The 254,950-nt window shown below is 42.0% G+C and overlaps 14 protein-coding genes and 1 non-coding gene across 35 annotated transcripts; 4 read left to right on the forward strand and 11 right to left on the reverse strand.

The window, feature by feature from the left end:
- Nucleotides 1-9,101: 9,101 nt before the first annotated feature.
- On the reverse strand, nt 9,102-12,288 carry epas1a (endothelial PAS domain protein 1a). Its single transcript, XM_053864112.1, has 8 exons — nt 12,263-12,288; nt 11,927-12,093; nt 11,510-11,706; nt 11,349-11,433; nt 10,029-10,129; nt 9,824-9,966; nt 9,374-9,480; nt 9,102-9,304 (listed from the first exon to the last, which is right to left on the reverse strand). The coding sequence occupies exons 1-8, from the start codon at nt 12,286-12,288 to the stop codon at nt 9,102-9,104; spliced, it is 1,029 nt and encodes a 342-aa protein (XP_053720087.1).
- A 999-nt stretch (nt 12,289-13,287) lies between these two features.
- Nucleotides 13,288-44,426, reverse strand: prkcea (protein kinase C, epsilon a). The gene is made up of 15 exons (XM_053866612.1): nt 43,446-44,426; nt 28,041-28,104; nt 22,487-22,652; nt 22,376-22,410; nt 21,616-21,704; nt 20,972-21,101; nt 20,397-20,539; nt 19,804-19,906; nt 19,329-19,519; nt 18,959-19,132; nt 18,730-18,884; nt 18,003-18,141; nt 17,415-17,603; nt 16,523-16,669; nt 13,288-16,122 (listed from the first exon to the last, which is right to left on the reverse strand). The coding sequence occupies exons 1-15, from the start codon at nt 43,788-43,790 to the stop codon at nt 15,973-15,975; spliced, it is 2,220 nt and encodes a 739-aa protein (XP_053722587.1). The 5' UTR covers nt 43,791-44,426; the 3' UTR covers nt 13,288-15,972.
- A 2,428-nt stretch (nt 44,427-46,854) lies between these two features.
- On the reverse strand, nt 46,855-48,874 carry six3b (SIX homeobox 3b). Its single transcript, XM_053886787.1, has 2 exons — nt 48,172-48,874; nt 46,855-47,372 (listed from the first exon to the last, which is right to left on the reverse strand). Exons 1-2 carry the CDS (start codon nt 48,864-48,866, stop codon nt 47,234-47,236), a joined length of 834 nt encoding a protein of 277 aa, XP_053742762.1. The 5' UTR covers nt 48,867-48,874; the 3' UTR covers nt 46,855-47,233.
- Nucleotides 48,875-55,744: 6,870 nt separating this feature from the next.
- ppm1bb (protein phosphatase, Mg2+/Mn2+ dependent, 1Bb) lies at nt 55,745-71,884 on the reverse strand. 2 transcript variants are annotated; one of them, XM_053845842.1, is made up of 6 exons: nt 71,526-71,884; nt 64,565-65,407; nt 63,682-63,799; nt 62,667-62,778; nt 62,067-62,124; nt 55,745-57,279 (listed from the first exon to the last, which is right to left on the reverse strand). In XM_053845842.1, exons 2-6 carry the CDS (start codon nt 65,393-65,395, stop codon nt 57,250-57,252), a joined length of 1,149 nt encoding a protein of 382 aa, XP_053701817.1. In that variant the 5' UTR covers nt 65,396-65,407; nt 71,526-71,884; the 3' UTR covers nt 55,745-57,249. The 2 variants fall into 2 exon arrangements, with proteins under 2 accessions (XP_053701817.1, XP_053701808.1); XM_053845833.1 differs by lacking the exon at nt 55,745-57,279 and adding an exon at nt 57,290-60,323.
- A 4,642-nt stretch (nt 71,885-76,526) lies between these two features.
- Nucleotides 76,527-76,620, reverse strand: trnai-uau (transfer RNA isoleucine (anticodon UAU)). The gene is made up of 2 exons: nt 76,583-76,620; nt 76,527-76,562 (listed from the first exon to the last, which is right to left on the reverse strand). It is a non-coding gene; the product is annotated as a tRNA-Ile (tRNA).
- A 1,407-nt stretch (nt 76,621-78,027) lies between these two features.
- mta3 (metastasis associated 1 family, member 3) lies at nt 78,028-97,633 on the reverse strand. Of its 2 annotated transcripts, none has more exons than XM_053851155.1 (19): nt 97,380-97,633; nt 95,576-95,643; nt 93,342-93,435; nt 89,984-90,110; nt 89,758-89,821; nt 89,518-89,635; nt 89,124-89,226; nt 88,553-88,652; nt 88,296-88,484; nt 87,445-87,519; nt 87,306-87,364; nt 87,063-87,181; nt 86,201-86,358; nt 85,759-85,981; nt 84,495-84,587; nt 84,240-84,401; nt 83,698-83,729; nt 83,483-83,601; nt 78,028-80,047 (listed from the first exon to the last, which is right to left on the reverse strand). In XM_053851155.1, exons 1-19 carry the CDS (start codon nt 97,405-97,407, stop codon nt 79,876-79,878), a joined length of 2,103 nt encoding a protein of 700 aa, XP_053707130.1. In that variant the 5' UTR covers nt 97,408-97,633; the 3' UTR covers nt 78,028-79,875. The 2 variants fall into 2 exon arrangements, with proteins under 2 accessions (XP_053707130.1, XP_053707139.1); XM_053851164.1 differs by having other exon boundaries at nt 79,899-80,047; nt 83,473-83,601.
- A 1,025-nt stretch (nt 97,634-98,658) lies between these two features.
- On the forward strand, nt 98,659-104,708 carry kcng3 (potassium voltage-gated channel, subfamily G, member 3). The gene is made up of 2 exons (XM_053843834.1): nt 98,659-99,361; nt 102,432-104,708. The coding sequence occupies exons 1-2, from the start codon at nt 98,736-98,738 to the stop codon at nt 103,075-103,077; spliced, it is 1,272 nt and encodes a 423-aa protein (XP_053699809.1). The 5' UTR covers nt 98,659-98,735; the 3' UTR covers nt 103,078-104,708.
- Nucleotides 104,709-105,250: 542 nt separating this feature from the next.
- LOC128752793 (cytochrome c oxidase subunit 7A-related protein, mitochondrial) lies at nt 105,251-111,112 on the forward strand. Its single transcript, XM_053854413.1, has 3 exons — nt 105,251-105,404; nt 110,154-110,288; nt 110,800-111,112. The coding sequence occupies exons 1-3, from the start codon at nt 105,333-105,335 to the stop codon at nt 110,938-110,940; spliced, it is 348 nt and encodes a 115-aa protein (XP_053710388.1). The 5' UTR covers nt 105,251-105,332; the 3' UTR covers nt 110,941-111,112.
- Nucleotides 111,113-116,783: 5,671 nt separating this feature from the next.
- On the reverse strand, nt 116,784-124,651 carry pigf (phosphatidylinositol glycan anchor biosynthesis, class F). The gene is made up of 5 exons (XM_053853837.1): nt 124,115-124,651; nt 123,578-123,669; nt 122,423-122,539; nt 122,234-122,342; nt 116,784-119,563 (listed from the first exon to the last, which is right to left on the reverse strand). Exons 1-5 carry the CDS (start codon nt 124,340-124,342, stop codon nt 119,450-119,452), a joined length of 660 nt encoding a protein of 219 aa, XP_053709812.1. The 5' UTR covers nt 124,343-124,651; the 3' UTR covers nt 116,784-119,449.
- A 172-nt stretch (nt 124,652-124,823) lies between these two features.
- On the forward strand, nt 124,824-126,460 carry cript (cysteine-rich PDZ-binding protein). Its single transcript, XM_053853839.1, has 5 exons — nt 124,824-124,968; nt 125,100-125,165; nt 125,816-125,870; nt 125,949-126,052; nt 126,167-126,460. The coding sequence occupies exons 1-5, from the start codon at nt 124,953-124,955 to the stop codon at nt 126,229-126,231; spliced, it is 306 nt and encodes a 101-aa protein (XP_053709814.1). The 5' UTR covers nt 124,824-124,952; the 3' UTR covers nt 126,232-126,460.
- A 777-nt stretch (nt 126,461-127,237) lies between these two features.
- Nucleotides 127,238-130,395, reverse strand: gch2 (GTP cyclohydrolase 2). The gene is made up of 6 exons (XM_053882342.1): nt 130,042-130,395; nt 129,504-129,613; nt 128,861-128,916; nt 128,017-128,048; nt 127,856-127,940; nt 127,238-127,761 (listed from the first exon to the last, which is right to left on the reverse strand). The coding sequence occupies exons 1-6, from the start codon at nt 130,328-130,330 to the stop codon at nt 127,632-127,634; spliced, it is 702 nt and encodes a 233-aa protein (XP_053738317.1). The 5' UTR covers nt 130,331-130,395; the 3' UTR covers nt 127,238-127,631.
- Nucleotides 130,396-134,418: 4,023 nt separating this feature from the next.
- On the forward strand, nt 134,419-145,277 carry msh2 (mutS homolog 2 (E. coli)). Its single transcript, XM_053869615.1, has 16 exons — nt 134,419-134,670; nt 135,222-135,370; nt 136,537-136,821; nt 137,002-137,148; nt 137,259-137,408; nt 138,177-138,310; nt 138,382-138,581; nt 139,216-139,325; nt 140,269-140,392; nt 141,629-141,779; nt 142,292-142,389; nt 142,459-142,704; nt 143,935-144,139; nt 144,208-144,455; nt 144,585-144,760; nt 145,082-145,277. Exons 1-16 carry the CDS (start codon nt 134,463-134,465, stop codon nt 145,250-145,252), a joined length of 2,802 nt encoding a protein of 933 aa, XP_053725590.1. The 5' UTR covers nt 134,419-134,462; the 3' UTR covers nt 145,253-145,277.
- A 658-nt stretch (nt 145,278-145,935) lies between these two features.
- fbxo11b (F-box protein 11b) lies at nt 145,936-156,936 on the reverse strand. Of its 2 annotated transcripts, none has more exons than XM_053853634.1 (22): nt 156,605-156,936; nt 155,451-155,614; nt 153,616-153,676; nt 153,340-153,484; nt 153,128-153,257; nt 152,763-152,846; nt 152,554-152,686; nt 152,373-152,479; nt 151,144-151,255; nt 150,952-151,058; nt 150,752-150,889; nt 150,354-150,571; nt 150,100-150,280; nt 149,908-150,030; nt 149,673-149,758; nt 149,504-149,580; nt 149,277-149,420; nt 148,193-148,303; nt 147,916-148,023; nt 147,736-147,844; nt 147,563-147,661; nt 145,936-147,169 (listed from the first exon to the last, which is right to left on the reverse strand). In XM_053853634.1, the coding sequence occupies exons 1-22, from the start codon at nt 156,690-156,692 to the stop codon at nt 147,040-147,042; spliced, it is 2,655 nt and encodes an 884-aa protein (XP_053709609.1). In that variant the 5' UTR covers nt 156,693-156,936; the 3' UTR covers nt 145,936-147,039. The 2 variants fall into 2 exon arrangements, with proteins under 2 accessions (XP_053709609.1, XP_053709608.1); XM_053853633.1 differs by having other exon boundaries at nt 153,595-153,676.
- Nucleotides 156,937-158,265: 1,329 nt separating this feature from the next.
- fshr (follicle stimulating hormone receptor) lies at nt 158,266-168,655 on the reverse strand. 2 transcript variants are annotated; one of them, XM_053843658.1, is made up of 13 exons: nt 168,351-168,655; nt 165,399-165,470; nt 165,056-165,130; nt 164,914-164,988; nt 163,997-164,071; nt 163,008-163,088; nt 162,233-162,301; nt 162,073-162,147; nt 160,956-161,150; nt 159,903-160,123; nt 159,631-159,755; nt 159,265-159,456; nt 158,266-159,085 (listed from the first exon to the last, which is right to left on the reverse strand). In XM_053843658.1, the coding sequence occupies exons 1-13, from the start codon at nt 168,560-168,562 to the stop codon at nt 158,549-158,551; spliced, it is 2,004 nt and encodes a 667-aa protein (XP_053699633.1). In that variant the 5' UTR covers nt 168,563-168,655; the 3' UTR covers nt 158,266-158,548. The 2 variants fall into 2 exon arrangements, with proteins under 2 accessions (XP_053699633.1, XP_053699626.1); XM_053843651.1 differs by having other exon boundaries at nt 159,631-159,812.
- A 2,863-nt stretch (nt 168,656-171,518) lies between these two features.
- nrxn1a (neurexin 1a) lies at nt 171,519-232,378 on the reverse strand. Of its 17 annotated transcripts, none has more exons than XM_053853897.1 (25): nt 232,023-232,377; nt 229,954-231,334; nt 225,216-225,233; nt 224,626-224,655; nt 209,917-210,218; nt 209,001-209,024; nt 206,472-206,633; nt 205,213-205,284; nt 204,757-204,981; nt 203,908-204,055; nt 203,146-203,276; nt 202,219-202,471; nt 196,917-197,120; nt 195,539-195,565; nt 191,040-191,162; nt 190,406-190,787; nt 189,627-189,817; nt 188,935-189,110; nt 187,096-187,225; nt 185,763-185,944; nt 185,425-185,596; nt 184,499-184,588; nt 183,249-183,559; nt 176,667-176,745; nt 171,519-173,745 (listed from the first exon to the last, which is right to left on the reverse strand). In XM_053853897.1, exons 2-25 carry the CDS (start codon nt 230,684-230,686, stop codon nt 173,444-173,446), a joined length of 4,467 nt encoding a protein of 1,488 aa, XP_053709872.1. In that variant the 5' UTR covers nt 230,687-231,334; nt 232,023-232,377; the 3' UTR covers nt 171,519-173,443. The 17 variants fall into 17 exon arrangements, with proteins under 17 accessions (XP_053709872.1, XP_053709873.1, XP_053709874.1 ...); XM_053853898.1 differs by having other exon boundaries at nt 187,096-187,215; nt 188,937-189,110; nt 232,023-232,376; XM_053853899.1 differs by lacking the exon at nt 225,216-225,233 and having other exon boundaries at nt 232,023-232,378.
- Nucleotides 232,379-254,950: the final 22,572 nt, after the last annotated feature.

A 254,950-nucleotide genomic window follows, 5' to 3' on the forward strand; every position in this document is an offset into this window, starting at 1 on the left:
GATCTGTTATTGCAATTCATGTTTTTTATATTTTATGCACTCTGAGTTGTTGAGTTGCTGAGTTGAATTTATCAGAGTGGCTTGTGAGATAAGGTGATTCTCCTGCCATGCTCACTCACAAGCAAACATCAGCCTGACAGATTATACATGGTTGGAAATCCATAAATAATTTACAATGACACAAAACGAGTCTTACAGGTCAACTTTATCTTGATATTATCTTGATCATTAGACAGCACCATGGGTCAGTGTCATGGCCTCTTTTCAGTCATTGTTGCCAAGTCAGCAGAAGACAAAAAAACTACTTCAGAGGATAAACAAACAGCGAAACACAACCTCAGTGGTGTTTCTTGTGCAAACAGCCTGCCTATCTCTGCAGGACAATTGGTCCCTGTGACATCTGTACTGTTGCTACATGGCTAACAGTTTAATTCATGAAACAATGAAAAAGAACGCACTCCTTGAATATGTGACTAAACTATGATCACCCTCACATGAACACGTGACTGACCTCTGTGGTATGTAGGGGGTCAACTTTGTCCAGTCTGTATCTGTGCTGCACTGCCTCTCTCTCTAGCATCACTTGCTAGCTCAAGGTCTTCTGAACTGTTAAGAGTCAAGAATCATCCTAAATATTTAGCGTCTGCTTGCTGTTATTGGAAACTCCGAATGAAGAAGTAGAGAAAATGCGAAAGTCTCTAGTTTTAAAATGAGGAAAGAGGCAGCACAATGTAGAGGGAAGAAGCAAAATAAGCAGGAATAACAGTTGTCAAGTTGTGACCAGAGCTAGAGCAAGACAATACCAACAGTCGCCACCAGATGACGCCAAACCACATCACCGTCAATCATCTCAAAGCGAAACCCACAACCACCCATCTCCAGGTTCCCACCTGAGGAGGCCTCATTCAAATAAGATCACTGACGTGTCACTCCTGATGCCAGGGATTATCTATCCAGGTGTTGGCGACCGACCAGTCCTGATACTCCCCCAAATCAACGCAGGAATACATGACACAATCTTCCGACTTGTGGAGGTAATACACCTCCTCCTTCGGACTACGACCACCCCATTGCCAACGTCACCACAGTGGTTAATGGAAACCTTCAATGATTGCCCGCTAGACACCCGTGGAGAGGCAACGCCTGGGCACAATCTGGGAATATGAATAGCATCGAGCCAGAGAGTATGTCTAAGTAACATACTTAAATCGTCAGTGAACCACCGCTTCGTCCTGTACAGGGTGGCAGGGAGTGCTGGACCTTACCTCAGCAGTCACTGGGCCAGAAACAGGAATATTATGGATGAAACAATTTTGTAAATGACACTGAATGATCGTGTTCCACAGATCCTGCAAATTGCAGCGGCGATGCTGTCACGGTTCTCTCTGCTGCCAGATGGACTGTGCTTTGCCTAACCCTGGTGCCAGCCCCCATATCATCAACATCCTGCTCCTGTTGTTCCATGACAGCCTACAACCAACCTCTGTGCCAACAATCACTTCCACCTGATCCTTGAGTGTTTCCTCTGCTGACAATACAGTCCCAGAAATAAACACCAAGCTATCCATCCAGTGTAGAGGCCAGGTCTGTACCCACGGTCAGACACGTCGTGCATCTCCAGGGTGATGGTGATTCTCCATGATCAAACTACAGGGTCCACTCTCTTGACCCGACTCATTTCTCTGAAAACATATTGTGTAAATGTTTCTGTAGCCTCTCTTGTATGTTGTGTCTTTATCACCTTATCTATCATCATGATGAGTCTTGCTCAATAAATAAATAACATGTATTCCTCAGTGAGAGTTTCAGCTCTATTCCTCTGCAAAGATGATGATCAATAAATATTGAATTCTTTCCTGAACTTCCATGACACTGGTCAGATCAACAGCAACATGACTCTCTTTGGACAAACTGATTGCCAACCCACTTTCCTTTTCTTTTATCAGAAGTGACGAAGAAGAGGCTCACATGGTTGTCACCAGACTGATACTTGTGAAATCAAGCAACATTGCATGATTCCTTTTATAACAGTTAGCAGAACAGCAGTCCTTTATATCTTGTCAACCAGTAGGGATTCTGCCAAGTGATATTCCTGTCAAAGAACTTTCTGACACAACTGCAGCTCAACGATCAGTAATCGACTATGGCTGGAGGCTATGTTGTGTAACTGATGTTATATTACTTAGTCCATCATTAGTAGTCCATCAGAACAAGACATTAAGATAAGACCATTTGCTGTACTTCTGTAAACTGTTCTTCTAGATCATCATTATGGTTTTCAGGATTATGCGACGTAACATCGACATAATGTTTGTTACGGGTATATAATTATGTAACTACCACTGTGGCGAACCTGGTATTAGTTTTATTTACATCCTTTGTACGCTAGATGGCGGTAACGCTAGTCAGTGAAGCGCAGTCATGAAAGCCTAATTTTAGGTCTTGATTTTAACTATTTATTCATGGCAACACGAAGCTTTATGTCTGTAATATTAACTTAAGCCATGCATAAAAAGAAGCATGAAAACGTCTCGTAAAAATTAATTTACTTTAATTTATTTTCCCCCCAATGTTTTTATTCATTTATATCAGCCACAATAACAATCATATAAATGCACATACACAATCTCGACTGTGTGACAAAAAACCCAACTATTATTTATATAACCTATTTACAAAAAAAAAACAAAAAAAAAACGAGTGGATAAGAAGAAAAAAGGTAATAAAAGGAAAAGAAAATACAGAATAAAAAAAAAACAGTAAATAACAATCGTTCACAAAGTCCAATGTCCGTCTTGTATATATAGCTGCATATAACAAGCATCAAGCTGCAAAGGGCAAGAGGATCTCTTAACATCAGTCCACATTAGTCTAGATTTCTATGCTTCAGATATTCAAGAAATGAACTCCAGATCCCTTTGAAAACACTCCCCTTCCCTTTGATCAAAAAAGACATCTTTTCCATGGCAACAGAGGAGCTCAGTTCAGTTTACCAGTTCTGAATACTTGGAGAATTTACACATTTCCACTTCAGTGTGATCATGCGCTTTGCTTCCGAAAAACAAAGATCTATACATATCCGTTGACAGTTGGTATAGTTATTTCCTGCAGGATTAATACCCAATAAAAAACATTTTAGCATCAAATTTGATTTGTGTACATAGGATCTCTTCAATCTTACATTTGACATCAAACCAGAACTTATTAATGTTGGCATATTGCCAGACACAATGAAACAAAGTCCTCTTATGTTGACCACATTTAAAACATAGATCAGGAATATTCCCATTGAATCTATTGAGTTTTTCTGGAGTGGAGGCTGAATGCCATTCATCCAGTGACACATCCTCTTGCAAATCATTCCTCCAAGATAGAAGTTTAGCTTCACTGGACTCTGGGGAACCATCTACCAGTAGATCATAAAATCTAGAGATGAGTTTTTTCCCCCCAGCAATCATTGGTCATAGCTTCCTCTAATAATGTGCTTGAGGGAAGGGCTAAAGATTGTTTCTGGTTAAGTCGAATAAAGTTCCGAATTTGTCGAAATTTAAAGTGATTTTGGGGAATATTAAATTTAGTTTTGAGCTCTCCAAATGACATTAATTTCTTATCACTGCTTCTGTAGAGATCTTTTATTTTTTGTAATCTCTGGTTAGCCCACAACTGAAAAATGTGTCATGTCTGCACTTTATTGTCTGTTCCTTTTTGTATTTTTCTCTCGTGCTTTTATTTTGTTACCCCAGTTGCCTTTGTTTCCTGTTCCTGCTTTGTCTCCAGCTTCACTGGCAACACAGCTGGCGTTAATCTCATCAGTCTCATCCTGGATATAAACTAGTCAACGTCAGCCTTGTTTGCCAGATTGTTGCTTCTCGCTTCGTCAAAGTAAAACTCTTTCAAGACTCCTGTATGTTCACTTTACTCCCTGACCTTTTCCAGATTTTTCCTCCGCACTGAATTCCTATTCTGTTGCCACCTTTTGTTCTTCCTTGCTCCTCCTGTCTTTACTTCCCTACTCTCAATTCAGTCCGTGTGTGAGCTGTTTATCTAAGCCTCACCCTCGTGTGATTAGCCGCCGCCACCGAGCGCTTTCAGTTTAGTGCCACCACCACGTTGAAGCTTAACTCTGGGTGTGTGTTTTCTGTTTATATAGTAGGTCGTTGATTTCTAATCCGCCCCTTGTTTTCCAGATTCACCCCGTTCCCTGTGTGTTGTTCCCGGTCCACGTTTTGGTTCCCGGCGCACTTAGTTTCTAGTTATTTGTCTGTATTTATTTGTTCGTCCCAATGAATAAATCTTTGTAATTTAACCTTGTCTCCTGTGCCTTGTGCCAACCAACACTTCCTGCACTTGGGTCCATCATCCGCCACTATGACAAAATGTCTGACTTACCTGGGATAAATTCTTCATTTCCCCAAATAGGGCTAAAGCTAGATAGTGAGCTAGTTAATAAACCCGTTTTGATCATTATTAATAATATCCGGTAAAACCACTTCTAATCGCTCAGCAAGAGCTTTACACAATATTTTAACATCTACAATTAGTGATGTTTGGGAGCATGCCATTTTGAAATGACTCCAATATCATGTCAAACACTGGGGGTAACAGTTGAGTTTTAAACTTCTTGTAAATATCCAATGGCAGACCGTCAGGACCTGCTGCTTTACCAGATTTCATATAGTCTATTACATTGGCCAATTCTTCAATTGTCAGTTCAGTTTCCAGCCCTTCTCTAACCTTGTCAGGGATATAAGGTATGTCAATGCCGTCTAAAAATATTTTTTGATTATGCTGATTTAGATTTAATTCAGATTTATACAAACTCTTAATAATTTTTTGAAATGCTTACATTCATTTCACCTGGATCAATGATATTATTTCCATCTTTATCAATTATAGATGTTACTGCTCTCTCAGTCCGTAATTTGCCAAGCTAAAAGTTTACCAGGTTTTTCTCCTTGGTCATAGACAGTTTGTTTTGGCGAGAAGCGAGAGCTTTAGAGGAAGATATTTCCATGTATTGTGCTCTCAAAACCTGAATTTCCCGCTCAATTTCACAGTTTGGGTTTTCAAAGAGTTTCTTTTCGTATGCTTGTATCCTGGATTCCAATGACAATAATTTTTGCTGTGATTTCCTTAATTTGGATGAAGTAAAGCTAGTAATCTGGCCTCTGATAAAAGCTTTAAAAGCCTCCCATCTGACCCCGGCTGAGGTTTCTTTTGTGTTTGTCTCAAAGAAAAATCTATTTGCTCACCAATGTATGCTATAAATTCCGTGTCCAATAACGATTTCTGCTGGAATCTCCATCTAGTCCTTTCCATACGTGTTTGTGAGTCAGAATATGATCCCCACCCCTTATTCAAAAAAACTCCCCTCACCGCAAACATGACAATGCATGACAATATATGTGTCAACTTAACCTACAAATCGCCACTCTATTGTAAGTTTAAACATTACAGTACTCAAGTGTGATGAACCGCTTTGTTTTCTTTTGAACTTATCTTGGTTTATTCTCTCTGGAACTCCACAAGTTTGTCTCTGGCTCTTTTGGCTGCACTGCTGCCACTCTTACGTGCCCCCTGTGTCTGCTGCCTCCCTATCAACTGGCGGAGTCTCGAGCCCGGGCTGTCAGACAGCTCCTCTGTCTGCCGGCTCATCCACGCAGAAGCCTCTCCTCTTCATCTCTCGCCGGACGTCCTCCGGGCTGGTGTATGTGCGAACTCCCAGCGAATCCGCAAGTAGGTGTATGGAGATTGAACCCCGTTCTCCTTCAAAATTCTCTTGAACTCATTGTACTTTTGACGTCACTTCACAATCCCATGGTCAAAATACAGGGTTTTGTTCCCTCGCTGTATCTTTCCCCGTTTCCAAGCTTCATGCAAAATCATCTCCTTAGTTGTGAACTCCAGAAAGCACACGATGATACCTCTGGGTTGCTTCTCCGGTGTACGTTTGGGACACGGCGCCCGGTGAGCCAGTTGGATTTTCAGCTCCATTTCTTCCGGTAGTGGCAGTGTAGTTTTCAGGAGCGTCTCAATAAACTGGGCCATCGAACTCCCCCCTCTCCTTCTCCGAGGCCGAAAATGCGTATGTTATTCCTTCTAGAGCGGGACTCCAAGTCAACCGGCTTCTTTTCCATGTGGTTCTGATAATCTCGACATAACTTCAGTCGCCTCGATGCACCATTGCTCCAGCCACTCGACTCGAGTCTCTGCCTCATTAACTCGACTGGCAAGATTCTGAAGTTCCACCGTTAAACTGTCCAACTTACAGTTTATTTCTTGTCCCAAGAGAGAAAACTGACACCATAAACCTTCATTGTCAGACTTGAGGTCGTCTCTTAGTTCAACCGCCCGCTAGCTTCTCCAGAACATTTAGCTTGGTTAGCCGAAACGTTAGCTTGTTCAGTCGAAACGCTTTTATCTTGAGATTTGGGCATCTTTATTTTTCGTCTTTGGTCCGATTAGATTCCTTACCCCCTTACTCACGCTTTGATGCTGAAATACTAGTCTGTTACGAGTTGGTTGGAGGGAAAGACGTTAAATTGAGTCAGCGATCCGAACACACATCTAACTACACCATCAGCAAGGCTGGAAGTCCCACTTAAATTGAATTTAATTTAATTTAACAGTTTGCTCTCCAGACAACATGGAACCTTTGCAGGAGTTCCTGTTCCACTGTTCACACTGATGCAAGAGACACGTCGCAGCTAGGATGATAACAACAACAACAAACATGGAGGAATCCCTGGACAAAAGAAAACAAAAGCTTCTGTTTGCTTTTGTTCGGGGATGTTTTTCACTACACAATGGCCAGAGTTTCCACTACTCTGCATGTACTTGAAATTCTTATAAAATTGAAATTCTTGTACAAATATGTTCAAGCAATTAAAAGAGCTTTAGTTTGAATAAGGTGATATAAAAACTTGAATATAGCCACCATCGTGATTTATTGTCAAACTACGGAGCCCTGGAAGTGACATGCATGTGTTTATTTTTATTTTGGATGTGGCATGCATGATTTTATATTTTTTTGCCCGAGATAACAAGCTAACTCGAGAGAATTGTTATCTCAAGATAACATAATCGTTAATATCAGCGCATGCCTCTCAGGCAAAGCATTTTGTATACATCCTCCACTGGAACCATTATGTCTCCCATGGCTTCGTAACTGTTCGTCAACGTTGTCAGTCACTGTCTGCAAGTCTGTGCGCTTTTAATCAAGTGCCTTCTAGTCAAAATAATACCATATGCAGCTAAGCTATACGCATTACACGTCCCTGGAAGCGACACGCATGACTTCATTTTTTTTCTTTTCTTTTTATTTTCATTTTTAATTTTTTTTACAAATTATCTCGAGATAACTGTTATCTCGGGGAAAAAAAAAAGTCATGCGTGTCTCATCCAAAAAAATAAACACATGCATGTCACTTCCAGGGTTCCGTATCAAACTGATGCAAAATAAACAATATTGTTTGTTGTTTAAATGTATGTATGGGGGTATGATTTGATTCAGTAATATACCAAATTCATTCAAGTTGAAAAATGTGGCTTCTTGTGGAAAATATTCTTATGCCATTAAACTGCGATTAATTGAGATTAGTTTTGTTTTATTGAATCCCACCCCTAATATGTACTGTTTGTGTATATATATATATATATGTGTATATATATAAATATATATATACACACACACCATATGCAGCAAGTCAATTAGATATCAACTTGCTGCATATGGTTTTGCTTTAATCTATTGCGTGATTGTGAGCGCACACGTGCGTGTGGTTATCTCAAAGGTAAAAAGTTGAAGAAGTTCCCACGAGAACTTCAAATCAACTGTTTCTAATCAGGAAGTTGTGGTTGAGTCTGAAGTCTGTGTCGCTGATTCTCCTCTTGTTCCTCCTGGTTCCACGTCACCAATGACGCCGAATGCACACATTCGCGGAGCTTCTCGTCCATCTTCATCTCACGATTGGCTGTCACCCCACACATCAGGTGACCCGAGAGGAAACCCCACAGGAAGTGAGATCTGGCCCGGAAGGTCAGGAAGGAGTCAAACCACATGCTCCCTCCTTCTCAACTGACACTCGAGTAAGAGTCAAGTAAGAGTGTACATACTCAATATGTCTGGATCCATTTGTATTTCAAACACAAATTGTCAAAACAGATTTGTGCGTTACCGAACTGGCACTTGACCACAATCAACTACTGATCCTTTTTCTTTAATATATATACATATAACCTAAAAAAAAATCCTCCATATATGAGAGTCAATAATGAATTAACTTCACAAGTTGGTGTGACTCATGTTCAACTGTCATCCAGATCAAAACCCGTGGCAGTTATCTCCTCTCCGCTCTGCAGCTAACCACACACACGAGCTTGTGGTAAACACACCTAAATTGTGTCACACAGGCATGAATTGTACAACATAACAAGTGCAACTAAATCCCACGGTAATGCATGTTTGACTGCTTTTGACACACCGCGCTGTAGATACGCACGTACTGAATGAGCAAGCCTTTTTAGGACTGGTGTGGAGCTACTTCTCTGCTCCTGGAGGCCGTTTGGTCCAAAGAGAGCTTCAGGTTCAGATGCTGGACTCCACTGCAACACAGCATTTGATCATCACTGAAATGTTTTCACCATAGTACATTCATCCACCAATTTTCATGATCATATGAACAGTAATAATTTCAGTTTTTACATTTATGAAAAATGGGTTCAGAAATAAAAAGTATCAGACAATAAACTAATATCAGAATACGCTGATATGATTTAAGGAAGCTTTTTGTTTTGTTGTTAATCCCATACTAAAATTACTCCATGTTTGGCTGCAACTGTTTTATTCAAATTGTAAACTATTTTGTGCTAAATTAATTGACATTATTCCAACTTTTTAGTTAGCTAATAAAATGTAAATAAAATTAATCTGATCATGTAGTTCCATACATGTGATATTATTTAAATTATGATGCAATGTTTGTTAGTTGCCCGGTATGTTATGGTGAATTATTGGGGGAAAAAAAGTCATGTAGACATACACCTGTGTCGGACAAAGGAAGTGAATGCACCATCTTCAGGAAACAGAACAACATCACATACTATGTGGCATCATGTACCCACACACACACACACCTGAGAATATAGGTGACACAGACAATGCAGATTGGGGGTTCGCTCTCATCTCTACACCTGGGGCTTCTGACAGTAGGGAGCACTGCACAGTGGCTCTCCACCCACACGCAGCCGCCACTTTTGACCAGCATCCGGTACTGAGTACTGACAGACTGACACCTGAAGCACACTGGGGAGGAGGGGGGAGGACTTCAGACAGATGTTTACATCAGTGCTACACTGCCGCATCACTACTCACAGATCATGTGATTCCTGGCCAGAGTGTTCGTGTCCGGAGTGTAGCAGAAGTCGTAGATGGACCGACCCAGAAGTTCGTCGGGAGTGAAGCCCAAAAGCTCGTTCACTCTGTCAAATTATTTGAAATCACTTAAATCAGAATCAGAATCAAATTTATTGCCATGGTCAGCGAGGATCCCACCAACTAGGAGAGTGCTTTGGAATAACATGCTATCATAAAATAAAATAAAATAAATTTAAATAAACAAAGGATGATCACAAATTCAACAGCCTGACGGCAGAGGGGAAGAAGCTGTTCCTGTGACGGGAGGTTCTGGTCTGGAAGATCTGTGATACATCACAAATGGACCCCACCTCATAGACTCACTGAGAAATTTTAGACAGAAGCTTTTCCACACCTTTAATACTGGAGGAGTCAGGAATCGGTTTACAAAAGACAAGAGCAAGTCACCTGGGGTCACAGTGAGTGAACCTCATGTCCATGCTGTGCCAGCTGCTGAAGGTGTGTGTGCTGACCAGCATGTGGGACAGGGGGAGGGGCTGGCAGGCCAGCAGCAGACAGGAAACGGACCGAAGGCCTTGACAGTGCACCACCTAGCATGAGAGAAGCTTAGTGCGGCAGCTTTTGACACAAATGTGAGCAGATTTCCGCACACCTTCCACGTGGTGGACTTGAGGTTGCTGCTGCGTCCTCTCTGTCTGCAAGTGCTCTTAAATCTGACAAGAAAGTCTCGCTTGTCACCGTGCCAAACATCACCTGGAAGACACAACAGCAAGTTTACACCACTGGCCTCATCCCTGTCCAGTACTGTCCAGGTGACCTGTCCCTATAGGGTTTCTTCAATACCTAAACTCTCTTTAATCTCACAGAGGCTTTTGGCAATATGACAACTGAGTTGCTTTCGTGGCTTTACTGAGTCTATTTGTTTTCATCCTACTATCAAGCATGCAACATCTTTTGATGATGACATAGAGGACGATTGCGTCGGCTGTTTCTGGCATGTAACTAAAGTGTGCTAGCTGTGAGAGAAACATTGATTTAATTTCACAAGCTCAATCCAACTGATATGGGTGAACCAACACATGAGCCGTGCTGATTTGAAAGGCCTCACGCAAACTTGCATTTTAAGCTCATAGTTTCTTTTTGTCCTTAAGCAATGGTGTAGAAGAGGTCCGGATAGAGGTCTGGACCGTTGGCGGCCTGCTTACTGTACTCTGGTACCATCAGAGTGGACGGGCACCACTGGTCGACAACTATCCCCCCAAATGCCTCGACTCCCCCTGTCCCACATGCTGGTCAGCAAATGTTCTTGCCACAGTATCCGGATGTGCTGGGATAAGATGGTGAGGCTGATGACGCGCGATGCTTCCTCAGATAAAACAACCCCAGCTGCACAAGTCAGGACTTCAAAAGTCCTGGAGAGTGGCAAACCAGCAAGAGCCGATCACACTCAAGTTGTAGCCACAAACCTTCTCCGGCCAAATGCAGGTCACATCAAAATGCACCTTCCCGGTGAAGGACAGTTCGCTGAGCATTTGCTTGTGAGTCTGCCCAAGGGCTTTAACAACTGTTCCTTCAACTTCCTTTGGGTTGGGCTAATGTAACAATCACCAGTGCTTATGCTCCAACATTAACCAACCCAGATGAAGTGAAAGACAGAAAGTTTTATGAAGAACTGGATGAACTTGGAAAATCTAGATGTTACGAGATGTTGTGCACCAACCCTGCCCGGGCAAAGCCCACCAGAAACCTAGCATCACAGTACATGGCACCGTTCTCAGCACTCAAGTTCACATGCCAGGGCAGCACCCGATCACGCCAGGGCAACATCGACAAAGAAGTTGAACAGAATTGCTAAGGCTAGTGGAGCCACAGACAGGCTCCAAAAAACTGTTTTGAATCAGAGAGACACCATCCTTCTCTACCAGGCAGCAATCATCACCACACTCATCCAAACCTTGGATGCTTTACTCACCTGCCATGAGTCGCAGGTTACGTCTTATTTCTCCGTGGTCACATGGGTGAGTGAAATCGAAGAGACTGTGTCCAATTAATTCAATCTGTGGGAGCAAGCACAAGGGTGTCGAGACTTTCACCAACATCTTGCTGTCAGCCAGAGGTGCACCGGGAGCTCACCGGTGACAGGCCAATGTACTGGCTGACGTTACTGGACAGGAAGAGCATGTCTCCTCGGAGGGACACGACCATCATGAAGCCCTCCAGGAGGCTCAGCAGCACACTCGTCTCCTCATCCTCACTCCACTCTGTTGTCTTCTGTGGTCCTCTGGTGAGACGCCCCACTCCACAGAACGATGAAGGAGTTTGGAGAGTGTCTGAAACATCGAAACATTGAAGCTTTTGCTCTGCCTTGATGAGTGACTGTAACAAATAACGTCATTATTATCCAACTACAATTTTCTCAATATAGATGAATCTAATGGATTTTTTTTACTGAATTTTACTTGACACTTTTGAAGATGGAAATATTTTCAATCATCTCATTCACCATATAAGGCCATATAATCGCTTCAAAGTTATAGGTTGATGTCGGACCTGAGAGCAGCCGGCGCAGGTGTAGGTAGCTGAGGGTGAGTCGGATGACCGATGGCTTGTCCAGGTGTGAGCCCTGTGGGGGTCGCAGGGGCAGCAGGAGGGAGAGGTCCTGAAACACGTTAGACTCCACTCGCCTCCTCTTCCTCGCCGCCTCGCGGCTGATCGCCCTAAAAATTGATACAAAAGATGATAACAGATCAGTTGATATTATTGATGGAAAAGTTAAAATATTCACTCTGAACAACAGCAACAGTTCAGTAAGAGTAAAATAGGGATGATTTTTTCTCTCTCTCCAGGTGAATTCGACTTTAAAAAAAGGTGTCTCAGCACACATACCTTCTCTTCTCCCTGTCAGCCGTCATCCGATCACCCCTGCTGGTGCTGGAGCCGAAAAGGAGTCAGCAGGGTGTTGTGGCTCAGCAGAGAAGCACTTCGCACTCATTTACACCATCACACTTCCAAATCGCCTGAGCCACAATTACCAGTCAGACGAAGAGCTTCTTGATCAGGCAGCGTTCTCTGTAGGTCAAAGCCCCCTCCACTCACTTAACCCCTCCTTCTCTGCTGCAGTTGGCCCGATGCTCACTTTTGAGAAGTGACTCAAGTTCCAGTGTTTTACACTTATATCTCATATGAACTAAAAACAAAAATAAAAATAACAATAATATGTTTTGCAGTGAAAATAAGTGTACTTTTTTATTACATTGTATTACACTCCTGGTGCCAGAATTGATCAGGAATATCACATGAATGTCAACACATTTTGAGTTTCCTGTTATAAAAAATGCACAACATAGTGAAAAAAAAAAAAGACTCACGCAAGGATTTATAATGTTTTTAGTTTCATTAAGACCAGCCCAATGCAACTCATGTCACTTCTCTGGCTTCTCTTCACGCGGGAAATCCCAAGAGTGCACACAGTTATTTATTCATTTATGTATTTTACACTCAGTCTTTTACTTAACACTGGTTAGTACTGGTGGGGACTGGAAGCATCATGACTCCATTCAGAACACTGGCTCTGTATTAGAAAGAAGGAAAACAAACCAAGTCGGGTAGATTGAGAGACATGACATAAACTCACCCCCTTATTTCAAAAAGGCCTGGTGGTTTTGGATGTAGCAGACAGATCATGACGAGTTTATTGTTTGCAGTCTATTTTGGACACTAGATGTCGCCAGAGAAAGCGAATTGGCAGAGTCGTAAACTCAACTCTTGGATCAGGGTCGTAATGACTGAACGATGCATGTCACTTTACAGGCATGCTGATGTCTCTCCTCTAATAGTTGGTAAGGTCCTCGCTGATTTCTCCAAGTCTGGTGTGTTTGGATCTAAGAAAGAAAGCACAGGAGTCTGGCAGCAACGTTGACAGCTCAGTGTTTTATTGGAATCAGAGCAGACAGGACTAGCCTGGCTGTTGCACTACATGTTTGGCACAGAGTAAGATAGTGTGACCAGGAACAGCCCTATCCCTGGGTGCACGAAGCTTCACTACACACTGACGTATAGCACACAGAGCAACCAGCTCGTCTTTGAAACACTATACACAACACACACCTGTCTTTCTCTCTCTCTGTAGGCGTGTATGCATGTGTGTGTCAGGGTGTGTATGTACGTGTCCAATGAGAGCAGGCAATTTCCAGAGAGAATGTTTTGAACGTGTGTCTTTGAAATGAGAGGTAATTCAGCTGCTGGTTCTCCTCATATCTCCTCACCTGGCTGTAACAGATGTTTCATTGTATAGCTATAGTATTATACACAAAGATTTCCTCCAGATACTGCTTACAATAATAATAATAATAATATTTATCATAAAAAATAGCAATACGAAAGAAAGCCATTCTGGACCCCAAAATAAAAGAGAAAGAAAGCGAGCAGTGGGCTGAGCGACAGCTGGGAGGAGAACTGGCGTTTGAAGAGGTTCAACACTGGCGGTAACTATAGAAACAGAAATGGTCAAGACAATGAGTCACACAACAATGACAACGATGAATACATTCTCACGCTAAAAGGTACATTCTGGACATTAAACAAAAACACTCAGGCCGCACATTCGCCCGGACAGAAACTAGCAGATGGATGAAAACTGCTACACGGGTCGCCGTGTAACACTCCGCTCCACATAATTAGTTCACTAGCCTGTAAGCTTAACATTCACTGGACACACACACACACACACACACACACAGAAGACGGGGGCGCCATGTTCACGCACGTGTCATGTCCATTCGCTGGATCAAAATGTCATCGAACAATCTAGTACCTCAATGCAAAAAACAAGGAACAATGCATTGGCTCAACTGTTTTGAGTTTGTTACAGAAACGTCACTTAAATATTGGCAGTGATGGGGGTTTGTATATTCTCCTTCTGTCAGTATGGGTCTCCTGCCGCACTCCAATAACATGCAGTGTAAATGATGACTCTAAAATGTACCTAGGAGTGATTTGCGGTGTGGTCCAGGGCTCCTCACCCAGCAACATAGGGTCAGGGGTTGGTGACCCTCATCCCTCGTATGCCCACATGACGCAGGCACACGAGGACTAAGGGACAGAAAACTAATAAATTGCTACAGTGAAGACTGTTATAGTACCGACTGATAGTCAGTACTACAAAGTACTAGACAAGACATGGGGTAGTCTGATAAATCAGACTACACACACTACAAAAGCTAGTATGTGGGGAAAGGTTTTACTTGTGGCTGTTTTCTTTGTGTGATGAAAAATGTTTTTTTTCTGGCAAAAGACTGAGCACGGTCCTGGAAGAATGGTTAGAAGACAGTTCAGCAACAATGCACATGCGTTTTAATGGTGAGTTCAAGTAAAGATGTCTCCTCGTGGTTTCAATACGGCAAAGGACCATCACAACGCCGATGATCTTTGGTGTTGTGTGAACAGGGTTGACCAACAAGTGTTCCACTCTGCTACAAATGGTGTCAGAGGTGGGGCGATAAACAGATGGCGGGAAGGACAAGTACATCCTCTGATCTTGGGTGTCACGTTCTGTGTCACATACGCAGAGTACCATAGTTCTGGATCCTACGGAATTCTCAGACACTCCCACTCTTTTGACCTTGCTTAGATTCTTGCTAAGCAACCATATATTCCTGTCGTTGTATTTTTTTGCGTTACGGTACGTGATTCTTGAAGACATTTTTCTAGACTGATCCCCAAATACTGAATCAGCAGATGACACTCGGAACACGCTTCCAATCATACGAGGACAATACAAGCAAAAAAAGTAAAAAACAAAACATAGGTATTGTCAGGGTATTGCACAAAGGGTGTATGGCCCCAGGGGGTCCACAATCCAGACAGTAAAACACGAGTAGGTTGTTTGTCCATGCGTCACAACTCTCTGTAAGTAGCGGACAATACCAACACAGCACAGCCACTCGACGAAAGCTATATACAAGGCTCTGCGGCCCAAAGTCCTTGAGGGTGTTGGGAAGATGGATCGTGTAGTGTGTTTGTGTGTGTATGTGAGCGTGAGTAAGGGGGTTTCGGGGCTGTTCTGTTTGTGTGTGTGGTGATGGTAAAGTGTGCTAGCATGTGCAGAATTCAGAGTCATAAGAAATCCAGGCAACAACAATACAATGCAAGTAAATAATATTTCAAGGGTAACAACAACCAATAGCTTCAAAGTAAAGGAGTGGCTAGTGTGCGTATGTAACTGTGTAGGTAGCTGCGTGTATGTGTGTGTGTGTGACTAAAGGGATTTCAAGAGTGTCGTGAGCAATGTGCCTTGTTTTGTGTAAGGTGTGTCGTGTCGGGACAGTGTATGTGTACATGTATTAATATTCTTGTGTGGACCAATCTTTGACAAGACACTGATCTTATGAGGACATTTTGCTTTGTGCAGACATTTTGGCCAGTCCACGAGTTTTGAGGGTGAAAACGTCAAAATAACTGCGTCATTAAAGTCCTGGTTATGGTTAGCCATTTGCTTTGGATGGTTAAGTTAAGTTATAGAGAGCAGCCGGGGAAAGCATTATGTCAACGAGAGGTCCTCAAAAGGATAGAGATACAAGTATGTTAGCGTGTGTGTGTTAGGTCTGAGTCTCTTCAGGGGCGCAGTAGGAGAAGTCCTTGAACTCCTCCTGATTGATCTGTCTGATGATTGCTTCGTCCGTTGGGGTCAACACAGGGTCCTCCTTGGTGAAGTCCTGGTCAAAGTTATTCACATCTCGCTTGGTTTTCTGCGAACACAGACGTAGTACGTTACGTCACACCTGAAATGCTCTTCATAACTGCTGCAACAGTGACCCCTTGTGGCCAATGAATAAACGGGGGGGACGCTGGACAAAGCATGCTCAAAAACATAATACCACAACTACTAATAATAATATTCATCAACACATAGTGAATGACTTAAAAACCCCTTGGTTCAAAGATGTTTGTTATGATATAATGCCTTCCCATGTCCACATACGTCTTGTCATGCTACCATTTCTTTCAGTGTCTCATCTTGATGATGTTCATGGTTAGGCGTTTATCTGGACGGCAAGAGGAAGTGACCAAGATGATAAGCGACACAGAACGGATGTGCATCTGAAGGCGCCCATTTAACTCAAATGCATGTGTCGGGGTGTCTCTTACAATTCGAGGCTTGAACGGCGGCTTGACTTTCCTCTGCTCCAGTAACACCCAGTCGATCTCTCTGAAGAAGGGATGGCTCTTGATGGCTTCCTCACAGCCCTGACTCACCACGCAGCCCAGTCGCTTGGCTGGGTTCTTGGTCATGAACTGTGCATAGAGAAAAACGATTAGCGGAGCACAGACAACACAGAGATGTAAAAAGCTTTCAATAATAGAGCAGGGCCGGTAATGGCCGCGTGATCACAACGGACAGCGGGTATTTTGTGTCGTCTATTCAGATCCCTGAGAGGCATTTGTCACCACTGTAGTTTATTGGTCTAACCCCTCTGACTTAACTTTTATTTTCCGCCGGTCTCACTGTCAAAGCCAAGAGCGCTGCATCACTGAAGTGCACTCAAACGTGTGGAAGCATGAATGAACCAGCCACAACAAAAACAAAAAAAACCACACAAGAGGATGAATGTCGGGACGATAGAGTGGTTTTAGTAACACAGACGGAAGAGAGTGGAAAGAGAGATGAATGGCGCACAATAACTAACACATGTTGTTTATCTCTGATGGTGTTTATTTGGTTGTCTTCACTGGTGAAGTGGCCCTTGTGTGAGGGGCCGATCAAAGAATATGAGCTCTAGGAGAGAGTTTGCTTCACCCTACTGACAAATGAGCTGAGACAGAAGGAAAAGGTCAAATTTTTGACAAATTTGGATCAATCCAAATTTTATTTAACCAGTGAGAGAAAAAGTTCAAACCACAGAGTGAAAACGATTACATGGAAATAATATCGTATGTCAGTCACTGTTATATCATGGGATGTGTTCACACAACAGCCCTCCATACTGGTCCCTGGTGTTAAAACAGATTCCTCAGGTTGTTGACCCCTGATGTCACGTACCGCTCTCAAGATAGAAACGGCCTCCTTGCTGAGCCACACTGGGTAGAGGACGTCATCGTGAAGAATGGACTCAAAAAGGTCGTCCTCATTGTCGGCTTCAAACGGTGGCTGACCAGCCATCATCTCGTACATCAGGACCCCCAGAGCCCACCAGTCCACTGAAGCGCCGTACTCCAGCTCCTGTAGGATCTGCATGCGACAACACAGAGGAATGAGATGGTGTGACAGCAGTGGTATTTTCTTGCTACAAAAATAACGCCACATGGTTGAGACACAGACATGAGATACGCTGGCATCTCTCCAGACTGGAAACAGAATTACATGTACATTCAAGCTAACATTATCAAGTTGGAGTCAGTCACAAGCATTCAAAGCCTTTTTGTCATTGGCAGTCCATAACCTGTGAAAAGGCTGAATAAAGACTCCAAATTCTCAACAAAGAAGGGGCAAAAACATTCCTTAAAAATATCTGAATTCACCAATACATCATTAAACATGTCATTCCCCACGGGAGTTTTCCATTTAATATTTCATTGAAATCATGGCAGGTTTATGCAGGATGGGGACACCCTGATGACTTCAGGTCACCTCAGGAGCAATGTAGTCGGGTGTTCCGCAGAAGGTGGTGGTGGTTACTCCATTCATAATTCCTTCCTTGCACATGCCAAAGTCAGCTAGTTTGCAGTGGCCTTCAGCATCCAGTAAGATGTTGTCCAGCTTCAGATCCCTGAAGGAGACAGAGCGCGTAATACACTGAGATTTCTTTGAAGGTTTGGCATCATCATCTCACACATACAGTACTTACAGTACTAATCTCGAGGCAACTCTTTATGCATCTTTGACTGCTAGTCTGTGACAGGATAGTACGGGTAATCGTTTTTTAAAATGTGGCCTTTTTTATTGCCTCTTCAGACAAAGACGTCATAGATATGCGGGTTTTCTTGCAGAATTCATACAGTGACACCTGGCTGCTGGTCATGTAATTACAGAGCCAGTAGCGAATATAAAGGGGATTGAGATGTGCACTAAGAGATTAACAGGAGGGGAAAACCAAAATAAAAGACAAGGCAGATAACAACTGATTTCAGGTAAAAAAAAATATGGACCTGGTAAAATGACTTTTCTAAATCCAAAAGACAGGCCTGACCCACTGCAGTCACCGATTTGTGACCGTCCTATTGGACGGACTTGTTGGCTGTTGAAACCTAGACTGTAATATGGTAAACTCCCTCACACAGCTAATACAACAGGACCCATACTACACTTCAATTGTTGGAGGTCTTTACTATAGGTCAAACATGGTATTTGTGTTTACCTGTAAATGACTCCATTACGGTGCAAAAACATAAGGGCAGAGGTGACTTCGGCAGCGTAGAACCGTGAGCGAGGCTCATCAAACTTCCTGGATCGCTGAATCTGGAACATCAGGTCTCCTCCGTTCACATACTCCATGACAAAGAACAATCGGTCCTATTGAGGCGAGATGAGGTGAGTGAGACAAGGGGTGAGGGACAGAAGGTCAAATGTGCGCCCGGCATTCCTACACGTGTCTGGAAGCAGCAGTACAGCTGGGTGAGGTAGGGGTGTTTGCGGGCCAAGGCTAGGATCCGCTTCTCAGTCATGGTGCAGTCCACGTCATCATCTTGCAGGATCACATCTTTCTTTAACACTTTAATGGCATAAACCTCTTCTGTGCCCTTCAGCTCAGCCAGCATCACCTGCATCAGACACAGGAACAAGGTGGAGTTATATGTCTTCATATAATGTATAGAACAAAGTCAACTTGAATAACTGCTTTTGTATTCCTCACAGCTAATACCTTAAAAATGTAGTTCTTTTTTCATAATAGCAGCTTCCTAAATATTTAAAGGCCAACTAATGCAGAACCATGTAACAAATTCACAGTAATCGCACCTTGCCAAAGCTGCCTTTGCCAAGAACTTTTATCAAGTTGAAATCGTTGAGGCTCCTCTTCTGGCTCTGTCCGTTCTCCTTCCCTCCTGTCGAGGAGGAAGAGGAGGTAGTGGAGGATGATGAGGAGGGGAGTTGGGGTCCCTGCGTGTCCAGTGACAGTCTGTCCTGCAGTCGATCTAGCTCTGCCAAGTCTGCTCGACATCCAAAAAAAAAAAAAAAAAAATCAGATCAGGGAAGTGTGCACCAGCTTGTCAATCCATCCACAGAAGAGCTGGTTCTTGTCTACATTCGTGTTCAATAATACTTCGCTCTGACATTCCTGCTGAGTTTGTCAAAAGCTTACGTTTGAATGAAGTAGTCTTCAATAAGTGCAGTGTAAAATAATCCACTTTTCCACATTTCAATCTCAACACATTAAAGTAATGACTGTATTCTGTTTGACTGTTTGTCAAAAGAAGGTGTTCTGCTGCGTTACCCTGCTGTGAGGGGGAGGTGGGCATGGCTGGTGGGCTGAAGCTGTTCTCCTCAGAGAGGGAGAGCTCAGGAGGAGACTGGGGAGGGTCCTGCCCTGGAGTCAACTGGAAAAGAGAGGGAGCATGAAAGCTTCTTTGAGTTGCTGTCATGAGCTGTGCAGCTCTGAGATTCCCATTTGAGCCATGTGACTTTCTACAGAAAAGGATGAGTCAGCAAATATTCCATAGGAGATAGTTTAGACATTGTGCAACTTCTGGAATATGACTACGCTCTTATTGATTATTTTAAACATGCATTGTATATTATCATGAAGTATTCTGAAATATTACGAGCGGTTGCAATTGGTAACAGTTGTTTACCTTCTGCTTCATACCTCTCATCAAAGAAGTCTTGTTTAATATATAATAAAATATATAATATATATAAATGTCTTGACAAAGAAATGAGAATTTTCTCACTGACTTTTTAAATATGGTAGCTACAAAAACAATATGAGATTTGAAAGCACCATGTGTTCTATGCACCACCAAACTAAATTAAATGAACTTAAAATGTAACTAATTTGAAGCTGCCACCGAGGGACTGATAAATTACCTTCCTTCTGCGCTGAGCAGTGTTGGAGATCTTGTCAGGTGTTACTCCCAGGTCAGAGAGCACCTTCGCGATTCCTCTGGCATCGACGCCACAGTTAGGCGCTACATTGCTCTCACACCTCCTGTGCACATTCATCTTACACACTGCAACAGAAAGAAAAACAAGGTGAAAAACGAAGTACAGATTCATCTCAAAACAAGGTTTTAGAAACAAGTATTGTACAAGACATCAAAGCTGCTATAAAGCTGATCATGGTAGTTTAAGTATTACAGTAAATGGGGGTTATGTGCAGCACAAGCTCATTACAATTTTGACAGTTAGTGTCTTTAAATTGCACAATTTTGACAGGTGCACTACCAGTTTACCTGCTTGCATTTTGGGGGATTGTGCTTGATAACTGGAGTAACTGGAGAAAACCGAGGGAAGCAGAAGGAGAACATGCCAACGCCACACACACAGAAAGTGAACAAATGATTCTAGGACTTTCTTAGATTAAAAAGAGGCTTCTGTGAAGATGCTTGAAAAATGTGGTCTGTTTTCAAAGCCAGATTTTTTTTAAAAGACTTCAAAGTTACCTTTACACTGGAGGCCTTGTCGCATGAGACCCCACAGAAGGGAGCCACAGTGGTCACAGAACGTGGGCACCTTGTAGTTGTGGATGCTGAATTTGTGGGGCATGTTGACACTGAATCGCTGGGATCCCACCTACAGGGGGCGACAACAAACACAAGCTGTACAGGGAGCACCTGAGAAACAAGCAGGCTTCATACACAGAGGGTTAATGACAGATAAAGTAGTTTCTGTCTGCTGCGATATATATATATATATATATATATATATATATATATATATATATATATATATATATATATATATAGATAGATAGATAGATAGATAGATAGATAGGTAGAAAAATACAAATTCAGATGGAAAATGTGATTTTATTTATTTTTTTAATCTATGCCTGAAATCCAACAGCCTCAGCGTTGTCAAATTATGACTCAGTAATTAGCAGAAATGACACGCTTCACAGGCACACGCGTCCATATTTCAAAACATCTTATCACTGAATCACAGGATGAATAATGTTCTCTCAGAGCTACTGGGTATCATTAATTGTACTGTGGAAAAAGAGGATTAAAATGCCATTCTGTCTCCGCTAAGAGAGGTTAGACTGAGGTAGCAATAGAAGGATGAGGGAAACCATCCTGAGGTCTACCTCCTCTGGTGTGTCTTCCTGCTTCTTCATCCCGGCACACTTGGTGATGATGAGCTCATGACAGCGCTTGTGGACGACACAAGTGCAAACTGGAGGGTCGGACAGAAAACATTTCAGCAAAAAAAAGGCAGTTTTAGACCTTAAACACCATATAAGGACGCCGTTGAGTGAGCCAGGATTCTTTTAATGATCTGTTTTAATGTGAAATCAAAGCATTTTTAGACTTAGGAAATAATAATAATAAATGACAGTCACACCAACACAAAACACACAATCAACTTCATTGCTTCATTATAAGGGATTAATCATTATAGGAGATTTTTAAACAAATCATGTTTGTTCTCGTTCTGCTACTGGAACCGCTCTCTTTCATTGGAATCCTTGGCTAGAATAACTACTTTATTTCATGAGCGATTCACATCCCATTTTCTTAGCACAACTAAAGCATGACAGGACATTCGACAACATTATTTATTTGCAATATTTTGTTGTTTTCCTGCCTTTGTTTTATTAATCTTGGGCTTATGCTAACCTGTCGGCTGGAGTGACAGACATAAATGTTTCTAAAGCCTCACCTTTTGGTCAGCTGCATATGTTTGTAAATATCAACATTTACATTGAGTGGGGGGTAAGAGCAGTTCACCATAAAATCACTGTCATTACTCCGCAACGAATGACTGCCTAGTGTTGTCCTGTATAAATAATGCATGGCACTTAAAGTCACTTGAGGAATCGAAGTCCAGCAGAGAAACGTACTCACCCTGACACTGGTATCCCTGTTTACCCAGCACGCCCCTGCAGAGGCGCACAGACGAGTCAGCATTACACAAAACACAATAGGGGTAATTCAGTAATGTGTCTTTGTTGCTACCAGATAAAATCTCTGCAGTGTGAGCAGTAGGTCGGCTGTCTCAGGTAGGTAGCCATGAACTTGTGTCCGTTGACCTGATGGACACGTCTTCGGACAGCACCCTGTCGCCGCCGCGGGCCGATCCTCTCACGAAACACACGCTCCTCATTTTCGTTAGTTCCTGAGGCTGCGCAATTAGACACATGCAGAAAAGTGTGACGTTATAATTCATTTAAGTTCTGGTACTGAGGATGATTCGCATCATGTTCCCTAAGAGATGTTCAATCATTTAAGGGCCACTCATCTTCCTCCTTCATGCCCACACCAACCAGAGCCTGTTCCATGTATACATATGTGGAAATGCTATTTATACTTCCATGTGTGGGCACTAAAAGGAAGGACAGCATATTAAAACACTCCTCCTCAGTGAGTATCAACCAACCAGTCATTCCCCTTCTCTCTGCTGCTCCCCGGTAAGATAAATGCTTTCCGAGAGTAACCTTAAGACAAGTGAACCGCCTCCTCTTTCCCTCCCACACAAGCGCACGAATACGAGCCATTCTCTCTGCGCCCATGTCCTACTTCGCCTCTCCTCGCTCTCCGGGGTTCTTCATAGAGGTGGTTACCGCTGAGACTCGCAGAGTTAGATTACAGAGAGGATGTCGAGGGAATCCAGTCACATTGTGTTACATTAAAAGTGCACCACACACAGGATCAGGCCTGTGGAGGTTGATAGAGTGGGAAACGCTGATAAAAACCTGAAATAATGGAATCCAACCATACAACTTAGTCATTACTAAGCTTCTGTAACACTAACTAAACCCATCAGAGGCCACAGTTCCAATAAGTAACAGGGATTCCAAACAGATTTTTTATTGTTGATCTACTGCTTAACAGCTTTCATTTAATTTAAAATAAGTATTTAGGTCGCCATTTCTACTGCCCTATCACATGTCTCATAACAGGCATAATTAATTGTCAGTGAATGCAAAAGAATGTGCCACACAGAACTTAACTCTTTCTACTTCTCGTGATGTAGTCATGGTTTGCCTAGCTACCAGGCATCAAATACCCAAGTCCCCGGTATGGATCTGTCAAGGACGTATGATACGCTGTGCCATTGTCCTGTACACAATTTACATTTTTTCCACATCATCAAAAAAAAAATTGCCAGATAAATATTCTCTGAAGTAATGAAGTTAAACGAAAACAAGTTCTCAAATGAATGTGAACTTAAAAAATATTTTGAATCATGGTTTCAATATGAATATAAGAAGACTGATGAAAATGAGTTTTGCCTGTCCTGCAGTGGAGAGGTCATGAATACGAGACCATGATGGAAGGAACACTAGGCTCAGGGATCAGAGATAAGGGGATATCTCAGGGAGATATCTGACAAGTGCTGCTGCTGCTTCTCAGCACAGGAAGTGGCTTAGATGGCGGTTTGTTACAGTGGTGGGTCAAGGAGCTGCCAAGCATTCAATCCACTGATGAGAACTGTGTTTGTAAGTCATTCCTAAAAATGTATGTGAGTGAAACATTTTGACAATCAATTATTACAGAATAGAATCAGTTCTTTGATTTTATTCATCATGGAAACAGTGTTGTTATTAAATAAGACATCCTCAAAGTACAATTTAAGAAAGTGCATACTAGAAACTAAACTTAAAAATGCAACTATCACACTTGACAGAACTGATTATATCATTATTTAGCTCCATTAAACAAATGAAAACATCAACATAATGTCACTCTAAAGTGATCAGAGGGACGATCGCACGGTGAGGGAGGGGCGGCAGCTAAACAGGCCATTACGGGGATAACTTTGTTTTACATAATACATCATCCATCTGTCCTGCACACACACATGCGTGCTGACAAAGAGAGGTGATGGGGCATAACAACAGTCGCAGAGGTTGCCGTGGAGACAGACGCTCTGTGGACCAGTTGGAGTACGATCGGACAGATGTGCAAATCCAAACAAAAATCTATGGAAACATGGTGACTTTCAAACTGGACAATGAAACCACACAAGTGTAGACCAAAACTATAAATGGTAACAACGACAAAATTACATTTTCTAGTACGCTGGGTTGGTGAGGTCACACTAATTCCATCCTGTTCTGGACTGTTCCAGTATTTACGTCATTCTGCTAATCAACTGATGTCACGAGGAAATAAATACTAATAGTTGAAAATGAAAAAAGTGCTGCCGTTTATAAATGTGCTCTGCTGTTGCGATCTAATATCAGCGTGAGGACTAAAGTGGCACTTAGCGCAGTTAACCTTTGCCAACCATTCCCTTTTGTTTCAAAGGGTAATAACTCGGGCAGAAGTCAGCCTGGACACAAAATCTATTGTTCCAATCTAAGTACTTCACAGCATTTCCAAATCCGTTGCATGAGACTGACCCATGTCTCACCCATCCCGCTGTGAGTGCTAGGGACGATAAACCTTTTTGGCACACAGCAGGTCACCCTACAAACACTCATCATTCCACCATCCTCAAGGCACGGGGCAGAGTTTAGGTCACATAGATGCCAAATATAATTCATCACTTTGGTCTTATTGTTATGAATTAAATTTGTTGTGAATCAAAAGTTGAAGAGATTGCGACTAATCCAGAAATAAAATGAGGTAAATGAGTAATGGTTTCGACCATTCGGGATGGTTCTATCACCCAAACAATCTAGCAGTCTCACAGTAGGGCAACAGCTTAAGTTTCAGGCATTTGTGTCTCGGTTACGCTTTGTGTTTTTCACAGCACCAGAACATCATGAAACGCTTGTCCATCTCCACTCCTGAGTACCAACTCATGTCCTCTGCTGTAAATATATTTATCCCTATTAACGTTGTCCACATAATTCAAAAGGAAACAGATGCGTCTCCAGATTTGTCAGAGCTGGTTAACAGAGGACGTTCCTCTTCTGCTCTTGGGAGAAAGAAACGGTGATAGTCCAACAAGCGAACTAACTGTTGGTGTGGTACTAGCATCTCAAAGGGATCCTGTAGTGTGCCTCCCTTTTGTTTTTGTGGCAGACGCAGCCTGTTACATCATACACCGCTTGTCATGTTGTCAGCCTGTGGATTGTGATTACATTAAAAATACCAAGCAGCATGGAGGCTCCATCCACTTGGAGACAGTCAGGCGTATCTGCACAAGGATACTTTTTTCATTTCATCCATGCAGATCCAGTCTCTGAATCTGCTACTTTTTCAAACCAGGTCCCAGAGTGATCTATAAGCACTTGGTGAGTGCAGACCTTCACCAATTTTAATGTTCACATTGTGCCTAAACCCTGGGTTCTGTTTTTGTCAATGACCAAAAGCAGTCAGAGCTCACACAGACCTTTTGAGTGGTCTGACTTAAATTCCACACAGGACAAAATGCAAAAAAACACTAAACGTGCCTCAAGTCTGTTACGACAATTCGGATGGCATTTCACATGTCGGTGACAATTGTTGACACCAAACTCACTGGATCACTGAGTTTCAGGCAGGACTAACCGTGTTCATCTCCAGCCATTACACCAACACCACCAAACCAATGTAGCACAAAAAACAAAATGACCAACAAACGCCCTCAAACACATAGTGGTAACACAATGGCAAAAGCAAAATAAATGGGAAAGGACAAGCCTCTTTATGGATGTAGCCTGATTTTGTTAAAAATGTCCATAGAAAGAAAGTCTGAGGCTTTGAGAAGGCTGACATTTACGTAGTTGCCTTTAATATGCAGCTCTATGCTTTTCAGACATAAAACGTACAGGATCCTCATTGAAGATGTGCCCGAAAACATCACACACTCTTCAACAATGACAGTGTGTTCATGTTTATGCCTGGTGGAGTATTTCACTTTGATTTTACGAGTGCTGGTATTTAGGGAGAACTACCTCATACGCTGCACCTCAGTATCCCACAAACCTCTGTCCTTGACCCTAGACTTAACATTTCATCACGGACTGTTTCAACTAACTCCTGATGAAGAAGAGTAGAGAAGAAGAGGGGACTTCTACCAATCGTATGCTTGAACCACACTGAGACTAATGTACACTGCAATAGTGGGAGTGAAAATGCAGAGCTCACTGATGAAGGAAATGGAAAAACCTTAACAATACGCTGATTTTCAATAGAATTTCAAGGCTGCAGAGAAGAGACTTCAAAGATCAGAACAATCTGGCTGACAGGAACACACGACAAATATAAAGGCACAAGCACTGCACATAGTGACACATCACCACAGTGTGGGAAGAGCGGGGGAAAAGGGGCAGAAAGTATTACTGTTGTTCACTCTGCTCCCTTTCAATCTCTGCAAAATGTAGGAAGAGATGTTTTCTATCTGGTAATACATCAGAAGTAAGTAAGATAATGCAAAGAAATGTAAGCTGCATAAATGTCAAATGTAATGTGTATGACTTAGAGGAGGATGGAATAAACAATAACTAATTCATTTTTTTTTTATAAATGTATACAAATAGTATCTCTAACTGAAAGACTTGCATTGCCACCTCAGATAGATTCAATTTGGTTAATCCAGTTGATAAAATGATGACACTATTATAAAGATAATGCAATGCTGGAGAACGGGAAGGACCAGCAAATGTGGAAGGATACTTGAGAGACAGACAGAAAATGGATGGTGAGATTAGGTCAGATTATTCTTTGTCCCTTCCTGAGTCCGGCTGACGCAGGGAGACAAAGAAGAGAATATCAGACTAGTGAGGAGCAGAGAAAAGCCTCCTATCAGTCTCTCTGCGGACAACAGATTGCGCTGGAGGAAAAAATAAATAAACCTGCTAAAAATACCACCTTCCAAACACACACACACACACACAACCAACCGGGCACACACTCACACACAGATAAACACACACACACAATGCTGTTTGTAGCAGCATACATTAACATGACAAGCACTCCAGCAGGCTGAACTCGGGAAGGAAGTTCAGCAGTGGGTGGAGAGAGGGTCTGGAGGTCACATTATGGTGTCCAATCATCGGAGGAGTGGACGAAATGTGTCTTTCTGTGTGGCTGTGTGTGCGTGTGTTTGTGTAATCCTCCGCTCAATCTTGACTACTATTTTAAGCATCACCATCCCCCTCCGTTCAAATCTGAAACACCCTCCAACGTTGCCCAAAAAAGACCCCTCCCCTAACCGACCTCACCTAGCACCCCTGCACTGATAAACCAGCAGTCATAAATATACATGCGCACGCTAACTGGAAGGCAGCATTGCTATTTTTAGTATGGAGGGAACTCTGACGTGCCGACCTGTCGTTTCTAGGTGAAGAGAAGAATCACAGATCCATTCGGCAGCCAACCATGAAATGTATTTTAACGATACCCTTCCGTGCTATGCATCGTCACACTCCAACATTTGCTCCCGGGGCAGATTCTGCGCAACAGCAATGTTACCATGTCTTCTAACTGAGTCAGAAACATCATTGAAAAAGCATATTGTGTCATGGTACATAGACAATTCTACAACAGAAACATTCAAATACATCACAATGTTTCATTCCCAAAATGTTATGGCTAATTTTTCTCATGAAAGGTTGGCATCATCTTTACTTACCCTCAGTGGAAGAGCCAGACAAATCGATGACCACGTACACTTTTCCTTCTGGTTCCAGGTCAATCTGGTGGACACAGAGGGGAAATGAAGGGTGAGACTACATAAGAGGACGCAGCTGGAGCCCTGCGGCTCTTTTGGATCACGAGCACAAATACACTTAGGGTTATTTTACTGCAAAAAAGCAATGAGCGGATATTAACATTTATTTGTATCAGTGATTTGTTCTGTTTGTGCAAATGTGCAAGCCGTTTATCAATAACGCTTTTGTGTAGGAACTATGTATAGTCAGTCATCATAAAACTGTTTCCTTCAGTGACAGGAAAATGAATATAGCTGTCAACAGTATTCAAACACAGTTACTGTCACACCAGTATAACTCTGTTAAATGTTTTCTCCATCAGTGCAGAGACGGTTTGAAGCACTGCTCCTCAGAGTTGGTGGTGTTTTATTACTCTAACAAACAGACCCCAACAGAGCAGAACACTTCTGCATATTGACTGTGTCGCGAGAAAACATTGGGGGTGCTCCTCACAGCATTTTTGACTTCACTGAAAATCGCCCTTCAGTTTAACCTTTTCACAGTAGACACCATGTTTTCATAACATATCCCCACTGGATAACATAAAAACAGACATTAATCAGAACATGTTTTTATGAGAAATAACAACAGTCCAATCAAACATATTTTGCAGCATGTAAACAGACTTATTCAACCCCTGATGACCTCATCCCCTGACAATATACATGCAATTACAGAGATTAGAGCGAGAGACACAGAGAGTGGGAGAGCAGGCGTGAGTGAGAAAGTGAGGTTTAAATCCTCAGTTAAGCTCTGGGACAGCAGCAGATCCTCTTATGCAACAGTCAGACTCACACAGCCGGCAGAAAACACATACACATCCCAGGATTGCTACACATGAGACACAAGCAAACAAGAAGCCCATCCTTCCTAGCACACTCGGCCCACGAATCTCATCATATATAACCAGCCATATATGCCACTGTAACAACATGTCAGCAAAATTTAAAAAAATAAATAACAAAAATCCCACATTGTTTTTCAAGTTTAGTTTAAAATAAGCTCATTCTTGAGCTATCTGCATTTATCTTGGTGTGTCATTTGGGACCTATCCTAGCTTTTATTGTGTGGTTCATGTGTTACTGGGATTATTTTGTGGGGTTTTTTTTTTATTGCAGCTCCATCTTGAATTTTTGTGCAGCACTTTTTATTCACCTTCATTTTGCTTTTTGTTTACCTGTAGCTTTGTTTTGCATTTTTTGCGTCGCAGTGTAGTGTCACTCCAGTTATTCTGTCTTCCTTGTATTTTTCAGAGTATATGCTATATTATACAATTTCATGTCTTCAAGCATTCAGTTTCTCAACATTCATTTTCATTTCACTTTTTTTATTTTAAGATTATTTTAAATATATTTGATGTGAATACATCAGTACTACAGTACTAGAGAGGTCTCATAACTCCCATTTGTATGTGTAAATGCAATATAGGTTCCCATGTTAATCTTCTGCAAAACTGAAGCAAACATCATTTATTCATTTATTTATGACAATAACTGTGCTATGAACAATGACTTTTACATCTGGTGTTCAATGTTCAATGCGCATCCATTTCTGATGCCGCTTCAGAACCTTCTGTTTTGTGCACTCGGGGGCTGTGGTGTAGGTACGATCCATAACAACAGCATGTGGGGATTAGTGACCCATAAACACTGCAGGACTCTTCATGTCTACCCTTGAAACCATGTGGTAATCCACAAATGTAACCTCTTGCATAACGCTGCATCTCAGCGGAATTTCAGATGAAAGACAAACTGTTTTTTTGGAAGAGAGTGGAACAAACAGACGGTGCTCAGGCTGTTCTTTAAGTGGTGTGACTGTGTCGAAATGTAATGACTTGTGTGTCTTCACATATTCAAGGAGAAGCATTACTACACAGTCGATCACCTTTACTTGAACTCGTGGTGTGATCAAAGACAGGAAGATTTGAATGTCTTAAAATCTGTTTAATATACTGTATAATCTTATATAAAAGAGTTTGGTTCTTAAGAGTTATACTGCACATAATACCCGGAATGATCTGCAACATTTTTAACATGACTGGCAGCCCTTACATCCCCCTTGCTATCAATCCTGCACAAATAAGAAAGATAATGGTTAAAACATGCAATATCATATTGTTGTTATACAAAGATTACAATTCAGCCTAAACCCTGGCTTTACGGTTTCAGGTCAGTAGGCAATTGGTATGCTAAGCACCGCACCTTACTTTAAAAATACTACTTGACCCAATGACTGCAGTTATGAGAGAACTTTGCCTGGACATTTTACAGAGATGCACTGCTGCTCTGCACCACAGTGGTTCTGATCACACATGATCACACCTGCGAGGGAGTTGCGAGAAGATGTCTAAAATACAGGATGTAACTACCAACAATTTTAATTGTCGACTAACAATAGAATATAGAATTGCTTAGCATTACAGGGGTGCACCAAGTACATACAACAAATGAAGTCAATTGAAGAAAGAATAGCAATACAAAAAAGTTCACAAACTAGGCATTACAGGATCCTGACTGGAAATGACCTTTTTATACAGTGACAACTAGTCTAGTCTTCCCTGGTTGCTGGTCTGTTTAAAGTAAACTGTAACTGTACACAATCATCAACCACAGTGCTTCACATTCAATGTAAAGCTAGATAACTTATACAGCAGATTGTCTAGTAGTTGTCCAGTAGTCAAGTAAGTGTTAAGAAGTAGGGATGCGCAATGTACTCAGACTGGATCATACAATATTGTCTTGTTTGTGTACTTTGTGGAACTGTCAGCATGGCACCTCATTCTTATATTGATTTCAATGGATATTCATCCTTGTCTGTACCAACAACATTCGTTCTTCAGAGAGTTGTGAATTAATTCAGCTGTATACCATGTAAGTGTTAAAGCGCATGCGCAAAAAAATGTGTGTAGCTAGACACTACGTGATTTGCATCCATTTGTCTCTATACAACAGTAGGTAAAGAATGTAGCCAGCAAGAGAAATGTCTGGCAACGTTAGGCTATCCAGTGACATGCCACTATCTTGATCAAATGACCCTTGTATAAAAAAAAACACATTTTCCATTAGATTTGTTTTTGATTTTTTTCAATTCAAATGGACACCGCAATGTAATAGAATGTGATATTCTTTGATGAAAAACAAAGAGGTTTCTAGTAGGACAGAAGTTAATGAATTTCAACGCAAGCTACACAAAGACAATGTGAACTAAGTTCATCCAACCTCTACATATGGCCCCTGCCCAAACAGGACGTCCAGGAAAAAGGTGATTAGAAGACTCTTTAAAAGAAGACAATAAACCCCAACTTGCCAACCTGTCGAGCTGCAGCATTACAAGGTACACGGACCACTTTGGTAGATCAGACCAGTGGTGAGACTCAGAGGTGCCGATGGTGAGTCACTGGGCGTCAACATTGTTTTCATCTTCATAGCTCTTCTTCAGCTGAACACGGAGGAGGCTGTGTGGGGCTGCGCCAGTGCTACTACCGGAAAACGTAAATGTACCGCCCTGCATAAGATAAACTTGAAACTTCATGCTTGATCAAACTAAACAACACCGCTGCTGAATGTACCCAGCTCGGCCCAGCCACACGTACACAACACACACTTGGTTTTCCTGCTCAGGCAACAAAAAAGATGGAGACAGAGCTGCAGAATCTAGTTTGCTTCATTAATCTTGTTAGTCCAATTAGGACAGCGTTGCAGCGAGATACAGCAACTTCACACAGAGAGAGGGCCGAGTGAGCGAGTGAATGAGCGAGTGAGTGAGTGAGTACGAGTGACTTCTGGTTTGTCCACAGACACACCATATGTGGCAACACAGAGAAGCACACAACCAAGCAGACAGGGCACTCAAAGCTTGCATTATACCAACGCTGTGGAGTTCACCCCCCTCCCACTCTTGCATCCATCTAGCTGAGGACTCGCTCTGCAACGCCAGACAGCCTCGCTCTGTGTCTCTCTGGAGCGTTTAGTCTCAGTGACAACCTCCCACGTCCATCTGTCAAAATTCTGCATTGAGAGTTCCACTGAAGTCACACTACAGCAGGCGAAAGTCAGCCTGTCCGTTTTCCGTCCGCAATCCTACCACCTGGTAAACCAAAGGTGTCCGTACACGTGCAGAGAAAGGCTGTGCTGAGTGACACAGCATGAGAGTCATGCATTTTTAACGTAGCAATGCAAAGGGCTAATCAGGTAAGAAGAGCTCCGTGGTGGCGTAGCAGCAGTGTAGAAGGAGCAGAAATGGAGGGAGATGGGAGGTGTCTGATCAGAGACCTGCATGCAGTCCGATACCAGTGTAGTCCCAGGAGAGAGCAAAGAAGTGGTGAGGCTACTGCCACATTTAAGCTGTTAACTGTGGCCATTAATGCAATACGGGATTGTAGTTAAAGGAATAAAATCATCATATATGTGGAGAAGGCCACTTAGCGCAGCCGCTGTATCAGGCAAGGAAAAGGCTTTGATTTATTAACAGTCAATAACCTCACCACTCAATCCTTTACTGTCTATCACTCTATAATGCCAAGGTTGCATGTCACTTCACTCTTGGTTAAAAATCACAAGCAGACCAACGAAAGGCGACAAGCTAAAACGAAAGTATATTAAACGTGTCTAGTCTCATCGTGGTTTCATTCTGAGGTCAAAAAAACCTTTCACCGCAGTTCCACTCAGGCTTAAAGCGGCGGTATTTATATGTCCACAGACTTCACTTCACAACTCATCAGCTTGTCATGCTTGAGCACAATTTTGTTCCATCCCACAGCTTTTGAAATATCTCATATGTTAATATGCCACTTAGTTTTTGTCACAGAGCAAAAAATGAACATAAAAAATATGCAACTAGATTGGACTACTATTACTACATTAGGCCATTTCGAATATCACTGATGTCACTAGGTAAATTCAACTGAGCACAATAGCGCATTCTGGCACTGGTTTTCCACAATACTCTGCTTTATAGCAATGGTGACCGCCTTCACAACAAACGCCCTCCACCATGACTACATCCTCGGAAAGAAATTTGCATCACAACGATGGCAATAGATCCACTTAGAACTAGTAAGACGTAGCTAGGTACAGATGAGGGTCTTATTATCCAATGCTCGAGTCCACATCAGCCTCAACACCATATCTGGCACGGTGGTAGCTGTATAAGAAACATAAAATAAATAACTTTTACTCCATTTTCAAGATCGGAACAGATGGTAAAGCCCGAAATCAGAGAGGTGATTTAAGTCAAAGTGTCTTGTCAAATTCAAGTTTTGAAGTGACTTGCCACGGTGCGTGACTCAGTGGGTGCAAATGTCGCACTTTGGTTGTCATTTTCCTTGACAGAGAAGAATTGCCTGATGACCGTCATCGTGGCTGGCTGGCTCTGCTGCAGCAAGTCGGCAAAATGACAACAGGTAGTGCAATTTGTTTGGCCATTTTTGTATCGCTATGTAAAATGTATGAGTAATAACATTACTCTTCATGTATGAAAATGAATAGCATTTCATTTAAAAAAAATGAATGAGGAAGACTTTGTCTGTGATGGTTTGTAAAGGTTTAGAGATACTGATGGGAAATAAGCAGTTTGCACAACAGACACTGAGCAGAGGAAATATGTGAAAATGTTATTTGTTGTTTTGTTTTTTCTGTTTTTTTCTGTTTTAAACAGAATAATCAACTAATTCATATTGAATACATATTAAATATGTATAGAATATGTGGGTAATCTTCAAATCTAAATTCGGTGAACGATTATAATGCCAACTTGTACCAAAAAAAACGACAACATTCGGATTCAGTCAACGAAGCAGAATAGCAACGTTGTGACCAAACACCACGCAGAGCAGCATGAACGATGACTTTGACTTCAAATTGACAATGTGATGTAAAAGAATGTGTTTTCAAATATCACAATGCGCAACGGAAGTGAAAGAGCTCTATAAGGCCACTAACAAAATTCTGGCAACCCACTCTCCCATTCTCGAAGCAGCATGAAAATCTGGCAACACAATCCTCCACTGCAGTGGTGACGGCAACAACTCCCCGGCTCACAGAAACAGTTGGCGAGTGGTTCAACACAAGTCGAAATGATATTGACCTTCTCACCCATGTATCACACGTCTCCTCTTTATTTGATCATTTCTTTGTGGTCCATGAGATCAAGTATTCAGCCGGGCTTCACAAAATCTGCATAGTGTCGACGTTTTCAGTTCTTTTAAATTGTTGGAGAGCGAGAACTGAATTTCTGTATGCTATGAGTGTTCAACCAAACAATCGAGAGCCTTCTGTTTACATTATAAGCCTATTATACAATAGATTTTTTTTTCTTGTTATTAGTCTGAAATATAAAAAGGCGTCAAAAATATTCAATCATCTAAACAATAACTTTCTTTGACATTATTAACCAGGAGTGGAAATAAAAGTTTTAAGTGAAACACTGAGTTAACCGGTAGCTCTGTCGTGCAGTCTTTGGCATCGCCAGTCAAACAGCCAACGCTCTGGCATCATTCTGATGTGAAGGTGTGTGGGCAAGCTAGAGACGCATCAGGTTAAAGAGCAACCAGTCTTCAAAAGCAATTTCCCTGACTCAATCATACATTTCAAACGTTGAGGTACTCCTCTCCATGATGCATCAAGTCCCTCACCGCGATGATGCTGTGTTGAAGTCATTGTTTTATAAAGTTCTCGACCATCTGAAATCTCTGCGGACGAGAGCTTTGGAGAGTCAGGTATTTCATTACTTCACACAAAACTTGACTCTGCCCCCAGCACAGCTCTGAATCTGCACACCTCTTTATTAGACCGAGCTGAGGCTGAGACTGACTGCGTTGCATCAGATCCAAGTTAGTTAGCTCAGCATTTCACATTGTTATGATCTTAATTAACTTGTGTTGTGTGTGCGCATGAACAACACACACTCCCATGAGGTGAGGTGAAATTTAATATCTCATTTGCTAAGGAGCAATGTGTCCGTAGACTAAACAATCACGGGCAGACACGGCCATGAGAGAGCAAGAGAGAGACAGATCCAAACACAAAGAACAGTCTTTATGGATTTTGCAGACAGATTCAGTATAAATACAGTGGACTGCAATGCTGCTCGCACCGATACTCGCACCGATACTGACCGATATGGCTGCACTCTTACTCGTCAAATACTCACTGTGGAAAACCGCCACTCCATTTCAAATCGGCAATGGTTTTACCGTTTTATTGAGGATTGTTGAAACAGGAAATCAGGTGGTAAAAAAGCGATTATGTGAATCAAACTTTATTCGCATTTAACTGTATTGTATTTTTTTTTTTTTTCAAAATAGTAGTGTTAAACGTTTTAATTTGAAGAAAAGGCTCAGCAGTGGCTGACATTAGCAGTGAAAGAGACTATGCTTGATGACATGCTACCCCACGCTAACCCAGGGCAACATTAAAAAACTCGACTCCTTGGAGACGGTTATGGAGAGAAGGATGCTCCTGAAACTAAGGAGCACCCTAGACAACATCACCGACCCCTTCCATCCGCTCCTGGTCCAATACAGTCGCACATGGACCAACAGATTGAGACAACCCATCTCAACGACTGAGCGCCACAGGAGGTCCAGGAGGTACAATTCATCCCTGAAAAAACTACAGTGAAGGATTCTTTGGCATGTTTTTTCTGTTCACTCTGTCCTTGAATCTGATTTTTCTTGCACATTGTTTCTAAGCTCTTTTGTATTCCTTTTCGCACTTATGTTATGTACATGTTACATGTTATATGTTGGGTACAGAGCATGTAGCGAAAATAATTTCCTTTGGAATTAATAACGTTTTCTGATTCTGATGGCACAGAATGTAACCCCCGCAATAAATGAGGGAACACTGTATACATAAACCAGTAGGTACAAGGTGCCAGTACTAGGATCTTAGTTATTATGCAGTATTTCAGCATATGCATAGATATGCCAGACTGAACTAGAAAGTGAAATCAGTGGCAGTGATGTCATGTTTGTTCAGGGAACATGAAAAAAATGTAAATGGTTTAATGGTATTACTAAGCCCTCAGGCGTTGTGCCTCTTCTTCACTGTTTAGATCCAATGAAATCACCTGACTCTAACTCAACCAGTAGGACCACCACCAATGTCCACAACCAATGACTTAAGACTTCTGCAGACATCACTACAAACAACCCCCACCAGAGAAAACTACCTGAGGGAGGGAGATTGGCTGAGCTCAGCGGACCAAGGCGACGACTGAGGTCAGCATTGCAACCAGTGGATCAAGCTGAAGAAGTGCTACTCAGAGAAGCCAGGGACAGAATAGCTTTGGGGTGGCAATAAAACACAAAGGAGCTGCAGCAAAGAGTTGGGTGCATGCAACTCTCTCTGCTGTGTGTTAACAGCAAGCTAAACAATGTAAAAGAAACCTGCTGAATCTGCCATCTGGCTTTGTGTGCACCTTCAACATGCCATATGCACTTCAGTTCTGCCACCACTACCACATTTACTATGGCCGAATTGCTCTACGTGATATGATGTACTACTGTATTGCATTATTGATTGATGTAATTTATCATTTATCTTTGTAACTTTTCACATTTGGGTAGCTGTCTTAAACAGTTCTGTGTGAAAGACAATTATAATGAAATCAAAATCAGAATATATTGAGACACATGGCCGTTTTCAGGAAATCCATTCAGTTTACAGTAAGCTAGCAGAGCAGCTGACAGAGATGACGGTGTCACTGACAACGTGAGAGTACAGACTCAGCTCATGGATCGGAAATCTTTGCTGCAAGTTGGAGGGGGACTCTCCAACGTGCCAGCTACATTGGTGTCACAGCCTGATACCGACACTGGATCGCATCGGTCCCAAGTTCACAAGCACATGAATCATAATTCTAAACAAAAGTAAAGAACAAAACTACAAATAAATGATATAAATCTTCATTAAAATGTAAAAATCACTACACTATGTATTACTGTAGTACTCAAGAATTCACTGGAAAACAGACGCTGTAGTGGGCAGCTCAAAGGTGACGTTGTAGTCTTTATTTGAATGTTCCACAACTTGAACTACTACTATTCAGGGCCAGCAAGGGTTGTGGCCAAACTGTGGTTTCTAATGTCTGTTCACTACTTGACCACTGCATCCGTTCTTGTTTGTTTCAAACTGGCGGTGGGAGCATTATAGTGATTGATAGTGTGGATACCACAGTGGGGTAAATACACGATTGACAGCAGCGGTACAGGAACATGTATTTATACAACAAGTCATATAGTCACACAATAATAAATTACTCCTGGGGTCAGGGTTCCAGGTAGAAAATTGCAAACGCAGTCTTTTTTTGTCCACATGTCATCAGAAGACAGGGAGTGAATCGGGGAGTGAAAATTCAGAATTGACTAGTCATTTAAAGTCAGAACCCAACTGGGTTTTTAGAAAATGCTATGGCATCCTCCCAAGTGTTACATAACCATAAAGGTTGCTTGCTGCTCTTGCAGGAAAAAGTCAATCGATTCCAATTCCAGGATCCTTCTAGTAATTGTCTTGACTTGTCCTTGAGAATTGATGAGCAGTTTGACAAATTGCACAGTTGTCATTGATTTTCCAGTAGTGAGAGATGGCCCTATTCCTGCTTGCATGGCAAAGTCGGGACTAAATGTATACCATGACATTTGGATGTTTAGTTCTTTTTTTTTTTAATGCAGACATCCGGTCGCTCCAGTAAGCGGGAGGGGCGTTTTGGGGGGGGCGCACATCTCTCCCCACTACAGGCTTCTTCGGACACTCCAGGAAGAGTAAGTAAATAAAAGCTTCCTTCAGTTCTAGATCACACTGGGGAAGGATGTGCGGCTCTGAGCTCTGCAAAATTGTTAGCATTTGTTAACTTGAAATTCTGAAATGAGTCCATACTTGACTGGACAAAAAGCTCAGATGAGTTTCTAAACAAAAGTGTCATACAATTTCCAATGATAGAAATGTCAGCCCTCTGTATTTGTCACCACAAAAAAAAAAACTCTGCTGGACTGAAAGAAGACGGAATAGCAGGTCACATTTACTTATTATCTGCAATTGTTATAGAGCTGTCCTGGCTTTATGTTGACTATATAGTGTATCTAGAGTCAGCATGTGCTTCCCAACTGTGCTCACTTGTTCCAGACAAATAAGCTGCTTAGATAACACGTCGTAACTATTTAGACTTATTCAAAGCTTCATTATGTTCTTTCGACTTGCGTCGTTGCCAAGAGTCCACTCATCGTTCACAGCACACAGATCATTTTTCCCCATCTTCCCACTCCGTCCTTCCCAACTCCCAGTTCCCAATATCAGTCTCTGGCGTTTTGGTGGGTGAGAGGCTGTGATCAAGGCGATGAGCTGTCTTTGTCACCATAGGGATGAGCTTCTAACAGCGTCTCAGTTACTGAGTGGGACAATTACCGAGCATCAAAGCCTGGTTAATATTTTACATGGAGCAGGAGTCTGGGGATCCGGAGGAGGGAGACAGAGCAGTGAGCGGAGGGGCGGGATAAGAAAGAGAAATGAAGGAGTGAGATGGAAGCATAATGAGAAGAGTGAAGCAACAGCAGGGCGGAGGATGTGAGAAATAGAGATGCACTCTGGTAACAAGAGAAGAATGTTTTAGCAGATATTCATCCATGCTGGTGTTTCTACTTTCACGGGAGAAACAAAGTCAGTACTGAGTGGATTAAATGTATTTTTTTCCTACGTCCCTCACAGTATCTGTTATTCTTGCCTGTATATATCACAGCATATCTCTCTCAAGAGAGGCTAGTGTTTCAGAATTTTAATTTTCAAAACAACTATTGGCTAGTCCACATAGAAGCAAGAAAGTTATTTATTTTGCATGGGGCATCGGCAGATGCATTATTTCAGTATGCACCTTCACACTTCACAATCACATTCAACAAACGAACTTCTCCAAAAACTGATATTACTATCCCCAGTCTAAGACTTGAAACTCAACCTAGAAGATCCCAAGATGCCGTTGCTTCTAGGTTAGAACTTCTCAGCCTGTGGAAGCACCAGGAGGAAGCGATCGGCCCTTCCTGCAAGAATAAATGCTTCACAGGTTCATGCTGCACAGCATCATCTTCTAATCCAAAAGGAAAAATGTGTTATAACTCAGACTTTCTCTGTCTCACACTGGCTTCGACTCTTCCCGGAGTGATCTGCTTGCTTGTACCATTTGGCCTTCTGCAGTTTCACTGATCTTCAACCCACAGAAGCTACGTGACAGTCCTCCAGAACACACTAGAACATGACCACAGATGTAAACAGAAGATATGGAAGACATGACAACACCACTCCAACACACTATGCATCAGCCATTTGGTTCTCAACTCCCTTCGACGATCCCCACCACTTCATTTTTATAAGGAGGAGGTCGATGGGAATGTTACCTCCAGCAAAGATGGGTTTGGAGAGGGAGGAGGATGAGGAGTCAGCGAGTGTTGAAAGGAGGGAACAGCCCACAGTGATGCAGATGTATTGGTGGACTAGCCGACTGATCAATAAGATGTGCTCAGTCAACTGTAATCTGGACTCGCTGACCTTACTCTGAATGGCCAGAAGTGTGTGCGCAATCACATAGTAAATGGTTACATAAGTATGCACAAATTAAATAAGCCCTAATGGTCCAAGCTGTCATGTATATCATGACACTTTCCAAAGCCTTCCATGTGCCACACAAACTACTGTTCCATTACTAAGCTAGAGGTAAAAGTTTTATTTTTTTATACTCACTGTGATCCATTTATGAAACATCATAACTACGCTGAATGGTGACCAGTACTGAAGCAAAAAGAGGAGTTTCAGTCTATGGAGAGGGAATCTAGATCCCCTGGGGAGACGCACGCAACAACGCAGGACTGTGGAACATCAAGATGCAGTCGGCTTTTGTTGGTTGCTCATGTTGACTACAATGCACAATAGGATCTGTCTTTTGAAATGTTTTCTAGCAAGTCAGCTTCACGATCATTGCCTGGACCCCAAAAAATACTGTCAACCAGCTGAACAGTCAGTTTACACGTCTCCTCTTCAGAAAGAGCAATTGGCATTGACTTTATTCTGACACAGGAGAAGGATAGTGTTTCTTCAGACATATTTAAGGGCTCTCTCCCACAGCATCATTTTTGTGGTGGAATTGATCATTTAAAAAATATCCACGTGAAATTGTTGAAACTGTATAATCGAAATTCAGTACAAGAGAAGTTTTGTATCTGACCCAAATACTACTGCCATAGTAATTCCATGATCTGCTCTGTAACAAAGTTACATGAAAATTCCCCTTCTGGTTGTTTTAATGACCCACAAAGGATAAACAGCGTCTTTACTTCAGCAGAGGTAACCAAGTGTCACAGTGAGACAAGATCACATGCCTCTGCTGACCTGCAGGCTTCAAACAAGCAGCTCTTTATTCTCTTGCATACAGATGTGTGTTGCACAGAGGCATCACAGGCTCAATGCAAATCAGTTTACATGACAACAAACCATAACAAATACTGGGAAGTCTTGTTTTTCCAAGTACTCTGATAAGTGGGAGGAGGTCACATTTGAATTGACAGGATTATATTTTCAAATAAAAAAAAAGGGTGAGAAAGAACGTGAGAAATCTAATGGTGATGACAACCGGCTGGACCAGAGACACCCAGAACCAGACGTAATGCAAGTCCAAACAGCTCAGTAAGGTGTGGGGGAGCTGAAAGATGAACATTAATGGAATCAAACCTACTGTCCCTGTTGCGTAAAGCAGAAGGCAACTTTACAACTCAATCATTTCATGACAGATGTATGCATCACAATATACATATAAGTCCTCTTTTGCTTTCAAACTGCCAAAAATAATGCAGATTCTGATCCATCGTTGAAACTCCTCCCTTAGCACGATGACATACAGAGGAGGATTCCAATATATGATTCCAGTATATGTGAAGTTATTAGTAAGCAATATGCTGCTTCGTCCAAACAGCAAAGTGTAGATGAGTGAAATGGGGAAGATATTTGAAGTCCAACAACTTACAATTTGACTGATTTAGTGACACAATACAACTTTTGAGAAGCAAAAACTTCTGACATGCTCACATGCCAAATGGCTGCAGACTCTGGAGTGGACTTGCTGGTTGGAGGCGTGTCTCATTGAGACATACCACCATTGAAGAAATCCATTCCACAGTTTACAGTGAGCTAGTAGAGCATCTGACAGAAAAGAGAATTTCAGCTGACAGACTCAGACGCCGTCCACACAGAGACACAGTTGGACACAAGTTTGGTGTTGGATAGGCCTTCCTGATCTGGTTTTTCCAAAACTTTTAGAAACCAGGGTCCCAGAGTGAATAAAGGTGTGGACAGGACATCTGAATATTTTAATAACAAAGACGTCATCTGCCCGTCGCCACTTAACAACAACACCGGCGTAATACAGGTTTACGTACTGTGCATTTAGCAACAATTGTTGCAAGCATAATGTTAATATCAATGCAAAATCTTCAGCAACGTAGCAAATGATTGCAAACTCAGGCGTGTTTCAGACTTGTTATAGGAACACACTCGACTGAGAAGTGGAGTCCTAACTCCAGTTTAATATTTTCAGAGAACAATACTGGACCGGATCATCACAATGGGATGAGGTTGATCATCCTGCACAGTAACTGGTGTAGCATGAGAACCCGAGCCTGACGTGACCTTTTCCCTAGTTAACTAAGGTCAATTTATCCTGGCAGCATCTTGTGAGAAGAGAACAGATATCGTTTCAATTGAAATTGCCAAACAGAGTGAGAAATTTAAACACCGATAAACAATGACTTTATTACCTACCACCAACTTCAGTGCTCCCACCAAGTTACGATGCTCTGCATTTCTGAGCCATCCCCATGAATACACAGCTGTTCTCTTTTTGACCCACTGGAAACCTTGTCAATCAAGAGCAGGGCAGATCATTGTTGCTTTTCTCCCCATCATGTTAAAACCGGTGGCACATGCACCATACCCTCCAGTGAAAGACAATCTGACTTGATACCTGACTCAAGGACGATGAGGAAAAGTGATTAAATAAAGAACAAGCACGAGAGTCATGGGTCTGTCTGGCCAAATAACCTTTGGCTGGTGGATTTTATCTGAAATGCTCACACTGTCCCAGGGACACAGTGTTCCTCATGGGACAGGGTGCCAGGTGGGAGCCTTTGGTAACACAACGCTGACCTTTTCACTGGAACTGAGGGGTGTGTCTGAGCTCCTAACTCCATCCCTGGGGCTCACACCAATAATAAGATGTACTAAAGAGGAAAGAAGGATGGATGGCCATGCAGGATATATAACAGCACAATGTGTTATTTCTGATGTTTATTTCCTTGAGTTACAATGCGATTAATAAATAAATAAATAAATATATATCTAATCTTTTTTGCAATAATTGCAGTATGTACGAGGCCATTCGTGATCGAATGCAGGTACGGGTGAAGATCAATTTTACCAGCTATTGAATTTGTTATATACAAGGAAACAATGTCCAAGCAGCCTGTTTGCCATTGATGCAATTTACATTGAATGCGATCTTTGTTCGTGATGTCAATTCAATTAGTTGTTGCTTATGGGTCATCACGGCACGGCTCCTCTTGCTCCCTTCATCTGATTACAGCGGCTCAGTTAGAAAAATATTTGTTACGATGAGAAGAAGGTGGGGTACTCACTTCTTCGTCTCTGTTAAACTAATAACAAAAGGTTAAAAGAATGGGTTGCTTGTTGAGCTGTAGGTCTCCTGATGTGCAGCTGAATCAGTGTACAAACAGTCTTTTTGCATGTCACATTCAGCAGCAGCAGCAGCATTATACTTGGATGAAAGTCTTTTTAAAAAATCATGTCCAAAAGAGATTTAAGAGGTTCATTTGTATTGCATGTGACTTGCTTGTGTTTTGCTATTTCAGCCAACTTTTAATGGCGTAGTCCCAGCATGAATGGAATCCAGAGCTGCTAGAGAACAGCATTGTCACAGTGCTGTTTCATTCTGTAACTACAGTGTTCAGATGAGTTTGTAGATGCCATGAGGGGAATTTTACTGGTCATTTGATGAGGACTCCCGTGACTTGACTCTATGTGGGCAGAAAGAAAGTTTCATTGAAGAGTGGGTGATTAGGAAGACATTTGGCCAGAGGACCAACAGAAGAATGCCTTGGAGCTTTTCTACCTTATTTGTTTGCTTCATGCTGCTGGGTTTCCATTGAAATTCCTCTCACCTACATGCAAAGTCGTTTGAAAACACAGTTCTAGCTGCAAAGAACATCTGCTCCACTTCTTTGTGGGCAGTTGACACATACTCAGACCATCAGTCACACATGGAACACATACCCAGTCTTCATAGTGCCTGGTTCCATTCTGCAGCAGATCCTCCAGCTGGATGGTGCAGTTGGCCACAAAATCGTCGTATCCTATAGGGGCATCGTGAAAGACAGACAGTTCTAGACTCCGACCCTCTCGAACCTCGGTGCAAAACTCCTGGTGCCAAGCAGGGCTATTGGTCTTGGTTCGAGTGGCGGTCTGGCCTAGTCTGGTCTGGTCCAGATTCAGGGCTAGATAGGGGTCCAGCAGGAAGGAGCCACTCTTCCCAACGGCGTGACGTAAGGCCCAGGGGGTGGGCTTCAGGTCCACAGCCTCACACACTCGCACCTTCAGAAGGCCACTGAAGACAGGCATGACTGCAGGGATGTGTGTGCGTGCGTGTGCGTGCGTGTGTGTGTCGTTCAGCTCGTGTTTTCTGGCAATGAGAGGGGTCACTGCACAGTCCCGCTACATCCCATAATGCAGCCTGAGCTCAGTCCAGTCCAGCCATGTCACAGCACTGTTATGTCCACACTCCGTCCGTCTGCTGCGATATTGCAGATGTGAGCCGCTCAACACTCTCCCACCTCTGATTGTTTACTGCCGCAGACAAGATCTCCCGATGAGGCCAGGCCGAGGAAACAACGCAGATGTTCTCGTCTCGTTGAGTGAAGCCCCGGTGCCTCTTTGGGCTCCGTGTGTCTCTCGTCCGAATCAGGGTGGGAGAGAGCGGGAGCAGCCGCGCCTAGCCATCCGGGATCGGTGCTCCGTTTCCAGCCTCTCCGCGGCTCGCGCCTCACCAGGATAATCCCCCTCCGCTTCGACCTGCTGTAAACGCCGAGTCGACGCCTTCTCTCTGGAATCGCCGGTCCTCCGTTCTTCGTCAACAGTGGTCTTTTTGCGGGCGCACGACGACCGCAAACGCACCACGGTGTTCACCGTCCCTGCTCGTTTTTTTATGCGGTCCCTGCGCGCGCCCCCGGTTTCCCCTCTGAAGCCGAGAGTGAGCGCGAGCTGCAGGAAATGCGCAAAACGCGTCACCAGTGCGGTCGAGCGCGTGCGCCGGATGAGAGGTTGCGTGTCTCTCTCGCCCTGTGTGAGTGCGTGAGGTGTTTTATATATACATATATATAAATATATATATATATCGAGGGACGAACGGAGAGATGGAATTCACCCGCCGGCGTCCGTCAGTCGATCAGCCAATCGGTGGCTTTTTTATCACTTACCAGTGACACTGATAATAATAATAATAATGGAGTTGGGCGGCTGAGAGCTTTGTGTGGTTTGAGGATCTGGGGAACCTCCAAGTCTATGCCGTGATAGGATTGATCCGAACTCTGCAGAGTTGAGATAGATTTGAACTTTAAAGATGACGGTAGCGTTGACACGGCAAAGTGTGCTCGATATCCTCAAAAGAGTTTTCAAAGCGTTTACGTGATCAGCGTAACGAATCTGGAAGAAAACGTGCGGGAATAAACGTTCTATGAGCTAAACTTAGTGCCCAACAGTGATTCTGCAGTGCTGCCGCCTGGGGACCCGCCAGACTGATCCGCGCAGCTATGAGCATCTTAGTATTCATCAGATACTGCATGCACATCTTGTGGTTTACGGATTGCCGATGCCTTTTGCACCGCATATTTGGGCGATATATTGCGATTGCAGCGCGAGTACGTGCTGCCATACCTCGTCTGTTTGGCTCGGACAGAGGGAATAAAATATTATACCGCGGAAAGAACAGCGACGTCAGGTCAACACTGCCATCTGGCGACGACTTTACAGATCACACGTGATCGCCGCGCTTCCGGGGTCATGACGCAACAAATGTAGCATTCACGTGCAGCTCGTAAATTAGAACATTCACACACGCGTTCTGTTGCTCCGGACGAGTGGAAATCCTTTCTTTCACGACATAATAAAATGTTGAATGAATCTATTGATTTTGCCTAGCAAATGTAGAAAAAGTTACATTTGGAAAAAAATAACGGCGTATAGTAAAGAGGGTGGAAAAATACGCATGTATAATGATCAAGACCCATTTGTAATTATTCAACTGAATCGAGATAGATTGCGTAAAATAGGAAAGATCTTGCACAACGAAGGGTTAGTTCAGCCGCTAGAGGGCTGCATTCTTCGTTCAGTCGACACATCAACGCATTTTAATTCGTAATAAGCAAGTTTTGGGAAGTCACTATCAAAAGCTATTGAAAAAAAATCAATTCTGAAAGAAACCAAATGGATACGCAAATTTCGTTTTTCTATTTCTCTTTTTTGTGAGGAAAAATGCACAATGCGTGTTTGTCAACAAAAAACTTTGAGCATATATATATATATATATACATATAGTTAGGGGTGAGATTCGATTAAAAATTAATGTAGTTAATTAGAGAATTTGTGATAAATTAATCTCAATTAATGGCATTTTAATGGTATAAGAATATTTGCCACAAGAAGCCACATTTTTCAATTGGAATGAATTTGGTATATTACTGAATCAAATTATGGACCCATACATACATTTAAACAAAAACATATTGTTTACTTTGCATCAGTTTGACAATAGCACAATAAATCACAATGGTGGCAATATTCAAGTTTTTATATCACCTTATTTAAACTAAAGCTCTTTTACTGTCTTGACAATATTTGTCTAAGAAGAATTTCACATACATTCAGAGTAGTGGAAACCCTGGCCATTATGTAGTGACAAACATCCCTGTACAAAAGCAAACAGACTGCTTTTTGTTTGCTTTTTTAAATTAAATTAAATTAATTTTTGTTGTATTTAATTCATCGTAATTAACTTGTTAAAGTCCCACACACACACACATATATATATATATATATATATATATATATATATATATATATATATATATATATATATATATATATATATATATATATATATATAGCGGTCGCTTGTGCTTACGCACAACAATCCATCCATCCACTTCCCCAGCTCACTCGAGGTGATGTCGTGACGTCGTGACAGTATAGGGTGACAGTATATTTTCAGAATGTGTTGGCTTGCCTCCTCCCAGATGGACATCCCCTGAAAACCGCACTAGGGAGGCGTCCCACAGAAATGCATTATATAAAGTTCAATAATGCGTATATGAAATGCCACATTTGTAGAAATTGCAAGTATACAATAAATAAGTTGCTCACTGTATATATTAATTTGGAATACCACCAAAATCTCTGCAGAGAATTTGCCAATGTACAATGGACTGTGAGAGGAAAACGGAGTGCTGGACGTATTTGTACATGTGCAGGACGCATTTGCACATCACATGAAAAACCATACAGTAATTTTTTTAATTTTGTGCGAAAAAGACAAGAATAGAAGGCATTGTAGATTGAGGCACAAGGACACAGGAGGAGTATATATTACTTTTTTTTAATAAAATAAGAAAACAATGACCATCCTCAGAAAACATTTCACTGAACAGGAATATTAAATAAATGCAAACAACGCTGAGGAGGCAAACATTCAGGTACTGGGATGTGTGTCAACTGTTTTAAAGAGAGGATTTCTGATAATAAACACAACACAACGGAAATGGAACAAGCAAAGGTTTACTGAAGCCCTCTGTACAGTTGCCTCCAAGTGAAGGTCAGAGGTCAACACCAGTTCTCATCAGTCCAGCCGAGTGAAGAATAGATAGACAAAAATATGACATTTAATAAAATATATCCTCATTTCACCGTGATTCCGAGCATATGGCAACAGAGGGCTTGCATACTCCCTGGCATTAGGAATCCACCCGGGCCTCCCAGGGGCCGCTGAAGGTGCTCTGCCCTCATTAAAGTTCCTAGACCTCCAAATCGGAGTCACTGTCCGTAACCGAGAGAAGCATGTCTCCATCCATGCGATCAGCATTGATGTCAGGACTGCACTCTCCTCCACTCAGGGTCCGGGACCCTTCAGCACACATCCGGTGGTGGTGCAACCTGGAGTAGAAAGAACATAGTTTAAATCTCATGAGTATTATCATAAGAAATTGTTATCATTAAAAAAATAAACATCCAAAATGATGGCGATGGATTCATTCAAATCATAATCAATTTGTTTTATATTGAAATGCATAAATCCATAATTTCTTTCTTCGCTTTTCACTATATAGAGATCAAGTGCGCAATTTATGCAATGAAAGTTTATTTTTGCATTTTGCACACGTGAATGTTAATTATTCACGTAAAGAAGTGCCTAAAATGCAATGAGTCGTGTTCATTATTTGTGCATTCTTTTTGTGTTTTTCTTTCCTCATCTCTTTAATGCAGCACCAGTGTTGCTGTAAATAAACATTCATGCAAATTGAGTGAGAATGACTCATGTGGCTTTGGTAAATACACGTTTTTAGACGACTAATTGCTATTTGGGGAGGTAATCCAGACATGGCAATGACCGTGGCAAAAAATGTTTTAACAATGAACGTTTTTGGAGCATTAATTAAATTCAATTTTTGAAGTCTGATAGTTATTTTTTATCTAAAAAAAAGAAATAAATATGTATGTTACGCTATATAAGTTCCAAACTTTTTTTTTTTTTTTTTTTTGTTCAAGACTTGAATCTGAGTTGACGTCCGACCCGGCCATTAAAAAGTTTGCTCTTTACTCAGAGAAAGGAGATAGATTGAAGGAGTGTTAAACCTTTTACGCACGGCTGAAGGCTTTTTACGCACCAATAAGGGGACCTAAAACATCGACTTAGTTCATTGATTTTAGTTCCTCAAATGAAAAGTGGGCGCACCTGTTCTTGGCTGCAGCTGCTCGGTCTCTCTGCCGCCGGTTCTTGAACCAGTTCCCGACTTGAGTGGGTGTGAGCCCGGTGGCGTGCGCCAGCTCCCGCTTCTTCCCGGGGTTCGGGTAAGGGTCCTGCAGGTACCATTCTCTCAGCAGCCCCCGCGTGCGCTCCTTGAAGCAGTGCGTCTTCTGCTCTCCGTCCCAGATAGTCCTCGGCAGCGGGAACTTCTTGCGGACGCGGTACTTGTCCACCGGGCCGAGCGGGCGGCCACGGAGCTTCTCGGCCTCCCGGTAGTGCGCTTCCAGCCACATGGCCTGCAGTTTCCCGTGAGAGGCTCGGGTGAAACGGCGTGTCTCCAAGATGTGGTAAAGTTCCCGGAAACTTCCGCTGTGGAACGCCACCACGGCGCGTGCCCGCTGCACGGACTCGTGCTCGGAGATGGAGTCGCGACCGTCCGCCATCACCGGGAGCGACCAGAGAAACCGGGCGAGCCGCTCGATGTCCCCGGTCTCCTCCAGAGTCTCGCAGACGCTGGCGATCTGCGCCGCCGAAAAGCACAAACCCGGCAGGGCCAGGGCAGGACCGGGCAACGGGGGTTCGTCCGGCGAGCGGGGGCGACCCACAGCCGGTGTCCCATCCGGGAAGTGGGGCAGGAGGAGGCGGGAGGCCGAGAAGAAGTCGAGAGGCGACCTGAAGACCATCTGTAGTCTGGGAGGTGCCGGAGCGAAGTGTCAGTCCAGTCCCAGGCTCCAGGAGTTTTACCCACCTGGGTGTCAGGGAGGGACCCGGAGGCGAATCCTCATTGGACAGCCCGGCCAGGATGCGGTTGCCATGACAGCGCTGTCACTCAAACATCTCAGAGGGATTAAGTTTTCCTTGTGCACACAACTGGTTGTGCCGCGTGCACGGGCAATGTGTGTTTCGACAATTATGGTATTGTTATGAAAATGCATTTTTGGGGTGCATATCAATGCGTGGCGTTTACATGCACATTTTTCCTTGTCCAAGTGTTTGTGATCGTAAGTCAATGTATGTATGTAAATATTCGCAAAAAAAAAACATAAAATAGTTCCTGTCAGTGTTATTATTCGTTTCTACGACAACATCAGAGTGTAAAACTATCATGGCGTCATAATCTCAGCTCGTATCGGTACAATAAAAGTAAGTCTGCTCCCCTTTCGTCTCTGTTTCCGAGGTCCACTAATGGTGCACAGCTGGGATCGATCTGCCATCAACTGCAGCAGCTACTCGTGCCACCCTGTCCCAGGCTGGTGTGCCACATTGTCTGGGTTTGTCCACCGCAGAAGCCTCTAGACATTGTTCTGCTCCCATCTTTGTTTTTCCCCTGGTTTGGAGGACACTTTCATGTTTGGACGTTGGACCTCTGAGTGTTTTGGGCACCTGGTGTTTTATATAGTGATTCTGCATTTTGGACTTTTGTATTAAATTGTTTGGTATCCCTCACACTCCAGACATCAAAAAGTGATGCATATGCTTTTTTTTTCCCTCTGTGGTGTCCCGCCATTCTAATCACTTTTCTGCTCTCTAATATCCACAAATTCAGGGATAAGCCCTGATCTCTCATTGTGTTACCTCGGATTAACCACAACGCCTATATAGTCAGGCCCAACATATTCAATCAACATTAACAGCCATATGCTTTGACACACCAGCCATGGCCTAGATACGACATTTGTATTTATCAGGTTTAATAGACAAAAAACAACGAATGCTGCAGCGACAAAAGGTGACTCTAAATTATTCGTTTTGGGGGGAATCGAATACGGTAGCTTGACAGGGCTAAAGCCAATTATAACAGCAAGCAGATGTTGTGACGTTGTTGCAGTCGTGTGCCACTTTTTTTTTGCTCATCACAGTAATCCCCCCCCTTCTCACCCCTAAATCAGCTTTGCATAAATAATGGTAATGAATTTAAACAACTGAATTGTGTCAACTAATGACAGACACAAGTGTGCAAGCGTGAGCGGCTACACTTATCCTTTTGGGAGAGCACACTCCTCCGGTGGAGGATTCCTATGGAGAGCGCCATCATCTGTGATGGAGAAATCTGTATATAAACAAATATTGGCGGTAAGCTGAACCTCATACACATTCTAGTGCTGTTTCTCCTGAACAGGGTGGACAACCAATACAAGGCGTCAGGAAGACCAGGGCAGTTGTATGCTTTCTTTCTCCCAAGCAGGAAAAGAACCACTTTCAACTTGGGAACATTTCAGACAAAAACAACTGTGACAGACACTTAAACACTCAGCCAGGTGTGTGTGTGTGTGTTGGGTAGTGTGTCCTAATGGTGACAATTGAGTTAACGCGGCTATGTCTCTATTCAGCTGCAGGACAATTAGCGAGGGTGGACGACACTTCCTGGATGGCTGCAGGAGCACAGTGAGGAAGCAGAAAGAGTGGCCTCCACGGCTCCTCGGGCCTGGGCGACAAAAGACTGGCTCCTAATTAACCTCTCCACTGACCTCCACAACTTAACACTGACCTCTTAAGCCCTGAAACTTTAACCCCCTCGGCCCGGCTCATGCAGGAGGGCGGCCAGCGCCTCCGACTCCGCAGAAAGCCCCCTCTTCGTTAAGCAACTAATCACTTCCTGAGTCTTTGTTGTGCTTTTGTGCTCCGACACTCGCTGGGAGAGTTGGCAGCACAATAGCGCGGGGACGACTGGGGAGCGTTGTGTCTATACAAGTATGAATTTAGGAGACAACAGGGAACTCGGTTTATGTGCGCACGGAATGTGGACACGTTCACCCCCTTCGACACATCTTATCATTGTAGCTAAACAAGCACTTGAAGGTCCCGTGTTTCGAAATATGACGCATCACCAAAGTGGATCCAGGGTGGCGAGCGGACATCAAGACATGTCAGGAATGCAACTGCAAAATAAACATGACAAAATGGATCATTTACTTTCATCATTTAACACATGCCCACCAAATAATGTTCACTTAATGGATTCCAGCTAGTCGGGGTGAGAGGCAGAGTACACCCTGGATAGCTGCTATTCACTTGCACGATTTAAAACCACCTGTTTGTGTTTGGACCGTGGGAGGAAACCAGAGTGCCCAGAGGAAAGCCTGCATGTAAAGATCACACACAGAGACGGGACATAGGTCACTCTTGCCTCGAGCAGAAATCAAACTGCATCAAACATATCTTCATTTTTCTGCCTCCTATTGACAAATGTATTTGAGTCTATGGAAGGAATTGCGAGCGTGCATGGTGAGTTAAAAAGATCTTTGACTGATGGACCCCGAACTGTAGAGGCAGTAGTGAAGTGTGTATCTGTGTGTGGTCTGCTACCTGTCCCACTAATCCCCCAGCTGATCAGCATGCAACCCAAAACCCGCAAGACATTCCAACGGTTTTCATACCGCGAGTGCAAAAACAGCCGGAGCTCAAACAAAACACAGCTGAGACCAATAACGCTCCCAGAAATCACAAATCCACATGTGACAAACAGACGACGACAAGCAATGGGACACTCTTCTGAGGGAACAAGGGAGTTGACCAATACTTCTCAGAGGACAGGAGACAGCTGGACCCCATGAATTATTCTTCAGTTCCTTGACAGCCTTTACTAACAGCATGGATGCAAACAAGAAAAGGAGCAGCATCTTAACAAAAGTATCAAGTAAATTATACTTTAAAAATGCACAACAATGCAAATAATATTGAAAATAAATAGCGCCTGATCTTTATTGACGGTGCACTGCAGTACATTACAGGTCAATTACCCGACAGGACGAGTGCGTGCAAACCAAGAGCAGCAAGAACAAAACCAAGTGACTAACATCAAGCTGTCTGAGCATTAGAGAGATGCGAGAGATGTTTTTGTTTTCATTCAAGGTGAAAAGGTGACTTTTAAGACCAGGATTATAGAATAAAAAAGACAGTTTTCTGATTGATAATGAAAAGATATTGCACACTGTTACTTTCACAAAGAAGTTAATGTGGTGGTGAATGATTGAAAAAGGGGACAGATTAGAGGGACGAGTTGGATTAGACGGAAGTGGAGTGGTGGAAGAATCTCACACTGAGTGGACAAAACCGAAGGAGGGGTCTGAATAAGTGAAAAGGCCCAGAGGGGATGAGGTTGGGGGGAGGAGGGTGGCTGGTCTTCGTCTGGTGTGGTTGGGGGGGTAATCTGCTCTAATCTGCTGCATGTTAACCTATGTGAGCAGCAAGAGCCGGATTATCCCCCTAACAATGGCCACCCGCTCATCTGCTAAATTACTCCACTCAAAATCATATGCTCGGACACACAATTACGCAGCAACCGCGCGCACACGCAGACTTGGTCTGATCCTCGGCATGAGATGATTTTCCACATTTGTTATTGGAATGTTTCTTTGAGCTAAAACCAAGAGAATTCCAACGCATATGCTGACATAGATTTCAAATTGTCTACGTACCCTTTGACATCGCTCATGATTATCAGGCTGGTAACAAAATGAGTCAAAGTTCAGAAGAGATGTCACTGTGATTGTCAGTGGTGAACGACAGGAAGGACTTGATATTGTCCTTTGATGAGGATATCAAAGGAAACTACTGGAGGCATCACCGGAACACGGATGTTCTGACACTGGTTGAACGCAGCAGTGTCCCCAGCCTTCACTGGAGACCTATCCGCCTGTCAAGAATGAGCTTTAATTGAAGAACATTAGCGTCTGTGTATGGATCATATTTTAGGCAGACTTGCTTTTGGAGAGCTTTTCTTGTTACTTCCACCAATCATGGAGTGGCAGAGGTGACGTATTAGGGCTCAACAGATTTTTTTTAACTGACTAACGGCAATAGCATTTCTGAGGCTGGTTGGAAATGGGCGCTTTCAGAAAAAAGACATACATGTGACCTGTTCCAGTAAAAACAATGTGCTGCTGCTGTCAGTGTGTGAACGATACTGCCACATGCCATCCAGTTAATATTGAATAAACTTCCCAGTATAGGGTGGAAACAAGAGGACTGGCAGAGGTATGCGCTGTCCCAGTGCCTTTCTGCCTTACCTCCATGAAGAGCAGACCTACCAATCACAATGCACTGCGCTACAGCTATGAGAATTGAAATAACAGTTTATATTACTGTTATTTCCAGAACATGAAATGAAAAGTGAGCTGTGTTTTTGAACTCAGGTCACTACATTGAGGGGCTCTCAGATCTCTGCATGCCAGAGCATAAATCCCAAATGTTTCACCTCAAAGTTTGAGCTACTTGTGGTATCTCCCCCAAAGCGTCTTCGCTCAAAAATCTCTTTGAGCGATTTTGGTCTGGTTTTCACGAGAGTACCACCAGATATTAAAATCCCTCTTTTTTATAGTCGATTCAGTGTGTTCACTTCTCTTATGTGATACATGAAGGGATTTCTGTCAAATCGAAACTTCAAAGCCATTATTACATTTAGCCATTCAACGCTGATTGTACAGAAGAACACCTTTGTCACCTCTCAACCTGCTTTTGTTTTCATTTTTCCTCCGATTTTAAATGCTGCAAAAAAACATGTATTTGATTGACATAACAATATTGTAATGTATTGTAGTCGGTCACTGAGAGTGGGACTATAGTGGATGTAAAGAGGGGTGGCAGAAGTAGAGGGGATTTGTTTAAAGGTGGCGCCGATGAACACTCACCTGGTGACCGCCTCTCCCTCAGGGCCGCAGCCACAAGTGTGAAATCTTTCACTTGAAGGCTTATGTGGGTGGAAACGGAAATTAAAGCAGGAGAACTAGTAAAAGAAAGAAAAGTGAAATAAAAATCAGCGCCATCCTTCCAGTCCATGCCTACCTCGGGGTCAGAAGACTCTGAGACGTAGAGAACACCTTCGTCACTTGCTCTCGAGACCTTCACCGACCTTCAGGGGAAAAAAGGAAACAGCACAATGACGGTACAGTTGGAAAATAATAATGTGGGGAAAAATGTTAAATAATATTGAAACGCGGAGCAGAATCGGTGTCAGTGCAGGCGTGAACTGTCAACCGCTAGCGTTGGATCTGCTTTTATTCCTCCACCGAGCAGGTTAGAGGTTGTGAAGCTGGGAGATCTTCACAAAGGTTCTATTCAGTGAAAGCAGAGAGATTCAGTGTTTACATGCAGAAGTTAGAAGGCTTGACCTCCGTGGCAATAGAACCACCATTGAGCAGAATCATAACCTTGAGGTTCTTCACAGGCTTCCATGAGTGTACGAAGCCTGCAAACAAATCTTGGAAGAAACTGATTGTCTGAAGGGCCACTCTTCCATTTCATTGCCTCCCAAAATGAGAGAAAAATGTTATTTTTTAAAACCTATAGAAAGCAACGTGAGCCTCCAACAATGGAAAATTGAATGTGACACCGAAGCACCTGGTGTTGGTGCGCGCTGACTGGAGGTGAGGCCACCGTTGGACACTTCATGTGGTCCACCGGACATGTCCGCATCCCGATATTTAAACAGAAGATGACTGCCTCACACTTGCTTACATCACCAGACACAAATGGGTGTTTATATATATATTGACATTTCTGAAACTGCTTCAGTCTTTTGACTTGCCAACTATTTTAAGCAGTGCATTACGGGCCTTGTCAGACAATATGTACACATATTATTTTGGTTCCATGGGAGAAGCAGAAGCCTATTGAACTGGTTACTATCCTGTACTCCTGTACTGTGTTCAGTTCAAATCTCTGAGTCTCTCTCAAGGTCAAGGGAGGGCATTACAATTCAGCCACAAGGCCAAATATTAAGATGGGACTCCAGTGCGGGGGCGAGCCATGCAAATATTTCAATTGAAGATGCGGAGTTAAAATACACGCAAGGTCATCCAGAGAGAGTAAAAGGTATTTTTTAAGGAAATCTTTACAAAGTGACTGCTTGTGTCGCAATATACCAAGCAAAGTGCTAACTGATGAGAAAATCGGGGAGAAAACAAAAGTGTGACTCCCTTGCTACACAGAAAGAATCTGGTTTCTAATAACTGATGTTTGCTGGCTATAGTAAAGCACTTCTATCAGTGGTGACCCTGAGGGCAGAAGCTCCCGGGGTCACCATGAAGATTCAAGAATTCACTGATTTGCTGGATGATAGCATCACGCCTGCCTGTGTGTTTGTGTGTTAAACACAGGTCAACTGTCACGTTGGTCTCACCAAGCAAGGAAGACATCTTCATGCTCTCTGTATCCGAGGGAAAAAAAAAAGCGAAGCCTTTTGTGAGACCCAGATCGATTGAAAACAGGTAAGAATTGGGCCACGTTTGTCAATTTTCAAGAATTATTTTTCATAATCCAGATGCTCTCAGCAGTATCTGGTGAAGATCATCTGATGACTCTGACATCACGCAAGGAAAACAGTTATTATCCCATAATATGCTGCCGGCACATCACGCAGGCTTTTCCAAAATTGAGACGCTGGATACTACGTCTCACGTTTTTAGAGAAAAAGACAACAGATTAATGGCAGATAACCCCCAGTTTCCTGGGTCAGGGTCCATTGTTGAGGTGGATTTTCAGAGATCGAGGGGGTGTTACCCTCATACCATAAAATTAAATTCACCCCCCAAACAAACACGTGGAGGACACCGGGGCTGTAATATATTGAGATTGCTCACACACACACACTCCAGCCCATAATCCCACCACAGATTGAGAACACCTTCAAAATACAATGTGACCATGATTAGGGATTATGATGAAATTGTGACTGAGTGACTGATCAGATGTGTGTGTTGAAGGGAACAGCAGAGGAAGCACGACAACAACAATAGACAGTGAGACAGAATGATAGCAGGTACAGGCCCCGGTCATTTCAAAAGAGCAGAGGGATCCACTGAAGGCTGACACAGGTGTGAACTGTCCGGGGCCACAGTCTTATGTTGGGTGGGTGTGGCTTCAGACAGTCCGATCGAGTCATTCAAGAGGCGGCAGATGTCCTTGGCAGGTATTTTATTTCATATATAGACGCTTTCTGTAATCAAATGTGAGTGCAATCAAACAACAGCAATACAAACATTACCAATGCAGTCTGAGAACCAGGACAGGGTTAGAAGAGGGACGTCACTCACTCTACACAGCGAGCAGCTAGTAACCTCATGGACAACATTTAAAAAAAAAAAAAAAAAAAAATAGTTCCCTCCATCAGGACAGTCTGTTGCGTGTGCATTTCCCACCATCGACTTTGTGGAGGAGGTGGGAAGCCTTTTTGGCTCGTCCACACGGGAGTCCCCACCAGTGACATGACAAAACCCAACAATGACCACTGAGCGTCCAATCAGGTTCTGTCCAACCTCCCATTTTCCCACAGTGAATATCTTCATCATATAGCGTTGATCAGAAAATTAAAACTAAACACCGTCCCATGTCTCGAGCAGTGAACGCCAGTCCGCAGGTCTCTCAGAGTTCAGCACATCCTGGTGGACTAGGAAAAACCACGTAGAACCAAAGTCCTCATGCAGTACCCTGCAAAGGTGGCACATCACATACGTGCACAGGTGGTCGTGGAGGGAAGGTGTCCGATGGTTTAGTTGTGCCTTTCTGTGTGGTGGTTGTGTGTGTGTGTGTGTGTGCGTTAGAGGAGAGAAGCGATGGGCTTAGGCAGATAACAGACCCAGAAGCACAAAGAAAGTCCAGGAAGAGGAGAAAAAATTGACATACAAAGTCTTTATCAACCATCTGTCCTGTCTGGGGTTGCTTTATAACACACTCACAAAAACACACACACACACACACACACACACACAAACACACAGTGTCCTCATGTCATTGTGAAGTCAAGTGTTTGTCGACATTCAAGGAAGAGGGAGGAGAAAAAAAAACATCTCAATGGTAAAACTACCATCACATCTCTTCAGTTCTTCAAACCTCTGCATGTTTCTGAAATTCTTTAATGCCTCCAGGTTTGAAGCTTTGTGTGTGCAAGTGTGTAGTCTTTGTCCTGCTGCTGCAAATCCACACACGCACACACACACATACACACACACACAACAAACATACGCGCGCACACACACACGTTCTCTTTAGTGGAGAAAGACATGGCGCAATGGGGAGACACTCCTCCTCTGGGCGGGTGCACTTGGAGGAGACGGGTTGTTGCCACGGCTACCAGGGGTCCTCCAGCTCACCGGCACTCTGGGTGAGGGGAAAAAAGAGAGAAGTCGGGAGATGTGAGCATTAGTTTTGTTGTCTTTTTAGACAAGGCATCTAAATCCACAGGACAAATGGGAAAACTGGTACATGGAACTTTCAAAAGCCAAAACAACAAAGGAAACATTTCTTCCAAGTGAGACCAGAGGTTTGACTGAGAAATAATCTCTGCCACTATGGTCAGGACCTGGACTGGAGAAGTGACAGCTGGAAGTTTGTACCGATCCACCAATCCTCACAAATACATGAAGACGCTGGCCCCGAAGGACACTTGTCTTGTCGAAGACTTTGTTTTACTTAACTTTCCCATCTTAAAAACCAGTGCAAACATCCTGCAAACACCACAAGAGCTCCAGCTGTGTCACAATTACAGCTGACTGGTGTACACTTCACAAATTAGGTTTCATTCCCAAACTTCTCTTTGTCTTTCCTGTGCTCAAACTGTCCGAAACTACGCGAGATGACTGCGATTTTAAGGTCGCCCTCATGTGGACCCATTTGTATAACAAGTTATACGGGATTAATAGTGCATATTGCGCCATTGTGTGATAGTTGCAGCAAAATATCTCTATTAGCATCTAAACTACGTGTACCAACTACAGGTCACAACAAAAGAAATATCAAGGACAGAAGTGGTTCTAATTCATATCTTTGGGCAGCATCTTTTTCTCTCTGTGAGTGAGGAAGCACAAGAGAGCTGCTTCCCTGAATTTCTTGGGATCAGGTTTTTCATCTCGCAAAAAGGCAAGAGATCGATAATGATTCTGTTTTATATCTCCAAAACAAGGACTGCTCAGGGGGATTCTTTATATTTACAGGTTATGCCAGAAAACAAATTTCATTCATATTGTTGACCATTTTAAGAGCTACCACTGTTGCGGTGCATTATTTGACCTGTTGCGCTGACGGTGCCTTTTCCCATCAATAACTTGAAGAAAAAGACTTAATGAAATGAGGTCAGGGACCACAAATAAGATTAAAAGCTGGGTGATGCCCACAAGCCAAATGTAATTTAGCACAACATCAAGATATATAGAGATTTCACAAACATATTTTTATTTCTATTTGGTATAAGAATGAATCGTCACACTTTAAATAACGCACTTATTGCCAGGATTCTGATACCTAGTGGTCAAACACCCTCGCACACACATTGATAAACACACACAGACACACACAGGCAGTGTTAAGCAGGACCTTGCCCTCAGTTGAATGCCATTGATTGTAAAGTCCAAGAGCATGCATAGGCAAAACATAGTGTCAATTGTTGCCATACACGACCAAGGCTGAGACCAAAAACATGGTTTGTTATTATAATCACAACTAGGTTATGAATTTATTCTTCAAACGTACATCATTATTATTATTTAGCCCTCAAACATCACAGCATTTATATATCTGAAATGGTGTTCATTTTAGACATTAGAATACTGAAATAACAGGTCAAAGTCTATATCAACGTCTTACGCAGTGTAGCTTGTAGACACCAGAACATACGTTAGCAGCCCGCATCTGTGTAATATGAAGAGTATGCACAGGTGAGAGTGAGACAACAGGGATGCAGGCGCTGTCTTTAATGTAAACAGTTTTTACTGACACTCCTTATATGAAAGCATTTATGGCAACAGTAGCTGATGTGAGCTGCAACTGTGATTGGAATAACATTATCGTATCAAACATGTAAGTGCTCTCTCCTCCAGTCATTTGACCAGTGCTTGTGTTTATTTCTGAAAATCTTTTTTTGTCTCAGATGGACAGATGTAGAATGTTTTCCTAACTTCCCCAGACGGTGATGGATGAAGCAAAGAAAGTGTAAACTCACTAGGACTAGCTAATACACTTTACTGTTGCTTTAAAAAAGCAGTGCTTGATCAGACTCATTTCTTACAAGTTGCTTTGTCAGTTGACACGATGCAACGATCAACGAACAGTTGAAAAAGATTTGGATTTATAATATATGTGAATGCACCACGGTGCATGAACTGATTTTTTAATCCTAAACTTCATGATGTACAAAAAGATATGAATAATGGTGGAGCGTTTATGGCCTTGTTTTGCAGCCCGCCAAGACTCAACCTGAATGTGAGATATGCTCAGATGATAAGCCCCTTCTCAAACACACGTTACAGCATTGAAGGCTGAGCTCAGCACTCATGCAGACCAACATCAACATTCACACAGACACACAACAAAAAGAGAGTGATGTGAGTCTGTACAGTAGATGAGGCTGATATGAAGAAGCTCAGAGGGTCTCCACAGTCTGTCCTTTGTAAGCAGATGTGGACTTGAGGAAGGTCGGTAAGAAGCCAGTTCTGGTATTTTCAAGAACTTGATGTGCAGGTCTTTGTTTTACCAGCCACTTAAAATGGTTACAATTGAAGGTTTAGTGAATATTGGTTTGCGCGGTTAAGCCGTAAGACAGCCTGGCAGGTAGAGGGATCCAAGCCGAGCTGCTCAGCAGGCAGGGGTGGAGGATACAGTCTTCATGAGGTGTAAGGTGCTGACGTGGCTCTGAGTCAGAACTTGAACAGAGCAAAGTGGCATTTGTGAGTTAATCGCTCCACTTGTAGCTGACAGATGAAAAGATGCCAGAGTGTCTGTTCAAGTCCTGGGTAGAAGGAAAGTGGAGGAGGAGGAAGAGGGGAGCACATATGCGCCAAGGCAGGATCAAACGGTTGGCGGGGTGAGTGGGTATGCAGGAAGGTTACTCAGTTGGAGGAGGGATCGGAGTCGGGAGCGGGCGCATCTCGGCAGGCCTCCGAATCAGCAGCAACAGGTGAGGGAGGGGGAGAAGGGGGTGAGGGAGGAGAGGCGGGCCGGTCCTGGCCGTCGTCATCGGTGCTCGAGGTCCTCTTCCCGACTCCCTCCAGAACGCTTTCCCCCGGGAGCTGGTAGGCAGCCAGGGACTCCTCTAGAACCGCACGATACTGCCCACGGTGGTGCAGGCGGAACTGCCGAAGTGCCTCCAGCAGATGAGCTGCCGTGCTGCCACCTCCCTCCTCACTCTCCTCCTCTCCCCCTGCGCAGGCCTGAGGTGACAGGCTAGGGGTGAGACTCTACAGGCACGCTCCACCGTCAGACAATGATTAACATCCAAATTCAGAGCTCACATCGTCGTCACAGACATCCAACAAACACGCAAGTGCAACCAGAAGGACTCATGCAAACACTACCTCTGACGCTTTCACCGTGTGAGAGTTTTACTCTCTGGTATGGTAGAAAGAAAGGAGGTTAGTTTGCACCCTCGGAGACCCACCTGATGATTAGACAGGCACGCTCATGTGGAACCATTCACACCGTACACATTCAGGTAACAAGGATGCAGATTACACAATGGGCTGTTTCTTCTTTTCATCTGTTCACATGAGTGTCACTGCAAGTAATGGGCTCAAAAACAACCTCGGAATATACCATGTCCTTATCCGCTCGCAACCTTCTGAACATAGTGAATACATGAGAGTGCTTCATCTCTGGATTTGGATGATTCAATTTTGTACCAAGGATCTCGCCACGTAATTAAATATACTTCTACACTACTACATTACTTTCCAAGTTGATTCAGACCAGAAATATAAGATGAGTAAATATATACACATATGCATACATATTTCATGAGAGACCCACTTTGGTCTGAATAGAATAATACCACAGACAATTTTCTTGAAAACTACTGGCACTGTCAGAATAGTATGAAGTGTGGTGTATGGAGCGTATATATATAATGGAATGCGATGAACGCAAAGAACCTCAGTTCTGATTTACACCTTCTACTAATCCCTTTAAGAGCAGGTCTGTGAACAATTAAATCCATCCATGTCATGGAAAGAAAGCAGCCAACAAAAAAGAGGTGCTTTAGAAGTTATGTGGCTCCGTCTTTTGCTCTTCTACCTTAACATGACTTGCTTGTACCTCTTGAGATCTGTGCTGTTTATATTGTAATGGGGAATGTTAGGTTTAGACAATAATCAGTCTCAATGCTGGAACCTGTTTTCAAAACCTGTTCGCATGCGATGTTGCAGTCTGCACTGCAGCACCAGCAGCTTATAGACCAGTGCAACATATGTGTGTACAATCTATTTTCTTCTTAAATCTAGTGGCTATGGCTTATATTCAAGTGCACATAATCCAGATACTACAGTATTTGTTTATTTTGTAGAATTCATCTTCAACTGTCAACACCAGATAACTTCAATAAGGTTTGAAATACTGATTTTACTATATTGTAAATACATAGCTATAAAGTAATGTGGAGACTAAGAAAGGAAGCAATAGTAAAGTTAAGGTGTCACGAAGCTCAAGTTTCAAACGTTTATTTCCTTCACCCATCTCCACCCTCCAACCCTGCTGTCACCCATATTGAATTAACAGAATAGATCATTCATGAGTGTCTACGATCACATTCGTTCGGTAGACCCTAAAACTAGAGACACAAATGGAAAGCTAACTGTTAAAACGAAACAGTAGACTCGTCTCGATGGGACGCCAACTGCTGTTGTCGGATTGTAAAGTTTGTGAGGAATAGAAAATCAACACACAGATTGATGTACAAATGGAAAGCAGTCAATTTCGTTTCCTGAAAGGCACCAAGGTTACTCCATTCAGTCCGTCCCTAAAAACCTCTCTCACACTCCCCACATTCAGGCTCTCATGCACGCACACACACCCACCCACATATAAAAGGGTGTCCTTGTCGGTGCTGGTGTGGTCAACCCTCATGGATGAGGTCATGTGCGGGTGTGACAGACTGAAAAGGCTGAAAGAGATAAACTCACCCCTTCTTCTTCTCTGTGAGGATTTAGCTTGTTGTATACAGCCTCGATCACACTCCGTCTGCAAACCCATAAAACACCAGCATTTAGAGAACAAACATCACTTCAAATACTACTTCTTTTTTGTTAATGTGTATTGATTAATCTTGAAATGGAACATAGCAAGCATCCTAGTCGATACTCCCACTTCCGCCATCACGATGAGTAAGTGCGTCTCCGACTGATTAGCGAGTATATGGTGTTTTAAGTGCACCTGCGATGCAAACAATTGTAGATATATACAAGATATAATCAAACAGCCAGTAAAAACTTTTTTGTAATAAGGAAATACACCACAAACTGATACACTTTTGATATCAATGTGTGTTCTAAGAAATCAAGAAACACCCTGCAAAAAACAGCAGTGAGAAGAGAGTCTTATCCTAACACATAATGTCACTAGCACGGGGTTCCAAAACTTAATGGGTGGGTGGATGGATGGATGGATGGATGGATGGATGGATGGATGGATGGATGGATGGATGGATGGATGGATGGATGGATGGATGGATGGATGGATGGATGGATGGATGGATGGAGAGAGAGATAGAGAGAGATCTTTACTTGCTGGCCAGGCCTCCACCAGGTGGAAGGTTGGGGATGTTCTCTGTGGCGATGCTCCTAAGGACTGACACCAGATCTGGGACTCCAGCTTCCCCACAATTTCCCAAAAGCTCTGAACACATACAGATGTACTTGTTGACATGACATAACACATGTTTATCCATTCAATAGTGCAGTTTTTAGAATATTTCATAATTCATCTTAATATGAGAGACTCAACACAACCCAAACTCATGCTCATGTAGATTCAAGTTCATCTTTTATAAAAACAATATTTATACGTCAACTACTGATATAAACTGGTTTACACATCCAACAATACTAATTCCACCACATCATAATCACAAAAGGATGATAAATCCAATAATAATAAAATACCGATTCCTTGTTTCAATTGAGTTTCCCAACGAGTCTGAATTCTGATTCTTTTAAGAGGCAGGGTCAAAACGATGCTTTGAATGAGCCAGGTAACCCGATGCTTTTCTGGATGACTTCACCATTGGATTGCGTTTGCATGTTTGACTGAACACCAGCGAGTCCATAATATGCGATTTAAGTCACAGAAACTTGTTCTTTTCTGGAGCAGTTTAAACTTCACTCGTAGATCAGAGGATTTCCCTAATTTTACTCTGTAGTATTGTTAACGTCACACACACAGAAATGAGCGATCTCCACATCTATTTTACCAATATTTAAACACAAATTCAGGATGCAGAGAACATAAATACTGCCGCCTCTTGGGTCACAAGTGCCATCTGCAGGAAAAAAAATTTGCTTGGTGTAAAAGAGGCCTGAACTCATGCATGACAAAGGCATTTTAACTAGTGATCAAAATTTGAGAGAATTGGAAAATTTGTCCTGATTCAAACTAATGCTCAGGTCCCAGCCATAGTGTTCATCATTCACACTTGACTTCAGACATAAAAAATACATATTTTCTGCATGTTAACATGTCAAATACCTTTACATTGCTCAGTTTGAACTGATGACACATAATTCTTAAACGGGTACAGACCTTCAACACGATTTTCCAGGTATTTATCCAACTCTTCCTCTTTCTTCATAGCCTCCTCTGAGATTTTGGGAGCTCCGGGTAAACACACCAAGACCACACTCATGTTGTCTCTGCTCCCCTGTGGCATCAGCACCAAAATAGGAAAAAACACATGGAGAACCGTGATAAGAGAATGGTGTGATAGGACATTTTTTTTCATGCAGTGCAAACAAATCCATTACTAGACCCCAAAAAGACCACTAGCCTTCTAGCCACAGAAGGCAGTGACAAGGTGGACACATTTCCTAATGGTTGTTTGATTTTACGTGTTGTAATAATGCACAAAAGCCTAGTAACAAGTCTGTGAATAAGTTCATCTCAGGCCAGGAGATTTCTACTCTCCAAGATCAATAGTTAGAGTGCCAGCAGGCCGGGATAGATCTGAATGAAATAATGCACATGAGCATGATGTTGCAAATTCCCTGGGATTGCTGACAACACAGAGTGGTAAATAGATAAACTATGATGACTGAACTGCAGGCATGCTGAGGTTACATTACTGAATGTAGCGAAGTAAGGAGAAAAACGTGTTAAATCACTTAAACATTCAAGTGCTTTGGAAGCAAAAAACCAATCACGACCATTTAGCCGGGGGGGGAGGAATTGCCCACGACTAAGTAAGTAAGTTCTGTTTAGCCTTTACAAACCACCCAGCTAGAGTAAAGCGACCTTAATGAGTAGTAGAAAAAAAATCTGAAATCTGAGTTGGAGCCCTGTTTCCCATGACACAATCTGAATTTGACTATCCAAAATTAGTCGTTTCACAAAAGCATGACAACATATGGTGCTCCAACATCTGTCTTCTGTTGTGTATGTTTTCATCATTTATGGTTTTTCAGCTTACCTTGTGCAGACAAGTGTCCACCACTGCGTTACAGACCTTCTCCAGATCATCGCACACCAGGAGTCGTGAGCGCACAAACTCACAAAGGTCCTCGTTGGACATGACGTCCCAGATTCCATCACATGCCAGCACCACAAACTCGTCACCTTCCGGTGACCGCTCCAATACGCACACCTCCGGCTCGGGGCTCACCAACTGCTCCGTGGGACCCTTACCATCCACACATTTGTAGTCATAGTCCCCCAAGGCCCGAGACACGGCGAGGGATCCATTTACCCTCTGGATCATTACTGAACCTCCAGCATTCTGGATGCGCTCCTTTTCACGAGGGTTGCAGGGCTTGTGGTCCTGTGTTGAGAATCCCACCTGGCTGTCACGACTCAGTACCGCCCTGGAGTCGCCGCAGTTAATGAAGTAGAGGTGAGTTGGGCTAAGCAAAACACACACTGCTGTGGAGCCGCTGCGGTCCAGGCCCTGCCGCAGGTCGGAAAAGCTCCGCATGTACTCGTCAATGTTCAGGAAGCCGGAGCGGATGCCATCCTTCACTCCCTCTACAGAGCTGGGTCCTGACCCAAACTCTGCACCTCCTGATAAGATGTGTTCCAGCAGGTGGCCGGAACAGTAGTTGGCAACTCGGGAGCCAGCATGGCCATCGTAGACAGCAAAGAAGGACCAGTCGGTGAGTCCATGGGGCAGGCCCACCACCGCTGTGTGGGCATCCTCCATCTCCACCCTCCAACCCTGCATGGAGCTCAGGCCATAGCGCAGCCCATTGCCCTCCCCATGGGCACTGTGCTTCTCAGTCTTCGGCTTGTCCAGGAATGCACCCATTGCTGCCTATAGCTGGAGATCAAAGGAAAGAAACAGACCATCATTTGTCACATGAAAGCAACCACCAGAAAGAGTCATTTGTTTCAGGTTTTACATTTCGTTTCTTCAAAAATGATGGAGCAATTTGCAGTTTGACTAAATTTCCCTAATCTTAAAATTGGTAGCGACTCATCTGCAGTGGTCAAAGTGGAAAATAAGGTAATTTCATATGGGGATATCAGATTACATTTATGACTCAAGAAAATTGTGAGACAGCTCGGGGGCAACTTCAGAATCAGAGATCATGTCAGGCTTCCTCAGAACATTTCAAATGTATTTTTCAAATAAAAAATGCCACGGTTTACGCTACATGTTATGGAGCGTGGCACACCACTATAGCTTAAATGAGACCCAATGAACGCACCACGGAGGTGGATTTGAACGTGGCGCCATTCAACAAGCTTTTCACAGAAAATACAGATAGAAACATCATAATTATTGAAGTCCGTTCATATAGAGGACGGACCACTGCAGACCGGAAAGAGATTTACATCTCATGATTAAAAAGTAACGTTAAGTAACTTCGTTTGAAGATTCACTGTTTTGGTGGATCAGTCAATTATGTCGACAGATAACACAGAGATTGCCTTGACAAGACAAACAAAACACCATTCATTACTCTGGACATAGATAAATTTTAATATTCAAATAAAGCGTATTACGAGGCAGTTGGACTGGTTAGTTCTATTGTTTGATTAAATAGTTCATCCTTTCCCGCAACGCTTAATGATAACATGGTGAAAAAGTATTTGAAAATACTAAACAGAAGCCATTACTTCACTAATTTATAATACTCTCTTTACACTGTCATCTCAACTCTATTGTAAAGAAAGCTATCATCATGTGACAGCCCAATCATTTCATTACTCTTCACCATATTTAGCAACAGCATATGTTGGCTATTGGCTTCAACCCTTAGTCATAGCACACAGACCCCTAAGCTAACAATTATTGGTTACTATAAAACCACTTGCATCATTTCAATCACTTCTGGATCACAAGATTATGAAATCAATACAGCATTAGAAGCTAGCTTCAACATATTGATTTCTTTCCCAGTATTCCCTCCCACATGAGTGCACATGAGGCATGACAGACATGTGCCCAAAAAAGGTAGTTGCATTCAAGGAGTAACTACAGGAACGTGTGCGCACACTCAATGAATGTGTGCAGTGTCATAGTCAATGCTCAAGAAAAGACATCCTATAAATATGCCAAGCAGGTTTAGATTTCATGTCCATGGGTGGGGCAGTGGGCCATGCTATGTGCACTTGTACAGCCTTACTGTAACAGAACAACAGCACAACATTATTGTATTGAGGAAATGTACTCCATCCAGCTGCTCCCACAAGTGCTGCTAAGCAGACAAACCTATGGCAATGTGGTCAAATGTGTTCGCATGTGTGAGCGAAAGAGAAATGTGCTATGTTCACCAGCAGTGATTCACGCTAAAAATAAAACAAACAGTGTCACTGCTTAGCAACCACCCACCCTGCAGTACAAACATCCAGGCTTAGCTTCATTCACCAACATCCCCCCTTCATGTCTTTCACACACAGCCGCCTGGTCGAGCAAGAAAAAGGGGGATTGCATCATCCCTCCGTTAAAACAGTCAGACTAACAGAAGCGCTGCCTAAAAGCAAACCTTTGCTGAAATACTACAGCAAACCTTAAATGAGAACAAAAACAGCGGAAGAAAAAGACCTTAAATGAGACCGAAAAAAGGGAAGTCTTAACCATTTGACCTGATCAAAAGTGCTGTCATGCATGTTGTGACCGCAGAGTGAAACCAACACCACTGACGATAAGACACACATGCCTGCCAAAAAACACAGTCCAGGGAAGAGGAAGGTCGGGATTACATAATGCCGCAGAGAGTCTCAGTGCTACTCAGAGAGCAGGCAGAATGGCTGAAAACCTTTAAAATCCCCAAAACCTGGTAAACCCACAGCTCTTTTACAAAGATCCCACATCAACACAATGTTCACTAATTTAACAGCAGTGATGCTGTTGTGCTGTGGAGACTATCATAGCTTTTCCTCTCATTCTTCCTGGCAAAATGTCATCCAAGAACGCCAGCAAGTCTTGGAAACTCAACACAACATAAGAGCTCTTAGATCTTTGTCATGACAAATACATTTAATGACGCTTTTACATGGTTCCACTCTAGATATCGGCTGAGTCAGGACAATTGCTTTTAACAATTCATCTAAAAATGGCCATCAAAATATAAATTATAAATAAACAAACATTTTTAAACAATTTCACTTCACCTTAGTGTCTTGTGCAAAAATTACATTTATCAATTCATTCATTAAGTAAGAAGGAACATGGCAATCATTTTCTGACGGATCGTATTTCAGTCATTAAATTAGACACCTTTTCCAACTTATTCCCAAAGAATTTTAGTTTATTGGGAAGCCAACAGAAATGATGATTTAAAGAAGTAATGTATCGCGTGTGGTCACAGTAGTGTCATCATCCTGAGAATTAGAAGCATTTGATATATTAAATTACTATTGAAAAGGCAATAATGTCCATTATATTACCGTCAAATTAATGAAAAAAAATGTACAAATAATTATACCAATGTTATATCTTAGCTAGTAGACATACTGAAGCTCTCATCTGCTTCCCCTTACTGACAGTCAGACAGTAAGATAAGTTTCAGAGTTTGTAGGTAATGCAGGGTTTGACAAGTGAACATGGCAGTAATCAAGCTGCTAATAAAGCTAATTTTAAAGCAATACACAGGTAGAAATGGATTGAAAATATACATATTCCAACCCTAAAATGTATATAATTAAAAAAGGGCCTGGTGCAAGGGGATTTAAGTTAGCAGAACTTGAGACTTTTGTGAACATGTGAATATGGGCAATTTTAGATAAGTAGAATTTTAGATCATCAAGTTAATGTACTTTCTAAAATGAGTACCTCAAGATTTCTCTATACGACCCACATCAACATACTTTTTTCCCCAGGACATTTTTCTTCACTTCACTTTCACTTTTCTTCACTGACACTAATTCCATTGTTAATATGGCTTCATGGTTTCATGTACCCTGCAGATCATCAAAAACTACTTATGAAGACACATAAAATGAAAAATAAATTTGTTCCAATCGATTTACATCAGAGACCTCTGTCAGAGCGTTGCAATGCTTTTTTGGGATAATCAATAGGGGGTGTAAGACAATATTGATACACTCAAATATCGCGATACTTGATTGACTAATATTGTATCGATATTTTCACTGAAATATTGCAATTATCTTGACAGTTCAAGCACATTATATTGTTTTTAATACATATATAGGGACATGCTGCTGCAATTTTACGTGTTTGCGTGTACGTATTTTTTCTTTCTTGTGCACATAATATTGTACTGTATTATCTGAATTTACTCCTCAAAATGATGGCTCTAGTTAACAAATGTTAGAATATATTGCAATGTTTTGCATCATCACTCCTGTATCAGACTATGAATCGTGTCGCAAGACACCTGCCAACATAGCTGTAATAATCATCATGAATCACGAGCTCCAAGCAGCCGTTTTTACCATCGTTTTTGTAAACGTTTGTGTCAGATCTCTGTTTTTAGCGATATACCCGTCAGTCTCCATTGAGACGAAGCAACTTTGAACTTCAATTTCCAAACATTTTGCAAAGATCTGACAAAACACACGAGTTTGAAATGAAATTTGAAATTAAATTAAGGTACCACCACTGCTGGTCACGCTGTGCCGATTTTTGCAGTGAAATCTACGATCATATTTGTTCTTTTTTTTTTATGCAAGCTTTATTTTGGGAGTATATCACATTGCGGACCAAGTTTCGTCTTTTGTATCGTTTCGTGAGGTTACTATTTTGTTACACCCTTGCTACTTAATAGTGTTAAGTCTGTCTTAGGTTAAATCAAATATCAGATCAGATGTATTGTTACTTATGAATGATAACTACCTCAGATTTTAAATGTGCCGGCTTTTATTCACACTTAGCCGACCCTAATAGCACTTCGGTGATGGAAGGTGCAGAAGACTTCTCAGTTGGGATCTAAGATTGAACATAGAACGTTACCAGAGTAACTGGACATGAAAGGCTTATTACAAAGATTGAAACAACATCCTCGCCGGTGACACGCTCACACTTTGTCCTCAATTCACCAACATTTCAGACGTAACATATATGACACTAAAATGCAGATACGAGAGTAAACTAAATAATCAGGTAGCTGGTAGAGCGGAATGAAACACCAGGACAATGCAAAGCTGCAGGTAGTTAGTCAAAAGATTGAATAATTGAGTCTCTCACACACAAGCCAAGCCATGACGGATTTCTCTGTTCAATGCAAATCTTCAAACTCACATAGGCATATAAGACTGCCTTTCAAGTCAGCAGCGCTGTTTAGAGGGAGAATGTAAACATCTGACTAATAATGATGATTTAGTAATTATTCAACAATAATGTCTAATTGGTGGAAATGGTGGGGCCAGATGCAAATATAAATAAACTGTTTTAAATCAGCCTTCTCTGAGCTGAACTGTTGGATGCTAACATGCAAATGTTTAATTGCTTCCTCAAAATACTTCGTAGCAGTGCGCATTAAAACACGTACCATTGTGTGTGAGTGAATTAAATGTACATCTTCCAGCCACAGAACTAGGAGGAGGCGAGTGTTTCTTTAATTGTTAATGCAGTGGAGCTCCTGTACTTCAGGAAGAAATAAATGCTTCAGAGTCTGATAGGAAGAGAAGTAGCTGCTCTGAAGTCAAATTGATTGTTTGAGATTTGTTTACAAGTTAGCCTCAGAACTCAGTTTTGCTCAAACTGTTCAAACTTTCCCTCTATTCCAATGTATTGCCCATCTGATACCAAAAAGGTTTGGCAACAATCAATGAAGGAATACTTGAAACGACGGATCATCTTAATATGTATTGTCAAAACATGTTAAATCATGTACAATCACAAACTTGAATGATTTCAGTAGCATTGAGAAAACTGAGAAACTGAGAAACAGAGAGACATGATGACTCAAGTCCAACCAGGGTTTTAAAAAAATTGACAAGGACAAGAAGGAAATAATACAGCCACGTGTTTCCAGAATGTCACAAAACTATTTATGAACTCAATGTAAAGTAATTTAGCAATGTAGTGGGGAGGAAAAATTAATAGATCGCGCATGCGAATTTAGATCATATGACAAAAAGACAACTCCAATGTAACTGCTTTCAAGTTTTCGACCAAAAAAGTAAAACAAACAGCCTTACTTAATTGCTTCATTGGATTTTAGGTAAGTGAAAGCACTGTTCTCAGTCAATGGTTAACATGTTTATGAAAGCACTTGAATCCAACATTCACTGCGTTTCACTTGTAGAACGTTTTAAATACCAAATTTAGACCATGAAATAATTGTTTATCAGCGAAGACATTCATATGGCGAACCTACACTCCAAAAACTATTAACAACTTCAGAGAACTGAATACACTTCCAGAAACTCTTCAAGCAGAAGATTCATATGATCATCCCAGTGGCTTTCTGTAGTTATTGAGGTTTTTACAACCATCACTTCAGCCAATGTTCTTTAAAAGAGGTCAGCTTCTGTTGAATTAATAGCGATGAGGCAAATGGCCCTGGACGATTTCAGTCATACCAACACAGACCTGCAGATGTGGCTGGCTAATAAATGCGAGGTGGTTCATCAACATTAGGAAGAGGGCATCATGTTATGAAGAAAGCTGAATTAGTTGGAGGGGGAATGTTGCAAAGACTCTACATTTATATGCAAAGCGTTCTCTATGGCATTGTAAAGGCAACCTGGAACACAAGCCAAGTGGACCTTAAACTTCATTGTGGTCGCCGACATCCGTCTTCACGCGCATTCAGACTGGGTGTTGTTTCATGGCAGATGTTTTTGGTCTGACAGAAACCGATCCACGGAGCACATGCTCCACTCCGCTGTACACTGTTCCCACTGCGCAAAGGCCTAGTTTGCGGGTGTGTTGATACGAGCTAACGTTAGCTCGAAGGCTAATGAGCTCGTCAAACTCCAGCTAATAGCGTTAGCGGACATGCTAACTTGACGCTACTTACGTTTTCCTGCTGTTAGGCGTGTGTAGATGTCCAATCTTGGATACCTGTTGGACTTGGTCTCGACGTGAATAGATGTCCTGGCTACCTACGAAGCTAACGGTGGCTAGCTGGCTAAGTTGTCGTTTTTCGAGATTGGCCTCAGATGAGCGGCGATAAGTCCTTCCTCGGTGGTTCCCTGCTTGGACTGCGTTGATTTTGAAGCATGATTGACGCCAAATCTGTCTCTCACATTAAATACAGACAATTCCGATTGTTCCGAACACGGAGAGCTGGGTAAATTATTATACAACAGAGACAAATCTAGCACTTTCGTCCATTGAAAGGCCAGAGCTTTCCTTCCACTTTGGGTGCTGAACAAGAGGAGGTGTTATTTTTGGTGTCTGAATTCTGATTGGCTAAACTTTCAAGCGATAGCGCTTGTTAATTGGCCAGTTTGTCTGTCAATTAGCTCTGCCCCTGACGGAACGCTGTCTGTTGATTGGTCAACAAGAAGTGTTCGGTCATAGCCAGCACTTTACATTGAGGTTGAGTAACAACCAACGTTCTCTTAACACTAGATGGATTTAATGCAAAAGAAAAGGCCACAAAAATCCTAAACGTGAAAATATTTTCATCGCTTAACCAAAATAAATCGTAGGCCTCCTATAAATTATATCAACTTTTTTCTTTTAGCTTTTTTTCCCATGTCGTTTCATTTAAATTTTAGAATTTGTGGTTATACAACGAATGCAGCAGCACTATGTCTATGCATTTATGTCTGTTTAGTGTTTGCTTTATATTTTTGTTACACATAGGAATTGAAAAATATATATTTACAGAATGAACTGTATCACGACACCATTATTGTGTTGTTCTGTATAAAATAACAATTGTATTGTATAATATAATTGTATAATTTAACCTTCACATTGCTTTCTAACAACGCAATGTTTGATATGTATCATTATTAACAGGAATTCTCTTGTTTCATTCCTTTTTTTCCAGACCTCCAGCTCATTTGGAACAATTGTAACACTTGAACTTTGACACAGACTTATCATAGGAAAGATAGCGTCATGTAACAACCCTGAGGAATTATGCTGAAATCTCCAGCATTGGTATCGAAAGAAACACCACAGGGGATGATGAAGCAATTACTCACACATGTTTCTTAATCTTTAAGAGGTTTACACAAGGACTGCTCGATTAGTGAATGTTTCAAAAGAACCGGGTCAGACGATGCTGTTAAACCTGACATAGGACACACAGAGAGAGTGAAAGAAAGTTCACATTTATCCCATCTAAACAATACGACCTTTGAACTCAAAGGTCTGCGTAATAGCTGCATTATGTTCTCTTTATTTGCTGAACACAGCAGACACATCAATTTGTACAGCAGTGATGACACATGCTTCTCAGTAACAGAACCAGGTTGACAAGGTGTGGTTTCTTCAGTTATTTATGTTAACATCTGTATATAGAAATAAATAAATAGAAAGCAAGAAAGGGATTGGAGAATTCAGAATTCAAATACAGCAAAGACATTTTTTTTGCAAGAATAGGATACTGATGTTTAACATTTTAAATGAACAATGTAATATGGTGCAGAAAAAAAATCTTAAAAGAAAGAATAAGCACTTAAAGTAAACAATATAAAAACCACAAAATATGTATTATACTGATGATGGGACATACACAATGGGAAATCATTACCAAAACATCCACTATGTTTGAAAATATGAGAGGAAAGCTGCAGAAAACAACTCACGCTGCTTCAAGCTATTATTCATCACTGATGTTTGAGCTTATGCGTAGAGTTTCAACTGACATTTGATCATTCTGGTGTCAAATATATTTAATGATTTAATAATGATTAATTAATGCTCTAATTAATTCACTTATTCTATGGAGTCCCACATGTAGTTTTAACATGAACAATGTTGAACAAGCTAATAACAGGCTACTCGACATCTTAAAAAAACATTTCAAATTACATTTGCATACACCAATTCCCGCGCCTAGTTGACTTCAAGTAGTCCGAAGTGAAGATGCTCCAGTCTGCCAGAAACTAGGGCAGATCTCATCCACACCAGGGCCATGGGCACAAATGACCTTTGAACTACCTCAGCAACCTTAGCCCTGACTATAGTCATCTAACTCCACCTCTAGAATGAAGGCTGAGTTTATGGGTTGGAAATTCCACCTTCCAACATCTGCAAACCTTCGCACCGTAACTTGTTTTACTTTATTGAACCTTGGCTGCAGGTCAATCCGATACATCCTGCTACCTTTTCAATCCTACTTCAGAGAAGGGTGGTCAGATAATTCACCTGGAAGTACCATCTTCTCGCGGCTGCATCACAGAACAAAGTGATGCTGAATCTGAAGCACTTAAGTTGATAATCATAGTTTCCTTAAAATATCACCCCAGTTACATTGGCTTGGTGTCTGAACTGCAGTAAGGCACGCGAACGCAATTGTGCAGTGTACAGAACAACTAAAATCATAAATGTAAAAAGTAAAAATGAAATCAGGTTGTTGTATCATATTACAGATGCTGTTCAGAATTAAAAAATAAAGTAACAGCCCAGTAAAGATACCTGATGTTTCAGTCATATGATTTACATAGACACGAGATCAAATGTAGGCAAAGTAATACAACTGCAGCCAGGGGATTACAGCGTCCATATAAGAGTGTGTTTAAAGATGTTTAGTTAGATAGAGTATCAGTGAATTTGATCTCCGTAAGTGTGTGTGTGTGGAAAATGACGGCTTATCCATGTTCATTTTGTGTTCCTCCCTCAGGATTAGACTCCAGTCTTATTAATGAAAAACTCATCAGATATCAGAACAAGTCTCTGGGAGCCCAACTGGGGTTATGAGACACAGGTCAGATTAAAGCCCAGTGTGTGGATGTACGTGTGTGTGGGCATGTTGAGGACAAGACACAGCAGAGTAGTATTTAATTTTCCAAGATGAGGGATTATCACTGGCAGAATTTGATCATTGGACTCCGATCTGGGATGTTCAATCACAGATTATCCCAAATATTAAACTCCCTGTCTTTTGTCCCTCAATCCCCTACACATACACAGACGCTCCTCCCAACTGTTGGATTCTCATCCTGCAAAGTGGCCGACTGAGCCGACTCTCAGGCGGTTGTGTGATTGTTCAGCCACCTGCTCACCTCGGGGAGCCAGTGAGGGAGCGGGACCCGGGTCTGGGTCGGACAAAACAATCCCGTACTCTGATCCATCCTCGTGGCCCACATGAATTGATGCGTGCCTTAATGTTTTAATCCCAACCCTGACATTGCTTTAATTTAATTTGATGGTGACTGAAGGCTCACAACATATTACACATTTGGTGCATCACCGCAGAATCATGGTGTGCATTTTAAATACTTTAACAGCTGCTTCTTTACATGCTCATTTGAAGAATTGCTGTTTTTTTATGGAAGGTCATTGGCACTACTGGATAGTTGCTCAGGTCCTGGTTTCACGGGGTCCCAAACCTTTCATTGATAGAGATCAGAATTGTTCCCCTTCCAACACAGGTGCATTTTCAGGAACCGATCTTTTGGAATTGGTGAATGGCACTCACCTCATTCCAAGGCTGCCACCCTGCAAAAAACCAGTCCACCCCCCTCGTAGAGGTGAAGGGGGTTGGTGGTGTGTCGCTGATCCTCAGCATCTTAAGGGCGCAGCTGAAGAGAGTAAATTAAAAAACTGTTAGGGCTAATCCGGAGCAGAAAAAACAAGTGGCACACACTCAAAATCTCTCATGTCTACACTGATCCGATGAAGACACACAAGCACACCACAGACGTTTGGTGACACATTAACACACATACATACACGCGCACATTCCCTGCTGTTAAATACCCTCGCCGGAAGGCCGAAGAAGGGAGGGGGGTGACGACGGATGGTACAAGACGCTGATCTCAACTCTCATTTTCAGGCCAGAGATGTGAACCCGGGACATCTGGGTCACGTCATTACTGCAATCTTCTGCTTGTTCATTCCCAGCTTTGGGAGGCTTAGACAGACAAGCACGCACACATGCATGCACACGCACATTCATGCTTCAAGGAGATCACAATGAATATGAGATTTTGGACCAATGTCTGCATTTGTGTCACATGGACAAGTGACATACATGTGTTCAATTCAGGTGACCAAAAACCTGAAGCAGATTTTCTTTTAAAGCAATTCTACAAAGATTTCAGTGAAGACTTTTTCTATTATACACAAATAATAGAATACATAATAGATAGAGTTGGCAGCATACAAAAAAAACACATTTACAAAAACACATTACATTTACAGATACAACGTTGTGAGTTATATGGGTTGAAAAAAAGACCTAATATCGGAAGAATAAGGGTTTGAAAAACAAAACCGAGTTAATTTTGCAAGAACTTTAATAATTGGATATAGGAGAATTACTACCATGAAATATAGCAGGAAACAAAATTGTTAAAAAAGGATAAATTAATAAAATATTTATTGTATGGATAAAAAAAATAATATTTGAAAAATAAAAGCAACACAAATGTATTCGATGCATGACTACAAAATACATACTTTTGATAAACAATATATTAACAACGCACCAAATGTTAAAACTTTTTTCCCCTGAAACACGTAAAATAGCCGACAGCAGAGTAAGCGCCGTTGAAATCCTTGGACAGAAAAACCCACTGCTGCCTCCTAGTGGTTCAGATTGATAACTACAATTCCTATGTTAAGAAAATTTAACGGATAAATACAAATTACACTAAGTTAACAGGAGAGTTTGACGATGATGACGATGAAGGCGCAATAGACTTAGGTTTTACACACGGGTTTTAATTGAACATACCGTGAAAAGAAGGCTAACTATCCGTGTGATTGATGCTCTGTAGATATTGTTTACTTGTGTACTGGAATGTTAGCGCCGTGTTGGTTTAAACAACTGAATGGTTTGGATTGAAACGCTATAAGCTTTGGTTGCCGCTTGTGAGAGATGATATAAAAGTCATGCTCCAGGTGAGGCTCGAACTCACAACCTCGGCATTGCTCTGCTGAATACTGACATATAAGTACCGCGCGCTAACCGATTGCGCCACTGGAGCTCCGCCGCACCACGTGACAAATACGGTTTAAGAATGTCCCATTCATATAGAATCGCCTTACAGGCGACAGCACATCCGAATAAAGCAACAGATCGACCAACGACGTGTAAAGGCGAAACGCGAGCTCATCAAATCGTCCACATACTTGAGAACAGGCTGTCATGGTGCGTTCACGTGCGAAATGCCACTTCCGCCCAACAGTAGCTGCCGTCATTTCTTTGGTTTTCATTTGTGTATTAATATTTATGTCTTGGTTTTAAAATAGGAAACAGCTTCATTCTTCATGGTATACATCACTTTTTGGCAATAATAACACTGGTCAGTGTAGTTTGTTTCTTTCGCCAAGATTATAACAACGATTGCTGTTGTTCAAATGTGTTGTTTCCCTGCATTTTTTTTCAAATTGCCGAGTTACTGTCTTCGAGAAGACCAAATAAAGGGATGAAGCTGATACCATCCATGGAAGATAGGATGCCACTTGCCTTGCCCAGAATGGTTTACTCATCTTCTGTGTATTTTTCGATACTGAGATTTTCGTCTATGGGGACTGACACACCTCTGTCCACATTGTTGAAGTTCAGTGTTTTCAAGAAACTTTTTTTATATATCAGGTGTGTATTTAGATTTGTACAGATTTTTTAGGCCTAAAAATTACACAGTTCTTGATGATAATGATACTGAAAATGCCAGTTCTCGAGTCTGTTTTAAGTTCTTATTTATCAGTCAAAATTGCCTTTATATTCCCGCCGCATAATTGGCATTATTTCGGTTAAGTTCATACAGAAATGAATCTCATTGATTTTGAAACATTTGTAGCCCCTCCTCCCTGTGTGTGACATCAATTGAATTCTAAATACATTTCAACGTACACATATTGTATTCTGTGTAGTAAGTAAAACATTACTTTTCCTCATTTTTATTTTTGTGACACATTCCATTCGTCCATGTTTGGTTTAGGTGGGTTGTGTGGGCCACAGCTGCAGTAAACAGGACCAGTCTGACCCAGTCTCAGTCGGACAAACCAGGAGCAACTCACTAAGGAGGTATCTGTGTGCAGCATAACTAGTTGACCTCTTCTTCATGGCCAGCAGCAATTCTTCTTTGAGCCTCTGCTGAAAGACCAAGCTGCTCACCCATTTCGGCAGCTTGATCTTTCTGCCTGTCACTTTCAAAGGCTAGTCACTTTGAAATATTAAGAAATGAATGACTGCACTGCAAGTTTATTTGGATATTCAGGAGTAATGGAATTAATATTAATATTAAGAACATATTTTTACTTGATTGAAATTCAGCTTATGAGTATTTTATTTTATTTTTTATCTTGAGCTCTGAGCACAAAATAAAACTCCAGAGAATTGCTACAGACATCTCAAATAGATTTGACACCCTTCAATAATCCAGCATTGTTTTTTATTCTCAGCATATTCATAATTCAACACTTGACTTACAGGAAACACTAACAGAAACATTCTGAATGAAAGAGGGAAAACAAAATCATGTGACCAAGCGGCGGTCATGCCATGTCAAAACAACCCGAAGGCTGATCCGATCTCATGGCAGTATCGTCATGCAGCAGAGGAAATGGATGAAAAGTTGCAGGCCGGATTGAGAAGCCTTTTTTTCTTTGTTTTTACTTCCCCACGATTGATGTTTCTCAGATCCATGCCTTCCGGATCATAAAAATCAGATGAAAAGAATTTACATTGAGAAGATGAAATATACAATATATCGTACACAGCAGGGAGGTTCAACTCTTAGAGTACTAAAATAATCAAGAAAAACAGCGATTATAAAAGAATCCTTTTTAAAGGTAGTCATTTCAGTGCGGTTTCTTCTTTGTGTCGGGGATGGACTTAATCCTCAAAAAACATTTGAACTGCAGTAATTCAAACTCTTGTCAAAAACATGTGAGATCAATGCTCTATGGAGCAACACCAACAGTGACACTAAGATCTAGATATACAAACGTAAATCCAAGGATGACAATGATATTTTCGTGGTAGCAAGACAAAGCTCAGGGTTTAGCTGTGTCAAGCTAAGAAGCTACAAAAGACAGAATCTAAGACAGAGAAAAACTCAGCAGTGTCGTCTCCTGGCTCACTCAAGTGCATGGGAGGACAGCGAGGCTGAGATGTGAAACAACGAGAGAGGGGCCAAAATTCATGAAGATGAATTGAGTAACTGACTGTAACCAGGAATATACATTTGAGTTAGATCTTTGAGTCTCATAACATTTACTCTGACTTGGATTATGAGTGTGGAGATTGCTGTTTTTTGTTTCAATTGATTTGTGTCACAAACTATGAACAATTGTATTGTGGCCAGGTTCTCAGGTGCCCCCCCACCCACTCTGAAGGGGGTACATGGAAACTGAAGCCCAATAATGTTTCGGCAAGAGAGTTTGAAGAATCTGTCTGCAAGACCAATGCTCACACACAGGTCAGTGCTGTTGGACTAATGAAAATGAAAGAAACAATTTAAGGCAGAAAAATGTTTTCAAACCCTCATCAGAACTATTTACAGTTAACATGGCGACATGTCATGCGACAAATAAATGTTATTCATTTTGTATTTTCAGACTTCCCGATGATTATTTCCTTGAATGAATGAGCTGGAATGCAGCATAAGCAGGATTATGAAGAAAGGCTGCCTCCAAAATTCCATATAACGTCACAAATCACAATCAACACAAAGGTTTCACAAAGCTCTGTCAGAATATCCTCACTGATAATAAAATCACTTTCAGTCTCAAATCACTATCAGTCCTTCTCTCTCTCTCTCTCACAGACACACACACAGGTTTGTATCTCTCTCCTTGTGGGGTCCGCTCATTGACATAATGCTTTGCTCAGCCTCTCACCATAAACCGAACCATCCAAAACAAATGGCTCACCTTAATCTGGACTCTCAACCAAACTGAAACCCAATTATAATGATGCAGTTATTTTGAAGTCTTCAATCTCAAATTGAGGCTTGGATTTTTGGGGTTTGGCCAAATGGTCCCCACAAAGACATGAGGTTATTCCAAGGAGGTGTTTTGTCAAAAAAATCGGTCCCCACAAGTGATGATAAACCAGGCACACACACACACACACACACACACACACACACACACACAGACAGCACCTGCAGGCAGCTCAAGTCTACGTTTCTATTGCATCACGTTTCGTCACTTCCTCCGGTGTCTAAACGATTGGATGACAGATGAAAAAAGGTTGGTGGCTGTGAAGGTTCAACACTGAAAATCTACGACCATCAATCATGGATGACGATAGGACCTCGCATCCTTAAGCTGGCGTGGGGGTTTGGCGGTGCCAGGGCCAGGCCCTGGGTTGGAGGCTGTGAGATCCTGCGGAGCGTGATCTGCTCACAGGGCTGTCGACAGGCGTGCCTCAGCTGGGAGCGGGACAGCATCCGCCGGGCTCTTCTGCAAGCGGAGGACACCACAAGAGGGAGTTAGTGACAAGGATTTGCCCTGAAAACAGCAACAAAACCCGAATGGAGCAAAATGGGTTGAGAATAAAGAGGTATTTTTTGAGCACTCCCCTGTAACCTCACTCATAAAACAGAGATGAACCGGCTTTGAAAAGGCTTCAGTTGGCCTCTTCAGACTGTGTCTTGATAAAATAAAATTGTAGGAGCCGTTGCTGTGACTGGCTGCCCACGTTGCTAGGCAACTGCAACCTCCAGTCTGGCAATTATTTCTTTTGATCGCTATAAAACTGGAACACGGTGTACGTTTACTGCATTTATCAGTTAAGCTGTGAACATGGGAAGCAGGCGATTTGGCTTGAATGACTCAAAGGGTGGTTAACTGAACTGGTGTCATGAGGTTAATGGATCTTGGCACAGCAACTCCCTGAGATTAAAAATGATAATAAAACAAGTGCTTTCAACAAGTACAGCATAACCTAATAAAGATGTCCACCTTTGCACAGAACAACTAAACTAGAAGAAAAGAAACACATAAACTAGAGACAGACATAACTCCAAAGCCCCTCTCAGTTCCTCCCACTCAGTAAGTGTTTTTTAAACAAATATTAGTAAATGTATTTCAACATATTCCTGGTGTAATGAGTGCAATTGGACAGCAGGTGACAGTAGCGTTACAGACCAACTTTAAGACGCGAGGAAGAGGCCAGGTGCAATGATTAATGCGAAAACCCCCAAAACGAAAACCTTCAAAACTTTGATCATCTATATTTTACCACGATATGAAATTTTATGAACTAATAAAGTTAAGTTCTCCAGCTAGTTTTAGGGTGGTCACTTGACCGGCAGCACACTGCACGTCACAGAAATGAATGGGAAATTATTGAAATACATTTGACCGTTTCAGATGTATTCGGTTTGCAAATAAAAAAGCAGTGCCCGAAAGTGAAGGAAATATAAGGTAAAACTGTTATTTCGCTAATAGCCTGAAACCTTTGAACCACAGTGATGTAAGCAAAACCAGAGACATGAATCAAACAAAGTCAAAACCTCATTATACAAGGCAATTTATGTATATGTTGTCACGGAGAAACATTATTTTGATGTAAATTAATTCAATTCAAATGGCAGCATCTCCATTCAGTGTTTTGCATTTGCACAAACAGGCATGAAAAACATACGTGCATATGAGTCTAAAAAATTGGAAAATAATTGCATGACTCCATAATGTTAGCTGTACAGGAGAAGAGTTACAATACAGTGTCCATTTCAAGGGCTCTTCATCTCTTCTGCAGTTCACTCAGGCAAACCTCTGTGGTGGTTAGGGAGGAGAGTAGCATTAATATACAAGTGTTGTGGTTATATGGAGGGCCGCCAGGAGCCTCTGTGCTGCAACCACAACCCATATGGAAAACTACCAGCGATACTGAAGGTCTCACTCAGAGAAGACGGGTGTAGAATTATCGGAACATATGTTTAGACAAATGCGAGAAACATACCCGAACCTGTGAGTGATTATTCACTGTACCCTACAGGCTTTCAACCAAGGCAACCTAATGTGGTTCATGTGCGGTTATCGCCCCGTATTTTTCTTGACATCAGAATAGGAAAACCTATCAGTCGTGTGCTGCTACAGAAATAAGAGCTCTCATGAAGAGTGGCAGCAACATGAAGCTGACAGGGAGCCTGTTTTCATTCTCTGGGATTTGCATATGTAGTACAGCAAAAAAAAAAAAATTTTTTTCTGACTAATTTGACTACACATTATTGTTGTTGTTTTTTCTTTTTTTAACCAAACAGACATTAAACATTGTAAACCAATCTTGGATGTTTTTTGCAACATGGTCCAAGGTGAAACATGTGTTCACTCTCTCTCAGTTACCAACAATAGCATGCAGGCACTGCAACAGTTACGCTGATGCTGCTGAAGTGTACAATTTGGAATAACTTATTGTGGAGCCGAAGCAGCAGAAGTACCATACATCGCAAACAGCTCAGATTAGCCAACACTGGCCGTGACTCTTGGTTGCAGGTTATCTAAATGAGAATGAGACTGCCTGGTAGCATTTAAGGTCATAACACAAAGGTAATAGTGTGGCATAACAGGCCATGGTTATTATATTACAGCTAGAGATAGATAGATAGCTACGCACTTCTGGCCACATGATTTTCATTGTGTTGCTGCTGAGTAAACTGCCAGCCTGACATCATTGAAGATAGCCAGCCCTGCTCTACTGAACAATAGAAGTCCAGTATTTTACATCAGCGTCGCGGTGACCACAATGTTCAACCTGTTCCACGTAAAGAAACGCAGAAGAAACCTCATGGAAGCACCTGATCAGGTGAACAAGTCCAGTGTCCCCACAAAGATGTCCATTATTTAACGTGTCATTTCTTAAGAATAAAATCACGATACATAGCATTTGACCCAAACCATTTTAGAACAGTTATTATCAGTAAGGACCTTCTCCTTTGTTGGCTATAGCTAGTGAGCAATGTCACCAAGAGAATTAGGCCAACATTACAGTAATGTTTATAGATGGTCTTAACCATATCTATTATCCAGTCAGAGATCGTTTTTAACTATTTTTATAACTATTTTTCATATGGGTGAGAATGTTAGGGGTTAAAAGTAAATGCACAAGGCAACAATGGATGGATGCGATGAAAGAGGACATGGAACTGTTAGGCATAGGCTGGACTGAATGTGACCCCTCGTCGTCCTTTGACCATGACAATTTGACATGACAATTCAACAGTTTTGTCTTCTGTCTTGACTACTAGGCTCAGAGTTGGCCCGTCAGCAACAGCTCGAGATCAGCTGATTTTATCTGCAGCTCTGGGAATTGTGCTGTGACGCCTGTGCACACTGGCTCATTTAGGCACTAATGGAAGAACATTTCACTCCGACATAGTTGTTATGTGTTGTTCGCACGACACATGTTGTTTTGCTAACCAGTGCAACCATATTCCACGAATAACCGGGAGGCTTCGTTTTCTTTAGTAAACAACAACATTGAATGATTGTTGGCGGCAAAAAATATAATTCAGAGCTACAAAAGACCATCTGAACATGTGAAAATAATTTTTGTCATATTATATACTAGAAACCACAATGTGCTTTTGTCTGTCACAGCATCTGTGCCAGACAACGTGAGCGCTGATACCCATAAAAGGACCAGAAAACATGAAAAACAAATGCAAGACGTTCTATAAACCTTAACTTTGACTAAAACCGATTGACAAGCTTTGTTATTGTTTTGTCACAGATACCTGAGTGTAGGCGTTTAGATCCTCCTCCAAATCAAGCTGTCCTCTAACAGCCCAGAGTATAAACATTTTCATTTGCAACACATTCTGTCAGCAGTAACGTAACACTCACACACAGGCGCAGCCATGCGGATGTTGTAAAAGGGTCACCTTTGCTTACCTGGTCTCCCTGGTGACGAGGAAGAAGCTGTCGTCTGGCGCATCGATCCAATTGGGGCGTCTCTTGCGGATCATCACTCCTCCACGAGTGCTTCCACTGCCGCTGTTGCGGCCGTTGTGCTGTTGAACACAATGAGAAAATAGACAACGTTAGCACACACCAGACAGAATGGAAGAGAATCAAAGAATAAAGAATCGAAAAACAAGTACAGTCACCATGAGTGGCCCACTTGTGGGTCCTGGGTTGTCTGCAAAATAAAAATAGATTATGAGCGTGTTAGTTAGGTGTGGTGGAGTCCAGAAACAGGCTGTGTTTATTAGAGTGAAAAGATATTGGCTGGCATAGTCCATACGTGCTAGAGTCTCGCTGACAAAGCTCTGCTTTCATTTTGAAGTAGATAAGTGTGTTTGTCCTTGAAAAAGGGTTTCTAGCGCCACTAATATCTTCACAATTCAAATGAATTACTCAGGAAACATCAGCCTTAATAGTGACATCGATGTGGTTTTGTTTATCTACAATTTTGATGTACTCAGTGATGAAATCTTTCCGTAGCTATTATGTGAGGAGCCTGATAAATTCATTTGTCGCCTTGATGTGTTGATTCATTGCTGACACTGAATTTACATCAACCAATTCCCTTTAATTTGTGCCACTTTCCTCTTAAATGTCTGCTTGGAATTAGCTTGAAGTGAACTATTGTGAGCTGTGTTATTTAGCATTCCCAAGTCCCCACAGACAGATCATCTTGTGCGTTTACCTGCACGTCTATCCGCCTCTGTCCTGCTGTGGTGATGGTAGCTACGCTTTCCCAGCATGCCGTGGGGTCCGTGTGGTAGCGAAGAGAGCAGGCGTCTAGGTGGAGGTGTCTGCAGGCCCGGAGTGCGGTGAGGACGGGGCGTTTGTGCAGCAGGGCGAGACTCTGGAAGAGACACCACACAGGAGCTGCAGCCACACAATTTCCTACTCATATGACAGGAGGGTTTCGGTTTTTGCCGGCCGTGTGTTTATTTACCTAGAAACTGCACAACACTGGTTAGTGTGCTTCTTTTGGCCGCTCGGGTTTTGGGTAGACGGGTTCCTTGCCCTTCGGAAACCCTTAACATATCTGAATCAAACACACATAAGTACATTTTTACAAAGTTCCTGAGAAGGCTTCAGTGTTAGTTGAAGTGAACCCTTCCATACAAACAAAGCAGGTCAGCACAGGGGTCAATGCAGGTGAGCAAATCAACTTGAGGTGTTAAAAATGATCACTTACGTTCTGGGATGGTCACAATTGTCTCACACATGCACATAGAGATGTAAGTTCACGCTTACATGCACGCATGTCTATGGAGAAGAATAACAACACAGTCAAACATGAGAGCAGGCACTTAAGTCCATGCTGGGAGGGGAGGCTCGTCTTTCAGGCTCTTCTGGACAGTCAATGGACAGATAACACAGACACATGAAGCACAAGGACTCGGAAGAGATGCTTTCAGGTATGACTTTATTGGAGCTCACGTTCACACAGATGAAAGTAAAAGAGGAGGAAGAGGTAGAAGATGAGGAATATTGCAACGACTGATGGCAAGGATGATTCCTGTCATTTACAAGAGAGATGGAAGAGTCAATATTGCTGTTTGATCACATTCATAGATGTCAAGCCGGAAGAGGAGGAGGGAGTGAAGATGATTGTGCGGACAGCAGCATTCAAGACAAACTTTGACGAAGCTTTGAGTTGAATCTGTCCTAAACCTCTGGTTCACGACTATAGTTGTAAAACACACTCAAAGCTTTTGTGCAAAACAGCGGACACACCATGCCGAAACCCATTATTTGCAAATACAATCGTGACTTTCCCACCCGTCTTTGCCAGCAGAAGGGTGCAAAATAGAACTTCTCTTAGCAAAATACACTTTCTTTACATGTGACTGGAGCAAATGTTTGGCTCAGATTAGAATACAAGCTCAGATTTGTAAGTTACAAGAATGTGTGTGTGTGTGTTGAATCAATGATGCATCAATAACGTTGAAAAATGCAAAGCAGTAAAAAAAAGAAAATAATGAATGAAAAGATGATCAAAACTCAAAACTTATGAGGACAGGCAGTCTTTATTGGAAATGGGGAGGGAGAATACAAAACCAAATAATAATAACAATATTAAAAACAGAACAAAACAACAGGGGCATAGAGGAAAAAGGGGAAATGGGTGTTGATGAGGGAGGCGGGTGTGTTTGTGTTTTGTCAACGGGTGTGTCCATGTGGCAGAAGTTAGGAAGTGAAAGCGCTCTTACACTCTGCCTTTATGGCCCCACAGTTAATGGGGACAAAGGGACGCCGTGCTGCGCGGCGCAGCTTGATGATGTCACGGCACATGTGCCGGGCCAGTTTGGTGAGGCGGGTGGCCTGCAGCAGGAACGCCTGCTTGGTCTTCATGGAGGATTTTGGGCTGCCGCTGTTCCGCATGGGAACCATGTGGTTGGACTGGCGAGGAGCGTGACCCCGAGAACGAGGCTCCTGCGTAAAACAAGGAACACAGCACAAAGGTTTTTTTAATCGAGACACACAACTCTCAACATCCTTATCATTCATGGCAGGTGCATCAGTGAAGTTGACCGAATAAACAAATTGCACATTCGTTTGGATGAAAAGAGAGTAAATAAATATTAAAGTAAGCGCGTCAGTCTTTCAGACGTGAAAATGAGATCAAGCTTACAGCACTGAGTTCTCACTCACATTAGCTGTGGGTGTCGGGGAGGTCCTCTCCTCTGGTCCATCTGCTCTGCTGGGCATCTTCAGACCACCATACTTTTTCCAGTACATCCAGCATGAGACACACAGGCGGCACTGCATGTTGGGGGGGCCCCACGAGTACCACTGGGCCGACTGCATGGCTGTAGACGAAGACACACAAGACAGTCTGGTTGTGTCCAAACTCTACTGGAATTGTCAACCGAGCTGAGCTACTTGTTTCCTCTTCATTTATTTCTTATGTACACATGCTTTGGTGAATCATTTTTTTCTTAAAAATACTAAATAAAAGCTTATGGTAAATGGTACCTTTACGTCATATAAGCATTTACAGTTCATTTTTATCAAACAATCATGTCATATCACGCTATTCCATAAGTTACTTTAAAAGTAAAAGTTTTTTATTAGGCCCAGATTCAGATGGTTTGGTCACATGGAGACAGGAGACATGTTGGATGAAGAAAGTAGGCGATGGAGGTACCTGCTAAAGAAAGAACAGGGGTGTCTCCCTGTTCTTCCTTTAGCTAAGGTTGGTGGGTGTGATGAAGGAGGACTGTGACTAGAAAGGATGATCAAGTTGGGTTAAACAGGCATTGGCAACCTCCTTAGGGGTAATGATGATAGAAGGCAAAGATCTGGTGAAGATTTCAGAGTTTTAGATTACAGCTCAAATCAGGTTCTTCAAATCTGCTCTCATTCCACTAGAGCGGACTAAAAGTCAATATTGATGTCCACATTATTTATAGCTCAGCAGACGGATAGCCACGGATGCAGAAAAAAATCAAAGTGGTATCCAACAGGAGAGCATCTAAGAGTCATGCTATGTTATGAACAGAAGAACACTCACTGTAACAGCTCTCGCATGCCCGCCCGCCCGCCGACGCGTGGAAGGCCCCGGGTCCTGCTCCATTCACTGTCGCCATCTTGCCATTGGTCATGGATATCTGGTTGGGGTTGGGCTTGTTACTGTCAGAGAGAGTAAGGGGGAAATGGCAGCAGTGAATGAAAACATTAATTATGCATCGTTGTGGGTGTCTATGGTCATGCGCACATTAATAACAATGACGTTGAAAAAGAAGACGGAACTCACTATGTGGGAATATAAACCTGCTTTAGCTTGCTCTCTGCTTCAGCAGCCTTCAGTCGCTTCTGAACAAAGACACAAATGGTAGTCATTGAGCTGAGTCTGCTCTCAAAGAGGAAACGTTTCAACGTCACAAAGGCCTCACCTGTTGCACATATCGGTCTGTAGTTTTCCACATGTAGTAGTACTCTATGATGCTGGTCAGTGACTTCCAAGGCAGCTGTTGAAGGTGGAGAGGGAAGAATAGGTAGATGGAAATGAGCAACAACATTAACAACATTAAGGATGTTACTATCAGCTGTCAGGGTCTGTTCGGGACTGTGTTCACATGAGATTGTTAGGCTTCAACAAAACACATCCAGTCAAATAAAAAAGGCCGTTATAAATGAGTAGTCTGGAGGTCTAACTGCCAGCACACACATTTACATAAATATGACCTAAAATTGCAGTTCGACAGAATGACACCGATGGTTCTGAAAGCCTGACAGATTTCAGATCATTCTCACAGAGCTGTGATGTGCATACAATTTGATGGATTTCAGAGAATTAGTATTCTGATTAATATTCCAACTTTTCTGAGCCGTTGTGAGGCACTGAAATATGAAAAATATGTTCAGCACAAGCAGGCAATTCAGTGTGTTTGTAAGGATCCCATGAGTAAAAATACAGTCACACTTACTCACACTTACTGTTGTTGTGGAAGGTATTTATGTCAGTCTACAGTTTTTCATATATTAATCCCTTTTCTAATACTGACTCAATGCATATTTATTACAGTAATGGATTATCATATATATCAAAAGACTCACATATAGTACATACATAACAATTATTTCATAGTGTTCAGTGGTCGTGCATCTATTTGTAATGCTCCATTTCTGTTAAATTAGTGACCAAGTTCAGATTCCAAACATCACAACTGTTAAATATGACATCCCTGAGTTGGAATGAACCAATTTTCATGGTAGCATGCTGCCGAGTGTAAGGAAAACTTACAAAGTCTTGCCGTATGTCATTGAAGTCCTTCCCATATTTTTCTAGAGCCTCCTCAAACATAGCTGCCTCAGAGGCGCTCCATTCCTCCATCTCGTCCCGGCAAAGCACTGGCCCCCCAGCAGGAACCAGAATACTTAGTGCGCTGGACAGGTCGTAATTGTGTGAATGCAGTGTGTCCATCGCATGGAACTTAAGCAGAAAGAGAATGTCACGCACTGTGTTGCAAGACAGTGTTTTTTTAATAAACGTCAACTCACCAACGTAATGTCTCGTGAGGCTGCAGCAGCACTCATGTGTAAACTTGGTTGTCTGACAGAACTGCTGCAGTCCAACGCACGAGCAAAAGTACCCACTGCCCTGGAAAATATCACACAAACATTCTGTTGGTTTGTCAGTCAATACAATCCTGTTGGGTCTTGCTGCATACTGCTTGAGCTGCCATCCGTTTCTGACCTATTCTCAGCTGGTCTTCAAACCCAGGACAAGCATTTCAGTCGAGCAGCATGTGTCATGACCATACAAATCCCTCTAACCTACATTTTGTTTTTGAGTGGCATCGAAATCAGTCTCCACTCCAGGCTTAGCACAGAAAATGTCGTTCAGAAGTGACTCTATTCTGATACTCCAGAGGGTGTTGATTTAAAAGTTCCTGAGATGTTTGATAAACCTCATTTTAAAATAATAATTAAAAAAAATAATTTTCTCAACAAAAAACAATGCTGTACATGTAGATTTTTTTCCATACACAACTCCAGTTTACTATAAATATTAACCATTTAAGACCAACAACATTATATACAAAAAATGGATGAAGTGAAAACCTCTTACCTTGCCACCACTAAAAATTGGTCTATTTGTTTGTTGGTAAGAGGACATTCAGGATCCCAAAGTTTTTCTTCTAGCTTGGACTGGTCTCGGTCATCTGCTTCTCCTGTTGAACAGACACAGGTTTAAAAACAATTAAATAAAGTTGAGATATTTATAATTCAAATTCTCTCGATGGCCTAGAGCCTTAGCCTCTGAGTGAATTGTGTTCCTCAGATAAAATCATGAATATGCTCTTTCAAGTGACGAGATCGCCTTTTGGGTGGATAATCATCACTATGAAAAACAGCAGGGTATATGGCAGCAATTGCAACTTAACAGATGGAAAATAATTCCATTCGCTCTGATTATGCAGAAAAGGCGTGTGAAATTAGGCGTGTTAAATTCCGTGACTCACCTTCTTGCAACATCTCGGGCACGTCGGCCTGAAATCGTGGCCCTACTCTGATCTCTCCTTTGTCTGCAAGGAGGGTTTTCTGTGTGGGGTCGTACACCAGCGAGTAAAAGAAGGTATCCTGCAGAAAACAGTACAGCAGTTAATGGCTGTCGCCAATGTTCTTAAGGTCTAGTCCATGTAAAATTCAGAATATCTATAACAGCTCTCTATATATATCTCTCTATATACCTCAACGCTCACCTCTTTATCAAGATATGAAAGAACAGCCTCAGTCTCGTTCAGTAATGCGACGCTGCACTTCCCCCTGGAGCAATGAGATGCATGGAGTTGTATTAATTCGAATGCAGGAGGTCACCAGTGCAGATGAGATGTTCATGGTCAATAGAGTAAGCATTCAGAAGCACTTCCAGCGACTGATGTGCTTTAGGTTACTAGTGTGACAGAGTGTGCAGTATCTGCTCGATACCTGATGTGTGTTGCAGGCAGACTTTCGTACTGTCGCGAAAGAAAGAGTTCTCTATGGCGAAGCTGGTGTTTCTGTTTTTCTGTAAGTTCTGTCTCTGTCGGGTTCTCCTTCTCTTCTTCCAGCTCCACTGCAAAATATCATGCAAAAATGAAATGATATAATAAATCATTTCATAAACAAGGGGGGCGCACCAGACAATTAAATCACAGACATAAAAATATGTGCTATTGCTTATTAGTGTTAAAAGAGACCAAGCAGATGTCTGTGTAATATCGCAAATGACAGAATTCTGACAAATTTGTACAAAACTTGAAGTGGAATTGGAGTTGTAAATATAAAACAATTTGAATTACAAATAGATTTTAGTACATTCATACTGCGCAAACGTACAATACTTAGTTTAGAAATATTTCTTATTCTTTGTGATGCATTCTAAAGTAAAATCCTGAAGACACTTTTTTCCATTTTGGTGATAACCTTGACGTACGGTGAACATCTTTGTGTATTGCCAAATGTTTCCACTTTTAACATCATGTTTACGCCACAAAGCTGGGCTCCTAATCTCTGATGTTTGATTCCATTCTGTGTAAGGAGGAATAACAGCAACTGATGAATATGAGCCTCAACCCTAAACATACTTACAATAAAAATAAAGCTACTGAACTGAAAAAGTGAATATCTATGAGGTACAAACATTTTAAAAAAGGGCACCCAAAAATACTCAGTCCTTGGCCACTGAATTCATAACCAAAATATCAACAAAAATCATAACCAAAAAATGTAGTGATAGAAAATAAAACACAATTGAAAACAGGTTCAGTTTAAAAAAAAAAGCAAACAGCGCTCTGTTTAAAATTGCAGCAAATGGCGCTGAGACTGATACTAGCTTGTATGGTGAGGACATCTCTTCTTTTTATCTGCAAGAGGTAGATTTCCCAGTTTGAAAATAAGCATCTCCTCTTGCCGATGGGATACGAGACCGGTCTATCTATATAGCTACAGTGAGGCAAGGGATGGGAAGCAGCACTGAAGGATGAAGACTTAGTCCTACTTTCGCATCGCAAGTTCCTTACCATCAAAACAAATTGCAAAAAATTTCCAGACCACGGAGCTTTCGTGTATTAATGAGTATGTAAGCCGTGACTGCGCTGTGCTGCTGTTGTTTTGCTGACTGTGCTGAGGTCGTCACTTGCATCGGTAATTGTGTTAATGACTTCATAGGCATTTGGTGAAACCCAGGCACTATGTAATCACTTTTTCATTAGCGGTGGAAAACTGGTAAGGATGTGTAGGGTTATAGGATAATTACACAAACACTGAGCAGGTAATATCTGGTCGACATCCACTATGATGGGGAACAGGGTCCAATTGGGTTGCCATAACAAAAACTCTAACTAGTTCAGAACAAACAAAATTCTATTTGAAAGCAAGGACATTTCTGCTTGGAATGAAAACCCAAAAGCAGTCACACAAATTCCATTGTTTGAAGAACGCAGTTCCAAAGTGGGCAAACCGAAGACACTTTTGATCCGAAACAACTTCACATCTGTGTCATTTAAATCTTTTACTTTATTGGTATTCTTTATTTTAAATTATTAAAATCATTGAAGGAATGACCACCATACTTGTTTTAAGCACGTGACCGCCTAGTGATGGACAGTCTATCTGATCAAGTTTCACCCAAATAGCTGAAGCCTCACACAACACTGCAACAGCAATAAGCATTTGTTAACGACTGAATATAAACTGTTGCTTTTGAGTAACATGCATCTCAGAGGAAGAATGATAAACAAATATTGATATGATAATTCATAATAACAGCCTGAACAGTACACATTATGAATTTGGTAAAACACTAAAATCAGTTTCTTCATTGTTGTTGAATGTCTGCAAATTGTTACAATTGTCATATATTCAGCTGTGAATAACAAAATATGGCCGTAATAGAAACCTAACCAGAATTATATTGCTTTTCTTTCACCACAACAGTCAGTTGGACCACAGAGACAACAAGCATATTCAGTAACAACTGCAGCATCCTTCATTGTGCATGACTGACACATCATTCAGCTGATTCTAAATTGTGCCCTTGGAGCTCGAAGGGAGGTAATTTGTTTATAAAACGCACCGTCTTTTGTTTGATTGAGAGACTAAAGAGTAAAACGAAAACATAAGAGAACTGGGTGAACACTTCCCACGCAAAACTGAAGGTTATTATGATCACAGAAAAGTTCTTTATTCTCCAACAAAGTCTTTGTGACAGACATTCATCATTCTTGCAATAAAGGCCCGGAAAATTAAAATTGGCAGAGGCAAACTGAAAAAGTTTGAAAATACGGAATTAATATCCTTCCCGAACAAGCCAGAGCTGTGATTATTGTGGGCGGTCAGTGCAGTAGAAAAAGGCAAACATTGATTTCATAATAAAAGCAAAACATAAATAGACGGCCTTTAACAATCCAGGTATCTATATTAAGAAATTAAGTGGACAGAGTTCAGTACATCACACAGGCAAACTGAACCAGCGTTTTGAAAATTAACTGAGTAAAACACAGAGTTCTTGTTGATGGAAAGCAACATGCCATCAGCAAATTGTTGTTAGCATCTCAGAATCAAAACAATTGCTCACTACTAAGTCAAAACAACAGTCAGCTACTTTTGAACTGTGGCCAGTAGATCAGTTAGCTCCTTGGGCACCAACCATGTTTCAGACCACCAACGTACTGGAAATCAAAAGGTGCAAGAATAGAGAATTGTAACTAATCAACCGAGGGCATCATGGTGTTGCATCAAAACACCCAGGAATCTTGAATCCATTACAACTTGCAGGACTATTCTGATATTTTGAAGGAAAAAGGTGCTACCATGTGACAATCATGTGAAACCTCCAGATCAGCCTAAAGAAGCAGGTTATAATCGATTACTTTGGGCAACTAATGTAATGACTAAGTGGTAATCTGAAACATGTATGTACTTTGGTTTGGAAAAAAAACGAAAAAAATGCATTACGCCTTTCTAATACCTTAGAGAGGATGCATGAAATAATGTGATAACGGTAATAAACTGAAATGGACAGCCACATGGATGAGCAGAGATCCGAGGTCAAATGACTCCATTGTCTGTCTTGAATGAAAGTACACAGGTTCGATTACCAAATTATCTGCGGTTAAAACTGCAGTTGAAACCGAACTCACGAAGTACATCAGTACAAAAGTGCTTTCTCCACCAGAATCAAATGTAGAACTTTGGCAAGCCGTTCCCTTTCTAGACAAGCTGAATGTGCTTTATCCTAATCATTTTGTATTTGTGTTGGGCGTCTTGAGATTGTCATCGTGTGTTGACCTTGAAGAGTACTTACTTGCATGTTTGTCTGCGAGCTGAATGAGACTATGGGATATATCTCTCCTTCTGTAGAAACAAACCACCTTGGCCTCCACATTCCCACTTGCCGTCTGAGAACAGAAAAGAGAGAGACAGCATGAACAACTGACTTCACAAGCCTAATTTCCCTGGAGACCGCGTGTCTTTGTGTGCTCGTCAAACATTGCTGCTATGACAAACTGACCAGGGCAGCAATTGCCATTTTGATGGCATGATTGATGGATTGTCCTGCCATCTATAATTAGGCTGACAGGCTTCAGAACACCACTGTATGTGGCTGGACAAAACAGGCTGTGAGGGTTTGAGAGACAGCGTTTTCGTATTTTGTATGCTTAGTGCCAGAAGCCACAGCCACACTTTTCACTCTGCAGCCATTTACAGCCTCATTACCAGCATGTGAGTGTTGTGGTGGTTTGGTGCCGTCAGTAAAGGTGCTGGCTTTCTAGGTACAGTTTCCGTTCAATTCAATTGATATTGAGTTGGGGTGAGCTAGGTGGGTGAGTAAAGATGGCCACATCCACTAAGCCACTAAAAATACTAACCATTGTAAATTTTAAAGGGGGGTCTGTACCTGAAGTTGAAGGTTTGCCTGAGCATGTCAGTAACACAATAACAATGTGTCATGAAAAAACCTAGCTAGACATGTGAGACAGGGTTGATAGGGACTCGACAGATGCTGGCATCTGTAGGGGTGTGTATTGGCAGGTATCTTACGATACAATACCTATACCGATATAGGAGTGGTGACATTGTGATCATGCAAGTTCAGCAATATATTATAATAAGAACTGTCATTTTAAGGGAGAGTGTTATAGCGCAGTACAATATCATGTGCATGAAAACGGGTTTATTCTTATGACGTCAACCCACTGAGAGTTTCAGTTGAATTTGGCAGTCCAACAGAGGAATGAACAGCTACGTTAACCAACAAAATAACTCCAGATCTCCATAACGATCAAGACATTATGACACATAAGTAGTGCAATATTTCAGCAAAAATCAATATTTTCTTACACCCCTAATAACTTGTGTGATGGGATTCACTGTCCCACATTAGGTATTTTAATTCATAAAAGAGGTTGTTTCAAACTCTCATCCAAGCTGGTTCATCATAGGCTAGGCTAAAAGGTCATGCTAATGCTGCAATCAAACTGTACTACTTCTAAATCTGTATAAGCTAAGGTGAAGAGATTTATGATAGATTAATTACAGTTACAAGGGAAGGATGGTGAACGCCTCTCCGCTGAAAAAATGGCCGTCCTACTAACCTGTCAATTCTTCAAAACTGACTCAGTGTATAATTTTTTTCGCCATATCGCACAGCTCTAGTTTAAGTGTATAATGTTAGATGTCTTCCGTTGGGATTCAATTAATTATCAAATATTCAATGTACAAAGAGTTGCTTGGGCTGCAGCCATGATAAAGTTGGACAACTAGAGGTGAGTTGCAGAATTGCATCCCACCATGAAATATGGGCGTAAGCAGTAGAAAACTAGTGAATGACATCCATTTTCTACTGTAGGCAATGTGAATTTGTGGTTGCTTGGCAGGGTGTTTGATTGTTGTCATTTGGTTTGTGTAAGCTTTTACATGCAAGACAGAAACATAAACAACAAAAGAATAACATTTCTCGTCAAGCAAACGTAATGCAATTCAATGTGAACACATGGACAAAGACATAAATATGTCGAAAAAACATATTGGCAAAAACAAAAGTGATAAGGGAAATAGTAACGCATTCTATTAATGTAAGCATACAAAAAAATGATTTTACAAGTATTTACTGTTATCATAAGATTATTAAAGTGATATAGTTTAATCACCAAAGATCTGCAAAACTTATGGTCTTTTTGTTGTTTTTACAAATAGTGAACAACCAAAAACATATCAAACCAAAATCTATTCTACAACCTAAATCGCAATACTGGACAAAATAAATCGCAATTGGATTATTTTTCCCAAACAGCCCTACTCTTAAACTGTTTCAGTTTAAGACACTCGCCATTCTTGTTTCTATTTACAATCCAACAAGTTAACTGTTTGACTTGAAAAGTAATTAGAAACAAGAGGGAACACCCAAGCAAACAGTAGTACAACAAAGACCTTAACAGAAAAGGGTGTTGGTCAGACAAGAAACTGGGAGGAATCCAAACTATTGGCCCTCAGGGATAAATGGGCACAAACACATACGAAAAACAAAGAGCTCAATACCTTGTTCAGTTCTTCTATACGGCGGATCAGGTAAGGATTACTCGATGAGTTCTCAAAAAAGACATAATCTGTAACAGAAAACAATAAAGCAGTCAGTTGGAGGTAAACTTGCACAATTGGGCATATCAAACAACATTTTATATTTACAGAATTCTTAATGCAGATGTTTTGTAAATCAATGTTTACTGTTTTAAGCAAACCCTCCCTGATGTTTGATATACGTCTTCACACTCTTGTAATACAGTAACAAAGCAAAAGCGAGTACATCAGGATTTTGGTCATTCACCAACTTGATCGAACCCCTCAGCACATAGGAAAAGGAACAAAAAAAAACATGAACAGAAAGGAACATAAAAAAACCCTTGAGACACACTTGGACTATTTCTTGTCATGTCTCTGTAATCTATCAATGACAGAAATAAATTGATATAATGCTAAACATGTTGACATGAGATCCACCAATTTGCTTGGCTACCTATTTTGGTTTAAAAAATAACTTCTTCTGTGTGAATAGTATAACCTAAGACACCTTGCACATTTAATAAGTTTCATGACTATAATCAATTACATAAGGCAGACATACGACCTGCACCAGATGATATATGAAATAATTACAAACATTTCAATTGCTACTTATGAAAAAAAGAATCAAATAACAGACAGATGACATCATAACAAGTTAGCCAGTAGGTGAGAGAGGAGCCTTGGTGTGAAAGTATTTGCTATAAAAACGTGTTCAGTAATAATAACACAACAATAACATTATATTTTATCAGAGTGACAAATATTCAGGGATATGTGGCTGAATCCAATAATTAGTTTTTCGACAGCTAATCATCATCCCATCAAAATTCTTGAATATATATGTATATACAGTCATTTTTAAATGAAACCATATAAAAACTGACCGCAAAATAATCAGAAACGATGAAGCACATAGTCAACCACAGGCATTTAGTCGAGAGAATTGCAGCAGATGTGATCAAAAGGAGGTGACCATGAAGCATTCACACCAAAGTTTCTTCTAAAATTGAAACTAGTTCATGAATCGACCGAAACGTCCTGGCACAACAGTCCAGGGGAGTTTCTGTGTCGTCTGTTCCGTGGCCCACATCTGCGTCTTCTTCGCCGTCCAGAGGTGTGGGGACGCAGCGACGCCATGAATCGAGACAATAATTTGATGCCAAATTCCATCGGACTGCTAACGAGCTAGCTAACCATTCAACCCAACTTGTGCCCATTAACCCCGTTAGTTGTCAACTTTGAAGACACAACAATAAACCCCAGCCTCTAGTCTCTTCCACAATATCGGCTACGTTATTCACGAGCTGCAAGAAAAGCGTCCGAGGATCAATGCAGCCAATTAGTGCCGCCGTTGTTGGTGCTAACATTAGCTAAATAAGCGATCGAATACCGAAGCAGCTCGGCAACATTCGCAGCAGGAATTTTAACAACCTTCGCGCGCACATAGATGCGGATGCCGAGTTACGACATAGTTACTCCGGTGTTATTATACGCACACAACGGCGCGTGCATGTGGAAATGTTTACATTGTGAGTTAGCCATTTAGCATTCTGGCGGCTCGGCAGACGCGAGGCCTGACCCATTTTGAATCCCTAAAATTGGATAATTCTCACCTCAAACGCTGCACGTTTCCGCGTCTTTGCAAGAAAAGTGCTCGTACGCATCCATAAACTACAAACGGAAGCGAAACAACGGGCGCATAACGCCATCGTTTTCACGAGAGTAACAAAAAAAGCTTGTGATTGATTGAATAAAAAAAGGTCCTCATTGACATACATACCTCCGACCCGGTACATGTTGGCCGCCATTTCTGCCCTCCCGGAGTGTGAACATAAACTAAGACAAATTGAATAAATAAATAGGAACAACAAAGTTTCAGGATAATTTCAAAGGGGTACGATGTGGTTTGTGGTCGTCGAGTCACCGGATGTGTACCCTGTCGGGGGAATGTTAAGCAACCCCCCCCTCCTTTTACAATACAGTAAACTCAGCAGCCAAAAGAAGTCGGATCAACCCGAAAAACCACCGCTGACGTAGGGAGGCGGCGCGCATGCGCCGACACGGACCTGAAGACAATAAACAAAAATAAACAAATAATCATGAAAATATTCATGTGCAGGGATGGTGAACAGATGAACACGCGCAACACTAACAATAATAACCGAAACGTGGCCGTTGATTACGTTCTGACATTGTTATGACAAATTAAATGATAATAATGACATTATGATTACATCCCCCCCAGCTCCCTACGAAATGAAATTATAAAAAGATACATTAAAGGCGTATTTTGGGCTAAATAAGACTGCTCGGCCAAATGTTGAACATATTTCAAGATGATACATTTCAATAAATAAATGAATTAAGCGAAGCAAAGACGGGGAAGCTAAAGTTCTGATTCAAGTCAGTCAAAAATAAATAACATTCTGAACATAACGTGAATAACTGTCAGTGACTATTTTCAGGTATTGGTTTAATGTGTTAAACATTGTTGGCTCCAAGATTTCCATTATTCGAGGTTAGACTAATGTTTCTGTCTTCTTTGGGGGATTTTGAAAACGTTATTGACTTATTAGACATCAATACATTTTTAATAACTGTAATTTTTAGCATATGTCCTAGTTCTCGATGATCTCGGACGACTGTTTAGGAAACCCCTTCATCCCAAGCATGACCAACAGAAGACACAGGCTTAATAAACCTTATTCAGGTATATTTGCAAAAATAAAGCAAAATTCCATACACATATGGAAAAACACAGACGTGGGGCAACCCATTTCTATTTCCAAACTTTGTGGAAAGAGGTGATTTCATTTTCCAGATAACACAGGAACAGCTTTCCACACATAGGAGTGTGTGGTTGGTTGGCACATGTTGTAAAAGTAATTTTGCTCCTCGGTCGTGTTCGTGCGTGGGTCCGCGGCTTGTGACATCACAGCCGGGATTGGCTAACCCTGAGTGGGGTGGAGAGTTTCTCTCCAAGCTAAAGAGAAGAGAGCAGAAGAGAGAGTCGGGTTTCCATCAGAGCAGTGCAACATCCACGCAGACAACCACGCCCCGATGACACGGGGTACCTGACTCCCCAAGTCATGGAAGTATTGGTAGCGGACGACCGTTGAGCCACAGGTAGAAAAACATGAAGTTCGGAAAGAGCATCTGTGTGCTCAACGTTGGGGGGACTCGCTATGCCTTCACCCGCGAAGTGATCAGGGATTTCCCTCTGAGGCGCGTCAGTCGCCTGCATGCATGCGCAACTGAGAAGGAGGTTCTGGAACTCTGCGATGACTACGACCGGGACCGGAATGAATTCTTCTTCGACCGTCACGCACAAGCGTTTGTGTTTATCATGCTGTACGTGCGATCCGGGAAACTCCGCTTGGTCCCCGGAGTGTGTGAGCTTTCGTTCTACACGGAGATGCTCTACTGGGGACTGGAGAGTGCGCATTTGGACTCTTGCTGCCAGAAGCGCCTGGACGACAGGATGTCCGAGATCGGTTTGGATGACCTCTCCGAGGCAGATGTGGTGGTGTCGGGGGATGACTCCCAAAGCTCGTCTGAAAAGGGACCACGGGGTGCGCTCACCGGCCGCGCAAAATGGCTTGAGATGATGCGTAAAACCTTCGAAGAGCCGAACTCGTCCGTGGCGGCGCAGCTCCTGGCGTCAGTTTCTGTCATTTTTGTGCTCGTGTCGATGGTGATGTTGTGTGCTAGCACTCTGCCAGACTGGGACACAGCCAAGAGGAACACAGTGGAAGAGCACAGGTAGGAGGCAGTGAGTTCGGTGCGTAAAAACTTTGCAATAGGAGACTGCGTCAGGCCCGTCGGTATTTCTTTCTTAGTTTTTATCGGCCACGTGGTGACCCTCATTCAATCTCCAGGTATATTCAGGTCGGCACTAAATGCAAACGGTATTAACCAAATGTAATAGGATTAGTGATCTTTTTGATGATTTGACTAAGTAATTACATGTCTGACACAAGCACAAATCAATATCCAGTCTGTGTTGTTATGAAGTTGTTATAGATTTCTTTTATCCACTAAAGGCTCAACCTCCCTGTGTTCAAATATTTCATTGGTCAGAGATGCCTGGTGGTGAATCAGAGCAGAGGTGAGACAGCAGTGAATTAAATACTGTCTTGAGACCTTTTGCATAATCCGCCTTGTAGGCTGCAGATTTAGGCTTGATGTTGAGATGGACCAGCACAGTTGTGTTTCCGTCACATTTGTCACAGTGGTTGATCACTGTATCAACAAACATAAAGTCAAGTAATACAGGTCCATCAATTGAACTATGGTCTGCGTTCATTAGTGCATAGATTGGTGTTGTTAGCCTACAGGACTGACTACGAATGGACTGTGGTACTGTTGGCCAAAGAAGAGTACAAAACAACAGAGGGGGATGATGATGACTTATTAGGAAAACAAGGGAGACAAGGAAGAGAAAGAGTAAAAGTAGGGGGTTCATATGTGTGTAGGAAACCCAAGTGGATAGGAAACAAGGCTCGGAAAATTGGAGTGAAGATTTTTTTTTAACCATCGTGGAAGAGAAGTAGGGTGGGCATCCAAGAGTATATGAACAGTGAAGAGGGAGCATGAGTTTGAAGCCAGCCATTGAAGGAGTCATGACGCATGCAGCCAGTAGTGCTTCCTCCCCACAGCAAAGATGTCAGCAGGAGGAGAAAGGAGAATTCTAGTACAAACTAGATGAGGTGCTTTCCCCAGAGGGAGCGAGTAGTGTTAGGGGCAGACTTCAATGGCCATGTTGATGCAGGGAACAGATGAGACGAGGAAGTGCTGGGCAGGTATGGAGTCAAAGACAGAAGAGAGCAGCTGGGAGTGGAGTTGAATCATAAGGCAGGGACAGGGATGGTGAAGTTGAATTTTCAGAAATCATTATTGTAATCCATCAAATTCATCATGATTTTAGGTTTCTCAGAACTGAAACAACCTCCAAATGATGAATATACAAACCTACAGTATAAATCAAGTGTAAACAAGTTCAATTTAGATTTAATTTCAATATCATTCTAATGTAAAAAATCCCTCATTAATGGTGCACTATTCCTCTTTAAAATTAATCGCTTGACGACTAATTTAAGTGAAATGAAAGACAAACTAATATGAAATAGTTATTTTTAAGAAGAATATTGCTGATAATAATAATAATGTTTGAAGGAATAATTCATTTTTACAGCTACTGCTAATGCACTCTTGTCGATGATATAAAACATCAACTAAAGAGACGACATAAATTACAATGGAGGAGAAACAGCATTCTAAAAACTCTATTCTCTAATTCTTTATTTTCTCTATCTTTTGATTGCATTGTTTACATTTTGCCCAGACATACGATTTACTCTGTCTCTGTTTTTGGTCTGCAAACTGGAATTGGGTCGTTATTTAAAGCCTCTAAGGGTGACCCAGAAGAGCCAAGTTACAAATATTATTTATTAACATGAATATTCATTAACCACGCAGCATCTAAATTATCGCAATACTTACATATAATCTTCATCAGTTGATTGTCAGTAAAATCCATTTTCTGTCAGTAGTTTTCTGGCTGAATAAAGAGTGAAATGGTTAAAATAATATTTGCTGGTTTATTTGGCAGCAGTCTTCCATTTCAAGTACACTGTTCTCAGTTTTTTGCTATATACGGTAAGGTCGATCCCTCACAGGCAGCACTTAGTTTGGGATTTTGGATCTGTTACAGCTGTTGGGTAATCTTCTGAATATAGTTTATTCTTCCCTTCAATCATTTCTTCCAGTGCCAGTAAAAGTTCAATGTGTGTTTGGACTCTCTTAATGCGTAATGTCTGGCTGGAAGTAAATATTTATTTGGCGCCAAGATAATTGAGTTTCCTATCGTGTATGGTAATGCTGCAGATGAGTAACGCTGCAATCCTGATTGCACTGTATTTATTTTATTTGTTTTAAATAGATTAGCAATAAAAAAAGAAAAAGTGTTGCTTTTCTTGTTTCGTTAAGAACATTAAAAGTATTCATGTTTTTTGTCATGTATCCCCGGCTTTAAAAGCAAAGGGTACAATATAAAGGTGTATTTTATATAATTACTACAAATAAAAGTTACATGTTTTGACTGTAGACACGCCAACGTGAGTGTGCAAACGTACGATGCTGCAAACCATGTATAGTAACAATCATTCTAATTAAAATGGATTTATCCAGCACTTAGTAAATGATACAAGATGAATCCCGGCAAATCACCTGCAATCTAATATTCAGCCCTCCAAACTCCACACAGAGGCTTAAAGGCAGTACTCCCAAATTGTCAGGCAAAGTTACTGCATATTATGATCACTAATGATTTATTATTTATTTTGTCAATAAAAATGTGAAGATACAATTTTCAACTTTTTAAAAAATTCTCATTAATTAATTTATTTTGTTTGTTGTAATTTTTTTTAAGTTCGTTTTCTAATATTTTTTTCCCAAATTGATTTATTTTTTCAAAATGTCCATTTACCAAGCAGATGTTTACACAATCGACACAGCATGAAGATTGCATTTCAGCCAAAGCGGGCTTTTGTTGTGGGCACTGATTTAACAATGTGGCTTGACAAATAGAATTGAACAAACAAATGAAATATCCAACAATCAAACCTCCTAAGTGGCGTCCAGCCTTTTGACTCATGACAGGACCTACACAGACTTACAGTACATGGAGCACTGCGTCAATCCATATCTGCTATAATTAAACACCAGCTGCCTACCTCGCTTCCCTCTCACATGGACGGATTGTCAAACAATTATCTCATCTCGCTCTAGCTGCTGCCATTTCCTGTTTACACTATGTTCTTCTCCCCTGCAGGATTGTGGAGGCCGTCTGTATCGGCTGGTTCACCGCTGAGTGTATTGTCCGCTTCTTAGTGGCCAGGAGCAAGTGGGACTTTCTCCGCCGACCTCTCAACATCATAGACGTGATTGCCATCACACCCTATTACGTCACCATGGCCTTGGCCCGGGCAGGGATGCCCGGGGCAGGGCTGGGAGTAGCAGGGATCATCCTGAGAGTGCTGAGGATGATGAGAGTGTTCTGGCTGATGAAGCTGGCACGGCATTTCCTGGGTCTGCAGACTCTAGGCCTGACTCTGAGGCGCTGCTACCGGGAGATGGTTATGCTGATGGTGTTTGTGTTTGTTGCCATGGCGATATACAGTGCTCTGGCTCAGCTTTTGGAGCACGGCTTGGACTTGGGCGGTCGGAACAACGATTACGCCAGCATCCCAGCAGCTGCCTGGTGGGTCATCATCTCCATGACGACTGTAGGTTATGGGGACGTCTACCCAGTGACAATTGGTGGACGTGTGTTGGGGGGCATGTGCGTGGTGAGTGGAATTGTACTGCTGGCGCTGCCCATCACCTTCATTTATCACAGTTTTGTACAGTGCTACAATGAACTCAAACTGCGCTCAGCCAGATACGCCCGCAGTCTCTCCACATCCGTACTGCGATGAACTTCACGGGAAGACCAGAAGAGAAAAATCATAATTTGCCTGACCAAGATTATTTGTTTATAACCGAAGCGTACGGGCATCTCTTAACTGACGAAACATCCGTAAATAAATGCATTTTTTTTTTGACATGACAAAAACGCATTAACAACATCCAGTGATTATAGCATTTTTATTCCGGCTATGTGTCTAGCATCATTTTTATATCTCCTAATCAAAGCAATAAAGGATTATTTTTTTCCAGTTTAAGACAAAAACAGCATTGAAAAAAATAGTTTATGCCATTATTTGGTTTAATGTATACAACCACATCATTTTTAGGCATCAATAAATGCAAGGGAATGGGTAAGAAAATATCCATGTTCATGTTATTATATAAACACAATGAATTTCTGTACTATGAAAGGCTGACATTCTTTAAAAAAAGAACTGAATTGATGTTGATTTTCCCCCATGAAAAATGGTCCCATTTTCTGCCTTCTTGAACAGTCAGCATAATTATATTTATATTTATATTATATTTTCTACCCATTATAATTCACTACATTTTTTTTTACAATATACAGTATGTCTTGTTTTGGGTGTTATGCAGAAGGCATCATTTCAGAGAATTGGAACATTGAGCTGCATGTGATTTTCACAGTTTGCTGCTGTCTAGTACGACCATGCCTTTCATTTGGTCCCTTCATAACAGAATATGGAAGCAGGAGTAGTGTAGTTTATTATGTCAAATCCAGCATTGTAGAATATGTTCTTCTACACTGCACCCCAGCATCATAAAGATGATTGAGGCATCTCTATTTTTATGTATTTCTGTTCTGTGCGCGTGTGCTTGTGTGTCTAGCAGCCTTTCACTGTAAGTCTACGGCCTTTACCAGGAAGCTCAGATTTTTTGAAGAAAGCTGTATGACCTAGATGCATTTTGTTAAACTTGGGACATCGACGGTGTAAACAAGCTCAAGCACACAGGTGGGCTTAACATCCAGGGTAAGGCTAAGCTGTAGATGATTAAATATTAAGAAGGGTCAGCAAGGACTGCAGACAAACAAAGGACAGCATACAAGACAAAAGCGCTGTTATGTGATGTCTAAAAAGGAAAGGCAGGGAAATATTGCAGTGGAGAGAGTGAAATGACAAAACGTATGTTGTGCCTTCACAAGGCGCAAATGTGAGGCATTTTGTATTTAACTGTATCTCCATGGCAACCTTCATCTTGACAGGAATAATAGAAGTGGATGGTGTATATACAGTATATACACCATGTTGGCCATGGTGAAACGCTGTATAGTATTTCACAAAGATTACGTGATAGTTTTGGGGTAACCGTGTGTGCTGGATATGACTGACCACATGTGAACATCTACACAATACTGATTATCTTGTCTCACCAATTCTTTGTGTATGAGAATTTTTTTAACACACCAGCAAAACAAGGCCTATCATCGCTGCGTATGCGTGCTAGAATTTAAGTCTGCACTTGTTATTCCTTACTGAGTGTATCTGAAGGTCATCTTGCCGTGCTTTGTCCTTTGTATAGTTATGTGCAAAAAGGTAGCATATAGGTCTGAGTTTCTGGATTCATGACCTTTCAATTGATGCTGTTTGTATACGAGTAAAAAGTGGCAAAAACTGTAAGCAACATTCATGGAAGTGGAATCATTCATGGAAATGTGTTTAATATATTTCATGACAAAAAAAAAACAATAAAAAGACCAACTGATGAACGATGAACTGAAGTTTATTTCAACACCACGTTCAACATGTCTACAAGTGTTCTTAGAAAATTGATGGCAGATGAAGATAAAATTAAGTCATCTGGAAATGTTGGAGACAGTTGAGCGTAAATGCTGCTGGAGAAGCAAATCTAGGCACTGTATTCTAATCTTACTGTGTTGCAAAGCTTCTTCGAGGTCACTTATAAGGTGAAGTGAATGATGAAATGAAATGAAAATGAATGAGACTGCTCTCCAAAATATGCCCAATTCAGTTAAAAATTAACACAATTATTACAATACAAATACATCTATTTATTATTTGCCATTTATTATTTATGTTATGAAAGTACATATAATTTAACTGAGCGGTGTGCATCCGTATTTTTACTATATATAATCATATTAAGAAGAAGTCGAAGAAGTGGCGTTTTTGTCGCAATTCTATGACGACACATCCGACGTGGGTCGCAGCTGAAGGACGTCTTTCCTCTTCCCGGTGTGATCATCTTGTGCGTAACACCACCTTTCTGTCCTTCAGCTAAAATGTACTACAAGTTCAGCGGATTTACACAGAAACTGACGGGGTCATCTCCCTCCACCGCCTACAGCCCGCAGGTAAGATGCAGAGCGTGGGACTCGGTTCCGATCGGTCTTAGTGGTCGGTGACCTTCATGTGGTTGTAACGTTGTTGATACCGCTGCTACACTTGCTAAACAGCTAACCAGATAGCTTTCAGTCGTTCACCCAAAATCAGTTCAAACTGAGCTCATAATGTTATGGCCTCGTCGTTGTTATGATTAATGCTTGCATTAATGTCATTCTTTTTTAAAATCGTCCACTCGACGCAAAGGTCTTTCCTGACGTAACAATAATGTATAATGCAAACGCTGTTTGCATTATACAAAGAAAATGAAGAAAGTTCAGGGATGTCTCCGTATGCTATGTTGAAAGGGCAAGTCAATATTTAATTTTGGCTCACACCTTTCCTTCAGTTGGTTGCAATGTCATTACATTTGTATACATTTATTGTATTACTCAAATGTCCATTTGCAAGGTCATACAATAAAAGTGTAAAATAACACTAGCAAAAAAAATTCCACATTTTTTTTTTCATTTTTCTAAATAACCCAGAAAACTTCATCTTGCTTTGTAACCTGTGGGGTGGTAACGTTGTGCATTTGATGTATATTGTCTACCATAAATTATGAAGAAGAAGCCACATGAAAGCAGCAACAGTAGTTGCCTATTAAGTGCATCCAGAATGACATCAGAGAAATCAGCGTTGAAGATGGCTTTGCTGCCTTTAATAGTTTGTGTGGTGTGGTGGTTCCGACAGTGCTTTGTTTAGTCAGAGTCGGCTATCACATGCAACAGAGCTTAAGAGTGCGCTGCGCCATGACTCAATGTATTCGTGTACGTGAATTGGGGAACGAAACGCCGAGCTAGTGGTGAGCAAGAAGGTTGCAGGTTCGATGCCAGAGTCGATGCCTTTCTGCATGGAGTTTGCATGTTCTCTCCATGTGCATGTGGGTTTTCTCTGCGTTCTCCAGTTTCCTCCCACAGCCCAAAGACATGCCCACTAGGTGAAATGGACACACAGTGTGCATGTGTGTGTGTGTGCGTGAGATGGACTGGTGGCTTGTCCGGCATCTATACCTGCCTCTCGCCCAATGACTGCTGGGATAGACTCCAGCATTCCCACAACCCTGAACAGGACTAAACACTGGTTCATTGACATTGGATGGATGTAACTTGCCCATTCCTTGCTCACACCTGGCCCTCTCCCCCTCTGCAGATGAGGGTAGAATGGGGGGTAGTGTCTGCCAGGGATTCACTGAAAGTCCCCAGAAGAAAATGAACAGACTAGCAACTAGACAAGTGCATCAGACTACAAGTTTAGTCAGTAATAAATGTCAAAAATAACCTAAAGAATCTGCACTTGAGCACCAGCACTCAGGTAACTCCCTGGTAACAGAATCATAGAGCCATTTTATTTTTAATTTATTTGCCATGTTTTCATAATCTGTTTTACCCTGAGTTTACTTTCACTGTTGAGGTTGGTGAACTAAATACTTCTTTATTAGAAATAAAGCAGGTGTGTGCAATGAGACCATATTAGATCTGGTGGTGGGAATTTAAGGAGTCAATTATGATGAATTAATTACAACAAATTTAATTTAATGTAACAGTTTGCTCTCCAGACAACAGGGAACCTTTTTAAGTGCAGGACTTCCTGGTCCACTGATCACACTGAGGCACAAGACACGTCGCAGCTAGGATGATAACAACAACAAACATGGAGGATGTTTTTCGCTACACAATGGCCAGGGTTTCCACTACTCTGAATGTACTTGAAATTCTTATAAAATTGAAATTCTAATACAAATATTTTGAAGACATTAAAAGAGCTTTAGTTTAAATAAGGTGATATAAAAACTTGAATATAACCACCATTGTGATTTATGTATCATTTTATTGTATCATTTATTGTATATAGTGATTTATACAGCAATGGTGTGTTGCCTTCTGAGAAAGATACAAACGAATGATTTTTTTTTTTTTATTTAAAAAAAAAAAGGCAAGACAAATTTCTGCAGTTGTTATCTTGATCAACATGGGCTGGTTTCTGCTTGGTCTTTGTTTCCTCTTGGCAATCAGAAATGAAATATTTTCTCTATTGTCAGTCAGAAGAATGAATATTATGGAGGAAGTAACCACATGGCTTTGGAAAATTGCCTATATATATGAGTCATATCCGGACTGCAACTAAATATTAAAATAATCCATTCATCAGTCGAGTATGTTTTTGATTAATGGGTAAATCACATTTTTAATTGACGCATTGATGAAGCATTATTTTCAACATTGCTCATAAAATCAGAACTGAATACAGTGAGAGGAACATAATTATCCTTAACATTGGCTCTGTTCATTTCAATGACAATAAGATTTCAAGGCTAGGTGTAGGTTTGCCCCTCTAACCCTCTGGTTTGTTGCTGTTTTTAGCCAACTGACAGATTTAGCTGTCCCCCGTGCCCTGCTTGATCAGGTGTTGACACTGACCCACTTGTGAGTGTCACCTTGAAAATCAGTCATGTGGCCACATTTCTATCCATCCTCTCAGGGTCGCCCATGCACGCTCACACACTCGCTCTTCTGTTCAGCGTCACAACAAATTGTGCTGCCAAACAAGGTCCTCCTATGGAATAGCCCTCAATAGGTGTTTTTTTGAGAACCTGCCATTTTTTATGTATTAAATTTGAATTTCAGTTGATGAGCAGTTATGGAGATGTTTTAACACACAAATCAGATGTGGAGCCTGTTACATCAGATTGGTATTAATAATTGTAATTTAGAGGTTATGTTGCTCTGATCATTTGGAACAATATCGGCTTTGAACAACGCAGATAATGCTTGCTAAAAACATTTAAAAAACATTTAAAACATTTAAATGTATCTAAAGCCATAACACGCTGTCAACTAAAAAACAAATATATATATATATATATATATATATATATAAGGACTAGGACTCTCTGCTTCTATTTCAGACTCTGACAGGTTCTGGCTGCATTTTTAGCTGTGCTTCCTCCTAAATGAAGTGCAAAAATAAGAGTGCCTCTGTATTTCCATATGTCAGATATCATTTCTCTGCTCCCACTCAAGCTGCCTCCACACGCACTAACAAGGTGATGGTTATTCTAGTAATTTCCAAGTCCAAAGAATCATATGAGACACATTTGCACCTTCATTTGCTGTTAAATTACATCCCTGCTGCCTCTAATATTTTAATCATCATACAATGGCATGGGATTATTATGTCTGAGAATCTATCTCTACAACAATTACACCATTGAGGAGCCATGTTCCTCAGCTCATGGTACGTGATTCCTAAAGCTGTGGCATATTGACGCTTGAGCAGCCTTTTAGCTAGGGGGACGTCTGGACTGCAACGCCCAGTTTTTCCCAGGAGGACGCCCCAGATTTTCCAATCATTAGTGCGTGTTTAATGCCCCATTCGTAGTGTCATCTCACTGGTTTCCATGAAAAGGGTGTTTCCGTAATTTCGCTGAATATGATTGAAATTCGCAGATTCTTGACCTTTTTGCAGCCGTAGCTTGGCCATATCAGTCGCCATATTTGTTTACATGCAAAGCTCCTGTTTATTCACATCTTGACACTCGCTGTTATTGATAGGATGTCTGATGCTGATGAGAGGAGGAAACCGCAGATAAGTTTCACACTGACATGACATGACAAGGAGCTTTTTCTGGAGAAAACAATGGAACTGTTAGCTGGCAATGTTTTGGTATTGTCTGTTCATCTGTCAGCAGAGGATTTGTTGGGGTTTTTTTTGCACTAACTTGCACTTGCTATAACAATAACATAATGTTTTGTATATGAATTTTGTGCATTAAAATAAATGGATTGTTATACAGTTCCTGTTATGTACACTGCCTGGCCAAAAAAAAAGTCGCCACCAAAAAAAAAGGGTCATACACTAATATTTCATTGGACCGCCTTTAGCTTTGATTACAGCAGGCATTCGCTATGGCATTGTTTCGATAAGCTTCTGCAATGTCACAAGATTTATTTCCATCCAGTGTTGCATTCATTTTTCACCAAGATCTTGCACTGATGATGGTAGAGTCTGACCGCTGCGCAAAGCCTTCTGCAGCACATCCCAAGCATTCTCAATGGGGCTGAGGTCTGGACTCTGTGGTGATCAAGCCATGTGTGAACATGATGTCTCATGCTCCCTGAACCTGTCTTTCACAATTTGAGGCCAATGAATCCTGGCATTGTCATCTTGGAATATACCCGTGCCATCAGGGAAGAAACAATCCATTGATGGAATAACCTGGTCATTCAGTATATTCAGGTAGTCACCTGACCCCTTTCTTTGAGCACACAATGTTGCTGAATCTAGACCTGACCAACTGCAGCAAGCACAGATCCAGGATCCAGGTGGCGACTTTTTTCTTTTGCCCAGTCAAAATATTGCCATTCAGTCAAAATATCTCGATGTGAAATGAAGACAAACCACACAACTTAGGTGTTGTTCTCACCAAGTGTGTTTATGTATTATACCTATCTGTGTGCAAGCTGGTTTGCATTTGGTTACAAGGGTTGAAAAAAGGCAGTTCATTACAGCACTATCAGAATCTCAGGCGAGCCAATATAAAAATATTGTCTCTAGATAAACCTTACAACTGTTGTGGTAGTGTGTTGGTGTATCTACAACAAGTATTTCCCATTTGTAGGCTTGGTGTAGATGAGCATTACAGTTTGTCTTTCACATGAATGTGATAAAGACAGAAAAAGGTGTTTTCACTCTTAACCATATTTTTCCTGTTTTTTTAGGGGCTGAGGCCGGGTGTGTCAGGAGAGGCCCCACCTATGATCTTTGCCACCCCCACGAAGATTGTGTCTGAGGCTGGGCCTGGAGCTGAGTACATGGGAAAGAACAGGGTGCCTGATCTCCAGAGGCTATTTCAGGTATACAGGATCTAATCCACTGGACAGTTGAGGGTTTCCGCCGGGATTTTCTTCCCTCCCAGACCCCCCCCAAAATAAACAGCGGAATGGAACGCCGCCAATGAAGAAGTGATAGAAAAAGAGGGCCACTTCTTGTCATTTACTGAATTGGTGATGGTGAAAGCACTGTTTTTTTTAATCTTGAGAAGTAAATCTGTCTTCAGTCCAAGCCGTTGTTGAGTTTACCTTCCGTCGTTGACTTGTTGTTTTGATTGAGTTTTGATTGCATGTAGCTCTAGGTGGACTGAACACTCAATAAATAATGTTAATGATTAATTAGGCCGAGGTGCTGTTGTTGTCCTGTGCAGAGAAACTCTATTTTCTGTTCTTCTCTCCAATCCCTTTCCAATCCCTTAGATCAAATCGTGATGGAAAAATCAATTTTCCATGTTTGTTTTGCATGTCTCTGTCTAGAGAACTAACCATCGATGACTGCAGAGGTTTCTAACTCTCTGTTCTCCTTCTGTCTCAGACATCGGATGACATCCCTGTCCACTTGAAACGAGGCGTCCCTGATAGGCTTCTATACCGCACCACCATGGCGTTGACTGTAGGAGGCGCTTTATACTGTCTGGTGGCTCTTTACATCGCTGCCCAACCCAGTAACAAGTGACGGACCTGTCAGCCGGAATCAACAGATTACTGACCTTCATCTAGACCTTCTGCCCAAAGAACGGACCCTGCAGACTCTTGATACTGAGAATTTATAACAGCTACACAGGAGATAAATATGTTGTATAACTTTGTTCAAAATCCTTTTAAGTTAATAAAATGTACCAGAAAAATTGAAAATGATATTTGACTTGTTCCATCACCAGCATGTCGCATTCATACCTAATATTAATAAGTGGGTTATTAGTGTGTGGGCACCTAATAGGGGTGCGTATCGGCAAGCATCTTACGATAGGTATCCCAATACAGGAGTGGTGGTATGATACATTACAATACTGTAAATTCAGGAATATATTGTAAATCATCTTAGAGGCAAATCAGATAGTGGAGTACAATATTATGTGTATGAAAATTCTGCACATAATATTGTGCCTTTTTATTCACAATAAAAAAATGTTAATAACATTATAATAAATGTTTCTTTTTATTACGTCAGTAAATCGCTCCCTCAATCGACAAAATAACTCCACTGTACAAAAAGAAAATGTTGGTATTTAACGCAGTAACAAGTGCCTCTGTACTAAATATTGATAAAGACAATTTAATAAATCAAGACAATATCACACGATGAAGAATTGCAACCTTTCAGAAAATTATCAGTACAAGTATCGCGATGTTTGAGTGTTTCATTATTTTCTTACACCTCCAGCCTCTATTGTGTATTTTTTAACCAGATTTAGATAGCAAAAATATTTTGGGTTGACTTACCTTTTAAAACTCAATTCTTCCTGAATGCATGAACATTGTTTATGTTATTCCATTATAACATTAGACATCTCACGAAAAAGCACAATGAGGACCATAAACTGTTATGCACCCACAATCCAATAGAGAATGATCCATGATGGCTTACTGAGGGCAACCATATTCTTCTAGTTGAAAACCATCTTTAGTTAAATGAGGAACATGTCCTTTCATGACTGAAGTCGAATCTCAATTCTCGATTCCCTGGACAAGCTTCAGTTTATTTGCACCTCAGATAGCCTTGACCACAGACCTGCTTGACCATCTGATCATCTCGTCTGTTCAGTCGGAAAATGCTATGTGTGACGTGATGTTTAAATGCTGAGCTACTGAAAACTCAACCAGAAGGTAACCGCTTCTCACATTAAACTACTGGTTTCTTTCCAGATACCTGTGCTGGTTCAAACATGCTTAGTAAAGCCGCACTGCAGGAGTGGAAGCGGTTGCAGTTCATAATAATAATTGGTGGACTTCCTTAGAAAGAGCTGAAGAACTGCTTCTGCAATGGCCCTTGTTAAATACGTCACCATGTAGAAGAAGAGTCAAATTATTTAGCAACAGCTTTCAAGTGACGCAACGATGTATGCGCAAGAAAGAGCAAACATGGTGGTAAAATGTGCCATCTGGAGCATAAATGCTGCCCATTTGGCCTGAGCTCCTATTCATACAGTATTTATATGCTTCAGTTGTAAGGGCTGTCGGTTGCTCATGTGACTGACATGTTGGGAATCTCACATCAAGCTGGACACTGGTGGCACTGCAGTTTCTTCTCCCTCCGTCTATCGATTGCTTAGTGATTGGACTGATGTGTAGAGGTTCAAATCCAAACAGCAGGCTGTTGTTGACACATTCCCTCCTGATGGAGGACTCCAGCTGTCATCACGTGTCTCTGCAACTGATCTTCAGGCTGGTTCTATGTCTAACTCCAGTTGCTTGCCGTGGATGGATCCTTCAATTTGAAGTAAAACTAAGCTGCTTGCTGAGATTCTCTAATTTGTTCAGTAAGAAATGTGCACACCAGGACCAGCACAAGTGTTTCTTGGTGGAGATTAACATAAAGGTGCGCCATAGCTTCACGAGGAAGCGGCTGAACTATAGCAGTGTTGTTTACTTCAGGGTTTCTAATCCATATGTGCGCTCAAACTGCCACCAATGTTAAACCTTCAGATGTCCCTCGTAGCTGTGACTCGAAAAGTGCTTCGACAAAAGACAGGTGACCAACTAGGTGTTGACTTTATGCGTGAAAATTGGCTTTTACCAGTTTATTTTAATGACTGAAGTGGGGACCTCTAACAAAATCAAATGTCATGACAAAAGAAATTGATTCAATTGTCCTCAGTTGAGAATATCCAGTATTAGACACTAAAATATTGGAAATGGAACATTGTTTGATTTCTTTCAGTGTTAATATTGCTGTTTATTAAATGTATGACATAATGACTGTTGTTATACATATTGTATTTGAGCTTTCTATGAGCTTTATTTGTTTTATTGTGTATTTCATTATTTGGTTAAAAATGTCACATAGGAAGTATGTCTCTGTGGTCACCTCTGGTCTAGTCAGATAAAATCCATTTTTTAAATGATAACCATAACTGAATATATGACGGTACGTTTGGTTAATGTCAGCCCACCCAAGTCCAGTGATGTCCGCTGTTGTTAGTTAACATTTCCCTCTGGTTGGGGAATGTTTTCTCTGGGCCAGTAATTTCCCGAGGCATTGAAGAACTGATGCAATGGCTGCCTCATGTATAAATGGAGGAAAGTCAGGAGCCTCAAATTATTAGAATTCAGGAAGAAATTGTGGCCTTCAAAGACATTGTTGCTCCATTTTGTTTTCACTGGCACATTCCTGCCGAAACAGTGACCGTGTAGATATAGTAGGTTGTCTGTCCTGCCTGCTGGTCCTTATTTATTGCTTGAAAAACAGTGTGTCTGACTCATGTGTTCAGCACAGCTTCATGCTGTTGCTTGAAGGGAAACTGATTCACAGATGAATCACTTCATCTTGCATGTTCTGGAAATAATAAGAGACATTAATAAAGGCACAATGAATAATATATGAAGAGCCGTACCAGATGAAATCATTCAAATGATGGAATTGTAGAGTCACCACAGATATGGTGTGTTTCAGTTAAATCAGAATTGAGCCAAGCTGGTCGGCTGTCTGATCATTCCAGTTTAATATTTTCCTGATGAATGGCATCTATTTCATGAACGAAAAGCAAAGCAGTGAAACAGAAATCAATCGAAAGAAAAATGAGTAATAAGCCTACAAACTCATACTGATACAAAAAACAGCTGAATTCGGTGGTTAAATCGCCAGTTTGACAGTGTGTCTGTACAAATAATACTTAATGTATGAAATGTGTTTCTAATGTGTTATTTAAAAACAATGAACATAAAACATTTTCCACTAACAAACTATCTTTTAAAATACTCTTTTTTTGTTTATTTATTACACCTTTCAATCATAAAACGGTTTTGCTTTAGATTAGGTTTACATAATTAAATATATAAAATAACATCATTCTGTATTTATGAAGGCAAGTTTTGAAAGGATTTTTTTTTTTAAGGAAAGCACAACCATTAGTCATGAGCTTCACAATGAATGACACTTAAAAAAAAAAAAAAACAAAACTCTATTTCAATTAGAAAATTTGCACAAAATAATAAAGACGTTTCAACAAATCTTCATGTGGATTTTGACAACAGAATGTTTTCATTCAAACTGGTTATCCTCATTTTTCAGATTCGCCTATTCGTATTTCTTCCCCGGTGTTGACAGCATGCTACGGATCCTCCTATTTCCAGCGCTTCTGCCATTTACGTCATGACAAACACTTGTGCATCCCTCGGCAACAATGGATTTCCGGCGATGCTGGGCAGGACTTGATTATAGTCCCAATATGTTTGCGGCTGCTACTTCTAGCACTCAAGCTGCTAATGAAAGTGCAAATATCCAGGCCAGCAAGGAGGCAGGAAAGCAGGGTGACGCGACACACAAGGCACAGGATGTTGGCAGGAGGGGTGAGATATGAGGGAGTGAGAGTGTGACTTGGAGGTGGGGTGTGACTTTTTTCAAAGAACAAGAAAGATGTGATCATTGCTCTCTCACTCTCTCTCCACTGTACCTGACGATTTACACTGTTTTGCGCATGATATTTGTGATGGATGGAAACCAAAGGGAAAAGGCCAGCGGTGGCGTCAACACTCCAAATTGACCTGAACGCCACAAGTTGTGGCAACAAGTAATCCCAAAACACGCCACCTCAGCATTCGCTCTGTTTCTTGATGGAAGGTCTAAACATTCACTTCAAAGCCTGAGTGCAAACTGAATGCTTGTAGTGCCTAAGTGTTATGGTGAAAGTGTATCTTCCACAACACATTATATTAGGAGTGGCCCACTGACCGAGGCGTCATGTGACATCTCCTGCAGGAGATCTGTGCCAACTGGAAACATGTAATCCGTGAAATGCCTTAATCTGTGCCATGCACCGTTGGGCTCCTGTCTGGAAAATGTTTGGCACTTCTGAGCACAAAGAGGAAGGTTTTTCACACAGCCCTGCGCCTAGTGGAGGAGTTAATGCATCTCACAAGCGTGTGATGATCAAGGGAGTGTGATCGAAAGATGGAGGCTTACGGAATGTGACCAAATATAGGAAATTCATTTGATGTAAATGTAGTTTGAGAAATATTTTTTTCCTTTGACTTCTCGGAAGTTACATTTGACCCCTCAAATGGCATGATGAAGACACAATGGTGAGAAGGTACTGACAGTCTGGAAAGAGGAGGGAAGATGTGGGAATTATTTTGGGTGAGATGAATGTTATGAATGATTTTTTAAAATTTGTTTTGGAAATCCTGGCATGTTTTATCATTAAAATGGTGTATTAATTGGGTATATTATATGGATGTGTCATGTTGAACGTCAGATTAAATATGTGGGTCATGTCCCTGTTACCAGGACTGAGGACCAGTTATTTCTGAGCCAATAATAAGTGTTAAGAGCCTGATCCCCTGAGCAGCAGTTGAAAGTGAGCTCATGTCATCTGTTTTACAGTCTCTGTAGCGGTGCATAAGAGTCACACTGTCGTAATACGGTTGTCAGCAAACTATTCATAGAGGTTTGTGCTCCAATGATCTTAAGACAATGTGACCATATGTTGGGGTCCGTCCCACTATGCAGCCTCTTTGGTTGTTAGGGCAGCAAAATAGTTAATAGTCAAATTTAAGCACCTCCTAGAGCTGGGTGGAGATCATTGAGGCTATAATAAAATGAAAGTGGCATGTTTCAAGGTGGGGGAGACCCATTCAGAGTTCAGGGACTCCCACTGAAGATTGACCTTGTAAGACTGCTGTCGTGAGCGAGGTAGGCGTGCAGCCGGAATAAACACTCTGCACCCTTCAATTTGTGAAAGTAGCATGCTAAGGGGGCTAGAGGGGGCACCCCTGATGAAACGGAGGAATCGGTGGAAGTAGAATGAAACATTTTAGGCACCATCCTTTAAAATAATTTAAAGGTGTGCACACTAATTACAGCTTCAATTCTAAAATTGATTTTAGCCTTGAGGCAAAACACCACAAGACTCTGGCAGGTGGAGTTGGATCTCACTCGATATGCGATATGTTCCTGGCGTCAAACCCAATCCTCACAGCTGCTTCTCACACTAGTCAGTTTCAACCTTGGAAGCGAAAAATGGATTTCTGCCTCGCACTCCCCACCCATCCAATTTCACCAGCCGAGCCAGTGTGTTCTCTGCTGGTTCAATATCGCTCATGTGGTGGATTAATCAGAACTTGTTTGCGACAAATGTTTGCCTGCAGCAACTGGAAACAGAGTTAGGCAGTGCAGGGAGACTGGTGTTGAACTTGACGGCAGTAAAATATCTACTAGTGTCGCAAGTGGGCGGGTCAGATGAGGGCATTAATCATTGACTGAGGTTCACCATGAGGCGACATCTAGAGCAGGCCCTCACATGAGCTTGGACTCTTGAAATTCATCTTGATCGCTCTCGCCGTCAATAGAGCTTGTATGCTGCTTCGCATCCGGACGTGAGTGACACTACAGTTTATTAGTGGTTCTGGCTCAAGATAATCAGCACAGTGGTTTGTGAGTTACTCCAGACATACAGAAGTGCAACGTGTCATCCCTTAAACAGACACCTTTGTGTGGCTTCCTCCAGGTACTACATTTTCAAGGTCTGTAGGGAAGTTAACTGTTGAGTTGTTGGCGTGAAAGAGGTTGCAACCAGTGCAGGATGTCCTGTACTAAATCCCCAGTGTTGCTGGGACAGGCTCCAATTGTGGCTCATTTTCACATTCTTCTTTATCTTTCAGCATTTTTCATCAGGAGTTGCCACAATAAGTCAGCCACCTCCATCTTCACCAATCTCTATTGTTCATCATCCTCCCTGGCCACACCCATCCTTTCCATGACCTCCTTTATCACATCCATGAATCCAAATGGTTTCTCTTCTTCTTTTGCTTGGTACTACCATTTCGAACCATCTTTGTCCAACGTGTTGAATGTCTCTCCTCGCCATGTGTCCAAATCGTCCGAGTATGGCCTTGCAAACTTTGTCTCAAAACGTCTTCACATGTGCTATTCCTCTGATAAACGTGTTTCTAATCCTGTCCTTCCCAATGAAAACCTGAACATTTTCAACACTGCTATTTCTACATAAACCACACATCATTGCAGCCGTCAATACTGTCCCGTAGACACACACCTGACAGTTGTGTCCAACTGTGCCATCCTGCCTGCACTCTCATCTTCACTTGTATTAATATGTTCCTTTTATCTGTATGTTTGTTTTTCAATAAATAACACTTTTTTAATCTCAATTTTGTTTCAAGATTCTTATTTTTACTTCTCAAATTTGTTTATTTTGTCTTTTTTTTTATTTCCACCATGTCAAAACTGCTTTTTGACCACTTGATTCTAGCTTGCTCGATGTGGATTTATTCTGATCAGCAAAAATATAGCTGCATGGATGCAGCATCAGGCCTCAGCAACAGCTATTCAACACCAGGAAAAGAGAAGGCGGAGCTGGGACTGACAAATCACCTCTGCACACTGTAGCAGAGCCTGGGAACATATAATGAATAAATAAAGTTCTCCGGGATTGAACGTAGAGCGCAATTTGTAAAGGCGAGTGTGCTATCAGAACTGGAAAATCTAACAATATATCATTGCATACAGAGTGAGACAAAAACATTGAGATATTCATGAGATCCAACAGACACATTGGAAATAGATCAGGTCTGGGCCGTATGTGCGTCATCACATCTATAGATCCCCTGGGGCTCTCAGTGCCACTTCAGCAGGTAATGAGGAATCTGAAGTGAGGTGATAAATAGAACAAATCCCAAGAACTCAGTGTCACTGTGGAAACAGACTGTCAGGTTGACCTTGGCAGACAAAGGCTGGAACGTCGAACGTTGGGGATCATTCCACAGAAGTAAAATTTGGTTGAATAATATACATATCATTTGTCAGTTCTGGTCCCCAACCAGGGTGGCCACTACCTCCTATTCAAGGCTATATAACTCAAAACCTCGACCCACTTGGTCAATACGTACTGCACACTGGGGAGCCGCTAAACGCTCTTTGCACATTATATCGCCAAAAAGCGCCATCTACAGTAGAAATAATCCTGGATTGTGAGAAAAAGAAGTCCATAGTAAGAGTGACAGGGAATATCAGGAAGATTAAATAAAATATTTGATCTTTCGCAAGTACAATATGGTTGGAAAAAATATGCAGTTTGAGAAAAAAAATGATAAGAGACAACAACAAATATCAATTGATTGTAAGAATTTTTCCTTTCATTTTTTTACACTGGTCTTTTAAGTCACATCAATTGTGATATTTGTGTTGACATTATTGGACAGCTCATTATTTCATTTGTACCTTTAAATTTGTCGAGCACCCTTTTGTTCTTCTGACCTGCTGCAGGAGGGTCAGAGCGAGAGACCAGTCTATCACAGGTTCCCTAATAAGGAAGTCTATTCAGAATGAAAAAGGGATTCATTGTTCCAATTGGATACAGAGATCATCTTAAAACTCCATTGCAGGTTCAAGGAAGAGGGAAATTGTGGCTGTGAGGTGGACCCGCAGTGGAGGACAGCATATAAGGACGAAAATTAATGTTCTTAAAATGAAAGTGAATCAATATGACAGCTTGGGGAACTAAGAGGGAAGGGGATAGGAGTAGAGGGAATGGAGTTGGAGAAAGATTAATAGCTGGTAAAAAGGAACAGTGGCGCTCTGCTTCAGGTGGCGGAGGCGTGTGTGGGTATGAGTGTACATGTGCGCAAAATAAAATGGAAACACATTTGTTAACTTTTTCCACTTCATAAGTTGAGTTAGTTTCTTCTTCCACTCATGACTTTAACAAGAATATACACGGTTGCTCATGTTCAACACTCCCATTTTACATAAAACTACAAATTAGTTTCATCTTAGCTTTGTGTTGCATTCATACACAAACAAAAATATACCCAAGAAAAAAGAAACAATGTTGTCAATACTTTTGCCAACATATCACAAGAGAAAAATATATTCAATGTTTTATTAACGCTAAAAAAGATATCTTTCTTCTCCGTATAAAACAATGCTCCCCGGTAGTCCGATATTGCAATAAATAACACAGACAACAGACAGAGACACAGGAGGGACAGCGACTTTCCCACATGGTCCATCACTTGCACTTGTACGTTAGATGTTTGCGATGATAATGGATCCACGCAGGGGCGACCACCAGACCCGTCAGATAACCAATCATGGCGCCAAGGCTGCAGGACACTGGCCAAACCTAGAGGGAGAAAGAAATATCACCTAACTGTGTCTGTGATGCATGGGCAGTGTTGGCAGGTAGCCAAGAGCACAGCCCAGGAGCTGCACGCCTTCTGCTTCGAAACTACATGAAGAGCTTTGACTTGACTTCGCTGTAGCCGCTCGTGCCAAAATTTGAAAAACCAAGATGATCGGCACAACATCTATAAAATCCTATTTTTTCTGGATCATCAATTTCAGGGCGTAGAAACACTCGTTTCACACACACACAGATGCGCGACCACGTCCAATTTAATACTAGAGCCTCCTCCTCAGGCCAAACTGCAGCAAAAGTGTCTTGGAGACTGATAGTTCAATTACCACCACTCGCCTCTAATCCACACTCCTCTTGGCAATTAAAATTCAAGAAGCTCTTTTGCTGAAAAAAAGCTTCCAGCTCTCTCATTCTGTACTTGTCTGAATCAGGAACTCCAAGTAGCACAATTCAGTCAGGAAGGTACTGTTGTGGTGCTGGTCTTCACTCTTGTGCATGTGGAGCAGGAGATCACCCTCCCATCTGAGCAAACTTCCTTGTAGGGCCACTATAGAAAACTGAACTAAATTGGCAGCAGCGTTTTTATTTCCTTGAATCCTAAGACACTGCAGATGTCATTCCACCCGACCCCTTCCCTTTCCACGCCTTCATTCAGATCAGTGCTTACCAAATAGTGGGGCGATGACCGGGGGGGGCGCACATGACCTCGGGGGGAACGTTTTTTGTCGTACAAGAGTAGTGTAATACAAGTGAAAATCCACGTAGGATTTTTTTTTTTTTTTCAGGCAAATTGGTGCACTGTAACTCTTTTCTGTTACAGAAAAAACTATAATAATAGTTATTCTTTATTGTAAGTTGAGCTATATTACTTTCTTTTTTCTTTTCTTTAATGAATACTAGGATACAATGATATGCGGAGGCGTGCTTACAATAATCTTATAGACAAATGATACCATTTACATAGGCGGTGAAGAGTTGGGAGTTAGGGGGCGCAACAGAAAATAATTGAGAAGCGCTGATTTAGATACACAATCATATGTGAATGAGCCATGCGCCATTTAAGATGAGACTATGTCTTGCGTTAATTTGAATCACTCTTTATATTATCTCTCGCTATTGTTGCAAATGATGGCAGACGTGTGACGGAGGAAAGACGGCCAGAAGAAGACAACTCACACGCAGACAGGATGTAAAACTTAATGTGCATCGTGCAAATGGTCGAAAAAAAAGTTCTCCCCGAGAAGCCACCTGCATGTATGTATGTATGTATGCATATATGCTGTGGATAGAGGAGGGCGTCCATTTTTTTTTATGTTTTGCGCTCCTAGCTAAAGGCTAATATTTATATATATATCTGGGTCATTCTAGTAAAACAACCAAGTTCATCTCTGTTAACAATTATTTGATTCAGATGTTTGTTTTTATAAAAAGTTATTTTTGTACAAATAGATGTGAACAGTTTCTCCTCCTCAAGGACGTTTGTATTTTACAAGATTCTGATTCTGATTCTGCTCAGTGCGACCAAACCACATTAGTAGGTAAAATAGTCCTAAAAGGAGAGGGGAAAAATCAGACAATTTCAGACAGATTTTTGCCAACATAACAAAAGTATGCTTTCACTGACAGTCATTTTAATGGTATGTAAACACTCAATAGTTTTTTTTCCCAGCATCTTTAGACCATATTTCTATTTTCATATTGTACAAATTAGATATCATGACAGATTCCCATCACATACTATTATGCAGGAAACTTCATCTGACTTGCACTGTCTTAACGTTGCCACACAGTTCCTCTAGCATTCATTAATTCGCTCAGCCTGCTTCATTACAGTAATAACTCGAGTTTGAGTGTTTTTAATTTGGGGAGCATTTGAGTACTATGTCAGTAAAGGTTTCAAGAGAAATGTCACATGAGTCGCTAGCTCTGTCATGCAGACAGTCAAACTCTGAAGGTGTGTGGTCAAATTAGAGGTGCTTAAGGTTTAAAAAAGCAACATCTCAAAGTCAAGTTTTTGACCAGCATGTTCGTCCTGACTGTGAGTGTGTGGCAGGATGACAAGCGTGACAGAGTGCTGTGTCACCTCTGAGTGTCAGCATAGATCTATAGTGTGTAGAAGTGGCAGAGACTATCCATACAACATCCTCACTGAACATGTCCAAATCTAATACTGTCGTATCACCCACTGCTAACACAATATTGAGGATTTGATGGAGCATTTATAGTCAGTAACCCATTAATCATGGTTCATCTTTGTTAATTCTTCTCTGAAGTGCACAGCGCAGCACTGCCACACGTGTTGCGTGCATTCAAAGCTGCAGTAATGTGCATATTCCATCTTTGAATTTTGTGCCGCACATTTCCACACACTTTTTGTTCTTAATACATACGAACTGGGCCGTGGATAAGAGCAGACACACCCTTTGTTTATGAGGCATAGGGTGAGTAATGTAAAAAATGTAATGTACTTAGACTTGAACTGCTGAACTGTTAAACTGTGGCTGAAGGTCTGCTGGGGTAAACTGACGCTCAAACTGATCATTAGCACAAGGTCACAGTAAGGTTAAGCACAAGTATCTGGAAGGGGGATTGAAACCAATGAAGGACACGTGTGACTGTGTTACTGTCACATTATGAAAATAAGTGTGCCCTGACCTGCCACGGCCTGTCCCAGTCCAAGGGGATGGGGAAGGCTCCCACCCATGCCCCCACTACAGAGGAGGCCACCGTGATCTGCAGACAGGTGTCCCACACTGACATGGCTCTGGAATAAGAAAAGATAATTGACCCGTCAAAAATAAATCTAGACAATAATTTCAATGGGAATCAAGACATTAGGTTTACCCATTGCGGCTAAAAACTCTTATCCAGGCGTGGACGTTTGGACCAAGGACACAAAGGCACCTCAGTGTGGTTAAAGACGTCAGCAGCACAGCGAGTGAGAAAGTCTCCAAAGCAGACCTTGAAAAACAACAGCAAAAGAAAAGAAGAGTGTGCTGTTTAGAATTATTGCCAGGTTAGCGATACTGCACTACATCCTCACAACAAGTAAGTGTTCTTTACCTAATGTATAATGCGAACCTAAACAAATTTGTAATCAATACCACAATCTTGCATTGTAGTATTTTGTGTTATATTTCCAACCATATTTCCTGTGGTTTTCTAATAATATATTTCAATTGTTTCCTTGGTAAACAGATCCAATCCAGTTAATAATTTTCATAATCTTTTCATATTTTACTGCCATGTAAATAACTCATTTTATCCACAAAAGTCGGCTTCCGTTTTCATTTCCAATCCAAAACATTTGTGACACCTAATCATGTTCATTCTCATAACCCTGATCTATAGCTCATGCAACTGTTACAATACAATGTGCAGATGTCTTTATCATGAAACATATATACTGAAAGGCACTCACAAAAATACACTGCCTCGCCAAAAAAAAAGTCGCCACCTGGATTTTGCTGCAGTTGGTCAGGTCTAGGTTCAGCAACATTATGTGCTCAAAGAAAGAGGTCAGGTGACTACCTGAATATACTGAAGGACCAGGTTATTCCATCAATTGATTTTTTTCTTCCCTGACGGCACAGGCATATTCCAAGATGACAATGCCAGGATTCATCGGGCTCAAATTGTGAAAGACCGGTTCAGGGAGCATGAGACATCATGTTCACACATGGATTGGCCACCACAGAGTCCAGACCTCAACCCCATTGAGAATCCTTGGGATGTGCTTGAGAAGGCTTTGCGCAGCGGTCAGACTCTACCATCGTCAATGCAAGATCTTGGTGAAAATTGAATGCAACACTGGATGGAAATAAATCTTGTGTCACTGCAGAAGCTTATTGAAACAATGCCACAGCGAATGTGTGCAGTAATCAAAGCTAAAGTTGGTCCAACGAAATATTAGAGTGTATGACACATTTTTTGGTGGCGACTTTCTTTTTGGCCAGGCAGTGTATATACAGATTTGGGGGGGCAATAACAAAAACTTACTCGATGAGTGGAGCTCCGTAGAGTACAACAATAGCATGGTAAAACAGGCAAGAGAGGAAGAAGTAGAAACAGGACCTTAACAATCGAGATAACTGTAAAAGAAGAATGACATATTTTCATATGGCTTGAGTTGTTGGGGAGTTGAATCATGAATTAGTCATACTGTAATAAAATGTAAAAAAAATATATATATAATAATATAAATCTTTATTTAATAAGATTATGCTATTATCGAATAGTAAATATATAATTTATCCCGCATGTAGCTTTGGACCATTTTTTTATCGGCACATTTTTTGTTTTAGATCCTGTAATTTCAGATGTACACTTTATCTCATGTCTCATTCACTCGCGACAGATATAATCTCTGCTTGGGACAAAATAGCCTGTCGAAGGGGGGAAAACCTGAAACAGACCTTCATTTTGAGCTAAGTGTATTTAAATTATCTTGTTGTGCACATAAAAGGTCTGCAATGACCAGCAGAAGGGAAGAAACCAAGATGCTAACAAGCAGAGTGAACATTTGATCCCAACAACCTTGTATCCAAGCGTGTGCTTCTTCGTGGGCGGTGAGATGCCAAGCAACCAGAACACGGCCACACTGGCCGCGGTCACGGCACCTGACACCGAGTAGATCCACCAGAGGTGAGTGCCGTACACGGAGAAGCCCGGAACTATCTGGACCGGTAGCACTGTTGCCACGAACACCGAAGCAGCAAGAATGGCGTGAGTGGACACGATAACCCTGATTTCATGGTCCCACATAATGGACACAGACTATTTACCACGATAAAATGTCTAAAAATATCGATTATTTTAAGCGATTGGGGTAAATTCGAGAGAGGAGCGTACCCTGAAGGGCTAGATCGTATATTACGCATGCGCACTGCAGCCATATGATTACGTCACTACGGCTATTCTACAAGGACAATTTCGTCACAGTATACTGATGCTTGTTTTGCGTTTTTGGCCTCTTGGATGGATGATTTAAACGACTATCTTTTCAACTACTGTGTCAGTTGAAGGCCACATTGTAATCTGATTTAAACAGATTTTTTTATTGTAGCATTGCCATTTATTTATGGTGGATGTGTGTAAATGTATAATATGTAGTTATAAATTAATTTTTAAGAGGAAACTTCGTATTCATTTTATTGAATGTATCAAATTATCTTTGTTGTCAATTCTTGGAAATACAGTGTCTATGCAAGTTGGTAACGATAATTCCACTTCCACTTAATGGTCCCTAGAGGGCGCCATCTCAGAAGTAATCGGACTCACAGTTCGTCGACTGACGACAAAAAACCGGAAGTTTACTACACAACTGCTAACGTTTAGCATACGCGGTTTGTTTTCCTTCCAGCCCACCTTTAAGATGGTTTGTGAAAAGTGTAAGTATATTTTCTGGTTAAACAAAATTCTGAATCACATTGTTTAACTCGTTCGACGTTTTGAAACGGTTAGAAATGTTTAGCGTCTACATCGAAACTGCCTCTATTTATCTCTAAACCGTTGGTCTCAGGTGAGAAGAAACTCGGAAAAGTCATCACCCCGGATACATGGAAGGATGGAGCACGGAATACGACTGGTAAATTGTGGAGTCTTTAAAATCGCAAACTGACGTAACTGTGTCGAATGACTGCGACTGATTATCAAAGCTTTCCTATTTGAAAATCTAATGACCATTTCATTTCGTCGGTGACATATTTTAATAGTCATGTTTATATAACAGCTCTTTCTAGTTCTGGTGAAAAATCTGAGCTACCACGCATGCCATTTCCGACTGCAGTACGACTTTGTATTTGACCCTTTGCCAAGCTTGGCTGAAAGGACCATTTATATCAGGGCCTCATTTTGTTCATGATGTGCTTCTTCTAAATATCTACTCTTGTCTCATATGCCCGTTTTATGTTCCATTTTATAGTCGTTCTTAGTCTGATGATGTCGTATAGTGCCAGCTGGCACCATTATACCTTTTGTTTGCGGGTCATCTTGAATTTGTTTGGAAGTTTATTTAGGTTCTTTGTCCCCATATGAATCCTTATTTGTTGTTTGACATCAATTTTGCACTTCCATTTACACCCAGAGAGGTAAGCTACATGGCCAACGCCATGTACTGCAGTTGATGGCGGTCAATTTCTACAATTATCTGTGTTAATTTATCAACCATGTGTTTAATTCTTCAGTAATTTAAAACACAGGAATTTTCATCATATTTATTCTTATTTCATCTTTCAGAAAGCGGTGGCCGCAAGCTGAATGAAAACAAGATGCTGACTTCTAAGAAAGCCAGGTGGGTTTGCCACAATACAATTCTGGCTAAAATGTCTGTTCAGTCAGATGATTTAAACATGACATTCATCATTTTTAGGTTCGACCCTTATGGCAAGAGGGGTTTTGCCATTTGTCGGATCTGTAAGAGTTCAGTTCATCAGTCTGGCTCCCACTATTGCCAGGGTTGCGCCTACAAGAAAGGTATCAATTTTCTCTGACGTGGAGATTATCTTAAAGGACTACTGGTTAATGGTTGGATGGTTAATTCATTTTTCTGCTATTTGAAAGTTAACTTTTCTCTCTTTTCATTTTAAGGAATTTGCGCAATGTGCGGGAAGAAGGTCCTGGACACAAAGAATTACAAGCAAACATCAGTGTGATTGGTTGGACTACAGTCAGTTGAGAGAGGTGGAATGAAGGGCCATTTAGTGTTCAAGAGTGTGTTCCACAGTGCTCTCTAAGAGAAAGACGGGGACAGTGATCTTTACAGCTAATCCTTCGATAAACATTTGGCTTTTATTGGCTGGGAGTGACAGAGTGAGTTTCTCGATTGTTTTCATAGTTTGTGTACAGATCTTTATTTAAATAAATACCATCTGTTGCATGTAATATTTCCTTTTGAACAGTGTGTCACAATAAATCTATGGTTTTAACAGACGTGCGTCTTTTTACTCTAGTAAAGGGTAAATGTATCTGCTCAACCATCAAATCAATGTTAGATTCTGTCAGTCCTTGCCTGAGGGCGGAATTGTATTAAACAGAGTCCATTACGCACAGCATGCCCAAATTTGTCCTGTGATCATTTTTTTTACTGTGAAATAATCGCATTAGCACAACACATGCAGCACAGTCAGGTATGACCCTCATCCACCCGGGGGGTTACAGTCTCATTAAGGATTTGATATTTAAAGGTTGCACTCTCCCTTGGGCATGATTTTATATCTCGGTGGCGATGTTGGTCAGGATTTAAACATGGCAACAGGTACACTTGAAAATAATTCTCTTTGGACTTCAGGACCATATTGGATGGCAGACTGCCAGTCGATGACAGTGGTATGCAGACCTATCATATCAGTCTGCACTGGGTTGAGAAAGTCACAGATAGGTCAATGAATGTATCCTTCATGTTCTTTTTCTATTTTCCAATACACTGACACTCTTCACCACATAGCATATAATTCCATTCTACTTGTATAATCATTGCTGAAAAATGTTAATTTGATGCATCCTATTCTATTTTGCAGTGTATTTCCAGGTCATATTTACTGTCTTGTGATATGTTTTTGTGTCCAGTTTCTCCCAATGCAATAATGCTTTTCATCATTTGACCACATGAATTTACGATACGCATACATTTTCATTGCTATGCAGCTTAGCACATGTTTATTAACTTTGGCATATGCATACAAAGACAAAGCAGTCACTGTTTAGACAGAACTCATGATTCGTAAGTGATGTATATTACAATGCAACATGTTCATAGCTTCTTTCTTGAGCATTTCAAACAATTATTAATAACATTAAGAAGGCATATACAAAGCTTTGGGGGAGCACCATTGAAATTCCCATCAAAGAAAATACAGTCAAGTTTCATCCTGATTGTAACATAAACGTAATCTAAGGCACTTGGGGTCCTCCTTCTTGTCTCCGTCCACAGTGATGTACATTTTACAACAGCAGGAGCCCCGATGTGATCTCCCGCATCAAACATTTAATTTCCTGTCATACGATCTCGTGACAGTCAGACAGTATGTCTACAATGTGCTGAGGACCAGTTTCGTTAGATCTGCAGGGCAAGGGTGAGAAATTCCTCCCGAGTTTTGGGGTCCTCAAGGTAAACTCCCAACATGGTGCTGGTGACTGTACGGCTGTTCATCTTCTGGACGCCTCGCATGACCATGCACATGTGCCTGTAACAATCAGATTGAATTACGACTGTACTCAAGTGTACACTAAAGGTCACGATATGAATTGAGATAGGGACATTGTCTGACAGTGACTTACGCTGCTTCAATAACAACAGCAACCCCCTTAGGCTGCAGAGCCTCTGCTATCGCCGTGGCGATCTGCTTTGTGAGACGCTCTTGTACTGCAGGAAAAAACTAAATCAGACACGCTGGAAAACACGTAAACATACATAAACACAAAATAATCGTGTAATTCACCTTGAAGCCTCCGACTGTAGATCTCCACGATTCTGTACATAGCAGAGGAAGCAAAAGCAAAAGATTAAAGGAGGTTATCTCTACGTTCATCACAGAGGGCCAAAAATATAATCATGCATTATAACGTTTCATTTTCTCAGCATCACCATGTTTAACCAGAGTACTTATTCAAATTTTGTCGCCTCTATTATAACACCCTGAATTGAATTGGTATGAATGGTGGACTGGCATTTTTACTGTTAGACCATTATTGGACATCCTGAAATGATATGCCCTGAGCGCTCCAGTTTGATGCATGGCTGATATATCAGGCCTTCTCTCACAGCGCACACGATGACCTCATAGACATAGTCATATATAGTCATATGTAGCTGGCATCTTCTTCACCCTGTGACTTTGCTTATTACATTTCAAGGAGGTAGTGACCGTGTTTTTCTGCCATTCACAGCTCTGAGTTGCAGAGAACTTGTTGACTATTCTGATTATTAGTATTGTCATCACAAACCTGATGCAGACAGGTTCAATACAATTGTATTAACAAATCAGCTGTGTAGGATGAATAGTTTAATGATTCTATGTCATCGGGTGGAACAACAGCTAAGACAGAAACATTTTCTTTTGTTACTTCAATATTGTACGAGGCCTGTCACAGAGACTGTTGTGATAACGAGAGAACTTCCCACAGCTCAGAGTCGATGCTTGTATCATGGTGAGGGACCAGATGAAGGCTAGTGGGTTTAGACCCTAAGCCTCCAGGTCAACGTGCTGAGATAACAGAAGAATGCAGTCAGTCGGCACTAAATTATAACCCCAGTGACAGAGGAGGTGCGTTTTGTTTTGTTACCTTGCCAGCTTGCTCAGTCCCACCACTTTTTTGTTGGGAATGTATCCGATGTGAACCTGCAAAACAGAGAGAGATGTTGGTTCTCTATGGTCCGGGTCATAAGGGTTTAATATACTGCAAGTCTCCTGAAGAGGAAAGATGTACAGGTATTTTGGTTCCCATGGCTTTTACAAAAGAAAATATGAAGCATATTTCACTGTGTGCTGTAATCCCGCCTTGTGTTTCCAATACTTTCCTTCAATTACTGTACATTGGAGAAAATCAACAGAGATCATTTTTGCAGCTAACGTTACAAGTTGTTGTTTAATTGGCTCGTTCATCTTCCGATGGGTTACACACTTTTTAGGTCTCCATGAGGATTCCTTATTGGTGGGGGGTTGCACTCTCTGAGTGCCTTTCTAGTTTAGATATTGTACTTTCCTGTACTATATTGGATGTTGTCATTAAAACAGCTTTGTCACTGATTTAAATGAAGTACAACTGTTTAGTTTTTGTGAATCACTCTTTACTTACGATAGCAGAATTTGAGATCATTCGCACAAGTAGATTTAGGTTAATGTTATTACGCGTGTCTACAATTTAACTCTTTCACAAAATAAACACTGTTTACCATGAGCACATTAGTTGTTCGATTCTGACTCACCTTCCCAAAAAAGGGCACCAAGTGATGCTCACACAGTGAGAACATGTCAATGTCCTTCACAATCACCATCTCGTCGTGATCCTCATCGAATATGGCGTCGTTGAGGATGTCTGCGGACCGAACAGAAACACATTGCTTCAGAATATAAACACTCGTTGTTTATATTCTTTTATATTGTTTATCCTCACTTCATCAGCTGACATTTCAGAGCAGCCATAGAAACTCGGACAAGACAAGTTTGCGCTGGGATGTACGGAAGATAACAGAGACTTGCGAAAAGAAATTTGTAAATCTGACGTATCCATAAGTGTTGACATATACATAAGTATTGGACCGCCATCTCTCATTGACTTTGAAATTATGCATGTCTTGTTCCTAGAATTTAAAAAAGCAAACATTTTAATGTTGATCCACCTGTAGCTATAATAATATCGAGGCTGAGGGTTTGATTTTCTTTGAGTTTACAGTAGACTTAAACATCATTATGGGGGGAGTAAAGTTGAACGACATAAAAAGTGAGCCCTAGCTAAGATCTCACCGTCGATGGTCTCATGGTAGCCCTTGGTGAGGAACTGCATGGCCTTGGCGGCTCGCAGTGGCGTTCGCAGCAGCCCCTGCCGGTCAGTGTCCTCGCCGAGCTCCCGCAGGATGGTGGTGTAGGCGGCCTCCAGCGCGGGTAGGTGGGACTTGTCCTCCGACACCTTGCGGGACGTCTCGTGCTTCCTGAGCACCGCAGTCTTCTTGGTGTCAATGATGAGCTCGTTGAAGCCGTTCTTGTGGAAGTCCTCCACATCCTCGTGGACTTTGCCGTTGCAGTGGCCGTTCATGATCGTCGGTTTGGAGTGGGTGAGGAGAGCGGAGAGGGAGAGAGCCGGTGCTGATGACAGTTGCCACCATGTCCCCACCTTCTTAAACCGAGTGTGATGAGTCACGGCCCCGCCCACTCCTGAGCGGCCACCGAGCCGAACCGGTGGCTCAGACTGGCACTCCCTCAATTTTTGCGCATCACTTGACAAAGCCGAATCGATACACACTATCGATTAGTTCCCCTGATAAAGATCGCGTGAAAAGATCGTGACTTCACGCTTCTGTGTTTCAGTCTCTCAGAACTGGGATTTAATAATAGACAATGCAGCAGCACATGATGAGCAGATCTTCCATCGCGAATGTAATGGCCTGGAAGCGTGGTGTAGGTTGTTTCTCCACGCCCTTTCTCGTCACGTTAAAAATATAGACAAATAAACGTGAGTACCAGCATCTTCGATTCAAACGTTTATGAATAACAGATTTTGGAAATTGTGGAGATTTAACATCACTTTGCTGGTTTTACGTGCTGTACATAGTTGCTATAATCATTAAAATGATGATTTATGATGATTTATTTCAGTCAATGGAATAATGGATTCCAACGTACTTTAAATTAAAATTACTTTTACACATTATGCACACACTTAATACTAAGGCAATCGAGAACATTCTTCTTCTTATTGAATTCCATTCAAGCACACTTTAACAAAAAACAACATGAACACTGGAACTGTAACAGACCAAAAGAAGGCCATCGTAATGTGGCTGCTGCAATGTATCAGTTCATTGTTGCATCATTTCCAAAAGCAGGTCATACGACTAAGAATTTGACGTTCAAAATGATTATTTAAAAGGGCAAGTTGAACTCAGTGTAATAAGTTGCTGAGGGATTTTTCTCATTACATAAACTCCACACCACCTCAGCGGCTCAGGCTGGTCTGCCGCAGCAGAAAGTCTTTTCTGCAATCCTGGCAGCCCTTCTTGCCATCCAAAATTACCTGTTTAAATATACCTTTTTCTCAACTAAGGAGGTTTTTCAATGACATTGGTTTGTCGGCCTGCCTGTGTTCAAAATTACTTGAATTGTAATCGACAGAATTGACGAAAGTATGTGAAATGGGACAATGAACAATGAATGAATGATTCAGTGTTGGTAGTGATCTGAATCACTGTATGGATTCAGGAACTTTTTTTTTAATGATTCTTTAACATTGGGATCATTTGGCATTTGTTTTTGAAGGTCACTTTGTTACCGGACAGTTGAGAAAACCTACTTTGCGGAGGTTTGCGATCTCTGTGTGCTTTTTTAGTTTCCTATTTAATTCCTTCCATCTGGTCTTGGAAGAGTCATTATATCAACCTGACCCCAATAATTTAGGAAAAAATAACAACAGAAAAACAAGTGTTTGTGTCTATCTGCCAGGAATGTCGTTCAGATGAAATTACATGCCGTTGCATCAGACTTTTAGGGTACTTTGCCTGGTACTGGAAACACAGCATCCCTGCGTAAATAATGAATTGGTTTAGTCCCGGATGCTTGGATGGTACTGTAAACATAGTAAACATTGAAATGTGACCATGTAAAAATGCATTGAGCATGAGTTAATACTGCAACATTACACTGCTTCTTCTACAACTTGACTGAAACTATGAATCATGAAGTGTCAATTCTTAACCAAGTATTCACTCATTTACGAATTGACACTTCATGGATATTAGGATCTTCACGGCTCACCTCATATTCTCTATGTGAACCCCCTTCCTCACTCTGCTGTGGAATTGATTTCACAAGCATTTACTCTACTCTATCCAACCAAACCTGGACATTCGCTGTGACACTGATTCTTGTGCTACTGTTCTGATGTCAGGGGGGTTGAGCACGTATAACGGTGTTGCGAGACCAATGAACATTTCCACTGTGCAAATAGCTTGACATTTGACTTTCTCTGGTGCTTCCCCTTGTTATGAAAAGGTGCAAACTGTTGTTAAGAAAATGAATGTCTTAGATAGATGCATGTTTTATCTCATCCCTAACTATATACTCAATGATTTGAACTTCTTCAAACCATGTTCATGATATCTGTGACGATATTGAAACTTGCATAGACTTATTTGAACATTTGTGCCTCACAATATTTATTATTAGTTTTTGAACCAACCGAAATCCCTCATTTAGATTATAGCCATCATCACTTATTGTGTTTCCTGGATTTATAGGGAATGAATAAAGAGATGGATCCGATGAATGATTTGCGGGTATAGCTGGAAGGCGTCGTTGGATCGCTGGTCTCTCCTTTACTGAAAGTGAAATTAGCCTTAAGAAAAGCCTTGTCACCAGTGCCCTACCACCTATAAATTTTTTTTAGTTTGTACTTCATGTGACGTGCAGCATGTGTTTCATGCTTGTGAAGTTACACACATTTTGCTTATAATTTGTTCTTACAAATTCAGTACATTTTGGTCCCTCCACATAATGCCGCATGATAATAACACAACCAATAACTGAATCTGTGAAAAATAATCTAGTATGCCAGCCAGCACGTCACTCTGCTGTTGTGAGCTAATACAATACATAATTAAGAAATCAATTTCTCGGCAAGAAGAAAGACAGGACAGGAAAATTATCTGTTTGTGCACAAAGGACATTCTTCTCACTTGGGATTTTTATGGTTTTTGATGTCACGCAACAATGAAATCACACAACATCTAAATGCGTTTTGAATGAGAAGTTTTAGAAGTTGTCACAGTCGTATCTTATAATTCTATACACACATACAATACACACATTCTATAAGACAACAAAGCGGCACCATTGATTGAAATAAGATTTATTTTACGTCATTAGGTGCGCAATCTCTTCAAAAGAAAAACAATCAACTTTTTATGGAATCGTGTGGGTGCTTTCTCATCACACCATGTGATCAACATGGCAACATATGGCAAATGTCAGCTGTCAATTCACATCCATTGACTCTATTATTGAAAATCTATTGCTGTTACACCAGTTGGCTTCAGTTCATCTACAATCTTTGAGTATAAATATGCCCTCAAAGAATAAAAAAAATAAATAAATCAGATTACATAAGATTAAACACTTCCGCTTAAAATTACTCTGCTAAATGGAAGAATGATGAGATGGCTCTGTGTGCTGGATTCGCTTTCTCAAAAGTCAGAGCGTTTCTTGCGTTAAATTTCCAATTAGTGGTTTTTAAGTTTGGAGAATAGGTTTGGGAGGGCAGACTCACATGCTTTTAACACAAAAGGCTCATTTGTAGTTGTTGTACTAGCTTTCTCTCCCTTGCTGATAACTTCCAATGCTGCTTTAACATTTCCACACAATGTTTCCACACACAGGAACATTTGTTTGCACCTCCATCCTTGTGGGGATCGCTCCTTGATTCACACAGCCCTTCCCCAACCTCTCACCCTTAGCATCCAAAACAAATGGCTAAACCTAACCTGTGCTCTAAACCAAACATAAACAGAATTATAAGGACCCTGTTTTGCTGATGTCTTCATTCTCAAATTGTGGTTTGGATTTGTGGGGTCCAGCCATATGGTCCCCACAAAGGCGTAAGGTTCCCACAAGTCAGGATGAACCAGGTACACACACACACACACACACACACACACACACACATAATAAGTAAGGATCGGGATTCATGCATAAGGATTCATAGCAAAAATAGTGGTTAAAAAATGGCCTCTGAAATCTCACCTGAAATAATCATTATAAGGCGTTGACTGCACAATCGATTATCAAAAGTAAATGTGTAATATGGTGCCCATGTTTTCATTTGAGAATGCCAAAGTAAGAACTACTACATCTGTTTATTTGAACTCTTGAAATTATGGGCTTGTGCTGCATTTGCAAATTGTAACGTACATACAGGTCGTCATTTACACACGATATTCATATTTACATCCGTCCAGACTGTGTCTTTAATTCTAACATTTTCAAACTGTGAGGGATCATCTTCCCTGCTTAAAACTAAAAGTCCATGATATCATACAGCACTGTATGGTAAAGATTTTTTTTGAAAATGGACAGTTTTCGTGCCAAACCAGGAATGTGTTTGTGGCTCAGCCTCTTTCCGGTGCAGACTAAACGTCTCATCCGGTGGGGACGCGGTGGTGGCGGGAGTTTCCAACATGGCGGTGCAGCCGAAGCAGAACCTGTCTATGGACAGTGCCTCGGAACATGGCTTCATTCAGTTCTACTTTTCCATGCCAGAGAAACCTGACACAACTTTTCGAATATTCGACCGCAACGACTACTACACCGTTCACGGCAAAGACGCCATTTTCGCTGCGAAGGAGGTTTTCAAGACGAATGGGGTCATCAAATACTTGGGCTCAGGTACTCAACATGCGTGGGAAATCTCTGACACGACACTCATCGCTGTTAGGGAAACAAGCGATTAGTGAAGAGTAGTCCGAGCAGAATCGAAATGCCGTGCTAAATGCGATAGCATCCTCCTTTTAGCATCAGTTGCACGCGCTAGATTTTTAGATTTTTACCAACAGCGAAGTATGAAGGAAGTCACTGCAGTATAGAAATATAAGTGTGGTTAATAAATGAGGATAATACGACAGTATCACATGAGTACTTTATCTAACAGTTACTTTGAATCTTGCGGCACAAAGCTTGGTTCTTGAAATTTCATATGCCAGACATGACAGTATCAATGGTAGTGAAGTCAGGTGTGTTGTCATTGGCCTAACCAAACATACACTTGCTTTTGTTATAACCTTCACTGGTTATTTTGATGTGTTTCGCAATGGGAACGTGTTGTGGCGGCAGCGCTGCAAATTAGAATGATCCCATGTATGACATGATCATTTCTGTAACAGCGATAGATCTTCTGGTGCATACATGTCTGAGGATCCTGATTCTGTTTTGGACGTCAGGTAACCGTAAAGTGGAGAGTGTGGTGCTCAGCAAGGCAAACTTTGAAGCCTTCTCCAAAGACCTGCTCCTGCTGCGCCAGTACAGAGTGGAGGTCTACAAGAACCACAGCAAGAACAGCAAGGAGCACGACTGGAAGATCGAGTACAAGGTATGCGTGTTGTTCAGCTGTTTTTGTAGATTGTCCTAGACGGCTTTCATTATAGAATAGGATTGTACATCAGACTCTGGGGCTACTAAACCATTTTAATATCATTCATTCCAGAATTTCAGTTGGCATTAATATTCATATTAAATGTATTTTGAACTCTGTGAGTTGTATATATCTGAGTGAAATGCACGTTTTCCTGCCTTGTTGTATATAGGCACAGTTTATGAAAAATATGATGGTGAGCTGTACAAGAGATGCAGCACACCATCACGATTTAACCATAAACCTTGGTTGCAGTTAATGCATTGTCCCAATATCAAATTGGTTTATTATTTATCAAGAGTATTATGTGCTCTTTTTACATGCATAAAGCTGTTTTTATGCCATAGCTCGGTGCAAGAGCAACTGACAGTAAAGCCTTTGAGTCAAATTGCAATGTGCATGAACAACTTCTTGCAGTAACAGTTTTAGGTTCTTGATTAAACCGACATCCAACCAATTTCCTTGGAGTACTGCTCCCAGGACAACCCTCGATTATATTGATGGTATCAAATCAACGTTAGCATTGTGCGGCTAACCACCATTACGCCATCTGCTTGGGTCCTTGTACGAATTTGTGGTATAATCGCCTCAAGTTATTGTTTGATTTGGGCCTGAAAATACACATTTGCAGTATCTATTGAATGCCTTTTGATTCGTTACTCTGTTGAGAGTGTTCCTGGACGGGTTTGTGATGCCTTCAAGAGATGTAAACAAAAGCTGTTTGTCAGGCTGACCGCAGCTATCGATCGTGGCAAGCTTGAGACGAGGTTTGGGACTGCAACAGTGTTTTAGCTTCGCTGTGAAGGGAGAGCACAAAAGTTATATTAATCAGTGCCATTGCATGAAGACCGGGTAATGATATTTTTAATTTTGTTAGTTAAAAAAAAATGTTTCATTGTTAATAGATTGAATGCTCCCTTCCAACTCTGACTGGGTTAGGGTTAGTAATTATAACACCTTTCATGGGCACAATTCATGTCAAAAGTGGACAAACCTCTAGTTGTTATAGAAGATTTTTAGCTGTGAAATGAAGATAGTTTGAAGTTCTGCTCTATGTGATAATATGATTCTGTGTTGTTGACCTGAAATCACTTATCAATGTGCTTGTTTTTGTTACATTTCAGGCGTCGCCTGGAAACCTGACCCAGTTTGAGGATATTCTGTTCAGTGGTGGAAACGGGGCAGAAGGTTGTGCAGGAGTTGTTGCAGTGCGCTTCTCTACCGGTGCTGATGGACAACGCGTGGTCGGGGTCGGCTATGTGGATGCAGCACAGAGGACGATGGGCGTGTGCGAGTTCCCTGACAATGAGATCTTTTCCAATCTGGAGTCTCTGTTGGTGCAGATCGGCCCCAAAGAGTGTCTCATCGTTCAGGGGGAGAACAACACGGAGGGGCTCAAACTCCGGGAGGTCTGTACTATTTTGTAAAGTGAAGACTTGAACAGCAGCTTGTCGTGACATTTTTGCCTGCAAATAATGCCATGTATAAGGGACAGCACCCATGAATGTTTGAGAATTGTCTTTAGGTTTGTCCCATATTTTCATATATTGTGCCCCATCACCTTTCATTGTGTACCAATGTGTGTAAAGGTGGTCCAGCGAGGTGGGGTGCTGATCTCTGAGAGAAAGAGAGCAGAGTTCAGCAGCAAGGACATGGTGCAGGATCTGAACCGGCTGCTCAGAGCCAAGAGAGGAGAGAATGTGGCCAGCAGCACTCTCCCAGAGCTGGATAAACAGGTACACATGTCAGTGTGATCAGTTAGACTGAGCAGATTTCAATATATTTTCTGAGGTTTCCCAAAACAACCACATGGTTAGTTCTGAACGTTTTCATTTTATTATCTAAGGTGGCCATGTCTTGCTTGGCAGCAGTGGTGCGTTTCCTTGAACTACTCTCCAACGAGTCCAACTTCAACTCCTTCAGTCTGACGTCACTAGATTTGGGACTGTACATGAGGCTGGATAATGCTGCTGTCAAGGCACTGAACCTCTTCCAGGTGAGATCCACTTGGGCTTTACTTCAGGCCATGTATGTCATTTACACATTATCATTATCATGTGGTATTGGTGGGCGACTGAACTGTAGGTGCTTTCAAACTAACTCCCGCTGAGATGCTGTTCAGCTTGCCCCCTCTTCCTCAGCGATTGAAAACACTTCTTTTGTGACAAAATCTAAACACGTCAGATGTCACAACGCAGACATTATGGACATCATCTGGTGGAAGAGCTTCCACACTGTGGGATGGGGGTGAGCTGATGTCATTGCAGGTTGTTTTTCCAAATACTGTACCGACACGATCATACTGCATGAAAGTACTGGATTGTCTGACTTCAACTGCGGGTTTTAAAGTGAGCAACGCATTAGCATGTGAGCCAAGGGGAGTACCTCTAACCAATGGGACGTTTAATTTAGTCAAGTCGAACAGCGAAGTGTTGTCGAAAGGAAACTCTGGTGTAAAATTTGAACAACAGTACATTGATTTGATTCCTGGCTCTTTGTGAGACTTTGTCATCCCTAGCTTACTTTATTCTGCACAAACAGGCCCTCTGAATCAGGACTTGTTTAGATTCTGGAAGGCAAAACAGAGACACAGATGTATTAGTTTCTTCTTCTTCTTTGCGGTGAATCATGAGAAGACGCAAAGTTGTGGGCTGATTTACTCTTGTTTCAGTCGTCACGAAGAAGTGTGTGATGCTCTCCATCCTGATCCTTAGCGCATTGTGTTTGTGGAGAGAATGAACTTGTCAACCATCTGGTGTTTCAGGGTTCTCCAGAAGACCTGACTGGAGCACACTCGCTGGCTGGCCTGTTGAACAAGTGTCGCACTCCTCAGGGTCAGCGACTGGTCAGTCAGTGGATCAAACAACCACTGATGGACAAAACGAAAATAGAGGAGAGGTAACTTTCTATATTTGATTAAAATCTCAGTTGTGTAGTGTCGCAGATTCTGAGTGGTGTTTTTGCAACAGGCTGGATCTGGTGGAGAGTTTTGTGGGCGACTCGGAGCTGAGACAGACCTGTCAGGACGATCTCCTCCGGCGGTTCCCTGACCTCCACCGCCTTGCCAAGAAGTTCCACCGTCACTCTGCTACCTTGCAGGACTGTTACCGTGTCTACCAGGCGGTGAGCCAGATCCCACCGCTCACCACCGCCCTCGAGAGACACTCAGGTGCGTGCACAAATACGCACTCACATTTTTGCTGGACAGATACGCCAGAGATTCCATTCCAATTTTTGGGGCCAAATTTTCATTTAAGATTGATAGGTAGGCAGGTGGACTTCGATATCGCTCACGGTTCCATTTTGATGGAGCGCCGTACTGAGGATCGTTCTGACTGGAAATCAGCTACTGAAAAGTCACGCGAGATTATTATACTGTAAAAGAGCTTGGACCGATTGAACATGTTTCATTGAATAAAAGGGAGAAACTTTGATGTGCTACCCTGGGGTTACATCATGGTGCTGCTACTGTCGTGTTCTGTCATGTGACCCACGTGATAAATGCACACTGTATGCGTCATGTTCAGCTCGGTGTATTTGGGCATTCGCTAAAACCCGACACGGCAGCCAACTCTAGCAGAGACAGAGATGATTTTATCTCCTCCTCTGCCGTCTTAGATTTGATTGCTTCCTGTGTGTGCGTTGTAAAATGGGCTTTGAAAATCAATTTGGGGACATTTTAAATCGATTCTGAATCATAGCAAATGATTAATCGAGTTTCCTATGTGAATTGATTTATTTTTTTTTGTGCTATACGCTAATTTTTCACGATTTGTTTAACTGATTTAGAGTTTGTCCTGTAGGTAACTTCCAGTTCTTGTTGGAGGCCGTGTTCCTGTCGCCTCTCAGAGACCTGCAGTCTGACTTCATTAAATACCAGGAGATGATTGAGACCACCTTGGACATGAACCAGGTCCTTTTTTTTCTATACTTGTGTGATAAAACTGACGATCAAGTGGACTGTTTTTTTTTTTTATACTTCAGTTCCTTATTTAATAAATCCCGTGGGAACATTCGAGGCTAGTTTCACAGATGGTCACGTGAGCTATGGACAGATCAGCAGATGATATTTTGTATCAATCTCTATGGGTGATGATGTTTGTTGACAGGCTAGAGATTTGCAGTCAGACTGAGGAGTAAGTGGAGAAAAGGAGGCAAGGCAATACATGTTTGGAAGTGAGGAAGAGGCAAGAGAAACTACGAAGCTGAGAGAGAAGAGGCAGTGAAAACAAATGAGTTTCAATGTTTGGGGTCAATCATTGAGCACAAACAGAGATCAGGAGCTGAGGAGGAGAGTGCAGGTGGAGACGACTGTCTGGTGCCATGTATGACTGAAGATGAGAAACTAGAGTGGAAAGGAAGATTTTCCTTGTCATACACGATGCCATCTCATAATAGTACTTGGGTTCTTGTCAGGGAGAGGGTAGTCCAACAGATGTACCTTCTGAGAACAAGCAAGCGTGTTCCCACTCAAGCTAGTGGTGTGCACTGATCAAATTGGTGACGTGCAAATGTAACCGCTGTGTCGATTGATCCGTTGTAGCACTCATCAGATATCATGCCTGGAAAGCACCATAACACCTTGGAGTTGTTCCAGGATTATCGATTGTCGCATGTACTGAGGTCCCTTTAGTGCGTGGTGTAACAGGCTCAACGTTCATGTGACAGATTCAGAGCCAGGGGCCAAATTTCGTTTGATCATTGGTTTGCTTTTGCATCAGTCAGCCCTTAGATGAATTTAAGCACTTGCATTACCAGCTGATGAATCAGTCAAAACCCACATAATAGCTGACATTTGCCATTACAAGACGTGCTTATCCTTTTTTAAGTCTTGTGTTTGCTATTGTGTTCCTTAGATTGACCATCACGAGTTCCTGGTCAAAGCGTCCTTCGATCCAGTCCTCAGTGAGCTGAGGGAGAAGATGGACGCGCTTGAGAAAAACATGCAGACTGTCCTGAGCAGCGCGGCCAGAGATCTTGGTGTGTACAACGCTGCGCTCACACATGTGAAAGAAGTACCATGCGCTGGGATTTTTCTCACCCTTTACATGTGCAGTGTCTCCAGGTGTGAGAGTTTTTTTGTTGTACATATGTAGAATATTCAGATTTCTCAACTCACTTTGCTGATTTGTGTTGTTTAAGTGTTTTTGCTGCGTTATGAAGTTGGAAAAGTGAAACTAAACTTTATTACCGGGTCAGAAACTCAGTGGCCACATATTGGAAGAGTTAAATGGACCGGAAAAGGCGACTGAGTATTCACTCATGCCATATATTTGTAACAGTTCTCGAGCCATTTAGTCAAAATAAAGTCCTTTTTCGCCTTCAACAAAACCTTTCTGCAAGACACTGCTTTCTTTTTTGTTGTTTTGTTTTGTTGCTTCAGTTGAATCAGTCGCATTCTGTACTGTGTCGAGTATGTCTGCTTTCTACTCGCCTTTGACCTGCTTGATTCACGCGATAATATCGAGGTTTTGGTTCCAATGCCTGTATAACTGTACAGTTTTCAGCTTTTCTTTTTATACTAACTTGTGTTTCCAGTAACACAGAAGTAAGTAGAGGAAAGTTCTGTCAAATGGGTTTTTATTCAGCTCTGTTTTACTACTACTACTGTAAAGTTCAGCTCATCTTAGAATACAATAGTCTTGAGTATTGATTATTATTATTGAGTATTATACATAGCCTCTAGTAGAGGGAAGCACTGAGTTATCAAAAATATAACCATCAAATTGTTCAAATTCCATTTCTATCATTGGCAAAAGAGAAAAGTAATTAAGTTCATCATTTGTCATTTCATTCTTTGTCACAATCTTTTTATTTTTTCCATTTTTATGTTGTATGTTTTTATGTCCAGCTATTTTAACAGTGTGGTGAACTCATATCTCCACTCATAGCAGGAAGACACAACATGTTGTATAACAACGTATCTCAGTTCTGGACAGCCGAGGATCCAATTCCTCATTTATCAGTAAAGTGAATGGATTATCTGATCTGTGGCCAGATTGTGTAGTTCACCATCATGTGATCACGATCGGATTTATTTTTTCTTTATATGGGAATAAAAACATCCTGTGTTTCTGGGAAAGTGGTTGTGGACCTGCATGGCTTCTTGTTCGATTCGGAAAAACACCCCTTTTTTATGTAATATATTGAGAACCATCTGAATTTCTCTGTATGCTGCGATCACATACTACTACATAAAACATTGCTCTGTTTTAGGTCTGGATGCTGGCAAGACGGTGAAGCTGGAGTCAAACGCGGCGCTGGGCTTCTACCTGCGAGTCACCTGCAAGGAAGAGAAGTCTCTGAGGAACAACAAGAAGTTCACCACGCTGGACGTCCAGAAGAACGGCGTGCGCTTCACCAACAGGTCTTTAGTTTAAAATCCAGAGGCCACAAGGCGGCGCTGTTGTTTGCCCCTCACTCAATGAAACCTAACAGAGAAAATGCTGTCAAGGAATTAATTGGAGCTTTCATCGACATTTTCTAGTGATATCTCTTGTTTATTCAGCCAGAAACAAGATGATTCAGTGATGACTCCTTGTGTGTGTGTGTGTGTTGCGAGTGAGCTCTGCAACACTACTCCCATCTGTTGGTCCCTTGATCGTTTTGCTGTCGATGTATTACATTTCATTGACAAAATGCCTGTGGGGAAATCATTAGGAACTGTAGTGTTAGTGATATAGTAATAGAAATTTGAGTTGGAGTACCTTCTTTCTTTCTTGTTTTTATTTTTGAACTAAAATATTTAAAATGATATGACTGAGCAGAACAGTGAGCTAAAAGATTCAGAGTATGACTTGTAATACCTGTTTATTCAATGTGAAGTGGGAAAAGTAGTATTTGTATTAGCCAACTCATTTTTCTGTCTGTACTGTGCAGCAAGCTGAGCTCCCTGAACGAGGACTATAGCCGCAGCAGGGAGGAGTACGAGGAGGCCCAGAACGCCATCGTGAAGGAAATCATCAACATCGCGTCTGGTGCGGTCGGATACCATTCGCAGACTCGGCAGATCCATTCCGTGACCTCTCTATTGTTTTGGTCTCCAGGTTACGTGGACCCTCTGCAGACACTGAGCGACGTCATCGCTCAGCTGGACGCTGTGGTCAGCTTTGCCACGGCGTCCGTCTCCGCGCCGGTGCCATATGTGCGGCCGCAGCTGGTGGACGACGGGAAGCGGCGGCTGGTGCTGCACCAGGCGCGACATCCCTGCATGGAGACGGACGCCGACACCGCCTTCATTCCCAACGACGTGACCTTTGTCCAGGGAGAGAAGAGCTTCTACATCATCACTGGTAAAAATAATCGGAGGGCGGGGGGGAACGACAACATTGAAGTTATTTATAAACAGAATGGCTAGTAGTGAGGATGCTTTTTTTCTGACAGATAAACGCATCATATCTCTTGCTGGGGTCACAATACTAAGACAAGTTCTTTATTGTGTCTTAAAATGTCTCATGACATTCTTGAATGTGAACTATTTTAATGGTTTTATACCGGTTACTGGCAGCAAGTCCAACTGTTCTGACCTGAGAAGCAGAGCTGTAGAAGGCTGTGTGAGGCACATGAGTCGAGGACATGACTTTAACTTGTGAAAAGTCTAAAACCGATCAATTTACGTTTCCTAGAAGATGAATGATAATTCCAGGCAACAGCTGTGATGTACCGGGACCTGAGGGGGGTCACAGCTCCTCTATCGCCTCTTTGTGCTCTGCCGTCACTAGGCTTTAAAGGGATGTGTGTATTTTCATTATTATGTTTGGGTTTTTTTCCCTCCACTGGAGGCACTGCCACTCCTCTGAGCTCCCCTGGGCTTGGTTGGTTTTTGTTGTGAAGATAGTGGTGGAAGTTGGGGGGGCAATGGTTCTGCTCTGACTTCGCTCCTCTTTTCATTCGATGGGAGCGTCCTGACCTCTCTTGTTCCCAGGGTCGAGGCGAGGAACATGGTCTGATCCAGAGTCATGACCTCACCGTGTTTGATGTCTTCACCTACTGTGAATCATGCTCTGGGACTCCTATGAGCAGATACTCTTCTCAGCTGTTTACTGTCAGTGGACCAGTCTGACTGTGATGGTGTGTCCAGGTTTTGTTGCCCTGGACTATGGAGCACAGATAGAAAAAACTAAAGGTTCAGATCAGATCAAGGTCTGGAAAAGAAAGCTTTGCCCTAAAACACATGTACCTATGAAATGAAGCTCAATTTGAATGTTCTTTAGAGATGTTTTCCTCTTCTTACACACAGCCTCTGCTTCTGTTGGTACCAGTCAGATTTGTGTCTGGGACTCTCACCGTAGGTCAGTGTGTTTCCACTGTTGTAGCAACTTGTTTTTCCTCCATCGGCAGCTTGCATGCCGTGACACGAAACTGTTTCCCACCACTGTATGAGTATGGGTTGGTTTGATAGCAAGCATCGAGGTTATGAGAATTCAGAACGCCACTGGTTCCAGGACCGGATCCACACTGGTGTGAAAGATCTCTCTCACCCTTGTGAAAACAGTGTTGTGCCTTTTATCTTTCGTGTCCAGGACCCAACATGGGTGGGAAGTCCACATTCATCCGCCAGGTGGGCGTCATAGCGCTTATGGCGCAGATCGGCTGCTTTGTTCCCTGTGAGAAGGCGGAGCTTAGCTTGACTGACAGCGTCCTGGCCCGGGTAGGAGCTGGGGACAGCCAGGTGAAAGGAGTGTCCACCTTCATGTCAGAGATGCTGGAGACCGCCGCCATCTTGAGGTGAGGGACATGGAGCACTAGTGCACTGAGACCCGATGTCCGGCGAAGCTGAATGGTTGTCGGTGCAGGTCGGCGACAGACAAGTCTCTGATTATCATCGACGAACTGGGCCGAGGGACGTCCACCTACGATGGCTTCGGTCTGGCCTGGGCCATCAGTCAACACATTGCGGTGGAGATCGACTGCTTCTGTCTGTTCGCCACCCACTTCCATGAGCTGACGGCGCTGGCTGCCCAGCAGACCACCGTCCACAACCTGCACGTGACCGCGCTGACCACTCACGACACGCTCACCATGCTGTACCGGGTCAAGCCAGGTCAGAACCAGTCTGCTTGATCAGACCACCGTCTCCTTTTGCTTAGGTCATTTATATGCATCAAAATTTGACTGGGATTTTGTTAGAAAAAGAATAAAGATCAACAGAAAGGTCTGCGGTTGCCCACAGGTGTGTGCGACCAGAGTTTTGGGATCCACGTGGCAGAGCTGGCTTGTTTCCCGCCTGCAGTGGTTGCCATGGCGAAGGAGAAGGCCGAGGAGCTGGAGGAGTTTCAGGAGCCGGTCGGAGTGGAGTCCCAGGTGGGGGAGGAGCCTGAGGCCAAGAGACACCGGTCTGACAAACAGGCAAGTTCCCTGTTGTGACATCACTTCCTGTCCGAATACGGCAAGGTGATTTTAGTGAGGCGCTGCAACAAGACAATACGGTTTTAGGCCAGTCATAAAGGGTTAGGAAGTGATCTACTATATATTATTATAAGAAAAAAAATGAACAAAAAATCGATTAAAACCTATTAAGATAAATTCTAAATGTGGAACAGAAAACTGAACTGTTTATTCAAATCATCTTCAAATGTGTCGAGGTCATACTGCCCTTTAAGACAGTATGATTTTAGAAGCGGATGGTCGTCACCATCACCCAAGCTCAGCAAGTGTGTTCCCGCTCAGGTGGGTGAGGAGCTGATTCTGGACTTCCTGGCCAAGGTGAAGTCTCTCCCTGCTGCCTCCATGACTGACGAGGAGGTGAAGGCCACGCTGAGGAGCATGAGAGATGATCTGGCTGCCAAAAAAAATGTGTACGTTGGTGAGATCCTTGCACGATGTGCTTGGCTCAAATAACCATTTTCTCATGGTGTTTCTTAAATAAATATTCTAGTTTTCCATAAGTACAATTTCCAGTGTTTTTTTTCTTCACTGTTAAATTCATCAGATTGTGCAAGAAAGTCCCCTGACTGTAGTCGCCTGTTGTTGTCCACCCATGATCACAATGCCCTCCACCGGTGTGTATATTTGAGGAATGTGTATCCGGACACGCCCCTTCAGTGAAAACAAATGTGGCTGCTTTCCTCTGACCCACGAAGTGGTTCTGCCCCACTCCCAATCACTTGGTCATGGAAAAGCTGTTTCACAACATTTTGTGGAAGCGCTATTTCCCCTCGTGTACCGTTTGTCCTGTTGTGGGCAGATGGACTGGCAATGCTCATCTCCACTTAGTTTATCACGTTGCATGCAATTTTTCATTCCCACTGCAGTTTTTGGCCGACCAGTCCAAAACATGCAAATGAACTGTATCAAGTCAGATTGGGAAGAATCAACAAACCCAGGTCACTTGAACCTCAGGGACTTAGAGTAATAACCAGTGTTGTTGTCATATGCTGTCAAGGGTGTCACAAATCTGTCCCTTTAAGGTGAGAGGTTCCTGGAATTCTTGGGACATAAATCCAATCAAGTCAGAAGTTCACGCCAAGTTTTATGCTTACACTTGCATGTTATGTGCAGAATTGTGGAACACAACACCAGACACCAGAGTGATCTAATAAAGTTTTATTTTTCTTAGAAATGGCCAGTTTCCCGTAGTCCTTCTCTTTCTAAGAAATATACCCTTTTTTCAATTCCAACTATCAATCTACACAAAGGTTATTAATACTTCACAATATATTAAGTCTAAATGTCATTATGATACATGCATACGGTTCAGGCTGCATGAGGAGCCACAGTCACCACGATACACGGGGGAAGACACGGGGGGGAGGCGGTACTGCATGACTGCTCACTGCTCCAGTTCTGCGGGGCTGTCGCCCTCTAGTGACACCCTCTCCACACTGCACATTAACACACACATTCGTACACACATTTACACAAGAGTGGAGTTCTTCCACTAGATCAGAGCAGAGAGGGTTTTAGTGTTTAAACCAGATTCTCTTTCACAGAAAGAACTTCACCACTGGGACATTTTGGAGCGTCTGCAGCTTGCCGGGGGATGAGGGAGAGTTCAGGGACGCTAAACAAAAGGAAAATATAATATATAATAAAATAAAAGACATTCAAATACAGTTTAGCTTTTTGCTTGGAAATACAAAACTACATAAGAAAGTATGGAAATAAAATAACTGATCTGAACACACTTAGCTTTTTTTAAAAAAAAGTTGAAGTGCTCCATCTCGCGCGCGCGCACACACACACACACACACACCATCCTTTACACACACACAAACACACAGCCACCCACCCACCAGCATGGAGTCATTTATCCAGCTGATGATGAATCACGACTGCCATGTAGCCCTTGGGCAAGGCAGCAGCATGTAAGCTAATAGTTTCTTTGACAGCATGAACTTTACACACTGGTTAACACCGCCACCTTCCTCCTCCTCCTCCTCCTGACTGCACCAGGAATCTCTTGCGGCTCATCTGCTCCGTCTCGTGGAGTCCGTGTCCACTGCATTGTCATGAACCGCCGCAGCACTGAAATCTCGGCGTCTCTTCGGCGCCTTGTCCATGACAGTGGATGTGTGTGTGTGCGTGTGTGTGTGTCTGTAACTGTGTGTTGTGTGTGTGTGTGTGTGTGGCCTTCGTGCAATGTCATGTTCTCTTTAAATATGAAAGTGTAAATCAATTCGAGGCCTTCAGTTGTGTTGCAGCGTGTTTGACTCGATGGGCGGCGCCGAGTCATACAGAGTGTCTGTGTCGTGTGTGGGTTCTCCCGCCAGAGTGCATGGGTTGGACAATGTCCCGGCACCACAGTCACAGAAAAACCTGCCAAAACAAAGAGTAAATGATCAATGCAGCCATGTTTTTTTTTTTTTTTTTTAAATAACCATTTCATTAACTGTCCTCATAAAACTGATTTCCTGAAAAGAAAATTAACCCCACAGCTGGTTAAAGAAGAAGATTTGTTCAGATCAGGACACGTTAGCATAAATAAACTACTTATTCCTACGTGTATTAGCTCGCGATTCCACTTTCTCAAGCTCAACTCTCCACGTTACTCCATGGAGAGGACAGATCTTACACAATAGAAGGCGCTGAAACAGAAGCGCGTACTGACATTTGAGGACTTGAGCTGGAGTTCTTAGAAACATCTTCCATTACGACTGAAATCTTTGGTCTCACATCGAGGCAGCAGTAAACTGGCAAAATGCCACTCACCGATCATGTCGTATAAACTCCACGTCATGACCTTGGTGACATTTCTTGATGCAGTTGACGCAGATGGCGTTTCTGTCTGTCGTGTTGCACGTGTGACACCTGCAGGGGGCGCACACACACGTGGTTAACGGTCATGACTGGCTGACTCAGGTCTCGGAGTGTGGCTCGCTCACCTGTAGAAGTCGTGCATGGGGTAGCTGGTGTAGCTGGAGATCTTGTAGAGACACTGTCCTCGACTCACCGCCTTCTCGATGGCGTCCTGGTTGTTCATGATCTTGTTGTCTGGCACCAGAGACCAGGATCAAAATAGGTCCCGCGAGGAGCCGTGACACAATGATCAAACACAAGGTTACCTTTCATGGTGACGTTGACCCCTGAGGCCAGAAAAAGACCCCCAAAGCGGTTGTTGAAGATCTGGTTGCCCTCCAGAGTGGCGGTGGCGTGATTTGTTATCTCAATACCTGGAGACAGAGCAAAGAGACAGATTGAGGTTTTAAATCAACCTTGTAACCTGAAATTGGCTCCACCCCCCCCAAACAGAACATTTCATTTCAAAGAAAAGAATAGTCAGAATCCATCTAGTTTTAATTGTGTTCATGGTCCAATTTCTTGGGTCAGGTATGAAGTCACCTGCAGCAAAGCCGTCAAAAATCCGGTTCTTGCGGAGGATGGGGTGACTGTTGGTGCTGATGAGCACTCCAGCCTGAGCATTTCTGAAGATGTCGTTCTCCTCCAGCAGACCTGAAACACACAGAACACAAGCTGGTAAACAAACTGTCGTGTCCAAGGACGACATGCCCATAAAAAATAAAAAGACAGAAAAAAATGCGTGAGAACTTCCTATGAAGTAGTGAAGGTTGTGTCGGTTTGTTTGCAAACTCAACTATGGCTTGGTTAGAAGGTGGTTCACTTAAAGTGTACAGATCTTAGGCCGCCGCAAGACCATTATTTGTGTCCCCTAAACCCCTGTTCCTTCTAGTGTTGCCGTCAACAGGTTGACATACACATTATAAAATATCAAAGGTGTTTCCTATGGTGAAACCTCAGACACCATCTGCAAAGAGACAACAGAGGCTTTGAGCTCACACAACCGTCAGCACGGTGGTTGTCAGCACTTGGATGGCGCCAACTCAGCAGATTTACAGCAGCACCCTGCATCATGGCGTAAGAATAATGCAGGACATCAATAACTCCTCAACGGTCAGTGGCTCCGTACACGTTGAATAAAGGAGGAGCACAGCTGTGTTCTATTTTCTTCCCCACACTAGTCTCACGAACACGCCATTTTGGAGATAAAACGTTTCCATTTCCCCCCCTGAGAAAAGTGGCAATTCGAAGGACAGACACATTTTCATGTGTTCTTCCTCCACCCACCCATGTGCTTATATCAGCCAGGAGCCAACGGTTGTGATGTTTGAGCAATGCACGTCACCTGACCAGTCTCAAAGACAGGCCATGTGGACCATTCAGATCTGTGCATGGTTTAGATTTCTGTGAGGATGTGCAGCTTTATCTGGATTTATGAATGGTTTGACAAATCACGTGGGGGCGCACAGTGACGCTACTGCCATCTGCTGTTCAGTTGCGCTCATTGTGTTCAATGATGTGAGTGGAGGACTGCATGCCTTGTTCTCAGCAAGTGTGTATAAGAGATAAATCAGAAAAAGTCAGAAAACTGTAAAATGAACTGCCAATAGAAATAGAGGTGAAAGACCTCGTCCTCCGTTGAAGATACAGATGCCTCCGTCTCTGCCGTCGTGGATCTTGTTCCTCCTCAGAGTGGGGTTGCTGTCGGTTTTGATCCAGACTCCTGCCATGGCGTTGTCGAAGATCTCGTTGTCCTCGATGAAGCCCAGACCTGCATGGAGAAAGAAATGAAAGTGACGTGAGACAGTTGCACCAACACTACTACTAGTAGCAACAACAACAACAACAACAAACCTGAGTTGTAAACCAAAATCCCTCCGTTCTGTCCTCCCCAGATCTTGTTGCGGCGGATCTTTGGGTTGCTGCCCGTCCTGTCAGGTGTCAACATTTCTGTCAGGCACTTGTTTTCATTCAAGCATGACGATCGGCCGATAAACTAAAATACAGTGAACAAAAACATCACCTTATCTGGACACCAGAGTACATGTGGTTGTAGATGTCATTGTCCTCCAACACGCCGTGACCATTGTCATAGAAGTAGACACCAACCTGAAACAGCAATGACAAAATTCTTGTCTCTTTCAATGACAAATATTTAAATGTCAGGAGCCCTTTATCCTTCAATACAAATGTAACACTGTCCTCTAGTGCAAATGTCATAACTACACTGCTGATGGACTTCAACTGCAACAGGGTACCTGCTTGCCACTGTGGATGCGGTTCTTGCGGAGGACTGGCGTGCTGCCCGTGGTGACCCAGACTCCCGCCAGGGTGTTGCTGTAAACCTCGTTTTCCTCAATGACCCCCTGACCCTTTTCATGCTGGACACAAACACACAGTCAATAGTCGGCTCTGAGCGCCAGAGTGAGGTCATCAGCAGCTGTATTTACCACATAGATTCCTCCATGTTGACCGTCGTGGATCTTATTGTGTCGTACAATTGGGCAACTATTGGTCCGGATCTGGATTCCAGCCAGCGCGTTACCATATATGTCATTACTCTCTATCAAGCCCCGCCCATCTCCAAATATGTACACGCCTCCCTGGTTACCATTGAATATTGCATTTCCCCTGTTGGAGAAGCAAACAACATCAGACTTTTCCTTCACATCTGGAGCTGTGACCTGTTAGTGGGAGTTCTCACCGTATCGTCGGGTCACTATTGGATGTGATCCAGACACCAGCAAAGTTATTAGCGTAGATTTTATTCTCTATAAACTGCCCCCGGCCCTTTTCATGCACGTAGATTCCTCCTGTTTGCCCGTGGTGGATCTCACAGCGGACCACAGTGGGGTTGGCGTACGCCTTCACCTCGAAACCAGCAATTCTGTTCCGATGGATGTTGCAGTTCTCAAAGTAGCCCTGGGAGACGGGAAAAGCTTGTAAGAGAACTCAAACACACATTTCTTTTTTAAGGAAAAGGAGAACAACTAAAAGTATTAGGTGAAAAGAACCACAAAGCCTTGCATAGAAATGTGACACATGAAGGAGCAGAAAACTGGCCATTGAAACGACTGAAAAGTAAAGGTGAAGGGAACCTACCATGCCGTGATCAAACGTGAACACTCCAACATCTCTCCCGTGGTGGATGTGGTTGCGTCTAATGATGGGATTGCCATGGTTTTTCACCCAGATACCTGCTAAGGCGTTGTTACTAATCTCGTTGTCCTCATAAATGCCCTGAAACCAAAACACAACGGTGAGCGTCAGGTCAACAAGACAAACTACGAGCCTCTTCCTACCTGTGCGTGGTCTGTGATGTAGAGGCCGACGTTCTCACAGTCGCTAATGTTGCAGTGCTTGATGGTCGGACACGCCCCCTGACCGCTCACACACACGGCTGAACCCACTGGACACATACAATTGATATGACGTGTTGACGGCAACATCCTGGGACCATTAAAAATGAGATCTGAGATTGTGGCGTGTCTTACCTGTGCACGTGGAGCGGATAATGCAGTGGTCAATGTTTGGGCTACAGTTGACTGTGATCTCCAGGCAGTGGTGTGCGTTATGGTGCTGCGCCGACTTGTCATCAGGATTAAACTGAGAAGCAAGACCAAGCAAAGGTCAACTCCTGGCCAAAATCTGCATTTACCTTCAAATTCCAATCCATCATTTGAACAACAGAAGATCAGTTTGTGGGGGCAGACCCCCCACTTTCCTCAGCTCAAAGGCAGAGACATACACAAGTTAACTGACAAAAGGACCCGTCACGGGTTTTGTTTCCCTTAATACTTCTGCTGTATAGGAACTTTTCATCTTTCTAAAACTAGCCCTCATAAATAAGGAGACCAACTGACTTGCCCATCATTTGATAACATGAACAACTAATTAATAAGGTGACGCCTAACTGACAATTTCCAATAACAGAGATTCACATTGCATGTGAGCATCAGACTCCTCCTGAAACAATCCCCCTTCTGACTGAGTTACACATGAGACTAAAGCAAAATGACCAGGCACTGCCAGTAATCTTAAACCACAGGACATCGGTCCAGATTACAGGGCTTCTACTTTTGGTTAAGGGTCAAAGAAAATGACCCCAGGTAATCTAATCCCATGCAGACAGCGCAGCCGTAAATGTGTGTGTAGATTTAACTTGCATCATGTCATATATTGTGGTTGTGAACAATGGCATTGAACTTCACTTGAAACCTCCAAGCCAAAATGACACCCAAAAAAGTTTCCTGAAAGTTCATCGATTATCAAATAGCAGAGCCAGATCCGAATCCTTCTCCACATCCGTGCAGCATCACTAAAGTGAATATGATACTTCTACGTAGTGAAGCACAAAGTAACAGCTCTTGGAATGATGTGAACAATCGCTGTGATTTATGATTGAGATTCTGGCGAATATATAAAAGCAGGCAACAAGGTGATCTTAGACAACAACAACAATGTCACCTCCACCACCTTAGAAACGCCGGTGATACACCAGGGTTTCAGATGTAAGGCACACAGCACACACATGAAGCAACATCATACACTGGCAACAGATGGTCATGTAGCATCAGTCATTTCTCCCCTTCTACAGCTAGTGCAGGGAGCAATGACTAGGCGACTAGTGAACCCGTCTGCGACGAATTCAACAGTCGATTATAGTGGACTACGGCAACTTGTTGTTGAAGCCCTAGTTTTGTTTGCATGCTTATTGGTTTACCTTAATGGTCATGTATCCTACGTAGGCATCCTCTGATCCCTCCATGAAGACAAATGTTGAATCCCGAGTGTTTTCTATCACCACTTTGTCGGCTACTTTACCAGGAGCTGAGAAGCAAGGGGAGACTCACAATAAATATTTTCATCATCAAATGTCTCAGTCATGTGAGCAGAGTACATACCTGCACCGATCATAGTGATGGGAGACTCTATATAAATCCACTCGTCTGTGTAAATACCGGAGTGGACAAAGATGAGACCGTCAAAGTGGGCCTCCTGGACGCCCCCTAACGCATCTTCAATGGTGTCATAGTACTGGTGAGCAGAGAGGAGGCAGATTAAAAAGAGCAGTTATGAAGAAACCCAGAAGTCATGAGAAGCGACGACTCACCAGCATGTTTTCTCTGCCCTTATACCGGCCAGGGTTGCTGTAGAAGTGTTCGGCGAAACCTGGTTTCACATGAGCCCCTTTGTACTGAAACAAGACAAGCAGTCAATGTCAAATGAACTTATAAGAGAGGTTGGAAAAAACAGACTTTGAGATAAGAAATTGAGTTTCTCTGCGTATAATTATTGAATGACAAAATTACTAAAAGGAATAGCTGAATGAGGAAACTGAACAATATTTGCAGACAGTGTATAGAACAGCATGTGTGTGAGGGTGATTGGGTTGTGACAGACCTGGTACTATAAGTAAGTATTTATCCAATTTTTCTTACAAACGTGAACAAAAGAAAACTATAAAGTGCAGCTCACCAGCTGTTGGAAGCTCTCCTTCCAGGGGTTTGGGTGTTCGTGCTCCTCTGGGCTGACCTGGTAGAACCTGCCAGGCTCCGGGTGCATCATGGGTCGCGTATACTCAAACACCTCCATGTAAAGACGCTTCCTATAATTCAAGTGGAACAGACGACAAGGTGAGGACGCATTGCAGACAAAAATCCACATCCCATCTCTTCAGCTGTACTCACCACAGGATGGGGTCGTTGGCTAACTGACTGAACCTCTTGCAAACACACGCTGCCTGGCACAGATCCTGCTCCAGCAGGTAGGAGAAGATCTTCAGAACCACCTCGTCTGGGAGCTTCTGCTGCAGATACTGCTCAGCTGGCGCTGCTGCGCACACACACACACACAAAGACTCACAATGTAAGCAGTGACAAATCTCTCACGTGAACAGAGGAAAAGCAATCTCTCTGCCGCAGATGCAAAGATGTGACACACACCTGGCAGGTCGTGGCTCTTACCGGACACTCGTGCCCGTTTGGCTCTGTGACCAAAGGCATCTGTTGATGAGGTGGAGGCTCCCTGGAAAAAGAACATCAGTCGGATGTCAAAATCGTGGCTTCAATGGGGACCATATTGAATGATACTGCAGCAACTCTTCTTCACAATAGTTTATATCTTTAGATGAATTACATGTTTCTTTCTCTCAACATACTAAAACACAATAGGCATCATTTCCTTTCAAACATTGTGCTTTCCATTACTATGCATCATCAATTGCTTACAGAAATTCAACTGACATGGTCTTCATGACTGTGCATATACATATGCGTGTGTGCACATGTTAATACATGGTACTGTGTAGTACTAACACAAATATTAGCTGAAATTGTTGCTGTTGTATTTAAAGTCTTTGTACATTATACTAATTAAGAGTTTGTAGTATTCTGCTCAAATTTTAGTTTGTACCTGTATATTCACATGTCTAGTGTGTTCATTAAATGGAAACTCCTGTTAATTTACAAAACTCCAGAGAGCCTCATCAGTGGCGCAATTTCTGAGATTTTGTATGACAGAAATCCGACTGCAAAGCAGAACAACACTGAACAAGATGACAATTCACAACGCATTTTGCTGTCCTACAAAGCTGTTCCAACACTAAATCAGCAGTTACCCAGCTCAAAGTCATCTACCAAAATTAAGGGCTGACAGAGAATGCAACTAAAATCAATGGTACATGTCATGAACAGATCAACACTCATGACTTAAAGAATAACAGCAGTTACTTTCAAAACATCTGCATTGAAATTGAAGCAAGACTACAGATGCCGTGAGATAATGTACAGGTTCATAAACGTACATGTTTGTGCATTAGCTGTTCATAGATAGGAATTTAAGTTGAACCAATGCAGCATCGCTGTTGAACCACAACAAGGGGCTTGTGCCAGGAATAAAGCTACGCAACTGTTTCCTATACCTCAATCACAATTCACGAAGTAACCAACACTGGCATTTCTTCTCCAAATTATAGCAAATGTTGCTGAAATGTGCCCTTTCCGCCATTATAATTCATAGTCCGTTATCATGAACAAAATCACAGACTAAATCAGTTGTCAATAAAATGCAGGCTGGAGGCTGATAGCACTTTCTCAGAAGTCATTATTAATAACAGCTTTTAAATTGATGAGTGACAAAGTAGCACCCAGATATTACCCTGCCACTGTATATGGTTTGTTCTCATCTACACATATGAGCGCGTGTCTGCGTGTAGACATATATGGTCTTCTTTTTACGACAAGGCTCGACAATTCAGTGGAATTAAACTATTTCAAAAGGAACACTGTCAGGAAATATCAATTACGTGAAGGAGGAGGAAATGGCGAGTCTTGCTACCAACACATGTACATAGCGTGGACATGTTCCTTTGTCTCGCAAACAGAACGCAAATGTGGAGCACATTTCAGATGGAAATATGACCGGGCAGCACTCAAACACAACAAGAATCAGCAAGGTATCTTTAACATATATCACTAATTATTTTGACTGGAATGAGCAAAACCATAACATGACTGGGACTTTCTATAAACGGTGTCTCACTCACTTCAAAGAGCTGTTCAAACTGGATCTCATTTATGTGACAGGTTTGCAGAGTTATTGGGATTATACAAAACATTCTAAAGAAACAAAACACCATCAACATCCACTGACAAGCTATTTAAAACACGATTGTACTCGAGGAGAGAAAATATGCAAATAATCAATGTATACAAAAATATGCCTCAATGTTTCCAGTCACAAATTCATGCAGAACGTTTAAGAGGGGGATATTATTGGGCACAGACAGCGTTGGACTAACCTCCATTGGACTCTTGCTGGGGCAGGCAGAGGCGGCAGCAGAGGCGGTAGCAGTTCTTTTAGGAAGCAAGGTTTTGCGTCGAAGCTGGTAGGGACTGTTCTGAGCGCCTGGACCGGATTCCTCAATAGCCATCTCTGCTGCAGCTGCTGCAGGAGCCTCCTCATCTAGACGAAAATAGAGACACAGATGATCATTTCCAATATGTGATGCCCAGAGAAACTGCATCATTTTACTGAGCTGCCTCGTCATATTTGCGCACAAGGGATAAAAGAAAGCGAGTAAGAGAAGCTGGTGCATGATGTACGTTGGCAGAATAATGTAGTGAAGACAGACAAAGGTCTGGGGTTGATAACGGCAGATGCAAGCTGCAGACACATTACTCTTTACCCTGTCTCCCATTGTCGCTGGGCAAAATATACAATTTTTAGGTTCGGGCGTTTGAAATCAATACAGTAGTGTCATATTAGTGTCTGGGGGTGAAGTCGATTAGACGTGAGGCTAATTGCTAAAGACTCCCAACTGCGTAGCTGGCAAATCCGTGGTGTAAACAAATGGAATGGCTGAAGCTAAAAGCGCCGAGAACAAGGAAGAGGGTGGCCCGTGTCTGCTGCCGTTGTCACTGCGGCGAACAAAATGGTCACGGGAATGCACCTAAATATCGCACCGTGTCATCCATCACAGCTGATCTCCCTGGCCCTCGGAAGCCGGGGCTAGCCCGCTTAGCATGGCACTCGGCTAATGTTTTTGTTACACCCCAAAAATGGCAGTCGCCGCAGATTTACACCCTGGAAATCGCGAGTGACAGCTGGGAATGCAATGGCCGAGTGGGCACAAAGGTCCCGGGGAGAGTGTGGAAGTGCAGACGACCCCCTCTGCTTTCAGAATAGATGATATCGCCAATTAAAACTGGTGCTCCGGCTACGTTAAAAGACTACCCCCAACCTCCAGCTAGCCTTCCAGCTAACCAGTTAGCCCCAATCACTCAAGCCAAACAAAGCGCGGCCTGGCCTAGACTGCACAGGCAGAAGCCTCGGAGTTTCCTGCTCAACCAACCGCTGCGCCACGCCACACCAGCATGGGGAGAAATGGCTTAAGAGGCAGGATTTCGCCATGCGTGTGGTCACCAACAACCAGCCAACAAGGGCCTCGCTTACCTCTATCCCCGTTGTTCCGTTCGGGCTGCACCGGGCGCGGCCTCGACACTCGCCTGGGTCTCCTGTTGGTGGCTCTGACGGAGTTCATCTGGGGAGTTGGTTGGCGAAAAATTCACCGCTATCGTCAACCCTCAATCCACACAACCACCCGGGCAGCCTTTTCCCAGAGAGTCCTCAACGCTGCGAGCGTCAACTCGCTGGTGTTTGAGGTAAGATGGCTTTAAATTCCCCTCGTCAGTGGTGTTCCAGCTTCCCCCGTATCGCCGCTCGGTGCCAGCTCCGTCTCAGTCTGTAGCAGGAGGAGCCATTAACCCACACGGGAAACAATTGAACAGAATGTTCGGACAGCCAATCCCACCCGCCGTACCATCCTCGCCTGTAAACGCAACCAACCAGAGAGCTCATATCAGTCGACTTCACAATATCGCTTAAGGGTTCGCGATCGGTCAAGCGGCGCTACACTAAATAGAATAGCAGACGCATACATATATATATATATATATATATATATATATATATATATATATATATATATATATATATATATATATATATATATATATATATATATATATATATATATATATATATATATATATATAGAGAGAGTTTCATCACAAGCTGACTTTCAATACAAGCGATGCATGCGTGTTAATCATTTTTCACTTGCTCATGATGCTGATGGCTGTTTTTGATTACAGTAAATAAATCTTTTTTTTTTTTTTTTGATCTGAGACCACACTTTTCACGAATACTTACAATGGAAAAATCGCCAAAATAAGAGCTACAAGGCCTGCGGTATCATTCCACGGCACGTATTAAGACTCCCACTTTAGGGCTTTCCCAGTTTTATTAATATGCACAACTCCCCCTTCACATCTTACTATGCAACAGCGTGTGCATACATACTGACATCAGACAAGGCTGTTCAAGAATTAATCTCCGGCTGTTGTTGTCATTCCTGTGAATGTTGATAGACTAAACCCAATTGAGGACGCAATTACAAATGTTGGTCTGCAGAGAGCGCTGTTTCCCTTCTCACACCAACCTATCACTGGCCGTCTGATTTATTGAGTAGTGGGTTTTGATTTTATAATTACAACAAAGACAGTCTATTGAGATGAAAGAATAAAGATGGATTGATAACAAAGAATTTAAAGTACATGGATTATTCAAAAGCATTGAGTGTCTACATGGACAATTAAAATAGTCTCTGTCTTTTGTTGTGCCAATGGTCAGCCTTGCTTTTCCTGGCCAGAGATGTTGAGCACATCCATTCAGACTGACACATGTCTTGAAATCAGAATATGATAAGTGGTTGGGGGGTTTCTGCATATTTGCTCGGGCCCTCTGAGAGGGATCACATGCCCTCCTGCAGCTGCAACCTTGAATGTGAGAGTGTGTGAGTGTAAATCTTGTCTGTGTCTTCCATCCATTTGCAGGCACAAAAGTAGCTGCTGCTTAGTCTCTCCTCCAAAACCTCGGAACACAGAGCAGATTCATCCGTGGCAGACTTGTCCTTGAAGCACGTCTGTCCCAGATAAAGGCAGCTGCCTTTGCGAAGACTCGCTATCAGGACCTTGTCGCTCACTTGCAGTACACGCACCAAAAAAAGAAGTCATTACAGCAGTGTTGAGGAGTATGTTTATGAACGTCTTGATTATTGAAAACAGACCGAACAGACTTAAGCATGCGCAAATTAAATTCACACAGAGAGACGAGGAGATCGTGACTCATTCCCTGCTTCCAGCCCATCTTCTTGCTCTTCTCTGCACGTACTCCACCAGTAAAGGAGACGATCGCTACGTGAGCTTTTGAACATTATAGATTTCATGAGCGCAAATGATTACTAAGAAGTAGGTTCTGCATTTCAGAAGCTCTGTAAACTACTCAGTAATAGAAGCAGAGGAACATTTGATTTCAAATCAAAATTCTGATGGGCCGTCAGCTTTCCCGCCTTCCATCATGACTAAAGGTGCTGGCTAAAGAGTAGAGCATCACATGACTGCTTTTTGGGGAAGTCCATGTTGGCTGCTGGCAGGATGAGCTCTCTGTTCTGTAAATCTGCGCCCTGGTCTTGAACAGACCAAAACGAGCCGTCAGTTGGAAGAAATCCCTCCTGAAGGTGCGCGTGAAGAAAGCGTAGAGAAACGGGTTGCAGCAGGAGTTGATGGGGTAGAAGAGGACCAGAAGGAGCTTGGCGTCCGAGACGGTGATGAGAGGGAGCTTGAGCGCCGCCGACACGGAGAAGAAGGAGATGGGGGCCATGCAGATGAAGTCTGTGAAGATGAGCACTGCCATGCGCTTGGCCACGCGAGTGTCGCCGTGAGCCGGGGCATAGGAGGGGTTTCGGATGGTGTAGTAGATGCTGAGGTAGCAGGCGCACACGACGATGAAGGCCAGGATGTTGAGGAGGAGTACACTCACAACGTAGGCTTGAGACACCAGGAACTCTACATCCATGGGAAGGCAGATACTAACCTAAGGACACACAGATTGCTGTCAAAAAATGAGATCACAACAAGCACGATCCACTTTGTGTCATCCTTCAAGCTTTCCACAACTGTGCGTGTTTTATCTTTTGCCTAAAAATTGACTATATGTAATGACTTCACTACATCACAGCATCACATTGACTCTTTCCTAGAAGTTTTTTATACCTTCCCATAGCTGCTGACTCCCACCAAAGGGAGCAGAGCAGCCACAGTGGAGAAGATCCAACCGGCTGTCATACCGATGCAGGCATGTCTTATTCGGAGCTTCCTGTCCAGTCGGAGTGCGTGAGTGATGGTGTGCCAGCGCTCCAGAGTGATCGCTGTCAACGTGAACACTGAGAGTTCACTGGCAAACACCTACAGTCATAGCACAGCCATTACTACTGCAGAATCTATCTATCTATCTATCTATCTATCTATCTATCTATCTATCTATCTATCTATCTATCTATCTATCTATCTATCTATCTATCTATCTATCTATCTATCTATCTATCTATCTATCTATCTATAAACAAACGTGGGGTGTACCGAGAAGAATCCAGCGACACTGCAGCTCAGACCATCCTGCCAGTCTATAGCGTGGTTGTAATAGTGGCCACGAGTCACAATGTCCACAGTTGCGATGAACACTAGGTAGATGCCCATGCAGAGGTCTGCAAAGGCCAAGTGGCACATGAGGAAATGGGGGACGGTGAGTTTGGAGCGACTTCCTTGTGACAGAAAAGTACAAAAGGAACGTCTGAATTGAGCCATCACAGTTCATTAGAGACTCCTCCCCCACCCCTCTTATGGCACAGTACCTAGCAGGACCAGGAGAACCGCTGTGTTCCCGAGCAGCGTGAGCACAGAGACAATCCAGATAAGAACACGCAGCGGGACGGCAGACATGATGTCCTCGCAGGGGTTGAAGGCATCTGGTACCGGGCTGCAGATGATGGAGGTGGTGTTGGAGCAGTGGTCGGCATACAGGTCATGGATCTCTTGAACCAGGGGATCAGAGCATTGGATGCTGGAGTTGGATCTTGAAACCACAGCATACATGTCATTCAGTCAAGACCATTCTTTTGTTGCTTGTAAATTTTTAGCCCAAAAACACTTACTGATTCATACAATAATAAGAACAAAAAAAACAAACATTAAATGTATAAGTTGGTGCAGATACTACTTGATACATTTTCTTTCAATTTGTTTTGAGGTACAAGAAATACCAAGCAAGAAAGACTAGTGATGAGAGGAGAAAATTAGATTTGTCATATTAAGTGTTTACTAGGAATGAAAAATGAAATGAATATCAATAGTCAGCTCTAACTTTTTTTGCACACTTATAGAGTTTATTGTGGCCTCAAGATGGCCCCAGAAATACAGTTAATATAGGCTGCTTGTGGCCCTCGCACTACACTTTGCCCAGGTCTGATTGAGTGACTATCGTCTTGCTCTTCTGGTTTGACAAATGATCTAATGAATCTCATGTATCCATTTTCCACATGCCAGTAATTAATTTTGCCTGTTTGTGTTTCAATTTCCTGCACTGATGTCAAGACTACTGTTGAAAACATATCCGTCTGCTCACATTTACAGTGAAGCTCCTTCAGTAAATTGCTTCTCTCCTGCCTTTGAACCATCAAAGTAGCTCTCTTGTTCAGCAGCAGTAGCCACTAAAAGTTGTGCTCATTGCAAAAACCAGACCTTGCAGTTCTATAAAAAGATGATTAAAGTTTCAGCTAAGTACAGTTGCCAGGCAACCAGACGAATGAAGTGACTGGCTACCAAAGTCTGAACGGGTTTTAATTGTGAGCCAGATGGGTGAAGTCCACCTTAGTGAACAATGTCTTGGGTTGTGTCTTCGTTTCTACCTGTTCCTCAAGATGTTCTGGAAAGATTGGAAGGCACAGCAGTGAGAGGAGTAGGTGAGCTGTGCCTGCTGCAGTTTGGTGAAGAGATGAGGAAGAGGAAGCTTCTTCAGGTTCCGGGCGGACTGAGCCACCAGAGTCTTCAGCCCTTTGAGGATGGGGTGTGGCAGGGATGTGAGCGCCGTGTGGGAAATGTCACTGGAAAAAGTCTAAGGATTAGAGTACAGCAGCAGCAGAGCACATACATCCTCTCGATCCTAAATGAAAAACGTTGAATATCACCATTGCGGGACAATGGGAGAAGACACTGTCACCTCAAACACATTTCCCTTCACCTATTCCTACAGGGGCCGAGTCAGGCTGGAGCCCAGGCAGCGCCTTGTCTGGTATTAGTCAATGAGAAATGTGCATATAGTACATTTATGCTGCTTGGAAATGAGTCATCACACTGCACCTATGTAACAAAGTCATGCATTTCTCAAAGAAATTAAGGTGTGATTTAAAATATGGATGAAATCAACATTTACTTTTGACAGGAACAGCTGCGTCGAGAATCTGTGCCGTTAGGTGGCAGTAATGCACCAATTATATAGTAGAGAAAGCCAGCTGTCTTATTGTCAGTAAAAAAATAGAGAAAATAGTTCAATTCAAAACTCGAGACTTGAGTTAGATAATTAAAAAAATGTCTCTGGGTCAGGGTCTTCTCAGAATAATAATAAAAAAAATCAGTTCAGATTAACATAAACATCAGAGTGGAGATGGTGAGAGAACACTAACAGCATAAAGAGCACCTTTTTGTGCTTCTATGCTGAATTTAGTTTTTTTTTTCCTCCTTCATCATGGAAGTTTTGGTCATGACATCACACTGTATAATGGAATTGGTTCCCTTTTAAATAAAGTTTAATATATATAAGCAAGTGAATAATTATTTAACAAAACATACCATTAAAATCTCTTTCAAAGATGAATTCAGTTTTTATATGGTAATCAAAGTCAGACTGTGCAGAACTAGCTAAAACAGTGTGTACCACAACTCTCTGTCTGAAGAAAAAAACACGATTCCTAGATACAATAATGACGAATAAGCAGCAGATGGGTGAAATGCAAATGTCAGACTTACAGAAAAACTAACTGAGTGGAACCTGAAAAGGCGTTTGGACTGATGTGAGTCAGCTGCTTGTTTCCTTTGAATGACCTGAGAGAGGACACAGAATTAAAATGTACCCCGATATATTCACGCATTTGTTCATCCTCTGCCTGGTACTTGGCCTGTGACTCACACTTGGTACATATTTACACCGCTGAAGGCGTTGCTGTCCACCCCCATGATGCCATTTCTGGTGAGCCGTCTGTCAGCAGAAGAAGGAGCCAAGTTACACTGTGGCACAAACACAGGAGATTCCCAAATGTGCAAGCAACCATTCTCTTCTCCCATCAAAGAAGGGAACAGAACGGCCAGAATGAATCCAAACTCGTAGCTGGTTCGAGGCCAAGACATGCAGGCGATTTGAGAGTCTCAGATATCCCTATCCCCGGCCGCATCAGCAAGTTCAGACAGAGGAAGATGGGTGCGATCGGTACTAGAGTACTACCACTGCTCGACGAAAATGTTCTGGAGAAGGCACTACAAAACTGATGCCTTTCACCAGAGTCTCTACACACCATCTCCCAACTATCAGCTTAAAGAAGTCCGCTCGACTTTAGATCTTCTTACCGCAGACAAAGGAGAGTTTTGGCTCAGCTCTTTGTAGCTGTGGCTTAGAATCAGCCCTACACTTGATGATTAGACCATAAAACACTAAAACATCGGGCCACGCAGAGCGGTAGAGCGGTCGACCTGTGACTGAGGAAGGGCTCAGTATTTACCAGCAGAGAAGCACTGGCTCTCTCTGCGTAGATGATGACTCAAGATGGAGTTAGCACAAGAGAGGCTGGTTTGTCACGCTATGAAAATGGAGTAACTGCTCAGTCCCTTTGGAAATAAACAATCCCAAGGTGAGAGGAAGGAACTCCAAGAGGTTCAGTGGTGTAGTGTTGATTTGGGGAGGTTCTTACATCATATCGATCGTTTGATGACAGAGGCCTTTGAAGGCGTTGGCTGGAACTCTGTGGATGTGACTGTTCTCCTCAATGTCACTGAGCAACACACATGAACAACAACATGTAACACAGCTTTACAAGCCCTCTTTAAACAGTGTGTTGTTAATGTCACGAATTATTTGTGCGATACCTGAAGGTGACCAACATTTAGTGTTTCCAGACATTCTTAATGTTGGGACCTGCTCCACCTATTTCGAAACACAAAACCCAGTTTGACAGAGCACTGTGTAGTGTTTTGCCAAAGGTTTGACGCTGATATTGAGATAATGTTTTGCTCCGTTGGTGCTTGGTTTTGTAAACTGTCTTCTGTTCTACAAAATTCAAGTTTATGAAATTGCATAGAAATATTAACAGCTAACTTCTGCTACTTGAAATTGGTCGCTGAAAAGAAAATGTTCTTTCTTTGTTCAGTCAGTGAGGACTGTAAGCTGTGTGTGTTTACATGTATTAATATTCTTGTGAGGACATTTTGGCTGGTCCACATTAGGTTTTGAGGGTGAAAATGTCAAAATAACTGGGTCATTATAATTGGGTTTAAGTTTGGTTCAGAGTCCTGGTTAAGGTTAGCCATGTGTTACGCATGGTTGAGTTAAGGGTCAGAGGTTGGGGGAAGCACAAGCATGTCAGTGACAGGTCCTTATAAGGATAAATATACAAGTATGTGTGTGTATATTGTTATTCTTATGAGGACATTTTGAATTGTGGGGACATTTTTTGTCCCCACAAGATGAAAACGGAAAAAAAGAACAGGGTTCAACCCCCTAGTCTAGAGTCCTGCTTTAGGTTAGCTATTTGTTTTGGATGGTTGGATTAAGGATGAGAGGCAGGAGAAAGCATTGTGGAAACGAGAGGTCCCAACAAGGGCACACACAAATGTGTGTTTTGAGTTATATGTGTGTGTGTGTGTGTGTGTGTGTGTGTGTGTTGTGTCTGTGTGTACCTACAGTAGAAAGTCATAAGCTTCAGACTGGATCTTGGAGAAATCTGGGAAGACTCTGAGTCCGGTGTTGGCAATGTTTCTGTGATAAAACATGAAAATGTTAGAACATTCACACTACAACCTCCCAAACAGCTGACACTGATTCAGCACTGAGTCGCTGAGAATCAGTCTGTGTTGCATTCAGCAAACAGAAAATGAAAAGCCTGCTGAGGATCCATCAGCAGCATTGAAACAAAACAAAACTGAGTCAGATCAAATGGTTGTTTTTCAAGAAAAGTTACGGGTCACTGTCTATCTACTGTGGCGAGAGAGTGAGCGCACGCAATTGCAATGTGAATTTATGGCTTCATTTGAGCTCACAATTATTTAGAATGGATTTACATTTTCTGTTACTTTTAGTATCTTCGCTAGATCTGCAATACACTTGAGAACTGACAGCGACTCAGTATGTCATACATCAGTCATGCATGTCTTTGCTCAGACCAGATCATGTGAAAGACTGAACTTCAAGCTATTTTATTTTACGTTTTGTGCACAAGTCTGCATTGATTTGTATTTTCTTTCTCGGGTTTTGAAGATTTTGTTTCCATTACTTGCAGAGCCAAAACCAAAACTACAAATAAGACCACCATTTGATACATATTTCTATATTATTACTTTTCCGTACTGTATCATAATGTTTGCTTGTAATATTTAATTGTCTAATTTTTCATTCATTCATTCATTCATTCATTATTTTATTCTTAAATTATGCAATTGTGTGGCTTTGTTTCATGTGTTGTGTTCGTCTTTAATGTCTTTATTGTTGATACTGTTGAATTTCCCCACTGTGGGATGGATAAAGATGATCTAATATATAATATTATCTGTAGATCCATTTCCTATAAGAAATATGGTCTATACACATGAGCAAATACTCACAGATGGCTCAGTTTCACCAAGTTCCTGAATGCATTACGATCAATGTGCCTAAGGTGCTTGCAGTTCTTGATGGTTCTGGAAGCAACAAATAAAACAACCTTGTTAAAGTAAGTGATCCAAGATTCTGCAGGCTTCCACTTACATGGACACGAGTTCAGGAAGATCAGAAAATGCGAATGCTTCAATGGTCTCCAGTCTGATGTTTTCAGTGATGTCGCTGCAAGAAAAAAATCCAACTTGAGTGTATTTTGTCTGTGATTACAACCAGTTGGGTAGTTGGTGCTGCAGATCGCAGTCAGGATGTCTTGTTCCCAAGCTCAGCCTAAACACACAGGCGGAGAGAGACGGAGACTGAAGGAGGCCCGACAGGGTCCAGAATAGGACCCATGCCCAATGGCGCAGTGGCCAGTCTCTGTTTCTGTGTCATGTCATGTCCACTATCGCGTTGCCCAACGCAACAAAGAGGAATGTTACGACAGACTTACAGTCTCTGGAGAAGCTTCAGGCTGGTTACGGCTCCACGAGGTATCACTCTGATCTGCGTATGCTTTATCTCCCTATCAGACAGAAATAGTCGCATCACTGTGAGAGTTGGTGTGAATAATGAAGGCCCAAAAACATCTCTATAAATATGGAATCAAACGAGTGCCATAATTAGCAAACACATGCAGGAATTATGCAGGAGTGTGTATTGAAACGGTTAGGGGAACTGTACAGGGGCACATACAAACAAACTCCACGTTCTTTCCCAACACGCTCGATACCTCTGAGCTTCTTTTGTCACTCTCACTCCTGACTATTTACGCCTTTAAAAGTGAAACCTTGAGCCCACTTGTGAAAGTTACTACAGACAAGATTCCGACTTCACTTTGGTTGTTGTGGCTCACACCTGTGAGGGTTCTTGTCAATATGCCCAGTGCTGCTGGGCCTTGACCTTCAAGCTGAGCGGAGGCACACACAAGAACACACACAGTCCTGCTGGTTTCTGTGTGAAGTCTTTTGGAATCACACGCCACTTGCTACATGTGCAAAGTCAGATGTTTGCGTCGCAAATAAGCAGTTTTATCCGCCGCTGAAAATAACCACGAAATTAGAGTCTAAAAAAACGACCTTGATACTTCAACCTCTCTCTCCTTGTTTGTGACCTTCGGATTCCTTCTTTGGAAGCCAAATCAACAAGCCTGTGTTTCTCCTTTCATGTCATACACTTATGCGTCACTGCATGGGAAGCACCTCCTTTCTTGACCCCCAGTATTACAGAACGCTTGCATAGACCTCATTGGGCAAACATTTGGCCTTATTTAGACATTCTGAACATTCTTTCTTTACATCCACGACCCAGAAGCAATGTGCAACAATGACCATCTTTGACCGACGGAACAGAGAATTTTCTACTCCATGTTATGAGTTAATTTTATGATGTGCAGCCAGCACGTTTAAGCAGTGCTCAACTTGAACATACATAAGCCATAACCACAAAAACATCTCTTAGTAAATGTGGAAATATGATGAAGAAATCTCAGCAAAAAAAGGGCTAATGTCAATTGACTCAACACTGCACACACACACACACACACACACACTGCCAGCCAAAAACATCGCAAAAAATCTTCTTATTATTGGATAACATATATGTCCATGATGTGTCAGTCTGTGACTGTTGCATACAAGTAAAAAACTCCTCCTAATAAATTCACACTCACAGATAATATCAGCAACCACCACTATTATCATTTCTCCTTCCCCAACATGGCTTTCACTGGTTCCTTATGCTGAAGGACGATCAGGCTGTTGACCTGGGAGGAAGCTGGAAGAGAGAGAGTGGCGGGTGGAGGTTTCAGTTCCGCTTTATGGACCTCCATGTTGTTCTAGTTTCATTTGTGCTCCTGCATGTCTTTGCAAGCAGTTGTAGAGGCTGTAAGGTTGAAGCAGGGGGAATCTCAAGGTGCAAGATGAGCTGGCTTTAATGGCTCTTGAAGAAGATAAGGCCCACGTCCATCCAGACATGCCATCCATCACACTCCCCCACACCACTCTCAAGGTCATTTTCTTCCTTCTCTAGCTTGGCAAGCCTTCAACAAGTAGGGAATGAGTTCCTGCTGCAAGAGTTCCGGCACCTCTTGGCCTTGTTCATGAGTGATAGATGGATGGTGTATGACATGAGTGGAGCATTTCTCTCCGTCTGATGTTTGGTTATCCAGAATAGGAGGCGCAGGCTAAGGTGCCTTGAGGTTTCTCCTCAGGATAACTCCCGCAGGAGAGTCGGAGGAGGAGGCCATCGCACATTACAAAATTCACGTGCTGAATTGAGCTTCTGAAAACAGATCCCCCACCAAAGAGGGCATGTATGAGATGGTTAGAGCTAATTATGCAGCTGTACAGAAAGGGTGTACAAGCTTCCCCCGAATATATGAATGTTTAATAAAAGCACAGGGTGTACAGCACACGAGCAAGGATGAGGCTCTGATACATCATTCATGCTCACAGGAAGAGACTATCATTAGTAAACTCAGCGTACCTCCTAAATCTCCACTGGTAGACACAGCGGGACAGACGCGGTTTAGTTTTCCCAGAGATGATGAGCCACGCTGTTTTCAGAGGATGAATGAAATATTTACAGACCGGTGATCTGCTTATATTAGCAACAGTCAGCTAGTGAAGCTTTGTTGCGTCAGGTATGCTGCAGCTCCATGGTGGTTTGCCATAAAATGGGGGAGAGGGCTTCTCCATGACGGTAGTTTCAGTTATAACAGGATGAACAAAACTAAGAAATTGCATGTCGTTCTAATATAATCTATGCAGGTTATTCTGAAACGTGAAGGTTGTCAGGACCAGAAGAGCCAGACTTCCCACCCCTCAAACAGCCGCATCCCAGTTGTGTTCCACCACACCAGGAGGGCATCCTGACTAAACAACCCTCAATAGCCTTGATAGTGAGCTTCTTCCGAATGACCAAGCTTCTTACCTGATCTTAAAGGAAGATAACCTGTGGAAAAAAAACGCCATTTGGACCAACCATCTTGGGGACAGCGCCTCCGCTGTGCTCTCTCTTTTACATACGGACGCCCTCATCGTGTTGTCTTCAATTAATACTAATGTTTCTCTCAGTTTGGAACCTTCTGGCACTGTTTTTCTCACTGGATGGGCCACGTGTTTTGGTAGCATTTAATTTGAAATGGTAACTGTGCTCCGACCTCCAAAGGGACCACCACCATACCTCCATTCAGAAGCATCAGGAGGTTACTTCCTACATGCCAGTGTGATGTTCTTTCTCAGCCCGACAAGAGGAATCCCTGCTCCAAACAGGGCTCCACTGAACACTTTTTCCTAAACAGTGTCATCACCTTGTATGTAAATTCTGAGAAAATAAATATATTTGAACTTGAAATTGAAGGTAAAAAAAAATAAACAGTCAATGCGTATGTGGGTTTACTCACAGGCAGCGGATGTCTGGAGGAATGCTGGTGGGAATCACTTCATCTCCGGATTTGAGGGGGTAACAGAAGCGAGTCCTTTGCTTGGCTGGAATGGTCTTCAATCTTGGCTTGAGGTCCACGTCCGAGCCTGGAGCGACAGAGGCTGCCTTCATGCTTAGGATCGTGACAGTCAGTGTTGACAGAACTAGAATCATTTTACACATGTGTTCCATGTGACTGAGAGTCGGGTCCAGTACGCAGGTCAGTTATTGAGATGGCCGTCTGATTCAAGCAGCACGAGGGGTTTGGAAGTGTTGGTCAGTGGATGTGTCGCAGGAATGTGAAACTCTTTGGAATGGATGTAGGAGGTCCTTTTCGCTTGTGGTGTGTGTGTGTCTGTGTGCGTGTGTGTGTTTCACTCAGACTCAAATTGAGGTATATCATCATCCAAAGACGATCAACAACATAAAATAAAAATATACGAATAATAAAAATAAAACAAATGTTTATAAGCACCACTCAATAAATAAATAAAACACCAAAAATCTCAATAATTATTATATAATGCACATTTTTCAATGACTATGTAAGGCTGCAAGTATAAGGACACCTTGAGTGCAAATTCAGTGTTGAGGATTATAATTCGTATTTTATGTATTGTGGAAGAGAAAGGAAAAAGAAAAGAAAAACCACTGCACAAGATGAGAGGAAATGAAAGTTCTTAAATGTGCAGCTGCACTTAAAAGGAGACGGGGGAAATACATAGACAAGTATTCAGAACCTTGAGGATTGTTAGATACCAGCGTGAGCTCTGAGGCTCCCTTGTTCACACAAGGTGGATTTTCTGGAGTAGATTAAACTTAAACAGAGTCACAAATGCTGACTTGACAATAAGCTCAAACATTTATGGTTTGGTTCTCTCAGCGTCAGCAGCAAAAATCCTGAGGTGCTAATTCAGTCTTCAGGGGTAAAAAAGGCCCACTTTTTCTGGATTTTTCTTTTTTTGTCAAGAAGGGAGGCAATTTTGGGCCACTAAAAAATCTATCTGGTCCCGGTATGAATGGTGTCTGTCTTCCGGTCAGTGCCTTAAACCTATAGTTCGACCTCCTCCGAAGCTGCTGTTGGTGAGTTTTGTACACATTATGGACAGAATTTCAATAACTTCATGTTGTCACCAGAGCAGGTTGCAGCCAAGTCTGGAGGCAAACTCATCTAAATCTTACACCAAACATTCTCACTCAGAAAAAGGCTGAAGGTCCTTTCAAGGTAGGAAGCAGGATCCTTCTGCTTTCCTCAGGAGCCATGGATGGATCCTCAGATAGATCAGTGCGACATCTCCAGTCTTGAGGAATGACAAAGCTCATGATTGACCAGTTCATGTAAGCTCCTTCTTTTCGCCTTCTGACCTTAAAAACAAGTGGAGTGATACAAAGGCCTAAACGCTTTCCCCACCAGGATGCGTGGATTCAGTTAAGGTGGTTCAGAACAGAATAGAGGACGTGTTCATAGGATCGGAGGAGCACTTGAATGATTATATGCTTTGGTTGTCTTGGGATCGCTGCGGTTGCAAAGCAAGAGGACGTTTTGCCTCTTTGCGTAGACTTCACTTTGGACAACTGATGATGGAATACAAAAAAAAATGCAAGCAAAAGCATTTATTTACCAAAAAATGGACACTAACAAATGCTCCTGTTTTTAATGAGTGTTGAGAACCTTGGAATTTCAACATATTCATCTCACAAATATAGCAGCAGGGCAAGCTTATCTCCATTCCAGCTGGCCGTGGTCAAGGACAGCAGAGAGGCGGAAGAAAACAGAGGCCCCGCTGCTGAGCTGCTCAGGAGGAAAGACAAAGTTTCTTTAAAGACAAGTCTTGCGAGGACGTTTACTGAAACATCAGGTCCTTGCAGCATCTCTCACCTGAGGACGCACGTGCGGGCTGAGAGATGTTTTATCCAGCAAACAGCAACTCTACAGGGACTCGCACACTTCCCTGCATAGATCCATATTTCAAAACTGGGCTCAGTGTGTGTGCCAGAGTATTAATGTGTGTCGACTGTCCTAGTTAGACAGAGAGTGGCACTTGGAAAAGATGTTACTGGGATGAAAGTCGGGGTTAGCAACACAAAGCAAACCAGGTCTTGTAACCTGCTGAATCAATTAAAACCTATTTAAAGGGCATCGCCTTCAATTACTGTGACAACACCTTGCTTGGTTCAGAGCACAGCATTGTCAGACTACTGAAGTAGTTCCAGCCAGTTTTGTGTCAGCCAACAGGGAATCAGTTGTGCCACGAGCCATCAGAGGATCTTGTCTTGTCTTCACTGCAGTTTTATTCAGGGTTTGCTGGTTGCAGCAGACTTCCAGATGGTGATGATGCTCAAATGGCAATGGAAGACTTGCGGTGACAAAAAGAAGTCTGCATGTTTAAAGGTTTAGGTAAATGTTTTGAACTCAAACGCAGATTGGCCTGCTAAATTTAGTCCCCATGACAAAGGTTGTGATTACTATTTTATTACTAGAAATGAAAAAGTAAAAACAAATTTGAAACTTGGAAACAGTTGAAACTTGTTTCAAAATTTGTACAGTTTCAAAAATGTTCTTATTCCCCGTAGTTTATGAATCACTGAGCATGGAACGTGGTCTGAATGTCACTCTAGTGTTGGTGGAAGACCTGTCCTCTAAATATCCTTGTAGCCAGTGTAGCTGATGCTATTTGCTGTCACACAAACCCTTGACTTCAAATGTTTTAAATTTATGCATTTATTTTTATTAATAAGACTTGGCTGTCTAAATGTGGGTGTGACCAAAATGAATGTCCATTGGTGTAACACCACTCAAATTCAGCCCTTTTGATAACGCACCCCCTCTCCAAATCTGTTTCGGGAACAACATCCTGCAGAAGAGCACACAGGCTTCCTTGTATATTTTGCAAGGCGCTAACCACTGCAGAACACCCTGTGACCATCTGGGTAATTTTATCAGACGCAAAGTAGGCCAGATGGAGATCATGTTATGGCGGATCGGTGCACTAATTATAAATATGTGTTTGTGAATGCAGACGAAGTGAGAAGATAAGGGAAAATTAAAAAGAGCGAGGTGGTGGATTTACAGCAGAGGCCCCAAAAGAAATGGGCGTAAGGACATCAGCTACAGAGCTACAAACCGGACCACAAATGCACTGCAGGCTCACTTGGGTAATATTTTATTTACTCATTAATCTTCAAAACTATTTTTCATAATAAATTTTCCACTTTATGTTCATCAAAGAACCGTAACAATAAAAATAAAAGTAAATACTGTAGAAAAATTGTACATATAGAAAATAAACATGGCTAATGAACACATAGATGTAGAGTCCCGTCGGTGGAGACACCTCCTTCATGTTGGATGGCGACACAACAGAGATAGAAGGAAAAAGAGGGCGATAGACACCAGGAGAGCAGAGAGGGAAACATATTGAACAAGAGGAAAACAAGAGAAAGTGGGGGATTAAAAGGCCAGTTCAGCATGGAGAGAGAGGAAGGAACGATTTGAAATGACGCTCAGTTCTTTTACCACGCTTGCCCTCATCCGATCCACATGCAACTGACTGGGTGACTTACTACCATTTGGAAGAACTAGAGGGACTGGTCCATGTCACACCGGCGGAGACGTAAACTGGAAACCATCGTTGAGCTTCAAAAGGGCCAAAATGGGGTGCCAAACAAATGGAGGTCATAAAGCCAGTGACACAAGAGAATGGACTAGCCTACTTATCCGCAACGTAACATTTATTTTGCTCAGTTTTCTTCACCATTAGCTGGTTTTGGCAATTTTAGTGGACAGAGCAGGAATAGTGGGTGTGGCCTTTGACATGTCAGGCTTCAATATGAGACTGGACCAGTGATTTAGGCACTGCAACTCATCACTAGCCCACCACGCCGCCCAGGGACTCTGGCATGCAGCACATTCGAGATGGTCACACTTCATCGATGAGGAACTGAGAGTTGGTTAGTTTTCATCACATCCCACAGACTGAAACCCATTCATCTGGAAGATGACAGGTCAAGGACGGTGGTGCGTCAGCGTGGGCTCCATCCAAGTTTCATTGTGGTAGAAATCACACAGCGTAAGATAATTCACGTGCAATGAGAACACCCCCCTCCCTTTCCCAAAAAGTCATTACTGCCCAAATGTTCTTCTTATTCGTCATTGTCGTAACGGTTATGAGAATGTCATTTTCTCCGTTGTCCACTTCTCAATGATGAGGGTGTCTTTGCGTCTGTTGATTTGTGGTTGTACGGTACAGTGTGCGTGCGTGCGTGTGTGTGTGTGTGTGTGTGTGTAAAACACGTCAGCCATGCGTGACTGGTGTCTGTAGGTAGCATCTGATGTCTCAAGTATCCTGTTCAGGATAGTCCAGCATTTCCACATGATTCATGAGCAACACACGAGCTCTGTATCAACACAGCCTCCACATTTGATCAACAGCACCTGTCTCAACACTTTGTTTACGTACTGTCTCTATGACATCATCCGGGCCGATGCTCTGGGATAGATCACAGGTGTGCTTGTTTATGTGCTGCACTTCATCCCCGGCTCTTCATCAAGTCGCAGAAAGAAAAAGGCCAAGGCGCTTTGAGGAGACGCCGGTGTTTCACCTTGGTGCTTCTTCTTTTTTGGTGCTCTGTCACTCCTCACTCTGCCGTGTGCTTCTTGTGCACTCTTCGCTAACCCCTCAGAAGAGGTGTGATTTGTGGCAGGTGAGCTACCAGTCCTCTCACCTGCTTGGCCCCAAAAAATGGTTCATTGCTGAGTTGATCTGGTGCTTCTTTAAATCGTTGGAATGGTGTTTGTTCATAAAAGGAGCCTCATTGTGATGCGGGGCTCATTGGTAAATACTATACAGTAAAGGGTCCTCGCCCTCGGGCCAGTTTTTGTGGTCATGTTTGTGCTTGAATAAGTGTGTGCTTGCGATGAATGTGTGTGTAGATGTTGTAGAGTAAACATTAACATCAGCATGTCTCTGTCCTTTTTGACGTGTGTATTTTTTTGTTGAGAATATACCTATTTATGTACATTAACCATAATATATAAAGGTGTGTTGGTCTGTGCGCCCGATGTCCTGCACCTCAGACGTAGTACTCCTTGTCTTTGTTCTTTTTGTTTTTGGAGATCTTGGTGATGCCCAGTGGCTTGTCCTTGGCACTGCCATTGGGCTGCGTGGCTGAGTTGCTGATGTAGTTGCGGCTCTCGTCCACGTGATAGGAGCCTTCGTCTCGGTTTCGGTACTTGTACATGGCGTAGAGAAGGATGAGGATGCAGAGGGCAGCCGCTGCCACGATGCCAACCACCATCCCCGTGGTGCTACTGCTTTCCCGCACCACCTCAGATGGACCAGAGAACACCTTGACCTCAGGCAGAGGAGGGCGTGCTGGAACAGAAGAATCATGATTAAAAAAAAAATGTTGAAATCTTCGATGAAACATCTGAAAGCGAACATGTTGAGACCAGGAGAAGTTTATCATTTTCAGATAACCTCTCTTGGCTTGGTGCGTGAGATGTTCTCCTCCTCTGACCACAACCTCTGTCGTGACTGCTTCAGTCCAGTGGGGATTGTGATGCCAAAAATAAATGAATACTACAGCTGCTGTTTGGTGTGGTTCAGTAATGTCAGTATGATCCTATAAGGAGATCTTTCCTCCACACTATCTCATTCAGAATGTGTGTGCAGAGACATGATTCATGGTGTGACACAATATGTGAGGAGATCAAATCCCTTGCTGGGCCCAATTCTGATTGGTGGTCCTCCATGTTTTGAGCGTAAACTTCCGTCTCAGCAAGATGAAATGTCACCATATGCAGATTCATTTTTGCCTGGACATTTCATTATGTCATAATCATAAATGCACAGGATAGACGTTGGCACTGACAGACTATAGACTATAGAGAGTCTTTCAAGACAGTGTGGCTAAGATTGTCTTGCAATGTGAAGTAGTGTGTTCTTGGCTGCACGGGAAAGGAAGCCATATTGGCCTTTCCATGCTCAGTCAAGGTGCGTCTACTTGAGCTGCTGTCAATGAATGAATGCATGTTCTAAAACACCAATAACTTGCATTTCGATGAATACAACTGAGAACTTCATGGTGCCCACAACACACATTATGGACTAACATATGAACGCTGAGAGAAGGGAGAGAACATCTACACGCCTAAACAGTGACAGGATCAGCACCTCAGTCGGGAGTGTGAGGTCGCATGGCTTTCAAACTAATGTCTAGTTTTTATTAACAACAGGTTTATTTAAGCTGCTCTAAATGCTTTGGTAATTGAACAGAATGCAGACATGTCATGGCTAACCTTCCATTTTTGTAGTCTTTGTCACTCATTTCACGACAGAGGTGCGTTTAGAGCAAGGTGGCCATTTTGTAACTTTAACTTGATATAAAGTTGAGAATTTTTATTTTGATGGCAACCTACGCTATTAGTATCTGAGATTTCATTACTGAAGGAAAAATGACAACAGGGACTCTATAGAACACTGTCATAAGATACACGTGCACAAAAAACCTGTAGATGAGAGAAAGGGTGATAAGAGAGAGGGAGATTGGGAGAAGTGCAGCACACAGTCACATTCACAGCATGACACATTTAAAACCAGTCAACTTGAATGATCAATTATTCTCACCCACAAACGTGGCAAGCTGGGCAACTTGGAAACGGCTGAACAGAAACTGCTGTCTGAACGTCATAGATACTTTTATTTCATTTTTTTCACATGCATGCTGAGGCATCAAAACAAACAATAACAAGCCCCAAACCATTTTAAGAGGCTGTTTTGCGTAATACAGGCCTTTCAAAACCTTTGGCACTGGAACATCAATTGTTATGCTTCAGATGATGCAGCTTGTCTTATGCAACTTGTAGCATGGTGAGTGGTGGGAGTGCTTCTTGCCAGCGGGCCATTAATAAGAGATGATAATTACAGAATGATAACGCTATGGGCCTTATAGAATTATATTTCAGAGTTTGACATGCCTGACTCTTATGAATATGTTGGCGACTTAGGGACGATTAACTTCATCATTTATTCATGCTTAGCCTGTTGTTATTATATCTACACACAGCAGACACAGAGTGTGGAGCGAGCCAGCTGGGAGACGTGGTGCTTCGTCATAATGACTGGTTACACATGAATTTTGCATAAAGCTCTGTGTCGGCAGAATGGAAGGTTGTAGCTTGCGGCGGATATCTACTGTTATATTATCCTGTAATGTGTAAATCGATTATATCAGGTGGACAAGTGTGGTAGACATGCAGGGTTCAGCACGATGACAAATAACAGCAAATCCAATTTGAGAAATGATTCACTGAAGTAATTTCCTGCCACTGTGGGAAATAATAGGTAGCTTTAATGAGAGCATGGACTTTTCATTTTGAAATATATTTGCACATTTCATCACTGATAAATACCTGGTTGGATGAACATAATTGGAAAGTCTTTGGCACCATCATATATATGCGGAGTATTTGTTCTTAGTGTTGTGTCACCCTTAGTGCCAGTCATGTTTTCTGGGATTATCTGTTAATTAAATTAATGCAAAAGCAATTTTAGGAGACACTTTTTATATGCAAATGTCTGTTAATCACTAGTGCAAATTGATAATTGTGTTTTTTTGGATTATGTTTATTTGTTATTAACTGTTATTGCCGAGAGTTTTTCGTCATAGTTTGATAAAAAATAGAATCCATCATGCCCAGAGGAAACAGACAGATGGCTGGTGGTCTCCTCAAACCATGCAGCATCGACAAATAGGCCATAGTTGATAGGGTTAATATCTTAAATGTTATTTTGATCGTCATGAATACCTCATAAACCACAGTCACACATAACCACAAGTTTAAATAGTAACAGGAGTCCTCTTTATATTCACTAAAGTGAGTGAAAGGTGTGACTTCACAGATCTAAATAGGTTCGAATGCTTCACCTGGCTGCTTGTGAAATGTGAGAATTACATTTGAACGTGGTGCTAATGAGGTTGGAGGACTCAGTGTTAGTGAGTGTTTTTAGTGAGTAAAAAGTGGAGGCTTATGGTTGGCTCGCTTCTTTGAAGCCTGAAAAGAAAAGAAGCGAATGCAAGGATAAATGAAAGATTAATTCCAAAGGAATAAAGGGGAGGAGAAGCAGCAGGGCAAACACAAATGATGAAAACGGAGCGTGGGTAAGGGAGTTAGGTGATGCCTGGGAACAGGAAGCAAAGTGCAGATAAAAAATTCATCGCAGCTGGATGTGAACTTGAGTGAAAGTGGCAGTTACTTGGGAAACAAGTCTGTGTTTGAGTGTGCAGCTCTCACCTGAACTGGGGTCACATGGGTCGATGTCTTCATCGTCACTTGGACACTCCGCCGACGCCACCAGCAGGTCATCAGCCGACTGCAGGGGGAGATTTGTATGAATTAATGCGCAGAACCAAATGAAGAGCAGCTGCCAAACGGATGCCACACAAGGTTTTAGGGGTGATTATTTCACAACTGAAGATGATTTTGTTGGATCATTTTATTTTAGATTCCATGACCTACAGTACCTTTGCTTGCCTTCTTTTTGTGAAATCTACACAGATCCCCAGAGCACATCTCCACTCTTGCTTTGGCAAAGTTGTAATCTAGGAGTCCTCAGAGGAATGAATACCCCTTATTCGCTTGTCTGTTTTCTGCAGTACTTAGAATAACAACAATTCTAGATTTCAATCAAATGTCTTCTGTCCAATCGTTTGAACACACACATCGCCCACCTGTGTTCCACGAACACGCTGCCTGTGCCGACCCACGTTGGCGGAGTTTTGCCAAAACATTAGCAAGTAGAAAGCAAAAGGATGAGGGAGGAGATGAACAATAGAAAACCCATGGGGATGGTTATCATCTCCTACACTTTGAACTCCAGTTTTTTTCCCACTTCAACACCTCCATCTTGGGTTTTCATTGCAAAGATTGGCAGATTGCTCAGTGAATTAAGAATTCCAGTCAAGCACCAAAAACATTTGAAATTATAACACCGCCAAAAGCAAAACTGTCACATCCTCGCATATCTCAAAAACAAAATCCTTTCTTCTTGATCCGCTCCCTACATCTCTCTGGAAAAGATGCCCTTTTCCCTCTCTCCGTTCCTGCTCCTTCTGTTGCCATGGCAACTGTATGTTAAGGCTGTTAAAGATGATGTGGAAATAAAAAAAGGGATTGTGCACCCTCAGTGGGAACCTGTGCATTGATTTAACATTCACTGTGTGTGTAGATGTGTGACTGAAAGAGGGGTGGATAAAAGGATTTTGGGAGGAGCAGATTGGGAAGAGAAACAAAGAAGAGAAAAAAGAAAGACTTCAAAGTGTTACGGTCTTTACTTAATATCCTGCTAATGTGTTCTGCATATTCATAACCTACTGTTTAACAGGGCCCGACTGAAAGCTTTGGCACAAGAGGTGTGTGTGTGTCAGTACACGCCAGGCTGCTCATTGCCAGGACCAAATTAAAATTGGATTGTGATGCATTGCAGTGGATGTGAGTACCACTAGAATAAAGGGGAAGGGAGCGAGCGGCAGAGCTGCAAAACACAAGAGCTTTAGACGAGGATTACAACCCGACCAGAACACAGTCTGAATAGAGTACTTACAGGTCTATTGTGATGTAGCTGAAGGCGGACAACTTTTAAAGATCATTTAATTTAGCTTTTTGAACACGACAGTTTTCATTCAGCGCTCTTATCTGCGGGTGTCCAACCATGAATTAGCAGGCTAATTAACAAAGCAGAGGAATGATACTAATCAGAGTCAGAGTCAATCAATGGAATAGTCACCCAAAAACTGTCAAAAGTTTCCGCCCCACAAATGAGGCCGACAGCAAAAATCAATACATCAACAATAGAATATATGTTAAATGTTTGAGGCGGTACGTGGAAAAAGTCACTGGTGCATTGATTTACTGATGATTTCTACAGCAGGCCAGTTGAAGAGTTGTTCATAGTGACTTATCGATAGGCCTGTCGATGACACCCAAGAGTAAATGTCTCACTTGGAGTATTCCACTTGTGAAGTGGCATAGTTATTACAATATCAAGTTCCACACTGACCAAAACCTTGTGAGCAGAGACGCACTACCTGGCATCTGATGGGAAATGTATTGTCATCCTGAGCTATTCTTCCGACTGCACAGTATCTGACTCTGTCCTGACTACAGCTGCAAAAACACATTCATTTACTGTTGCTTGAGCGGGTCTCTTTCCTCCACTGTCCCGACAATCATTTCTGCCCAGTCGGCTGTCAAATCCTGCTCGGGTGAACTGAGCCTCTGGAATCCAGCCAGTCGATAAACCTCTGTGCCTTTGCCAGGATCTAAATAACACCAGAGCCAATCAGCCAGCAGGAAGCACATTACCCCTGACATCCGTCACAGATCAATGTCTGGCTGATGCGCCGCTATTGATTGGGGACACCTTGATGGCTGCGGCTGGAACTAGCCCTGTGTCCTGAGGTCATTGAAAACAAATACATGTGCATGTGACACAAACACAACCTCTGATCTGCGACATCATCAAAGCCGCTAATTAAAAATAAAAAAAGTACTATTGATGGCACTGTAGTTGTGGCAGTGATGGTATAAATGAGGGCTCTGGAGTGCAAGGGGGGCCAAACTGCTCCAGATAGGGCTGCAGTGGGTGCGGATCTTTGTCCCAACCAATCCCACACAGCTACACCAATCAGGTGTCAGCTGAACTACAGTGTTCGCAGACCTGTTTGGTGAAGTCGTGTGTGCTAGATGGGTTGGAACCAAAACCTCCATCACTCTTTGAGGACCGGTTTGTACACCCCTGCTATGGAGTATGGTAGTGTAGTCATTCGCAGCATTGCATGTGAGCACTTCAGTAACTCATACTATTTAAGCAACTTTGATGTAAAGCCCCATTCTGTTGAAATTCATACAATGAAATATATCTTTTGCGAAAAAACCCCAAAGATCATTCGAAATAAAATGAGATGATGCATTATAGAGAGTGATACTGTCAGTCCTCTCACACACCCTTTTCTTTAGCTCTCTGTCAAAGACTGCTACAATCACGACGGCAGCCAAATCCATCCAGCACAGATGCCACTAGCATTGATGTAGCCCTAAATCACTGAGCTGTACAACGCAGAACAAATGCCCCACGTTTATATTTGACACATTTCATAACAGAAGCGAGATCCTTCAAAAAGAAAAGTTATGTTGTCTGATACATTTCTCCAAGTAGCATGTTGTAGTGTTTCATTTGACAATAAAGGAATGGATTTTGCTGTTATATTTGAAGCATACATTATTTATTAATGGAATTATTTGACAAAGTTCCTTGTACTAGTCTGCTAATTCAGCTTCAGTATCTGATATCCTCTCTCTACATGATAACAGACAAAGGTGTCAATTGCAAGCAGAGTTAACATCCAATTTTCTCCTTCTCCTTGGTTCTGCACCAAGTCTCAGCTGGATTCTTTAGACTCTTGATGGAAGCGAGAGCAAAACGAAAAATTCTACAGCAAGGAGACAAGAAGGCATGCACATAAGATTTCTGTTCTTTTGGGTGAACAAAGTAGATGTCCTCATCCTACTTTGATGGGAGATGCCAGGTCGCTAAATATAAAAAATATAAAGGATGTGCTTTTTGTTTAAGATACTATTAGTGATAACTTGGAACACCAAATAGAGCAAGTGAAAACATCAGTTTGAATATAAACTGAATCTCTATGTAAACCGCACCAGGATTCGTAGGTGTGCCAAATCTAACGCATGAATATATGGACCCTCTATGCAAAAGTTGAAAAACACAGAGCAAATCCACGAAGCCTCTCCACTGCGAAACCCGCCCTCCTTCCACACAGCATGCTAAAAAAAGCAATAGACAGGGATACAGAAATATATAGAAACATATTCATGCAGGAAAAAGAAGATGTCTACCTGAGCAGCCGAACAGTGCCAGCGACCGTTAATGCCTCCCTGACCACCTAGTTCACACATAGTCTCTCCACTTAGTGCTCACACACTTTAGTAGAAGATCCTATTGATTGTTCACAACTGAATTCCACACACACAAGCTCGCACACACTGCTTCACAACAGCCAAAAGTGCTCCATTAGTCTACTCTCCTGAAGCAAATCCGACTGAAGTTGGCAGGCTGATGGAGAGATCCTGACGAGAAGGGAAAAAGAGAAGCTAGTTCCACTACTGCAGATGGTGAGATAGACTCATACACCGCCCGTGTTAACAGCCTATCACCAGAGAGATGGTGCGGGAGAGAGAGAGAGAGAGTTGGAAGAAAAGGAGGGGGCTGATGGGTAAATATGGAAAGATGTAGACAGAGATAGACCAAAGGAGATGGGAAGAAAAAACAAAAACAAGGGAGGAGGAAGAAAGTGTCCTCAGCGGAGGGCTGCCGAGCGATAGAATAAAAAGCAGGTAGATGGAGATGGAGTGTGAGGTGTTGAGCAAGCGGTGAGGCAGGGATGGAGGATGGGTGTGAACGAGGGAGAGATGGCAACAGAGCTGATGGAATAATCAGTTGACTATCAGCAAGAAAAACGACACACAGGTACACACACAAAATTTCGGACAGACATCCAACATGAAAACCCTCCTGTGTGACTCAAACCAGCCTCTAGCATCAACACCCGCTCCTCTCCTCGCTCAACTGTCATGCATTATTAATCCCTTCCACTTTTCAACATGAGAGAAAGAAAATAATTAAATAAAGTGTGGACTTCATAACACATTCTGCTGCTGCTGCTGCTGGAGTAGACTCAGGGGGGAAGTAAAGCAGATCCACTTTAAGACATGCCCAACTTCAGGCGGTGGCATGAATCGATCAATCTCCTTTGAGCCATACCCCTCTCTGCCCCAGTGATGCAATGTAGTGTAATGTCAAGCCTTTTGTTTTTAGGTTCACCTGCATTTGTGAGAATGCACGTCTATACCAGTTCGTTCATGTGTTTTTGTTAAGGCCAAGTTGGTTGCCAGGCAACAGACGACGGTTGTGATGGAGAAGACGCCGTGAACGTGAAGAAGGCACTTGAACAGTGAGGAGAGGATTGAACACACACTGCAGTCTGTCGAGCATATAGGTGCTCTGACCTAGTTCTCACACTGCATCTCATATTTAGCACTGACATCAGCATTGTTGCAGCGCGATCCGTTTAGTTAAAACACTCACATTAGCAGGGTGGCGAAGTGTGAAAACTAACCCCTGTGACAGCCCAGTCACACTCTGCTGCCATCCATCCAGCACTCATATCCATTATTGATGCCTGAGGGTTAGCTCACAGCGCTCTACCTTCTATTATTTATGCCTGAAACAGCTGGTGGTTCATCCACAGAGGACCCATTCTCTACAGGACTCTGCAGGAGCATGGAGTAGTGGGGTTCTCTATCTCCATGGTAACCTGTATCACTGGTTTTTCAGTGCAGCAGCACTGTTTATGAAACTGCAGAGCACACAGAGACACCTACAAAGAGACTCTCAGTTGTGATTTGAACAACAGCGCATAGGAGTCTGATCGTCCATTCTGTGACATTAATATCATCCCTGCAGCCGCAGCAGCTAAAAATATTCATCCACCACAGTCCTGTGCTTTTATTATGGGGCCCCATCTGTGCAGTTCTCAACAGGCAGGCATATTGTGGAAAAGCTATTAGAGGACCCATTAACACAAACAATTCCGCCACTGTAATTCAACGAGTAGGGACCACTTAGAGGAGAATCAGATGTCTAATCCTGCTGGGTGAGAGCAGGAGAAATTCATCTGCTGTTTACAGATTTACTGTCTGCAGCAACGTGGCTTCTGACAGTTTTGTTGAGTGTTTTTTTTTTTTTTTTTTTGTATCACAACCATTGAAACTAATTCAATTTCAATCCTATAAGTTTCTAAAATTACCAACGTTTGCATCTTATTTGTCAGTTGACTGATTGACCGCAATAGTTTTTGGTTGCCAAAAAGAAAATTAGACTGAAACTCTACTAGGAATCTGGGGGAGAACACCATAATAATAGCAAGGCCATGTTCCGGGTGTGTCAATATGCAAACAAGTAAACAAATCACTGAAACGTCCGTACATTAGTATAAAAAACCTGCAATCAAATCACAAACAAAACACTGAATGTATAATAATCATGTCTGAAAGAAGTATAAAGTGTGCATATGAACAGGTGTTGCATATAATGACAGAACGAAAGTCATAACAAGGGGTGTAACTATATAAATCATATCATAAATAAAAAAAAAATCTTAATAATACATTTCAACAATTCAATTAAATAAATACATATGTTCTATTATCCATCCATTCATGGCATATCTGAGCATGTCAGTCAAATAGTGCCACATGAAACAGCAGAAAAAGAGGTTCATTTGTGGAACACTTAGGATTCATGAAGTGGAGTTGAGGAGGAGGCGGATGGTTCTGAGTCACTAGCAGACTGAGATGACTACGAAGTGTAAATATCTGCTCTCTTTATGATAAGCAAATCAGGAAAGAACAGCTGACGAGCCTGGTTATGTGAAGGCATATTACACAGGCTGACTGAAATAAAGTGAGCTAACCAACTTCAGCGCTAATGTTCTGAGAGATTTGTGACACTCAAACCTAAGAATCAGATGCTTTACCAACTGTTACAAAATATGTATTACGGCCTTAATTCCAAAACTATAACACACATCATTATTTCATTTATAGCTGTGAAGGGTTGCGCCCAACTTCCGATTTTGGACCTCAGCTACAGAAGTTAAGCAGCTCAATCTAGGCAGTGTTCTGTGAGGAGTATGTGTGTGCTACACTTTCAGTGACAATAAAGGACGATAATAACCAGATATTGACATACATGTTCTCATCGCAACAAAGACATTTTGAGATATTTTGTTTGCTGACCTGCTGAGTGGCTCCCTGTTTCCGGTTGGTGGCCGTTGTAGTTGTGATGTCACTAATAGATGGAGCGGAGTCGGAACGATTTCCCCCAGCAGCAGCGCTGGACTGGGGTGTGATGGAGGATGACGGCATGTCTCCCACCAGTCGGGCGCTGCCTTCCACCCTGATGTGTGGATGCCCCTCGGCAGCCATGTTAAGAATGCGAAGGCCATTATAGTAGAGGCCGGACAGTTGACCCTGGAACATGCCAGCACCCCTCTCGCCTCCACCGACACGCACTGTTGTCTGACTGTTGAAGATAGTCAACTGGCGACCTATAGAAACACAAGAGCAGTCACACCCACACCACAGCGAGACCACAGGCACAATCACACACAGGTTCACACCAATAATCACATCCACACACACGCACACACACAGAATTGTGTATGAGTATTACACAAGCCACCTCCCCCAAAACCCACGGTGAGCGCAAATGGGACAGATTAAGCATGGCAGAGCAAACCGAAGCAGTGAAAGAACTGGGGTCGGCAGAGATGCAGAGAGAGATAGAGAGAGAGCAGACGAGGGAACAGAGAGGAGGGGAAAGGCAAGGAGACGCTGAGGGGAAGAAGAGACATAGAACACGAGGAGGAGAAGATGTAGCAGATGAGGAGTCACAGGGCTCTCAGAAGACAGGGCTGACAGATGGTTGCCATGGTAATGGATGTGCAGCAAGACGTTATAGTTGAAGGAGCAACAGACAGGCAGATAGAGATTTAGAACACTTGTTATGAAGCATGCACAGTTGAAAAGCTCTGCTCATTGTTAAAGGGACTAATTTAAAGAGCTCTGCAGTAGTTTATGTTTTACTTTTTCTCAAATGAAATTAAAATGACAATATTTCAAATGTACTTTCTTACAGCATGTACTTTATTTGATGACAAATTTACTCTCCACATGATCTTAATTTAACTGTTTACATTGTTTACCATCTTAATAAAGCATCTTTTTATCAGTACTTCTGATCTATTTTCTGCTTTAATCACATTTAAATCTCTCCATCGTCCCTTTAACCTGATATTATCAGATACACACTAACAAGATACGTTCACAGGCACTACAGTTTCCACAGTATTACACACTGCAACTTTTAATACTTAGTTATGGCTTTAATTTTAAGATGTTAGTTGATGGTGCACAAGATTCAACTGCCTCCAAGTTGTATTTTATTAAACCTGCAACTTTTAAGGAATTTTAATCAGGGTTTTTACCTTTGTCGAGTAGCCAATCGTCAACTACTCGACCGAGCCGATAGGGGATTCGCTGTCTGGCGATGGCCAGGCGCTCGTTATCAATGTTGCCTTTAATTTAGAGATGAAAACACAGTAGTAATTACGCACATCCAAACGTGGTACAGGAGCTGGATACAAAAAGAACAGCAATGAAAAGAAAGTAATGGTCTGCTCATTGTTTGCACGTGAAGCTTGATATGTAAACAGAAGTTGGAGTTTGATTAATGGGTTCCAGTGAGCGGACTCTTACTCTCTGTTCATTGGATTTACTTTAAAGAGACATTTCAGGGGTTAACATCTGCAAGAGCACAGGATAATAATAATGTTACAGCTGCCACATACTGTCTGTCGTTTAGAGTTACATACAGAACAAACCTCACAACAACTAACATTTAGCATTTTACCTATTAGCCTCAACTTCATTGTGTTAGAATCAACTTTGGATATGAAAGAAACAACAACAAAATAAACATGAACAAAATACACTTTTTTCTTATTTTATCTTCTCTAGTTAAACATTTAACTCAACACGTAACATCTTTTTATATTATTGCTTTCCATAGATGCACCATTATTTTCTTTTATGATGACAGAAAATTAAATATTATCATGAGTTACCTTTAACTCTATTTAACAGATCTAACATTACCTGGCAATAAAATATACATTTCTATTAAAATAACTGTATCATTTTATGGTTTAAAAAGGTTCAGGTCACACAATGTCCATTTCAAACACAATTGCATGGAAAAAAAAGCTGCAAGTATATTATTTCAGTGACAATAAAAGGAACAACAACGTGGATCATCAGTCGCGAGGCAACTGATTAGTCAACTCTGGCCCTGTGGACTGTGTCTTGGTGGGTCAGGAGTCAGAGCAGGGGGAGGAGGTGTGGCTGAGCATACCTGAAGGGTAGCGCTCAATGACTGGCAGGTCATCTAGCTGGAGGGTGGCATTACCCCCACTGCGGGTGAAGCGAATGATGTGGTACTTCCCGTCATTGACAAACTTGGAGCTTTCCTCTATGTTGATGTCGTCAGTGCCAACGTTGAACACCACTCGGATGTTGCCTTTGTCCTTTGAGCAAGTAAAAAGATACAGGACTGATGCACACTTCTATTACAAGTCTGCTTCAAGTCTGCAGATTTATGCTCATGCGGAATAACGTTCACTTAGTGTTAGACTTTGTATCACGTTGCTTTTACTTACTGTCAGTTTAAAAAACGTGTATACTAATACTTACTATCTGCAATTGAAGATAATCTCCCAATCCAGAGGCACTGTCCACACGCAGCAGAACAGCGTGTTTCTGTTGAGTGCTGAATCCAAGGGCAAGTCTGTCAGCTCGGGTGCTGGGGCGCTCATTTGGGGGCCACGTGTAGACCACCATTCCACCATCCCGACCAAAGATATAAGTCGTCCCGGCTGGATGGCAATGACAAAAATGACTCAGAAGCAGCCCAGATACAATTTGTTATAAAAGGGCTATCGGCAGTCGTGAAATAAATAAGTACAGACCAGCAGCTTGTTCTCACAGTTGATGACTCTTCAATTAAAATTATAATGATGATAATCTCAAAACTTGACCTGATTAAGAATCTACACAAATATTTAGAGTCCATTTTAGGTAGCTAAATAAATGTGAACAATTCGTGATCATCAAAAATGAGTAATAAAAATTCTGCACAGGATATATAGTAAAAGAATCATGTAATCGCCTATGAAAGCAGTTAAATGTACATCATTGTATCCAAAAAAGATAAGATAACTATTAAGATCATTTTTAGTTACAATGTCATAGATGGCTTTTTGAGTCAAGAAACCAAAAAAATAATTTACATTAAACACCAAAAAACAGATCACATAGGACTTGAAAGGATGGAAACAAATGACGCTGATGACAGCAGCTGATTTGAGAAGATAAAATAGCGCCCTCGCATGCTTCACATTTGTAATCACATCTTTCCATCACTGCTTGCCAGAGCAAGTCAGATTCCTCCACTATAACCGTGCACACTCCCTGGTCTCAGCCATTCTTTTCACTTTCACCTTCATCACCTGTAACCTCATTTACGAGCTACATATGACACAGTTTTGTAACAGGATCTAAAGAAATACATAGTTTTTCAGTAAAAAACATCACAAAAAAGGTTTAAATGACATTGCAAATGCAATCACACTTCATTCTTTAAAACCAAATTTGAAAACACTATAAAATCGAACAACTTATTCATAACTCTGACTTGAAGCGTTTCTCATCATTTAGAATTAAGCATTCTCTTCCTTTTTCTTGAAATCTTGAAATTCAAATTCCATATTTACAAATTCGACATTTAAATCAGCATACTAAACAGTGGCATGCAAAAGAGAAAACCACTCAAAAATGCATGAAAAGGAAATACAAAAATAAAAGAAACACTTCCAAAATGGAATTATTTGTCCCTTCTCCCAATTAACATATTTCCAGAGATCTCATGCAAATCCATCCATAACTTTTAAGATATTTAGAACACAGACAAACAATGGCATTGAATATATAACCTCCTTGGTGGAGGGTATTAAGAATACCAACTCACCATCATTGCATAGCGGTCCTGCATACGACGTCATGCTACAGTCACAGGTGAACCCCTCCCATTGCTGCAGACACACACCCTGATTGGAGCAGGAATCCTCCTGACAGGTGGTGCTCGGTCCTGCAGTGACACATGTAGGGAGAGGGTGCGTGCCAAAGTTAGCAGCGTAAAACTATTGTCACGAGTGTGACTGGATCCCTCCAAAAAGAGCACAACATAGTTTTAAACACTGTTTACATAGCGCAGCAATGATGCTGTGGTTAGTAATATTAGTAGGAAATGAAAAACTTTTTTTTAAATCTGGATAAACTAGGGTTGGAACTAGGGAAGCATGCAAGCGTGGGGTCAAGAACAGCAGGAAGTAGTAAACAAAAGGGACATGTCTGTGCTAAAAAGAGTCTCCTTCAATATTCATTTGTAAAAGTACACAGTCTGTTTCGTCTGACATGGAGGAAAGAGGCTTGAATGACTGACAATTCAGATCAGGAGTCAGTGAGAGGGGTCTGGAGAGCATGCTGCTTTGTGACCCGGGCGATGGTGATGTTACCACGGTGATGCACGCGCTGGGAAAGGACAGGTCACCTCTGTCCTAACTGACTCCGGATCACTGGGATCCACACAACACTTGATACCACAAGGAAGTTTCTACTAGGGATGCACGATATGTAACCACATCAGTTTCCTATCGATCTAAGCTTTCTTTTAAGCCAGTATTCTGCACAATACACAAGGGCGTCAGCTTTGAGAAGAGGCGAGGGGCACAAAAACGATGAGCAAAAGCGACTTTTGAAAAGTGGCGGTGAATCGAATGGTTTTACTTTAGATTAGGCTACTATAAAAATCGTCAGCAACACAGGCTTGTTCTAAGTGAAATATCTTGTTTTTAATATTTATCTTTTCTCACAAATCCCTCTTGAGCGAGACATACTTTTTGAACACCGTTAGCTTTATCTCTGTTTTTTCACCTGGCCAGGAGTGTCTGCCTGCAGTGGAGACAAAATTACCCTTGGCAAAAAGTGCTCCACTAAACCGACGCCTACCGACAATACAGGAGACAGGAGACGCCTTATACTCTCAGTAGAACGCTTTCAGGCTGACAATCACTTAAAAAATGCGATGGATGTAAATCTTTGTTATTAAGTAGAACCATTCGATGCCATATATCTCATGGTTATGTTGTCATCTAGTCCATCAACCATGAGTGCAACTAAATATTTTATGAGGGCGGCTTGATTTACGATATAATCATGCTGAGAAAAGAAGTCATGTTACACTGTCCTAATGCAAGATGAGCCGCTTAACGTATTGTGTGACTCAAACTGTTCTCACTGAATTTCCTGTGTGGATGAGTTGTCAGACCTTAATCTAAAAACCATATTTTTCAGGTGTGGAGGACAAAATCATTCAGCAACGATTACATCAGAGGCCGTGGACACAAGAAGACGGACTGACCACTCATTTTCGTTACAAGGATTATTTAATCTTCAAAGCAGGTATGTGCTGCTAGAGAAACAAAACCTCCATATCGTGCATCACTAGTTTCTACATCATAGTTCTCACTGGCACATGTCTGTCTGGCATGCTCACACAGAGTGATATACCTTGCAAGTCAGCTTTCATCAATGTAACTTTTTGTCAGCCAAACAAAAAAGCAAACAAGCAAATCAAGTTAGATGGTTAGTCGGTGCAGATGCTGCTCGGGGTGGATCAGACTAGTAGGGCGACTGGAGTAGAAATGAAAGTTGGAAAACTTTCTAAATGAACCAGCAACAGGGTTAGTGGGTTATTTAATAAAATGATGGACGAAAAGACACAAGAACACAGCAAGCTAATTGTCTTACCTTCACAGCCTCTCTCCACTTGTCCCATCGTTGCCAGGGCGTCAGCCAGAAGGTCAGGAAGACGGCCATTCAGATCGACTGTGGCGAGGCAGCCCTGAAATCCCTCTCTGGAGTGGACCAGCTTAGGCAGGTCTCTGTACATCTCTTTGGAGACACCTCCGATATAAAGGTCACCTTTTGAAGAGGATGATTATAAATGTCAGCTTCATGAACCCATCACAAACACTTTCTAAAGCCTCTGTTTATATTTCTCCTAGCATAACCTTTACGAATGCATTTAATCATGTAACATTTACATTTATTGTCCATCCAAAAATAAATAAATGAAATTATGTATTACTGTTTAACTAACAAAATAGAAATTTAGAAATACTCAATCGCTATTGGTCAAAAATAAATATACATGTATACATCATTTCCATAAACAGCACAAGTGTTCACATTAAACCATGTAGCTACACAACATTAACAATTAATGAATGACTATACTGTATGTCTCAAGTACTTATACTCATTTTTGTTTGTTAACATGCTATTACTTGTGTAACTTTTCATTTTGAATATTGCCTTCAAAATCTCAACGAATAAATTCTCCTGACTTTGACCAAGTACTGTCCTCAGATGAGATCATTCCTCTGCACAGGCGCTGATGAATCTAATTTGAAGCTGCTTGCGTATGTATGAGTGTACCCTTCAGGTCCAGGTTCTTGGCGCCCATGGTGGTCTGCGTGGTGACCTTGGTGTCAATTTTGACCGTGTGAAGGTTGTTGGTGTCCCGGGAAATGTGCACGTTGTGCCAGTGGTTGTCGTTGAGGGGACTGTTAGAGTTGCCCTTGATCAGGTGCGCACCGTTGCCCAGATCAGAGATGTAGTGCAGGTAGCTAAAGGGGGTTCACAGGAGCAGACAAGACAGGACTAAATAAATCAGCAGTCGAATGGCAAATTAATCATATTCTCGCTGGAGAACAAGACAGGGTCATACACTTGACGGTATTATAATCTGTCTTCAAGAATATCATTAGAGCTGCGAAGAAACAGGTGACTGACCCTAGAATTTATGGCACAGCGCTTGATATATCAGCTCGACAGTCCCTCATTAATTGCAACTCTAGTAATTACAAGCTATAGTTAGATTATAATAAATACTCATCACTCAGTGTTTGAATGAAGGCCACACACTTCAATCTATGAAGTATAATGCTTTTAACTATTATTGAACATGCTATGACCAGTCCATTGAAAGTTTTATAAATGTGTCTTAACTGCCTTTGAGAATATATATTGGAGCTTCCTCAGCAGAATCTCAGCAAGAAGGTTGCAAGTTCAATACCACAGTCACCACATTTTGTAGGTCAACTTGGGTCCATTCTATGTGGAGCTAATTTATGTATCAGTTCATTATTGTATGGATATGCAGCTCAAAAAAGTCTCTTCAACTACACAGTTCAGTATAACAGTGATGATCTCACCCTTTGACAAGCTCCACCACAATGAAGTCGTTGCCATCGCCTCTGTTGTATAGAATAAGGCCATCGGGAGAAGTGGTCTTGAACTGCATGAACAGATGCATGGAGTAGTATGCCTGCAGCGTGGGCAGCGTGACGAAACTGGAGCGTGATCGGAATGTGACAGGGTCAGCCACGATACTCTTGTAGCCGATGACGGCGTTGAGCTCGCAGTAGTCGATGTCACCGTTTTTACAGAGGTCAATGTACGGCATGCCATTCAACGCCAGGCCCTGGAGATGCCCGATGAAATTGGAGGGCACCGCAGGCATGAACCGTTTCTCTGTCACTATGCCGGTCTCCACATTGTGGAACTCCAGTTGTGTGTGGTCACCTGCCATTTGACCTGGACGTAGGGAAGGGGAACACACAGTGTTGGCTTCTTTACACAATAAGCACAACCTCAGAGCTGTCTGATAGTCACAGATTAATTAATAACTTTTAAAGGCTTTCTATTTAAAAAAAAATGTGGTATAGAATTAGATACATTGTTCTATTCCTGAGTACTAAATACACACAGGTATCCAGCATTTAACAGCAATGAAGATCATCTTGTTTCTAATTGTAAAACATATCAAATGGATACAATTTTGGTCACCTTCAACAGGCTGCAGGTCATCCACGGTGAGTTTGAGGCTCTTTCCTCGCCGGACCACCCTCACTGTGTGCCACTCATTGTCATTGAGACCTGAGCCCGCAAAGATGGTCTCTGGGCCTTTACCTACAATTAGTCCAAAGCATCATTAACATTTGCACAGAAGAGGGGGCAGACAGAGTGACAGGGACAGTTGCAGAGAGACAGAAACAGATTAAGATCAAGAAAAAGAGCCAGGCAGTTTGAGTTGGGATTTCAGAGATGAGAAAATGTAGGAGGGAGAGGTCAGATGGCGGGGACGCATTCAACTCATCTCATAAAATAAGCGCGGAGACAAATTTGCCAGACAGAACGGATTCACATAAATCATAATGCAGTCGTGACGATCAAAAACCTGACGCACACAGTCTGATTGCGATCTCTCCATAAATACTGTTGTACTCCTCTAGGTGGCAATAAACGCACAGAAGTGGCCCGGTCGCTCTCCAAGGTGCTGAGCAGTCCAATCATCATGTCTCACGCTCTCTGCCTGTCTACCAGCGCATGTTCTCACACAGTTGACTGCACACATTTGGCAGACTTGCTAAAATGATGGCATCGCCTCAAGTCAACCCCTTCAAGAGACCAAAGGGCCGCAGTTGGCCCTTTGACGGTTAAACCATGCTGGCCCAGACAGGTTGGATTCAAAATAAAAATGTGTTGTGTTCACAGTTGTTTTTTTGAATTTTCATTACTATAAAATAATGAATAAATTATATGAAAATATTTTTGTCATTACAAATCAGTTACAATATAAATATAAAGATGAGCATCTTTGTGAATATATTTTTCCAAAAAGTTTCATTGAGTGTTCACCAGAAATATACTCACATAACACTAAAAAAATCATGCAGAAAATATTGGTATTAATTTGATACCTTTTTTAAATAATAAATAGCCTCAAAGGGTTTTTCTACTGTGTCTTTGAATGGCATCATGTTCACCCCACCTTCACAAAGAAATGCATACTCTTCAGCATGCACACACAGACACTATTTATTTCCTAGTTAGGACAGGAAACCACTCAATGCTTTCTCCAGCCTCTCACCCTAAACCTAACCATCCAAAACAAATGGTAAAACTTAACCAAGGCTCTACACCAAACGTAAACCCAATTATAATGACCTAGTTATTTTGAAGTTTTAATTCTCAAATTTTGGCTTAACTTTGTCCCAATGGTCCCAACTTAGCCAAATGTCATGTTTCCCACATTTGGTCTTCATAAGAATATATCATCCTGCACACACACACAACCAGACAGAGAGTCTCTCTGCCTTCACTCGACTTTAGCAGTGCGAGTCAGTCGGCTCACACTGACCTATTGGAAGATATGACGGCAGGAAGGTGAGAAGCAAACTGACCCAAGTGAATTGCGCTGCAGAAAATGTCAAGTGTGCCTGCATCACTCTGCGCCCAACACTCGCACACAGGTGGGGAGAGAAAGAGAGAGGCGGCGCAGGCACGCGAGCACCACTGAACAAAAATGAAAAGCAAATTTCAAACGACTGCACGATATATGTGCAGCTAAAAGAATGCACTGGGAGAGGACAGAGGGATCCCCTGAGGAGACTCAGCTGCGCTCCAGGCATGAGCATCTCATCCTGTTACCATGGATCACTGCCCAGTGCCGAGTGAAGAAGATGCATGTGTGAGTATGCGCATATGCAGGCTAACACTCAAAGAATGACGGATTGAAAGAGAGATGCAGTGATCTGTGTCAACCTGGGAATAGACAGAGGCCCGCACAAACACACACACACGCCTATTTTGGGTCAGTGCACTCAGCAGTATGGTGAGTTAATGCTACAAGCCAGAGCAGCGCCTCTATCATGCTAAAGCACGGGAGGGCAATTAAATTTCCCATGGGGACACAAGAGTAAGTTGGACTGTAGCAGAGGACTGGTCCAATTGTGAAATATGTGATGCAAATAAAACAAAACCCACATATTAAGTAATTCAAAAGTAAAACAATGATAGAGAATATATATATATATATATATATATATATATATATATATATATATATATATATATATATATATATATATATATATATATATATATATATATATATATATATACACACACACACACACAGACACAGTTGGAAAAAATATATTAAAACAATACAAGAGGTAGCATTTGTTCAATCTAGTCTTATCATTGACGGCAGATAAGAGCATGTTAATGGAGACACAATCAGCATGAAAACTTGTTTCATAATTCATTAGGAAGAAATCACAAATGGGCTTTTTCTGCTGGATAAGCCTCAAATCTCTCCCATGCCGAGGCTTTTATTTGACTGCTGAGTGGACTATTTTGGTGGCGCCTCGCTGTTAAATACATTTTTTTCCTCCTTGCCTCTTGAATATGAGATGTATAATTTATTGTATGCACACAATGTGCAAGAGGAAGCGAAGGCCTACTGAAATGTTCATTGAGACAACCAGTCTAAAATTGGCCAGCCCACATGCAGGACAGCAACAGCAACTGTGTGGCTAGTTGAGTTTCCATGGCAACTGCAGTCGTCCATTTCAGCACCTCTTTGCCGTCACACAGCTTTCGTCTCTCTCTCTCTCTCTCTCCCTCCCTTTTCTTTTCTGTCTCTTGTGGTCGTGACGGAGAGAAACTCCACATGAGGGAATTAAACTTCATCAGGATTCAGCCCCACTCATCGACACACAATCCGACGCACAAATCACAGATGGGCAACGAAAAGACACAGGATGAAACACTTCTTGAAAATCCCTTGTGTGTAGTTTAGTGAGTGAAAAGCAAAAGCAGACAGACGGAAGGGATGAAGGTACGACTGAGAAAGAGCAGCTATAAGTGATCTTTTGTCTGTGGCATGAAGGAGAAGTAATTAGTCTGGAGTTAAGCTAGCGTTCAGTCTCAGGCTACATCTGACACATCAGCCTCTCTTTTATTTATTTATTTTTAAAAATCTCATTTTCCCTTTCTCCCACCACCAGCAGCCTCATGTCTCGCTTCACTTTCTCCACTAAAATGGCTGACATGAAAAAAACCCAACCCTCAGCAAAAATTACACCGCACCTGTGGCAAACACACTCACAATTACTTTCCCCTGCTATCAACACACACAGATACGCACACACAACGTACAGAGAAATATGAACTCTGGTGGACTGACTTAAAAAAGAATCGCAAAGGACAGGGTTTTGATGAACCGAACCAAACACTAAGGCCAGTTAAATCACCTTCTATGGTAAAATCGAGATGTTACACTGGACGTGTGTGGGCAAGTCACAATTTTGTGACTATAGCATTATAAAACAAAACGTTTATGATGATGTTATACATTTAAAACATGTAGGTTAATTATGTATTGTTTCATTTTATCCTCAATATACTTATTATTATTATTTTTTTTCAATTAGTTTGTTTATTTTGACGGACAATAAATGCTGTTAGAATCTTTTAAGCAGTAATACGCATTTTAATTAAACAGTTCGATATAACAACAACAATCAACGATTGTTGATTTTTAGAATTTAAACAGCAATGAATGATTATGAAGCTATGAAGGCCAGACTTTGCTCCATCTGCACTAGAATATAAAACAACATCCCCTAACTTCACCATTACAGACACATCACGACGTGGCAGCGATGAGAAACATTAGAATTCGTAGTAGTGCAAACTCAAATCTCTGAGCATCAACAACAATCAAATGGCCCTACGATGCCTGAAGAATCTCAGCTGTGATGCAACACCACTGAGCTGAGACACTGGCAGATGAGTGAGCTTCTCACTCAATGTCTAAAGGAGATATCAGAGATATCCTCAAACAAAACAAAGTCTGAACAGCTGCTTCTGTGTCGGCTCCAGACATCCTCCCAGGCTTGGCTCTTTGTGTCATGATGTTGATCACCACATACTTAATTGAAGTCGATAAATAACCAATAGCATCAGGCTACATTACTGATGAGAGTACACATCATCTCTGCTCCCACCCTGACATATGGCAGTGCACAGTGGGATGTATAATATAAGTAATGGGAGTCAAACAGTATGGACCTTATATTTTACCTTCTATATCAGTTGAAAACCAGATCCCAAAACATATCTTGACATATCTTGACAAGATAGACATCATTAAAAATTAAAAAGCAAGAATGAAATTTCACGTCAGCAAAACATGACACAAACGGCCTCATCACATTAATGAAATTTAAAATAAATATTTGTGTTCACCTGAATATCTTTCCACTTACAATGAAGTACATGCTGACATCAGGTTGATCCTCAGTTGATAAAGCAGGATAGAAATGGGATTCTATTTTTTCCAACAAGCGCTATATATTTATGTCATTCATAAAGGCCTTCAAGATGTAAAAAGATTTTAAAGGCCTGCTGACACCCTAAGAAGAACACAAAATACCACTCATACTGGAGAGGGAGGATGTAGGGAGGAAAGTGAGGTGAGATGGAGTATCACTTACTGGCTGTACAGTTTATCCTGATACAGTCTGGAGGAAGAGCAGAGCAGAGGGTTAATGCTGCACACACAAAACGTTCTTCACGTCCCGGGGATGCACACAACGACACACCCTGCACTTAAACCAGTCATGCTGGGATACACAGATTATTATTAAGCAGATATGAAATCTACATTTGGTAATAGAATCACTTCCTCCAAAGGAAAAATAAACTCTAAGGTGAGTTGAGCCTCCCAGCATGAATGGTGTGCTTTGTTTTGTTGCCTGCTCTGAGACGGGCAGATTAGAATGTGCTTCACTTTGACAGTGAACACATCCTGTTTTTGTAGTCCGTCCAGAGCACAAATCTCCACAAAATGACCTGAAGATTTCACCGTCAAGCTTTTCTGTTGTGAACTGTTCTGGTGTGTCGTGTGGCGTCAACCGCAGGAGGACGTGGCTGCAGACAACCAGAGACCAACACATGCACCCCGATGTGTGTGTTTCATGTGTATGTGTGCAGGAGCAAAGATGAGTGAGATTCATAAATAACAGAAGGACAGATTCCCCCAGCACACAAAAATGTTTTGACTTGAATGTGTGTGATGTTTGGGATGCAGAGGTCCACTGGGAGTGAGCACAGGAATGCAGCTCAAGGCTTGACCCTCTGTTCAACACAAAAGCAACTCAACTGAACTTCAGCACGTATTTGATGTATAAACCTGGGCCCAATTTACTGAGATTGGAATCAAAGCTCCTCTTTTTTGCCACGTCACTCTTGTATTTATAGGATTTTTTGTTGATTTTTATAACATAATAAAATTTTCACTTACAGATATTGACATGTATTTTTATTTAGCGCCAAAAAAAGCTATAATGCAGTACGGTTAAGTGGTCAAAAAAGCTAATCAACATCTGTCTACTTTAGAAAGGACTGATTCCTGATTTCAGTTTTCAGTCTGATGGTTTCCCTTCTATTATTAAATTCCTCTACTTGTTTTGAAAAATACACAATGAAATGACTCCAGAGTGCTGTGAACTACAACCCAACCCAGCTTCACTTTTGTAAACACATCAAAGCAGATCTAATTCATGGCAAAACGGTGACAAATCACAGCATGTTAAAAAACAAAACAAAAAACAAACTCAAGATAAAATTAGCTTAAGCTCTTGTGGTCACCGTTTGCAAACAGCATCTGACATATGGAAGAATTTGGACAAGTGTGTGGACTTTAGGGGGAAGATATACACTTTAAAAATCTTTGTAAATCCGACCCACGTGTAGAAAATCTTATCCTCAACAGTGTGTACACGTCAATCTGAATCAATGCCACGAGAGCAGCACCTGATCCTTTCTCCTCAGAGGTCATTTGAAAATCTACATGTGACTAGATGTGTATACCTAGATTGACAGTGAGTCTGACTCTGCCTCCATCAAGCTCCAGGCGAAGGGTGTCGGCAGAGTTGCGAGAAGTGGTTGCCATGAGAACGCCATAAGCCCGCTGGGAGCGGAAACGTAGTGAAACATCCTCCGCCTCGGTGTGCATCGCCACAGGCAACTGCACCTTCATAAACTTGCTTCCGTCATACGAGAGGATGGTCGCGTCTGTGAAACAGAGACGGAAAACAACTGTGATCAAAGGTTTGTTGCTGTGAGAGAAAAAACTGAAAAACCAGAAAAAAGATGAATAGTACAATGAAAAATTGCGAGTTTGCGGTGTGCATATTATATTTAGCTACTTGCGTCATCGATGAAATCTGGTTTCCCCAAATGTCTCCAAGAAATTACCTCATCCCACACCTCCATTGCTACAAGGATGGTGTAAAAATAACCAGAGATGGTTGATGTGGCACTAAACTCCGAAGAAGGCATAAGCATGTGCTGGCCACTTTCACTGAAACGCAACAGTTCAAGCTCTTTTATGGTGTTTGCATATTCATCTACATGAGCACCTCCCTTGGCAACCAGCTGAGGGTCTATACTCACCTGTCTAACTGTTAACCTCTCAGAAACTTGAGCTCTGTTGGCCTTCTCATTTCTCTTGGTCTGTATCTTTGTTTATATATTTCACTTGCGCTGTGCTTTCGTTCCCTCATACTTCTTTCTAAAGGAGACATTGCAGCCAGGGCAAAAAAACTAACAAAACAAAACAAAAAAAAAACAGAAAACAAGAGAACAGGAAGAGAGGGTGGCATCATGAATACTAATGAAGTGAGGAGGAGGGAAAGTGAGAGATAGAGCATGAACACGTGTGTGTGTCAGAATAAGTGAGGGGAATTTAAGCGTGAACAGAGGAGGGTTTAGTAAAGTGAGAGCAGGGGAAGAGAAAACAGGGAAGGAGCAAGACAGAGAAAGACAGAGGAGGAAGCAGCAGCTCTTGGCTAAAATGCAAATGAATCCTCATTAACTTGAGCAGGGAAGAGAGGAAGGTGGCTGGCCTGTTATGTCACAGATAACATAACTAGCAGCCATGCGTACGTCTGGCCGATGAACTGCAGAAACGCTTACATTGTCAACGTAGTGACATGAGCTGCAGTGGAACAATATTTCATGTTTGGGTTTTTCATAAAAATAACCTTTTCTGCTCAAGCACCAAAATGCATTGGTTACCATTTTTATTTTCACGTCATTTATGTTACGGGTGCACCAAATTGGATATTTGTGGTTGAGGCCAAAGCTAAATAAAATTTAAAATGCGTGGCTGAATACTGAATAATACCGAATAGCAAATATACAATGTGGTTAAGTGTTTTTTATTTTTTTGACAACTAACAAAAAATGCCTAGATAGTCCGGAACACATTTACACATATTAAAGTTAATGTTTAGATGACTGAACATATTTGACATTCTTTTTTTATATTTTAGACTTTGCTTTTCAAATGATAATAGTAATAATAATAAACACCGTTTTCCACTATATAAAAGGCTGATAATTTAAACAGAAGGTTCGAGATAGTTTGGTTGAATACTAATTGCAAACTGTATTTCTATTTTTGCTCTTGCATACAGTGTTGAACTAAAAAATTCATCATATGCAGACCTTGGATCACATGTTGCAACATGCTTGATACACGACACCAAGGGCAACAAAGAAATGATCAAATGAAGAGGAAATATGCGACCCATGGGTAGGAAAGTCAAAATCATTTCCACTTGTGTTGAACCGCTTGTGTCCCATTGTAGGTACAAAATCTGTCCGCTTACTGAATGTGTCCTACCTGCCGCGGGATGATCATGTCACATCCAGCAGACAATTTTTATCAAATGTTTTAATGAGCCAGAGAAAATCTATATGAAGGATTTGACGGCACTTTCTACCACATGCGTAACATTTATATCTGGAAAATAGGATGTCTGTCATCTGGTTGTTTGTGAAGTATATGTCTGTTCGTCTCTGTGGTATTTTCTAACCACTTTAGTTTCAACCAATATCTATGCTAACCCACTATGATCTCAAATTCAGGGTCTTGACTGAAAAAACTAGGTTCAAATACACACCACCGTCATGTGACCTTGTGAACCTCATGAACCTTGAGCTGACGACAGTGAATGATAATGATTCATCAATCCAATGATGACTGCTTTAAGCCTTGCACCCTTTCCATTCAGCCATTTACTACAAATAACTGCAAGGCAGATTCAGACATTTTAAACCATCTTTGTCTATATTTTTAAGACTTGCCTCCATTTGATAAACACCCCCTGATGTTTAATGTAGTTATCAATCGCATCAGCCACAGCCAACAGATTAATTGGTTCCATAGAGATTTGTTCTGCAATAAGCCTTTAGCTTGGTTTCAAACAAATCTTTCACTCAGGAAAGATAACATTGCAACTGAGAGCATAATTTTTTAGCATTTATTTTAGCAGCATCGTCAGCATTGCATCCATTTATTCCAAAGTTTAGCTTCAACACAGGCCTTAAAAACACCAACAGTTCCCTGCAACATGCTCATGCAAATGATGTCAGGAAAGAAAGAAGACATGGAAGCCATAATAAGAAAGATAGGTACAAATTCAATCACAACCAATCTGTGTCACTGACTAAAATGCCTGTGGCAGACATCAGACACAAGTAGAGGACAAATATGGCAATAGCTTAAATTTCTATCTTTGTCAATCATGCTTCTACAAACTCTGAGCCTTTCAGAAAGCACAGACCAATTTGAAACAATTCTTGCCAAGAGCATTTTGTGTGTACAAAAGTGATTTCAAAAAGGAAAAGCAGCTGTGATTAAGGACAGGTGTCATCAGATTTGAACTCGTGTTAAAATGACTCAGAGTCTTCTTTCAACAGGAGTCCACAGCTAGTCAGCCTCCTCCTCCTGAATTCTCCGTGGTCATACTCCTAAGTCACACACCAATCCTCTCCATGTCCTCATTGACCACATCAGTGAGCCTCAATGGTTGCCTTCCTCTTCTTCATTTACCTTGCAAGTCCACCTGCAGTATTCATTGTCCAACACGTGTCTCTTCAGGAGTCCAAACCATCTGAGTCAGGCCTCTAAACTACTCTCAACAAGATGTTCACCATACTCTTTTAAACTACGTCCTTCCGAGTCACCCCTAGTGAAAATCTAAGCATCTTCAGGTCTGCTTCTTCAATTCTACCGAACCATTCCCTGAGACGTCATCCAACTCTAACCTTGACCCCTACCCTTTGTCACTCCTTCAGCACACCTCAAAACCCTCTCATACTTCTCTGATGCATACAGCTGCTCAGATCCTCCCTAAAACTCTGACATGAGCTTTCTTTAGATCTGCAAAGACACAGTGCAGCTCAACCTGACCTCTGCACTTCTCGATCAACATCCTCAGGGCATGGCACTCTTTTCTTGGCATGAATCCATACTGCAGCTTCGAATGGCCTCAACAACTCTCTTTAAAATCTTCATGGTGTGACTCATGAACATGCAGTTATTGCAGTCCTGAGCATCACTCACTTTGTAAAATATGTCACATAAGTAACACTATTCCTCATCAGGCTTCCTTCCAGTTATTATCATTAAAATGTGCACCGCCCTGGTCACTATTACCAAAACTGCTTTGTCACCTTTCGTCCTTAGGAGCTGCCATCATGTCCACCTTAATCTCCTGAACAACCTGATCCAGCATCTCACCTGTCATTTATTCTTCAGTTTCTCCAATTTTCTTTTTTTACTACAAGACACAAAACTGTGTGCTAATTGAAGCAAGATCATACTTTGGATATTAGGCTTTTGAGGTTCATTGCCAAGACCATGACAGAGAAACACTACAATTCCCTATACTCTAGACTGTTCATCTGATAGAATGAAATGCTAATGGTTTTGAAACTTTGCACTGCGTGTTCACCTTGACAAGCTCTGAATTAGGAACAAAAGCAAGATTTGATTCATTTCTCAATTGGTGATGCAACTTTCACACAAAAAGAGGTACAAAAAACCCAACAGCTTGACAAAATCACAGACAAGTGTTTTGAAGACTGTTCAACTGTGCCACAAATGAAAATGTCTGAAAATGCCCTTCAGAAAAACAAAAAATTGTCTCAGAGTGGGCGTGGGGCGACCATCTTTGTTCATTATAGAAGAGAGGAGGTAAACAAAGAGAAAGCGAATGAACATGGTAGGAAAAAAAGACAAGAGAAACTGCAGGTAGAAGGCGTAAACATGGCCAATCACTCTCTCCATCTGCTTCTCCATCTGTGCTTCCTTTAATCCACTGAACCACCAGTTAGTGACCCCTCAGTGCACACAGAGAGGGACCAGAGAAGACTTAGAGGGAAGACAGCCATGAGGGAAAGACACTATGACAAACCTAGAGAGCAGATGTAAATAAAACATTTCAAATCATTTCAGGTCGCCTCAGAGCGTGTGTGAATATATCTTAAGGTGGGTGATAGTACAATCATCACTGGAGACGCACCAGTGGTTGTGGCACAAACAACTTTCTTCTTTTCTCCTTGTCTGACTTCATCTCGCTTCTTTCAACAGCCTTGTATCCATCACCCTGCCAATCTCTCATACATTTCATTTTACTCTCGCTCTGAATGCATACCTTCACTTGGTCTCGCTCTCACTCTGTCAAGCCCTGTCTCCCATTCCTCCTCATCTCCTCACCTGCTGTCAGATGGCCGTTCCGACCCAGTGGTCCCATCCTCCACTGACACTGCTTCCACGAGCTGCACATTTCCTCACCCATCGATTCCCAGTCTCTGCGTCTATAGAAGTCCAATACTGCTGTCTGCACTCCTGCTGCCTCCCACCTCCTCCTCTTCACCTCTGCTGTTCCCTGTCTACACTGCACACGCTCCGCGTCTGAATAAATCTTTCCAAATGGAAGTATCCAGTCAATAACAATATTGCTTTTCTATTTACTCAGCTCTTGTTTCATTAGTTGCCGTCAACAAATCAATCTACCAAAGATATAGACATCCATAAATCTTTGCTTTTTTTCAAAAACAATATACTTAATAACTGTTTCATTCAGTCCAAATGCCACAAATTAAAACAGAAACAATTGTTCTCCAATTGACATCAATTCTCAAAATGGTAACTCTATTTATGGACCTGTGTCTCACCATGATCATTTTGTAATCCCTCAGGTAAATTCTAAAGCCAGATTGTCAGTCGAAAACTATATATTGTTGGTGCATTGCTTTCCTAATATCTATCCACCAACACATGAACATGATATCTTCATAACGCAGGACAAACCCTCACCTCTTTCACAGGAGCGCCCCAGGTAGCCTGTCCCTGAGCAGTCGCAGACATAGCGGTTCCAGCCTTCTCTGCAGATGCCATTGTGCTGGCAGGGATTGGACAAACACTGCTTGGGAGGCTCTCTAGAACACGAGGGCTTTACCCCCACCGCCCTCTGTGCCTCAGCGAGCCGCCGGATGTCTTTACTCTGGCCGTCCACAAACAGGTCTCTGACGCAGCCTACGTAGCCATAGTTGAGCAGAGCCGTCCACACCTGAGGAAAAGGTCAGCTTTGTCAAGTCACTTTACTGCACGCCCAGTGAACATTTAAATTTGACATTTGTACCAGGTGGTAAAGTAAATCAAAATCCAATTGTGGTAAGTCAATATGTCAAGCTGCAACAGAAATAAAAGTGGCGGAACATGAAAAGAGAAGTTCAGTAACCACAACTTTTAATTGGGCATGTAGAACTGCTGACATTACCATACAAACACTCTTGACTTGTACACCAACTGAAGTCTTTTCTCCCCTCAAGCAACACTATTATTACAAGAGAAGCGTACATATATACTGTTTCTTAGCTCAATCTTTTCAAACCCGGACAACATATTACAGCTCTTTACTATTTGATTATATGTCATATGAGCAGATGTTACCCAACACTGCTGGAAAATTTTGCAAAAATAAATAAGCATGACAAAATGTGATGGTGCATAGTTACATTAATATACTATACATTGTGCTTGTGTCAGCACAACAAAGACAGTAGTTGATTACAGCATTTTTAAACAGTATTTAAAAAAAACAAGTGTGAACATATAATTTTTATTTTTATCCAAGAGTACAAATACAATTAGCTACTTGATCATGACATATTCAAAGAAGAAAAAGCAATTAAAAATGTATTATGATTTTACATCTTGGTGTGTCTTTAATACGGCACGCACCTCAGTCGGGAAGATGAGTCCAGCTCGGTCCTCTGGTAGACCTCCAAGGTACAGTGTGTCATCTAGGTCCAGGATTTCGCTGTCTCCAGGTGCTGTGTAGGCTGTTCTGACACTGTTCACTGAGATGGTTCCTGAGCACATCAGACATTCAAGCCTGAATATTTCCCCCTTCATTGTTCATACTACACTCAACAGGAGGAAAGACGGACTAAAATTCAAAAACAAGAAACCGAGGTTTGTTTGCCCATTAAATATTTAACTTTAAAAATATTTTAGAAATTTCATCAGTCCATTTATATCTGTCTGAAATCTTTCAACCAGCTGCATGTTATTGGCAGGATGAGAGCACAAACTAAATTCAACATAACAACTCACTTCAACATAGTTATGAAAGACAAGCAACAAGACTTTCCATTTAAATAACTTGTTGGTTCTCCGAGGGTGAATCCAGAAATTTTGCATCTGCAGCTCCTAATTCTCTTTGGCCAAGACTGTATAATTGAAAATGTTGCAGGCTTTCTTCTCTTTGTCCTCATCAGCAATTCAAATCCTCCACCGCACAGACCTTAGTCATCAGGCGGTCATTAGCAATTCAGTCAATACTGATTTGAATATGGAGCCTGACATTTTGCCTTAAATAAATTAGGGCCAACAGGGTTATCAATCATTTTATGTTCTTGCTTGGCCTTTTTTTTAACTTATATGTACATTGTTTTTGAGAGTATCCGCACATTTCTAGTTCACTAAAACCAAATCCTGTACCTGAGCGTCCGTCCCTCTGGAAGTCCACATGATACCATTCCCCATCGTTGACTTTCCTGTCTATGGCCCTGGTCTTTGTTGTCCCAGAGCCCATGTCCAGAAGCAAGTACAATTGGCCGTCCAGCATCTCGATGGCAAAGAAATCGACCTGCAAATCAATGAAAATAAACTTTCAATGGGATGTCATGCAAGTTATCTTTTTGAATACCAGAAGAGACATTTGGAGGAGAAATTGTTAAAATCCCATAGCTAAATGAAAAACAGATTTTTGGGGGATACAAAGAGTTCACCAAACAATGGTAATCATGATTAATGTGGTCTTATCAATAAATCAAGCAATACCTAAAAATTGAATCACAGGTAGGATTTTCTTTTTTTATGTAATGTGATCTGCGAACAAGCTTGTCCGAAGACTTGATATGCGATGACAGCACAGCAGTTTTGCAGGTTACCAAGCCTACATGTCTATACCACCTCATCGAGGTCGGACTGACTTCCACTCTCAAGTTTACTGAATCAAATACATTTTAACCAGTCAACGATCTCTGTTTTTTAATTGGTCGGTCAGTCGTGACACTAGTCATTCTCATCCAACAATGTACCTGCGAGTCAACCGAGTTAAGAATTACATGCCACATATGAGTACATACATACACACATACATTACTTCCTCTCATGGCTTTATCGGTATTAGTGAAGACTGTCTGCAGTCAAAGGAAAGCCCAGTGGGACAAAAACCTTGGCAAAGCAAAAGCAGCAGTGGGTGCACAGTACAATGTGCACATTCTTGGTTCATACCACTCAAAGATTGCTATTTGCAGGATTCTAAAATAGGAAAAAAGAAACCACCTTTATTGTTGGGGGTGTTCGAGGGTCCTTCCGTTGCTGTTGTCTTGGTTTGCCGTGGCTGAACAGCATCAATCCATTGGGCTCTGTGGTCCTAAAGTCAAATGATATGGATCCCGCCTTCTTTGCTGTCCACTTGCTCAGCGCAACAAAGGATTCTGGTGTGTCAAAGGTCACGGGGTCTAGAGTGGCCACACTCTCACACTTGAAGGACACGACTCCGCTGACCTGAAAGATAGGGGGAAAAATAAAAAACATGAGGGATCGCCAGTACCACAACAGTTGGAGTTACATTCAGTTAGTTTTGACTATGTGAATGAAAAACAAACTTTTACACCAGTTTAATCCCATTTGCTGAATTCAGCTTTTCTTTAAACTCCCATACAGCAATAGAGCTGTCTGGAAATGTTTGCATTTCTCCCATAAGAATTCAGCAAAATACTGATGAACACGAGTTACCTTCATCTTCGGATCTCCTTGCTTCGCCAGTCTGGACAGCTCCAAGCGGACATCATTATTCTTGTACACCACCTTCATGAAACAGAAGTAGAGGACATCGTTTTAACCTTTGCGTAATAATGGATGCTTAAACTATCTGATGTAATCTTTCTGCACTCAGAGGACCAAAGTAAACATATTTAGAAATTTGATAATCGATGAGACGCTTCAATCACTGCATTTTTTAATATTTGAAAGTGGCTTGTCAGTTAAATTCGCTCCTCAGACTGAAACAGAACACCCAGTGACAGCGGGGGTGTCTGTGCTGAGCATTTTGATGTGAGTCGGGCAGCGCAAACACAGGCTCGGCTTTATTAATCGAGACCTGCCTGCATGAGCTGTGAACAAACAAGTGCGCAGAATGGTGCTAGCATGTTGCCATGGCTTTAAAAGTCAATCACGCAGCCTATCAAATGAGCCAAATTGCTCTTGTTGTTCATGCGTGTGATTCTTGGCATACATCCTCATTTGCTGATGTGGATTATCATATCATCGCATTAAATATGCAAATGTGGCAGTAAAGGGTTCACTCCGACAGACTCGTTTAAATACCATCAGTCTTAATGAAGCAACACAGAGTGCATTCACCGCTGGTACAGAAAGCTCTCTGTTTGGCACATCATCTTTTGGCTTCTTTGTTTGCCTTTCTGTTTGACATAATGAGACTCAGATCTGTATCAATATGTGAAAGTATTAATTATGTTTGACACTTCTATTTATTTAAACAGAAATCCCACTCGCAAATGCTTGAATCAAGTAGCGTTTATCCACATCTGCATGTGCATTTCTAACTTCCATGCAACAGTATTCACGCAGAGTGGATGGCTGGTGTGTCTCAGTGGCCTAGCTAATTAGCATGTTAGCGATTGGTGCTGTAGCTGGTCCCTCAACAACACTCATCATAGATTCTCTCTGATGCTGCTGCTATGTGCTGCAGAGGGTTTGTGTGACTGCCAATTGGAGGGATTTCAGTGTGTGTTTTAAAATTAATGTGTTAATTTCTGTGTCACTAAAACTCTCTTGAAGAAATGTTGCGATCGCATGAATATTGGCTGAAGGACAATTCTCTTGTGATTTTCGGATATAGAATAAATTACTCATTCTGACTGAAATATGCTCAGATACATATGGAGGCGTAGTATACGGAGTAATCATTTACAGAATATAACTGACATCGATCCCAATCAAAAATTAGAAAAATCACGAGTATTGCTTCCCACCTCCTTAAGACAACCCATGAAGTTGTTGCTGACAGGAGAACCAGGGAGGTCTGCAGTGCTTGGACTCCCACCCACATAGAAGAAGTCATCGGAGCCCAACATAGTGTAGTCCTCTTGCGTGTAGCCCGTGGTCGTCAGGATTCCATCCACTGAGATGGTCACCTATATAACAAAGCACAGGGAAAGGACACGCTATATACTCAAACCGTAGGCAGCGCTAAGCGCTAGCTAGGCGCTGACAGGCCAAATTAGCCCCCAAAGTTCTGGCAACCAATGTATGTGCATTTTGAAAGGGAATTGTTGTCATAATGGTGTTGAAAAGGGCCAATTGTGTTAATGGAAAAATATATTTGTGTGCAGGAAAGTCAAGCCATTACATCTTTGAGTCAGTGGCCTTTCCTACCTAAAGTGCTTCACAAGTTGATACACACTAAAAGTTAAACATAAAATATTTTATTTATTCTGAAATATGTAAATGCTAATCACATTTATAGTAAGATGGTTATGCGACTGAATGAAGATTTTTCAACAAATTCAGCTTGTAAAACAGAGCAACACAACATAGCGTGTGTGAGGCCTCTTAAAGCCAAAGATTAATTTAGTCTAGAAAGTCTAAAAAAAATGGCTTCAGACTGCTATTACAGACATTAATGATGATTGCTGGCAGCTGCATATTTTGTTTGTGAAAACCTTCTGCTTGCATTTGCTTCATAAACCTTCCATTTCTTTAAGGCGACATTCTCATGCCTTCAATTTGGCTACTGCTGTTGGAACTTGTGTTCAACTTGGAAGTGCTGGGAAAAGCAGATGAGACTCTTGCCAAATCAGAGAGAGAGCTGCACACTGACGCTACTTAGCTCACAACAATTGCTCAGATTAGTCTGTCTCCTATCATATCTCAATAGGAGGGCAAGGCTACCAGGAAGACGCCAACATTAGGAGTGTCAACCGTGGATGGCGGGTAGGTACAGAAAGTGTCACCAAGGATAATGGCTCTACACCTGACCCAGATCAGCTGGTTGAGTTGTCATCCAACGGATCTTATAGAGTGAATGAGCTGCGTCACTTAACTGTTGCTGCTTTGTTCAATTACTGAGTCGTTTTTTTTTTAGATTATGGCAAATTTAAACAAAAAAATGGTCTTTCAGTAGCGATTCTTATTTATTCATCAAAAAATTAGGCAGAGCATTAAAGAACTAGGACTGCATTAATCAATCGAGGCATAAAAGGGATCATTTCTGAAAATCTAGATTGGACCAAGCTGTCCAACGACAGGCGGCTCATTTTCAAAATGAGTCTAATCAGTCAGCGTGTGATCGCAGCCCTTGTTCAAAATTTCCTGGTGATTAACTCGCACATCACGAGTCTGGAGGATGCAACACCGAGACGTTGGTAGAGCGTATGCCCAATTCGAAACAGTCCTACAACCAGTCTTTTCAGCACTCACAATAAATGACAGCAGAAATACCAGGGGACGTTTAGCTTCTGACTGTTTGACTTTAGGTTCTGGTTCCAGTTCATAATCATGTTTGCAGTCCAATGCAGAAAAAGGAACCATAAACATGATTTCTCGACTACCCAGCTCTCTCACTGATGCTGACTGTTGCCAGGAGTACAGGCCCAGCCGGGCTAATATTAATAGGTGTTCCAGGCTTCTCCATGCTACACAAAGTGATATTGTTAGTGGTTAGTAGCTGTTAGTATAGCTGTTAGTAGTTACCTTTCTGAGGGCCACAGTGCTGATAAATGTCAGGCCAGACTGTGTTTGTTGACTAGATAGCGTTCATGATTTCAATGCTGTTAGTAGTTGATGATGTCATGTGAGTGTGTTAATGTTCTACTTTGTTAGTTTGTGATCAAGGGGGTTTTGTTACAACAGCAAGTCTGAATGAGATGATGCACTGAAAGACACAAGTATTGATGCATACACACGTACAAGTGTTAGATGGGTTAGCATTCCAAGCACACGCACATATTAATATATAAACATGCTGCCTGTTCCTCCCCCTGCATGCAACCTTTGGAGGAGGAGGAGACAGGGAACTGATTTGAACAACCACTGAGGATGGATTTGAATTGTCAACATGCAGCAGCAGAGCAAAGGACCAAAGAAAAAGACAGAAAAATATACACAGGAAAGAGAAATCTTGTCTCCATTTTACAGACCAGCTTGAAAGAGAAAAAGTTTTTGAGTCACGCCATGCAGGGGACGGGAAAGGCTCGCCATTTGCGTGCAGGTGAGGGATGAGCCAATCAGTACACGCCTAAATGTCAGTCACAGAGAGATGGGGTGAAAAAACGGGAGAAGGGAGGGGACAGGTAATTAGGTTTAAAGAAAAAAGTGGTTGGCAAAGGGGGGAGGGTGAGGAGCAGGGGCTTTTTAAGCGTAAAAAATTACCAACCGCATTTATCCTTTTAGTTGGTTTGGTTTAGTTTTCATGTCTATGGTTCAAAAGGAAATAGACACGGGGCAAACCCAAACTAAGAAACAATTAGAATGATATCTACCGAACAATGGAGTTTGTTTACCATAGCGTGTCCAATGCCTGAGTGCTTTGTAGGAGAGGGGGAGAAGGAAAGCAAAAAAAAAAAACAAAACTGTGAACAGAAACACTTTGGGAAAGAAAAAAAAAAGGAAATCTAGAAGGCCTCTGGTGAGGTTGGTTGGAGTGGTTTTGCTAGGAGAAGGGCACAGGTTAGGTTAGTAAAATGAATCATTCCATGGATGGTGGTTAGTTTTACTAGCAGGTTAGTAAAGTTAGTAGTTAGTACTACACACAGGCAAAAAGGCAGCGGCAGTGCACTGATGAGTTACAAGCACTTGCGTGCCAGCAACCCTTGATGTTCTCTGGTTGACTCATTCCCCCAATTCAGACGCTCACACAAACTTGCTCACACATGTACGCGATTGAAAAAGCACTCACCTAGAGTAGAAAGCTGTGCTGGCCTGGTGGTTAACCTACAGTAAACTAAGACCAAAACCTTTTTGTCCTACCACAACAACAGTGCAGTTGGTGACCAAAAGCTTCTACATTGACTAGAGACTTTTCTGCTTCAGACGAAACATTAATTCTGTCCATCGTATCTATCTCTTCAGAGGCACAGGAAATTTGGCAGTTAGGGTTGAAAGTAGAAATAATTATTAGTAAGTGAGATCATTGAAATTAGTTGGTGAGTGTAGAATTAGATTGTGTGACCAATTAAGTGAAAAGACATCATAGTTATATTTGATGAATCTTTAAAACATTAGTCAAGATTTTTCAAGTTTCCAGATTAATGGTTAGTGGAAATGTATAATGTTCATCATAGAGAAAAAAGTTATTGTTATTCGAAGGGGATGAAAATTGGAAACTATTCTCCTCCCCTTCACAATTCTGTATACTTAATAAACACATCTTCTTCATCCTCCTTACTCCTTCAGTTCCTTCACTTGTGGTCCGGTTACCTGTCTCAGGTTTCGTGTGACCTTCACGTCGTGCCAGGCGTTGTCGTTGAACTTGCCATTGACAGGCTCCACCAAGGCCTCGAAGGCCCCAGAGCCCAGGTTGATGACAAGCGACACGGCACCGTTCTTCAGTGCCAGGTTGACGTAGTCAGCTGATTTACCAGTGTGGAGCATTAGGCCATTGCGCTGTAGTGTCTTGAAGGAAAGTGTGATTTCGTCACTGCTCGACTGGATGGGGTTTGGTGACAGATCGTAGCAGAAGTACTCAGAGCCCTTGAAGGTGGCAACATACTCCTCACGAGCTGTAAGGAGGGAAAAGAAAAGCAGCAAAAAGAAAAGGCGCATCATTACACTCTGGTTAAACATTATTCTCACGATTAGCAACGTATCCACAGGATGTTGCATCTTCCCACACTGGTCTTCACAATATGCTCAAAGACGGCAAAATGGGGGAGTCAGCTTGACTGCGCCTGCTTAAATTTGACTCGGATGTGGGGTACAAAAAGAATTGTTTAAGAAGCTGAGAACGTTGTTATTGTCAAGCAAAGCCACACTGATGCCAGCACTTGGAAGACAACACTTCCCTCCGTACCTCTAATCGTACCATGGAGTGGTGTGTAAACAAGCTTTGATCACTCGTGTGGGTTGGAGATTAAACAGAGTGGAAATCGGAGAGAGAGAGAGAGACAGTCGTGAGTCTGTAGCATTTCAAACTTGTTATGAAACCTGCCATATTCTCTTTTGCTAGAACAGCTGTGCTGGCATTCTGAAGGGAAGTGGTTCTGTTTGACAACATATCAGTGACGCTTTTCAAATGTAGCAATGTGTATGTCAGTAACTGATTTCAGAAAAAAAAAAAGATGAGGTAAAACATGACGGCAGCCCGAGCCGGCCGATTATAACTCTGACCAACCAGCAAACAGTCCAATGCGACTTACCTTGCACACCATTTGTGACCTTCAAGGACACTAGACCAAGGTTTTGCAATCCATCATTCTTAAGCTCACTCTCTTATCTACTCTCTAGCACCTACTCACAAAAGTGCACATCCATGAGCGAGGGGAGCAAAACAGACACCTACGCACGCATATAGACGGTATATGCACCCATGAAAGATTGTAATTTTCACACTGGCACACACAAGAAGTGGCGACATTATCTGTCTCCTTCACACACATCGTCACCCTTCCTCCGCATCCACTCCAGCATTCTCTTCATCATCTCAATACCACACCTTCCCTCCAGCTGCATACTGCTACTCCTCTATGCACATCTCGTTGGCCTGTTTTTCTCAGCTCCAGAGCCTCTGGCTCAACCACCATCTTGTAGTTTCCGATAATGAGGAGAACAGAGAGGAATTTAACACACACTAGGTCAGGCTGGAGCAAACAGCCACTTGGTAATAGCAGAAAGGAGGGACAGGTTGTTGCACGTTAATGAACAGAGTCAAGTGCAATAGGTTATAGAGGTGAGAGGCACAGAGGATGCAGTGAAATGGTTTCTATTGCACTTGAGAGAGTATAAAGCGAAATGAATAATGGGACTGCTAAGACTGGAATATATCACAGTTTATAGATGGTTGGGGCAAATTGTCTTTGCTTTGGTCGCATGACAAATGTGAGACTGCCAATATGAGTGTGAAACAACACATTGTTTGCCAGCATGTGTGTGTGCGTTCTCTCTAATGTGTGATTGCTCCCTCCCGGCATGTTAATTAGGATGAAATGTGCACCTGCACGAAGAAAGAAATGCTGTTTAATTCCATCGTCTAGATAAACCACGAGCAAAAGCTAATCTTACCATCAAGCAGAACTATAGAGTCTAAAAACAAAAATGTTAATGGTACCATCTAGACTGGTGAAACAGTATGATTGTAATTGTTACTACTCTCATTTTTTATTACAATCTTGAGCTGTGTTTATCAGAAGTGTTTTTAACAGAAACCTGACAACAATGGTAAGTGCTCTATGACTGAGAGACGTGTCATGCTTGAATACACCTTGCAACTTGAAGGTATGTTCTATTTTCTGCAGGATGCTAATTTGGAGGTAGACTGGCTTTAGCCTGAAAGTGTGACAGGAGTCCATGATCGATTTATCAGGATTTTACATGCATTTTTGAGACTAGTTTGCAAGTTTCCGCTCAGTACAACCAAGCCACTTCTGTACGTGAAAGAGGGCTTTCAATGAACATGTAGCTCAATAAAATATCAGTGAAGGTATGACTATTTGCTTTCCTCAACACATCATTGTAAGAAGATTTAAGCAAAACAAAACACTCAATGCCTATTGTGAAAAAGGTCAAATGACAATGCAAACTTAACTATTTTGATCAGAAAAGATCACACTGCAATGTGTGGTTATTGAACCTGATTATTAAAAGTCAAGCACCTTCAGAACACATTGCTATTCATCGTCTTCAAAGTAGACATCATGATTCCTAGCCTGGAAAACCATTTTGTCAACTTTTTGACTTGCACTTATTGTTGGTATACAGTTCCTTCCTTACCTTATTTTGCAAAAAATTTATTCTCGTTGGGTAAAGTTCACAGGCAAATCTTTAACATTAATTTGCTCAGATTGCTTCACGGCAGTAATAATTCATTGGAGTGTTTTTAACGTTTCAAACATTGACATTCCACAAGTGTCCAAAAAGTTTCAAGCGAGATGTCACGTTAGCCGTTAGCTCCATTAGCAGAGCAGTGCTGACAGTCTTTGGCGTTCCACTGTAGGTGCCAAATCTGTCTGCTCATCGAATGTATCCTACCTGCCGTGGGTTGATGACGTCACATAAGGTACACTAGTTTGTTTTCCCAAGGTTTCAATGAGCCAGAGAAAAGTGAAATGAAGGACTTGCAAGGAATTGCGCTTACTACCACATGTGTAACATTTATATCCGCAAAATACCATGTTTGTCATCGGGTCGCTTACGAAGTATATGTGTGTCCAGGGTGTATTTCCACCTCTCGCCCAATGACCGCGGGCATCGGCCCCAGCGCTGCCCGCATGATGTTCTGTTGCTGTAAATTTAGATTTCTGTGCCAGAACGAGAAATTATAGAACCCTTTGAGAATGAATTTTGTTTCAAGCTGCCTCACTACATTCAGTATATAAATACTGTTTATACATACTGTATATACTGAATGAGACCCTCTTTGAATTACTTAGAGGGTTTCAATAGTACGTATGAGAATCTGAGCGTCGTTGCAACAGTAATGTGGACAAGAATGTGGTTTTGCGTCTATGAAATGTGCAAGGGTGTGGGTGGGTGCTGGTCTCTGTAAATATTGGTGTATTGCTGTCAGAAAAGCTATTACCAACTGAGGGCCTCAGGCTAGTCTTTACAGAGAGGAGCAAGAGCGGGAGAATGAGGTGTGGGGGGGCACAAAAACAGAAAAACGAACACAAATGCCAGCACATACGCATCGACACACACAGACATGCAGACGAATGTGGATGAGGTGGGAGAGCCAAGTCATTCACAATGAGAACACACACAGCCATCCAGCACTATTGCAGTGGTAATTTACAGCGGTGCCATTAGGTTTCAGCGCTGGGCTACACCATTTTATTGCTAATTTACAGATATGTCATTAGACCAGACAGCGGCACATAAAGCATCTCTCCATCGATCTGAACGCTGTAGCCCGTAAACACATGCTCAAATCAGGCAGCAAAATGGCAGCGCAGAACCCACTTGGGTACTGACACACCTGGAGCTCACAGACGAACATGGAAATCACACAGACGCTCAAGCAGGCAGGTTGGAGTGGATCAGTTGTAGCTGAGATTAATGGAGTGAGTCAGTATTGGCTGAGAGTAAACAGAGAGATAGACAGTGACATACGCAGCACATGTCACACTTCATCCTGCAGAGAACACTGTCCATCAACCAAGCGCTGAGGGAGAGAGAAGTAATAAGCAGATGGAAAAACCTAGCATTCGAGAATAGCAGACTGGATAGAGGGATGGAAGACAGAAAACTATTTCACGACTGATAAGCTGTAATGTTTTACTACTTGTGTCTTTTGCAAATCAGCTGCATAAAAAAATATTGGAAAATATATACTGTCAAAGCACTTAAAACCTGTTTAGCAAAAAAAAGTTTTGTTTGTGAGAACAGTATATTTGCACACAAATCCTGCCGAACAGATTCAACATGTAGACAAATGCAAATACGACCTTAAGACAAAATTCAAAAGGTTGAATTGTTTACTATTCGCTTTGAGTAATATACAATCTATATACAAACCATGTGATAGAATTTCAGAACATAAATAAACTACTCATAAAAAAGAAAAAAAAACCCTCTCTACTCTGACATTCGGAATCATTGCACCTGACATTTTTAAAAGTGAAAGAAGATGAATAGACTGACCAAAATAATACAAAAAATAGCACTGTAAAGAAAATACAAAAATAGTAAAGAAATTACATATAAACAATTTACTAAGTGGTGGATACTGTATATCTTGTATTTATGTATTGATGCATTGCATGTATTTAAAATGGGTGTTGATTTAAAATAAATCATAAATATTAGAAGATAATGTAAATATTCAATTCATTAAAGACTGAAACTGAATTTCCATACCCACCAATTTATTGATGCATATAGATATACAATCCCATTTTGGACTAATAATTTGACTTCCCACAAATTTGAACCAAAATAAAGAAATCAAAAATGGTGACATAGGCTACGTACAGAAGATTATTTTTTGGGGGGAGGCCGAAGGCATATGTAAGCTGATAAAATTAAAACTCAACTGATGCGTGCGGACCACCAGAGAGAATGTAAAAAAATATAAAAAGATAGTGTCAGACCTTCAAGGCCATGATTAAGTTGGGGTTTCGGGAGAGTGTAAGGCTGATCTGATGGAAGCTGCTGCTGAGACCAGCTGCAACAGCACATACAAACACACACACACCAAAATTCATATGGGCAAGTTGACGCCATGTCTCATATGGCTCATCTCATGGGTCATCCCACTCCAAATTATACACGCTTATTTGTCATCGTCATAGCAACGATGTGTTACAGGGGCAGCTGCAAATATGGATGTGCACGTTTCAAAATGAGAGAGACAGGAAGAGGGATGGGGAGGCTGGGTGAGGGAGAGAAGGAGTGATTGAATGAACAGTACATTATCATGGACAGCTGTACTGAATCAAAATGGCGGATGGAGGCTGAGAGCACATCAGGGGAGCCTGCATTATACAGCACCTGACGGAGGGAGCGGGACAGAGACAAGATGCATAGCAGGATTTTGAAGGGAGAATAAAATGGAAAGATTTAGTAAAGGAAGAGTAAAAGAAGAGGACTGAAAAAGGGATGGGAGTGGCACAGAGGGAGGAAAAGATGGATGGAAGGGAAGAGGAAAAATGCTGGTGTATCCAAATTGTAGAGTAGCAAGCTTCAATCGTGGCAGCCCTGTCATTCTCAAGATAGCACACTGCAATTCCCCAGCAACTCGTTTTTAGCCCACCATGCATTTCTGCTATCAGCCCCTCTCAGCTCCCGCAAATACACGCACACACAGCACAAACTCAAACATCTCGCACGGAGGCATCCCTCTTTAATAACCGACAGGTGGATTAACCAGAGCTCGTATGCAATACAGATATATGACCACTGTGGAGAATGCATGCAAATATATGCAAACATATGCATCGGCTCCATATTGAAGTTAAACTGTGAAAAATCTAAGTTCATTAAATGCCGCTAGTGCTATTTCCATTTCCTTTCAGTGATGTACAGCACGCTGCCTTCAAACCAATTGGGCCATCCCATCACAGCCGAGGAGGTGTAAAGTAGTGGAGGATATTACTGTCAACACGCAAGTGGCCTATTGATGGCAGCCATGTACATTCCTCTATCCATATGCAACGAAAACAAGAATCGAATAGTGAAGGTGTCAACAAAATATGTAAAACAAAAAAAAAAATATTGACTCATCAAAAGGAATGTGTGTGCATCTATATTTGCTATGTGGATTAGCAACCTGTCGCTACGACCCAACAGAGGAGGAAATGACTGCAAATATATTTCAACTATTTCACTGCAATATTATTTTATTGACTGTATTAACATGGACTTCGCTGATTTTTTTTTTTTTTTGTTCTACCATGTTCCCCTCAAAATGTTTCATATTTAGAGATTCACTCACACAGTGAAATGTAGCACTAGGATGGTGCCACCAACTGCACCTCATTGAACTAATCACATTAGATTGTATCTATTGTATGGATCAAATCACAGGTTTATTAGTGCATTCTGGTGGAAGTGCACTAATGCCAACGGAATATTACACCAAAGGATAGTTAGACAGACACTCTAGATGATTGTAACATGAGTCTTAAACAACTTTGGATCTCAGCTAAAGGACTAAAAAATAAAAATTAAAAAATTAAAAAATAAATAAACAACGCTCAGCCTCCAGAGCATAGCTTGTGCTGCCAATGACATGGAACGCATACCTAGTACGAGTGGACCCACCCTTTTTCCCTGTATGAGAAAACTTTTTTGCTGGAGCCATTTTTTCCATTCTTAAATTCTTCAAAAAAATCAACTAAATTTCTAACTAGTGTCAAGCGACGAGACAACCGGACCCTAGATACCCACAGACATACTGTATGACACAACAACAATAATAATAAAATAATAACAACAGTAATCACATTAAGTTTTTCACTTCAGCCCCCAGAAACATCTCTGCATGTGGCTGCGTAACAGCTTAGCTTTTCATGACCAAGGGTTCATAGTGGCGAAGACAGAAATAACGAAATCAAACACGACTCAAAAAGCCACAACACAAACGTTTTCCCACTAAAGTCATTCCCAGTATTAACCTTTTTATGTCTTCAATCTGATTCATCACTGTTATAACAGCGCCCTGGTGAGCAGAGCCAAGACATTATCGAGAGAGATACTCTTGAATACAACCTATTCAAGACCAGTGGAAACCACGACATCTGAAAAGAGGTGAGCTTTTGAAGAAATGGAAAGAATAAAAAAAGGCAGACATTTCTGTGAAACCTGCACTATAAATATTTGAGTTATGATATTAAAAATGCAGAAGTGTAATGGGATAAAAAAAAAACTTGCAGAGACCCCAACATCTAAATAAAAACATTTTCAGTATATATTTTAATTATGTAGAAAATGAACAATCAGGAAAAATCCATTCTGTCTATACACATTCACACTACTTTCCTCAGTTTCTCCAGTGTGCCCGTCTGTCCTTCCTACTGTTTGTCTATCTTTTCATCTGCCTCCATTTCTCACTCCTTCTCTATGTCTGCTTTTTTCTACCACTTTTTCTGTCACTCAAGCTGTTTCTCTCTCTCTCTTCCTGTGCGTCACCCTTCCTCATCCCATCCTTCAGCTTATTTGAAAGTCCGTCTGTCTATTTGATGGCCTCTTTCTCTCTTCACATCACTCTGTTTCTCTGTACTTCGATGTCTTTTTCTCTCCATCACCCTGTCCTTATCTTGCACCAGACTTTTCTTTTGGCTTCTTTCTCTCTTTCAACCTTTTGTACTATCTTTTTCTCATTCCATCCTCTCCTTAGATCACTGTCTTCTTGTTGTGCCTCTGTTTTCCCCTCAACCTGCATCTTGTTCTGTGGCTCCTTGGTGGAACGGCTGGTTATTTTTGATAAATCCAATAAGTCTGGGAGTTTTTTCTCTTATTAAATCACTTCTGCAGTTCTACAGGACCATTTCCTGTACGGCCGAGATGTTTCGATTAATTCGCTAAATGCTATGGCTGTATCAGCACAAACAAAATATAAACCAATAATAGCAGCAATGGTTAGTTTCATCTGTCAGATATTAGACATCCTTTTGATCGTGGTCAGAAAAAGCTTTCTCTGTAACCCATTTAAATTGCCTTTCCAGGACACAGTTAATAAATTTAATTTTAAATCACAACAACAAAGACCAGGACATGTTCCACCATTAAACAAAATCATATTTCTTGTCCTTGTTTTCTTTTTAATATCAGCTCATCGCTTTCTCCATGGTCTGTAGCTTAAATTTGGCCTTCTCCCTGGTACCCAGGGAAACCAGCTTGTTTCCATGACAATGTCTGCAGGCAGAACAGCAAATTTGTCTTCAGCAGGATAAGATCAGAGTCAGTTTCATCCCTCTTAGTCACACACACCCGTGCAGGCGCACACACAAAACACAGTTAAACTCCCTTAATGTGTGTGTAATGACAGAAACTGATACAGAACCATCAGCTTAAATTAAACAACACAGAGGAATTAGCATAACAGCGAATGATACAGACAAACCCAGAACCTGAGAAAATAGGCTTACAACAAGTTGTTAACAAAAAAAGATCAAATTAAACCCCCACAAGCAACTAGTGATGACATAGTTTCATTTATATTTCCTTTGTAGGGAGAGCTGTTTTTAATCAATGAAAGCAAAAAATTGCAGTTCATCAATACACTTTACCATTGTGTGTTCGTAGGAGCTGAAGCCACTTGAGGCGAGAGGTGGGGGATATCAACAGGTAGCCACTTTAGTGCTGGGCGTACATGAAGAAAGACCATCACACACACGCACACACCGCTGTTTTCAAAAGAGTTCACTTTTGTCTTTTGGTTACCGATCAATCAGCTGTTCCCTAAAACTCTTCTTGGGGCCAGTTCCATCTCACGAATGACCCCTGTTTTCTGATGTTAACCAAGGCTTAAGATAGAGAGGAGGTTATCTTCCTTCCTGCTGCTTCACACCTAAGAGCCCACCTCCACAGTGAGCACTGAAGGTCGCAGACAGATTATTCCAAAAGTACCACATCATGACGTAAAAGAACCAGAGCGCCTGTTTAGGTGTGTGTTAAAGTGTGACCATGTCAGAATGTTGGATGAGGTATCTGCAGCCCTGATGAATATGGTCCCGGCTGACACAAGGCTCTGTCACGTTTGCAAGCCCAAGGAGAGATGAAGCGCCGCTGAGAAAAAGCTGCAGTCTTATCTCCTTTTCTGTCTGTTCCTGCATCTCCGACCTTCTCTTTCTGCCCTTTTTACCACTTTGTGAATGTGCTCGTATCTTTCCTCACCATCACTTTTCTACACTTTTGTACCTTATCCTGCCTGCCCCTCCCTTCCTGCACTTGCAGCTGTCTCTATCACTTCCCTTTATCCTCAAAAGCGGAAGGTTGTTTGATGTGTTTATTTATTTTTTTCACCGATTATAGAGAGCGTCGACTCTGTGCCTTTTATTATGGCACTATTTATGATATGATAATGTGCACTCTTGCTAATGGGGTGAGAACTGCAAACAATTAAATGTTTATGAAGCTGCGACAGGGTGACAGTTTTTTTAGTCCTGCAGTGTGACAGCACAGCAAGAATTTCAAAGCCGTTGACCAATTAACCATGTCAAAGTATTCTGCTGTAAGTAGACTACAGCCAAGCTCATCAAAAAAAGCAGGGGTGTCTTGGAAATCCTTCGACTTGGATACACTGTTACAGTTGCTTATCAGTGCCGCCAGCTAGTAGCGGCACACATAAATGTTAACAGCTTTTTTTTTTTTTTTTCCACAGACTTTCAAGACACTGCCATCAGAACCAAGCTACGCGCCAGTCAGTCCAACAGGCAGGCAATTACCCAACACTTGCAAAAAGTCTCTATCTCACCTCATTTGGGTGACATTCGATTGTTTGTCTTGCTAAATTGGGCAAGCGTTGCTGAACAGAGGCTGGCTACGCTAAGACAGTAAGGGGAATACATCTTTTGACCGAGGTGGACGTGCGGGGAATGTCATTTTGCATCACTTCCCTTGAAGCTTCCAACAAAGTCATATTTTTTCCAATCATATTAATGGAAAGAACTTGAATATTTAATAAGCTCTATTAAAAGCCAATTTATTCTTAAGACAAACAGATGATGTTTTTCAAGTGGTCATTACTCAATTTGATTTGTTTGTGTCTTTTCCCTCCTTTTTTACCTTAAAACCCGAAATGATTGTACATCTGGATGATTCTGAATGTTTTTCAGTTTTTGTCAAGGTAATCAATAAGGCGTGCATTGCTATGTGTCATGAGATTTTATGTGAAATCTGTGTATTTACATATAAATACATGGTTAAAATGCAATCATTGTAATCAAATTAGTTATTGTAAAAATCCACACAAATAAAAGCTGTGTTTTTGCTGTAATTGTATTTATGAGGTCATGAGTTATCATGATGAGTAAGAAGAAGTAGGAGACATTCTGTACTTTGCTGGTACCAACTGGTTCTTTTGATCTTGGCTTCGGCTCCCACCCCTACATATGGTAGAATCAGCATGCCGCTGCTTACGTGTGTAGTGTGTGTGTGAGCAAGAGAGGGCAAGCACACCCGTGTGAATTTCCGGAAGGGAAAAAAGCGAGGGTGGGACAAACAAACCAAAGAAAGCCGACGACTCTGACTCCCAAAAATTCTGTATCTGTATGGTCTGTGCCTTACTTGAGCGGGTCCATCTGTGATGGTTTTTTTTTCTCTCGCCATAAGACAATGTGATGAGATGAGGCGCTCCAATTGCCAACGCTTTATGAGTCACATGTGATGACTCACAATCCACCACCTCTGAACACGCTCATGCAAACACAGAAAAAACACATACTCGCTGACTTAAAACATGCAAAACTCTTTTGCCTTCAACCACTGACCGTGAAGAATATGTGCAGGCAGCCTTACTCATGCATATTTACACTGAACACACTCACTCACCTACTCAGCAGGCACTCACTAAAGGTTACTGTGTGAGTGTGTGTCTTTGTTGGTCTCTTCACGTACGTATGCACTTAAAGGTCACAGCAAGAAAAGCTGACCATTCGTCTATGCATAGCACAGACTGTTGCATACATTTTGGGAAGGACTGCATATAGAGTTACCACCACTAATAATAATATAAGTCAGATACTGGACACTGTCTGTGTAAACCAGGGGTCTCATGCACCACATTTCGTGCCATCTACAGCATAAGATTAAAGTCATGTAAATGATATTAAGTATTGATTCAAGTGTTGTCCGGCCAGCGGGTTCCACAGATCTCAGGGCGTACAGAGAAGCAGTGGATTGCAGTCTTAGTTTATTCCAGATCAGCGTCAGTGTAACAGCATCTGGTTGTCATTAGTCAGCATCAAAGAAGTCAAAGTACAGACACATTAAACATAGGCGTTCCTCCATCCAATAATATTACACACACACACACAAACACATGACCATATTAGTATTGTAGGCTGTTCGATTACTGGAAGTGTTACATGATTTCCCCAAATGCAGGATTCATTCCATCATGACATCATCACATTACAGATGATAGATGTCTCTGTTTTCTTCCTAAGGAGACCAGATCTGGCGTATTTGGAAACTTGGCTGGAGATTCTGTTTGTGCAAAAGTGACTGTTATCATTAAACTGACCAAGTCCAGCATGTGTGGACCACAGCTCAACATTCCATTGGCATTAGGAAACAGAACATACTTAAACTGAACTGTTGCACATGTTTCTAATGAGATATATCAAATCGTTCTCCAACAGAAGTAGTTATTTATATGCAGTAAAATTTGATTTGTTGAAAACCCACTGAGCCGCTTGCAGACCTCCACTGTAATATATGTGCTTTCGTAATATTACATTGAATTACATCTGGCCAGCCTGCATTGCACAACGCAACAGTGGCTGGAGGGTTAGGTATGGTTGTGATGGAAAAGTAACACTGGAATAATGAGTAAAAATACAGGCTACATACATCAAACATGCAACAAAATTGAAACTGTATCAGTGAGGTACCTACACCTTGGGTTTAAGTACATGTAAAAAATGCACCAGTTACATCTACAACACTGTTGTCAGGCCCTTTCGAAATGTTTGTCTAAAACATTTTTACTGTTTTCCTGGCCAGAAACAGAACAGGAAATGTCAAAATGTGCATTTAAGGATTTTCAAATGAATCCATTGCGACTCAGTACTTTCAAAATGCTTGAAATTGTTTCTGGGCTCCATAGTTATAAAAATCCAATTATGCATTCTATTCTCTGCTCAATTTACGGTTCTCATCCACCTAAAGTGATTACTTATCAGTGACTATTGGTTTCTCAGAGAAAGATAGGTGTGCTTTATGAGAGGGCAGGAAGCCCTGTGGCACCCCATCAGGGCTGATGCCCCTTAGAGAATGAGTGGGGCAGACAGGAGCAGCACTGTGTCTTTGCAGATACGGCCAGTCGCTCTACATCACAGGAACCAAGACGCCTCACTTTATCTTGCTGGCTTCCTCTCGTTTTTTCTCTCCAATTCCTCTATCATTCATTCCTTTAGCTCTTCAGTAACAGGCACAGCCTCTTTTTCTCAATTTCTCCAATGCACATATACAGACAACCACATACACACACGCGCAATATATCTTTCTAAGACACCCATCCACGCACCCAATCCACCCCCTCAAAGAAACTCATTTCAGCTTTGCGGGTCCCTCAAAAAGCCTCTTTACGCCGAGCTAACCTAAGCTAGGCTTCGTCTGCGCCATTTGACAGCCTTTACATCTCAGTATGCAGAGCAAACGCACACAAGAACACACACACACTTTTCTTATCAGAGGATTGCAAAGATGAGCAAGCGACAGTTTGGGTTTGACCCATGGCAAGGAAAACACGGAAACACAGGAAAGAAATGTTAGTATGTTGCAGTCTAAAAGCAGGTGACTTAAAATTCTCAGTATAAGCCAGATCAGGCAATTAAAATTTTACTGCCACCTGGATGATTCACTGCAGACATTTTGTGGCGCTACACACTCCCTTAGCAATCAAAACACAGTAAATATGGCTGAATAGACGTACCGCTGAATAACTGGCTGAGAACATCATTTGGGCTCTATTCAAGATATTTCCAGCCACCTGCTTTCACCACTATTTATCATAAGACTTCCCTGAATACTAGGCGGCGCTGTCACATCACCCCACAGCCATCATCATGTCCTCTCTCATCCAATCAAAGGCCACAATAGACGCAGATCAGCCTGTCACAGTGGGAGCTGTCTTTATATGGGCCAATCAGCGTATTCATCAGCGTCATGCAGAGCCGTCTCTCTTGAGCAGTACCTACCTTTTCAACCATTTCAAAAGCACAGAAGCATGTAGCCCGTTCATGGGTGTGCACGCGTGCACATGTAGGTATGAAAATGCCTGCACACAAACTTGCCTTACCTGACTGTCTGACACACAGCAGTTAAAAAAAAATCAGAAAAGCTTGGAATACAGTGGCAGCTGGTCATGAATACAAATTACATTTACTCATGTTTTAATAAAAAAGCTCATGTAACTCACTTTTCCCCATCACCACCATTTGCTTTTTAAAAGGGGACAATGTTAAGTAAAATGATGTGAGTGTAGAAAATGTATTTTTATTTGTTTTTCCCACTATATACCATGGAGTACGAGCTAAACTTTGGCATGCTGCCTAAATAGCCAATGTAAACATTCATTTATATGTTGTTGACTTCACGTGACTTAATAAGCAAATCATAGATAAATCATAATTTGGAATTCCTCTACAGACCAGCCACCATTGCTGTATTACCATTTGAGGAAAAGCTACTAATATGAATTTGCGATAATCTATTTCATGATTTGGCGAATGAAAACCATTGTACCTCTGAGCTTTCCTAAAATCACAGAGGTGGGAATCCAAAACAGTAACAATGGGGGCAAGCAAAGAAGAAAGACAGGAGAGAGTGAGACAGTGATGTGTGTTTTGTATTAAAATGGTCAGCAGTCGTACTTGTTATTGTGTTGAAAGTGGTGGACAAATTGAAGGTTAAAGTATCACTGAATAGTTTTTCATACACCAAAGGAACATCTGCTAGGAATCACATGCCCGCGGCAATGTGTGAGCAGCCGTATGTGTGAAGACCTGCAAGAGCAATGCAACACAGGCAGGGTGACGGCAGGAAGCAATGAATGGATGGCAAGAAGCAAACAATTCAAAATGGACAGCAATAGCTAAAATTAACAAGGGATTATTGGGATTTGTTGTTGCCTAGGCATATGTAAGTATGAGAGATTCTGATATGAATATAATGTAGATGTAAAAATTGTCAGGGACTTCTCTGTGATGGATTGTCAGTTGATCATAGAGTGAGATCATTTGCAGCAGTGTACTGATATTCAGTGAAGTCATTGCTGTCCATTATTAATGCCGCTTCAAACACACACATCAAAATAAGGGATGAAATGAAAAGGAAAACTGAATCAAACCATTCATGAAGTCAGCCGGCCCATCGCGCCTTTTCCATGACACTAGCATGTAGCCTACCACCACCTCTTGACCCTCCATCACATCTGCAGTTACATCTGACAGAAATGTCTCTCAGGCTCACTTTTCTGTTCAAGAAAATCGGGCCAAAGTTTCTTCTCAAAAGCCTTTTCTCATATTTATTCCGTTCCACTGCAAAACGCCAGAGGAGCCATTTCAGTTAGAATTAAAAGTGAAATTCCTGATGAGACCAAATGGGGCCGTTTAAAGCGAGGCAATCTCAATTAGCAAAAATAAGAACTGACCTTAGTTCAGTGCCTAGAGAGACAACTTCCACTCGCGCCAGGTGGTGATGAAATGAAGTAGGGATACGGGGAGTTGTGACTGAAAGTGGGATGTGGTGGGTGGGGAAGGTGGTATAGCAATGGACAACAGGAAGTGAGGTAAGCAGAGGTCATACCTTGGTCGCCAATCATCAGGTGTGCCAGACCTTAAAGGAAGACAAGAGCAAAGTCAGCACAAGAAAGGCTTATGGGGTGCTACGTTTGTTTGAGCGAATCTATTGTGAGTGTTAAAGTTTGTTTGTGGCTGTGTCATAAATATGTCTGCCCAAGTCTGATAACGTCTTTGTTTTAACTTAGCCACAACAAGAAGTTGCACAGATGTTTGCACAACAAGCTGAGTAATGGAGTATACAGCACAGCATGTGTGCATTGTCTAGTGACCTTGAGGCAGAGCCATTACCGATGATTACACATGAGATGAAGTACTTACCCGATGTCAGCAACCAACCCACATACCCACACTGACCAACACACATTTATCGTGGCTACCTTGAGCTGCATTTCCGCAACTGAAGATGTAGTCAGAGTGTAGAGCCCAGATAAGGGATGCTAACAGGTCATATGTCAAGTCAGTCGATTGAGCTTAAGATGCATGCTTTAAGTAAAACAGACATAAAGGCTTGAGTGGAGAGAAGAGATCTAATGCAGTGATGGAACTGAGATAAATAGATGAATATAGATGAATAGAGATAGAAGTGTAACCTACCTGGGGTGTAGATGTGCTCTGGAAAGGTGTGGCGGCCAAGCGAAGAAAGAGAAAGACAGACATTCATTAACATGCATGCTCTGCCCTTGGGTCACCGTGGCTACTTACTGTACATGCACACCAGTCCAGAGTTACCATGGTTATGTTCATGCAGGCCACAAACACGTCCTTAATAATTTCATGCGGCACTATAAGTCCGGTACGTTAAATAATATGGAGGAATTACGTGTGTAAGATGGCACCAGTAATGGCACCATGTTTACATCATAGGCGTTAAGAAGCAGGCGCACACATACAAACAGGGTCCAGAAGAAGGAAGAGAGCGAAACAACAAAACCTACCTGGACGTTGGATTCAAGAGCCGTTTTACCCCAGGACTTACCTCATAGTTGCACCAGCTCCCAAGGGGCCCAAAACAGATAGCATGCAAAACACACGAACTCACAGCCTCACTACCATTCTTAGTCATTCACGCGCACACACACACCAGCATTGACCGGACTACTAACAATGTGAAATAGCAGGGGAACGTGTGGGGACGGATTAGCAGTGCAGGAGGACAACAGACATGCATATGTGAGTCTGTGTTTGGGCTTGAGTGTCAGTGTGATTGTGTGTTTAATCTACATTGCATGCAGATTTGTGCGTTTGCTTTTCCTTGCCCTTGTGCGAGTGGCCTGGTAGGAACAGGTTGAGCCATTAGCATGCTAACAGCAATTTGCCCTCAAGGACATTGCAAGCCAGGCCAGGCCTAACAAGCCAAGTTCATCGTGCCTTCAGTTGAGGGCAGGATTGCTTTGACAGTAATTACATCTATGCATCGCTGTGCACAACCGCTTGTTACTTGCTTCAGCAATATTTTCGTAATAGCGTGCACATTGCTCTTCAGAGCATTAAATATACAGCCGCAAAAAACCCACAACTGTTCTGATGTATTTGTTAACTACAATCTTTTTCAACGCAGCATTCAAGAATTTCAGTTATAACAACTGGTATTTGAACACTTTCGACCAAGTCAGCGCTTGATAAGCAGCAACAGTGCAGCATGCATAATAACTTATGTTTCAAATACCTAGTTCCCATTGTCAGTGTTTACTCATTCAATAGCTCATCTGTGTTTTACGATCAAAAGCTAGCTTCAACAGTACCTTCACCCTCAGAGGTGGAGAGCATCACATCCAGACTATTTTTTCAACTCTTCCCTCGTGTGACATTTATTAAAGATTAACAAAGGCGCTTCAGCCAGGACTGTCTATGCTGGCTGATCTCCGACTCTTATGCGTCGTCTCAAGTTGTGCTCAACTTATTCCAGCGATGAATGTGGTAGCTTTTCACGTTCTTACAAAATAATCAATATATAGTGTAGCCTCTATTTAAGAACCTAAAAAGGTTTTTGAGTATAGTATTGCATAACACCAACAGTACTCTGTTTGAAAACAGCAAATGATATGATCTAACCTGAAGTCGTCAATACTTAAGGCAAAAGACTGTCCACATTTAACATTTAACATTTAACATAAAGGATTTCTTGCTTCAGTGAGTGAGCAATAATTTTACTAAACTGTGATTCTACAGCCCCGAAACTCACAATGGATTCTAAACGACAGCAGAAGTCACAGAACTCACAACATGAGAAACACAGCTCCCCATCCCTGATTTTACAAAACAACTTCAAAACTCCTCGCACACACACTGATTTCCATTTCCAAAAGGGCACTGTTGTTTTCTTCCATCAAAGACGAAGATGAGCCCTAGTTTCACTGCCGTCTACCTCGCTTCTCTAAGCGACAGCACCAGTTCATTAGCGAATTTTGATACACTTCTTCTCTCTATATTATTGTGATATTACCTCGGTTTGTGGATCATGTGCTACCACAGATCCCAGAGTGCCGGCATATTCCCTGAGAAGCATCGTCTCACACACCACCATGCACTCCACTATATCATGGAGAGCAAACACATTCTGCAGGCAGCTTTGTGTAAATCATTGTGTGTATGTTCTCTTTAATTTTTTTTTTTACCATTTTAATGTCACTGCTAATTAAGGTCACAGAATTATTAAACATGATTGCTGGTAAAATCATTAACACACTCCTCTTGAACTAAATCATCAGAAGACCATTTCTAAATTTTTTATTCATTAATGGTTGGGCAATGTTGCAACAGAAGCATTATTGAAGTGAGCAACATCAGAGGACCTAGTGTTTAACACTGACAACTGTATATACACTACTCAGCAATATAAACCAGTGCATCGCCCAACATGTGCAAACACACGTCAATATTGACACCCTACGATCCCAAAAGACGGCTTGTCGTCCTTTCATTCCGATAGATAAACCATTAACCCCACTGAGAATTTCATCATCTTCAATCGATTCATCAATTTCATCAGCCTATCCAAAAGACCCTGAAGCAATTTCATCACAACTCTGCATTGAAAATAGACAAGTGAAAGGTGCTTCAAAAATACCCGATTGTGAAAATCAGGACACAGATGTGAGAATTCCATCTCATGTTGCAATTCAGTTTAATTATTGCCAGCCTCTAAAGCTTAAGCTATCAGTTGATACTACTGCTAGGTAATAAAACAGAAAACGAAACAGTCAATATGTCAAATGTCAAGGGGACTGGAGAGCTAGCAGGTCACTAGATCACATATTAATGCTCCTCCATATCTATTTCATGTCTTTCCTTTTTGCCTGCTTGTTCCACCATCATCTGCTGTGCCTTGACATTACACACCATTTCTACCATCGATGATTGCAAGTTCTTTTCCATGACTTGAGCTTCTGCAGGAAGCTTACAATAGGTTCACCTGTCACATTCTGAGTGCAGAGACAACCAGCGCTGAGCAATGGAGCAGTACGATGATGTGTATTGCCTCGACCATTCTACTGCTGACAGATCTGCTCAATATATCACAGCCTGTTTGTTATTACATATGGGATCATCCGTTGCTGCTGGTTGATGATTTGGAAACTTCATATTCATAATAAAACAGCGTAGAGTAATGTGTAGAGACGAGACAGAAAGAGACAGAAAGTGGCCTCAGGAGGAAAAATAGACCAATATAATAAGAATTAATGAAGAAAATCAATAGACAGCAGTGCTATTGATTATTATTGCTAAATCACAGAGAAGATGATTGAAACGACTATTTATTTATTATACCTAAATGTGCCATCCTGCTATGTGTATCAGTCCCAAACATATGGCAACACTAAACTAAAAAGGTTGAAGTGGAGTGAAGTTGCACTAATCAAATCAAGCTAATTAGCTCCCAGGTTGCCTGAATAATTGATGGACAAACAGCCATCAAATGCAGCCTTAGCTTATATTGCTCATCACAGATGAGGACATTCTTTGCAGCACATGGATGGTAGATTTTTAAAATATTGAAAAACGTATACAGATGAAGGCAACATTCATAAGCCTAATCTCTGGGTAGAGTTAAGTGTTTAAGTGGTGTGATTTAAGAGAAAGTATATTTCCATACAATTTTCTTTGGCTTGGTTTTTCATAAAGATTATGAGGAGCTAAGCCAAAATAATGCTGCTCAGATACTGTTCATCAATAAGCAAACTGTTTTTGGGGATCGAGAATGCAAAAAGAGCAAAGACTGAATAAAACAGGTCGCCCTCCCTTGGCCCTGTCTCCATGGTAACAGTCCAGCGCACGTCCACTACTAGAGATGTTGCGAGAGGCTATAGGGAGGTGTGATGCTGACAGTGGTGCGGGGCAAGGTGTGAGGTCAGATTGATGACAAACGGTGACCGACGACAAGGCCGGCCTGCCGGTTATGGCTTCTGTCATTAAAGAAAACGATCGCCGATGCAAAGCGGAACAATTCCTTTGGCGTCAAGCAGAAAACAAAAGACAGTAACTGAGACTTCTATTGATTTGGGATACAGAAGTTCTGTGTGAATGAACCGTAGCCGATCTGAAGACATCCACAACCAAGCAGGCAGAACTAAAACCATTTGCGGCATCAGTCATAACATGGTAGCTGAGCTCATTAAGCAAACTGTTTTGTTTCTATAATGGCAGTCATTAGACTGCCCGGTGTGTTGAAGAGTGTATTGACCATAACGTTATTGGATGGTATTAATGTGGGAGAACAACAATATTTATATTTTGGTATTACTCCATTTCCGAATTAGTCGCTGTTAGTCCATATTTAGAACACTGCATTCACTAGGAAAACAACCTGCCTGAAACAGCTTGGCATCCACATTTGTGGACACCCAGAGAACCTTCTCAAGCTCTTGGAAACGATGGCAAGGACACAATTGTGTACAAAAATACACTTCAATTGCCTGGACATGGCACCCATAACGGTATACAGAATCAATGCAAAGCCATTAACACAGGCAGCCAGGTGACGAACACTGATTCCCAGCTTCTTAGCCTTCTCCCAATTAAAATGTGTGAAAACAAGCCAGCAACCATGGACCAGTGGATCTCTATGATTCGTTTTGCCAAGCCTGCCACCACAGACCTTAAGGAGAAAAAAACAGTTCAGAAGCTGGACCTCAACTCTGGATAGGTTTACTCAATCTAGAGTTATTGCTGGTGGAAATACTCTTGAGGAACTACTGTTCATGGCTGCGGGTCCGCTTACAGAGGAACCTGGCACTGTCCTTTAGAATTGTCAGTATGGAGTAAATGTGATATACTGGTGCATGTGTTTGTAGATGAGATGTTCATAATGGGTCAGCGTGGTTCAGGGGCTTACCTTCGCTGCAGTCGTTGCCTTGGAAACCGGTGTCAGAGCAGTCGCAGACGGCCTGTTCATTGACCACACTGCACACCCCTCCATTCTGGCATTGATGGTCCGGGCCACATCCAGCAGTTATTGTAACACCTTCTGAGCTATCCAGTGTCACCAGCGAGCCGTTGATGGCCACCGACGTGATCCATCCACGGAAGGCAGGATGTTCCCTAACTGACGGTGAGGTGAGCCTGAGAGGCGACGAGTGGAGATCAGGTGTCACCCCGCCCATATAGGTGTGGCTGAATACTGTCATGTCTCTCCTCTTGCTTTTTACTTCTGCCCAACCCTCTAGTCGTCCATCCACCTCCAACGAGGTGTTTTTCCAGTCCCGCTTGACACGCACAGCATGCCAGTGCCCATCACTCACTGCCACACCTGACTGCAGCTCAGCTGGCTCAGCACAAAATATGGAGAAGCGCAAGCGAAGATGGCCGTGGAGGAGCAGTAGCTCCAGGAAGTCGCAGAAGCCCTCATCATCTAGGTAGAGCAGCAGGCCTTCTTGGCTGTGAGTCCGCAGGCTGAAGCTCAGCACGCTTTCGCAACAGGCGTTCCAGACTGGAAACCTCCCCCATTGGCTGGAAATGCCTCCAAACTCCAGGACTTCTCCATGGGCCTGGCCTCCTACGCTGCACAGGCATAGTCCCAAGAAGAGCAATGGGGCTGCCGCCCAAACACACACCGCCATTACACTCATGCACGCACCTACCCCCCCACACAAACCAGAGGAATAAGAGGCTAAAGCTGGGGTGTTCCCTCCAGCCCAAAGCTCATCGTGACCACTATCGGGCACTTAACGGCAAACTTTCAAGGTGCCCTTGATGGGCAGTTTTTTTTCTCTCGTTGATACTCTTCAGAAGAGAAAACTCCTTTAAAACTTAGGTCCACTGTGGGAAATGGGGAGGGGTCAAACTAGCACTCTCCCACAGGCCCTTTAGCTGGCTTTGGACATCTTTTGCCTTGGTCTGGCACACGTGTCTTCACTGTGGTGCTCTAATCCCTCTCCAGACAGTCCTTCATTCTTCACTCGTGACATAGGAGATTCCAGGTGTGTGTGTGAACATCTCTATAAGAGTTAGATATGTGACAAATGGGATTCAAACTCCATCTTTGTGGCCTAGATCGGGTCGTATCCCCCATGCAGGCAACTCCCCACGGAGCTGAGTGTGTGCGGCTCACACACTGGAAATGGAGAGAAATGACACCGTCATAGCAGACTTTTCTCTCCCTCCTCCCTGTCCTGGTGGGGCAAGAGGTGTACGTGTGTGTGGGCAACAGAGATGTGTGTGTATGTGCCTTAGGTATGTGTGTCTCTCACTGCCTTGTCATCACTCTGGACAGCGACCTAGAGAAACAACAGAGATGGCACAATCAAGAGGGGTCACACACATCCACACTGGCTCATAAACACAACATTTTTTTTATGACAAACCCCAATATTTCCTGAAAACAACAGTGTTGTGATGAAACAAGCACCAAGCTTGCCGCAGGAGGTTTGTACGGAGGCATTCAGCCATGAACACCATTAACCCGTCTGAATTCAAATCATACTTTCAAAAACTATGCTCCTCTAGTTATTTATCATCACCATACAAGCAGCAAACATACTTTAAATGCCGGGGTCTGTACCGGTATGCGACCGCTGGGCTTTTGTTATCTCAATTGCAAAGAGCGCTGCGGCGGATGAGTCAAACAGCGTCGTTTAAACGTATTAACGCCTGTTTACGTTCACAGATATCGACATCATTTTAGCACGAGAACCCGCACAACACGACACGTTTTCCTCTGGAGAGAAAAAAAAAGACAGCAGCATCTCAGTTATTGATAGACGGGGTGAATGACTGCGGTTGAAATATCGATTCTCGATTTGCAGTCATACCTCCTCCATTTTTGCCTCCTACGCTTCATCCGCGGAGGTCCAGTCTCGCTCACCGTTCAATAGCGCGTACAACCTGCCGAGGCAGCCTCGCCCCGGTGGGCACAGCAGCAGCAGCAGCAGCACCGCGCGTCGCTAGAGAATGAGTGGTACCAACCTGCCACAAGAACATCCTGGGGTTCGTCCGCTTGGTTCCCAGTCAGAGGCGGAGAGTGTTAGCCGGTGGATGGAGCCGGAGAACCGGACAAAATTATCCCAGGCTCGCCTCAGAGCGACAAGGTGCTACTGCTCGCCCCCCTCTCTCGCTCTCTTTTCTCTTTTCTTTCACTCAGTGTCTCTCCCTCTCCCCATCGCGCGCCCTTTTACTCCCTCGCACGCGCTCCCTCTTACTAGTTTATATTCAACGACTTGCTCCTTCACGCGCTCACCCGCTCTCTCTCTCTCCGTTTGTTGGAATGTCTCTCAGCCGGGGCGCGCGCTCTCTCTCTCCCTCTCTTGAACAGAAAAGGTGCAGTCTGACGGTGTTCGCGAGCCAACGCGCGGGTCACGTGACCGCGGTGGAGCCAGCATGCGTTTGCCGTCGCGAGCGAGGGAGTGACGGAGGGAGGGGTGATGGGAGGGGCCGCGTGCTGCTGCAGCACCTTGGACAGCGCACACACGCGCGCGCTCACAAACGCGCACGTAGGGGGAGAAGGGGGGCTAGGGGGGAAGAAACGCAATTACCAGAGGTAGAGAAACACAGCGAGGGGAAAAATAAAAGGGGAAGATCCGAGTGATTAAATCCGCGAGTGACAGTGACGATGGCCTCTTTGCGCTACAGGAGCGCGAGCAAAGAAAGACAGCGACTCAGGCAAGTCTCCAGGAGAGCCGGAAGAAATGAAAAGAACAGGCCGTTTCACTCAAATGCCGCTCTTTGGATTCGTCTTACGCACTGATTTCAAACATCTATGGCACCCTCCTACAACTCACACACTGTGGATATGAAGTCAGAGACACCCTGTAAATAACGCCCAGTTAGTCATATTTAACTCTGTAAACTGGTATAGCACCTACCACCAAGGTAGCAACTCTGAATAGTTCAGTGTTACATTTTCATACTTGGCTAGAGTCATTCAACGTCCAGCTCTGGTGGACGATTCAGCTGGATTTAGTGATGAGGTTTTTTTTTTTAAAATTAAATTCATTTGGACAAAAGTAAACATGAGTTCAACATTGTCAGAACTGTAGCTGGCTAAAACAATGACACAGATTGAATATGAACAAATATTCTGTTATACAATGAAAATCCTACTTCAAAGGAAAATGTTTTGTCAAGTCATCTGTTCAAACATATACAAACACAATACCTACTTGTCACAATTTTAAAGAAACCTTTAAATCAGATGCAGTAAAGAAAATCTTATGGATAAAATGTGAACAGTCAAAACAAGCGGAAAAGCTTGACCCCAATTGGCCGGCGTTGTACATTTGAAACATTCCAGATAACTGCAATAGTAAACATGTCGTAATTCCCAAGTTAGCCAAAGCTACTGCCTTAAATCCCCCAAGCGGGTGCCAACGCTGTACAGCAGATCATTTGTGATTATTTAAAAACACTTCAGAGGAAAATTTATTGACACCTTTTGGCCCATAAGATGTTTTTAATTAAAACCATGATTGGGTAGATACGGGCCAGAACTGCGGCGGCAGGTTCATAAGTTCAGTTTTCTTTGAAAACAGTTCTCAGCAGAGCAATAAAATGTTCCCCCAAAATATACAAGAGCAGAGAAAGAAAATGCCAAGCGTGGGTGAATAAATAACCATGGGTACTGCTTTCATCCTCCTTTTTAGGTGTACAGTACCACTGTAGTGAAGTGTACCGTGATCATTTTGCCGCCAAAGTCTTTGAGCATGAAATATTTTCTTTGGGTCTAAAACAGATGTACAGCGCTAGAATAAAGTCAATGCATCAGTTTTTAACCTAAGAACTTTGTCTTCTACATCATGGATTGTTATTGTGCTGAAAAAGAAAATCTGCTTCAAGAGGTCAATACCAGCACCATTGTTTGCGTGTGTTCAACTTTGTAAAATATGAAAACTAAAATTAATTGCCTGTTCACGTTCTTCAAGAAACCTCGATGAATGACTGCGTCTAGGCACACAATATAGTAAAAAAGAGCGGTCAGACTCCAACACAGCGGTTTAACCACAAGAAAAAAAAAATTAGATGGATGATGTTGTAAGAGCTTGTAACTGATGCATCGTGTTATGGGAGTAACATCGGGTCATCCGTGATGATCAGGCAACCACACACATTCAGTTATCAATAGGACAATATTCTCAGATTCTCTAAGTCTATGTGTCTTCAACACGCCAATACTTTGACTCATTATATTCCAGTACAAGTCAACTAGGCCTCCCGAAAGTATAGAAGTTTTACTCAAGTGTCAACTGCATGCAGTTTCTTTTCATGTTTTGATTTGGGAGCTGATAGATGTGGAAATAGGGGGAACAAGGACTGGGTGGATGGGAAGGAGTAACTATGGAAACTATCTGAGCATCAGCACCTGGATTCCCATTAGACTGTCCAGCAATCCAAACTCTGCAGATCTGCAATCTCTTCACAGCCATGCTTTGCTTTCCAAAGCATTCTAACATGCAACTTTGGGCGAATGTAACTGGCCCCCCGTAACATCATATAGTTTCCCTTTAACTTAATTTAATCACTATTTAAGTGGGCAAAGAATCAGCTTTTTAGCTTGGACACTAAAACAAACAATATTTTTTAATATAGAAAATAAAACCCGACTAATAAACAATTTGCATTTCAACCAAAGGAGGGAATTTAAAAAGTCAAACATTTCGTATTGAGGTGATAATAGTTGGTTTGGGATCTTAAAACTGGCGCTGTATGCACCTAAAAGACAGAGCATAGCAGATTAAATTTGCCATACTAATATATGGTATTCAAGATAGCGTTTCTATAGATCTTCGATTCTACTATTTCTTTTTTTGTTTTGTTTCTTGTATATTCCTTTATAGGATAAGATATTTATCCTTGTGATTCTTAAAGAGTCAACAACATCCGGAGAATAAAGCGGTTTCTGAAATGCCTGATTGATGTCAATGAAATATCTATTCAATAAGTGGATTCAGTTTACTGTACATGCATGTTCATGAAGCACAAACTGACAGAGGAGATGTAACATTTAAGCCTTTTGTCCTGCCCCACTATTGCTGAAATAAATTTCTTTAAAGCGGTTGGTGACCATAGCATCATACGTGTATAAGCCTCTATAGAGTGTACAAAAAGTCTCTCAGACAAAAGTTCAAAGTGGCTATTTAACATTCAACATGGGCTCCAAAGTTTTATTTTCAAACTATACACATTTTGCTTCAATCATCCTCAAAGCAGTGACCTTCAGGAATAATTTTTGGCACTAATGAGGAAAATGGTCAACCGTAATGGAGGTTTGAGCAAACCGTGCAGCAGGTTATCCATTTTTACAAGAGCTAGCGAGGCATGATGTGATGCATCATCAGTCCGTAAGAGGCAAATGCATTATAGGGAGAGCATTGGAAATGGCTGCGACTCTATCAGCCAACATTAGGCGTGACGGATATGGGCCTCCTCTGATTGCATTAGTCTTTATCGAATGATGAGACAAGGAAGCTACGCTTCTCTACGCTCCTGCCAACTAGGTTTGCTCTTTCCCCGGCTCTTCTCACCTCCTTCTACCCGGACAAGCTGACAGCCGCCACTGACCTCTGACTCTCAGCTGACTCAGCACAGAGAAGGTCACCGCATATGTGTGCCGGGCTGTCTATAGATACTTTCTTTATAGATATGTGTGTGTGTGTGTGTGTGCTGCCAGAGCAGAGGCAATATGTGTCGGAACTGCCAGCGGAGAGAATTTACAGCCAAAAATAAAAACTCATCTGTCAGCATCCAGCGCGCGTGTATGGGTGTGAGCAACTATATTTTTCCCTCACACTTGTGTGATTTTGCGCGACAGCGTTTGAACGGATGGAGGCTCACCTAGTTAGAGCTGCGATTGGTGACAAACGCCTTGGGCGAGATGCAGGCATTCTCAGGCAAGATCTGATTAATCTCACCTCTTCACTTCACACACACAAAATGCTGGTTAAACATCGGACTTTCATGCTTCATGTGAAGAACACGATGGAAAAGTCCATCCTGACTCCTGGTTTAAATGAATTGTAAGGCTGTTGCTTTGTATTTTAAAAAAGTGAGGAGACAGAAATAATATTTTACTCCTGCATGTCGTACTTATGCTGCTTAACAAAAGAATGCTCTTGGATCCTGCATTTCACGGTGGACCTGACCCCAAAAGCTACGCAGCGGGTAGTTCATGATTTAGCAGCAGTATTACAAGAATTCCAGGATGTTTTAATACCAAATCTTTGAGAGGCAGCCGGACTGTTATTCCGTATTTAATGACATGTGGGTGAAGGTGTGTGCATGTGTGTATTAGTGTGTGTGTGTAAATAAGTTAGTGTGTGAATGTGACTGTGTTTGACAGGCAGCCACCCTCTTCTAAATGAGATTAAATGGGAGGTTTGTCTCTAATCGTGTTGTAATGAGTTTCTGTGTAGCTCATACATTTACTAATTCCACTTGCCAATAGCGCAAACAGCCACGTGGGCATGTGTGTGTATCAGTGTGAGGACGTGTGTGTGTGAGTGTACGAGGGGTCACCACGCTGCAGTCTTACTCTCATTTATAACAATAGAGCTGGCCTGTCCCCATCAAAGGATTGCAAATTCTTAGCACAAATGGTATCAACTGATGCACATGCAGAAGGACACACACACACACACAATTGTGCAGTCCATCTACGTATGGATCTACGTGTCATTAGAACTCTCAACAGGCATTAGCATTGATCATCTGACCAGCAGATGGAGAGTGACCGACATGGACCAAGCAAAGCCAGACTGTTTGTCTGTGTGGATGCAAAGACGCAGGACGGTGTGTGTTTGCGTGTGTGTTTATTTACATGTGTGGAGAAATTAAAAAAAAAGAAAAAGAAAAAGGGGACACAGATCTATAGTTCATTACTGCCCACCGCAGCTTTAGCGTGTCTGTGCGGATGGGATAGACTATAAATCTTGACCCAGGTTGTCATGGTGATGTAGCCACTCAGCCTCTCTGCCCTACAGTAAGGGGTCAGGGGTCGGCAGCTTTATGCAGCGGTACAGACTTTCAGAGCGGATAATGAACAAGGGAATCCAGTAACAAGGAACACATTTTCGCCCGTTACCTTCACCTTTAATCTTTTACCTTGTGGTCGACAAAATGTCATGGAGTCGGATCAGAGCGAGAGGAGAACACTTGACTGCCTCTGGCTACGAAAACAACTCAGACCAAAGAGGAATTATTGAGTGGTGAGGGTGGAAATGTAACACACCGTAGTGACACAGATTTCACAGACAGATCCCAAACAGATTTGTAGCTGCTAAACATGATCAATTAACATTTTTTAAATATATATGAAAGCTAAATTAATAAAAGAAAATGAAAGGTCAACCTCAGAAAGGTATACGATTTTAAATGCAACATTTTTAGATGAAAAAGACCTAACTCGCTATTTTTGGAGAATAAATGATACATTTTTTGCATTGCAGCAGCAATTAAGGGAATAAAATAAAAACAAATAGACGTATCAAATAACTTTTTATTTTTATTTTTGTTTCTGTATTGTGGATATTCGTTTAAGGCAAAAATAATAGAATGCTGAATGCAGTGAACGTTCTTTATAGATGGGATTGGAAGTCAACTGGATCACCATAAAACTCAAACTATGTCTCATGAATAACACATTATCAATAAAGGAACACGTGGTGTTTCAGTCAGAAGCTCAGCTTTTCTGCTTTGTCTCCAACACTTCCCCAATCAGACAGACTGCTGCCATCATGTCAGAGTCGGCGGCACATAAAATCAGCCCCCAAGTGAGCTTTGTGTAACCTCCTGATGAAGGCCACACTAATGCCCACTACTGCTGTTCGGCATTGGACTCTCACTACAGCGAAGAAAAGTGGGGTGTATCGTGGTTGCCATGAAAGTGAAACCCAGAGCTGTGTGAAATAAGGGTTCAGGTATGCTCTCCTCATCACTGTTTCATTGTCAAACTGAGTTTTAAACAAGACAGATATTTTGTATCCTTCTATGATGGAGAACTTTGAAAATACAAAGATTTATTAATGTTATGTTATTTTTATTTCCGGAGATCTACCATGATATGACCCATGGAAAATAAATGGGGAAAAAACAGTAGTCAAGAGGATCATTAAAGTCCTCCAACGCACGCTGGGAAGTCACATTCCCCTCACCCCTCTAGGAGAGACATCTTTTCAAAAACACTTACACACCCATACAGACAATCCCTGTTGGCTCATAATTTTCAATCACAGAATATGTGTCAGGCATACATTGTCTTATAACAGTGACAATAACATATAACAGTAACCTAGAACTTTCATAAAATAATGTTATGTAAATAAAACTTTTGTATTAGTAGTATTATTTTTATCAATTAAATTCTGGCCACAACATTTTTATTTCAAAATGATGGTCTAAACAGCACCACATTGTTAAACAATTTACAGATTTGTTGTCCCTCTTCAAACAAAAGAAATGCATAATGTTGACTTCCAAATCTGGCTTTGCAAACAAATCCTTCCCGTAGAAACTACAGCAATATCCAATTTGAATAGAGATAAAAACAGGTTTGCATAGTATTTTCACTTTCAGCTTTTGATGTTGCGACACTTTTTCAACTTTTTTTAGTTCAACGTTCATGTTTTACAGTGTGACATGGTAATGTAAACCTATCAAAGATGTGCTGCTAAGGTCTTCTCACATTATTGTAACTTTGCTGTGATGGCAGACCATTCCTGCAGCAAATGCAGAGGAGGCAGACCACTAAATATTGACAAGCTGACAACCTTTCGACTAAATTTGGCACCAGCCAAGGTTTTAGATGAGCGACTCTTTAATGAGAGGGAGCTGTGCGCCTTCATTATTTCACAACACACAGGATCTTTCTATTCAATTTGAGGTTTATTAATTCATGCCATCCTGTTTCAGGATTCATTTCAAGAACAGTATGACATGAGCCGGCGTGAAATGATTCAGGTGCTTTTTCATTCTTTAAGAATGAGCCTACAGCTAATCAATGGCTGCTGACCTAGCATCTGTGGGGTCATTCTCCTACCGACTGGTGTCATAAAAAAACCCTTTTACACCAGTAAATGTCACTTAAACAAGCGCTGACCTGGTTATTTATGTCAATGTACATGGACATATGCCTATTGATACGCAATGAACAGAGAAGGTTGAAAAAACAGTAAGGCCAGAAAATCATTTTCAAGTGTTTTGGGTTTGAAGAATGGGAGTTCCAGAAGTATGTTTCAATCCAATTATGTTCCCGCACTCAAAAACAATAATGTGGAAAAACCGATAATCCTGCTAATTCTTGTCTGTATTTTAGGACACCTTGCTTCAAAAAATATATATATATTGAAATGGCGGTATCATGATAGTTTAAATTAACGTAATTCTCAGTTTAAGTAAGATTAACATTACAAAGAAAACCAGACTGCTTTAGTACAATATAATTACAATATAATAATATATTTTAGATTAACACTACATAGAAAAGTGATCTCTCATGATATGCTTGTCTCGTGTTCAAGCTCAGGATTGGCCTCAAAGTTTCAGGTGTTTTGCAATCCACTGCAATCTGACGTATTGCAATAAAACTCATGTCATTATCAGATGGCACTTTTCAGGTCTTATAACAGAGCTGTGGAGAAAGAGGCTATAAACACAGTGAAGTTCTTTTCTTAAAATGCAGGGCATGGAGGAACAATAACTATCGGAAGGTCAGTGGTTTTACTGGGCCGGCAAATGGGTGTGGATACAGTATGTCGCTGGAAGAACTAATTTGATTCTAGATCATTTAAAGGTTGCAGCATTCGCCAAGCCGGGTCCCGGAATGTAAGAGTTCTGGTCAGTGGAGATAACGTGAGCAGACTGTGAGAGAACTGTGGCATTTATGGTTTGACTTTTAGATTTTTAGGACAGAGGTATGAACTATTGCACATCAAATTGTAAATTTGTTGACTTTCTGGAACTGTTACACACACATTTTTTTGTCTGTAGAAGACGAACCAAAAAAGATTGATGTATGTTTATTCACTTACTTCGGAAGTGATAAGTCAGAAGTAGGAATGACTTTACAGCCAATTTCAGCTTTTTCCAGTTATCAATCGATAATGACATCCACAAAATGTCATGGCTTTAAGTAACTTCTTGTCAAATATGTGCTTTGTTTGTAACAAGAAAACCTGCCGGATGGAGAGGAACAACAAATGAGCAAAAAGTGTTACTTTTCTGGTTCTTTTTATTTCACTGACTGACAACTTCTACTTTCTTACTTACATTCTGGGAAGTTATCTTGGTTTGCGCACTCAAAGTCGAGTATTCTTGGACTTACATCCTACAGACATAACCAGCAGTCGAATAAGCGTAGTAATGGTATGAACCTTTCTCTATGGTTGGACGCATACCATTTGACCAAAAATTGACTGGAGATCAAATGCGTACAACATACATATGTAGATAATGCTGAGTCGTGGGATTATAAAATATGTGGTGGACAATTTCTTCTATGGATCTAATGAAGATATGGACAATTTTTAGACATTTAGAACATGTAACATGCATTAACAATCAACCATGAGCTGTTGTCTGGCTGAAGCAACTCTTCAAAGATGTAAAATGTAAAGTCTGAGCATTTGGTAACATGGCAGACTCGAAATGAATATTGCTCAGTACATATCAGGGGGAGGGCTCGATTCAGAGACAATGTAAGGCCAGACATAGATGGTTTGAACACATGGAAAGTGGGACTTGCTGGACAATAATGTATTGGAGATGGCGGTACCTGCTATAAGGAGACAAGGAGAACAACCATTGAGGATCATGGATGCAGTAAATAAGGTCATGAAAAGGACAAGGCCGACTAGCTATGGCAAACTTGGTGGAGAACTACTGAAAGACGACACTTAAAACTACAAACACAGATGATGTTAAGAGTTCTGCCCAGGCCAGAGAAAGTTTATTAATCATAATTTGACACGCTTTTAGCAGGCTGGAGGGAAAATCAAGTCAGGATAAGCATCATAAACTGTAGCCTTGATCTGTGCATGGAAAGATTGTGTTGGTGTGCAGTCTAAATCTGTCACGCTGGAGAAGGACAGGTAGAAAGGAATTCAGGTTTTGCTGATGCACTGCAACAGCCAGCACAGAGCCAGCGGCGAAGCTATTTGATGATAAATAGGAAATGCTGGTCCTGATAGACAAGTGTAAGGACGCAGGTGTTGCACTTGGAAGTCACCAACCAAAGCACATAAACATTCTAGGGAAATTCTAACAACACAATGGTAGTCAGGGGTTTTAAAAAAAACCTGTAAAAACAATCCACAACAACAGAAACTTAGAATGTTAAATCCTTCATACTGACTCTCCATACAACACAGTAAAAATAAAAGCCCTCTCATGGACCAAAAACTATGTCCCTGTGTGTGTACTGTAACACTGTCCTCTCTGCTTGTACTGTAACAGGTATGTAGACACAGGCCGAAATAAAAGAGGGGCATTATAAATCTGAAGCTGCAAATGGCCAGAGAGGGGTTACCATGACAACAGGGGGGAGAACGTTCCAGGTGACTCTGAGATCATTGAGATGCTAATTGTCCATTTTCAATCCTCCATAAAGTTTAACAGCTGCTCTGCATCCACATGTTTTTCCAAGTCAGTCACAGAGAATACCTCTGGGAGGGAGGGCCATCCTCCCTCCCTCCTTTTGTGTTCCTAATGACACCACAATCGTCCTCATGCCGTCACCAGCAGCAACAGGAAGACTGTGTAAATATCACAGATGATCTGGCGCATATGTGAGCATCTCCCTGGAGACCGACCAACACCTGATGATCAAGCTCTTTCTCCATCCTTCTCAGCATCATTTCATTCTCCTCCTCATTTCCTCCTGTCCAAATTCATCTCCCTCTAAGTTCCCTCTCCACTCCCCTCCTCCTCTGCTTGCTCATCCCCTGCTGTTTATCTCCAGCGCTGCTCTCTCCCAGTGCAGTGCGTTTAACCACTTTGTCCCCCTTTAAGATAAAGATAATTAAATCAGCCGCTAAATGAGAGCGAGTGCTGCTGGCGTCACTATGGTTCCACTTTGATGTTCAATTTCCGTGCGATTGTATCGACATCATTTCAGTCCAGAAGGACCGTCGCACAATCGCACACATTTGCACACGCAATTAATCCATTCACACCTCCCGACCACCTACTCCCGACAAACTGTATTGTCCTCTAATCCAACCACAACATTCTTGTTCTTTCCTTTCCTCTGTTCCAATCTGCTCTCTCTCTGCTGCCCCCTTCTTCCTGATCAGCAGGTTGCTAGGCAACTGCGCTCCATTGATCTAGAGGAGCACGATGACAAGCTCCCATAACTGTCATGAACGCACACAGACACAAGCACGAACACACACATAGTTAGTGGAGATGCCTCGTAGCACCTTCAGGATGAAGCCGTCCTCGCTTATCTGAAAAGGACAAGAAAAGGGAGGAGAGAGGGAGGAGGGACAGAGTGATAGAGATGACAGCAGAGGAGGAGAGGAAAATGGCTGGCCCTGTTGTGTACCAAGACCCCATCTTCATTCTCCACGTCCATTCCTTGGTGTGTAACCCTTGCCATTGCCGGAAAACAATTACACTCCCCAGTGGCCCGGCTGAATTTCCAATCTGACACGTCACAAAGTCGTGGCAACCTCATCACAGAGAGCTACAAACTGTTTCCACCCAGCCGTGCCAGCTCACTTATTACACGTTCTGACAAATAAACCGAGACCAGGCAGCGGACGCAGCAAAGCGCATGAAGTCAGGATGCGGAAGCAGGTGTGGAAAAGCTCGCTGACAATTTTTTGAACGCAAGATATTGTTATTTTAACAATTCAGTTTTACTTTAAAATGGTGCATACAGTATAGTTCAGTGCAACACGGCGAACCATATTATTCTGATTCAAAATACACCTACTAGCTCTACGAGAAAATATCATTGCGATTTTTTTGTGACAGTATCAAATACAAGTAACATCCACCTTACGATCTGCTCGACTTACGTCCATCCGTACTTACGACCACAGCCAGCAAATGCTTTTTATTTATTTTTCTTAATCAATGCCTGGCATCGCAGCACGTAGCAGCCCGGCATTGTGTACGACAGTTATGGCAGCACAGCATCCCAGCATCTCACTCTCACACAGCCATCTACCACTACAGTAGCACCTATAACCATCATGTCGGCTATTTTGATCTGTCTTACAATATCGGTCAAAAGTCGGATGCTATCTGCATCCTGGTGAACAGTTGGGAAGCTCATACACGTGTCCTGCTCAACAGAGCAGCCAATCGAACGCACAAGTATAATACTTGTGACAAGCTTTCAGTTTCAAACACTAACTGTTGTCAAATGTATTCCGAGGACTTGTTGCTGGATTCACGGAGCTGATGCATCAGGCAGCTGTCACTCCACATTGCCATTTCGCAAGCGCACCATGGACTGCGTTGGCTAGAAAGGTGAGACAAATGGGGAGAGAGGCCTGACAAAAGCCTCTTTTGAGAGAGTTTCACGCCAGTTATGAGAGAATTGGCAGCCCTGTGTTAGCGCTCTCTGCTAACCGCTGCTCAGTATATCTCTCAAGGATTGTAGATACTGGAATAACACCATCTATGCGGGAAAGCAGTTGGCTATAATAATAATAATAATAATAATAATAATAATGGCTATTTAAAGACGTCTCTCTCCTGCTGCATCTATGTTTTGGTTTGTGGTAATGCAGGCTCTTAATCGTTGAAACAATATTGCCCTCAAAATATTACTATCAGAACATGTTCTGGCACCTTGTTATTGCACGTAAACTGTTTTGTGTATTTATAAAGAGAGAACACTACTCTTAATAAATACACAAATAGAACCATGGTTACCACTTTGACCAAATGTTTGTGGGAAACCGTGATTTTTTATGTAATACACAGTAAACCAGAATTACCTTATAAATGGAATTGGCACCCAAGGATCGGAAAAAATATCGAATCGGGCCAAATGCATATCGCCCCAGTCTTAATATCAACCCATAAACATATACACCTTAACAGACTGTACTTTCACATCTTGAAAGCAAATCCGCATTTACTGTTGCGGATGGGCAGATGGTAAATCCTTCTGTCTAGGTATGATGCAATACTGAAATAACATATTTCATTATTCTGAGTTACACAGTTTTAATGTAGGAGTAAACTGAAGGTGAATACACACCAAACACATTCAGTTACATCAGTTAATCCAAAAGTTTGGACACAAAGCCAAGACCAGCAAGAAAAGCAGCTGGACATATCAATTATGAACGAGAGCGAGTACACAAATGTAGAAGGTTTCTGTTATTAACGCTCAATCCAAATATCTGCTCGCTAATTCAGACTAGTTCAAGGGTCTCTATTCACTTACAGGGTAAATATAACTGAAAAGGTGCTCTCTCATACGCAGCTGTTCCTTTTGTAACACTACTTGTGATGGTTCTCTTGTATCAGTCTGTGCAAAGCAACGTGGCTTGGAAAAAAACAAAAACAAAACGCAATAATATATTATGTGTTTCTTGATTCACACCGACCGAGTCATAGTCATGAGTGCAGTGTGAATCATGCTGAACTCATACAGTAGACTCCTGCTCTGTGCCAGTGCCATGTGAAAGCCGACACCAGAACCAAGCAGCATGGAGAGAGTTCGCGGGTATTTAGATAGTAATAATACAACAAACTCTCAATATTGACATTAGTAGTTGCTGAGACTCTTTGGAGTCTTTGCTGGAATATTGCCTTGGGCCTTTCACATTATCAGGAGCTTAATCAAGCTTGTCACATGTGCCCTATTATTCATCATCGATAGCAGCAAAGTCAATCAAGTCATGATCAATAGAATTGGAAACCAACAGCGTGAGAGCCCCGCCCCAACTGCTGCATGACTACCCTCTTCGCTTTCCCCATTCAACAGATATTCGGGAGACTCGCACTTGATTCTGACATTCAGGCAAAGCTTGTGGTTGTGTATGGCCTCTTAAGATCCCTCTCCTCATTCAAGGAGGGGTGAGGATGCACTTCGGTTTCACGTGGCTTCATAAGTAAATACGTCTTCAAATGTATGTTTGGTATTTATTCTCTGTTTTTATGTGAAAAGTCAACCCATCCTCACTCCCGTGGAGTAATATGTTGATGTTGGGAAGTGGACTTTTGCGTCCTTCAGCGTTGCATGTTGACACATCGGTGTTTCAATGGAGTTTGGAAACTACTGACTTACAAAATACGTAAAACACATGACACTACAGGTGTTTAAATAATGTAACACAATCAAGAATACATCGACTGAACTCCCAGCAAAATGCTTTTCGTACACAAAGTAGAATATGTTGCATTCCCCCTCCTCCTCTACCAAGAACTTTAATCAATGTCATGCTTGTACCCAGTGTTGTATCTTGGGCAGCCAAACTCTCACAAGATGCATAATTTTCTGGTTTACGATTTCAGAAATCAATTTTACATACTCTCTTCCCCCAAGCGTAGTTAAGACTATGAAGAAAATATATTATATTGATAATGACTTCCTCGCCAAGACTCTGTGACCAATTTATCTAAAGGTTTTAGAGAAAATGTGTAAAATAAACCTCTCATGCTGACGGATCGGTCTCAGTTGGGAAGTAAATAACACCAGGAACCAGGAAGGCAGCACATATGCAGTTTATGAGCATGTTAATGTGCACTTTGAAGCCTGTGTTTACACTCCGCGTACCTGCTGGGACCAGATCAGGTGTTGTTCAGAGGCTTTGCAGATGGGTGAGAGATCAAGGTGGACTGGTGGTGAGAAACAATCACATTTATTTGCAATCGCGTGAGTAATAAACAAACAGACTTTATAGACATAAAATGTGTTTGCAACATCATAAGGGCCAGCGTCGGAATTAGAAAGACGTAAAAAGTAATATGTAATAACTTGTAGAAACCCCGAAGAGCCACCTTTGATGCTGCAGGTTTTCGATCAGGAACACACACTGCAGGGTCCAAAAACATAGACAGGTAAATTGGTAGCCCATGCTGTTTTTCCCCGTGATGACCCGTTGACCACTTCTGGATCCATGCCTATCCCAGTATGTCTCTCGCAGGTTCCCAAATATTTAGCTCGCCTAATCTACTTGGAGTGGAAACGTGTCAAACACACAGATCCTCACACTCTTATCATTGCGTGGCTCTTGAATACACAACGAGTTAAAGGACTCCAACTAAAGGAATAGAGCATGTGCATGAACATTTTGGGGGAGAGGTGTTTAAACCAGAAAAATATGAATCCATCACAATTTTTCAAATGAAATTATTCTTTGTTTGGAAATTGTTATTGCTGTTCATGTTGTTGGATTGGTTCTCTTCGATCTACAAATGTTATAGAGACGCCCCATTCATTTCTACTACTTCAGATGACGGGTGAACCGGCTGCTAAAAGTACAAGCTGGAAAAGCCTGAATGGCTGAAATTTGAAAAAAAATAGCCCCAACATAAAATTTGAAATCTCTGGCTGTCCTGCATTCCATTTTAGTGCATCAGACCAGGAGAAACGATGAGTGCAGAGGCACCAGTCATTTATTTCTAGGTTGAAGAATGTTTCTCTCAACACCTGAAACAAATGTCCTGAATTAAAGGTATTAAACTCTACTTCTCTGGAGCACCAAGAAGTATCTGCAGATTCATGATGACTGGATATACTGTACATGACAGTCTTGTCCTGCTAAGATTATTAATAATAGTGAGATAACGTCTTCTCTCACTTTGTCTCAGCTGGAGTGTGATGTCCAGCATTCCGACTTTGGCTCTCCTCCAGTCGTCGTTCGATTGGTTCGCCTCTGACGCAACTCAAAATCTACTCATTGTCTTTGTCGTCATCAGCGCCTGCTTCCACAGTCGAAGCGAAACCCCCTCACATCCACTCCCACTCATCTCCAGAATAGGCATCAGATCCAGCTTTGCTGAGAAACATTTGGCTTCCTCTCAAGCTCTGCTCCACCCCCTCCCATGGAAATTCTTCAGGCAGATAGGTGCCAACGCTGACTCTGCTACGATATGGCTGTGATTCCTTTCTGCCCTGGCCTTTCCTTCAACACCTCTCTCGCTCTGCTCCGGCTTGACTCATCTGCTCTTAAATCCCTGGCGTGAGCTTCCTGTGCTCGGATCTGATACAAACATAAAAGAGTAAACAGACCCTTGAGGCGCCAGGAAGATGAATCCTGAACCTGAAAAGCCCCAGGAAGAGCAGACTCTCCTCAAGCTACAGTTGTACATGGGAGCTAATAGTAGTAAATGACACAGTGTGTTGAAGAACTACTGCAACACCAAGTCTTCTCACATTTTATCACCTCAGCCAAAAACATGAAAGCAAATATGAAAGTGACTCCATCAAATGCTGGTACAAAGATGAAAGATAAAGCAGAGCTTGACAAAGCGTGGCCCCGTTGCCTGTATGCCTGGACTAACTTATTTACGAGTTTTGGATCTATTTTGAAAGCTACTGAAAATAAGGTTCCAGCATTTAAAGGTAACTGATTGTAGCCACGTATGAGAAATATATCAACACAAATTCACACAACACCGCCTTCATATCACATAACAATGTTTGATGTGCAAAGTGTTCACCACAACACATCAACAAACGAACAAATCAAAGCCAGTGGGAAACATATCTGATCTATTTAATGAAAAATGTATTTGCTCCAGATAGCCAGCTGAAGATAAAGGCTGTGTCTTTGGGAGGCTCAGATCCTTGTCTCGCCACAAACCCTAATCAATTCTGCTTCATGTTTCCAGTTGAATCGAGTTACTTGTGCTAGTGATGGAACACTTGTGACATGTCGTACTTCCGAATCGCAGCATAATAGGTGGGACTTAGCCGTCACCCAGATACCATCTACAGGGTTTCAAGATGGTTGACCTGATCCCCTTGAGGGAATGAAGCCAATTACAGTCAACTGTTGGCTTTTACACACTCCTCAACTATAAACCTCAACTATCAACAACAACATATCAGTCATATCCGAACACAGTGTAGTGTAGGGATATTCCAGAAACGTTCTGTCACAAGCAGTGTGCCAGTTGAAAGACTATAAAATCACAACAGCCCTCCAGCATTGATAAAAAAGATCAATTCTACTATGTAAACAAAACACTTTATTGTTCAAAGAAGTGCTTCCAACCTCTCCGTTTTCTATTTGGAGATCAATTATTGTATGCATCATACGTGCACGCTTGTTTTGCTAAACCGCTGGTAGTCAATGCAGAATCGGTGGCTGCTAGTATATGTCATGAGTGAAAGGAGCTCTGCCTTATAACCTAAAGTTAAAGTGTTTCTTTTTAAAACTGCCGCCTGATGCAACCGGTGATCTTTTCAGGGAGCAGTCTGTTGGCCCTACGCGAAGCAGATCCAGTGAACATGGAAGCCTGGAAGCACACAGCAGGCAAACAAACTAGTCCCGACTCTGAATTCACACAACCACTGAGCCCAGGGTGCAACCTTGACAAATCCCCCTTCAGGTAACTAGAGTTTCAGTGCAGGAAGATGCATTTTGACTGCATCCACTCAAGGCTCTGAGTTGCGCTAGTCACCGACCTTTGCAAACCCAGTCACACACTTATGAACATGAGCAATTAAGAACCATGCGACGACCACCAGTGATGGTAATTTTGCTGGACAGTCAAGTCGAGTCAAGTCTCACGACTTGAACAGAAAGGCAGTGTGTATTCCTGTCTCATCTTTAAAAGTGATTCTTTGGTAATTAGACGATCACATTGAGATCTCTTGAGCTCCATGTTGTTGGCTCTTTTCATGACAATCCCCCTGCATCGACCTATTTGCACCTCAGCTTTGATTATTGTTGTCTTTATTGAGTGTGACAGAGCCTCTGCCTCACATCTCGGACAAGGTTCAGCCTAGCCTACACAGACGTGCACAGTGAAAGGCCGACCCTTCTCACCCTGGACATGGACTGTTTCTTCCTCTTCCCTCTGGCAGGAGGCTACGGTCCATCCAGACCAGAACCTCCCGTCACAGGAACAGCTTCTTTCCCTCGGCCGTCAGACTGTTGAATTTGTGAGCAGCCTTTGTTATTTTATTTTATTTTATTTTATTTTACTAACCCACTTCGAAGCACTTTCCTAGTTGGTGGAACCCCCACTGACCATGGCAATAAATTCTATTCTGATTCTGATTCTGATCAGCTCACTGACCATTCCAAATTGTGGTGGAATACTCATATAAATATAATATAATAATAATAACTTAAAGGGTCACAGCCTGCCTACACACTACGAATCAGTGGAGTTGGGCAGTCACATGCCAGGGTCACCGCAAATTATCTCTTGAAGCCTCCAGTGGCTTTGACTTCATTCCTGGTTGTAAATTACAGAATTATTTTCCACCACTCAGTCACACACAGGGGTTGAGTGAACCTGGATAAGTCTCACACCATCAGACAGTGGACTATATGCACAGGGGAGCGCTGACATAGTTCCACGGACAGGTCACCACACATTCCTCTGCCAAGGAGCTCATTTTCATGTGAAAAATAAATAAATGATTCAAAAACAAGAAAAAAATATAAAAATTTGTGAGCAGAATCCTGGTGCGGATGGATTCCAGGGAAGATATATATGGACAGAACTGAAAAATAACTCACTCAGAAACATAACCACTCAGTAGTCAGACACACATTTTCAGAGAACAATAAACAAAGTAAAAAAAAATACATGTGGGTCAAATACTCAATACTATGTCTAGGAAAATAAAAGAGAAAGTGACGTGGTGGTCAAAAATTTGGACACAAGGAAACGAACCAAAATGAGCTCATGGTGGAATACACACAAAAGGCCAAGAAAAAAAGAAGATAAAACTGAGACAGAACAAAACTGACATACACGTTAACTATAAAGCCCTCAGGATCAGGACGTGCCGACAAAATGAGAAGAAAAATTCAAGTTACCACCGTGAGAACGAAGTTGATCTGACACACAGCTTGGCGAGAGCTGGGCTCCAGGTGTGCACCATTAACAACAGTCCAGCTCTTAAGAAGACAAGAGGAAAAACATAGAAAGCGAGCGTACGAAATAAGACTTAACAAAAGTGGAACATGACAGCTGGGCCACCGACTGGTGTGGGGTCTTGTGGTATTTTCTGAACGTCAGTGGTCACTTTGATCTTCGGTCTAAAGTCATGTAAATAATATCCATTGATGTGGTTAGGGACCTGAATGTAAATTTTGTTGTTGTTGCCAACAGAACGGGGTCCAGCAAAAATGGCCACCAGCAACTGATTTGTGTATCAAGACAACAAGGTGTCCCCACAAATGTGGCTCACAATATTGGTGCCATCTTGTGAGCCAAGTGTGAGTGTGTCAATATGTAGAAGATCAATACGTAGAAGGTCTTGCGAAATCCCAGCATGCATTGCGGGACTGGAAGGTCACGCTGGCCTTCAATTTTTTTTCCTTCAGCAAGGATTTCATCTTGCTATATTGTCATTTTTCTTGCACTGTACATTAAATGACTGTGGGTCCAGTGATAGTGACCATCTATGGCAAAAATAGCACTAGAACTATGAGTAGGAATGTTTGCCGAATTCACCAAACATGCAACAGTAAATATATCAGTGGGGTATTTTCACCAATAGAAATAACTAAATGTTTCTCACACTCTCCCATTGGGCAGAGAGGTGGGGACCTCTGGGGAGACTCACTTGCCAAATGGCAGAGTTGGAGTTCTGAAATCTCTGCCACATCTTGCAACATGTGAAATGGTTTTTGTCACGACAGATGCTTCAGTGATTTAATTGTGAGCAGTTTTTTAAGCTACTGATGATCGGAGCAGCAGTGAGAAGCCATGCAAGTAAGGAAGGGAGAGTAGTCAAAAGGCTTAAATAGGAGGTGGAGCAATATATCAATCCTCCTCTTCATGACTGCGAGAAATGTGAGGTGCAGTCTACGGCAGTTTGCCAAAACCTTGGAGCCCAAGATTTTAGTTAAAAAAAAATGGCGACATTTAGACACAAACATTCCATATCTGGACGCAGACCATCAGTGGGTAGTTTTTCAGAGCAGAGGCGACCAACTCAGGAATAAATCTACAGCCACGGGTTTTGAAGTGGATCTTCTTTCAAAATGTAGGAAGTGTCTGAGAAACAATGAGTCATGAAGTATCTCAGAAACTTGCGCTATTTATTCTGGGAGGAAGTGCATGAGGTGAATCAGTTTCAGCAGAATAAGATACACATTTTTTTTTAAAATCAAAACCTGTCCTCTGACAAATCTCCTGAATAGTTTGTCCTCCTCTAAAGAAAAGAATGCCAGCACTGAATTTAACTGAAAATGGGTCAGAATTTTTCAAGCGTTCTATATTTAAAACAAAAGAAGACTCTTCTTAAAACCGCTGAGTAATTTATTCAGAAAGTTTCTCCCCCTCACTGCAATCTATTTACTCATCATTTCATGATGTAACCCAGCTGGTTTAAAATCCCACTCATCTTCACGGCCATCGCACATTTCAGATTCAGTCTTCCCTCCTGAGACAGATGCTCGAAAAAACATCATTCAGAAAAGTACGATTTGAAATTAACATTGCAAATGGAGAGTCATTTCGATCAGTCTGCAACAACGCGTCATGGGTTTCACTCCAACATGCTGATAAAGTTATAGACTTTAGCAGAGCTTAACAGAGCTTTAGAGTATTACTTTCCTTTGCCGCGACTGGACTTAAGCCATGTTTATTCCTCTCCGCGTTGTCAGTCTGAGCGAGGAATCTGCATCTGGGTGGAAACTCGTGACATGTGGGATGAAAGAGAAGAGGCAGTGAGATGATTGGCCACTTAGCTGGGAAAAAAAACCCAAAGGTTACAACCCCAATTTATTTTATCTGACTCACAAATTAAATCAAGAAAGAAAGAGTCACGTTAAACTGTGGCGCTGACTGAAGTCTCACTATTTGATATCAGTCAGTGTGGGAAAGTAATCTGAGCCTCATTATAGTAAAACACAGTGGGATCAGCAGTAATCTAATTTGGTGGTAAAAAAAAATACTTACAGCCTGAGAACAGATGTGGATTTGTTTTTCATGTCTGTTTACAGTCCAACGAGATGCCTGTGCTCTACTTGGCTAAACAGAGCAGAGGAGCTTGGACCTCTGGTGAGGTCCGGAGTAGAACCACTGCTTCTCTGTCTGTGTTTAAAAGGATAACCAGACATTTTGAGGCCACATTAGCTAGTAATACATTTGCAGATGCTGCTGAAATAAATAATAATAAATAATAAATTTGATGAACTTCTAAAGTGACTTTGTGCAACAAAAGCGTATGAGGAGGTTTTAATCCAAAAACGTTGGGTCGTCTTTTTACAAATGATGTGTTGTTGTCGTCTTGTGGTGGAAATGGAGTCCGAAATAGATAATATCGAGCGGCCAATAATGACTTGGTTATCTTGCACTCCTCCACATCATTATTATTGGTTGTTATGCGCACAAGCAGGAGAAGGGAAAAGAGACGGCTGCAGTTGCCGAGCCAATAAATGATAATCACATAAAATTTGAATGAGTGAACGTGCTCGCCCATGATGTATGTCAGGCGTTGTATGTGCTTCCATCATGCTTCATTTATAGCTAGTCAAATAGCAGTCATGTTCACTTACTGTGGGTTTTTACGATTAATTAATGACAACATTATTACGATTAATTCATTCATTTAATGTAACAGTTTGCTCTCCAGACAACATGGAACCTTTGTCAGTGCAGGAGTTCCTGGTCCACTGATGCACAAGACACAAGGCAGCTAGGATGATAACAACAACAACAAACATGGAGGAATCCCTGGACAAAAGCAAACAAAAGCATCTGTTTGCTTTTGTTCAGGGATGTTTTTCACTACACAATGGCCAGGGTTTCCAATACTCTGAATGGACTTGAAATTCTTATACAAATATTTTCAAGACATAAAAAGAGCTTCAGTTTAAATAAGGTGATATAAAAACTGGAATACAGCCACCATCGTGATTTATTGTGCCATTGTCAAACTGATGCAAAATAAACAACACTTTGTTGTTTAAATGTATGTATGGGTCCATCATTTGATTCAGTAATATACCAAATTCATTCCAATTGAAAAATGTCGCTTTGTGTGGCAAATATTCTTACACCATTCAATTAATTGAGATCACAAATTCTCTAATTAACTACATTATTTTTTTCATTAATTCCACCCCTAGTTTTTTAAAAATTACATTTTATGTGCATATAACATATCTCACTTCATATATGCAGAAATTGACAGCTGGTGTGTGCTACAAGAAGTAAGTCATAATTACTGTATACCTATCACAGAATGGTAGTTTGTTTTTCCGTTTTATTTATCTAAACTTGGTAAACTGGTTGTTGCAAGTGTAAACAGTATCCACTGATGGAGGGTTCAGAAAGGACTTCAGAGAAGTAGCTGTATTCACAAACCTTCCTGTGAGCTTGGCAGAATCACAGGGGTCATCTGAGCAGTTTAGATCAAACCAGGTCCTCGGATCCTAAAATGGCCCACTCAGCAGGTGCTCTACATACAGCTGAGCTCTTTTCAGACCGGCTGACAAATGCTTCACAAAGGCTGCCGTGATGGAGTCACAGGATCAAGAGCATTTTTGTGTTCAACGGCTGCTGCTAGACTGAGTCAATATGAAGGAGACCTCTGGACGCTTTCCACCGCAGAAGAGTGAATACAGCAGGCCGCATGAGGAACCTGTAAGTGGATGGAAGAAAAGAGACAAAATCAATGTGGTCAAGAAATGTCTTCAAGAGGGAGGAAGATGCTGATGAAAAGAAAAGGCGAGATGGAGTGTATTTTTTTCCTCGTGAGCATGTACTCACACCACCAGTCTTGCTCCCAAAGCAGGTGTAATAATAGAGATGCATTCAGTCTTTGCACCAATTATTTCTGTAAATCTGAAGGTTGCAGATTGGAGTAGTAACTATTTCCTGATGTTCTGACTTTGTCACGTCTCGTCATTTTAACTCACGCTTCACTGAGACCTACAGGAAGCTGTGTACGGGGAGCGTGGCTCTGTATGCTTGCCATCACAGGCGCTCCAGACAGAGCAGTAACATGGGCTTGCCACACTCACAGGAAGGAAAGGCCAGACGTGTTCAACAAATAAGACATGAAATCAGCGTTATTTAAATCCGATTCACTGTTAGAAATGCATGATCATGCCCGAACAGACAAAACCAGAACATACTAGACAAGCTGCTTTAATAAGGGTCATCATGATAACTGTTCCCGACAGCATGAGGATGAGCCACTATTTTGTGTCTGCTTTTGCACAGAACGCATGTTTTGCTGTCGCCTCAGCAGCTCCACTGTGGCACGTCTGCTTTGAATTGACAATGTCTGCCCTTGTGTGAACAATCTCCTTCTCCAATCTCCAGATCTCATCTCCCAACACGAGGCCGGACTGTTACATAAAGATGTTGCCAACCGTGGGCTCCACTCATGGAGCAGATGCAGGTCATCCTGCTGTTGTCCACATTCATTTGGTTCTGAATCGGCGCACACACGACACACATCACCAGCTCTTTGGGAAAAAGCCAGTGGAACTCTGTGGGGAACGGACAACCAGCACCCCCTGGCGTCACTAGCAAGGCCCGCTGTAGGCGGCGGACCGTCCCAACAAGCACATCTCATAACGTTTCTTCATGGAAGTAAATTCAGTTTGACAGTGATCTTACTTCAGATTATGAATTCAGATTCACAGACAGGGTGTTCCACTGAAACAGTTTCGTTTTAATAGTTTCTCCTCTCTTTTAACGGGAATATATCTACATTTAATCGCTTTTATGAACATATTTTGACAAAAATATGATTTAAAAGAATTAAAACCTTCATTTGACTTGCAGTCGAA

Source organism: Synchiropus splendidus, chromosome 1 (genome assembly GCF_027744825.2).
Source record: "Synchiropus splendidus isolate RoL2022-P1 chromosome 1, RoL_Sspl_1.0, whole genome shotgun sequence".
Taxonomy (NCBI): Eukaryota; Metazoa; Chordata; class Actinopteri; order Syngnathiformes; family Callionymidae; genus Synchiropus; species Synchiropus splendidus.

Excerpts from the sequence above, each read along its gene's own strand:
- LOC128752793 (XM_053854413.1), top strand. The coding sequence starts at position 105,333 with ATGTACTACAAGTTCAGCGGATTTACACAGAAACTGACGGGGTCATCT. Across the intron at positions 105,405-110,153 it reads CCACCGCCTACAGCCCGCAG|GGGCTGAGGCCGGGTGTGTC; the intron begins GTAAGATGCAGA and ends CTGTTTTTTTAG. Across the intron at positions 110,289-110,799 it reads ATCTCCAGAGGCTATTTCAG|ACATCGGATGACATCCCTGT; the intron begins GTATACAGGATC and ends CTTCTGTCTCAG.
- nrxn1a (XM_053853897.1), bottom strand. The coding sequence starts at position 230,686 with ATGAGTGTAATGGCGGTGTGTGTTTGGGCGGCAGCCCCATTGCTCTTC. Across the intron at positions 191,163-195,538 it reads CAGGATAAACTGTACAGCCA|GTAAAGGCCCAGAGACCATC; the intron begins GTAAGTGATACT and ends GACTAATTGTAG. Across the intron at positions 189,111-189,626 it reads CAAGAACCTGGACCTGAAGG|GTGACCTTTATATCGGAGGT; the intron begins GTACACTCATAC and ends CCTCTTCAAAAG.
- msh2 (XM_053869615.1), top strand. The coding sequence starts at position 134,463 with ATGGCGGTGCAGCCGAAGCAGAACCTGTCTATGGACAGTGCCTCGGAA. Across the intron at positions 140,393-141,628 it reads CAGCGCGGCCAGAGATCTTG|GTCTGGATGCTGGCAAGACG; the intron begins GTGTGTACAACG and ends GCTCTGTTTTAG. Across the intron at positions 142,705-143,934 it reads GAGCTTCTACATCATCACTG|GACCCAACATGGGTGGGAAG; the intron begins GTAAAAATAATC and ends TTTCGTGTCCAG.
- prkcea (XM_053866612.1), bottom strand. The coding sequence starts at position 43,790 with ATGCCTGTCTTCAGTGGCCTTCTGAAGGTGCGAGTGTGTGAGGCTGTG. Across the intron at positions 21,102-21,615 it reads AGGAAGACACACCAGAGGAG|GTGGGATCCCAGCGATTCAG; the intron begins GTAGACCTCAGG and ends CGCCCCCTGTAG. Across the intron at positions 17,604-18,002 it reads CCGACTACATTGCTCCTGAG|ATCCTACAGGAGCTGGAGTA; the intron begins GTGACCTGAAGT and ends TGTCGCATGCAG.
- fshr (XM_053843651.1), bottom strand. The coding sequence starts at position 168,562 with ATGGAACACATGTGTAAAATGATTCTAGTTCTGTCAACACTGACTGTC. Across the intron at positions 165,131-165,398 it reads CTGAAGCTTCTCCAGAGACT|CGACATCACTGAAAACATCA; the intron begins GTAAGTCTGTCG and ends TTTTTCTTGCAG. Across the intron at positions 160,124-160,955 it reads CAGAACATCTTGAGGAACAG|ATCCAACTCCAGCATCCAAT; the intron begins GTAGAAACGAAG and ends TGTGGTTTCAAG.
- ppm1bb (XM_053845833.1), bottom strand. The coding sequence starts at position 65,395 with ATGGGTGCATTCCTGGACAAGCCGAAGACTGAGAAGCACAGTGCCCAT. Across the intron at positions 62,779-63,681 it reads CCTGGAAAATCGTGTTGAAG|AGCTTTTGGGAAATTGTGGG; the intron begins GTCTGTACCCGT and ends GTATGTGTTCAG. Across the intron at positions 60,324-62,066 it reads CTCACAGAGAAGAAGAAGGG|GCCTGCGCAGGGGGAGAGGA; the intron begins GTGAGTTTATCT and ends CTGTCACCTCAG.
- fbxo11b (XM_053853633.1), bottom strand. The coding sequence starts at position 156,692 with ATGAACTCCGTCAGAGCCACCAACAGGAGACCCAGGCGAGTGTCGAGG. Across the intron at positions 150,890-150,951 it reads ACATCACAGACCACGCACAG|GGCATTTATGAGGACAACGA; the intron begins GTAGGAAGAGGC and ends TTTTGGTTTCAG. Across the intron at positions 150,281-150,353 it reads AATAGTGACCCGACGATACG|GGGAAATGCAATATTCAATG; the intron begins GTGAGAACTCCC and ends CTTCTCCAACAG.
- six3b (XM_053886787.1), bottom strand. The coding sequence starts at position 48,866 with ATGGTCTTCAGGTCGCCTCTCGACTTCTTCTCGGCCTCCCGCCTCCTC. Across the intron at positions 47,373-48,171 it reads GCAGCTGCAGCCAAGAACAG|GTTGCACCACCACCGGATGT; the intron begins GTGCGCCCACTT and ends TTTCTACTCCAG.
- gch2 (XM_053882342.1), bottom strand. The coding sequence starts at position 130,330 with ATGAACGGCCACTGCAACGGCAAAGTCCACGAGGATGTGGAGGACTTC. Across the intron at positions 129,614-130,041 it reads CTACCATGAGACCATCGACG|ACATCCTCAACGACGCCATA; the intron begins GTGAGATCTTAG and ends TTCGGTCCGCAG. Across the intron at positions 127,941-128,016 it reads CTACAGTCGGAGGCTTCAAG|TACAAGAGCGTCTCACAAAG; the intron begins GTGAATTACACG and ends TTTTTCCTGCAG.
- pigf (XM_053853837.1), bottom strand. The coding sequence starts at position 124,342 with ATGTGGGACCATGAAATCAGGGTTATCGTGTCCACTCACGCCATTCTT. Across the intron at positions 123,670-124,114 it reads AGCACACGCTTGGATACAAG|TTATCTCGATTGTTAAGGTC; the intron begins GTTGTTGGGATC and ends CTTCTTTTACAG. Across the intron at positions 122,343-122,422 it reads AGAGTTTTTAGCCGCAATGG|AGCCATGTCAGTGTGGGACA; the intron begins GTAAACCTAATG and ends TTCTTATTCCAG.
- mta3 (XM_053851155.1), bottom strand. The coding sequence starts at position 97,407 with ATGGCGGCCAACATGTACCGGGTCGGAG. Across the intron at positions 89,636-89,757 it reads TTTCATATCTTGATAAAGAG|GATACCTTCTTTTACTCGCT; the intron begins GTGAGCGTTGAG and ends TGTTTTCTGCAG. Across the intron at positions 89,227-89,517 it reads GCCCGAGATGTTGCAAGAAG|GAGAAGCAGATGACCGAGAC; the intron begins GTGAGTCACGGA and ends TCTGTTCAACAG.
- cript (XM_053853839.1), top strand. Across the intron at positions 125,166-125,815 it reads TGGAGCACGGAATACGACTG|AAAGCGGTGGCCGCAAGCTG; the intron begins GTAAATTGTGGA and ends TTCATCTTTCAG. Across the intron at positions 126,053-126,166 it reads GGGTTGCGCCTACAAGAAAG|GAATTTGCGCAATGTGCGGG; the intron begins GTATCAATTTTC and ends TTTCATTTTAAG.
- kcng3 (XM_053843834.1), top strand. The coding sequence starts at position 98,736 with ATGAAGTTCGGAAAGAGCATCTGTGTGCTCAACGTTGGGGGGACTCGC. Across the intron at positions 99,362-102,431 it reads AACACAGTGGAAGAGCACAG|GATTGTGGAGGCCGTCTGTA; the intron begins GTAGGAGGCAGT and ends TCTCCCCTGCAG.
- epas1a (XM_053864112.1), bottom strand. The coding sequence starts at position 12,288 with ATGACGGCTGACAGGGAGAAGAGAAG. Across the intron at positions 11,707-11,926 it reads CCTGCGCCGGCTGCTCTCAG|ACACTCTCCAAACTCCTTCA; the intron begins GTCCGACATCAA and ends TCGATGTTTCAG. Across the intron at positions 9,967-10,028 it reads TCAAGTCCACCACGTGGAAG|GTGGTGCACTGTCAAGGCCT; the intron begins GTGTGCGGAAAT and ends CTCTCATGCTAG.